Source organism: Platichthys flesus, chromosome 6 (genome assembly GCF_949316205.1).
Source record: "Platichthys flesus chromosome 6, fPlaFle2.1, whole genome shotgun sequence".
NCBI classification, from domain to species: domain Eukaryota; kingdom Metazoa; phylum Chordata; class Actinopteri; order Pleuronectiformes; family Pleuronectidae; genus Platichthys; species Platichthys flesus.
Window position 1 is genome coordinate 24,697,742 of NC_084950.1, and position 288,358 is coordinate 24,986,099.

Here is a 288,358-nt window from a genome sequence, read left to right on the forward strand (position 1 = left end):
TTGTCAGCATTAATCTACAGGGCCGTGTTGTTGCAGTAGTGTTGGCAGTAAGGGAGAGTTGGCTATCGAGTGTCACACCCAGGTTCCTAGCAGTTTGAGTGGGGGTTAACACAGAGTTGTCAAAGTCAATAGTCAGGTCGTGGGTGGGAGAGTCTTGCCCTGGAAGGAAAAGCAGTTCAGTCTTGTCAAGGTTTAATTTTCAGGCGGTGTGCAGACATCCACTGAGAGATGTCAGTCAGACAGGCAGGCAGAGATTTGTGTTGCTACCTGTGTTTCAGATCGGGGAAAAGACAGGATTAGCTGGGTGTCATCAGCATAGCTATGGTAGGAAAAGCCAGGTGAGTGAATGACAGAACCGAGAGTTGGTGTACAGAGAGAACAGGAGAGGACCCAGGATAGAACCTTGAGGTACCCCGGTAGTGAGAGGACAAGGTTCAGACACAGATCTTCTCCAAGTTACCCTATAAGTGCGTTCATTGAGGTAGGAAGAGAGCAGGGCGAGAGCAGAGCCTGAGACACCCAGGTGTCAAGGAGGTGCTAGTTTGGTACCACTGCTGCTACTCACCTTTAATCAAGGGAGTTTTCTCTAGTTCCCAAAAAGTTCAGACCCTCCCTCGTTTTTAAAGCTTGAACTGTTGGATCGTCAACAGTTTTCAGCGGTGTACAGTACAGCATTATTCAAATAATTGTTTATTCAGTAATCCAGGACAAGATTACTCATCAGACATTTCAAACAAGTGCCAACTCGTTTATATTTTCAGATTTGTTAATGAAAAAGGCAATGTGTGTGTGAACGTTTTCTCGGCTCTTTTAATGTCAGCTCAGAAAGAGATGAAAAAGCTTTTTTGACGAGCTCAATCAGGATTAATTTGTTTTTGGTTTAATTGATCTTGGCTAGCTATCTGAAATGTATTCTAATGATTACAATGTAATCTTGATTTACAGTGATGCTGGCTGGATATTAACTTGGCCATTTTCACAATAAATGCACTCTGTGTGTGTCATATGTTATTATTACACATGCATCCATGTAAAAGCAGGATTTTATAGGTTTGAATTGAAAATTCTTGAGTTGTGAAAGAACTAGAAACTATAGCTAAATAATAGTGGAGGGAAAACATTTCCCTCTGAGATGTCATGGAGTAATGTATAAAGTAACATGGAATTGCAACACTCAACTAATGTGTGAATGTACTAAGTTTTATTCCATCATTATTTTCCCTACACCAGTACAGATAAAAAACACTAACAAGAGTAAAATGCTCACGATGCAGCGACCAACGCCTTGAGAAAGACCTTAAGGTTGTGGGAAATTGTACAACGTGGTTATTAACCACTTTGCAAGCGTGAAAGGCCTTCCTCTTCAAATAGGGTGAGTTAAATGCAAAGTCAATTCTTTTCCATGTCACTATATGTGCACTTTTTGATGTGGTTATAATGCATATTGTATCTTGCTTGCCTGGGCTTAGCTTTACATGTCAGTTCACTGAATTGTATTCTTTTGTGGTTGTTTACGCATGGAAATCCAGGACCAGGGACAGCACCGATTGCATCAGTTTACCTGAATAGTTGAGATTATTTTTCAGAGCCTCTGGGCCTGGTAGTTGATGGTCTGTTGTATAGTGAGCATTTAGCCTAGTTTCTATGAGGCAAGTAAGGAAAGTACATACAGCGGGCTTTGTCATTGCTTGATACATATAACCTACTGATACTTGCATGTCTCCTGATGACGTTTGTTTATGAATGCTTCTTTATTCATTTTATTCATGCATAAATTTAGATTATGACTGTGTGTGTGTGTGTGTCTCTGTGTGTGTGTGTGTGAGCTTGTGTCAGTGTTGAAAGTGTTGGTTAGAGAAAATGCCTGCAACTGAAGGATACATTTTTTTTTTCTAAAGAAGTTTGTCAGAGGTCTTGTCTAACTTGGCTTCTAAAAAAATGGTCCTCTAATAATTGCACGATCCTCCCAGATTAGTGATGATTTTCTTTCCCCTTTCCAACCTTGCAAATTTCAATTGTCAGTTTTTGTTGGTTTGCTCCAGATAATTAACACTAAGTAACAGTTTTCTGACATAACTGGTTCCTTTATTTCCTTCTGCTGTCTGTTCCAAGTAACGCTAGTGCCTTACCTACCTTTTGCTCATATTATTGCATAATTCTCAGAAAAATATGCTGCCGTGAGCATGAGCCAAAACAAACAATTCTCTGCTGAAAGACAATTACCTGGAAACTGAAGGGTGTGAGGCAAGTGTCGGCATATTGATAAAATCAATATGATTTAGTTCAGGTCATGCAATATATGTTTTCCATCCACAAGAAAGGGCTGTCAAAATATCATATTAGCTCTTGTTTCAGTTAAAATGTCTTGATTATGTGGAGACAATTTCAGTTGAATAACTATGTCTCTTTACAATGGTTAATTCACTTGCAATATGTGCACATAGCAACCACTGGAGGTGCTGTGATTTTTTGGGATTTCAACATCTGTGGTCTTTGAGAGATGAATCCTAAGGACTTCGGTGATCATCTCAATTTCCCTCTCATGAAACCAGCAAAGGTAAACATTGTGGTGTTAAAGGTTCAGTGTGTAGAATTTAGTGACGTCTAGTGGCAAAGTTGCCTGTTGAAGCTGATTACCCCTCATCTCAACCTCCTCTTCCGAACATGAAAGAGAACCTGTGGTAGTCTCCAGTGTTCAAAAGGAGTTTAGTTTGTCCAGTTTGGATGACTGTACAACTATACCAGTAGTTGTAGTTGTAATTGAGTTATTTAGTGATGTAACAGTATGTGTACCCTAGTACAGATTTCATCAGTAGGAAAATTAAGTAATTTGCAGAATTTGTTCACCTTTACAATTGCACTGTTCAGAATCTCCTTGAGTCCATCATGCACAACATGCTGCAATGAATGTTCGAAGCATTGTAGTCGCCGTTTCAGACAGCTGCTCTGGATGGACTCAACATCATCCTGGTAATCCTCACTTTTTTCCTTCCATAAGCTGCTGTTTTCCAGGTCATGTTCATTGTCTTCCCTCTCAGTTGTCACCGAGGGGTAACAAACCATGAAGGCTCTCTACATATTCAAGTGATCTATATTAAAGTTGTCACATATCTCCTAAAGTTCCTTATGTATTCTTTCTCCAGTGTGAGACCCTGTGAATTGTTCACAAATTAAAAGGACTGATTGCAGTCTTTGGCCAATTGTCTCCATATCCATGATGTGGGCTGTTACTCCCAAAAACCCACATATGGTCCTGTCAGTCCAAATATCCACAGTCACGGACACAGTGTCAGTCTTTTCAAGGTTGGATATATCTTGGACTCCTTTCTCGACTAACTGGGCAGGACCACTGATGTGATGCTGGCATTGACTATCAAAGACAGTGGCAGGTTGCATGAAATGATAAAGTCCTGGGTCATGGATTCAGGTTTATCTGGTATAAACCTGGCTGTATTTCTACACACCTCTTGTAAAGACAGGTTAAGTTTTGCTCTGTCCCTCTGCTGCAGTGGCCGCTGTTTTGCTTTGTTGAATTCGTTGAACCTGTAAATGAAAAACATGGTAAATGTATTATGTTGCTATTTATAGGATTACTATTTGGGTAGTATAGCCAACACTATGTATGTGTAGCAAAATCCGGGGTATAGGATGATGAACCTTTATGAAAACCTGCTTTTATAAAACACAGCGCCTTGTCATAATCTGCGGGAAGAACTTCACCATCTGCAGGACTGTGTAGGACACACTGTGTGTGTATGTGTGTGTCTCCTTGTCCATGTCGCGCTTCACATGAACTGACGATCACATGTGTTTAGTTATTGATCGTTGATCATCACTTTAACCCTGATGTCCTGGCTGTGCGCATCACATCCAATCTCGTGTTGTGTGTGGCAGGTGAACTGCAGGCGCGCAAAATGTTTGTACTTTGAATTTTTTTTTAACTTGTGTTTAAATACAGGTCTCCTAATAATTAGAGCAAATCAAACAAACACAAAGTAAACTTCAAGTCCTGTAGCCTACGTGTCAGAATAACTTCTGATTGTGTTGGTATTCATTTCTGCAGGGTTATACTGCACGGAAGTGGAAACCCGTTTGTGAATACATGCATTGGGGATGTACTGACCAAAATAACCGACATGAGTAAAAAAAAGCTCAGAGGTTATTAATGTCTGTTCCGATACATTTTCTCCAGGGGAGGTGCAAGTGGCAAATATTTTCCACCGCCTATGATGTCAATAGATTTTGTGGCTGTAGCAGCTTACGCCAGTGTCTGAGTTTTGTGAAGAAAGTCTTGTGATGTATGCAGCGGAGTTAATTCGTTACCTCTTCGCTCCACCTCTTGCCTGAATAATGAGGAGGTATTTTTGCTGTTGTGAATGTGTCTGTGCAGAAAACCTCCTGCAGTGTTGTGCATGTGTAAAAGGCAAACTCACGTCAAAGTCAGTACCCAATTCTGTGGATTTCACCAGCAGGTCACATCTAAAAAAGGCTTTATGTAGCTTTCCACTTACATATAGCTTTCCAACGACACAGTGGAATGGTTGTTAAATTGGCCGCATCTTATTTTTCCCAGCTCTCGTGTTTAAATAATGTTCTTCCAGTGACTTGTCATGTTCTGCACACAATCTGTTAACATAGTCAAACATCTTTCATCAGCTCATCTGTTCTTGACTGTTTTTGCTCTATGTTGGGTTCGGTTTCCAAAAGCATTTCTAAGAAGAGAGTACTTGGAGGAAATCAAAACAAACGCTTGAATGCTGAGAAATTCCAAATATTTGATCAAATCTGATTCGGAATAAACGTCTTATCTGTTGTTAAATTTATTGAACAAGAATCAAATTACAATGTATCAGTGCTGTACATGGAGTACATCCCTTTGAAATGCAAGGTTTATGGAATTCTACTTTAATGACTAATTGCCTTAGGCATCATGGGATCAAAGAAATAACCGAGGCACCTCCTTCAAACTGCCACAATGCTTCTTAGTTGTATTTGTGATCTGAGTGAGAAAGGGGCCTTTGCCTTAAGGCCGAATTATAGTCGGGTTGTACGCACGCACGCATGCATGCAAGACACGCAACACGCCCCTTTCGTGCCCTCTGGCGGCTTGCGTGCGTCCGCCAATTTTTCTAACTATACGTCAAAGCGACGCGAGCCTCACGCAGCCCGCAAGGCTTGTGATTGGTCTGCTTACTACATCCCGTCCGGAGTCTAGTTTCCGGTTTCATGCCCCACAATATGCGGAAATCACGGAAGATTTAGAAGAACGAATATGGACCAAATAGATGAGCACTTGGCAGAAGAGATCCGAAAGTATGACCACTTGTATAACCCGTCACTGACTGGCCGATTTGTCCGCCAGCAATAGGATATGAGGTGGCGGAGTGGCGATCTAAATAAACCGCCGACGAAGAAGAAGACGTCTCTTCTTTGTAAGTTTTGTCTTCGACAAACAACGTTACTCCGCCTTTTTGCATTTCATTGCTCCTTACAGGTATTAGGGGGTTTGGAGTTCCACCTGATTAGTCCTCATCTTCACATGGCTTTTCCCTACAGGAACTGTTCTGTGAGAACATTGTGCAATGCTGAGTTCTTTAAATGGTGAAACGACCTTCAAAGGTAAGTCAGCCTTTTCGTTTCAGGAACAGACGTACTGTATGGGGAACCCATTTATTTTGTAGAGAGAAATTTGGACGGTGATCTGAGGACCAAAGACTGAGGCACTTTCCAACATGCAGGAACACACCTAAAATGTGTTTCCCGGTGATTGATTGACAGAACTGGTGAGAAGTTTTGACAATGAGCAGCAGACCATAAAGTAGGCAAGCACTTTTTCAGCAGCACTCCCTTATCAAACTGACAGGAAAAGTGCCAGACCTCCCAAAATGTGAACAATGTGTAAGAAAGGATCATGAGTTTTGGATAAAAGCGTCAACTAAATTAATTGTAATGTTTTTTGCCATCAAGCTTTCAGCATGACAGTTGAAATGTCCTACAGTGTATTGGCTTGATGGTCTATCCACAAACCAACAACTCTCTTAACAACCACTGGATGTATGGCTTTATAATTTTAACATTCATGCTCCTCGGAGGATGAACAATATCAAACCAGGAAAGGTGACTTTTAACATATCTTGACAACTTTTGGATGAATTGCCAAGGCATTTGATATCTATGGTGCTGAAGGGATGAATCCTAATGATGTTTGTGATCCCTTGACCTTTCCTCCATAATCATCATAAGTTAAAAGTTTCACTCTGTCTAATACTGTTGCTCATAACCAAAAATAATGGATCAGTCTTACATGTTAGTTTGCTTACATGTTAGTTTACCTTAAGTAAGAAGGTAAAATAGTAAACATCTTTCTTCGTAACATCATCATGTTTGAATTGTCTATTTGAGAATGATAGTGTGCAGACATTAGCATTTGAAAAGTACACAGACTTTATAGCCTGTCTGTCTACTCTTAACAGAAGAGATGGCCTGATTCATGGTTCACTTGATTATAAAGATATTCCAGGAATAACATTATACAAGTGAAAAATTCTAATCCAATTTCCAATACTTGCACCACACACAAACCATTAACATTGCATTGAAGCTTCAGCAGAAGTGTCTCAATACCAGGACAAGAATAAACCATGTGTAATCATGTGTAATTGTGTATGTATGTTGTGATTAGGCCTGGATATCAGTTTTACAGGTAATAAATATGTTACAGTAATGACGGCGGGGGCATTTCATCTTTATAGCACATTTTACTACATCAAGCCCAATGTCTGGTGAAACCAAATCAATGTTTTACCAGACAAGAAATTGGGCGAGGAGGTGGAGTTGCTGCTATTTTTAACTCCAGTCTATCAATTAATCCTAAACCTAAACTCAGCTACAAGTCATTTGAATGTCTGGTTCTTAGTCTTCCACGCCAATCCAGGAACCACCAACAGCCAATCATATTTGCCGTAGTTTACCGTGCTCCCAGGGCTTATACTGAATTTTTAAAGGAATTACCTGAGTTTTTATCAAACTTAGTCCTAAAGACCGATAAAATTATTATTGTTGGTGACTTTAATATTCATGTTGATAATAATAAAGATTGCCTTAGCGTAGCATTTATTTCAATACTAGACTCTATTGGTTTCAGTCAGTGTGTGCACAAACCTACTCATTGTGGTAACCACACACTTGACCTTGTATTATCGTACGGTGTCGCAATTGAAAATTTAACAGTACTTCCGCGCAATCCAGTTCTATCAGACCATAATTTAATAACCTTTGATTTTTCAATAAATGAATATATGCCACTAATAAAAAATTCATTTTCTAGATGTCTACCTGATAGTGCTGTAGCTAAATTTAAGGAAATAATCCCAATTACATTTAAACCCGTATTAGCAGTAGATATAAACAACAAATTCTTTAAAACCCTGAGCTCCATTGAGATCGACCACCTCGTCGATAGCTCTGCAGACTCATTACGATTAACATTAGACTCAATAGCGCCTCTAAAAAAGAAAAATGTCAAACATAGTAAATTAGCTCCGTGGTATAATTCCCAGACAAATGAGTTAAAACAATTATCAAGAAAACTAGAAAGGAAGTGGCGCTCCAGCAACAATGTTGAAAACCTCATAGACTGGAAGAATAGTGTTAAAGAATATAAAAAGGCTCTCCACAAAGTAAGAGCCACCTACTATTCAAAACTAATAGAAGAGAATAAAAATAACCCCAGGTTTCTCTTCTGCACTGTAGCCAGGCTGACAGAGAGTCACACCTCCACCGAACCCAGTATTCCTCCATCCCTAAATAGCAATATCTTTATGAGCTTTTTTAATGATAAAATTCAAACTATTAGAAATAAAATCAACCATCTCCTGCCCTCAATTGGCACTAATACCCTCCCAACAACAGAGATCTCAGAAACGGCTGAGAATCCTACCCATTACTTAGACAGCTTCTCTCTGATCACCCGTGATCAGTTTACCAAATTAATCTCAGGTTCTAAACCAACAACCTGTATCTTAGATCCCATTCCTACCAACTTACTTAAAGACATTCTGCCCCTAATTGATAGTTCGTTACTTAACATTATCAATCTGTCATTATCATCAGGTTATGTACCACAGTCTTTTAAAATAGCTGTCATCAAACCCCTACTCAAAAAACCCACCCTAGACCCAGAGGTTTTAGCCAATTACAGACCAATATCTAACCTCTCCTTCATTTCTAAAATCTTAGAAAAAGTGGTAGCCAATCAGCTGTGTGAGTTTCTCCAGGAAAATAATATATATGAAGACTTTCAATCGGGGTTTAGAGCCAATCACAGTACAGAGACAGCCTTGGCAAAAGTCACTAATGACCTTTTAATAGCCTCAGATCAGGGACTTGTGTCTGTCCTCGTTCTGTTAGATCTCAGTGCAGCATTCGACACAATTGACCATCAAATTTTATTACAAAGACTAAAACAGTTAATTAACATTAATGGAACCGCCCTTAACTGGTTTAAATCGTATTTTTCTGATCGCTCCCAATTTGTGCAAATTAATGATGAGTCATCTGTGCGCACCAAAGTTAATCATGGTGTTCCACAGGGCTCTGTGCTCGGCCCAATTTTATTCTCATTATATATGCTTCCACTAGGAAACATTATCAGGACACACTCGGTAAATTTCCACTGCTATGCGGATGACACCCAGTTATATTTGTCAATAAAACCTGAACAAAGTAATCAATTAACTAAACTTCGAACATGTCTCAAGGACATAAAAACCTGGATGACCCGCAATTTTCTCTTATTAAACTCAGACAAAACAGAGGTTATAATACTTGGCCCCAAACACCTTAGAGATGCATTATCTAATGATATAGCTGCGCTAGACGACATTGCCCTTGCTTCCAATGAAACAGTCAGGAACTTGGGAGTGATCTTCGATCCTGATTTATCCTTTAATAGTCACTTAAAACAAATTTCTAGGACCGCTTTTTTCCACTTGCGTAATATTTCAAAAATTAGACATGTCCTTTCACAAAAAGATGCAGAAAAACTAGTCCACGCCTTTGTTACATCGAGACTGGACTATTGTAATTCATTATTATCAGGCTCCAGCAGGAAGTCGTTAAAGACTCTACAGCTTGTCCAAAATGCTGCAGCACGTGTCCTGACGAGAACATAGAGAAGAGAGCACATTTCTCCAATATTAGCATCGCTACACTGGCTTCCAGTTAAATCTAGAATAGAATTTAAAATTCTCCTCCTCACCTTCAAGGCCCTTAATAATATAGCGCCTTTATACCTTAAAGAGCTGTTAATACCTTATAAACCCACTAGAGCACTCCGCTCCCAGAATTCAAGCCTACTTGTCGTCCCTAAATTCTCTAAAAGTAGAGTAGGAGCCAGAGCTTTTAGCCATCAAGCCCCTCGGCTGTGGAATAATCTACCACTTTCAGTTCGGGAGGCAGACACCATCTGTTCGTTTAAAAGTAGGCTCAAAACCTTCCTTTTTGATAAAGCTTATAGTTAGAGCTAATTAGTGCGCCAGAACGTTACTTGTTCTATTTTATGACACATGACACACGGAGCTTCTCTTTCCAGCTTCTCCTTCCTCTTCTCCATCCCTACCCCCCTTCCCCAGAATCCCTTTGCTTTATCACCCGCAGATCCAGGGCCTCTGTGGCCGCACCATGGATTACGGTTTGTGGATCGCGCACCGGGGGTCGCGGTGTTGGATCCAGTGTGGCGGATTCTGAGTCATGTGGGCTGATCGTGGTGCTGGTGGCGGACCCTGTGTCGCGTTGGCATTGGGCACGGGCGGTGGACCAGGACCGCAGTGGTGGCTTGTGATGGGTCCTCCTGGTGGGCGGCGGTGGACGGTGACTGAGGACTGAAGTGGCGTCTTGTCTGGATGGTGGATCGTGGTCTAGATGGTTGCTGAGCATGGACTGTGCTTCATCAATGCTGCTAGAGACTTTGATTATTGATGATGTTCTCCTGCACGTGGCATCTATTGCACTTCTGTCCGTCCTGGGAGAGGGATCCCTCACATGTGGCTCTCTCTGAGGTTTCTACATATTTTTACCCTGTTAAAAGGGTTTTTTGTAGTTTTTCCTTACTCTTGCTGAGGGTTAAGGACAGAGGATGTCACCTGTTAAAGCCCTATGAGATGAATTGTAATTTGTGAATATGGGCTATACAAATAAAATTTGATTGATTGATTGATGTCCCAAACATTGACCCAGTCACATATTATATGATAAATATGTTTTCAGTGTCCTTCAGGAAGTGACAAAGACAAATTATTGAAGCTTTTTTGTAAATGTTGTCCCTCAGCAGCTTAACCTCCTCAAGCACAGACATAGCCTTCAGGCCGCTGGCAATTTAAAACCTGCTCCAATCTCAACTTCAAAGGAGTTGGATCCTTTATGTCCAGGGCCCCAAGGTCTGCTCAATATCCATATGCAGTCTTTCTAGTAAAACTCACAAACAGGATTTACAAACATCTATCCGCTGAGAAATTAAGCTGAATTTAACACGGTTCAGATGTTATATCCTCCCATTTGTCACTGGAAGCTGAAACAAGATGAGTCATTCATCTCAGATTTTAGTTTTGTATAATTCTCAGAGTCAATCAATCAATCACATTTTATTTGTATAGCCCATATTCACAGATCACAATTTGTCTCACAGGGCTCTAACATAGTGTGACATCTTCTGTCCTTAACCCTCAACAAGAGAAAGTTAAAACTACTTAAAAACCTTTGAACAGGGTAAAAATACATAGATACTTCATTGAGAGCCACATGTGAGGGATCCCTCTCCCAGGACGGTCCACCACCATTATCTGACACGAAACGCGACAAAGGATCCACCATTTCCACTACGATCAGACAGCCCGACATAGAATCCACCACAATGGATCCACCACCGCGACCTCCGACACGCGATCCAAAAATGGCAACCCATGATGATGTGGCCACAGCTGGATCTGCGGGTGACCAGGCAAAGGGACTCTGGGGAAGGAGAACAAGGGTCAGAAACATTGTATTGATGTGAAATGAATTACTTTGATGTGATAAGGATGGAGAAGAGGAAAGAGAAGCTGGAAAAAGAAGCTACATGTGTCATGTATCATTAATTTTCTCTGCACCTTGGCGTCATCAGATGTTTTTGCCTTGTTATCAATGATACAATGATACAGGCCGAACTTGAGGGTACACTGAGGCTCAAGGTAAATCTGGCTACTGGTTTGTATGGCAGTACTATGAAAACCATGTGGCCCACTCAGTAGACCAGACATCAACACCTCTATGCCTTTTTGAACTAAACGTTTGCTATTTTAGAACATAGGACAAGTTATGTTCAGCCCTAACTTGTCCTCAGCCCTATGAGATGAATTGTAATTTGTGAATATGGGCTATACAAATAAAATTTGATTGATTGATGTTCTGCCGTACTAATTAATGCATAGCGCTAGTTGATGTTATCAACTTTCTAGACCTATAGCAGCATAATTAAGAGCAGGTCTAAGACTGGACCAGATCTAACTATAAGCTTTATCAAAAAGGAAGGTTTTATGCCTACTCTTAAACGTACAGCTGGTGACTGCCTCCCGAACTGAAAGCAAGAGATTATTCCACAGGAGAGGGGCTTGATAGCTGAAAGCTCTGGCTCCTACTCTACTTTAAGAGACTTTAGGGACGACAAGTAAGCCTGAATTCTGGGAGCGGAGTGCTCTAGTGGGCACGCCTATGCTGAGGCTGAAGCCATCTTGATCACCCCGCAGTGGCTGGCTGCAGTTTAAGCTATAATCTCTTTCTCTATGTTAGCAGATGGGACATGGGCCAAAATAAAAAGTAAAAGTAGTCAAAGTCATTTTAGTTTTCATTACAATAGTGTACAAGTGCTCATTTTTACAGTTTATTTTTATTTTTTTTACTGTTTGGATTTCATTGTTTTTTTGACACTGTAAAAACAGGGTAAGAGATCCTGGTTGACAGCTGAGACTTGCCTTTGACTAGCTCCACATGTGTGTTGTTAGCTCCGCCCCATGATCAATACTGCACAGGCTCTGGCTACAAATGACATCAAAGCACAAGATGGCAGCAGCCATATCCAGGGGGAGAAGATCAAGACGCATGGTACCAAAGAATGAGATGTTGATGTTTACATATGAATGTGACATTTCCACATACTTATATCAGTGATATACAGGAAATGTGCTTACAGCCTGTCTAAGCACAAGCATGAAAACAAACAGCAAAGACACATTTTCTTCAAAAGGTGCTTTCAGTGACATTATGGTGCAACTATTGCTCTTCTTTCCAATTACTAAGTACATGTTCAGGAATAAATGCATATATAGCCCACCCTTTTAAATGTTTATGAAATAATAAACTCTGTTATTTACAGATTTCCTATCTGCCAATGACATTATCCCTCCATGTTATTGGTATATCTGCCAGTTCTGCTTATGTACAAAAACAGACTTAGATTGGCACATTTAGGTTCAATACCTATTGAGAAGTTCATATTCAATTGTGGTCTGGACCATTAAATCCCCTGAAAGCATTGGAACTGCTTTTATTTAGTTGAGTGTTATTGTATTTTGCCAATGTTAGATTTTTTTATAAACAATTATTCTGCAGCCATGCCATTAGGCTTAAATTACTGTTTGAATGTTGCTTAATTTGACCTTTCAATGCATTTTCAAAGCAACCAGAGGTCTGTGTTGCAGAACACTGGCCTAGACAAGATCTATTTTTTATTGAGATGTACATCAGGAAGTCTAATACTCTTTACCTTCTGAAAGGTAAAGAATACTAAAAACTGTGTAGGTGTTTTTTTTTTGTCCTCTAACAGACACACAAGCAGTCCGACATAACAAGACCTTTTCATCTAACAAAACCTCTTTGATAGAGTCTCATCTCCGTGCTAGCATCCAACCTCCCACTGAGCACAGTGCTTGATTTCTGTCATGTGAAATTACCTTCATGGATATTGTATCAAAGCTTAACGCAGTTAGGTCATGTGTCCCTGGAACGTCATAATTATTAAATTAAATGTTCAGTTGATGGTTTACTAAACAACATACCTTTCTAATTAGAGAAATTAAATGATTGTCTGCAGCTGTCAGCCTTTAACTAAGATCCTGAATGAGGATGTAGAAAAAAAACTCAGACACAGGCACTGAATTAATGTATGAACAATGTCAACGTCAGTTTGCTTAAACTATATTTGAGGCGCCTCTCCTAGGCACCGTATGGATAACTATCATATTTTTATAAACTATATTCCTAGAAATTCTTAATAGATCAGGTAAATGAAGTCTACTTCATACTTGCACGTCACAACATTTCCAAAGAAAAATAACAATAATTGTACTATCATACACTATTATTATAAAAACATTTTCTAAATAAAGAAGCTGCCTGCTGTCTCAGAAAACATGTTGGATTAGAGAATGCTAAGACTCTATCAAACCAGTGAAATATAGAGCTGTAAACCACAAACAATGAGCTTAAAGCTATGCTATAGAAGAAAAACAATGAAAGCAGAGTAGACAATTTGTTGGCTGTAGAAAATGCTAAACTAATATGCTGTTAAACTTTGTATGCCAACCAAACCCAGTGGCTGCAGTCTGTGCCATAATCCATCTTCAGCATCTATTTCACTTTGTTTGCAAAACACAAGACTCTGCAAACTTCAGGAACACAACAGTTTAGTTTAAATCAAAAAACATATAACGGGGTAAAGAAAAACCATGAATTGCAATGCCCAAAAAGTTTCAATTATAAATCTTGTATATCTTCTCGTAAATCTTGTGGCTACAGTTGTGTAATCAAATAATTTATCGGGATTGTGTAACTATTTTTTGTATTAATTAAATGGTAGGCACATTATTTGTCATCTGATAACAAACCTTGATCCATCCCGAGTCATCACTCTTTGCTAGAAGATTGTAAATATGTTGTAAATCTGAAGTGTAAGTGTATAACTCGTCTTTACCCATGTCATCTGAGATAACTAAAATCTCAAAGTGGGGAATAATGAGTCATACTTGTTTTACGCTCAGCTTCGATGTGGAACCATTGTGACATCCTCCTGAAATCACTCTATTATATATCAGTGTCCAGTACACAGTGAGAGAAATGGTTGGCCAGTTTTGCAACTTCCCTTTCGAATGACCTCCTTGTGTTCTGTGAGAAAAGCTATATTTAGCTACATGGTTATTGGCCAAGTCTTATAAAAAGAAAATAAAAAAAACACAGAGTCCCAGAGCAACTGTGGGAATTTACCAAGAAGATGTTTGCACAGAGGTCTGAATTGTTCACTTGTGGTCTTTGCATATTGATGTCAATGACACATGACAAAAGCTGTTTTTTTTTTTTTTGTTAGTAGTTTGGCACATATTGATCCATTTGATTAAAAACCTCTATAGAGCAAAATAAAAAATATTTAACAGGAAATTGATCAACAACAATGTTAAAACAATAATTATTATGCCATTTATCTGTTCTTTGTCAGACAAAACAAAGATGTCACATTGAAATCGGGAAAGCCATGATGAGCCCATTTGACAATTTTCTGACAGCTATTATGAACTGAGAAAATATATTTTGTGATACTGAAAATAATAGTTTGTTGCAGCCTCAGCTAAAAAGGTATTTATAAGGGTGGTGTTCTAAAAAATAAATAAATGATAAAACATGAAGGAGTATGTAATTTGTACAAATGACTGTCAGATTTAGTGGAAGCAGATGGAAGAAGGATGCAGAGGTTTTAACAAAAAAAGAAACAAACAAACAAACAAAAGTCTTAACTAGACAAAAACCCAAAACATAAATACTAAAGGGATGGAAAACTGAAAATACACTAAAGGGTGAAAACTGGAGAGACAAGTACACAAGGAAGAAAACACAGGTTCCTACACTGGGGAAGCAGAGCAGCAGAAGCTGAGCGGCGAGGCACACGGGAGTTCAGGACGGGAAAGCAGACAGCACAGCAGGACACGACATCACCTTGGTTGACATATCTATATCTATATCTATTAGGCTAGAACAGATCTAAGGTTCGAACCGATCGAAGGTAGGTGACCTCCCAGCCACTCCTCTTCCTGGTCCCCAGTCGACTGTGATCCTGACATTCTCTGGTCCGTGGGCGGTGAGTCCGACACCAGCACATGCTCCTGGTCTGACAGCTGTTGTTTCAACGCCAGCCACACTGTTGTTCAGAGACACTGGTGGCAACATCGTTTGCCAAATGAACCATAAGAAGAAGACCTTCACTGGCAAGTGTAGTGAGATGTGTGCAACTAACTATAGCCGACATGTTTCTTCAATGACTTAATCTGTAAATCATCTTACCAATTATTACAGTGTCAGTGTACATCTACATTATATTGTTGACGTACCTTTCTGATGAGATACGTCTATATGCAGCCCTGAGTGTATAAGGCGTTATGACTTATGACGTTTGATGATCCATTGTTTTTCTTATCTTGTCTGCACTTGTATATGTCTGTATTCTTTGCACGACGGACCAGGGTGCCTCTAAAAACAATTATTATGTATTCTAAAGGGCCCTATGGCTGTGGAGGGAAAGCATTAAAGTGAACCCTGCGTCTGTGATCTCACCACTTGGTCAATTGGACGGTAAATTAATTGTAGTGAAGAATTCCTCAGTGGCCATTCTACCCTTCTCCTCCACTCCCTACTTCTCCTGGCCCATGTGCAACCCATACCAACCTCCATTTGGCCTTTCACTTTCCTCTGCAATGGCCATCCATCTCTCCCTAAGTGTATCATATGACTTCTTCTCCTCCCTAATTGAGTAGAGCTACACACTGACTTTCCATAGAAAACGAATGGGAATCAATGAACTCAATAAAACCCTTGGCTTTGGTGGAGGATTTCTAATCTGCCCTCGGTGAGTGCAGAAGATAGCTCCTGACTGGCTGTTACTTACAATATCTTTTATCCATGGATGTTTCTGAATCACACTGAAATAACCCAAAGAAAGACCATCCGCCGGGTTCACTTACGAAGCTCATAAACAGAGCCGGTTTTGCTCTGACCTTAGAGAATAGAGCAATATATAAACAACAGCAGCGTGTCCAGAGATGAACTGGATTAATTTCTAGAAAATGTGTGAAACTTAATCGGAGAGAAATCCATATTTGTAAAGAACTCTCAGTTTTTTAAACATACTTTAGCTATTCAACCAATTAGCCCCTTTTTTGAGATTATAATCCTACCATGAGGAGCACTGGGACATTTCCTATTAGCCTGAGTGTCATTTTGGTCTGTGCTGTGAAACATGGTCAATTAGACCACTAATTTATCTAGAGCAGTAAATCCACATGTCAGGTATGTGTTATGCATTTCTGTGGACCACACTGCCTACGGCCAGGACATGCTGCCTGCATTGCGTATGTGTGGCTTTCCACACACTCCCTCGCACAGAAGTGTTGTTTGATTAAACCCTCTGTGGTACTGAGTGGCAGATGCAGGCTTTACTTGGTTTGTATTGAATTTGATAATGGCCATCAATAATTATATTCATCCACTGGTGATCAATTGTCAGTAGAGCGTTGAGTTTAAAAAGGATGCAGTCACATGATTTTTGTTTACCATCAGTCAGGGACACAGAGAGAGAGAGAGCTGTACTTGTTGGGATGAACACCCATCAGAATCTGTGGATACACATTAGATGTGTAATGCAAAGCAGCAACATATTTTAGCAGAATTTGGCAGATACCTACTGGTAATAAACATTTAAATGAGAACACTCACATTTTTAAAACACCTTTAACCTAGCTCAACAGAACTCCTCCACTTCAAAGCCCCCTTAAATCCAACAGCTCCCTATATTACGGATCCATTATATACCTAGGAGCCGGGTCGCAGTCTTGAGATCCTCTGGTAAGGCATTGCTAGCATTTCCAAAAATCTAGGCTGAAAACCAAAAGAGACAGATCCTTTGCCCTGTAGGCCCCTACAATTATGTTTGGTGTCATCCAAGTGTCGGTCAGCCGTGACATTCCTTCTCAGTTGAAACAAGGTAATTTACACCAAGTTTAAGCCTAAATGTCCACTGATATCTTCTGACGAGGAGACTTCAGGTACAGTTGGAAATGCCAACATCCGCTTACCTAGCCACCTCTGGTTAACTCCTATAATAACTGTGTAAATTACCTTGTTTGTGGTTATAAAAACACATTTCAAAATGCAAACAGACAAATAGTTCTCCTCTGACTCACTCTCTTGAGAACTTGATGAGCCATAGCTTTCTGATGCAGGTTACACAACCGTTTGTTACATGCCACTCTTTGAAAACACAACGAAGCAGAACACATGATTTCCATGGATAGGTCTGTTTTCCAGTTTCCAAAAACGTTATTTTTAGAGGACCGTAGAGAGTCGTAGCGAATATTTGTCATAAAAGTAAGATTCTCTCAAATTCTCTGAATTAGGGGCTTTTACAGCTGGAGGACAGCAATCCAGGGAGGGGCAGGAGCACAGTGATCCCTCGTAACTGTGCAAATAGATTGTAAGGCAAATAAGCTTTACTGAGTGGCAGTTTGCAGGCTTTACTTGGTTTGTATTGAATTTGATAATGGCCATCAATAATTATATTCATCCACTGGTGAACAATTGTCAGTAGAGCACTGAGTTTAAAAAGGATGCAGTCACATGATTTTTGTTTACAATCAGTCAGGGACACAGAGAGAGAGAGAGCTGAACTTGGGATGAACACCCATCAGAATCTGTGGATACACATTAGATGTGTAATGCAAGGCAGCAACATATTTTAGGAGAATTTGGCAGATACCTACCGGTAATAAACATTTAAATGAGAGCACTCACATTTTTAAACACCTTTAACCTAGCTCCCCAGAACTTCTCCACTTCAAAGCCCCCCAAAATCCAACAGCTGAGGGACAGAAGTTTCCCGAATTGGTGTTGAGACGAACTGCACCCTCTCACATCCATCCGACCTGTCTCACAACAACACTGTACTGCTACACTGCCTTTAGACATAGGAAGAAGAGGCAGATCCTGACAAGATGCAAGTACTGGGACAAAAAACTGGAAAAATCCAACAAGGAAATAGATCCAGAACAACATGGATTTTTCGGGGCCTAGTAACAGGGAGTAAAACAAATCTGTGGCCAATATTTATAATAATGAAAGCTTAATATTTAAGTGCAAATATTATTAATAAGTATAAATAAAAAGGGAAAAATACGACAACATACATTTTACTTGAATTAAGAATGATTTTTTTTGCGTAAAATGTTCTATTCTACGCATATTCAGTTAAATAAGTGTTGTTAATATCAGCTCATTGGTCAGGAAATCAATCAATGAAACAAGGGATTAATCCAAATAATGTAATTTGCATAACAGACCCAACAAACAACACAGTCTTCTACTTTTATCTCAGTGAGGACACTCATAGGCATAATGCTTTTGCCAACCCTAACCTTAACCATCAGAACTAAATGCCTAACCCTAACCCTAAATCTGACCCTAAAACCAAGTTTTAACCCTTGAACAAGCCATTGAGACAGTGAGGAGCGGCCAAAATGTCCTCACTTTCAAAATATTCCCTCACTCTGTAAGGTCTATGATCAAAGAGTATAAAATTACTGCAAAAAAAACACCAAACCCAGGCCTCAAAGGGAGAGAAAACGAATACACTCACAAACCTAATACTGAATTGACTTGCGTTTAATTCTCTTGCCAGGGTTGTCTCACCCCTGTTAAATGAATTGATAACATTTACTCAAAAATTTCCCAGCTCTTGCATTTCCTATTTTTCTTTGCACCATTGAATACTTTAAGAAATTGTTCTTAAAAAATTCAAATAATTGTTGTACTGTTGTTACAGACAGCATGTGAGTGAGCTCCATGGTTAGCAACAGCACAGTTCTTTGAATAAACTTCAGGGATATGGGAAGTGTGTGAAATGCTTATTTTGTTTAACAGATTTTGGGAATAAATGATCTCTTTGTGTAGTACACAAATGAGACGTTTGTTAAACAAATTCACTATACAACATTCTGTATATATTTAGACCACTTAACAGCAATTATGCATGGTGCATAGTGTGGACTTTCCAAAAGGAAACAAAAGGATAACTATTCTTAAATGTAGACTGACGTAAAGGCTGACAGTGTAAAGGAATAAAAGGGGGATTTTGCAATGAAAGAAGATCGATTTATATTTTTGCAGAGGAGTGAAGGGAGAACACTGTCGTTTTTAAACATACAAAAGGGTTTCTTAACTGTAGCCAAGTTCAAACAGTCTGTAATCCTTGAAGGGCATGTATGGCTTTTTCTCATGTTCACAATGAGAATACTATGAGTCACATATTTGACTTTGTGTTTTATAACACCATGAGGCAAGCAACACAACAGTGTCCCGATTCACATTTTCTTAGTCCCATGCAGGTTCTAACAAAACTCAATGGGCTCTATTTTAACACTCTAAGCACAAGATCTACAGTACGTGGCCCTAGTGCATTTAGGGCGTGTCCAATTTTCAATTTTTTGCTTTAACGGCAGAAAAAACGGTTCCTGTCATACGCACATTGCTCAAATGAATAGTACTTACCCCTGTAATTAACGATGGGTGTCTTATGGGCATAACGTGCAATAAACCAACGTCATCATCCAATCCCTTTAAAGCCAGATTACAATGTCTCATTTGTTATAAGAATATTTAGGAGTTAATTGTGCTGTTAAAAATATAAATAAATATGCTAAACTTTCTTCCTGCTTTGTCAACATTGTAATAAAATTATACAGGGAATAAAATACTATACAGTTTCAAATGATCTCTTGTGTGAAAGCAGACTATAAAATCTATTTATCATGTGATATAAATAATTTCAAATAAGCTTGGAAGAAGAAAATTTGTATTTGACATGCAGTCATGTTTGAAGAATTTGAAATAAATGTTATGTTTGATTTTTTAATGTTTTGTATGTGTAGTTCATTTCTTTGATTAGAATTTAGGCTAAATATTTTTGAAAACAACTTTTGACAGTCCAGACCGCACCAATTTCATAAAAAAAAAGAAAAGTGAATACATTAATATGCAGTTATGTCGAAGGTAAAAACCAGACCCATAGTCATTTAAAAACGTTGATGCAGTAAAGCGTTTGATCGTAAGATGACATAATCAAATGTCCTTTGAACGGCTGACATGCAAATTTCTCTTCCTGCGCACTGGAATTATTTTGCGCTGGTGATTCTGAACAAAAACAGTGCAATCATTTTCACATTGACAATGACATGCCCCATATGCTTTTAAAGAAAATCAGATAACATACAGTGAAGGGCTGTGGTGAATAATTATCTTAGCATCTTGCAACAACAGGACATTTCTACATTGCTTACAGATGGAGATTAAGGTCTTGTCTACACTGCAGATATTTTCTTCTCTGTTTCGGAAACATCCTTTATATAAAAAAAATGTCTGTCCAGATGAGAACGAAAAAACAACTACAAACCCTTAAAGAAGCATTTGGTTAAAAGGCCCATATTTAACACCTTTCTGGGATTTAATTTGAACTATTGGTCCCATAAGATCATATATCATTGGTTTAAAGTCGAAAAAACTGCTGCAATGTGTATTTGCATGTCCTCTGCTCTCTGCCTCTCTCAGGTATAAATCAGTGGCCAGCATGGGCTGGCCCCTCCCTATATTACAGATCTGTTATATCTCTACAAGCCTGGTCGCAGTCTTGAGATCCTCTGGTAAGGCGTTGCTATATTCCAAAAATCTAGGCTGAAAACCAAAAGAGACAGATCCTTTGCCCTGTAGGCCCCTACAATTATGTTTGGTGTCATCCAAGTGTCGGTAAGCCATGACATTCATACTCAGTTGAAACAAGGTCATTTACACCAAGTTTTAAGCCTAAATTTCCACTGATATCTTCTAACAAGGAGCCTTCAGGGACCGTTGGAAATGTCAACATCCGCTAGCTTAGCCACTTCTGGTTAACTCCTATAATAACTGTGTAAATTACCTTGTTTGTGGTTATAAAAACACATTTCGAAATGCAAACAGAAAAATAGTTCTCCTTTGACTCACTCTCTTGAGAACTTGATGAGCCATAGCTTTCTGATGCAGGTTACACAACCGTTTGTTACCTGCCACTCCTGTTTCCCAAAACGTTATTTTTAGAGGACCGTAGAGAGTCACAGCGAATATTTGTCATAAAAGTAAGATTCTCACAAATTCTCTGAATTAGGGGCTATTACAGCTGGAGGACAGCAATCCAGGGAGGGGCAGGAGCACAGTGATCCCCCCGTAACTTTGCAAATAGATTCTAAGGCAAATAAAATTCCTAACGTAAAGCCAAGCAGAAGCATACATGAAGCCCAGCAGCACCATTTGAGTGATCGAGTGGGCCAGAGGGAAGCTTCGGCCTTCTGTGGCCACCTTTCATGATGATAAGGAACAGAGAGCTGAGTTGGTGGAAGATCCAGAGCAAGTACAGCCGTGGCCAAAAGTTTTGCGAATTTCACAAGTATTTGTTTTCACAAAGTGTGTTGCTTCAGTGTTTTTACATATTTTTGTCAGATGTTACTATAGTATACTGAAGTATAATTACAAGCATTTCATGTTGTGTCAAAGGATTTATTGAAAAAAACATTAAGTTGATGCAAAGAATCAATATTTGCAGTGTTGACCCTTCTTTTTCAAGACCTCTGCAATTCAACCTGGCATGCTGTCAATCAACTTCTTGGCCACATCCTGACATATGGCAGTTCATTCTTGCGTTATCAATGCTTGGAGTTTGTCAGAATTTGTTTGTCCACCCACCTCTTGAGGATTGACAAGTTCTGAATGGGATTAAGGTCTGGAGAATTTCCTAGCCATGGACCCAAAATTGCGATGTTTTGTTCCCTGAGCCACTTAGTTATCAATTTTGCCTTAAAGCAATGTGCTCCATCATGCTGGGAAAGGCATTATTCGTCACCAGACTGTTCTTGGATGGTTGGGAGAAGTTGCTCTCGGAGGATGTTTTGGTACCATTCTTTATTCATGGCTGTGTTCTTAGGCAAAATTCTTAGTGAGCCCACTCCCTTGAATGAGAAGCAATCCCACTCATGAATGGTCTCAGGATGCTTTACTCAGGATTCATCAGATTAAACAACTTTACCCCAGTCCACAGCAGTCCAATCCCTGTACCTTTGGCAGAATATAAGTCTGTCTCTGATGTTTTTCCTGGAGATAAGTGGCTTCTTTGCAGCCCTTCTTGACACCAGGCCTGCTGTCATTCTGAGCAACATCTGCACTGGTGGTGCCCAGATCCCGCAGCTGAATCAACTTAAGGAGAGGGTCCTGGCGCTTGTTGGAGTTATTGGATGCCCTGGAGTTCCTCACAACAATTGAACCTCTCACCTTGAAGTTCTTGATGATCCGATAAATGGTAGATTTAGGTGCAATTTTGCTAGCAGCAGTATTCTTGCCTGTGAAGCCCTTTTGTGCAAAACAGTGGTGACTGCACGTGTTTCCTTGCAGGTAACTATGGTTAACAGAGGAAGAACAATGATTTCAAGGACCACCCTCCTTTTAAAGCTCTCAGTCAGCATGACAGAGTGATCTCAAGCCTGTGTTAACAAGAGAATCACTGACATTATGTCAGCTGGTCCTTTTGTGGCAGGGCTTAAATGCAGTGGAAATGTTTTTTTGGGGATTACGTGAATTTTTGTGGCAAAGAGGGACTTTGCAATTAATTGCAATTCATCTAATCACTCTTCATAACATTCTGGAGTATATGCAAATTGCCATCATAAAAACCGAGGCAGCAGACTTTGTGAAAGTTAATATTTGTGCCATTCTCAAAACTTTTGGCCACGGCTGTACAGGGCAAGTGGTAAAACTGTATGGAACACACGTGTATTCAGGTTGCTCGCTTTCAACCAGGTCCCACTATATGTTAATCATGTATGCTTAAATAAAACAATATTTACAGGAGAGAAGCACCAACTGTGGTAGTTTTCACACTAAGCTAGCTACCAATTTAGAACAATTTGTATTTAGTAATAATTAAGGTAAAATGCATGCAAAAAATTATATAATGTGCAGTTAACACAACAACCAATCAGTATCAACGTTATTTTGATAACCTGGATAATGTCATGAGCCAAGAGGGATAGTTCACCAAAGAATGTCAATTTCACTCATTATTATTATTACTATCCTAATGGAAGGGTGGGTGAAGTGTTTGAGTCCAGAAAACACTTTTGGGGAATAAAGCATTGCTGCCCAATCCGATACAATTGAAGTATCTGGGGACTATTTCTGCAAACAAAAAAAAATAAAAAAAATGCCTCCATACTTCTTCTGTGGTGTCATCCAAGGCCACACCTTTCAAATTCAACTCGAAATGGTGTCATTTACACTGTGTTTTTAGACTAAATGTCCTCTGCTATCCTGCATGGCGCCACATTCATGTTGGTGAGAAGTGAGCACACGCCGCACAAGCTTGCACCACTATGTTCTCGCCCAAGGGGCATGTGACCACATCAGCGATACTCACGGAACGTGAACACATCTCCAGGCAGGATAAAAGTGGTTTTAAACAACAATTTCCATCATTGACAGTTGAGATTCACCCGGTCCTTGGTTTCATTTTTCCTTGATTACATTGGCTTTAATAATATTGAGCTATGATGGGACAAAGCTGATGGAGCTGGATGTAAGTGCAAATGGTTCACCCTAATCAACCCATTCACTCACCCACCCCTTTGAGGATCAGGGGTTTTCTGAAGCTTTCTAAGAAATTTAGGCTGCCAGCGCAGATACAATGGAGAATTTATGAATAAGAGTAAGAAACCCATGTCCCATGGGATAATCTGCAGACTGCACTGTGAACAGTTGTGATTGGAAGCAGGCTTTCTTCTAAATAGAAGGTTCAAGGGAAATACTTTCACAAAAATATTTAATTCGTAATTTTCTCTAAATAATCTTCTTTGCACATATTTTGAGAAAAAAAAAAGATTTGTTGACTTAATGGATATTTTTGTTCAATAGAGAAGTAAGATGAACATTTTTGTATAAGAAGCTAGAACTATTAGCAGTGGTATAGTGCAGGATGTAGGTAGGTAAGGGCTATGCCAACTTATCTTTCAATCAGCACAGCATACACCGACTTTTAAATCACCTTTGATGTCCATCATTCAGAATTAAGAAATTAATATAGTAATATCTGTAATATTTGCAAACTGTAATATTTATCCAATAATATTTGCAAACCGACCCAATAATAGTGTTTTATAATGGTGGCAAACTCCGGCCTACAATGTTCAGTGGCGGTTTACAAAAAAAACTACTGGCCCATAGAAGAGTTGACACAAAATGCATCATAATGGATTTGCGTCACCCAAAAATTTGTGGACCAGTATTGATGTAAATCTGTGTCAGAAATTAAAGTGACAATGTGAAAAATAAAAAAATGTGGGTGAACAAAATATGCCACATTAGTTGTAAATGTCACTGTTAATAACACAATGTGTGTACCTTGCTGAAGGGCTGTTTAAAAAAAGAAATTAAAACTGTAAAGCTTCTCCTGCCACCACTACACTGCTGACGATGAGTAAGCAGAGATATGATATTTTTCTGGAGCTACATTACATCCCCACATACAGGAGCTGCCTGTTTACTCTGAAAGGTCACGTGAACTGACCTCTGACTACCCGTGTGTTTGTTTTAGTATCAGACTGGAAGAGAGTCCCAACCTGTTCCTGGATCTGCTTTACAACATGTCTGAGCAACATCAGCTTTATATCTTATATATAACCGACAAAATCTAGAGGAAAATTGACAAACCCCAAGGCAGTTTCCTGGGGATCCCAATTTCTGAAACACCTCTCTAAATATTCACAAACCCTGTCATACCCTGTTGCAGGCTAATGTCTTTATTGATTAAATTATTATTGAATAAATTGCGCTGAAGTCACAGTCATGTTGAGGAGACAAGATCAAAGTTCCTGACCCTCAGCAGATTCTTTCTGTAGCCTTCTAAAGAAATTTCACTTAACCAAGCCACACAAGTTGCACACAACACCAATCGCTTGCAGAGCAAGTTCCCACATGCAACAGTTTACAATGGGGCGTAGCAGGGCTTTGCTACTGTATGCAAATAAATATCACTTCATCATGCATGACGGAGCTTAACGGACAAAGAAGAGGACCGCCACAATCAGATGCATTTATTACATTTACAGCTACCTTATGAGATGGACCTAATCAACAATAATTTAATCTCTTAGTCTTTTAGATTATTCCTCCCCCCCAACTTCTCCCTTCAAAACCCTAGTCCTTTTTTTTACTTTAAGATCGCTTCTTCCGCATCTTACACTTACACTTGCATTTATATGTATATATTTAATTCATCATGTAATAATTTTAACTGTAGTTGCAGTTATTTGAATATTTGAAAGGCATTGCAGTAAGAAATTCCCTAACTTATATCAAGTTATATATGTCCTGGCACACATATTTGACCAATTCTACAGTTTTGATGAAATGCATTTCAATGAATGAATCAACACACCACTGGATTTCAAAGGCTGCAAAACATCATTTAATCTGAAGAACGAAAGATGCTCAGTGAACTTCTACATTGCTTACATAGAACATAGGTGACTAGAGAGGATGTTGGAAGTTAAGCCAGGGTAAAGGAGTCTGACGGTCAGCAAGGTCAAAGGATAAAGACCAACCAGAGGAGTTTGCTCATTTTTCAGTGTTCCTCATGATATTAGTTAAGGCGCTGTGGCGAGACTAAACAGCAGGCATGAGAGGTGGAGAAAAGAGCCCTTGGAGATTATATGACATGGATATAAAACCACATTAACTCCATTAAGGGAAGAATATTTGCCCCTTCAATTAGCGCGACTCAAGTCTGTCTGCGTGTCTGTCTGCTGTGGCTCCTGAGGCCTTAATGATTTCTAAATTGCCACTGTTGCTTTGTCTCCGTGCTGGCTCCTGCAGCTCCTGGCATGTCTATACAATGAACCATCTGTGTTCTTGCCTGCTGTCCACTCATAAGGCGAGAGCCGAGACACAGCCTGCTGGGGGATCTGAAGAAATTTGGAATTTCATCAATTCAGCTTTTCACATACATCAGGACACCTCCAGTCACCGTGTGAGATTTGTGGTTTGGCCGGAACTTTAGCTTGTTCACAAGGTCTGGTTGTTACTGTACTCAGTGGGGTGTAGAATGAGTTTCAATAAGTAATGTAGGCCATCTTTTTTATGACAAGAACGATGACTGAGAGGAGGTTTGTGTATGGGATACTTTCATTGGAACACAAAAATATGAATAAGTGATTAAGGAATGACACACAATCAATCAATCATCAATCAAATTTTATTTGTATAGCCCATATTCACAAATTACAAGTCATCTCATAGGGCTTTAACAGGGTGTGACATCTTCTGTCCTTAACCCTCAGCAAGAGTAAGGAAAAACTACTAAAAACCCTTTTAACAGGGTAAAAATATGTAGAAACCTCAGAAAGAGCCACATGTGAGGAATCCCCCTCCCAGGACGGACAGAAGTGCAATAGATGCCACGTGCAGGAGAACATCATCAATAATCAAAGTCTCTAGCAGCATTTGATGAGGGTAGACATCCCGAAGGACAACCCCAACATGACATGCCAAGCAGTCCCGCTGCAAGCACAGTCCATGCTCGTCAACCATCTAGACCACGATCCACTATCCAGACCAGACGCCACTCCAGTCCTCAGTCACCGTCCACCGCCGCCCACCAGGACCCATCACAAGCCACCATCACGGTCCTGGTCCACCGCCTGTGCCCAATGCCAACGCGACACAGGGTCCGCCACCAGCACCATGATCAGCCCACATGATTCAGAATCCGCCACACTGGATCCAACACCGCGACCCCCGGTGCGCGATCCACAAACCTCAATCCATGGTGCGGCCACAGAGGCCCTGAATCTGCAGGTGATAAAGCAAAGGGATTCTGGGGAAGGGGGATAGGGATGGAGAAGAGGAAGGAGAAGCTGGAAAGAGAAGCTCCGTGTGTCATGTGTCATAAAATAGAACAAGTAACGTCCTGGCGCACCAATTAGCTCTAACTATAAGCTTTATCAAAAAGGAAGGTTTTGAGCCTACTTTTAAACGAACAGATGGTGACTGCCTCCCGAACTGAAAGTGGTAGATTATTCCACAGCCGAGGGGCTTGATGGCTAAAAGCTCTGGCTCCTACTCTACTTTTAGAGAATTTAGGGACGACAAGTAGGCTTGAATTCTGGGAGCGGAGTGCTCTAGCAGATTTATAAGGTACTAACAGCTCTTTAAGGTAAAAAGGCGCTATATTATTAAGGGCCTTGAAGGTGAGGAGGAGAATTTTAAATTCTATTCTAGATTTAACTGGAAGCCAGTGTAACGATGCTAATATTGGAGAAATGTGCTCTCTTCTTTTTGTTCTCGTCAGGACACGTGCTGCGGCATTTTGGACAAGCTGTAGAGTCTTTAACGACTTCCTGCTGGAGCCTGATAATAATGAATTACAATAGTCCAGTCTCGATGTAACAAAGACGTGGACTAGTTTTTCTGCATCTTTTTGTGAAAGGACATGTCTAATTTTTGAAATATTACGCAAGTGGAAAAAAGCGGTCCTAGAAATTTGTTTTAAGTGACTATTAAAGGATAAATCAGGATCGAAGATCACTACCAAGTTCCTGACTGTGTCATTGGAAGCAAGGGCAATGTCGTCTAGCGCAGCTATATCATTAGCTAATGCCTCTCTAAGGTGTTTGGGGCCAAGTATTATAACCTCTGTTTTGTCTGAGTTTAATAAGAGAAAATTGCGGGTCATCCAGGTTTTTATGTACACAAGTGTCCATTTAAAAACAAAAAGAAGTTAATCTGCATTACGTTTTTTTTACCAAACACCAAAGAGGAACGCTGTGGTCCAAGTAATATTGGGCAATGCAGAGGACTGTTAATGTTTGTAATGTGTGTTAGTGATGCTAAATGTATCTGCAAACTTGTAATCAGACCTAGCAGTGCTGACCAAACATGGAGAAATCATTGATATCTGTGTTTGTTATTGTGTCTTTGGTGCATGCTCATTTCACTTAGCAACATTGGGCACAATGCACAAAGGAAGCTCTGATATCATTATTTTCCAATTGCAGTTTTTGAAAATCTCACTTCTGCTTTAAACACTGTTTGCATGAGAACAAGATGCCCAAATGCAGAAGGAATAGTTTATTAAGCATAATATATCTGCATTAGCATAGACAGCGCCTTAACATTAGAATAAACTGGTGACATAGGGGAGGGATGGGATGTGTATATTCAAATGTCCTTGATTCTGTGATGTGAAATAAGGAGGAAATTAAAGGTACATGCCTGTTGTACCCCATCACCATTCAAAGGAAGAACATGTCTGAAAAATATGTTTACTATGTTGGAGGAACAGCAGTGTTCTACAGGTGCATCTCAATAAATTAGAATATCATGGAAAAGTTGATTTATTTTGATATTTCAAATCCGAAAAGTGAGACTCATAAATTATATAGATTCATTACACACAAAGTGAAATGTTTCAAGCATTTATTTATTTAAATTGTGATAATTATGGCTTACAGTTAATGAAAACCAAAAATTCAGTATCTCAGAAAATTTGAATAATACATAAGACCAATAAAACAAAGGATTTTTAATACAGAAATGTCAGTCTACTGAAAAGTATGTTCATATATATATGCACTCAATACCTGGTCGGCGCTCCTTTTGCATTAATTACTGCATCAATGCGGCGGGGCATGGAGGCGATTAGCCTGTGGCACTGCTGAGGTATTATGGAAGCCCAGGTTGCTTTGATAGCAGCCTTCAGCTCGCCTGCATCGTTGGGTCTGGTGTCTCTCATCTTCTTCTTAAACATACCCCATAGATTCTCTATGGGATTCAGGACAGGCGAGTTTGCTGGCCAATCAAGCACAGTGATACCATGGTCATTCATCCAGGTATTGGTACTTTTGGCAGTGTGGGCCGGTGCCAAGTCCTGCTGAAAAAGAAATCAGGATCTCCAGAAACCTTCTCAGCAAGGAAGCATGAAGTGCTCTAAAATTTCCTGGTAGATGGCTGCGTTGAATTTGGACTTGATAAAACACAGTGGAACAGCACCAGCCGATGACATGGCTCCCCAAATCATCACAGACTGAGGAAACTTCACACTGGACTTCAAACAACTTGGATTCTGTACCTCTCTACTCTTCCTCCAGACTCTGGGACCTTGATTTACAAATTTAATGCAACATTTACTTTCATCTGAAAAAAGGACTTTGGACCACTAAGCAACAGTCCTTTTTCTCCTTAGCCCAGGTAACGCTTCTGATGTTGTCTCTGGTTCAGGAGTGGCTTGACACGAGGAATGCGACATTTGTAGCCCATGTCCTGGATACATCTGTGCGTGGTGGCCCTTGATGCACTGACTCCAGCCTCAGTCCACTCCTTGTGATTCTCTCCCAAATTCTTGAATGGCGTTGCTTCACAATCCTCTAAAGGCTGCAGTTATCCCTGTTGCTTGTGCATCTTTTTCTACCACACTTTTTCCTTCCACTCAACTTTCTATGAATATGCTTCGATACAGCAATCTGTGAACAGCCAGCTTCTTTAGTAATGACCTTTTGTGGCTTACCCTTGTGGAAGGTGTGAATGACTGTCTTCTGGACAACTGTCAAGTCTACTGAACCCGCCTTAGAGACCATTTAAAGGCTCAGGAAACCTTTGCAGATGTTTTGAGTTAATTAGCAGATTAGAGTAAGACATCATGAGTCTACAATATTGAACTTTTTCACAATTTTCTAATTTTGTGAGACACTGAAATTTGGGTTTTCATTAGCTGTAAGCCATAATCATCCAAATTAAAAGAAATAAATGCTTGAAATACTTCACTCTGTGTGAAATTAATCTATATAATATATGAGTTTCACTTTTTGAATTTAATTATCAAAATAAACAAACTTTTCCATGATATTCTAATTGATTGAGATGCACCTGTACTAACCAACTTCCCTGTTAGATGACCTGACTCCCTTGGTTTCCTTGTAAATGTTCCCTGTGACGCAGTGCTTTTAAAATGAAGGCATACTTTCAGGGTTAATTTAGCTGGCCCCCTTTAAATGAAAAAATAACCCCTGGTGGTTTAAATGGGGGAGGGAAGCCATCAGGATGTGTCCTGCTAGGTTGCTATGAAGAGTGAATAGTATGGGGGCATCCCCACTCACCAGCTACACTTGCAAAGCTAAATGAATATAAAAGCACACGCTTAAGTTCCCTGTTGTTTCAAAAGACTTCCCCAATAAATGTAAACTTAAACTTTCAAAGGAGAGCATAGAGACTCACCACTGCTGCCATGGGGATGAGCTAGGTTAAGCATTGATGCTGAATTGCAGGTCAGTTAAAATGACAAGGAGGTCTTAAAAAAGATTTATCTTAAATCTTCAACTGAAAATATTGAGAAGTTTGCTGCAATTGTGAAGAGGACAGCACCTCTGACTCATAGAAAATATACTGATATCTACAAGTGTGCAATTTGGTACAGATCCACCAGAAAGCAGCTGCTTCTTTAATGAATCCTACTTGTGTGTGCAAACAGACTCCCTGTGCCTTGTAAAAAAATATGTGTATAATAGTTGCAAGTGATCCTGTGAGACAGGACCCAGAGTCAGTAATACAGGAAAAGTAGCTCAAGAGCTTTTTCTGCTCAGGTGTTGACGTACATGAGGACCATCCTCGTAATGTGACTGAGCAGGTAATAAATGTAGTGAGATCATGGTCATTACATTCAGTGTGATGAAAGATTTGAGAGAAAAACTGCTCACTCCTGTTTTTTGTCTAATTAAAAGAGAAGTTATTATTATCGTCCTTTAAAGGCTTGAGAAGTGGAATCTGCATGTTAAATAAAGCTTCTCTCAGGGAGCTTCTCTTTTTTTACTCAGCCAAGGAGCCCTAACAAGATACCACGGACCCTCCCATGTATGTCTTTGGAATAAAATTACATATTTTGTTATCAACAAATCCAGAGGAAAATTCACAAATAACATGGCAGTTTGCTGTGAACCCCAATTTTGGAAACACCCATTAGATATTCACATACCCTGTCCTACCCTGTTGCAGACTAATGTAAAAAAGTGACAAATAAAATAATTTATTTTCCTTCATTACCTGTTACAAGAAACTCATCTTTAATTCTATTTTTAACCAGTCTTTAGTGTATTTTGTTAATGAATGCTGAAGCTTAATACAGAATATAAATTAATCTACAAATTAACCCTTAGAAGCCCTGAAACTTTTCTGTTATTTAGCTGCAGAGCTGTTTCCTCACTCCTCATTCCATCGCTCAAATTGACTGTTATGTTCAGGCAAACCTAAACTTCACTGTTGCACAGGAGCTGTCTCTGTAAGCTCAGACTGTCCTGAAGGGTTTAGTATGAACCTATCACCTTAAATCAGTTGTATGCCGAATAAATTTTGCTGAAGTCACTGTAATGTTGAGGAGACTAGTTCAAAGTACCTGCCCCAAAGCAGAATTCTTCCTGTAACCTTCTAAAACAATTCCACAGAACCAATCGCTTGCAGAGCAAGTTCCCACATGCAACAGTTTATAATGGGGCGTAGCTGGGTTTTGCTACTGCATGCAAATAAATATCACTTCATCATGCATGACGGAGCCTAACGGACAAAGAAGAGGACCGCCACAATCAGATGCATTTATTAAACTTAAAGGTACCTTATAAGATGGACCTGACCAACAATCATTTAGTCCCTTAGTCTTCTTATTTCTCTGTTAAATGTCTTTTAAAATAATCTTAAATCTAATCTTTTTTCCATTTTTGACTTATATATATATATATATATATATATATGTTTTCCCATCCATCATACAGACTGTCTGATCCCGCCACTGTTTCATAATAACCAGAAACATTTAGTACAGTTCTCATAATAATATATTAGATGTCTGTTTTGTGCCCCTCTTTTGTCCCACTGTCACTCTTTGTCACTCAATTTTTCTCCCAGACATTGACAAAGGCTCATGACTCATCGTCAATCCGATGACTGATAGACCAGCATAGGGCGCCTCGCCTGGTTGCGAGAAGAAGTTTACTTGATGTAAACATCAGAAAACCTTTTGTAGAATTCATTGTCTCGATTGCTAGTTTCCAAACACCATGTTAATTTAATAGATTGTCATCCCATTTAGAGAAGAATAGAGGGTAAAGTACGGTATACACTGGTGCATGGACACCATGCACCAGTTAAATAGAATAATATTGTTCTTTGACGACGATATGACAAATAATATGGTAGGAAAATAAAGTTCAAATGTCTTCCTCAGCCATTGTGCTACCTAAGCTCACCATCTCATTGAAGCTGGAGCTTCTTCTGATTGGCCAATGGTATGAATGCATGCCCCTCCATCTGCTGCTGATGATGATTTATCACCTTAAGGTAAGGCTTTTGGAGACGGGGAGGCTGCTCTCTCAGTCTGCTGTTACAAAAATGTGGCTAATGAAGCCGGCAGCTGAACAAGCAATGGGATACAAGACTATCATTTATTTAAGCTAAACAGTGCTAAAGTCTTTTGGGATACATTAGTTGCTTATGTTAATGAAAATAAAATCTCACAGGATTCTTTACTATGTCTTTCTCTGTGCTAGTTGCCAACAAAAACCAAAATCCCCTGTTGGTGACTATTTTAGTTTCAAACTGAACGTGGCATGTTTCTGTTACACACCACAAGGTTTCAATAGAGAGCCGCAAAAAATGTATTCCCAATTTAAGGAAGTTGTGGATAATGTGTGAGTGCACACCATGCTGATACATGTGTATCCCATGGGTTTTCAGGTTTTTATGTGAGACAAGAACATGGTCTTTGTATCTGTATCAAATATGGAGCTGTAGATTCTGTAGCTTTTGCCCCATTTCTACGTCTCAGACATTTTCAATTGATCCTCCGTCCTCCCGATGCTCCATCAACTAAGAGACGCAGCAATCAAAGTGTAAAAAGAAGATACCAACATGACAACAGTCGTCAACAAAATGGTTGTTAGGCAGGTGAATACAAAATCTGATAATGGAAAACTATGAAAACAATGCAGAACCATGACTTTCCTCAAACCTTCTACAAGGGAGACTTGGAAACCTCCCCCCAGCTCGACTTAATCAGAACCAGAGTTCAGCTTGAGATGATGTAGCTCTGGTAAAATAGAGCTGGCCTTGTTGGCTCAGTTCTGTGTGGAAGATGAGGAGAGAAGAGGAAGTGTCCACTGTGAAGAAAGGAAATCCCTCTTTGGCTGAATTAGCCAGTGACGCACACAGAGATGGGCTGTTATCTCAGTGAAAAGGTTGTTGATGGTGACCTGCTGACTTGGGGAAAAGAGCACATGTTAGAGAAGGACCGCTCTACCCCCTCAGCCCCAGCCGGACTTTATGACCTATAACAGTCATTAACACTGTAGCAAATCTTTTGTTTTCATAACAGCTCTATCAGCTGATTATTCTGTATTTTGTTCGACCTCAGACAGGTCTTAGTGTGTGTCTCTAGATTGTTCTAGTTAATCAATGTAAAATAATGCAGAGGAAAAGGTGAACCAGTACATCATCATTCATTTCAATAGTTTAGTGTATTTAACACTTTAAAGCAGGACATGCTGTTATAATTGCTAAATGACAAAAAACTGTTTTTCTGTGTCTTTACTGTCAGGACTAAACACAACATTTGCATACATAACCTTTGGCCTTGAAAATTCAGGCGTGCCTTAGCTGAAACATTGTAGACATGGATTTGGGGTTTTGAGTTACTTTGGTTTTCTTTAACCAATTTTTGACAGATAATGTCAATAAGAGCATAGATAGCGAATACAATAATTAAATAAAAAAATAAAAGATTTAATAAATATATAACTTCAAGTCCCATCTTGTGTCGCACTATTCTTCATGGATTAACACACAGCTATTATGTTGCCAGTTTGCACTCTCCAGCCTCACAGCTTCTTCACAGATCATTATCTTTGCACTGCAGTGAGAAGTTTACCACCTGGGGTCAGACGGAGCCGAACACCTAGGTGGCGAACTGGGCTTTAAAGAAATTGTCGCGATTGTCCAGGGACTCAACCTTTTTGGTTGGCCAGCTTTTCTGACACTTGAATGATGAATGGTCTGCAGCGCCAAAATAAAATCATGTGCATTGCTTGCTGCACGCCTCATCAAAGAACTACAAATGTAGCAGGGTCAAAGGTAACCGACCAAGTAAATGAAGAGAGTTGAACTGTGGCCTTTAGCATACGAGCATAACAACTGTTTGATGGTTGCTGGGAAACTAGACACCTGGGACCACATTTAAAAAGGCCATGTATGCACTAGTGTTTAATCCTGGGAACAGGATTCCTGTAAATTGTAAAAAAGAGTAATTTTAGAATATTTATATCTATACCAAATGAGAAACCTCAATCATAAGTACAAATTGAAAAATGCATAGATCATTTAAAATGGCATGCAAAAGCCAACTCGTAAAATTTGTGAATACAGGCCTTTACACATGCATCAGGGGCATTAAGAATAAACAAAAACGCAAAACAGTTCCTTCCGAGCAGTGTATTGAAGTTACAACATTTTGTCAGGTTGATTTTCACCAGCTCATTCTTCAAAAGAAATGATGACATGATCTTGATCTTACTTGTAAAAAGTCGAGATAAAGAGAGGGACAGTTACTCTGCCTAATGCAGTAGCTGTTTACGCTCACTACAGCCAGAGTGACAGACATATGTCAGGTATGTCTGTGCAACCGTTTGAAGTCCTGCTGGGGAGGTCTGAGTTGCATTTGTGGAGCCAAACAAAGAGCAGCGTCTGACACTGTGTCTGAGGTATATTGTTGCACCGTGTGAAAGACAAAATATAAGAAGGGCAAGGAGAAATTGAGAAAGAAATGAAGCAGTCGACCCAACAAGCTTTTACGATTGTACGTTCCCACCAACCAACCACGTTTCGGGAAAGATGGTGTCTTGTGTTCTCTTATGTTCCTAAGTTAAACAGACCGATGACATAAGGCCTCTTTCAATAACTTTAAAGAAACACAGGTTTAGAGCAGAGCACATAACACTTGCACATAACACATTCCCACGCATACTATGTATTTATTTTTTCCTTGTGTCTTCAATTCCAAACATTTGCTGTGTAATTATTATGCCACAATGATCTTTACTATGTAATTGTTGGTGATTGAGGAAACATGAATTATTGCTATGGTCACCCTGTAATCACAGTGTGTTATGTTTTCTCTCTCTTCAAGCTATGGTACCTGTCCAAACCATTCTAATCATCTGCAGGATGTTGTTTAGGGACATCTGACGTTTACTGCAGGACCACAATGACACTGTTGTCCCCATGTACACATGAGAACAATCCAAAACTCAGTGTTTGATGTAGGCGGTGCTCTTTATTATAGTATGTTCTCCCCTGCTGCCTACAATCCTTTTTTAATAAATATATGATTTTTTTCCTCTTACAATGCAAATACAACTGAAACGATGGCTGAATAACAAAATATAATAATTCGAAGGCCATGCACAAAGTAAATGTATGGTCTTATTCCTGGATGGGAGCTAAAACCTTGAAGAAAGCTTCCCCAGAAGAGAGGGGGTTGTTATTATTGCCGGTGGTTATGGTTTTAGAATTGAATGTTCAGCAATTACACAAAGCTGTTCAGGATTCCAGATATAGTGCCGTTGGCTATGCTGTCTATTAAAGTAGCACTGATTTGTTTCAGGAGATCTGGTTGAGTTCAGGGGGCTTAAAAGTTCTCAAATGTGTGTCGCTGAACTTGACGCATATTGAAGTTTGTAACCAAAATGTTTCCAGAACCAACTGGAAGAGAATACAAAGAAACGTTAGTTCATACAGGTAAACAGAGCATTAGAGTAATCAGTTCTGTATGAGATTAAAGAAAAGAAGACTTTCTCCACGTCAGAAAGTTCCAAAAAAACAACCCCAAAAATCTCCCACTATTCCAACAATTTAAATTTGATAAGGACATTACTTAGTTAAATTGTTTGGCATGACAGATCACCAGTGCTGACTGTTGCAGGGCAGTGTTGCAAAATGCACCAGGTTCCTTCTCAAATAAGCTTTCTGTTAATTTAATTAATTTGTTAATTTGATCTAAAGTTCGCACATTAATTCATGTCAATGTATTGTATTATAAAACAAGTAATTTATAACCAAATCAATCATCTGTGCACACTGTGTATGTAGGCCTGGCTCCAGAAGCTGCATGTGCATGCAGGTAGCTGGTTTTAAGTACTGGCACAATTTGAATCCTATTCAAGTCCTGCACTGAAGCCTGTGATTTTATTTACCCGCACTTCTGTGGTGTGGCCCTGTCACATTTGGCATTTTCTGGTCAATTTATTTTTCCTCTCAGTATCCTGTTTTGAGGCAAAGCAGAAACATTGACTTGAAATGTCACCAGTAATTGTATCTCTGTTGACTAGCTCAGGGCTAAACAGGCATTAGAAGCATGTACTAAAAATCAACCAACCTTTGCTGGTAACATTTTAGACAGACATTCACAGGGTAAATAAATCGTAAACAGTCATTGTTTCTCAGAAAACTCTGAACACATAGATAGTTGAGAGATGCAATGGGGAGCAGCAGATTAATGCATTGCATCTGTCAAGAGTGCTGCATTCCACTGAAGATTGAAATCAACTAGAAGTCTTTTTCCCACAGTACGTTCAGGCTTTTGAGTGATGGACAGATGGACAGATGGACAGGCCCCTTTAGAAATTTGTGTCTCAACAGGCTTACATTCCAACAATCGTTGAGATAAAAGCAAAACATACAGTGCCAAAATACTGTGCATCAAGGCATGTCTTACTAACTGTGCACAGATTCTGCATATAGGAGAAACTGTTACATACATCAGCCAAATTTCTGCAAGGTCTTTAAAAGGGAATTCGAAAATAAACGAGACAGTTTAAAGTTAACTGACTGAAATTTGAGTCTATTCAAATGCGTGAAAAGTAAAGTTCTAATGTAAAATTAAAAGTAATTTTGATCCCATTTAAATCTGAAATAAAATACATTGCATACCCAGATTGTATCGAGATAAGAGTTGAACCTGATTACATTTACAAACATGTGTCCACATTGCTCAGTCTAGCTCACGTCACATCCTCCTCTCCTTTATGCAGATCCCCAAAAAGTAGAGTAAGATTGTAGCCATCTTTGAAATAACATTATTATTTAGAGACGCTACACTCTATTATCTACAGTCTATCTACATAAATGTGTCTTGAATAACATGAAAATTAGCGAGAGGGCTGCTTTGCGTATCTACTGGCAATCTCGATAGAAGGTCAAACATGAAAATAACACTATATGGTTGTGATTGTTTAATACGGAGTGGAATGTATGAGGTAAACCATGGTGTTATTGTAATGTGAACAAGGAATTCATATTAGTTGGTTTTGAAAGAAAAAATACTTCAAACTGGATATCTAGAATATAGAACCAGTCTTTACAACTTCAAACTCTTGGCGGTCCCCTCATCATTTCTTCATCAATGCTAATGGAGCTCTTCAGCCTAACCTCATTATAGTATGTTTCTCTATTTTTGCTCACCTGCTACCCTCCTCTTTGGGCTGATTCTGGGCTTTATCTCCTTCTTAGTACAGGTCACTGTCCCATTGCCGCCAAATTCTTTTTTAACTTGCCTTGAGTGATAATTGATAAAGGATTCTGTTAATATGATAGTTGATTCGGATCAGAGGGGAAACCATAATTGTAACCAGGAACACCAGGAGTAAGAATTTGATGGAACACCAATCGGATTTCCAGTTTCAAGCTATTTTTTCTTAGCTGAAAAATTGTGTACATGAACACAAACAGTAACCAAACAGATACTGTTAAAATGATCAACAGTGGAAAAGTAAGTAGCTGATCAGAAATTAAATGATCAGAAAAAAGCGTGTGACCTTAGATATGGGTTTCCCCAGTGTCTTGAAGCACTAAGTTAGAGTATTGTAAAAAAAAGAAGATGCCACTCTGAAGTAAGTCCATGTATTCATAGGAGGAGAAATTCCCCCCTAATAATAAATTACTGCTGTCCACGTGAGTAAGAGAAATTGTAAGTGGGCAGTTTTGGTTAGACTGTATAGGTAACACAGCCTTTCAAATTATACAATTCTCCAAACAATTCCATTGTGGTGTCAAACTTTTTGAGTCCATTGAGGATAGAACAGCGAGCAAACAACAAGACAGGACACTGTTGCTGCACTGATTAACTTGCAGAGTGGAGGTGAGTCATTTAACATTACTGAAAACACACACGAGACACTGCTGCTTCCGGCTAACCAATCTAAGGGCAGTATGATAATGAATTTTGGGGCTGCGTCTTTTGTTCGCCCGTACACGTTTACAGTCAGAAGATTTGAACGTTTAATTTCACCCAAAACACAAATTAACTTTACTTTTTAGTAAATGTTTTAGATCAAGACCAAAGATTAGCTAACAGTTATGACCAGCTTTATCTAGATAAATCAAAAAACCTGATAGCCGATGTATTCGGGTAAATGTTTCCGCCTCTATGCTCTTCACCAGGATTGTGTGATTAAACTAGAAATGCAAACCAGAAGGCTTCCAGCCTAAAATGTGTCCCTCACCTAAAGATTCTGCATGTGCATTTTTCAGAATTTGTTCAGAGGTTACTCACCAGTTTGGATCAAAATCCCAAGTAATTCTGACCTATTGGCTCTGCAATGTAGAAAAACGTTAGCCACACAGTCTATGGTGATGGAGAGGTAGACTGATCATTCTCATTCTCCTTTTCCTGGTTATCTGTAAATTGGCACTATCCATTTTTTGTTGATTTCTCAGAGAATAAGTCATGGATTGTAATGATGTGTGTGATTGGTGTAAATCCAAATCTGGATCTAGTGAATTTAAATGAAGTTTTATAAGGAGATTGCTGGGCCTTGATGGAGATATGCACTATACGGAGTGCACTTCCATTTACATCTTGTTTTTCAGTCTCTTTTTTTATGGCTGTAACCGAGGTTTACATGGCTGTAAACATGTTAGTGTAAATGACAAGTGCACAAACAAAGGATCTCTTATGCGCCGCCAAAGTGCTTCTACCCTGAATGACATGCGCCTGAATTCAAAATGAAAATCTCCATACACCGTTTCATTTTCTGACATTAGGGCCTCAGATAATAACTGAACAACAGGTATGTGTGACAGAAAGAGCCCTGCAGCAAAGTCCTTAAGCCAACAGCTCATCACACGTCATGAGCAGTACATTGTGACTTATAGTTTTGACAGTTGCACACTGTTCCAGTAATGCTGAAAAAACAGCCTCTAGCTTAGATAAGAGACACGTTCACACTTTTCCCATAATGTTCAAAGAAAATGTCGAAATGTTACAAGATCTGTATTTAGATAGTCTGCTCCATATTTGCCAATGTCGTTTTTTGACTTTGTCTCTCTCTGTGTGTTTGTACAATATAACTGAAGAGCGTATGGACAGACTCAGCAAACTTGATATGAATATTACTTGAGAGGATGTCTCCAAATTATTTGGACTTCAAGATCAGGTTCAGATTCAAGGTCAAAGGTCAAGGTTAACACATTTTTCAAGACATTTCATGAATAGTTCAAAAGAGCATTTTTCATGTAGCCCTGCATCCTGTAAGACCGTAGACACCACTGTGAAGTCTGAAAATGACATAAAGTGTCATTTTTAGTGTGAATCTCTTATTTTAAATGATGAAACAATAAAATAAGAGATTCAATCTACAGCTTTATTTGTATTCACCAATCATTTCCCATATTATGCTGTGATCATGTCATTATGAAATGGCATTATAAAAGTTAGCATGACCTGATTCAGGTGTGTCATGTGTTCGTCCCAACACATGAACTTCCCCTGTATATAGCAGACTAATCCATGGCAATAGACAGCAAACAGGAAAGCAGATACGCTGATGTTTATAGAATATACATCTGCAAGTGCAGTGATCTTGTTAATTTGTTTATGTGTGGTATAAATGTAAAGGAACTGAAAAGGGTCTAACTTGCCTTGATAGTTGCAGGTTTTAGCACCCATGTCTGGACGGTGGGTGTGAATGGCAGGTCATCTGTGATGCTTAAAACACAAAAGATGTATATCACACATAAAAAATGCCAGCAATAGTATGTGGTATTCTAGAAACAGCCCGTTTGTCATTGTAATTTTTTACTATTATATTGTTAATGATGAAAAGCACTTTATTTAAGCACTTACCCTAAAAAAATCCTTATTTACCTCTTAATTGCGATAGTTGCTTCTTTTTGACAAGGCGTCTGATGTCCGATGGTCGTGGTGATGAGGAAGGGGCTCACAACATGTATTAGTCAAAACAATTTTAATTGCAAAGGGGGTGGCACCCGTATCCAGTATATGAGACAAATGATAAAGTGAAGACATGTCGTCCATCTTTACAATGTCAATGGAAATAACTGGTCTGCTATTTTACTTCTTAAGTCGCAGAACAAATTGTTGTCATGAGGATTTTTTGGTTTGATTTCATTTTATCGACTTTTTCACAGAAACTACTTTCTAGAGACAAATTAGATCCTACTGTATCAAACCTGTTTTATCCAGTGATTAACTGTAGATACTGGTTCTTCGGACATTGCTGTTCATTTCTTAATTTGTCCCTGTTGCAAGCACCACAATATGTTCACCTTCACTATATCATCTCCATAGTTAGTTAACATGTGTAAGAAAATGTTTCTATTATTTTTTTATTTTTCATTTAGCTGGGCTGACTCATGTCAAGCTCCATAACCCAAAGCAGTACCACACTACTAGTGCCGGAAATCATTTTGATGTATGTCGTTGCATAAGATGCTGTGCGTATTTATAAACTACATTACATCCTAAATTGAATTGGTCAGAGAGACAAACGTTAGCATACTTTTGGTACATTGGATTTCAATTTGGAACTCAATTTGGGATGGGAAATTAGATTGGTGCTGGGCTCGACATCCTGCAGAAGGATGGCACGATATGACTGGTACAATATGATCCACATTACATGATATACAGTATATGCAGCTACCAACAGGAAGTCCACAACTGCATACATATTGCCAACAGACACAATAGGACAAAAGTGATGAGTTGTCATCTCACTTTATTTAATAACCTAGACCCCCACCACCAAGGGTTATTGCATGAAAACAACTAAACTGAAATTGTACAAAAAAAAGTAATTCACAAAGCAAAATGATGTGACAAAGAATATGTTGCAAACCAAATGCTTCCTAAAAGCTGTACCTACTTCTTTGGGCCAGACTTTCTGATTTATCAAGTACATGTAATAGAGTAATTGGGAAAAATGAGCAGTGACAAAATAATGCACCATGGATTCAAGGCATTCTGTCATCGGTGAACAAAATCAGCGACAGCATTTGCAGTACATATAAAAAGGAATAAATAACACTGGATGAAAAGAACACTGTAAATATATGTACATAGAATTTCAGGACTTAAACGGGTCAATACATAGCAAGGCTCCTAAGTGACAGTTATTAGTGTTCTTTCCTTAACATCACTTCGGAAAATTGCGCTGAGCATAACCATTGACCTGAAAACTAATAATTACACCTTGAAGCGAAAAACTGGAACATCATGAGAGCTGTGACAAAGTTCACAGCAGCGCACAAGGAAGAAACAGTCATACTCATTTTGCTTTGAAATGGGTTTGAGGAGCTAAACACAACGGACCTGCCTCACAGCTCATCGGGGCTCCCCTTTGCTATGCTCCACACATATGTGCAATAACACAAATTGTTCTTTCGATCGGAACACAGAGTTGTTGTGACAGAGGAGAGAAGCCAGCGCAAACAGGAACAGGAAGGATTTGTGAAGTTTTGAGTTTATTTCAAGTTTTAATTTGTTTACTTGGATAAAGCTTTTGGGAGTGACTACAAGAGAGACGCTGAGTATTTATTAACTCAAGCGTGGTAATATTGAAGAAACTGGATACAAAGGACAGTACAAAAACCTAAAAATTTGAAAAATCCAAATGATATTTTAGTACCAGATCGATAACACATCATTGCTACTGTGGAGCAGGATGAAGGAGGAGTTCTGTTTCCCACAAATGTGCTGTAAAAATTCCTCCTGTGATGTGGAAGGAAAATAAAGAACACATGATGAAGCCTGACGCTGAGGATGAGAGTACATAATTGTTGACGGTCACACTAAATAGGCGTTTCCCAGGTCAAGGACTTTTGAGTGGGGCAGTTTACTGAGAAAAAGAAAACATTCTCGGGGAAAAAAACACAATAAGGCTGCAGTGTCTAAAGGTTGCCAGCCGGACATGGAGATGCAATTAGGTAATGTGACAAAGGGATGAAATAATAGTCTTTAAATGGGATCACAATCCAGTTTTGAAGTGAAGGCAGCTGTGAGCGTACAGGCTGATGATGTAGTCGACAGGAAGTGGCAGGAAAGATCAATAAATATTTGCAGACATTGAAATGGATCGTGAGCCTCGAGGTTGATGTGGTAACAGGTTATTTTGCTCTCAGTGTGGTTTGGGTTATTTAGAGACACAGACTCTGCAGATATCATCCTGCCTTGAGGAAATCTGGGGAACACATCATTTCCTTTAATTGTTCATGATACAATCATTCTGTTTTTAAAGACAATAACACAAAGTGAGTCAAATCTTAGTGAACAAATAGAAAAGAAAAATCCAGTGATAAACAATGACTACACATTTGAAAAAAAAAGAGAAGAAAAATACGTATAACTGCTGGAGACCTATGATATGTGAGATCACATTCATATAAAGCGCAAACACACACACACACACACACTGCCATCTACGTATGACTTAAGCTTTAAATAGATTATCCCAAATTGGCTTTGTGCTTATTATTATTAGTTTCATGTGCAGATAACAATTTCCCTTCTTTACACAATCAGTGTTAAAAAAACAAGATCATGCTGAGCGGCCCTGCATGATTAAATCAAATAAAATGGCAATTGATTAAGAATGCGTAAAGAGCTCTATAAAAGTAGTCCAGCTATAAACAAAAATGTCAATCACCACTTAATATGCGCTCAATCTCCTCTAGTCTCTTCAAGGCAGCTGTTCTTTTTTTCTCTATATCTGTAATCTCTTTTGTGGACTTGATCTTAGTCCGCTTGTCAGACTGGCTATTGTCCAAAGACTCTGGTTTATCCACGCCCACACCGCCGAGGCTTTCTACAGAGGATTTCCGCACATTCTTCTCATCCCCAGCCCCATTTCCAACAGCATCAACACCCCTCCCTTCCTCCCCACCCTCAGCAACCTCCTCAATCACTTCCTTGACTTTGCTCAGCTCTTCCTCCTTGGCTGTCACAGTGGCTCCCTCTGCTGAAGTAAGCGGATGCCCTGCTGAGCTCATGGCAGCCATTTTACTGCGCACAATGCTCAAGTGTCGACGCACATACTCCTCGTTTGGTGCCAGGGCCAGTGTTTCCTCCAGGCAGCGCTCGGCCCGTGGCAGGTCACGCTCCTCGAAGTATACCACGCACAAATTGTGCTTGCCTTGAACATTGGTGGGGTCCATGTGTAAAATGCGCTCAAAGCAGGCTTTGGCTCCATTTGTGTCCTTCTTGTGGTTCATGAGGATGTCGCCCTTCAGAATCAGACCCTTGATGTGCTCCGGGTGGTGGCGCAGCAGTTCGTCCAACACAGGCAGTGCATTAATCTCGCGTTTGGACTGAGAGTAAAGCAACGCCAGGTTAAACAGAGCACTGCGGAAGCCGGCCTGCAAACCGATGGCTTTGCGCATCCACCTCTCGGCTGCTGCATTTTCATTGGCGTCCATTGCTAGCATACCAAGGTTGAAGTAGCCGTTGGCGTCTTCAGGCTCCTCCTCCACATAGGTGAGGAATCGACGGTTAGCCTCAGGCCAGAACTTTGGATCACCTGTCAGAGGATGCAGACACACAGAATAATTAGTCATTTGTCTTTATAATCCCCACTAGGGACTTCATGTATTATATGAAAACGTTTTCACATGGAGGAACTTGTCCCGACCTATAAATCTAGACATGTTTGCAACGAAAATGGAGGAAACGTGCGAGCAAAGACGTCCTGAGGGGGCAGTCATGATACAAATGCCTGGCAAAGTAATTCAGAAAAATAACAGTTTTGATAAAGCAGCTATCTTATGCTACAACGGCAACTCGGCACTATTCACTTTACTCAGCTTGTGCAGGCTTCTTGCCAGAAGGTCGTAAAAATGCCTTCACCTGTAAAACAGCTCTATCCCAAATCCACTAATGATATCCATCTACTTTGTCTACAGATAACTAATGTCTTGGTTATGGTTATTGTTAGGAATATATGTCATGGTACATTAAGATGAATTACGCAAACTCCATTTAACTTTTTGGACAGGCCTATTCCCTCTCGACCACTGATATTTATCTAAATGTCTACAGATAATTAACGTCAGGGTTTGGTTATATGTTACAGTTCAGGTCAAAGAAAGGCCAAAGCATGATCTCGAAGCACATGGTATAATGATGCCTCCCCTATTACATTGAAGAGGGAAAAACTGACAATACAAATCTGCTTCTTGTTCAGAACCTTATTCTGTTTAGCAGTACACCTCCATTATAGCTACAGGCAATTTGTGGGATTATAAAAAAGGTGAACACATAGATTAATTGGAAGAAGGGATGAGGTAGGGATGAGGATAAAATCATCATTCACCACAGCCCACTAGAATACCAGAAAAGATTATCTGAAGTGGGTGACAAAGAATCCAGCTGAATAATTATTTAAAAAGTGTCTGCAAAGCATTTGTACTGTTGTCCATTAGAGCTTCGCTGTAGGAAATGGGTGTAGTGCTGCAGCTGTTAAGTGACCCTTTGTTGAACATAATTTGTCATGTGATTTGTCATCTGAGAGATAGCTGAGTATTACAAATGGCCTACACAAAGCAGAGCTACTGGAGAATGCAATGAAAATGTAAAAAGAAATTGAATCATATTAACTGTATGGGTGATGTTCTACATGTTTTCTTCTTTCACACTGAAAATCTGAGACAATGCTGCGTTTCATTTGGCAACCACGCTCGAGTCATTTCAGGACTCGAGGAAAAAAGGAACACATTTAAAGAATGTGATACTTCCTGGTTTGAAAGATAAAATCTGATGGAGGAAGCAAGCTGCATTAGTGACAAACACAGAACATAATGAGGAATAATAAAATACTTATCAATCAGCTTGTGTCTCTTTTTACTGGCTTAAATAAATCAAGTGTTTGCTACTCTGAGGCAAACCTTTACACCTGAGATGACATCATATCAAGAATGACTGGTCTCAGAGTTGTCGCGAGGTGAGAGTGATGGAAAACAAGCATCTGAAAAACTTCTACCAAAATGACTCACCTCTTTGTTTATTTAGTTGTTTTAACAAATCATTTAAGTTTTCCCTGACAGAAACTTGGCTATTGCCTCAGTGCACGTAGGGTTCATCGGAGCACAAAGGGCAGTTCTTGAGAACCTGGCTACACCCTGAAGGTGAATATGATGTTATTTCCTTTTGTTAGCTGCAGTTCACATTACAAGACTTTAAAGGAGAGGAAAGAATACTTTCCATTAGGATTACTATTAGTACTCGAGCTGGAGACTGGATTTGAGTTACACTATTCACGCCGTCACTGCAGACCTCACTCACCTGACTCCTGCATAAGAAGTGCTGAGTTGAAGAGCGCCAGCTTGTGGCGTGGGTTGAGGTCCAGGGCGTGGTTAAAGTTTTTCAGGGCCTCTGAAGGGTCCTTCATTTCAATATTGACAATAGCCAGGTTGTACCAAAGATCAGCATTGGCACGATCAAGCTCCAAGGCTCGGAGGTAGGCGTCCCGGGCCTCTGTGAGCTTGTTCATCTTCAGTAGGAGCTCCCCTCTGAGACAAAGCCAAATTCAAGAAATAAAGTCATAGATTGACAATTATTTTACACTATGGGATGATGTACTGTAAAGCCTGTCCACTGAAAGACTAGTCTGATGCAATCAATGGATTAGGTTTTTTCCTCTGTCAACTGTGAAACCTTGAATTTACCAACAGTGGAGAGTTGAAGACTGAAAGAATTTGTATAAATATCAGTCATCACAGCAAAGGGCCTGAAAACTTACATCTATGTGATATTTCCGTTTGTCCTCATTTCATTTACAACTATGCAAATTTATAATTCTGTTTTTGCTTAATCATTATGGAGAAAGACTGCATCATAACAAAATATATAAAATGTGAAGAGGTCTAAATACTTAGTGAATGTAATTGTGTGTGCATGTATGTATAGACACAACAGAGGCTGTTATATCATGGGATGGGTACAAAGTTGGGAATCTTGCCTGCTAATGTATGCTTGTTTGAAGTCTGGTCTCATGCTGATCGCTTGTCGGTAGAGCTGGTCGGCCTCTTCTAGACGCGATTCGTTGGACCGAATCAGATTGGCCAGATTTATGTAAACGTTCAGATGGTTAGGAGCCACACGAGTCGCATACTTCTTACCAGGAATAACCTGATGACCAGAGTGAGAATTCATTAGTCTCACTGTAGTCTGAGAATTACAGAGGATTTTAAAGTAAATAAACAAAATGACAATGTTGATTGTGCTTTGTAACTTTAACCGCCATGACTATGACCACTGTTTATCTTAATGGAGCCGGATGTTAGTATCAGTTATCCTTCATAGCACTTGTATGAAAATTTTACAAAGATAAATAGACGAGAAATTAAGTGAGAGCTGCACCCAGAGGTGTATAATAAATTGCAGGGTGCTGTGGCATTTGTCAGTTGACCTGACAAGTTAGTGGCCAAGACAGATTTTGACAGACAAATTCCTACACCCACAAACAAAACAAGAAGTTAAGACAAGTTGGGACAGGCACAGCTCTCTGCATAAACCAACACATTTTGTGGATATATAACACTTTACCTTTAGCAAAAATGTACCTCTGCCAGGTGTTACACCCCTTTATATAACAAACCTGACTTCCACATCATAAATAACAAGTGCACAGAAGGAAGCATGAAAATGACCAAGAGTTGTCGCTTTGCCTGATTGAACATGATGACATACCTGTGGCATGAGGGATTTGGCAACCAAGTAGGCCTCTTCCGCCTCTTTGGACTTGTTCAAGTTCTTGTAGGTTCTTCCAACATTCATGTGAGCACCAATGTCATCTGCAAAAACGGTTTACATTGTTAATCAAATTGCGAAAGTGTGCCTGTCTCAGCTGATGACAGACCCCCTGACATATTAAGTATCAGGAAAAATATAGACGCAGGGAGGTTGCCTGTAACTGTGCATAATATAAAATACATATTTAAAATTCCCTCTAATCAAAATTAAGTTTTAAAAACTGGTTAACACATCCACATCATGTTTTGTACATGATACATGGCACAACATGGGCAATATAAGCCATCAACATCAGAGAGGAACTGCATTGCAACAAGCATCATTTTAGCCGCTATAAGCAGTGATAGGTCGGGGCCAGGCAATTTCAGAGCTATTGTATATAACCTGGGGTTTGAACTCGCAACCTCAGACACATGTGGAATGTCAAGACCTCAATGAGCTACCTGCCAGGTGAGATTGCCTCACTTATGATTTAGCTTCTCACTCGCATTAACTGCAGTCTAATTCTACTGTAAAAAAAAAACTTTATTAAAATACAATTTTTTTCATTTCTGTTCTTCATCTAGAATGTAAAGAGTGTGAAAACTATCAGAGTAACTTTAAAAGACATTATCCAAACATTCATCTCTCTGCTGAACTGAGCTGCCTCAGTTCAGCAGAGACTCATCTGGCCACAGACTCAACTGGCCTCGTGCCTCAAAGAGCTTGGGGGGCTCCTTTGCAGGAAACACATCATGTGAAATCTCATAATAATCTCTTCCCTAAAAAGAAAGTAGAAGGCTGTATACCTCCGCCAAGTCTAACAACATACCTCACAATTTTCATACCAATCAACTCAGTAGCTTTTGTGTAATCCTGCTAACTGACAGACAAGAGAATGCTGATGAAAACACTAACTCCTTGGCAGAGTTAAGGAGTTGAATGGGTTTGACTAGGTGTGTTACCCAAATGGTAAAACAGTGAGATGATTTATAAATACCTGATTTACGTTCCTTACCTGGCTGGACACGAGAGGCCTGGAGAAAAAACTGCAAGGCCTTTGCATAATTATTTTGGTTCTCTAAAGCATGGCCAACATTGTTCCACAACTTGGCATTGTTCTTGTTAACCTGAGGTGACAGACAGTTTAAGGAACATAATGAATTATTTGTACCGTTTGTTATAAAATAAAACTGACACATCGTTATTATATCGAAAAGTCTAGTCTTTTGTAAGACTGTATTTCATAAGGTAATTAGAGACATGTTCTAACTTTGGAGAGTGGCCAGGCTAAACCGGTAAGGTGGGCCACCTGATTCTGGCAATGCTGCCAAAATTCTTTCCATCTTACCTTAAGGGCAGAGGTGAACAGAGTATATTCTGACTCCCAGTCCCAGTTCCTGTTGAAGGTTTTCACTGCATGTGTAGTTAAAAGCACTCCAATCATCAACCAGGACATCTTCAAGTGACTGCAAAGGAAAATGTAAAGGAAAATTTCAAATGCATTATTTCAGAGCATGAGCAGTAAGGGTATACCGTGGACTTTTTTTATCAATGGCTTTACTTCGTTTGTATGCAGTAATGTCTGAACCTCATTTTAGAAAATAAAGGGCAACATTAACATTGTAGTAACAACTGCTTAGAGAAAAAACATGTTAACAACTGAGGAAAGTAAGTTTTAAGCGTTTGCACAACAGACACATTATAGTTGTTTGCTCGTTTTACCATCATAAGGAATTAAAGGGAATCATAATTTTGGACGAGTACTCACCCTTTATGCGAGACAATCTTGAACCCATGTGCAACAAGAACACAGAAGCCCATACTGGGCACATAAAGTACCCTCTCTGCCACAACGAAACCCACAGGGAAGAAGAGGTTGGATGCAGGAATAAAAGGAAGGACGATCAAAGACAGGGCCTAAGTGAAAGACAATAAAATAGTACTTCAGTCCATGTTATCCACTATTAAATAAACACAAAAGTTCAGAGATTTGTCTATGTACTTTATTTCTAATTGCTGTTTTACTACTATCAACTACTGCTATTTTATGTTATAAAAAAAACTCTTATCCAAAACAATTTCAGACAGATTGTGGACTTGCAATGATGCCAAGTAGGTTGATACAGTATGATCTTATGCAATATATTCCACAATGCTCTATTTCTGCATGCCACAATGAGCAGTCAACACTCATTTATTCCTCATGCTTTATCTCTGTTCGTTTGTGCTGGTAGTTATAACCCTAATGCGTGTCATTTTATTAACTTACTTTGCTTGATTTGAAAGTAAACTTTTTTTATAAAATATTGCCTATATCAGGGGTGGGCAAACTTTTCGACTCGAGGGCCACAATGGGTTCTAAAAATTGACAGAGGGGCCGGGCCAGGACCAGATGGATGGAGTGTTTCTTTGTGAATTAATATAAATGACATGGAAAAATCACTACATGAAAGGATTTGGCCTCTAACAAGTAGCAAAGCATTTATTTAGAAGGCAATTTAACAAAAACTCACATTCAGAGAAAGGCTTGCTAGCCTTTGCTAATTTGAATGCCACCAAAAAACTTGCCTTGGTAGTTGACTCTTGAATCGCAGTTTGTCTGATTGCTGAGACTGTAAATTAGCTGCCAACCTCTGAGCCGTAGCCGTTCTTATGTTGACTGATTGCTAGCGTAGTTAGCATGCTTCGTAGCAAAGTGACGGCTGATGTTGTACTCCTTGAAAACTGCGACAGTTTCTCTGCATATCAGGCATACAGCCTTCGATTGGATGAAAAAGTATTTTGCTGTCCACTCCGTGTTAAACCCTCAGTTCATGTGCCCTTTCGAGCCCTATACACAAATTTAATTTAGCTGATGCTTTTATCCAAAGCGACTCACAATAACTGCATTCAACCCCGAGGGTACAAACCCAGACCAACAATAATCTAGAAAGTACAACTTCTTCAAAAATAAAGCAAAACTACAAAGTGCCATAAGTAAGTGCCATTTAGGTACTACTCAATTGTTAGTTGGAACATTTTTTATAATTTTTTTTTTTTTATTATTATATTTGGACAAGTTCGGCGGGCCTGATTAAAAAGCCCAACCAGACATGGGTACTTTGCCCATGTCTGGTCAATATCCTACAGATTCTACAAAAGCAGCTCGGTCAGCATCTGGACTGTAACATACTAACCAATGTAGCAGTCTAACTTCCAACCTTTAACCATATGTAAATTGTATCGGAATGCCATGAAGTCTTCCACTCACCATGATGACAGTCTTGGCAGAGCTGTGTCTGTTGCGCAGGCTGTAATAGGCCAACAGGCCAAGAAAAGTGTAGAAGACCAGGGTGGCCAGGTTGCGAAGATCTACAAGTGACTCCACCAGAGGGATTGTGCCCATGGTCCAGTCGCAGCAAAGCTCTGAGGGATTCAGCAGAAGCCATGCATTGAGAGGAAGTAGGTAATTGAAAGTGAGTTGTCTAGTAGGAGTGGGGCTGACTGCCGCTGGGTTATCAAATCTGCAAGAAGAAACAGAAGAAAAAAAATCAATCCCACCATTAACGCTGGGTAGAGCAGGAATACTGGCACTATATATGTGTGGGAAAAGGGAAAGACTATAGAACACAATAATGATTTAAAAAATACCACTAAAATATTTTCTCCACCAAGGAGGTTATATTTTTGTTATGTTTGTCTGTCTGTCTGTCCGTTAGTTAAATTACACAAAAACGACTGTATGAATTTCCATGGCACTGGAATGGCTGTCTTATGGGTCAGGGTTAGAATCCATAATAGTTGGTATGGGTCCGAATAATTTGGTGGATCCAGGAATTTTGTTTCACTTTCTCTGCAGCGTTTCCCACAGAACTCATTCAATCTACTGCGGTAGTCAGGGTGCATTTGTATGCGCTCTGAAGCGCAACAGTTTCCAAACGACAGGTACAGAAACTAAAGGCCAATGTATGCTTCTCCGTTTTGACGGACACGGACAGATAGGACCGCCTTCTCCAACGTGGAACGCCATCTCCGTGCCTCTCCGCGGCTCCTCGGAGAGCTTTTCGCGCAGCTCTCATTTTTCTAACTACACGTCAAATGGCGGAGAGCCCACGGATAGCCCTTGGCTGTGATTGGTCCGCTAACGCCAGCATTTCGGAATGGAAACTTCCTGTTCCATTCCTTACATCGAAATAAACCAAAATCACAACTACGACTCTATGATTAATGTGACAAGTGTGTTAAGCCAGCGGCTTTGTCCGGCTGACGGTGGCTGGTTAGACCACTTACGGCATGTGTGTACGGTCACATACGGTTATAACAAACTTTCATAACGGGGCTAGCGGGCTAGCCACCCTGCTAACTGCGGTGGGAACAGCGCAAAAACCCGCTGATTTTAATCCCACGGCTGTCATGACACTGTTTCTCAAACACCGTCAGGTTAGAAGCAAACACTTGGTAGTAGTTAGTATCGGGTGTCCCTGCTGACTGTGTGTGGAAGCTGGGGGGAAGCCAGCTGCCTCCGTGTAGCTTCAAGCTGTTGCAGCTGTTGAATTAGCAACGCAGTTTGGAAACAAGACCGGGGAACCGCTGCGTTAAGACATGATAACACAAGCATTTTGACCCGCTGGGTGTCACTTTATTTCAGCAAAAACTGTCGCGTCATCAACATCCTTTTTCTGATAGTTGCCATCGTTCACTGTGTGTGAGGAGCCGGGAGGACGTAATTAACCAGCGTGGACTTCTTCTATATACCTCATGAGGTAGGCTTCTCTAAGCTCGACTTCAGTTGCGCCATCTACTGTTCTGGCGGTGAATTGTTTTCACAACAAAAAGGCTTGTAGAACTATAAATCAAAAAGGGTCCGTCCGATCCGTCTGTCCGTCAGTCCGCAACGGACTCGGAGAAGCATACTGAGGCCTTAAAGAGTGAATGATAAGTTCTTGCATGAGAGAGAGAACTGCAATGCATGCCACTTCCGGGTACTCGCTCAACTACAGCTGAGAGTGTCAGGATGATAGCGTGAGTGAGCAGATGGCAAGTAGAACTGCATACAGCTTATTCAATGCAGCAACAGCGCAAAACACCAATTCAGAGAATTCTTCCATTTATTAAAGGTTATTATGAGAGGTGTAAAGAATGTTTTGGTTCATTGTGTGGCAGGACAAATAAGAATATAGAGAGTCACCTAATTTTGGATGATTAAAAGGGAAAAACCTTGTAGGAAGTCTGCACCCCTCTATCTTATTTTAGAGATCTAGTATGGCAGATTTGAACGCCCTTGAAATACAATTTTTCCCCAACTTGAAAGGACAACTTATCTTTTATAATATATCAAGACACAGACAGTGCGCTACCCTTCTAGTTTTGGCAAAACCACCAAGGCTTGTCCATTGATAATGTCTGAGCTGTTACTCTTGCACACAGCATAGTGTGCTTAGCAGGATGGTGTATTTTCAAATGCTTGCACAAAATGTTAGTGTTAGAACATTTTGCTGGTTGCATCTGGTTTAAACCACATTAATCATATAATATAGGGTTTTGTATTCTGTTTAACAACAAGATTTTCATGTTGAAATAGTTTTCTTGAAAGTGGGGACAGTCTCACCACACCACTATTGAGTTGCGTGACATTCAGTATTTATAGCTGTTTTCGTTCAGTGCATCTGAATAATGCATCTTACTGTTTACATTTTTCACATTTAATCTGGTACAGGATACCCTCACATCGCCATTGTCATCAGTTTGCCCGCAAAACTCATCATAAGAATCATAATCCCAAGAACACCAGTTAGGAGATGAAATCTCATTGTTTTGCAAGATCAATGCATTTTTTTTTTGGTAAAGCAAAAGGTCAGTAAACTTAAATACATAAATTATCTATTGTTATGACAGTTTGCTTAGGGTATAGCTTCTCCTTCCTCTTCTCCATCCCTATCCCCCTTCCCCGGAATCCCTTTGCTTTATCACCCGCAGATCCAGGGCCTCTGTGGCCGCACCATGGATTGCGGTTTGTGGATCGCGCACCGGGGGTCGCAGTGTTGGATCCAGTGTGGCGGATTCTGAGTCATGTGGGCTGATCGTGGTGCTGGTGGCGGACCTGGCGCGTTGGCATTGGGCACGGGCGGTCGACCAGGACCGCGGTGGTGGCTTGTGATGGGTCCTCCTGGTGGGCGTCGGTGGACGGTGACTGAGGACTGGAGTGGCGTCTGGTCTGGATGGTGGATCGTGGTCTAGATGGTTGCTGAGCATGGACTGTGCTTGCAGCGGGACTGCTTGGCATGTCATGTTGGGGTTGTCCTTCGGGATGTCTACCCTCATCAATGCTGCTAGAGACTTTGATTATTGATGATGTTCTCCTGCACGTGGCATCATTTGCACTTCTGTCCGTCCTGGGAGAGGGATCCCCCACATGTGGCTCTCTCTGAGGTTTCTACATATTTTTACCCTGTTAAAAGGTTTTTTTGTAGTTTTTCCTTACTCTTGCTGAGGGTTAAGGACAGAGGATGTCACACCCTGTTAAAGCCCTATGAGATGAATAGTCATTTGTGAATATGGGCTATACAAATAAAATTTGATTGATTGATTGATTGATTAATACAAGCGCATCTAGGGTCAGCTAATACATTTGGATAATAATAAATAAATAAATAAATAAAAGCAACTTCAATGACACAGAAATACAAATATATATATATATATATATCCTACATGTTGAAGGCTCTGGCAACGGACATGTATAATCTAAAATGTGTATTAAGACTGTGTTTAGTCTATACAGCTGATAGGTGAGATCCACACATCCTTTTCTCATATATCTCTCTCTTTGGTGTTCAAGATAGTCACCTCCAGCCCCTATACGTATCCGGACTGCTCTAGCACAATTGGGATTCCCAAATTATTTTACAGGACCACCAGTTTGGAAATGAATCACAACTGGAAAGATGATTATCATATTATGTGGTCGTGTTATGGTTTCAGCAAAGAATTTCTCGGAGACAATCTGGAGACAGCTTTAGGATTACAGGGAGGGGATTAGTGAATTGCGGCTAATTGTCTGGAATGTTATCTTCTCAAGGAAAATTCACTAGTTTGTGTCTGTGTGGCATCCTGTGCAGACAACTTCATAGTGTTCATAGTTTACGTGCAATAAATATTTATTCCAATAAAACCGTTAACATTTGGCCACTGGCATAGCCTTCTAACTGGTCACATACTTCATATAAATACTGAGCATTTTCTGTATACCCTTTACAGCTCTGCCTCCATACAAACAGAGACTGTATGTCTTTATTTCATAATCATTTGTGATTGTTGCTGCTTATAAAGACCAACTGAATTGAGAGAAAGATCGACGGTGATTTTTTGCTATTAGCTTTTTTATCCTTTAAGTATCAGATTCGGCAGCTACAAAGTTAACTTCTGATACTCCAGAAGGCTTTTGTGGACTCAAACACTTCACCGAGCAACTCCATCGGGTATAGTGTTGAGAAGATAATGAGTGAAGTTAAATTTTTGGGTGAATTACCCCTTTAACAATACAGATGCCAAGTTTAAGGCCCATAAGAGGAACGGTCCACAAGCTAAATACGGACAGTCCTTAATGGTGTCTATTCAGGAAAAAATACACTAAATTGAAAAAAAAAACATGGTAGCTTCATTTACTGTTGTGTAAGGGGATTACAGGGAATATTTTGGCTTTTGAACTCCACACAGCTGCTTGTTGTAAGTTCTGGATATAAAGGCACTGAATGAAATCAGCTTCAATGCAAATGTACAATGTGTGTATTCATGCAGCACTACAAAATAAGTGTAGCTCTGTTAGTCACATCCATCGGCTGCAGCAATTCAAGAGCCATGGGGAGATGTTCTACTTTAATCAAATAAACAAACATTATGTCAACTATTACATAATCGCACATAAGTGTTTGAAGGGGAAATATTATGAAAATTCCACTAATGTAGTGCTTCTAAACGTTAATTTGGGTATCTGGCATGTCTAGCGTCCCAAAAACTCTGAGAAAAAAACAACTCCCGCGATTTGTTGTGGTTCCTCTATGTCAGAAACGATATGCTAGAGTGCGTCGAATGGGATTATGAAATGGAGGTGGAGATCTGGCGGAGGAGCAGAGCTGTCGACCGGGGTAAATTACGAGCCAGAGCTCCCTCCTCAGCTCGGGGCGGCGGGTGTTAGCTGGGAAGATAGCCGAGGGGGGGAAGCTAACCAGCCGGGGAGCAGGGTAGCTGTCCTCGGGCTGCTGGCTCCACGTCAGCGGCTGGCTTCTGGTGGACGTGTCGGTATTTGCCCCGGGGACGTGCAGGTGAGGGGCCTGTGTCTCTGCCGCTGTGGCCACTTAAGGCCTAATTATAGTCCTGCGACTGCAACCGCGGAAGGCCACGCAGCTGCATCGACGGATCCGTTTTGGTTTATGCTTCCTAAACGTGTTGCGCATGTTGCAACGCAATTCACCGCCAGAACACTAGGCGGAGTACCTTTTTTTTTCGAAAACAAAACACACAAAGAAGAGACGTCTTCTTCTTCGTCGAATGTTTATTTACATCGCCACTCCGGCTCCTCATAGCCTATTTCTGGCGGACAAATTGGCCAGTCAGTGACGGGTTATACAAGTGGTCATACTTTCGGATCTCTTCTGTCAAGTGCTCATCTATTTGGTCCATATTCGTTCTTCTAAATCTTCCGTGATTTCCGCGTATTGTGGGGCATGAAACCGGACACTAGACTCCTGACGGGATGAAGTCAGCCGACCAATCACAAGCCTTGCGGGCTGCGTGAGGCTCGCGTCGTTTTGTCGTATAGTTAGAAAAATTGGCGGACGCACGCAAGCCGCCAGAGGGCTCGAAAGGGGCGTGTGTGTCTTGCGTGCATGCGTGCGTCCGTGCAACACAAATATAATTTGGCCTTTAGATGCCTTACGGGTAGCAGCAGCGAGCTATCGCTAGCTTGCTGCTAGTTTGTGTTTAAAGTTGCAGCGCTTTCTGGAATGGTTGCTTGTACACGTGTTAACAGCAGAATTGCAGGGATATGTGGCATACCAACCGGGAAGCATCAGAGTCCAGTGTGGAGGAACAATGCTCTCGGAGGCTAGGGTTAGGGTTAGGGTTATGTCCCCTTTAATGTCTGTTTATAATCCTGCCAGCCATTTACATTCAGAACCATGACTTTGACTGTATTCCACTGCCTAGCATCTACTAATGTTTCACTTTGTCCAGAAAACTGCAACAGCTGAAGAGCTAGAGGATTTGATAATGAGGTCAAAAATTTTTCCAAAAAATATTCACTTCACAACGTGTAGTGAAAAGCTCACTTTCAGTGTATTTTTTAGATAAATGCCTGATATTGTTAGATACAGTCTTTAACAAACCAGGACGATTTACATATCAAAAGACAGAATATAATTACAGCAACAACTTGAAGCCTATGATGATAAAATGCTGCCCACCTGGTGAAGACAGGAAGCTGTGACTGGATGACTTGGACCCTGACGATGACGAGCAGCAGTGTGCTGATGACGAGGACAATGAGCTTCAGCAGAGTTTGCAGCAGAGCGTAGGGAAAACCATCTTTACCCTGCACAACTTGCCGCAGTGTGTCCAACAGCATGGGCAGGGTAAACTAAGAGTAGCATTTAGGATAAAAGCAAGAAGGAAAAGTCAATTCAACAGTTAAAATCGAATTTGCCATGCGACTAAGGTACAATTAATCCCCCAAATAATCTTAAATATGAATGTCTGTATTAGCATTAGCATTAAATGGTATTTCATGTGCCATGCATCCACACTCTGCATGTAAATATATTTGACCAATCAGATGGAGCCCTGCTGCCCTACATAATAAATTAAAGATATTCAGATTGTTGAGGGATTTTTGACCATCCTAACACATTACTGTATATGCCACTATATATTATGTATATAGTGTATATTATATCTGTACACCATTAAGAGAAGAGTGCCTGTCTAATTCCTAAAATACTTAGTTCTCTCTCTAAGCACTATCCACGTTCAGATTATAGATAAAGGACCAGCCAACAGTACATTCGGTCTCCTTGAGGCATCAAGTCTACATTAAATGCTGCTGCATGAGACATCAGCTGCTGCCTGAGAACTCCTTTCACCAGCTTCCAGAAAACCTCCGTAACACAGATAACTGAACTAATGGCTCCCTGGGTGTGCGTGCGCCCTCTCGCTAGGGCTGTGGAGTTGTCCGTGGTCCTAGCGTCTACAGCTAGGTGGATTTTTTTGCACTGTATGGGGTCGATGTTAGCAGCGAACCCAAAGCAGAAAGACTTTAACTTTAATGATTATTTATCACAAGTCAAATCACATTGCAACCTTTGCAAAGGTGTTTAGATTGTCCACTTTGGACAGTGTAAAAAACTGTCTAGGGTGAAGAAAACTACAATTTGTCAAAAATCTGATGATTACACAAGTGAAAACATCACCAGGATTATTTTATATTCAAAGCCAATTGATCCCCTTGACCTAAATCTTGCACACTGAATCTTTAACTAACTGTATGCTAATTATATGTGCTAGAACCATGTGGCGAGTGTGACCAACAGGAACAAGGAGTAACAGAGATTAAGGAGCCTTACCCCTTGTGCAACAAACACTTCATGGACACAGCAGATGCCAACGACAGTGATTCCCTGCTCTTTGCACAGTGTTGCTGCAGCGACTAAAACTACTGTCAAAGCGATGGGTGCCCAAACTGAAAAAAAGAGAACAATATTCATAAATAACAGACAATTCTTTAACAACAAGCATTTTCATTTGTATACAGCTTAAAGAGATTTCAGGTATATGAAGATCAGTGCTTACACACACTTGGCAGGTGATCTACTCAACAGTGCATATAAATACAAATAAACCAGAGAATTTCATGGTTAATCTTTTTGGTCTGTTTTAGCTTATTTTACATACGTTTATGTGTAAATGTTGGTTGTAAAATCCATTATATGTTTAAAGATATTAGAAAATAACAGTTTAGCCATATCATTGTGTGTAAAGGGAGACAGACTTCGAAATTACAACAATGCCAGGAAGATGTAAAAAAAAGTAAAGCGTCTGGAATAACTTCCAAATTCAATTGAGTTTGGCAAATCAAATCAGTGCCCGTTTTGTAACTGAAAAAGTGTATTAAACCAAGTCAGATTATTAAACAAAGTAAGATACATTTTCTGTCACAAATATTTGCTTGTAAGTTTCTGATACTTCAAAGTCAAAAAAAGGTATTCACGGGAAATCAAGTATAACTGCATAAGAATTTAAAACACTGAGCACAGTACATATTATTTCATTAATCTCTGTAAAGCACAGAATCCCTAACATAAACAAAATTAAAAATGAACACTGAATGGGCCTTCCTCTGAGCCGGATGTTTGATCCTATTCAAATCACTCCTGTTGCCACAAACATCCTCATTCACACAAACATTTGTCTGTAGTTTTTTGCCTTTTAAAGAATGAGGAAGACTCATGTCCTAGAGTCACATGTTGGAATGTCAGATTTGCTTTTCTGCCTTGAAATGTTTTCACTGAAGGGCACACAGAGAAAATAACTTACATGATCCATGTATATCTTGTAGATAGGACATAGATAAATGAGCAGTAATAGACTTACCAATGGAGTGGTCTGCACCTGTTGATTTAGTGTAGGCAAGGAATGCAGCCAGGAGGAAGATTGAAGAGAGAAGTTCAGCTCTGCCAACCACACCTGTGACCTGATGATATAAAGAGAAAGCAGTCAGTATGTCAGCCCTTAATTTACTTAACTTAACCTTTAGGAAAATGTCAATGACAAAATCTGTTCCTACAATAGGAACTTCCAGATACACCTTGAGTAAACCAATATATAGAATACAGCTGTGAATACAGGTTGATTGAGGTCAATCATCTAAGCGGATCACAAGCACATATACATCCATAAAGTAGGCTCTCTTGACAGCTTTGTCTGTCATTTGTATAAATGATGACTGCCCTCGTGTGGAAGAAATAACATAAGGTCCCAAAAATGATACTACAAAGCACTTTATAATAGAGAAGGCTATTATTACAAGTGTTTTTCACTTAAGACCAACCCAAGTATGAAACATGGGCTGGTACTTCCTAGAAAAAAGGTATTTATATCTAAAATTAACAAGGCACATGCATTGTAAGAAAATAAGTCACTGACTGCTGCAAAAACAGAAATGTCTGTTACCTATTCTTAAATGTTACTGAGCAACCAAAATGTTGCATTAGCCCCCTTGATAAAGTTGCCATCTTGATACAAGGACAGAAACTGAGAAATAATCACATCGTTGTAGTTCATTATAGTGACCGCTGTAAGACATTGGTATAGGTGACATGACGAGAGAAGTGGTGGTCACAAATACAATCAACATATGTGAAAAACATACAAGTAAAACATGTTGGGTTCATTGGGGTCAGAGGAAGTCAGCTGAGTATGCACTCCTTCATGTGTGGCCCAGGGCACATTTGTATTAACACAGCTATATGAATGAGGCCACATGACAACCTCTGAATGTGATCCTAGTGACAGGATCTAAATTCCATCCTCAATGCATCTTGGGTACATTCACATCTGTACTTGCTGTCCATATGTGATCAGATTGCTAGTTAATACCAGTTCTCACCAGTGCCATGAAGCTAAGGATGAAATCTGAGGATTGTTCAGTCCAACATCTGCCAACAGACAGCCTTAAAATTGATTCAACAGTCTAGCAAAACTAATTCAGCACAGTGATATGAAAGCTGAATGCAGTTAGCTCTATTTGGCGGAATTCCTAAGAGTAACAATCCCATTTTCTGTCCGACTGCAAAGACATTGGTTTGCTGCTTTTAGTTTGTGGTTCCCATGATGCGAATTTTAGAGCATTAAGACACCGTGTGGGAGTATAATAAATAATTGTATGTGAAGGTACTTGGAGATACTAAAAAAGACTGAAGTTTCCGTTCAAAAAGACAGACAACCATAAAAACACACAGAGGGAGCCATGGGGACACACAGAGACTCTTTGTACTAACTTATCATGAAGGAAACTTCAGTGCTTGGAGCATAACTCAAAAACAAATGATCCGTTCAGAGAAAGATTCCAGACAGCGATAACATAAAGGACACTTGCTGGACTAACTCTAAGGGCTCATTTGTGAGGCAAATTGTTTCCATTTAAGAAGTCTCGGGGATTCATAGACTACAGAACGCCATGAGGAAGATTGGTGCAGTGGTGCATGCTGTGTAACAGTAGCACTCCACCCCAAGAAGCAGAATGTTTTCTTTGTTTTTCTGCCCTGGTCAGATCCGGCCTGGTCATCTGTTCAGCTATGTTGAATAGGATGAATTACAAGTCCTAATTGGGGAAGAGGCCTTTTACAGAAGAAACTGAGATTAACATCAAATGATCAACAATAAGGAAAAGGATTTGGGTTTCTGTTCAAGTTCTAACAACTGCATGATCCTGATAACAATCCGTGATACAACAGCTGTAAAAAAGTCAATTCTGATTTGAATAAGAATCTTTATCTTAAGTCTTTTTTAAATAAATAATATTTAAGGAATTAAATGAAGCTCAAAGCAACTTTCATCGTCTGATAAGGAGGCCTAAAGGCTGAATTATAGTCCTGCGACTGCAACAGCGGAAGGCCACGCAGCTGCATCGACGGACTTGTTTCGGTTTATGCTTCTCTAACGCGTTGCGCGTGTTGCAAAGCAATTCCCCGCCAGAACACTAGACAGAGTAACGTTTTTTGTCGAAGACAAAACAGACAAAGAAGAGACTTTTTCTTCTTCGTCGAGTGTTTATTTACATCGCCACTCCGGCTACTCATATCCTATTGCTGGCGGACAAATTGGCCAGTCAGTGACGGGTTATACAAGTGGTCATACTTTCGGATCTCTTCTGCCAAGTGCTCATCTATTTGCTCATCTATTTGCTCATCTATTTGGTCCTCTAAATCTTCTGTGATTTCCGCGTATTATGGGGCATGAAACCGGAAACTCAACTCCTGACGGGATGTAGTAAGCAGACCAATCACAAGCCTTGCGGGCTGCGTGAAGCTCGCCTCGCTTTGTCGTAGAGTAAGAAAAATTGGCGGACGCACACAAGCCGCAAGAGGGCACGCGAGGGCTTTGTTGCGCGTCTTGCGTGCATGCGTACAACCCGACTATAAATCGCTCTTAATAACCACTGATGTACAAAGAGATCTTGATGAATGCTTTAACTGTGATTCCCTTACTCTCTATAAGTGAATTCATAGCAAGCACACCAACAAATTCCACAGTGCGCAAGGGTAGGCTTTTATCAGGTTTGCTCAAAGCACCCAAACAGGCAACAAAGGGCAGAATCTACAAATATTCATGTGGACAGTTGATTTACCTCTATATCTTTTTTTGACTATCATATAAAAACAATAGAAATTTGTTGTTGATTAGGTAGGACATATTTCATGTTGATACTGAATATAAAGCATACATCCAGCTTCATTTGGACAAAAATACAGCCACCTGTCCATCTGCAATGTTGTACAAGTGATATCTTCATCCACTGTTCAGTGAATGCATGTTTTCTCTTTTCCACTATACATTTCAGGCTTCATATCTATGTTTGTTTAGCATCTTAACAGGAGCACCCCTGTTTCCTAACCTGATGCATTGGCTCTTCAATTCTGTACAATATATTTAAGATTTGTTGCATTTCAGTGGATGGTGAGTGATAATATTCAGTTATACAGTCGTAGATGGATGTTTTAAAACTGATTCAACGTGTTAACTGAAACACACCAGAAACGTTGTGTTTTGTATACATTATGTCGATATTAAGCTCAAGTGGACGTGGAAAGTCAAAGAGGAGAATGGCTCACAAGTCATCGATAGTGTGGACAATGGATCTGCGAAGCAAATGTTTGCTGCCTGCAGTGCAGATATTAAGTCCAAGCCAGAGCATTCCTCCAATAATCCTAATCTTTCCAGTTTGGTGGGACATTACTGATGAAAGGATTTCAGTTTAGACAGGGGCCTCACTTGAAGCTGAAGATAAATGAGCTTGAATTCCCTGGAAATAAAAAAGGTTTTTGACAAGAAAACCACACTTGTTAGTGTAACGGAAAAGTCCAACAAACATCACAAGCTTGATTCTCCTTTCTCACTCCATTTCAAATTGATCTTTCACAGATTACTTTAATGGAATACATCACATTGGAGACCAGGGGCGGACTGGGTGAATAATTCAGGCCGGGAATTTGACTCTTTTCCATGCCACGCTTTTCACGCAAAGCGCCAGATCTCTAATTTTGTAGGCTAACCCTATTTGCTAATGTAACGGTTAACACACTAGTAAACAAGTAGGTGGCACAGAATGTCTTACAGTTACGTCATTATTGTAAAAAAGCCATAGAATCTCCCTTTCTGCCACAACCAAAACAGTCAGTTATGATATTTCCAAGGACTTTTACTTAATCAGTTTGTCCTGATATGGTCAGAGTGAGACTCTGAGCTGCTGAACTGTCATAAGGACATGAAATTAATGACAACATTTTGTTGCTTGAAGTTTTTCCTTCAATATAAAGTTTCAGTCTCATTTTAAATGAGAAATCATTGGTTCTTTCAGTTTTCTCTGAAATAGTTTCATACGCAGTCACACTTCTTTTTACCATAACTTTTATTATTTAGCATTACTTCAGTCTAATATATTATATTAATATATTAATATGTTACCTCATTAATTCACTCATGAATTCACAAACTGAACAAATGTGACATCCCATTTACAGGAAGGTCGCTTTGATCTGCTGGGGGCTATATTTAGCCTGCTGCACAGTCACAGTGTGAGTGTCACCTGACTGACCTGGTCCCTTCCTAGCAAACATATTTCTTATTTCGCAGTATTTAGCTGCATCTGAGGCAAGAGCTTTTATCTTCTTAATTCTCTCCCTCTCTTCTGCACCTTTCTATTTCTTCTGCTCGCAACTTGTTATAATACTTAGAAGCGGGTGAACAGCTGTTACAACTATCTAAGATAGCGGAGCTTTGATATAATTTGGCTACTGTGTGCATTAACGAGATACGTCACTACCTCAGTTGGCAGATAAGTGGATTCGAAAGGTCCATCACCTCATTCCTGCTTGCTTTATTACTGCTGGTTAAGTTACCAGTTCAAGGCAATAAAGACTATCAGGCCACCGGAAAATGTCCCTGTGCTCCCGATGTGCAGTCTGCCACGGTTGATCACGAATGAGACCATTCCAGTGGACGTTTTATCAGAAAATAATCTTCTAATTTAAAAGCTAAGTCAGTGATTTAACACAGCAGCAGTCACTGTGATTTCTGTTAACCATTTTTGTCTTGACAATGTTTCTAATGCAAAGTAGTTTTTTTGCCATAACATACATTATATTTTCAAAGTACACTTACAGCTTCGGTATGAATGGGATGCACAGCAAACAGCAGAGCCGCCACCAAGCTGAAAGTCCTGTCCAGGAACAATCGGGTCACTCGCAGGAAAAGCACACACACCACAGCGTGTAAAACCACATTGAGCAGATGGTATGAAGCTGCACTCAGCTCACTGACGAGGTAGTTTAGCCGGAAGGTGAATACGGTGAGGGGTCGGTAGGACTTATGGCTCCTCTCCTGTAGTGGGACACATATTTATGCTAACATATGCAAACAATTTGACAAACAATAGAGATAATAAAAGCTAACAAATGTTTGGATACGCTTTTCAGTGATTCTTCAAATTAACCACAAGGTCATGTTCATTTAAGGAGGTTGTAACTGACAAATGTACTTTGAAACATTTGTCTATTGTTGAGGATTGTTTTTTGTTTACCAATCCTCATCAAATTCCAGAGAAACATCACTTGTGCTTTTACCGAAACTGTGTTTTTTAACTGTTAAATAAAAGTAGGCCTTAACTATTAAAGGACAGTGGTGTGTGCTGAACCATCATTTACCTCAGCCATGGGCGTACCCCAGAAATCATTGAGGAAAAGGTTGCGGATAGGAGTTGACGGTCGAAGGTCCTTGTTGTCGAGGATTGCAGAGACATCATCAAACGCAAAGCCGCACGCCAGACTGTTCCAGTAACATCCCACCACCAGTCCAGTCAAAAGTAGCATCTCCTTCCATGACACGGCAGCCATGGCTGACCAAAGCCGTCATTGATCACTGTCCAGGAAAAAGACGTAAAGACATCTGATGAATCAGAACTATCTGACATCAAGATGTGTTAAACAGGCACCTTTTCATGATTATGAATTTGGACTGATACTTTGAAAACAGTTCAATTCTATTAACAATGCATTTCTTCAAATGATTTGTGCAGCATTATTATTCAGTTTCCCAAATCCCCCATTGCTTCTCTGAACTAGCTTCCCAAAATCCATGTTATTATGATTTAAAATATCTGATGTCACAGTTAACCCCTCTCTCCGACAAAATGTATAATTCGCTATCCTGATACAAGCTTTGGCTTGTGGATGAATCAATTTTGAAAATGTTGATCTATACGATTGCAGGCAAACAAGGCAAAACGTCACAAATGTCGGGATACAAGCTGAAAAGTCAAATAGTGCAGCAAGCGGTCCAGTACAGTGGCAGCAAAAGCAATGGATGGTTTCTCTAGATGACAACCACAAACCATTGCTAATGAATATTAAAGGATTTAAGTAGTTTTCTAACTGCAGGCGTTGGTTGAACGAATAACATACACAGTCCTACTAGTCGATTACTGAATCATGACATGACGAGGAGACTCCTGCAGCATGTTCTGTTTCCTCCAGTGACTTCTGCAACACACCGCTAGCTAACAGTAAAGCTAATTTAGCAGCTAACGCTAACTAGCTTGATCTGAGCCGAGTGAAGAAGATGGGTGTAATATTTCAAGTCTTTCTCGAATCCCCAACCCCACCCCCACACTCACCGTGTCTTAAGCAGAGCAGACAGGGGTGATTTCACAAGCACTTGGAATGGTTTCTCACACACACATGAAAAAACACAATTCATCTAGCGGAGTTCAACTTTGTGCATGCTAACTCAGACGCTGCATCGGTACCACTTCCGGGGCAGAGGTGACCGCGCATGGTAAATGTTAGGGTCAAAAGTCTGGGTGCTGTTTTGAAATCCAAGCGAATGTAAGACCAAGACCAAGTTTAACGGCTTATAGCTTTTGATGTCACATTACCAGGTCGTTGCGGCGAGCGTTCCCTATGAGAGTGCACGCTTTGATTTTTACGAGGTTTCTTTTCCTTAGCGACCGCTTCTTTTGCCGACTGTTGTCAGCTGTAACCTAGCAGCAGCCAAAGCGTCACTGGAAGGAGACACAGCGAGCTCGTAGGGGCACTTCCGGTGGCAACAGAACCTGCCATCGATCTGTAAAGGCAGTTGCCGCGATTTTGTTTGAGGGCAATCACCGCTGTTTGCGACTTAATCCAAGATGTTTATCAGTGTGTTACTGTTCTGAGCTCCAAGATGAATTGATCTGTGTTTCTCCACGTGTATTGTGAAACAGGCTCCTTTTGTTTGACTGGTGTCTTTATCATATTCGTACCGAAATAAATAATTAAAGTATTAGGTCAGTAGCTGTTTGTTGTTAAGATTAAGATGCATTTATTAGTCCCAAACACATGCACAGACATGCAAAGGCACACTCATGCAGGTAGGGAAATGTAATCTCTGCTTTTGACCCATCTGGTGCAGGACACACAGAGCAGTGAGCGACCAGGTACGGCGCTCGGGGAGCAGATGTTGGGGGAGTAAGGTGCCTTGCTCAGGAGCACTAGACAGGGTAGGGAGACTCTTGGATTTTTGGACAGATCAATCCAGGTTCGTCTTTTGTTGTCTCTCCGTGGAGTCGAACCAGAGACGAACCAGAGACCTTCTCTGCCCATAGTCCCAAGTGTCTGCCACTAGACCACCGCCTCTCCCAAAAGCTGTGTACAGCTTTGTTTGTCCTTTGTCTAGTCCATGCACTGATGCTTTTAAGCCATAGAAGCTCATAACTCCTAACAAGTATGTGAACGTTGAAGGAGTAACACTAAGTATATTTTAAATGTTCATATGGATGCTATGTTATTTAAATGAGAGTCCTTGGAGAAAGGCTATGCGATCCTGTCATAAGGAAAACATTTGGGCCAAAGTCAACTTCTGATTGTAAATAAAACTGTAAATGGATTATGCAATTGCGTAAAGAAACATTTTGTGAGTCTCTCTTTGCTGTCTTGTAACACACAAACTCTGAATACATGTATTCAGTCCAGAGATAATAAATATAAACGTATATAGATCCTGGTCTGACCGTTACTAAAAGCTTTGTGGTATTTCACTCTACTTTGGTACAGTTGTAGTCAATACATGTATCCATGAGCAGTGGCATCTCTGTGCATCATTGCATTGAGTAATTCATCATCTTATTTAGAACTGAAGGGAGGTTTAAATATTCACATTTCCCCCTGGTTTATAACAGTTTACTCCGGCACACTATCAGTCACACTGTAACTGATACGTGGAATACAGTGTTTGAGTTCCTATCTATCCATAGACACCCAGATCATGCATATGGATCTGATAAATGTGGACCTTGTCTTGATTAATTTGGAGTCCAACCCACTGAGAGCTAATACACTTTCATAAAGCAGTATATATCAACTTGAATCAATCACAAACAGCTTTAGTTGCTCTCAGGCAGTGTGGCATCAGAGGCAACTGCTTTTACGGATCGGTGGCAGCTTCTGTTGACACCGGAAGTGCCTCTACGAGCTACCGCTACCACGGTCTTTCCCTCTCTGCGTGGAAGTGTCGGGATGGATGTTTACAGTAGTTTTTTTTTAATTATTTTTCCATTCGTAGCGTAAAGCCTCCGTGTGTTATGTTAACCTTACCATATAGAGCTAGCATACAATACAATAGGCGCTCGGTTGTGACGTTTACATGTTATTTAGGTTATTTACGGAAACGAGCGGAGTTGCTTTATCGCTGAGTTTATCGTGACATGTTCTGGAACAATGAGTTTAACGTTGAACATCGTCCCACATTTATGTGGAGCCTCAGCTCCCAGACATAGACGGTATATGTACCCTTACTAGCTAACCAGCTAACAGCAACATCTTGTAGTTAGCACCGAGCTGTCCGCTCAGTTGTTGGTTAAATCTCTACAAATACGCTAGTGCCAAGATGTCAGCTGCTCTTGAGTGGGACAAAGTGACGGGAATTGACCCCGCGACCCTCCTTGACTGTGATAAAGACCAGGTGGACGAGGTCTTCGACATGTTCATTATGGTAACAGTCCACACTCCACACAAGTTGTAAATTCACATCAGTCTTCTGCTCGGATTAACCCCCAACTACACATGCTGTGACTTGTTGCTCAAATAAAGACCACGTTCCGGCCAACCCTATATCACTGTTCAGGGTTCAGATTATATCTCATTCCTCCTTGCAAGATTGATCTATCAGATAGTTTTGCCTCGACCTGTCCCCTCCATCTGTGGTCACCGTTGACCTGGATGTGTCACACAGCAGCCTTACATCTGCATAAAGCCATCCTTGAAGTTAATGCAGATGAAAAATGTGAGTGCTGTCTGTCATCTAAACTTCAGTGAGTCCATGAAACACTGTCACATTTTTGGTCTAAGCGCTCTACATTTGACTATCCAGACATGATCCAGTGCACTGATAATGAATGAATGGAATGGTTGCTTAATTGAAATGCTTACAAGTTTGCTACCTCTCCCCTAAATCTTAGATGCTGATTCTCTGGTTTCTTTTTTTCTATATTTCCCGTTATATTTTTCCTTAATAATTTTTTTTCGCCTGGGCACGTAATGTGCATCACACAATAATAACAAAAAATCAAACAAATGTTTTCCTTCACAGACACAAGACTGGCAGCTGAAGAATAAAACTCCTGAGAACATTCTTCATCTCCTTCAAACGTTTCAGGCCATACTCAAGGTGTTTAATCTTGTTATTGCTATATACTGATCTACACCATGTATATCAACAACCATCCTTGCATCTGTATGTATCTCAAGAAGCAATAATATAAGTTTGACCCAGTGACTTTCTCTCCCTCCTGTAGATGAAGAATGGGGAACTTGCCGTTTCTGTCAAATTCCTCGAAGACGCCGGGGTAGACCATGCTAGAACTGGTCAGTGCACACTGACCAAATGTTACATATGTTTAATTTAGCTAAGAAATATTACATGTACTTCATTGACTGTGACTTCTGTACTATAGTAAATGAACTCAATGCCAAGGTGTTCAGGCTGGAAAAAGAGCGCAAGGTAACACACCACACATGTATGTCTGCCTGCCGGTTTTGTTTCACTGTAAAATGTATGTTTGCATATAGCATGATACCCAATCAACGTTATTCAATGAGCCTCTGAGGATCAATGCCACCCCAATTATACGTTTGAAAAGAGAACACATTAATTTGTAATCGCACGTCATGATGCTTTACTTCCGGCAACAGTGCCAAATCTTTTAGCCAGTCATATTGTGTAACCCTGGCCTCAATGGGATTGGTTGTGGCGACTGTAAGACAGCACATAAGAAGATTATAACTAATTCCTTGTGTGCTCACAGCCAGTACTTCTAGTTTCTTCTGGGTAATTAAGGTTTGTATATCATTAGAATTTGTCGTTCCATGATTTGCTTTGCAACGAAAAAAGTTAATTATTGTTAAATATATTGCAGATGATAGTGTTTGCATGTGGTATCATTGCAAACAGATGGAGGTGAGACTTAGAGGTTTCTTTGGGGGTGTTGTTTGGGTGTTTATAATGTCGTGTCGTCCGTCCATGTGGCTCAGCAATCCGGCACCGGGCCAGACACCCGCTTTCTGAGAGATGAGATTCGGCAGCTCGAGACCCAGCTGGCACAAAAGGAGAACGAATTGATCCAGTTGAATAAGGAAATGGTCAAAGAGAAGAAAACCAGCGAGGAGGTATGGGCATGTTACCCATTAGTCCCTTGTTTAGTGTTAGACCATGAATTTGTTGTTGAGCCCTTGGGTGACCTACAACTGTGAATTAGATTGTTGTTGTTGTTGCTTTTTCGGTGTTTGCAGAAAGAGATAGTGCCATTGGGTTACAATCAACTGAATATAATTATATTACTTATATATATATTTTTAGAATATAATTTGATAAGATATTGAATTTGATAAAATTAGAGGCTCATATATTTATTTTTGTAGTTATTTGACTAATAAGTGCAATAATATTACTCTAGTAAGACATTGTTCATTATTGTCAGTTTCCAATGATGTACGGTTAGTACTCCCAGTTCAAATGGGTGCAACAGTTGTTAAATATGCATCTCGTGTGGTGACATTTTTGCTGTGTTGATGTATTTTACCCTTTTTATTTGTTCCAGTTGCTCGTGCGAGCAGAGGAGGCTGAGGATGAGGCCAGGAAGCTGAAAAGAGAGGTATGTTAGCTGGCACTGCATCATACACATCTTAAAGCTTTCTGAAACAATGTCTCCATTCATCATCTCTGCCTCATTCAATACATAGTGTAACCTATCGATTCTTCACCTAACATTTTTTGTTCATGTTAATGCCTTCTCAAATCTATCATTTTTTCTCATCTCTTTCTTTTCCATTTGGGGTAGATTAAAAGGCTTAAGAAGAAGGTAAGACATATAGGTGGTGTCGTTACATAGTACTTGGTTTCAGTTATTCACAAGCCACAGAATTTTATGGCCCTCTGGAAAAGGTCAGGGAGAGTTTAAGGTAACCAGGGGAGACTGTCAGACAGGTTGAAACATGTGTCGCATGCGATAAGATTAGATTAAAAGCATAGAGGTAAGTATGAACAGAAGACGTTTCATTTATATGCAGTAGATGCTTTATAAAATTCTATACCAGTGTGCATTTATTAAGATTAACATGAAAATGGTTGTGTGTAGTTTCCTCATGCCCCAGTTATAGTGACAGTAGATTTGGTAGTTGGAGAGTCCATTTGAAATGTATAGAACAATTAGAATTGAAGGTTTGTCAAAAAATACAAATACTGTACAAGTTAGACATGTCACTGTTCTCATCCAATGGCCACTGGCCTGATTTAGCTATCAGCAAATTTTCTATCTGCAGGTACACACTAAATCTAAAACCAGATGTTTTGAATGTTGGATATTAATTGAAGTGTGTAGCATCAAATAGATTGAATATAATGAGCGCTAAGTCTGGCTAATGTTTCCTTGATTAATAGTCTAATAGCTTTTCTGACAAGATGACAGAGGCCAAGACGGCATATTTAAAAAATTGCTTCTTTTGTCAAATGAATGGTCCAAACACTACATTACATTACATTTCATTTAGCTGACGCTTTTATCCAAAGTGACTTACAATTTCTTCAAAAAAGCAAAACTACAAAGTGCTATAAGTAGGTGCCATTTAAGTGCTACTAAATTGTTAGATTTCCAATTGTATTCAAGGTATAGTCGGAAGATATGTAAGCTTCCGGCTGTCCAGATTTCCATGCGGAGCTCATTCAACCATTTAGGAGCCAGGACAGCAAACAGTCGTGATTAGCTCGCAGTGATGAAGCAACAAGCCGTGAACGGGCTGGGGTGTAACGTTTGAAAATGTCCTGGATGTAGACTGGACCTGATCTGTTTGCAGCACGCTATGCAAGTAATAATGTTTTTAAATGGATGCGAGCAGCCACTGGTAATTCAGAATTTAGCATTTTCTTGCATACATTTTAAATTCACCATTATCTAAATCATAGTATGTCTAGATTACTGTACGACCACAGGGGCATTGGATCCAGTTTCGTGTCTGAGAGTAATCGTGTCCTTACTTTACCACCACCCAGAACGAGCAGCTCCACCAGGATGTGGACTTCTATCGTGGAGAGCTGGAGCAGAAAGAGTCTGTCCCTTCCAGAGATGAGAGCGCTGAGACTCAGAGAAAGCTCACCTCTGCCAATCGCCAGCTTTACCAGTGCTTAGAAGACCTTCAGGTACTTGGATATACATTTTTCTACTATAACAACTGGTGGATGATTCAGGTCTTGTAATATTGCTATGCTTGAGTCTTTGTAGAATCCGAAAACATGCAAGATAGGTCTATTTTATTTTAATAATAAATCAATGAATAATAATACATTTTAATAATATTTTCCCCATATATTTGGCTTTCATCTGTTTTCAAGACATACTCTTTGTGCTGATTTGCAGTTTGCAAAGTTATGCATCTACAAATTGAGTTTTCCCGGATGTTATTATTTGTGTCCAATAGCGGGTAGAGGATGAAAACTTGTACCTCAAGACACAGAATGAGCAAATGCAGAAAAGTCTGGAAGAGTCGGTGAGGGAGATGGAGACAATGACAGACGAGTACAACAAGATGAAGATTGTTGTGCAGCAGACCGACTCCATTGTGGACCAGCTCAGGAAAGAGAGGGATCATGCAAAGCTTCAGGTAAACACCCTTTCAAATAAATTACTTTTTTTGTTCTGTAAAAGGTGACCAACCTAAATCTCTCTCTGTGTGTGTGTGTGTGTGTGTGTGTGTGTGTGTGTGTGTGTGTGTGTGTGTGTGTGTGTGTGTGTGTGTGTGTGTGTGTGTGTGTGTGTGTGTGTGTGTGTGTGTGTGTGTGTGTGTGTGTGTGTGTGTGTGTGTGTGTGTGTGTGTGTGTGTGTGTGTGTGTGTTTCCTATGCAGGTCAGGGAGTTAACAGATAAGATCCATGCCATGACTGAGGAGGATGACCCAATTATGGCTGCAGTTAATGCCAAAGTGGAAGAGTGGAAGGTGGGTGTCATTAAGAAATGTCTACAACTCCCAATAAGGCACATCTTCTATGTTTTTGTAATTCAATTCACTTTTACTTATGTAGCACCAGATCACAACCTACATTATCGCAAAGCATTGTAGAGCCCTTACAATATTATAGAAAAAACAATCTCTTTAAGCCAGGTGTACGTAAAACATACATGTTATAGCAGAGGAGCTGAGTATATTAAAAGGCAGGATAGCAGGAAATCATGAAAGAAACCCAGAGATCTTTTAATCCACATTTTTTGCTTTTCAACCAGGACATCAGGGTCTTAATGCAGTTCCTGTGTAACAAACCTCACTGGGATGGGATTTTCTGAAGCTTAAGGAACTATCTGGGTGATGGTTTTTCCCTAGTGAGTGAAGTCCCCTAAGGCCAATACATTGTGTATACAGATTCAGAGTGAGAAAACACTGGTTGCAATTGTGTCAATGCAGTCACGGTGTAAACCAGAAAGATACTACTTTGGATACTAAGAAAAGGGAGAGCACACTTTGTTCTTTTCCATCTCTGTGTGTATCTTTTGCATTATCCGTTCAAACCCCACGTCACACATATCCCTTTTTGCTAATGTGAACAGAGTGCTAGTGCTGGGCTGGTACTAATGCTGGTTCAACCTGCAAACCTTTTAAGAACCACTTTGCTTTTCCATGGACTAGAGCAACTGTAGAGCCACAACATTGCGTCACCATATACATGACTGTTGACGTCTATAAATTAACCCACGAACTGGCACTCATGATATTTTCTATTGAGTTATATATATCAATTCATTAATTGAACGCTTACCTGCCCATTCTCTTCTATCTCTCGCATGTGCGCGTGTGTGCTGACACAGAGAGCTGTGAAGTCACATTCCTAACCCAAAGTTGTGCTGGGTCTTATTGGTCAACATAATTCTCAACCTCAGCCTCTGACATAGGTGGTTCTTACTTCTAGACCAGCAACGATTTGGTGCCACTCTGGAACCAGTTTTTCTGGCTCTGAACTGGCCCTCGAACTGCCTCTGTGAAAAATGCCCCTGATCTCCAAAGGCCTGGACCACGTCTCTGAGTTTTTTTTCTTTCAAACAAGGCCACAATTGAAAAAAATTATCTTATAAGATCAGTTTGCCATAGCATCAGAGTACAAATCTTCAATTTAGTTCTAGGGGCATATTATTGCTGCAATTATGACTCATTGAAGTGTGCACTTAATTATTAAAGAAAATAAACCGATGCTGCTACTGCTGTTAATACAGTGAGTGAGAGTGAGTGCAATAGAAAGAATGGAGCCTGAAATAAAAAAAAGATCTGATTCAAAGGTGGAGGCAAAAAAATTATTGCTTAACACTTTCAGAATGTGGTGGAACTTGTTGTATCGCCTGTTCATATTTAATCATCCAAAACGGAAGGATTATTAAATTCAGAGAGAGCTGTGATGTCCTCAATCTATGCAATTTAACAGAATTTTATTTATATGCTTGTGTTTGTGCTGGGATGATTCGGGTTCCGTCGGTCGATCTAAAACTGGACTCAGTTCAGCACAAAGATCCAAGATCTATAGATCCTATATCAGCATATCAGTCATTGAACCCTGGTTTCCTCCTCCTACTTCCATGTGCATTCATCCATCGCGCAGTGTCACCGCAGTATTTATATATTTAGAGAAACCGGACCGATTACCTCACACATCAGTTAATCCTAACCTCCACTCTGGGGTATGATTTTTTAAATAGAAGTTTTTAAGTGATATATTTAGCGCATATTTTATATTTCCAACATTTGCATGAGAAGTGGCGTATACATGTTTCAGGCCCTTTTTGTGCATACTTAACGGTTATAAATGAGACCCTTGAACCATCACAATTGAGTTTGACTCTTTTGTTGACCTTCGATTCTGTTGACCTCTTCCTCAGAGGGTGCTGTCTGGGAAGGATGAAGAAATTCTCGCGTACCAGCAGATGATCCGTGATCTCAGGGAAAAGCTGCGTTCAGCCCAACTGGACTTGGACAAAAGCAACATTATAGCCCTGCAGCAGGTCTGATTTGTTTGTATCTTTTGCTCTCTCTCCTTCTACTTCTCTCCCTTTTCTTTCTCCCTACATAAGTGCATACATACAAATAGATTTATATATACACGTAAGTTTTTTTATTTGATATATTATTATTTTCTATAAAGATAGATTTATAAATATTTTATAAAGATATATATATGTATATATTTTTTTTTTAGATAAATAGATCGATAGTTAATGATGTAGAAGTCTGTATAGAGTGTATAAATATATACTACAGTGTATATTGATTGAACATATCCTTATAATTTTGAAGGGCTTGAAACAGCTGTAGTTGGACATTGACATAAAACATACCAACCATGTCAATAGGTTAAAAAAAAAAGTTACTTGACATATTTCTTGGGGTCATCTTAGGAAGTGGTTTTAAAGACACAGTTGATCATAAAAATAAAAGCTGCATGACATGAGAGTGCAGGGGAATACTGACTCTGTGGTAATTGTAATGTTATGTTCTTCCAGCTCTCTGTCTTTTTTTCCTACTCTCTTTGATTTCTCTTTGTGCCTTGTTATATTTTATGAACCTGTCTTTCCTTCTGCTGCCCTGGGCCAGGTCATATATGAACTCTGTGCTGTAAGTTTAATTTGTCATGCGCCTCTTATCTCCAGCCTCCCCCCTTTTTCCATTTCCTAAAAGTCCTTAATGATGAAAGTGCCAATAATTCAGTGTGACACGGCCATGCTCAGTCTCGCACATGAAGTCTCATGATTTTAAATTGTTGCCCTAAAGGCTGTTCAAGAGCGAGATAACCAAATAAAGATGCTGAGTGAGCAGGTGGAGCAGTACACAGGGGACATGGTGAAGCATACCCTGCTCATTGAAGACCTGAAGACGTCCACAAAGAGAGACAGAGGTGGGTAGATACCTGCTTAATATTCAAGCCCGAAAAACATTCTAAACCAAAAACAACTGTAATGAAGTCAGCCAATGTTCTCTCTAAAATGATAATAACACTCATTATTTTACTACTGACTGTCCTTTATCAATTTTGGACTACAAACAAATTTGTAGAGATAATTGAAAGTCTAAGAATTAAACTCCTTATGACTTAATTTTCTGTCCCCTGGTTCTATTAATGTAAATAAGAACAACTCCAGTAATTTGTTATGCTGTCACACAGAGAAAAAATGTAAATAGATAAACAAATAGTTTGTATTTACAGTATATAGCATACTCTAGTATTCATGACCATTCAAAGCACTTTACAGTGCAGCTTTATTTTACCCATTCGTTCAGACATTTTTACAGTGCACTTATGTACAGCACTCATAATTCATAGCACAAAGGGGCAAGTCCGGGCTCATTGTCTTGCCCACGCAGAATGGGGGGAGACTAGGATCGAACCACTGACATCCTGGTTAGTGAACGAGCCACTTCACATCCTGAGTTGCCCAGTTGAATTAGCCAAGAACACTGCCAAATATTCTCTGTTCTCAGCTTCTCAAATGGAATGCTCTTCTCTGTTAAAGACTGTCGTTGAGTCATTATCTTTGGTTTTATACAAAACTTGGGAATTCTCATGAACATTTGATTAAATATTTTCTAATAATATTTGTGTATATATATATATTAATAAAAAAAATAGTTATATTTTTCATTTTAATGTTTAATGTAAATTGTTGATACTTTATGATTTATAATATTGCCCAACTAAGCATTTTGCCTGACCTCCATTAAGAATTTTAGCATATTTCAGATTGTGCTTTTGGTTTTACGGTCCCACAACTTCACTGTCTGGTTCAGTGTCACTGTTAATCTGCATCGTTTCCACTTGCAGCAGGCAGCTTTGAACAGCACTAAACTTGCCTGAGTCTGTAACATTGCTTATTCTTGTAATTAGGTAATTCAGATTAATTAGGTAATTTGAAAATATTCTGCCATCACCAGGTGGTCAATGATGTCTGCAGTTAAAGGACTCTTTCTTTTTTCTTGTTCCAGGCTTACCCTCAACCACACAGCAGAGGAAGATTGAGGAGCTGAAGTCTAAGCTAGAAGCAGCAGACGCCAGAGCAGTGGAAGCAGAGCTGGCCGTAAAGCTGGCAGAGGATCATGCTGAGGAAAAAGACAAAGCACTCATTGAGGCCTCAAACCGATTGAGCCAGTATGAGTCTGTAAGTCTATTGATACCCGATTCTTCCCCTTAGCTTACATCAAAGATTGTTTTAGTCCAAATCAAATTACTTAAATTCCCAGAAGCAAAGTTTATATTTTTTCCCCCTTGTCCATTCTCACTTTTAACATTGAAATCACTATGTGACCATGGTGTGATCAACATGCTTTTTGGGTCTACAAGCTAAGTGTTTGTCTTTCACCATGTCCAATGACATTACCAAAAAGCGTATGAGTCGGTAAACAAGGAAATAAAGAAAGTAAGGCCAAGCATGCTTTTTGAAGGACAAGTAACCACAGCTCCATATCTGTATTACAGGGTACTTATGGCCTGGAATCTGCCATTGCGGAGATCAAAGAGTGTAAGAATCAAATTAGAGTGAGAGATTGTGATGCAGAAGCCATGACCAAAGAGATCAACCAGCTTGAAATGAGAATCAATGACCTCATTGATGAAAATGAGGATCTCAGAGAGAGACTTGGTGAGATTTTTGTTTCTTTTTATTTCTGTTCCCATCTTTCTATCTATTTATACAACACTGATTGACCTAGATTAGTGAAGTACATAGTTCTTTAGTTTACTTTTGTCTTTTTCATAACTCCAAAGGTCTGGGACCAATGCAGGAAGTGGATCTGACAGAATTCAGGAGAGCCAAAGATCTCAGGCGACGACAGTACAAAGCAGAAAACCAAGTCCTCACCAAAGAGGTAAGTTGGAACTACAGTAGTTAGAAAACCACAGTATTTAGTATTTTCTTAGGTCCTCTCATATAACTACTTGATCTTTTTTACCTCTAGATTGAACGGCTTGAAGAGGAAAGACTGGAACTCAAGAAACAAGTTAGACGCATGGTGAAGGATGGAGGTGATGCCCAGAGCATGGAACATGCCTTAATTTTACCCTAAAATACAAAAAAAGTTCAAGATTTCTATTATCTATTGTTTTATTTGATTTTACTTTGTGAGATCACCTAATCACTTTTGTTAACATGCGAAATAGAGCATTTTTTAACTTTTTTCTTGATTTCTCAGAGAATAATTCCTACATCTAGATGAAAAATTCTATTTGATGCAGATCTAAATCAAATTCTAGATCTAGTGAATTTATATGTGGCTTCATATGAAGAACCTTGGGTCATATGGTATTTTTGCAGCATACTTTGCTGAGGGCTTCTAGTTTAGAAGGGTAAACCGGACATAATATTAGTCCATCTTAATATTTTCCTGCTTCTTATATGTTAGTCACAATCCCTTGTTTCTGAAGGGATCGCATCATCAAAGTCACTTCTGGAGGAAGACATCAGACCCAGCAGAAGTGCATTGCAAAGCAGCTCCCACACAAATGAAGAGATCAGACGCAAGGTAAGCTCCTGACTCCAAGCACACACATGTGCATAGTCATGGAATTGTTAAATGTTTATTTCCAGGCCTGGAAAAGTGCTTGAAAATGTGTATGAACCCTGTACTATGATAAGTGCCTAGAAGTGTCCCAAGTATTGCACTTCCGTAACCACAAGTGTGGGACATTTCTAGGCATTTTGCTTAATGTAAAGTGCCTACAGGTGTCCCACGTATTGTACTTCTCTAACACCAAGAGTGGGACATTTTAGGGCATTTTGCCTCAATGATAAGTGCCTAGAAGTGTCCGGCTCATTCTGATTGGTCGGGACATTTCTAGGCATTTTGCTTTAATAATAGGTGCCTACAAGTGTCCCACTCTTGGTTTTAGAGAATTATAATACGTGGGAGACTTGTAGTTGACTTTACATTAAAACAAAATTGTATTGTACTTCCCTTCCCCCCTACTTCCCTAACACCAATAGTGGGACATTTTTAGGCATTTTGCCTCAATGGTAAGTGCCTAGAAGTGTCCGGCTCATTCTATTTGTTCTGGGCATTTCTAGGTATATTTGCTATAATGTTAAGTGCCTACAAGTGTCCCATATATTGTACATCCCTAACCCAAAGTGTGGGACAATTCTAGGCTATAATGTTAAGTTCCTACATTGTCCCAAGTATTGCAGATCCCTTACCACAAGAGTAGGATTTTTCTAGGCATTGTGCTCCAATGATAAGTGCCTAGAAGTGTCCCAAGAATTGTACATCCCTAACCAATTTGGGGACATTTGTTATATTCATATTTTAATGTCGTTCATTTACGCTATGTTTTAAATAATTCATATACTTTTAAATGGAAATACGCTCAAAATATAAGCAGGCATACTCTCTCATACTAATTGAAAAGTTTGGTGGGGAAGCAGGCGGGATAATGCACTATGCCAGGGAAGTGTAGATTTAACCATGTTTTGCTACAAATGGAAAAGTACATGTCATGGACTACAACAGACAAAGACCTCAATCAAACACTTGTCTCATTCATTTGTGTAATTTAAGGTATACTGCATTCTTTGAAATTCTCATGGTTAGCGTAATTACTAAATTCAGTTTTTATTTTTTTACAGTTTTTACAAATTTTTACTGCATCTCTATGTCTGTGTCTGAGTTTACAGATGTGTTTGATGACACTGCTTGTGTTTTTGATTGCATGTGTGTGTTAACGTGAGAGAGAGGAGAAGAAAGCAAGCTGAGTTATGAAAGCGCAGCTGGGAAGAAAGATCTTAGTATTAAAGTACTGATCATTATGTGGTGATCAGTGTTAATGCTGGGCGTCATTTCAAGCAAATCAATGTTTAAGCAGAACCGAATCATTGTGTCAGTGCACAATGTGATGTCATCATTATCTTAAAAAACACTTTTACCTTTCCCTCAAGTTCTGGGACTATCGTACAGAAGCTACGCAATGTGGTTATAGTTATTAACCGCTTATAGTGATCAATATGACATTGATTTTTGCAGAACGTATTGTAAATGACATAATGTATACTATTGAGGCCCACATTCAACTCACTGATATTTGAAGGACATAGAGTGTCCTGTGTTGCATACATTTAAGGGTTTGAAAAACAGGGAGCTTCTCAGACATTTATTAAAAGATATAGGATATAGCATCTCAGTTTTTTAATAAACAAACTGACATGTCATTTGAGAATCAATTAATCAGATACTAAATCAGCTACTTTAGAGTTTACTATTACTTAAACAAGTTTTTACTCCCAAAATACACTTGTGAACAGACCTTTAAATGTTTGAGCATCACAATTTAAAAATTTGTAATGCTTCCACTTTTGTTTGCAGAATGAGTACCTAGAAAATGAACTGAGCAAAAAGGAACAAGAGCTGGGTGTCAATAAGTCCCAGTTTCAAGTCAAATGTAAGTACAGGCATGCCATGCATCTGAAGTTGAAAAGGTTATTTTGAAAGTTCAGTCAGGTCAATGACTGTGTGTGTGTAATAACATTACCCTTGAGTATGTTTCGAGGGTATATTTTTTCTAAGTAAAAATGTGTCGGTAGATTAAATACCCTAGTGGCTACAGTGTGGCTGATATTGTTCATTCATGTACACACTTATAGTGGAAGAACTGTCAAAAGTGAAACGAGATCTTGAGGGTGTGCTAAAAGACGTCCTCCAAGCCATGAGGATTAATCAAGAGGCAGCTACATCTGATGGTGCCATCGATATTGCCAATCTGGAAAGGGTAGCTAATGTAAGTATGTCCCCTGCACTTCATCTAATGCTAAATATCACACTTATCCATTTTAGATATTTTCCTTGTACATTTCGAGCAGAGTCGACCACAGATTCTATTTGCCTGTTACCTGCTATTATCTCTCATTCAAAACTGGACTTGGCCCAACCTGTCTAGTCCGGCGACTACTCATTATGGTAATCAAACACAGCAGCCTAGTCCTTAAACACTCTTACAGACTGTTTTAATGTAAAGTTAGCATGGTGTCTGGTCTCACCTTATCTGCCATTATGTATGAAGCTCGGTCCCATTAAGATGTGCAGAGTACTTGGACCCACTGTTGATGTCATGCTACGTGACACAAAGGTTTGAGGAAACTCTGAATTACATCACTGCTCAATGCAGATTATTTGGTGGTTTTGTTGGCTTGATCAAAGCGTGACCTTTAGGTTTTCAGCCAAGTGTAGTGATATGAGAGTCCGCACCCCCTAGTCTGAGGCAATGGTTTTCTGCTGGAAAATTATGGATTGTGCCCCGAGCGAGAAGGAATCTCTATCAATCAATCAATCAAATTTTATTTGTATAGCCCATATTCACAAATTACAATTCATCTCATAGGGCTTTAACAGGGTGTGACATCCTCTGTCCTTAACCCTCAGCAAGAGTAAGGAAAAACTACAAAAAAACCTTTTAACAGGGTAAAAATATGTAGAAACCTCAGAGAGCCACATGTGAGGGATCCCTCTCCCAGGACGGACAGAAGTGCAATAGATGCCACGTGCAGGACAACTTCATCAATAATCAAAGTCTCTAGCAGCATTGATGAGGGTAGACATCCCGAAGGACAACCCCAACATGACATGCCAAGCAGTCCCGCTGCAAGCACAGTCCATGCTCAGCAACCATCTAGACCACGATCCACCATCCAGACCAGACGCCACTCCAGTCCTCAGTCACCATCCACCGACGCCCACCAGGAGGACCCATCACAAGCCACCACCGCGGTCCTGGTCCACTGCCCGTGCCCAATGCCAACGCGACACAGGGTCCGCCACCAGCACCACGATCAGCCCACATGACTCAGAATCCGCCACACTGGATCCAACACCGCGACCCCCGGTGCGCGATCCACAAACCGTAATCCATGGTGCGGCCACATAGGCCCTGGATCTGCGGGTGATAAAGCAATTGGATTCCGGGGAAGGGGGCTAGGGATGGAGAAGAGGAAGGAGAAGCTGGAAAGAGAAGCTCTGTGTGTCATGTGTCATAAAATAGAACAAGTAACGTTCTGGCGCACTAATTAGCTCTAACTATAAGCTTTATCAAAAAGGAAGGTTTTGAGCCTACTTTTAAACGAACATATGGTGACTGCCTCCCGAACTGAAAGTGGTAGATTATTCCACAGCCGAGGGGCTTGATGGCTAAAAGCTCTGGCTCCTACTCTACTTTTAGAGAATTTAGGGACGACAAGTAGGCTTGAATTCTGGGAGCGGAGTGCTCTAGTGGGTTTATAAGGTATTAACAGCTCTTTAAGGTATAAAGGCGCTATATTATTAAGGGCCTTGAAGGTGAGGAGGAGAACTTTAAATTCTATTCTAGATTTAACTGGAAGCCAGTGTAGCGATGCTAATATTGGAGAAATGTGCTCTCTTCTCGTTGTTCTCGTCAGGACACGTGCTGCGGCATTTTGGACAAGCTGTAGAGTCTTTAACGACTTCCTGCTGGAGCCTGATAATAATGAATTACAATAGTCCAGTCTCGATGTAACAAAGGCATGGACTAGTTTTTCTGCATCTTTTTGTGAAAGGACATGTCTAATTTTTGAAATATTACGCAAGTGGAAAAAAGCGGTCCTAGAAATTTGTTTTAAGTGACTATTAAAGGATAAATCAGGATCGAAGATCACTCCCAAGTTCCTGACTGTTTCATTCGAAGCAAGGGCAATGTCGTCTACTGCAGCTATATCATTAGATAATGCATCTCTAAGGCGTTTGGGGCCAAGTATTAAACCTCTGTTTTGTCTGAGTTTAATAAGAGAAAATTGCGGGTCATCCAGGTTTTTATGTCCTTGAGACATGTTCGAAGTTTAGTTAATTGATTACTTTGTTCAGGTTTTATTGACAAATATAACTGGGTGTCATCCGCATAGCAGTGGAAATTTACCGAGTGTGTCCTGATAATGTTTCCTAGTGGAAGCATATATAATGAGAATAAAATTTGGCCGAGCACAGAGCCCTGTGGAACACCATGATTAACTTTGGTGCGCACAGATGACTCATCATTAATTTGCACAAATTGGGAGTGATCAGAAAAATACGATTTAAACCAGTTAAGGGCGGTTCCATTAATGTTAATTAACTGTTTTAGTCTTTGTAATAAAATTTGATGGTCAATTGTGTTGAATGCTGCACTGAGATCTAACTGATCTGAGGCTATTAAAAGGTCATTAGTGACTTTTGCCAAGGCTGTCTCTGTACTGTGATTGGCTCTAAACCCCGATTGAAAGTCTTCATACATATTATTTTCCTGGAGAAACTCACACAGCTGATTGGCTACCACTTTTTCTAAGATTTTAGAAATGAAGGGGAGGTTAGATATTGGTCTGTAATTGGCTAAAACCTCTGGGTCTAGGGTGGGTTTTTTTGAGTAGGGGTTTGATGACAGCTATTTTAAAAGACTGTGGTACATAACCTGATGATAATGACAGATTGATAATGTTAAGTAACAAACTATCAATTAGGGGCAGAATTTCTTTAAGTAATTTGGTAGGAATGGGATCTAAGATACAGGTTGTTGGTTTAGAACCGGAGATTAATTTGGTAAACTGATCACGGGTGATCAGAGAGAAGCTGTCTAAGTAATAGGTAGGATTCTCAGCCGTTTCTGAGATCTCTGTTGTTGGGAGGGTATTAGTGCCAATTGAGGGCAGGAGATGGTTGATTTTATTTCTAATAGTTTGAATTTTATCATTAAAAAAGGTCATAAAGATATTGCTATTTAGGGATCGAGGAATACTGGGTTCGGTGGAGGTGTGACTCTCTGTCAGCCTGGCTACAGTGCTGAAGAAAAACCTGGGGTTGTTTTTATTCTCTTCTATTAGTTTTTAGTAGGCGGCTCTTGCTTTGTGGAGAGCCTTTTTATATTCTTGAACACTATTCTTCCAGTCTATGAGGTTTTCAACATTGTTGCCGGAGCGCCACTTCCTTTCTAGTTTTCTTGATAATTGTTTTAACTCATTTGTCTGGGAATTATACCACGGAGCTAATTTACTATGTTTGACATTTTTCTTTTTTAGAGGCGCTATTGAGTCTAATGTTAATCGTAATGAGTCTGCAGAGCTATCGACGAGGTGGTCGATCTCAATGGAGCTCAGGGTTTTAAAGAATTTGTTGTTTATATCTACTGCTAATACGGGTTTAAATGTAATTGGGATTATTTCCTTAAATTTAGCTACAGCACTATCAGGTAGACATCTAGAAAATGAATTTTTTATTAGTGGCATATATTCAGTTATTGAAAAATCAAAGGTTATTAAATTATGGTCTGATAGAACTGGATTGCGCGGAAGTACTGTTAAATTTTCAATTGCGACACCATACGATAATACAAGGTCAAGTGTGTGGTTACCACAATGAGTAGGTTTGTGCACACACTGACTGAAACCAATAGAGTCTAGTATTGAAATAAATGCTACGCTAAGGCAATCTTTATTATTATCAACATGAATATTAAAGTCACCAACAATAATAATTTTATCGGTCTTTAGGACTAAGTTTGATAAAAACTCAGGGAATTCCTTTAAAAATTCAGTATAAGCCCTGGGAGCACTGTAAACTACGGCAAATATGATTGGCTGTTGGTGGTTCCTGGATTGGCGTGGAAGACTAAGAACCAGACATTCAAATGACTTGTAGCTGAGTTTAGGTTTAGGATTAATTGATAGACTGGAGTTAAAAATAGCAGCAACTCCACCTCCTCGCCCAATTTCTCTAGGAACCTGTGAATTGATATGACTGGGGTGAGTAGATTCATTTAGACTGACATAATCATCAGGATGCAGCCACGTCTCAGTGAGGGACAATAAATCTATGTTGTAATCAGAGACTATTTCATTAACTAAAAGAGCCTTTTTTTTCCAGTGATCTAATGTTTAAAAGACCACATTTAAAAGTCTGGGTTTCCTGTATTGTTTCAGAGGTTGTTTTAATTTGTATTAAATTTTTTTGTGGAGTTCTCGCTCTGTTATTGTTTAATTTCAATAAATTAATCGGACTGTGAACAGACACAATCTCTATGGGGTTTTGTGACTGATCCAGAGGGAGCGCAGAGAAGTGTTTAGCACTGCAGCTCTGCTTCCTGGTCCCAACTATGGGTTGTTATGTTATTGACTTAGTAATATTCCTAGATAAGAGAGCTGCTCCATCCCAAGTGGGATGAACGCCGTCTCTCCTAACAAGACCAGGTTTTCTCAAAAAAGTTAGCCAATTATCTATAAAGCCCACGCCGTTTACAGGACACCACCTCGACAGCCAGCGGTTAAAAGACAACATGCGGCTAAACATGTCGTCACCTGTTGTATTAGGGAGCGGGCCAGAGAAAACTACTGTGTCCGACATCGTTTTAGCAAAAGCTCTAGGTCTTGTCAACGAGTCAGGGGAGGGTGAAATAGGAGATAGACAGGCAGCTGAGTGCACCATCAGCAGACATTGTACTGGCCCAATAGTGGCAATAGGTAGCTTAGCCAGAAAGCAAAAGCTTTCAATTTAGCAGGAAACCTATGTTTCAACTCTCACTTATGGTCATGCGCTTTTGAAACTGACCAAAATAATAAGATCCTTAACACAAGCAGTGGAAATTAGTTTCCTCCATAAAGGTGTCAGGGCAACTTGGAGCACAGCCGAATAGAAACCAGGTACCCCACTTGAGAACTCACTGGAGGGATAATAAATAGGCCTCAGGATTCCATACGAGGAACTGAAAAAGTTTGTTGGGGAAAGGGACATCTGGAATACTGCTTAGTCTGCTGCCATGACCTGGCCCTTGTGAGAGGAAGAAAATAGATGGATGGATGAATGGACAGACGCATCGATTCTCAGCTTGGGAATGAAACTGTGGGATAAACAATAAGTAATAATTGATAAATAACATCTAATCAAACTTGATCAAATACATAGGCGGATAAATTAAAATGCCCTTTTACTGTTTTCTGCTTTATTTATTTTTATTGACATGTTCATCTCAAATAAGTCTGAAATTAGTGCTCTGAATTAATTTAAACATATTTGTATACATCTCACACATCATTTTCCTAAGATAAATGTCATATATCTGTGGTACCCAACCCAGTGCATGACTATTATCTGATTTTAACTTTGACTTTTAAAGGTTCAGTGTGTAGAATTTAGTGACATCTAGTGATAAAGTGTCATGCTGCAGCTGAATACCCCTCACCTCACCCTCCCCTTCAAAACATTAAAGAGATCCTGTGGTAACCCTATTTTGTCATAAAAACTCAAAAGGTGTTTAGTTTGTCCAGTTTTGACTACTGTAAAAAATGGTGTCTTCAGTAGAGAGAACCTGCTCCCGATGTATTTAAGTATTAAAATATAAATGGCCCATTCTAGGGTAAAGAAAACAACAATTGGTACAATTTAGATGATTACACACTAGTAAAAAACATCACATGTTGATATTTATTTTTATTTAATAACAATGTATGAGCGCCGCAGTGTTGGAGTTTACCCCGGTAGACGAGAGGGTCGCCTCCCTGCGCCTAAGGGTTGTAGGGGGGAAAACTCTGACTGTTGTTTGTGCGTATGCACCAAACAGCAGCTCAGAGTACTCGGCCTTCTTGGAGACCCTGAATGGAGTCCTGTATGGGGCTCCAGTAGGGGACTCCGTAGTTCTGCTGGGTGACTTCAACGCCCACGTGGGCAACGATGGAGACACCTGGAGAGGCGTGGTGGGGAGGAACGGCCTCCCTGATCTAAACCCGAGTGGTCGTTTGTTATTGGACTTCTGTGCTAGTCATGGATTATCCATAACAAACACCATGTTCGAACATAAGGGTGCTCATAAGGGTACCTGGTACCAGAGTACCCTAGGCCGAAGATCAATGATCGATTTTGTGATCGTGTCATCTGATCTGAGGCCACACTCGGGTAAAGAGAGGGGCGGAACTGTCAACCGACCACCATCTGGTTGTGAGTTGGATCAGGGAATGGGGGAAATTTCTGGATAGACCTGGTAAGCCCAAACGAGTAGTGCGGGTGAACTGGGAACGTCTGGAGGAGGCCCCCGTCCTAGGTATCTTCAACTCACACCTCCGGCGGAGTTTTTCTGGCATTCCTGTGGAGGTTGGGGGCATTGAGCCGGAGTGGGCGGTTTTCAAAGCCTCCATTGCTGAAGCTGCGGTGGCTAGCTGTGGCCTCAGGGTCTTAGGCTCCTCAAGGGGCGGTAACCCTCGGACACCGTGGTGGACACCGGTGGTCAGGGAAGCCGTCCGATTGAAGAAGGAGGCCTTCCGGGATATGATATCCTGGAGGACTCCGGACTCAATTGCAGGGTACCGACAGGCCCGAAGGGCTGCAGCTGCTGCCGTGTCGGAGGCTAAGCAGCGGGTGTGGGAGAAGTTCAGAGAGGCCATGGAGAAGGACTTTCGGTCGGCACCAAAGTGTTTCTGGAAGACTATCCGGCACCTCAGGAGGGGGAAACGGGGAACCATCCAAGCTGTGTACAGTAAGTATGGGACTCTGTTGACCTCAACTGAGGAGGTCGTCAGACGTTGCAAGGAACACTTTGAGGAACTCCTGAATCCGAATAACACGCCCTCTATGTTGGAGGTAGAGCTCGAGGTTGATGGTGTTTCGTCGTCAATTTCCCTGGTGGAGGTCACTGAGGTAGTCAAACATCTCCGCAGTGGCAAAGCCCCAGGGATTGATGAGATCCAGCCAGAAATGCTAAAGGCTCTGGGTGTTCAGGGGCTGTCATGGTTGACACGCCTATTCAACATCGCGTGGGAGTCGGGTACAGTGCCAAAGGAGTGGCAAACCGGGGTGGTGGTTCCCCTGTTCAAAAAGGGGGACCAGATAGTGTGTACCAATTACCGGGGTATCACACTTCTCAGCCTCCCTGGTAAAGTCTACTCCAAGGTGCTGGAAAGGAGGGTTCGGCCAATCGTCGAACCTCAGATTGAAGAGGAACAATGCGGTTTTCGCCCCGGACGTGGAACTACGGACCAGCTCTTCACTCTCGCAAGGATCCTGGAGGGGGCCTGGGAGTATGCCCATCCGGTCCACTTGTGTTTTGTGGATCTGGAGAAGGCGTATGACCGGGTCCCCCGGGAGAAACTGTGGGAGGTGCTGCGGGAGTATGGGGTAAGGGGGTCTCTCCTCAGGGCCATCCAATCTCTGTTTTCCCAAAGCGAGAGCTGTGTTCGGGTCCTCGGCAGCCAGTCAGTTTCGTTCTCAGTGGGTGCTGGTCTCCGCCAGGGCTGAGCCTTGTCACCAATCCTGTTTGTGATATACATGGACAGGATATCGAGGCGTAGTCGTGGTGGGGAGGGGTTGCAGTTCGGTGGTCTGAGGATCTCGTCACTGCTTTTTGCAGATGATGTGGTCCTCATTGGATCATCGGCTTGTGACCTTCAGCACTCACTGGATCGCTTGGCGGTCGAGTGTGAAGCGGCTGGGATGAGGATCAGCACCGCTAAATCTGAGGCCATGACTCTTAGCAGGAAACCGATGGATTGCTTACTCCGGGTAGGAAATGAGTCCTTAGCCCAAGTGAAGGAGTTCAAGTACCTCGGGGTCTTGTTCGCGAGTGAGGGTACTATGGAGCGTGAGATTGGCCGGAGAATCGGAGCAGCGGGGGCGGTATTGCCTTCGCTTTACCGCACCGTTGTAACGAAAAGAGAGCTGAGCCGCAAGGCAAAGCTCTCGATCTACCGGTCGATCTTCATTCCTATCCTCACCTATGGTCATGAGGGCTGGGTGATGACCGAAAGGATGAGATCGCGGGTACAAGCGGCCGAGATGAGTTTTCTCAGAAGGGTGGCTGGCGTGTCCCTTAGGGATAGGTTGAGAAGCTCAGTAATCCGTGAGGAACTCGGATTAGAGCCGCTGCTCCTTTACTTAGAAAGGAGTCAGCTGCGGTGGTTCGGGCATCTGGTAAGGATGCCCACTGGGCGCCTCCCTTGGGAGGTTTTCCAGGCACGTCCAGTGGGGAGGAGACCTCGGGGAAGGCCCAGGACTAGGTGGAGAGATTATATCTCAACACTGGCCTGGGAACGCCTCGGGATCCCCCCGTCAGAGCTGGTCAATGTGGCCCGGGAAAGGGAAGTCTGGGGCCCCCTGCTTGAGCTGCTCCCCCCGCGACCCGACCCCGGATAAGCGGATGACGATGAGATGAGATGATGAACAATGTATATATCCAATTATTTAATTCAGTTGTTCAGCATCAGTAAATGTGTTTTCAGTACGTGTTTATATTTTCAACCATGACGCTAAACTTCCACAGGTTCTCTCCATCCAGCTTAAAGTTTCGGCAGTTCAGACCTTTCTTAAGCAAAAACGATCTTGCAAGTTTTAACAAATTTCTCATGAATAACTCTGGTATTTTATTTGCATTTGTGTTGCATTTTGTCTTGCATTACTTTTGACATTTTTACATAATGGCATATCATTTAAATGCATCTTTGTGCGATACATTTTTTACCTGAAGGATGTTATTGTAATGAGCTTTAAAAAAGAGATACACAATCCTCACCCCCCTTAAAAAATTCAGAACGTGCCAGTTGTATGACATATATCTAGCCTCTTTCTCCAATAAGCCATTAGTCTGTCTTATTAAAGCAGAATGGAAATATTATTATGGATTTCCAAATCCACAGTTTCATTCAGCTCTTGGATGTTGAGCCACAGTTCGGGGCTAATGAAAATGTTCCCACATTGCCGACTTGAATGTGTCAAGAATTCTGCAATCTCAAGGTTATCAGTATCACCCAACTTGAGCTAGTTAAACTAGTTGACTTCTATCTTAGGCATGATTGAACTAGTACAGTCACATTACACATGTAAAGGCAACATTAGAAAACAATAAAATCTGTGTTATGTGTATCCATCTATTGTCCTCCACTTATGTGGTCCTAGTATGGTATCCCAGACGTCCCTCTCCCAAGCCCTTCTTTCCAGGCACAGAGAAGGCATCCGGACTTGATGCCTGAACCACTTCAAATTTCCCCTTTCAAGGTGAAAGAGCAGCGGTTCTACTCAGAGCTACTCTGGATGTATAACCTCCTCACCCTATTTCTAAGGCTGAGCCCAGACACCTGACAGACTAAACTCATTACCGCCACTTCTTGATCTTGTTCTTTCAGTCGTTCGCAGTGGCAGTGGGTTTGAGTATCACGCTTAAGTACAGTGCTTTTACAGTTAGATCTGCTGCCTTGAAAACAATGGGCATACTCCCCTCCCAGGTATTTCAGTTTCTTGGTGAGGCAGAGGGCTGGTCACATAGCAACTAAACAACAAATTTCATCAGATCTGTGTATTACAAGAGGAAGTAGCGAGAAATACCCACAATCACAAATAGTGATATTAATGTGATATTTGCTGTCGGTGGTGCGATTTTGAGCAAAATCTGTTTATTTTATGTACAAGTCTAAACAGTAAGCGAATATGATAGTGGAGGAGCTGTGATGCGGACCCTTGTCCTTTCTATTTCACAAACAGGGATATTTTATCATCAAATATTTACATTTGTTTCAATTGAGATTCAACTGTCATCTTCTTCCACAGGCAATAGATGTCAACATGAGTGGGCAGTCTGAGTCAACCCTGCACCTCAAGCCCCAACTTCATCAGCTCTTAGGAAGAAACGAAGAACTGAGACAGGAACTGAAATTGGCCCGGGAGGAGGCCACAAGCAGCTTTGGTCAGCTCGCCAGAGCAAAAGAAAAGGTACATCCAGACCAGGGCCACACACAGACATTTTAGGGGAGGGGGGCAGGTGCTCAATCAGGGAAAAAAGGGCACCCTGATCATAATTATTTATTTAAATAGAGTCAGCACATCTTTTAACTACACATTTATTAATTCAAGTACCCATATAGACGGAATTTGTTTAATATTCAACAGAGAACTACAAAATTATTAGTTCACACAAAAAATATGCTTTCTCTATTTCTACATGTTTATTAAGTTTCTTTATAGTAGCCCATGTAAAATATGCACAGGGTGCTGGCTATATATTGCCCCTCTGATGCTTTTCATTTCTTAACAGCATAAACTAAATTAAGGATTTTTCCAACCCTATTGTTAGCTGACACCAAACATAGCCTTGCTTCTGCTCTGCAGGGTGCTTGATTCACATGCGTGAATTGTGGCGGCTCAAGTTTCTCTTGCCATACACATAAATATCATTTGACAGGTTTTTCAAAGTCAAGCCGCCATTGAAGGCTGGTTATTTAAAGCCAACTCCAAATGCTTTCAACTGTGTGTCGCAACTCTCTTTTTGAAATCCAAAGCATGAATATTTCACATGAGAGTAGTTAACCACGCACAATTTTCTAATTTACATAATGAAGATTGATAGACACGGTGTACAGTCTCTGAGAGCAATTAGCATAGCTGGAATATTTCTTTAGAGAGCCAGTGTTCTCTGTGTTTTACATTTTTTGCTCCTGTTTCCTATAATAGAAGAAATGGGGTAAACAATCTTTTCATCTTGCATTCAGTTTCAATGAAACACAAATTAGTATTTTTTTATCCTGAACATGAATCAGCTAAATGTTAGTTGGATCTCTCCTCTTAGAATCTGAAAGCCTTGCCATGTATCAAAGGCTGTCCTTTAGGCAGCTATCAAGCTCATCTTGAAGTTCTAATTCTGTTATACTACTTTGCGTTTTTTGTGTCTTTTTTCTTGCTCCTCGCTTGCTCTTGAATACTGTTGTACATTTTATTCTCATTTCTCTGTTTATAAGTGTGCTTGGCTTTGGTGATTTATGTCTCACAAAAATGTATTTGAATGGCACTTGCATTTTTATAAAAACCACCTGATGCCTACAGTACTGTTTGTCTTTGTTTGAAGGACAAACAGTATTGTAGGCATCAGGTGGTTGACAATGACTCTTGCTTAGCAGTTTGGAGTAATGCTGTATTATTGTTCAAACCTTTTATTATGTAACTGCCGTTATATACAGATTACATAAACAGAAATGGGTATTGAGGTTAAAAAAGTATCTGTGCTTCTCAGGTTAGACAACTTGAAGGTGAATTGGAGCTGCTTAGGAAGTCAAAATGCAGTGGACTAGCTCTCCGACCCCTGACCCTCCCTGAGAGCCTGGAGCCCAGTAGCACTGAGGTCATCAGTTCCTTAAATGAGTATGTTGTTCGACTTCTTCAGGTCAGTGTTGCCATCTTCTGAAGACTTGCACGAAAATACCTAAAATATAAATCAACTACATCACTTGACTCTCAATTAAATAATAATATTTCAATGAATCAGGAGCTCAAAAACAGGGAGGACAAAAGCAAGACACTTGAAACAACATTGGAAGAATACAAAGAGAAGTTTGCTGTTATCAGCCACCAACAAGGACTCCTCTATAAAGAATACCTGAGGTGGGTAACAATAAAGTTTCTCACAAGTTAATATGAGGTTTGTGACCTGAAGTGCAAAATTTAAGATAGTCTTTTATATGGGGGCAGGCGGCTGTGCTGCCAGTCCCTTTTATCAATGTTTTTATTGTGTGTTTTTATCGCTCAGTGAAAAGGCTGAGTGGCAGAAGGAGAAACAGACATTTGAAGATGTGAAGGACAAACTAGAGGAACAGAAGCAGGTGGACGCTGTTAAAATCCAAGAGTTCAACGTAAGTCAGACCAAAAAAATGTTAATGGAAATTAAAGGCTGCAAGGTGCACTGCATTTATGTGTCTCACATAAAGTGCTTTACAGTCTGAAATATTCACACAAAGACACACACACTCTCACACACACACACACACACACACACACATACACATCAAAACACTTAAAAACCTGCAATAAGGAACTGAATGTATTACAGATAAATCTCTCCCAATCTCTTATGTCCATGTTGTTTTGTGTCCGTCTGATGCTTTCTTCTTACTGGCTGAACATGAAAAAAGTATAGTGGGAACAAACCAGTGACCTGTCTTCCAGTTAAAAATATGACGAGACCCCTGAGAATTTAGGATGGCACAGAATACCTTACGAGAAGAATGATTTGAGTTTTGACCTTTGGTGTCTACACATGGTTTTTTAAAGCCTTTGTAAAAGCAGTGAAAGATAACCTGCTGTGCTTCACTTTGCTTATTTTACCTCATGTTGACTCCCCCATTGAAATTTCACAGTGGATCAAACCGTTTCATTGGTGCATGTATCTATTTCAACCATCAGGAGCTGTTAGACATGCTTGAAAAGGATCCAGTGGAAGTCCGGAGACAATTGAGTGAAGCGTTGCGAAAGTTGACTGTGCTGAAGGTGAATGAAAAGAAACTGACACGGCGCTACACCACCCTACTGGAGCAGGAACAGCACTTGCGCAAGGAGAACAACAAGCTACAGGACGACAGCATCCGTATGCAAGCTTCGGTCACTCAGAGGATAGGCTACCTGCAGAGATACAAGGTACAGAGAATCAAGCAAAAACTATTTTATAACCAAACAAATTACCTAATACAGAAACCAACTCTCACATAATCTATCCAGAGTTGAAGAGCAATTTTCTCTTCTTTTTTTAAATGAAGCAGTTTTATTTAACGATAATGTGTTTAGTGAAAGTATGTGTTGTTTGGTCTTCAATAGCTTCCTCTAATAACAGATAACTACTTAAATAAAAAAAATGTGCAGGTTCAAAAGAAAAGGCTGCATTTAGCATAGTTGACTGAGCCTTATATTATTTTCATAATGGAAATTAAAATGTAAAGGACTTCTGCTATACAGAAATTATAATATGTATCAACCTGGGGCCATTTTAACTATTTTAGAGATTTTAGGTTTTAGAGATTTAGAAAATTTAGACTCTAATTTAGGGTGATCACAAGTCAAGTTAGGCCGAGAACATTTCATTTAGAGCCCGATCAATAATTACTTTACAGATAACATCAGCTGATACGAACCAGACATATTGGTTTTGGAATTTTATTTTTCTTAATACGAAAACTTTTACATTTTACGTATAATACATAATACATACCTGTTACAGTCCAAATGCTGCAGAAAATGTTGTGGTAAATATATATATTTTTGAAAAGGAATGTAAAAGTAACACTCCTTTTAAACATCACAAGCAAAGGTTGTGTTGGCATCGGTCATTATTACTAACATATACTGCTCTTTGTTTTGTGCACAGGAAATGGCTTCATATCAGATAGCAGCACTGCAAAAGGCCTTGGATGATAGTGTGCCCTCATCAAACCTGGAGAAGGCTAACAAACAGTACACAGAACTCACAGTCAAGTACAGAGACATGCTGCAGAGGGACAGCTGCCTCATACAGAGAACCAACAATCTCGAACATTTGGAGGTATTAAAACATGGCAGTCATTACATCTTTAATATACCTACATTTGTAGTTGAATAATAGTAAGGATATTTCTGTTTTGTTCCTGCCTCAGAGTGAAAATGAGTCTCTCCGGGAACAAATTTCTGCCATGAATAAAGAGCTGGAGATCACTAAGGAGAAAATAAATACGTTGGAGCAGGCATGGGAGAACATCAGTTCAACTGGTAAAAGGGGGATAGTGCTCATTATATCAAGTTCAGCCATTTTTATTTAATTGAATGTCTTTATATCGTGTTTTTTTAAATGTCGTTTAGTGAAAGTCAAACAGCGTTAGAGCGCTGACACACATGCGCTGTGTGTAATGTGTGAGCGAAGAGGTGAATATAACATTTTCTTGCTGTGTCTGCAGCATGGCTACCCGTGCAGTTTAACCTTGACACACTATGCTTGCTTTGCATACACATATCTTTCACCATTTCCTTCCTGTGGGATTCAGAGGGAAAATGCGTAGTCTTTTACAATATGAGGTTATGGCCATTATTCTTATCAACATATAGTATATTCAGTAAAATGACGTCATAAACAAATATGTCCTTCAGAACTCCTACAAATATAATCTGGTCAGCATCGGCTGCATCAGCAGCGTTTAATTTTGGACTAAGAATAGGTCTTAATTGCTTTGATGGAACAAAAGAATTGTTTAGCTCAACTCCCAGCCATGATATCTCTAATGATGTTTTCTACTTAATATCAGGAGGTGAAAATGGAATGGATAAGGCAAGCAAGGCATTGGCCAACAATGAAATGGCATCTACTGCCAGACGAATCACCACTCTTGAGATGAAGGAGCTGAACGAGAGGCAGAGAGCGGAGCATGCCAACAGAATGTTTGAACATGTGAGGAATTCCCTCAGACAAATGGAAGAGCGCAACTTAGAGCTGGAGGCCAAGTTTGCAGAGGTAAGGGTATTCAAGAAAGAAGACTGATGACTTTCTCTCACGCAAGTGAGTCAATGTGATTGTTTTTTCAATAAATAGAGCTTGATGATAAAGGCCACAAATTTCCCGCATACACCAGATACGCAGTCTTATGATAAAGATATTTGTTTTGGTTTCTACAAATGAAGAGTATGTTTATGCGATAGTGTGATGGGAACAAGTATTTAATTGTTTCATCATTTTGGTTCATACATAAATTCCAAAAACAACAACGCTATTCTGCAACAAGAGTGTCTGTGCCAAATTCGTAGTCATTAAGAGCAGTTTTTCCAAGAATTTGTAATTCCAAGAATTTTATCAAGCAGTAATAATATTCTTTTTCCTCAGTTGACCCGTATGAACGTAGACGCCCAGAGGATCGAGCGGGAGCTGAGAGATGAGCTGGCAGACAGCATCAGTAAAGCTGTGAGCGATGCTGATAGAGCAAGGATCACAGAGCTGGAGAAGGCTGAGGCTGAGCTCCACATCAAGGTTTCTAAGTAAGTTTAACAATCTGCAGGCCTGAGATAAATCATTAATGTTCTCATTAATGACCTTAATGTTGTGTTGATCAGAAAATAATTTTCTACAACCTGGTAGATAAGTGATCATCATGTTATCACTATGAAGTCAGAAAATGCCATTTAGTGGAGCAATGTATTGACTTTAGCAATCAATAAGATTAGAGACACTGTATAATATGGTATATTTACATCATGATGACATCATCATGAAATGGAATCACTACATCTGCCAAGGAGGTTATGGGTAGAATCCAATATTTGACTTTCTTTAACATTGCGAGATGGAAAGTTCTCTGAGAAATTCTCTGAGAATTATGAGGGAATCTTGGTGGAATCCAAAGATGAGCATATTGTGTTTGTATGTGTTGGTAGATATTTTGTGGCACCAATTAAATCAATGGATATGAAACACTGTAGGGTTCATTATGTATCCAGAGGACGTCAGCTGAGTAGATGGTTCTTCAGTGTGGTGCAGGACACATTGTGCCTCTATCTTATATGATTACAACAAGCCTGCTTGATATACAATATTTCTCCTCAGATATGCGACCACTACTGACAATTATCCATCAATTCATTGATCTTCAGTTATGCTACAAAGTGTTTATTCTAATCTATGCTGCTAATAGCCTTATCTTTCTGATGTTCTCCTTTAAACATGGCATGTATTGCACTTCTCTCCGTCCTGGAAGAGGGATCCCTCACACGTGGCTCTCTGAGATTTCTACATTCTATTACCCTGTTAAAAGGATTTTTTAGTTGTTTGTCCTAACTCTTGTTGAGGGTCAAGATGGGCAGAGGATGTCACACCTTGTTTAAGCCCTATGTGACAAATTGTGATTATGGGTTTTAAAAATAAATGTGGTTTGATTTATATGTCACCTACTTCTTATTTAATTTAATTTTATGGTTGGAAGCTGTGACACTTGCCTTTGCACTCTTGTAAGTGTTGTGTACCAGTTAATATGCCAGGAAAGACATTAGGTCTAATTTTACATTTCGTTAAGTATGTAATGTGTTTTTTTCCTCTTTTTTTGCACAGGCTTCAAGAGGTGTCTGATGTGGCTGTGATGCAGGCGTCTGCTCTACAAGCGAGACAACAGTCCAATCAGATGGAGGTAGAAGTTCTGAGGAGACAAATAATGGACTTCCAGGTAATTGTTTAAAATATATATATATTCAAACAAAGTGTTTACTCTTGCCGGTCTAGTCAGCAGTATTACGATTCTGTAAAATCTCTAATCTACTTTAAATTAATTTGACTTTAGTTTAGTTTCCCATTAAAGTTGACATGTTTTTACATCCTGTTTATTCTCACACGGTGAATCAGCTGTCACAACTTTAGGTACTTAAGAATGTGTGAGAATTCATATCATTATATTATAGTATAATCATTATTGGAGAGCTGAATTTGTATACTTAAGTAATCCAAACACACACAAACCTGTTTGTGTAGCAAACTGTAAATACTGTTCATTAGTATTTGTGAGTTGTGTGAAAACCCTCGTCTTCAGTGTTGTCTCTGTCCCTCAGTCACATTCAGATGAGAAAGCCCTCATTGCGAAGCTCCACCAGCACATTGTGGCTCTGCAGCTGAGTGAGTCAGCCGCCTTTGCCAAACTGGAGGCTTCCACCTCTCACATTCACAAGTTGGAGGCCTACAAGCTGCGTGCTGAACAGCGGCTGGATGCCAGCGAGCACACTCTGTTCCTTGCCCGCCAGGAGGGCAGAAATCGCTCCAAGCACCTGCGGCAAACCATCCAATCACTACGGAGGCAGTTTGCGGGAGCGCTGCCGCTCCCCCAGCAGGAAAAGTTCTCTGTGACCATGATGAACCTCCAAGAGGACAGAGCGAAAGCCCAGGAGGAAAAGAGGAAGGCAGAGAAGGAGAGGAGAAGAGCAGAGGGCAGGGTTGAGGAGCTGGAACTGAGGAGTCGAGGGCTGGAGGAGCTCATCTCAACACTGAAGGATGTGAAAGGAGCCCAGAAGGTCAGTTCAGAAAATGTTGTATTCGTAAACACAAAGCGTTCGTCCTCTAACCAGAAGGTCTGCGGTTTGATCTATGTCTTCCTAATCTGCATGCCGAAGGGTCCTTGGGCAAGATACTGAACCCCAAATTGACCCTCATAGAAAAAACAGTGCTGCCTATAGATTCAATGTACTGTATAAATGTGTGTGTGAATGGGAGAATGCAGAAAAAAAATTACTGTAAAGAGTTTTGAGTGGTGATGAAGACTAGAAAAGTGCTATATAAATAGAGACCATTTACAAATATTAAAACTAAAAAATGATGTTATAGCATAATAATACAAGTACTTGAAATTGGAAGAATAACATTTGGGACTTCTTACCCACAACTATGGCGACGCCTGCGAGCTAGTTCTGGCAGGCAACTCGAGCTGCGCTGCGCCAATCACGTGACATACATCACGTGACATACATCATGTGACATACCTCAATCTCCACAACCATCTATAATACACACCCACCTTATCAGGTGGTCTATTTAACCAGAGAGACATTTCCCATCAACCCCTCTTGCTCGCACTGCTGCTGCAGTATTGCTACCTGTTGCTTCAGTCCCTCCACCACCCCAGCATCCACCTGTAGGCCCAGCATCCACCTATAGGCTCCAACGGGGGGTTACAAGTATTTGCTCATCACCCCCATCATTCCTGTGTAATCATATGGGGGAGTGATTAAGTTGGAGCCTAGACGCCAAACACTAAATCTGTTGTTATAAATATATTACATGATCAAACGTGAGTTGTCTGACAGAACTTCATTCAAACAGATAACTGAATGGCACAAGAAGATGGAAGAGGCTCGTCTGCAGGAGCTGCGCAAAGGTAGAGAACTGATGGTCCAGAAGGAGGAGATCAGGTATCTGAAGAACCTTGTGGAGCAGCAGGAGCGAAACATCCGGACTCTGGAAGAGGATAATGTGCAGCAAAACACTGTGAGAGGAAAAACAAACGTGACGATTTTTACACACGCTTACACATTTTATAATCAGTTATAATCAAGGTTTTTTAGTTGGATGAATGTGGCATGACTCAAATACAATAATTGGGTAAAAGTGTCGCGATTGAAACCACACTTGTTAAGGAGCTTTTCAGTACTATGTGTATCAGCAGTAATGTAACATACAAGGCTAAAGTAGAAAACTCTTTTTCATCTCAAGCTTCAAGAAGAACACCAGCTCATGTGGGATCAGCGAGAGGTGGAGCTGCAGCGCCAAGTGGATCAGTATGAGAAACACCAAGATGAGATTGTGAGCAGTGTGAAAAAGGTAAGCTCCTGTTTAAAGTGGTTGACAAAGAAATCAATAAAAGATAATGGCAATGCGATAAATTAGTTTTCCAGCTCTCTCTCAGTTTTCAAGTTCAGTCATAAAACTTGGATTTAGTGTAGTGATAAATGTATTATATTTACAAATAATGTAATGACATTTGTTTGGGTTGTTTGCAGTTTGATGAAGGAAGCGGCTCCCTACCAGACCCCAGTCTACCTCTTGCTCATCAGTTAGACTTTGCTCTGGGTAAAATCAGAGAGCATGTCCGCACCATCTTGGACACACAGGCCACCTGCAAAAGTTTGGATGAGGTATAGTACTCCATCCCTCCTCATAAGAATTCCTTCCATGTCGAGCCCATCATATATTGTTTGAATAATCCTTCACATGCAGAAGTTGAAAGAGAAAGCAGAGGCTCTGTGGAAGGCAGAACAGAACATTGTGTCCAGGGATAAAGTCATCAATGAGTTGCGTCTTCGGCTCCCAGCTGCTGCCAACAGAGAACGCCTCCTGGCTGACCTCGCCAAGCACGAGGAGGGCCAGTCGGATTGTCAGCCTGCCCTCAAGCTGGCTCAGCAGGCCATCAAAGACCTCCAGGGTCGACTTGAAAAGAAGGAGGACGTATTAAAGAAATACCAGAACCAGTTGGCTCAAGCCAGAGAGGTACAGTGATGCAAGTAGAAGTGCTGGGCGTGCAGTGATTCCTAATGCAACAAATCCCCTTTATTAATCCTTAAGTGACTCCTGTGTAGTGTTTAGAAGTGGCCACAGTGTGTTGCAGTGGTTAGTACTGTCACTTCACAGCATGAAGATACTCCGGCTTCCTCTTACAGTCCAAAGACATACAGCTTAGGTTAATTGGGGATCCTTATTTCTCGTAGGTGAGAATGTGAGAGTGAATTTATGTCAGCCCTGCCATACACAGGCCCACCTCTTTAAGCCTTGTAAAATTATTTAAATGAAACCATGTGAAATGTTTAGGGGGAGAAATTCCCAGAACTCAGTGACCTCAAAGATGTCTACACCAGTTTTTTTTATAAGGGGAACAACAAGCTTAATCTTTATAGTCATAGAATTTGGTCAAAAGTACTTTAGTAGTAGATAGGTATTAGAAGAGGAGTAGATGTTAAACTTAACAAAATGTATATTCTCAACTAGAAAATACAAGTTAAGTTAAATGAAAGAAAATATTATTAGATAAAAACTAAGGTAAAGATTTAACAATAATCCAAATGAAAAGCCAGATGAAAAAAAATATTTCTAACCATTACCAGCGGTAACATTCTCCGCAGAGCAAGGGCTAAAAAACATAAGGCCGCCTCAGCGGTACTTTTATGGGACACATAAGGAACATTTAAAAGACAACTCAGGAGGATCTGAGTCATTTGGCAAGGACATAAAATGAAATAAAATCTCTGATGTATGGAGGAGCAAGGCCATTCAAAGTTTTATTGACTAGTAAAAGAACTTAAAAATGTTCTCTAAATAGTACAGGTAGCCGCTGCAGTGTCTTAATCTGCAGGGTAATGTGATCCGTTCTCTCTGTTATAGTTAAGACTCCAGCTGCTGCACTTTGAATTACAGACAGTTTTCTTATAGACTTCTCAGGTACTCCAGTTACAATCTCCTAGATGACGAATAAAGGATGAATGAGCAGTTTTCTATAGCGATGGATATTTATTTGTGGAGGAGCAACTTTATTTAATGTGGATCTTAACTTTCCCAATTATATCATCAACTATGTACTTGATTAAGCCAGTGGTTTCTGGAGGAAAGGTTTTCATCCAATTTGGAAACAGCTTCATTGTTTATGTTCTGCTTCACGACAGAAGTCTTTGGACAGTACTTTTTGCCCTTAAAAAAAAGACGAAGAGATGATCAGAAACAGAGCTCTAGTACACGTAATAACCAAGTGCAGTTTCCACAAACATGTGGTGGTGATCCCAGGAAATCCACAGTTCTTTGGTCAATAGTAATTAAACCCCCCATTAACTGTTACTGCCATTGACATTAAAAGCAAATGAAACTAGAGGAGAAAATAGTGTCTACATCACACACTTTTATTTTGTTCGCTGGAATTAAAAAAGCTAAATTTAAGAGAAGAGAAATTAAAGAAGACTCACAATGGGACCGAAGTAGTCAAAGTAAACCAGGCTTCAGTTGATATGAATTAATTTACATAAAACATTAAGCTTATGGTCAGGAGTGCAAGCGTAAAATGGCTCTGGTTTGGGGCTCACTAACACCAACATTGTATTCCTTATTCACAAGGTTGCATTCGTTTCTGTCATAATGTGGAAAGGATGCCTGTGCTCTGTAATTATTGTCTGAATGAGATGATGAGAGTGTTAGACAGATGAGGCCGGTAGGGGGAGCCAGCAGCAGGTATAAGTGGGGTAGTACCCATTTTAATGACCATTTGACTGAGTAGGTGTTGTGTGGAAACTGTCAGTCTGTCACTTAAATAAATAGAGAAGAAAAACTTTAAATTGACTATGCCACGGTAGAGTCGTGTTTACCCACAGCAAGACGTTTCCTGGTTTGATTCCCCGTTTGATTCCCAGTTCGGGAGGGGTCTTTCTGCGTTATTCCCCCGTTTGCGTGTCTCTGCATGTTGGCCTTGTGATATGCTGGTAACCTGTCGGCGATGCACCCCGCCTCTTTCCCAATATTAGCTGGGAATGGCTCCAGTTCCCATTGCAACCCTCAAATAAGATAAGCAGTGTAGATAATGGATGGAAAGACTTCAAAATGTATATTTCACTCCAACTACACCTTGTTGATCCCAGGATCAAGAGGAGATGATAAAGAGACATCAGGAGGAGCTCAGGATTCTACATCAGAAGCTTGACTTGCACTCTGACACGTCATTGGACCGCTTCAAACAGACAGCAATGGTAAGCATTTCTATCTCTTCTTGTTTTAATTATTTATTTATTTATTTTCAGGGTCAACTCTACGCAGTCTACACAGGATTGAGTCTGAACTACCAATTTTTGGCCACTCTCAGAGACCAATACACAGTCCCTGTAGTTACACACAGAAAGTGGAATAAAATAAAATAAGATTAACTGGCACACAGAGAGCGAATACCTCTGCCCCAGCCAAACAGTCTCCTTGTTAAACCACATTTAAAAGTCCTTTAAACATGCTGGATATTTTTCATCAACATCCATGAATTTTTTTCTTACACCAAGTTTCCTGGTAATCATTCCAGTTGTTCATGTGTAATCCTGCTAACTAACATGAAGACAGATGAGCAGCGGTAATGCCGATGAAAACCCAATTTCCTTGGCAGACAAAACAATGGGAAGATGGGGCTGAAAGAGTTCAGCTATCACAATTTTGATACAGAACAACAATGGTACATGTAGTTAATGATATTGCTTTCATATATATATATCCAGAGACGCCTTATTTGAATAACAACAGGTCATTTATTGTATTTCTAAGGATACTGTCTGTATAATGTCATTTTTTTCATAGAAAACTATGTAATTCAGAAGATGTTCCAGAGTCTTAGAGCACTGTTGTAAGTGTTTTGTTTAATGCTCCCGTAAACCTTTTCCAGGAGCTAATGAAGAAGCCCACGATCAAAGTGCCGACCTCCAAGCATCTGGAGCGCCTGGCTGAGCTGGAGCAGACCGTGGCTGAGCTGGACCTCTCGCTGTCGTCTGCTAATGAAAAGCTGAAGCTGACCACCGATGAGCTGCAGCGACAGAGGACCGCCATGGAAGCACAGGCTAAGAGACACGCTGATGACATATCAAAGTAATTATCCCTGAAGTTTTTTCTTATTTTGAGTCAGTGGTTAAGTCTGAAGGTCAAATTATATTAGAATCAGAATCCTTTATATTACCTTTATCTTCATTGTTTTAATAACTACAGTAATTTAAAAATCGATACACACAAAAGTTCACTCTAAACAGTTGTTTATTCGAAGAACTTAAATATAGTATTAAATAGTAAATAGGGCTTTTACTGTGGAAAAAATCATTGCTTTTAAATCAGTAAATAGAACAGGTTTAGTAATACAGGATGCCATATTTTTGCTTTTGTTACGGATATTTATTCCACATATATTCCACTCAGGGTATTGACCAGCCTTAAGCACAGCTTAGAACAAGTTCGTCATGTCAGGCAATGTTGAATAAGAGGGTTTATACAATGATGGGATACTCAAGATCACCTGATGTTAAGGGTTCAGAAGTTTCATATGAAGCAGCAAAAGCAAAGCAGGTTAAAGAGAGCCTCTAGGAGCAATGGCCTAAAATGTGACATGCTAAAAAGGCATACACTAAAAGTAACATTGTGTATAATTATGCAGGGAAATAATCTGTTCTGTCTGACGGCAACTGAACAGTGTTTTATATTGATCTGATACACAAGCAGATACAACGCTCCTGATACAATGTCAAGAGTTTTCGAAAACCATATACTTTGCCTCGGTTTCAATTTTTCTAGTAACATTAAACATACAATCTATGTACGTGTGCATTTGTAGCCTTGTATTGGCTTGTATTATTCCCCCCCTGTTTGCTGCAACCTAATCTTTAGAGTTAGTATATACATTTTAAGTGGGTTTTATTTACTCATGGCTACAACCTCTGCAGGAAAGTAAAAGTTATGTAATTATGCCATAAATCTCTGATAAAGACAAACTAACAGAGGGGTTTTGTTGCAGGAAAGATGAGCATCATATTTCCCAGGTGAAGAGTCTGACTGCTGAGACTGAGGATCAGGGAATCCAATTGGCCCTGAAGGAGAAGGAGATGAACTACCTCCGCACTGAGCTGGAGGCCCAGAGGGAGGCCAACATCCGCTCCCCCAGTAACACCATGAAAAACCTGGTTGAACGACTCAAAGCTCAGCTCGCTCAGAAAGAGAAACAGCTAAAGGTTGTTCATTTATCATAATACTTTAATGTACTTTTCTGTTTCATGAAGGTAAATTGTTTGCTCCTGTTGCTTTAAAAAGTAACCAGATATCTTTAGGAATGAGGAAATGCTTTCTTTCGTTGGCGTCTTTCCCCCAAAGTGCTTATGTTTCAACCCTTTCCAAAGATGTGCATTACAGGTGGACACATTGCACAAAGTACTTCATACAACAACAAATAAGTGCTTTTGTCTGTGTTTGGTCAGTTTCATGGAGTGGCTGCCTGGTCTAGATGCTTTCTTGCTGTTCACCCAGTATTTACTTGTTGGGAAACTTGAAAGAAGCTTATGAATGTAACTTTTTGGGCTTTTCAGCTTCATAACAAGTAACAACTAAGTAGATCTGGAGATCAGGTTTAATGATACACACAGTACAACATTTTTTACCACTGAACTTATCACATTTAACATTAAGGGCATCGCTTTGTTCCCTGTTTTCTCTCAGGCTCTCAGTAAAGCTCTGTTGGAGCTGCGGGCAGAGATGACGTCTGCTGCTGAGCAGCAAGTCATAGCTAATGCTGCACAAAAAGAAGAGAGCCTCAATGTACAGATGCTGATTGACAAGCACACCAAAGACCTGAAGGTGAGGTTTTCATGTGTGTTACATTTCATAGACGACATGTATGGAAAGTTTGCTGGTGGTTTACACAGGTCTCATTTGATTTACTGTCACAATGTTCCCTGTTACGTTGGTGAACACATTACACAGGCCAGACTTGTTGCACAGACATAATTATTGACATAATGAAAAGTTGTTTGCTTTAATCATCTTATAGGGAAGTTGGGGTTAAGTCAGACATGTAAGGATTTAAAACTTTATCATGATTTATTTTGTCTCAATTGAAAAAACACGCACTGATTAGTCGAGACACAAATATAGCAGATAGCATAACCACCAAATAACATAAAAATCGGGTTATATTCTTTATTTTGGTTATTTTTACCAAATTCTATAAAAAAACTAAAATCTGCAGTGTGTTTGTGGGTCTCTGAGTATTTGCCTTCTTCCTTTTGACACATAATCAAGCCCATTTCCTCTTTTTGATGAGTACATAATCCTTTGAAAACGAATAGAAAATACAAAATTTTTTACAAATATAACACAGGCTTTGGATAGATACACAGATAATACTTGATGTTGTTGATTTGGTTGATATTTAAGGTTTGGGATTTTTCATTGCCTTGGTTGTAAAGAAAGAAAAAGATTAGCACATTTTTTTGTATTAGATTATAAGACAAGATGTTAAATATCCCTTAGGGACATAACTTCAGTTGTGCACCTTAGCGCCATTAAGTGTTTTGTCCTTGTAATCAACAATACAGGCCAAACTTGAGGCTACACTGAGGCTAAAGGTAGATCTGTCTGGCTACTGGCTTGAATGACAGTACTATGAAAGCCAGGTGGCCCGCTCAGTAGATCAGACATCATTCCCTCTATGCCTTTTTAAACTAAATACTTTCCCATTTTAGAACATAGGGCAAGATGGAGAATATCCTTTGTATGTTCTTGAGCTCTAATTAATGCCCCTGTTGGATGTTATCGTAGATGTTGGGGACAGTTCAGTTGTGTACTGAAAATATCTTAAATCCCTCTTCTCCAAAGCTGCGGGTGCAAGAACTCAATGAGGACCTTCAAGCTGCAAAGGACACTGTCAAGGCAATGAAAGGTCGGGAGAAGACCCTGAAAGACGAAGTGGACCAATTGAACCAGGACCTCCAGAGGAGTCATAAAACTCAGAGACGTCTGCAGGCTGAGAGGGAAGAGAAGGAGCAGGAAATTCTGGAGCTCAGGCAACAAACCAAGAGGCTCAGCAGCGCTCTGCAGGTTAGTGTTTGTAAGATGCAACTCATTTTGACTGGTGCGTATTGTTGTCGCTGTTGGTAATAATACAGTGGTATGCTCAACACCACCCTTGTGATCACCAGACACATGACGTCAGCATAGCATCAAGTTGTCAAGTGATCGGGGTCCTCTGACTCAGGCATTGACATTCAGACCGTGAGATATGATCAAATATAAAAAAAGACAAGCAAAGCCTGCTAGACTATTGCACAGCATTCTTTTTTAAATTGAGGAATGCATCAAGAGTTGACTCATTTGTCTAAGATCTTTAATTCTTCTTGTTTAAGGTTTTGTTGTGGATCAGTGTCACCTAGCATGTACAGTACAGGACTCCTTAGTTTCTCAGGACTTGAGCTTAATCTCCCTCTTATATCTTTAATATAATGTCATGTGGGCCGACCCGGTCTGAGAACAGTGAGGTGCATGAATGAAAATTCTCTTCTCTGTATTTATGATTAGAATCAACCAGAACCAGATGGGAAGGGGACGACAATCGAGAATCTGCAGAAGAAGATCAGGAGGCTGGAGTCTGACTTGGACAAAAGGGCAGAAATGAAACATGTTAAAGATGATCATGGAAAGGTTTGAACATTAATTTAGTCAACATTTAATATTGTTTTAAGGTCTTTATCATTGGACAGCCTCTGATATTGCATGGTTTATATTAGTGCAATTTATACTGCCTTCCACTATTAGCGTTGGCTGACTTTTTTCTTAAGCCCTAAATCATTTTCAGTCCCCACTTTCAGTGGTATGTCACACCAACTAAACCTCAACCAGCGGTGAATGTGTCTGGTCACACTGGCTGCGTGACCAGCACATTCGGATGGGAACATGGAATCAGCAATGCGAGTAGTGTGGCTCAGTCTTGTGTTGTTGTTGTTGTGAAGGCGTCTGGGCAGAGAAGCTTTGTCAATGATATATATTATTCTCTGACATTCATGTTTGAAAACTGACTTCTCACCATTGCTGATCCACGTTATTTGTATTTTCTGTTACTAAGAAACCAACTGCCAAGTAGACAATCTGCTTCCTGTCCATAACTGGTCAAATGTTTTATGTTTTCAGGGGCACGTTCAATCGCAAAAAGTTTTTGCTCCAATTTGCTGCCGTTTCTGGGCTAAAATATTTAAATGTCACTCCCTCTACACCGTCAGATATAGGTTAGTTATCTGTAGTTAAGGTTTTAAATTAAAAGTATTTGTTTGACCGATTATTATATTATTTTATTATGCTCTATGACATGAGATCATTACTATTGACGCAGTTGTGTAAACAGCTGGTGGAGCGAGAGCCAAATACATTTTAAACAGTTTATTTACGAGGAAGTTAGAGCTTGTTTCTCTTTCTAATTTGTGGTGAGATACTGGATCATTAAAGCATTTGAGAACTTTAGAGGGAAAAATCTTTTAATAACACAGGCGTTAGAAAACAAAATATTGCTTTTACAGAAGCAAAAGATTTTCTAAACCACTGGATTAGTATTTAACATTGCATTTTAAGGGCTTATTAAATTATCTTTTGTTTGGAATCTTTTAATGGAAAAAAATAATAAATAATAATTCAACAATTCTCTCTGAAATGTATCAGAGTAGAAGTATGAAGTCGCAAGAAGTGGAAATACTAAAGTACAAGTACTTAAATTGTGTGAAATAAACAATACAAATTTGAGATTTTAAGTATTTCTTACATTATGTAGTATAAACTAAAGTTATATATAGTCATATATCTCATGCCATGCATGGATGTTTAAAATAAGCTTGTTTATTTTATCAATTAGTTTATTAATACAATAAACACAATAAATAAACTAGGGGCAAAATATTGAAATCTTAATCTTTGGATAAACTCAGCGCCCCCCTCTTCCTTTTGGAATTTGCATGGTTTTAAATATTCTTTAAGGTTTCTTCCACTGCCAAATAAATCTGGAAAGGATTTTCTTCAATTCAGAAAACTGTTTTAAGTGAATTTCTAGAGGAGGTGATTAAAATAAGAGATATCAAGGATGAATGTTCATTTTTACACCATCAACTCTCTGAGGCTGAAGGAAGAAATGGTATTCCATTTCTTTATGAGAATACCATAATTTATCTCTTCCTATGATGGAATATCCCTCTGAGGCACCTTGAGGTGTATAATTAAATGTCCACACCTCAGTTTTTTTCCCATTAAAATTATATCCTAAATATCTCATACCTTTGAGTCACACAAACCGCAGGGGGTAAAGAAAAGCTACGCTGGAATGTATGCATTCTTATGCAAGTTAGGTTTTCCTAGTCAGTTTCCAATAGTTAAAATCTGTAAGACAATTTATTACTTACTACATGTGATTTCTGATAAAGAAAAATTCAGATAATGTTCCCATCCTGGGTTGTCATCAGCTGCCATGTCTAATTTCAGCTTGTTTTCTATCACGTTCGTGGCTGTCATACTTCTAGTAGCCCCATTCAACATCACAAAACAAAAGACACTAGTAAAGGCAATTCACAAAACCGAGCTTGCAAATTAAGCTGTCACTCCTTTAGTCGTTGGACCGAAAACAAACTTCCAACTGTTCTGAATTGTATTTATAGTAGCATTGTCATTCTATATGTGCATACTTGTCTTGCAGTCTAAAGAAGAGATTTTGCGGTGGGAGGAGGGTAAGAAATGGCAGGCCAAGATGGACAAAGTGAAGAATTCACTGAAGGAGAAGGAACGTGAGAACGAGTCCATGTCCAAACAGTTTAGCACTCTGAAAGACCTCTACGCCAGGTCAGTGTGAATATCATACCAGAGCTCTTCATCTTTTTGTTTATGTAACAGAATTACTTCAACTGGAGGGGGTAGAGAAACCTAGCAGGCAAAGAAAAAAAAACATAGAATGACATTATAATTGTCCAAATTTAAAGAAGTCTTTGAATTCCATGTTTTAACATTCCCAAACCCTAAGATTCATGTTCCTTTTATCCTAGACAAACAAATGTGGTAAGCTTCACATTTGAGAAGCTAGAAACTGAAAATGTTTAGTAATTGATTAGTTTAGGACCAAGGTATTAAGAAAAAAATATATAAGATATGAGAATATCAGTCTAACTATATGAAAGTTACTGCCACTGTCAAGATTGAAATGTCAATCAATGTTCTTCCCTGTCTTCATTCTGTTCTACCGTGTGTGTGCAGACTGGAGCAAGAGAAGGGTGCACTGCAGAAAAAGCTCAAGGCTCGAGGTGTGACTGCTGACCAGGTAGTGGGTGTGAGAGCCACTGAAATGGAGAAGGAACTAGAGGAGCTGAAGAAGAAGAACTTAGACCTGGAGACGCACATCCTCACCATAAAGTATCTATCAGTCTTTACAAATTCTCTTCATTGCCCTGATTTTAATTTGTTGCTCTGGAGCTATAAGAGCGGAAATGAATGACTAAAAATGTTTTATCTTATATCTTAAATTTCATGGAATTCTCCAAAGTTATTATTTGAAATCATATTATGTTATTATTGTTGGATACAATGTTATGGATAGAGAGATTGGTAAATTACCTTACATGTATGAATTAGGTCAATGGTAAGGTCAATATTGAATTCTTTCTTCATTTATGTAGTACCCTGAAGACGTAGGGCTTTACAGTACAGTAAATAGGGCAATAAAATAAAAAAATAAATAAGGAAATGATAATAAGAGACATGGTAGAATAGAGAGACCAGTGAAGCATAGTTTTCAGAGGATTGTTATTCATGATACTTCACAGTTATGTTAATCAGGAAGTTCCTTTTGACATTTTGCATTTGCAGAGGGGGATATGCCATCTCCTGATCACTGTCTTTCCAGCAGCTCCAAGGATGTTCCATAGAAGTACAAAATACTCTGAATACCACTTCCCTGAATTCAATTGCTCTCAACACTGGAACAGTTATAAGGCCAGTGACAAGCGACCTGCGTGGTCTTGGGGAGTATAGATTAAAACCATGTCTGAGAAGTAAATGGGCTAGTCCATTAAGGAATTTGAAAACTTAAAAAGGATTTTATAACACATTCCAAAACGGACATGCAACCGATAAAATGTGTGTTCTGCTTTTGGTCTTCCTTAGTCCATCTGTTTGAGATTCATGGCTTACTTAAAGCTTTCTTAGACTCACCAGAAAAGACAGCATTATAGTAGTCAAGTCTGCTAGTGATAAAAGGATGACCTCAGTATCTGCTTGGGAGATAAATGGTTGCACTTAAGCAATGTATCTAAGATGATCGAAAGCACTTTTAGTTATATTACTGACATCAGATTCAAAATAAAAATCATAGCCTAGAACGACATCAAGATTTTTCTGGTAGGAGCTTTAGGGGGAGCTAGGAGAGTATAAAAAAAGATTTTAAATAAGTGATATGATTTATGCATTTAACCAGTTTATCATAGGGCTGATGTAATCGCTTGATAATGAAATGTTCAGTTGTGGATCAACAACTGAGCTATGAAAATTAATCAATAAAGTTTTTGTTGCTGAGGCTCATTATTGGTCCCTATAATCCACCTTTATATTTTGTTTGAACGTGCAGACAACAACAGGCTTTACCTCGTGATGATGCCATGGAGAGTCTGATGCTGAAGAACCACTATCTAGAGGACAGAATCCACATTTTAGAGGGTCAGATGTCCAAAGAGCCTTTGTCAAGACCCTCTGTAAGTGCTCTTCAACATAACAAGAAAACAGATGTGTGCTTGAAAACCAAATGTGGTGAAACAATAAAGCTGCTTTCAGACATAAACTGAAATCAGGATAATCTCTTGGCATTCTCTAGATGTGCCACAAATGACCAAGTGAGAGGCTAAAGACATTCTCCGGAGTTTCTCCTGCCAGCTACTAAAAACTCTGGACGCTTGTTCGAATGAGCTCATGTGAGAGTACAGCAGAAGATCCTCTGGGGTATTAACCGCAAGCATGTGGACGTGTTGATGACATTTCTAGCATGCAATCAATGCAAAACCTCAGATATATATAGTATAATAATAAGACTAATATCTCAAGATGAAAAAGAGGTAGGAGACGCAGAACAAAGATGTCAGGAGATTTTTTAGGGATAAGGGCTGATGCCAGTGTCTGTGCTATAAACAAAAACAGATGATCTCTGAAGCGAAAGTAATGTGTCACATCCTATCTTTGCCTGCTGAGCCAACCTTCACCTGAACGCTGTGGACACTTTTTCTGTTGTTTTTAATGCGTCTGACTAGAGAATCTCCTCCATATGTGAATGGCAACTCCTGAAAACCCTAAACCCCAATGTCTGCAAATTATCTGGAGTTCATGTCTGAAAATGGCCTATTATTATTTCTTACAAAAATATTTACACGCAATTTAGTTGGTATCAAATAGTTATTTAGCAAAGATGCTAAACATTCATTAACATCATTTGACATTCTAAAGATTGGAATTTGCTATTTCTCTGTTTGGCATTATACAGTCCATTTTCACTTTTCAACGTTCACTATATTCAATCATTGTAGATGAAATGTGAAAAACTGATCTAATTACTAATTACAAATATGTAAAAAAGTTTCATTGTTTTGCTCTGTACAGCGTTTTGTAACTTTGTTTTGAAAAGTGTCATATAATTAAAGTTATTATTATTTTAATAATTTATTAAGACGGAGATGACATTACCTCACCTTGGTGTCTCATGAAGAGTAACTTTAATTTATCTAAAATAAAATAATAATTCAACCAATGTAAGAAAAGAAAAGATCAAACAAAGACAGAGGAAAACCACAGCTGTGATCTGGTCTGCTGAGGAGAGGAGATCTCCCTGAGGCTGAATTACGGTTCTTTACAGGGCAGAGCATGCTGGGCCCAGGTATAGCTCATAGCTGATAACCCTCCATTAAACACCTGTAAAACACAACCACATGGACACAGAGACTCCTGTTACTAAGGTGGACGAGGGTTTTCACAGGATTAAAAGACGTTTTCCTTTCATTGTATTCCAATATTCATTATTCTTTATCATCTATCTTCATGTATCTCCATTGACACTGGATTCAATGTAATTCATTGCCTTTGAAGGTAAAAAGCTCCTCCTCCCAGGCTTTGAGAGGGATTGGTTCTGTCACTTTTGATGTTGTGGATGGGTCGTTCGAAAGGAATGTTACACCCCATCTAGCTGAATCCTCCAGCTGCTCCGTCAGCACTGAAGCTGTCAAAGAGCCCGCTCACCATCAGAGGGCGCCAAAGCAGAGTCACACAGAGAGAGAAACTCAAACCAGCTTTGTTGGTGAAGAGGATGTTTGCCTTGACCATGAGCAACCGAGCCCCGATGTAAAAGAAAACTCAGCAGCTGACAAAACGCATGATGAAGTAGATGATGGGACACAAACAGAAGCAGATCATGTAGAAAGCAGAAACATCCCATGTGGTTCTGATCTTGATATGCTTGAAGAAAAAGAAGAAAGCACCTTGCTCTCTCAACCAGAGATCGCAAAAGAAACTGGGGCCAAGTCTGATGATCTGTTAGAAAGACCTAGATCAGTTGTGTCATCCTCTAAGCCAAGGGCAGCAGCAACAGGCCATGAAACAAGTGAAACTATGACTAAAGAGAGTCCTGCTGAACAAGAGGGTCGAGACACTGATGATGATGATGATAATGATGATGATGTGAGAATCAGGGCAGAGAAGACACAAGAGGATAATAAGCAGATTGAGCTGAAAGATGAAGCAGTTGAGACTACAAAGGAGGCAACAGAGGAAGATAATCCAGAACAGTCATGCTCAGCAGAACCAGATGTGGAATCCAGCACCACACAGAGCAAACACCTGGGGTTCATTAGAAGAAGAAGGGATGAGTGCATCCGAAAACGAGAAAGCAGATGTCTTAGATATCAAAAGGTACTCCTGGCTTCTATAGTCACCCAAGCTTAAGTGATGTGGTAGCATGGCAGTATATGTGGCCGAGTAGAAGTCAAGGCACTAACAGTAGAAGTGGCTTGTTTGTGTTTGGCTCCCCTGCATTGTCTTTGATGGATGTGGTCGTATGTTTCAGTTTCATGACCTCTAGAACACAGGCATGGATTAAACAAAGATGCTGGTTTCCTCCACTCCCCTAGTGCTTTTGTTTTTGAGGATGCAATCTCTTCCACCGTAGAAGTTGTAATCACCATACCATGGAAATCCTTTTCTCTGGCTTAGGTTGTATGTTTGCTTCCCTCCAGACTTCAGGTAGAGGCACTGGCACACCCTCACAGAGAGATCAAGACCTTCAAAAAGAAAACCTCAAGCTTGCCTCTGAGAACCTGGAGCTGCGGTTTCAGCTGGAGCAGAGCGACAAAGACTTACCGAGACTCAAGGTACGCAGAACAGAGACTAAGAGCAGGCTGTTCAGTGAAATGTTCTAACCAGCTGCTAGCTTCATATTTACCAGACAGATATCACTAAGAGCTGGCATCTTTTTCTCATGATTGAAGATGTTTGTCTTAATGAAATGTTGTGTTTTCTCACCCAATGTGTTGAATTTCACTTTAGTGAATGGAGAATTTATTCGTTGCATCATAAATTTATCTTCGACTGCATTTATTTCAGTTCTGTCAGTGTTTTCAACCCCATGGTTCAACCCCAACATAAACTGAAGGGAAAAATGTGTTTTAAATGTGTTTTATTTTACTTTATACACCTTTTTTTCTGTTTTCTCACAGAACCAAGTTGCAGACCTGAAGGAGATGTGCAGCGCTTTGAAGAAGGAAAAGGCAGAGGTGAAGAAAAACCTGTCTCATATAAGTGGAGTAAGTTAAAGTCACATAATTACCAACTGTAACAACTGTATTTGTGTGTGTGTGTGTGTGTGTGTGCGTGTGTGTGAAAAATGTTGCTACCTCCAAATAAAACCTTTTTCAGCATGACAAACATGCAAAGTTGTCATAAATCTTAGTTGTGTAAAGAAAGAAAGGAAGACTAGGTTTAGAAATCATTTGTATTAACTACGACTGAGTACTCATAGGTGTGGACTTCATTTAGGTATGTTTGATTCCATTACATGATGGATTCTTTTTATTCATAATTTTCCAAGAAATTACAGAAAATAATAAGATAGAAACCTTAAGATGTCTATAAATGAGGTATAAAAAGCTCCACTGAGGTTCTCCATTAAATTGTATTTCACCAATGTCCTGTTTATGATGATCATTGTTTGTCTCATGTTCCTCACCAGTCTGGCCAAAGTGGTAAAACAGTACCTGAACTTGAGAAAACCATTGGGTTGATGAAGAAGATGGTGGAGAGGGTGCAGCGGGAGAATGAGACGTTGAAGAGGTCCGGTGCACTAGCTAGTCAAGACAAGGTCTCTGCTTTGGAGCAGGAAAACCAAAACCTAAAGGTTGGTCACCACTTTATGTTTTGTGTCGTACATAAGTGTACCAACTTCTTTTTCTTTTACTACAACTGAGTCAATATTGCACACCCCCGATATAAACACACTTATACCTTCGCTAATGTAGTTATTATTTGTTACTGATTATTGGTTGACTATTTGCACAGCCTCTTACTTTTACTCATGACCTGTGCGTGTGGTATAAGCTGCTGGATGCCTACTGTTCTTTCGGGATCAGTAAACTATCCATCTTTTATTTTCTTTTAGGCTGAATATGAGAAGCTCAAGAGCCAAAGTGAAGCTGAGCTGAGATCAAAACTTGAATCTAGGACCAAAGGACTGGAGAAAATAGTGATTGAAAACGAACGTCTACGCAAGGAAATCAAGAGGGTGAATACATGTTACTTCTACAATATGCTACACCTTCAAAAGTACTTTCAGAAGGAAAGTTGAATTATATTTTCCTTTTTAAAAGTGGGTGTTTTTATTTAGTGGTATAATGTCCCAATTTAGTTTGTGTAACTATGTGTAAATGTGAGCAAACAGTGTTCCTCCTTGTCAACGGCTAATGGGAATATTTGTCCCAGTCAGAGAGAAACTTAATATGACTGAGTTTGAATATGTTATTAATTCTGGTAATATGTGTGGAACATGGATTTCTCATTTGTAGTAAAACCCTCTGAAAACACACGTCATTGTCTCACCTGATTGTGCATGATTGGTATTGTTAACAGGAAATGGAGGCCGCAGAGAGGCTGAGAGTCACCAAAACGCGTCTGGAGGCAAACAACGAGAAGCTGGAGGCGGAGCTGGAGGAAACCAAACAGCGGCTTCGTGCAGCTCTGTCCAAACCTGTCTCAGAGGGAACTGACACAAAGACCTTGAAGGCTTCTGTGGTAACAAGGTCAGCAAACAGCTCCCTACACCGTCCATCTGAGTCTTATTCAAAAGCTTTCACAGCTTTAATGAAGAGTAAACAGTAGAGAGCAGAGTGTGAGACAGCGGTTGTTTTTCTTCCTCTCTGCAGAATGTTTGAGAACAAGATGAAGGAACTGGAGAAAGAGCTCTCCCAGAAGACCTCCAGGCTGTCTGAAGTCAAACAGCAGCTGAAGGAGGCGAGCGAGCGCGAGGAAAGAGCACAGACCAGCATCCGACAGCTTGAAGATCAGGTACATGAGACTGCATACTATGTTAAAGCAGTGTTTGTCATTAACTCTCCAGACTTGGGGGACCCTCTATATTCTAATTGGTCCTGTCACAGCCTCATAATTAATCAAACATTTTTACACTTCTAATGGTAACACATGTGATCTCTAACTTAGTGTATTGCTTTGTTGCTGCATTGTATAGCTTAGTGCAGCGCTATTTTCAGCCTGATCGCTATCGTGCATAAAGTTGTTACCGTCCATGCAGACAATCTGACCTCATTTCAGCTGGAGTCGGGTGCATAAGTACAAAATGAGAATATAACCAGCTTGGTGGAAGTCCTAATCTTTTTGATTAGTCTTTACAGTAAGAGACGTTTTTAAGAGGTCCAACAATTAAGTATTGCACAAGACAAATTTAAGAATAAGCAGATGTCATGATATTTAGTCCCGTGAAAGTCAAAGTCCAAAGTCTCCGTGGCTCGACCCATCTCATAAACGTGCGGCATGATAGACACTTGTCGCTGTTAACTGGTTGGTTAACTATATACTTATTTACAAACCTTGTCAATATCGATTCAGTTAAGGATATTTTCATTGTACAATACCAATTTTGCTGGGATATGCGGAAACCTCTTAACTCAGTGCATTATTAAAAATATTCAAATAGGCTTGTCACGTAGCAAAGATTGTTGGACGATATATTATCCCAGAAAATATTGTCATAAATGACTTGGACATCATTTTAAACCATTGTATACCACTACTACTGATAATGTAATAGCATAATCACACAAATACACCCTTTTAATGAACCAAATTCTTCAGTATATTTAGTCTGACATTTAAATTAGAATTGAAAAAATATTAAAATATCCTGTTACAGAGTTCTCATCTCCTCTCTCATCTTCAATCAATATCTTTCAGTGTGGTAGAGCTGAGCAATCAGACCCAGTGTGTCATATAAAGGGGTTTAAATTGTTATTTGTTTGTCATTTCTCAGGTTAACATGTTTAAAAGCGGCCCCACTGCTGCAAAGACAGATACTGGACTCACCAAGGAGTTCAGGGCAATGAGGTATGCAAAGTTATGTGCACTGTTGAGTATTGGTAATAATGTAGTTATTTTAGGGATGGGCCATATAGTTAATATCATTTTGATCATAATCACATTTGTCCCCATAGTGTTTACATATGCAGAGTGATATATAACCAGATTGGTGTTGAATGAGTGTTGGTTACATTGTGGCAGAACTTCAAGCAGACAGATACTTCAATACTGTGAAGCCTCTTTCACACTGGGCACAAAACCCAACAACACCCACTAACATCTGGCGTTTTGATTTGGTTTGTCTTTAGTGGGAAAGAGGACTCTTATCACCAAGTGACTGCAGTAATCACGGGTGTAAATCAGCTGCAGCTCGGGTTGGCAGTGATGTAAACATAGCACCCGAGTGGCCATGCACCTTTCCTGCCCTTTTCCGGGACAATGTTATGATGCGTGTGTCGCAGAGACAGTGAGGGCTTGTCACCTCCATCTGTAACTCCTCCCTCTATTTGCCGTCTCACCCACAATCACCATCTGTCTGGGTTCTAGCAGCGCTGAAGCCTTATTCAGTTTGGCTTTTTAAGTCAGTCACTGGTGGAAAAGACTGACCACCAAATTAATGCAAACATAATGTATAGTATATAGCGACAGCAGTATTTTCCTATTCTGACGAAGTATATTTGTTTGGTTTAGGTAACTTGTGGAAGTTTGATTTGTATGTTTATTTGGTCGTCAGGTTGGTCAACACTGAGCTGCAGCAGGAGAACAGAGATCTGAAGCACAGTCTCAGTGAGTACAGTCAGCGATATGGTGAGACTTCATCTAAACCAGGTGAGACTTCCAAACACACAGCTGCTTCTGTAAAGCAGTGAAATGAAACAGTGTGACATGTGTTTGGTGTTTCTAGTTACACTGCTACAATCATACTTGTTTTTGCTCCGCACCAGCTACAGCCGTTAGATGGTGGCATTACGTTTTTATGTTTTCCCATTCTTGTGAACAAAATATATCTCTTGCCTTGATATTTTCAAATTTGATACAAACTTCTGTTGAACTGATTCGATTTTGCTGGTCAAGGTCACTGTGGCCTCACAAAACACATCTGTTATATTAAACATGTCATCATAAACTGCTGGTTTTCTGTAAATGTTGGCTTCATTTGGAGCGTTCAAGTAATCTGGTCTAAGTTTAATCATTAGCTAATCAAACATCTGAATCTATGTGATGTGAGCAGTCCAGATGAACATGAGTCACCACCGCTGCCTCTTTACTTGTGTTCGTAGAGCTCGGGATGCTCAGAAGTCGTCTGCAGGCAGCAGAGATGGAGAAAAAAAAACTTCAAGATGAGGTCAACAAGTTGCAGAAAGAACTGGAGAACTTTGACCCGACGTTTTTTGAGGAGATTGAGGACTTGAAATATAACTACAATGTGGAGGTGAAGAAGAACATTGTGCTGGAGGAGCAGCTGAGGAAAGTGTGTGACCGGTTTGGTGTAAAAGTTGAAATGCCCAGTGTTTCCATCAGTTGACACTAGGTTACTGAGCCATTCAGTGGACTTAACACTGTTAGAATTCATCTTTGAATTTATCTTTAACTTTAGCGCTTATATTATTTTCAGTTTAGATCTGAGCTGAACCTTAAAGGGATATTTCACCCCAAAAATAAAAATTAAATCATTATCTACTCACCACAATGCCATGAAGTATATGGGTGAAGTGATTGATGCCACATAACACTTTGGGAGTCTTGGGGGGGTAAACAGACTCAAACACTTCGGTCTCCCCTCCATCGGCATAGTGGTGAGTGGATTGTGAGGGAATTTTCATCTTTCTTTAATATGGTCCTGAGTGAAATGTGTTTGAATGATTGAGTAGGAACCAAATCATTAAGTTTGACCTTTAATATGACACAGCTCCCCCACCCTCTTCCATTAGGCAGCCTTCTATGTTATTGTACTAGTTCTCTGGCTGGTGTAGTAGCATATTTATTAGATTTGTATACTGTACAGTTCTGACATATTGAACTTCAATGTAAATGTCCTTTGTGAATAAAGCAGTTTTGATACTTATCAGATTGTTTAAATGCTCAGATGATCTTCACTTAGCATTGAAATTGAACCTTGACAAATAATTGATTGTATATAGATGGAACATTTAAGCTTCTAGCTAAAAATGATCAGTTTGTCAGTCTTTTTTTTATAATTTCTTTTATATATACTGGAAGCATATTCACACAAAAATGCTTATGCAGGATTAAAAAGTTCCAAGCCAGTTGAAAGTCAATTCGAGCTGTGCTCTGAGATGATTGAAAAAAAGTATATGTATTTGCAGCACTGAGCAGAAATGATCAAACGTAGTGATCCATGAAGAGATACTGTTCCTGTTTGGCGCTACAGGTTTGATCTAACTCCATGTTCGTGTCAGTGAGCCTGGCCTCTATGGAAACGTAGATTAACACTGTCAGCTAATTTTGGTTGAGGCCCGGGTCACACACATGCAAATGTGAATGGAATATCGCAGGTCAAAGTTCACCCATTTTGAACTCGATGCGCAGGAATGTTGCTGTTGCCTCGACACAGGCAGCTTATCTTATATCTCCCCCCCCCCACACTCGCTCAAACCGAGTGAACGGAAGGCGAAGGTTCACCTGTGAAGTATTTACATATGTGTGGCTGGGCCCTGACACAAAATAAGCCTTGTTCAGCCATGGTGTACCTCACGGTTCTCACGTGAAAATAACCTAAAATAGTTCATGTTAAATTACTGATCGCTACCTACAGGTCAAACTATCAGGCAGCGATCGGCAAGCTGATAAATCCTAACAGGATCACAGCAGCTTTAGGAGAGGGAACATTTCATCATCTCAGCCTGAGGGTTCATGGGTCAAAGTGGACGTCCTGAAGTCGGCTGAAGCTGCATCCATTCAGGGCAGAGAAAGAGGCAAACAAGTCTCTCCTGTTGTCCTCCACTGTCCCGTCCATGTGAACTCCCACCGGCCTGTTCCCAAAGCACGACTCCCCGTCTGGCCACCTCAGTCCCAGGTGATGACGATGAACCTACCAACAACCAAAGAAAAGCTCAACACCTGCATGCCTACATTTAACGATACAGTCTGCCTTCAGTTGACAACTTTTGTACAATTATTATATCTTTTCACACTCATCTTTCAGCAAACTAATAATCCTCTACATCCTTGACAGCTAGTAGATCCAGTTAACTACAGTTAATGTGTTGATTCATGTGTGGGAAGTCTAAAAATAAACTGCATTAAAAATTCCACATCTGCATCATCACATAAGTAAGTCCACTTTCATTTTCCTCCAAACTATTCACACTCAATGTGAAATTCCTGAGCCTCATTCCACCTTAAGGAGAGTGCCGTCGCTGCAGTGCCACACGATGCCCTCAACTCGGCTCTCCGGACACTCGTGGAACCAGGTGAGCAGCTGCTGGAAGTCCACCGGTGGAGGCGTTCTGAATTTAACACTCCCGTGTGACACCAGGAAGTGGACGGGCTGCTTTTTACTCCCCAGTCCTGTCAGGATAGAAAAACCCAACTTCAGTTTCACACATACAAATATCCTCACACCTTAGATAAACATTCAACTTTATATCATTTAGTAGACACTCATATCCAACTACTTTTAATGTTTTTTTCCTAAAATATATTTTTTGAAAAGTATCAATGTCATTGAAATTGTTCCAGTTATGACGGGTAAAACTCAGACTCTAGTTTTATCAAATACACAATGTCCAGTTTGTGAACCTATTTCACATCTGTCTGTGATGTCACAGACCTGTTATTTACATCCCTGGACAAATGCTCAGCTCTAAGTTGGTTTGTTCACAAATTCTGAACGTGTCTCCTGTGACCACGACTCAATATGCAATAGTCACAAACATCATTTGTGGTTGCAGAGACAAAACAGTGAATGGTCTGGAATTAAACAGCTCTTTTCTAGTCTTGATGACCATTCAAAGCACTTCAGTGTCTGCTATTCACCCATTCACAGAATTTTCTCTGTCACACATCACTCTCTGTCAACCTTGTGGAGATATGTGATGTTTGATGCCTGGTCAAAACCCAAAGCTATTGAGACAACAGATATTATTTGGCATTTACAGTAATCAACAGCGCTGGATGTGCGTCACGGCCGAGCGGCAGAGTTGGTAGTAATTTGAAGGTCAACAGGCAAAGTCATGGCAACAGCCTGCTCTCCATCATCGAGGACTTCTTGCCCTGACCTACGCCAGTGAACATAACACATGAATCACAAAGTAAAGGTCTCTCTACGCTGGTTCGTAACTGGTAGAGTTTATAGTCAAAGGGAGGGAGATGAAAAAGGCATCCTGAAGAACGTCTCTGAGTGCAGGAGGAGTCAATCATCAAACAAAAATTAGGGCTGAAAGATATTAGGAAAACATGTGATATGCGATAACGTTTTAAAGTTGCGATGACCATATGATTTGTGGGTTAAATAAACACAAACCGTCCATGGCCAGTGACACAGAGACCACGGACAGCTGCACCAAGTATTGGGCGGGCACCAGGGAACCATGCACAGCTCCACTAAGTCCACTTACAGTGTTCATGTGGGATTTTTCACACATGTTTTGACCGTGAATTTTTCTTTCACATTGTTTGCAGCTCTGTCAGTAATAAACATCCTTTCTAGTTTCTCAGTCATTCGCGCTGTGCGTCAAACCAAACCAAGCGCGCCACCATCTCCTCTGGCTCTTCATTAATTTACTAAGTTATAAAGTCTGTTGTTTTTACTCAGACTGAGTGTACACATATATCTGATCACATATGTGTGAGTGGGTGGGGTATAAGAGAGAGAGGAAAGGAGTGAGCGAGCGGCTGACGAATGCGCTGCTCTGAATAAAGACTTTACTCGTTAATAATCGATCATTATGTGATGAATGTTATGGAAGTTTTCTGGAAGCTGGTGAAAGGAGAACTCCGGCAGGAGCTGATGTCTTCTGCAGAAGGATATAATGTAGATTTAACGCATCAAGGAGACCAGAAAGTGAAACAACATACAATTGCTACATGAGCAACATGAGGAATTGTCACCCCCAATTCTGAAGATTACTCCCACAGCATTCCAGTATGTCTTCCTCTACTTGCATTCCCCATTCTAACAGCAAACCCATGGCTAGAATTGCTGTCACTCTATGTTAAATGTAGGTGTTTGCATAGTTTAGCCTAAAGTATGCATAACTAAATCACATTGTTCCCTTACGTCTTGCCACTGGTGAAATTTAGTGAGTTGAAGTTGGTGCCTCTCTGTCTGGCACATCTGAATTAGATATGACAGTCCCTAAGCATAGACACTACAATGTACTGTTGGTTGGTACTTTATCTATAATCTGAATTTTGGTACTGCTTAGAAGGATGAGGGAGTTAGACTGTGGGATTAGACAGGTAATCTTCTCTTAATGGTGTACAGATCTAATATACACTATATACATAATATATAGGGGCATACAGAGTAAAGTGATAGGATGGTAAAAAAAATGCCTCAATGATCAGTGATGATAATGTGGCGACAAACAAATCAACGTTTAAACTGTATTATTTTATATAATCAACTGCTCATAGTGATGAATTTTACTCAAGCAAACGTGATGTCGTAGAATTTAGTCTTGAGCTAGATTTGACGGGGGGCCGCCCCGCTCTGTCAAATCTGTTTTTAAATTCTCTTCTTTCTCTCTATTCTCTTCTTATTCTCTGCTTCCAACAATTAATCATTGACAGAAAAACCCATCGATCTGAATTTCTTTAATTTAACATCTAGGGCAGCAGGACAAATATTATTGACATGCAAAGTGTGAATGTGTGGCAGATTAAACACTATTCATCGCAGTTGTTGCCGTCGTTTGCGATATGTCTATTGCGCACGTTGTTAATGTGAGGACGACAGATTTTCAATATATCGTGCAGCACTAGTAAAAATAATGATAATGTTTCTCTGACCCAACTGTGGCTTATTTGTCACAATTAAAACAGAGCTATACGATTTAAAAAGGTGAAAAATGTGTTTTTCATTTCATGAGGAGCTGAATAGAGACGTCGCTTTGCATTAAAACTGTGACTGGACTTATTAAAGCAAGCATAAAACATTTGACATCAAACAGCTCAGGCTGTTTTGAAAGAACAAGCTGTCTACACAATGACGTAGATTCCTGTGGAAGGATATATCACATTACCATAAGGGTTCCCATTCACGTTGGTTCCAATGAGTTCCAGGGTTTGTTCCATGAGGTCAGCCAGCAGGACTTCTACAATTTCTAACATATCTTCGTCGTTAGCCTTGGGCCTGAGAACAAGAGCCACCCCGACTTCATAATCCAGCACAGACGAGTGCCAACAGTACTGCTTGTTGTCCTTCTCCACTGGTACCCAGCCTGAAAATTCACAAGAGCAAAATCGGTGTTGCCTTTACACCATGATGATGATCATTTCCATGTGAGAAATTGTAACAGGCTGGTTTTAATACAGCTGCTCAGTAAAATTGTGTCTTAGCAAGAGGAATAAGGACAGGACAATATTATTCCTACATTTTAAGACCTGGTCTCTAAGTCAGCAGGAATGACCAGTAGAGATAGAGTTTTTTTCCTTTTCTAGGATACTAGTGCAGTGCCTGATGTAAACCTGTCCGGGTTTAAATCAAACATGCTTGGCCTGTTCTTTCAGACACTGAAGTTGAGCTGCGGCACGCAAAGACCTGCTGCAGAGCCATGAAGCCCCGCTGCTGCGCACTGAGCTGCTCACCCGTTTATTCAAAGTTCGGTGAAGCTCAAATCAGTTCGTAGAACCCTGAACTGAAGAATCAGTTGCAGTTGTGAAAGTGTTTTTCTCATGATCAACATCGTCACTTACATTGATGAGTCCCAGCCGGCACTGCTATAGAATGCTGGTCACCTATTTAGTCAAAGTTTATTCATATTTAACACATAATGTGCCCAGATCCCACCACAATCAACATTGTAGTTCATTGAGCCCTTAACAATACGCAAAACAAGTGTGAAGCTGATAAGATGAACGGTTCTCGAGAAATGTGAGCCACATACAAGCAAACATTCACTTTCTGGAACCACATATAGTGCCCTGAGCTCCAGGGAGCTGTCACAGTGTCATACTTTTACTTTATATTAGTTTTAAAGCTTTGATTCCTTGCACTACTGCTAGGTTTTTGACAACAATCCTTATAGGTAACAATAGAATTTGTCAATAACCTGGAATGTGTCCGAGGTCATCAGGCACTGGATAGCCGTTGTGATGTTTGACCCGGTGAGCTGGGATCCACGTCTCTGGCACCATCCTAAAATCCTCCTCTACGTTCCACGTGAAACCTGAAAAAGAGACAGAACCAGTCTAAACCCCCCTGCAAAAAATGGTGGCGTGTAATGTAAAAAAGAAGACATATCGTCCAGAAACCTTTGGCGGTGTGAGAGTGCTGGTTCTTCTTGAATCTCTTCTCTGCTTGTTTGTTGGGTTTCCTGTCCAGTCGAGCCCAGAGGTAAGGCTGCCCTACAGAAACAAAAGACATTTACTTCATGACATCAGAAGTCACCTTTATCGATCAGGTTTGAAGAACAATGACAGCTCTTTGTTTTACTGTTAAAATCAACGAGTATCCATCTTAAAACAGAATCAAAACATGACAGACTTGTCATCGAAAACAGTAACACTCACCTTTGTAGAGTGTAACATAGCAGCAGGTACCGTCCAGTTTTTCTGTGGCAAGTGCACAATCAATGTCAGCCTCCAGAGCAACGGGGTTCACTTGTTCAGTAGCAACTACCCGAAATTGCTGCAGACAAAAAGAAAGACAGTGTTTAACCATTATACGTTGGACAGACAACTGCAAGACAAAGTTTCAGCTTCTAGGAAACACCTTTACTCACTTACAAGACCAAGAGAGCAGTTAGAAATTAAATGAATCATCCACAAGCTTCACAGAGCCAGGAAGATTATTGATATCAGTCCCATCCTATTAACATGTTATGAAACCAAAACAAATTCCATTCATTATTGGTTCGTCATTATGCACTTTTTGCCAAAACATTGATCATATTACATTTTCTTTCTAATGACTGACCCCATTTACTACAGACAGGTTTCTGAATGATGTCTTCATGGAAACGTGTGCACACACAGGGGGGCAGAAATCGGACAAAAATGGACTCAGAGCTAATGAGGAGATCAATAAGTTATTAAGCCTAAAGCTGTGTGAATCCGGAAATTGTGTGAGTGGGAAAATTTTATTATTCCGAGAAGGAAAATTCACCGTAAGACCAGAGAGCAGAATTAGTCGTTTGCCCAAACGACCTGTTTAGAGTTCTGGCTGCTGTTTAGTCTGTGGATGGTTTTACTGCAGGAGCAAACTGCATTTTTTAAAGTCAGACGTCTCCATTGTTATACTGTGTGTTAAAGAATGACTGAAGAATATTCTGTTTGAGATTAGGACTGTTTGGTATGAACCAGAGTCTTCTGTGCTCCATCGTTTATTTAGTCACAAATCAGTTAAGACAAAGCTTTGTGTTCCTCCACATGGCACAGATGCAAGTAGGTAAATACACTCCTGATCAAAATCTTAAGACCAGTTAAAAAATTGCATTAATTTGCATTTTGCACTGTTGAATCTAAGGAAGGTTCTAAGTAGAGTTTCAAAATGCAAAAAGAAGAAATGGGAACAAGAGACCAAAAGTTGTGAGCCGGCAATTTATTAAAAACAACAATTTAACTGAAGTAGGCTGTTCATCAGCTGATCAAAAGTTTAATTGGAGAGGGACAAGAAGCTCATAGCAAAGAGGGACGAAATAATGTGGTCCAGATTTGACAAGTATAACAGTTTTGATCTGAACTGATGTGGTCTAGGTGTTAAAACAATAAAGACCCGAGATATCTCTTTGTTTTCATAAATAGAAGTTAGCTTTCACAAATCTGACACTGTTTTAGAGGAATATTTTGCCTTCCAGGGATAATCTTGTCCAGATATGACATGCTTAAGTGTTGTGGATTTTCATCTGGACCTGGTCTGATGGGTTCTCATTACGAAAATGCTGTTAACTGTTTAGCATTTACACAGATATGCAACAACGGTTTTACAAATCTGAAATAGTTTTAAAGACGCTGTTGCCTCTTTCGGGTAATCTAGTCCAGATTTGACCACTCTACGTCAAGGGTTATTTGATCTAGACCTGATGCAATGTGGTCTAGATGTGAAAAGGCTGTAATGAATTGCATGTTCACAAACAAACAAATTGCTTCACAATTCTAAAACTGTTTAAAATCCTCTTAAAGAAATAATTCACCCATCAACTTAAATTCACACATTATCTACTCACCACTTTGCGTCTAAAACATAAAAAAAAAACAGTTCAGACAGTTTTTCTGTTGTTTTGTGTCGTCTGAAGCTTTGGTCACTAATTTCTTCATTTGTATTGGATTCTGCTGCAACAGTTTACCCCTAAAACCCCTTGAGTGATTAGTAAATGGTTTTGTATTTATAAAGAGCTTTTCTAGTCTTGATGACCACTCAAAGCGCTTTACAGGACAGCTTTACATTCACCCATTCACACACACATTCATACATTGCATCTATTCGCAGCACTTTGATGTTCTATGGGGGGCCATTCGTTGTTCAGCATCTTGCCCAAGGACACTTCGGCATGCAGATGGGTCAGATCGAACCGCCGATCTTCAGGTTGGAGGACGACCACTCTACCCCTCAGCCACAGCCACCCTTTTGTGGATTCAAACCCTTCACCCACCCCTCAATTGCCATATTGGTGAGTAGATGAGTGAATTTTAATTTCTGGGTGAACTATTCCTTTAAGTCTTTCTGGGATAATTTTGTCTAGATTTGACTAGTCAAAGTATAGTGGTTTATTGTTTTAGATATTTTGGGGGGCATATTTGCCTTTATTTGTAGGACCCAGTAAAGTCATTTCAGACATTTGCCTTTCACACTGGCACAACACAGCATTTGTTTATATCTATTTGGTCCACGTCCTCCCACTTACCAGAGATGAAGACAAGAAAACCCGAAAAATTGAATTTTAAATGTTAGTGCTCAAGCGAACAGCTCAGGGTGAACGTAAAAAAACAAACATCAATGTTTTTAATCAACCACATCTAGTAGAGTAGCATGAGCAATTGTCGACCCAAAGTCTGAGGATGTCTCCCACAGCCTGCCAGTACATCTTCCTCACCCTCTGCCTCTCTGTCTGGGGGCCTCTAAATTAGATAATAAAGTCCCTGAGCGTAGACAATGTACTGCTAGTTGGCCCTTTGTCTGTAACCTGACTTGGAGAGAAAGGAGCACATGTGAGTGAGACAGGCTCTATTCTCATAATGGTGCTGTACAGATGTTATATGTGAGGATGGTCAAATAATCCTTCACAAGCGGGACAAGCAGGTAACGCGGTAAGAAGACGAGACCATAGGTACGTTCGACCGGATAAAGCACTTACTTCACGTGATGCTTGATGGTCCTACCACAATGCATGCTGGTTAGAATTTGAGTCCAACTTCAACCAGAGCTGCAAAAATGCCACGTGACCTAAAACACAGCGGGAGCGAAGCAGCTGCAGACAGACTGTGCAGATGTTCCAGCTGCAGCACCTTAGGGACTCTGCTCCGATCAGCTAAAAGCTTCACTGACGCACATGACATTCTTATTCTAAGAATTCAGATGTGTTTTCTGCTTCGTGTATCCATAAATGTAAGTTTTTAAAAGTAAAACATACATATATAGGTTTGTGTGAAGCTATATAGCCACTGGCATTGTATCTATTGGTTTCTGTTATGGTATTTTATGTGTGCCTTATTTAACGTTTCTAATGAGATGATAATACGGAAGAAAAACGTTATCTCTGTTTATTTCTCTCCTAAGAGGATGTAATGATTTCATATCCTGTGTATTAACCCATGGCCACTTTACACTATAGTTTAATTACATGTTCAGCTGAAAGAAAGTTCTCATTCAACTTAGGATTTCCCAAACATCCGTTTCATCAGCAACGAGATCTGTCGTTGTTCTTGTCTCACTGACGTGTCCGACTTGACGTCTGTGTTTTCTTCCTCCAGCCGTCGGCGGATCAGGTCGGTGGATCAACACCGAAACACTCAAGTTCATCTCTACACACATCACCTTATCTCGGTTCAGCCTCAGTGTCGGGGTCATCTGAAGGATGCGGCCCCTGAGCAGCTGACTTCCTGTTCTCATGGCGGAGTGAGGGGAGCGACAGTAGCTGCTCTCAGACTTATTGAGTGTTTAGTGACCAGCTGCAGACGGGTTAGTGTCAGTGCTGGTAAATAAATGGCGGCCAGCAGAACTCACCTGACTCTCACGTTTTCTGGAAGGTTCTTCCTTCACCTCCGTCACAAACACACACGGTATCTTCTGCTGCACGGAGCCCAGGCGCCGCATCTTTCGTTATCGATGAGAAAACATCAGCTCCTAACGACGCTTCAGCATCATGGACCACATCTGGTCACGTGTTCTGTTTCTTCTTCTCGTTTTAATGTCGCTTTGTCAAAAGTGAACGACTCGTTCACGCCACCGTGCGGTGGGATAATTTTCACAACTCAAGTTAAGTCTGATTCGAATATTTTATATATACTGTAAATATAAATATATATATATATATTATTGTATGATTAATAGATGATCTGTTAAATATGTGTATAGTTTCAAAACATATTGAGAATGAACCCTACATAAGCATGAACATGTTTTACTGTTTAGACTAAACAGTAAAAAGTTTCAACAATCAATTAATAATAATGAAACAATCATAAATTACTCCTCCATATTTAAATTCACTAGATCCAGATTTTATTTGGATCTTGCACACACACTTGAACATTAATCTCCTGATCATAACAGATTTTATCAATCAACATCCATTAATAACTCTCTGAGAGCATAAAGAAAATGTTGAAAGATGTACTCTTTGTCCAAAATCCTTGGGTCCATACCAAAATGTAATGGGTTCTTCCCTGACCCATACATACCACATCCTCCCACCATATTTAGGATAATCTGTCCAATAGCTGTTTGCGTAATCCTGTTTATAAACCACCCAAGAAAACAATGGAAAGAGGTGAAAACAAAACCTGCTTTGGTTGAGGTATTACAGAAATAGATGACTTTTTTCCCTCCATTAAAACCCCAGACTCTACAAAATAATGTTCACTGTAAATGTGCAGATACCATACATCACTGATAATATCCTTTCTGCAAGTGTGTGCACTAGACACTTCAAGTTTCCACAATACATATGGATCATAAGGGACAAATGAAATAAAAGCCTACATAACTTGTATAAGTAGGTGTTTGATTCTACACACACTGCCAGAGCAGCTTCACTGCAACTGGAATCTCTCCAAAAAACTCTGAACTCCATTGGTGAGATGAAACACATTTCCTCAATTACTGTCCTGATGATGGTGGTGCAGGGCACTATCTAACACATCGGGTGGAAAGTTCTCCATGGGTTTGGATGTGGTGACAGTGAAGGCCATAGCATATGGGTCATATCATTTTTATATCATCAAAACATTCAATAAGCCCCTGTGTCCAACGGATGGAGGCACTGCAATCCTGTTTCTCCAAATATTTATTCTTGGTTATGTCCGTATCTGTCATAACTTGTAATTTCATCTGCTATATACCAATATATAATTCCATATGCACGCCTCTTTCTGGGGTAATTAAACTATTAAAACATATAAGTACTTCTTTAATGTCTTTTATTACTGCTAATTGTGTTCTTGCCGTAATTGCATCTATGCAGTTTCACCTGCAAACCAAACCTGCACATTTTTTAGGAATGTGATGGCTGACCTGTGGCCACTCTTGATTTCTAATGGAAAAAAATGCACCGTTTGATAAAAAAAAAAACTAAGTCGATCTGAGTTACTGCATCTCACCAATCTAAGTAAAAGTAAGTTTAGACGAAAAAGCTCTTATAAGATGTACAATATTTACAATCACATTGAAAAGTCAAAAAAACCATCAAACCCTTTAGGAAATAAACCATCTTCGAGTCTGTATAAAACTTTTTTTAAACATTTGGGTATTATTGCCCATGCATTTGATTTTTGATGTCTGGATTCACACACAGCGTGATATCACTGGAGTACTTCCTGTCTGGTTCTTCATATCCATCATCATCCTCTGCTCCATGTTGACTCCGCAGGTCCAATTCACTGTCTGTATGCTTCCACATCTCTGTCTCTATGTCATCTTTCTGCTGCCCTGGACAACAAGATGGGTTCCTTTGAAATAGATAATCATATTAGAAATATGACTGAATGTGAGCACTGAAAGTTCATCAAATTCAGTAGGAACCTTAATGAGGCTGTAACATCTACGTCCTTCAACAAAGTTTGTGATAAAAGCTTGGTTTTACGTGTGCAAAGAAAACAGACCTAATGAGAATTAAAGATAGAGGTGACTTCAAACACTTTCTCTCCAGGTTGGATCCACATTTATTCTTCTATAACCCAAACTAAAGAAGCGTATTGTCTGCTACATCATTGACTCACAGTTTGTAGTACCACGTAGCACCTGCTGCTGCCAGAAGTAAGAGAATGACGGCAAGTATGATGAGGGCTGTTGACACAACTGGAAAATAAACAGAAACTCTGTATTATTTGTATCATGTAGTGAAATTCACAGATTCAAGTCCAAGCGGAAGAAATAAGCGGTGTTAACATGCAGGAGACATATCCTTGATCTCATTTGGGACACGATGTGTGTTTATTCATACCCCAGAATCTGCTGTTTACACACTACAGTAAATGCATTTACATGTCCATTAGCATTATGGTTTTGAGCCTGTGTGTCACATGGGTGTTTAGTCACCTGCCTTGATAAAAGGTTTGCTAAGAGCTGCTGCCTGTTGTTAAGACTGTGAATTTGTGACATTCAATATACTGTACTTTAAACCTGATCGCATTTCTAACGTCTACATATTAAGGCGTATTTCCCTCGGACTCATTCCACATCACCTAGAGTTTCGCGCAGATTTCCCAAGTTCAGACTGAATTTGTTTTGGGGACAGTAAGTGCAGCCGAGGGAGCAGAACACATAACATTCTCTACTCAAGGCTAGTTTATGAAACAACATCGAACTATCAGGAGAGGGAGAGTTGTCTAGCAACCGGCAGCGTAGAGTAGGAGCGTGATGGAGATGGCTTCTTGTCACTTCCTGGATTAGTTGACAAGAGGCGGGGGACTACAGCTGTGGACCAATAAGGGAGAACCAAATTGATTTGCGGTGACACCCCTCAAATCATTTATAACCAATCACATTAATTCAACTGTTATAATTATATCATACCCCTTCTGTTCAGGGCCATTATTAACTAACTATTGCTAACTTATTTAGCCTAGGCTGTGATAATTGTCCATAGCTATGTTGTTCAACTTTCATTGCATCTAAATAAATACTTGAATTGGACCAGTCCGGCTCATCTCTTATTTAGGATAAACTAACACGCCTGACAATTTGGATTATTCTTAGTGTTTCAATGGAACTTGAATGACACTTGCTATTAATTTTCTTTGGTAACAGTACCCAGGTTTGTGATTATTCTCCTAGCTTCTTACTCGTGCTTCTTTCACAAAACCTGGATGAAGTATCCAGAGAATACTCCAGGTGGGATATCCAGGTTCCTGAAACGTTTACATGCTCAAAACAAAACCAGAATGCTGATGCTCATGTACAGGGGCGTCGTTAGCCCTGGGCGTCCGGGGCTTTAGCCCCGGATGTTTTATGAATAGCCCCGGATCAATTTCGCATCAATTTGTTTTTTTTGTTTTTTTTTTTTTTTTAATTATAGCCCCGCGATAACATTCGCTGATTATAAAGCAAACGTTTTTCCAAAGCAGTCATGTATGTTTTAGAAAATTTAGATGAATTGCTCCAGTTTCTCCCCTGGCTAGGGTTAGGGTTAGAAGTTCTATTTTAAAAGTACATGCATGCTGTTTTACTGATGTTGAGTGTCAGGCAGGACTTTGAGAGCCAATCAGTTAATTGATTCATTGTTTTTCATAGGCATATACGAGATAACACAAATATGTAGACTGCATTTAATTTTCTATTCCAATGTACCTTTTGTCTCTTGGATGTTTATTAAAGACAAACTGTTCGATAAAGCTGCCAATATATATTTTTTTTTAAACACGGTTTATCACAATAAGGGGAGAATAGTTGGCACAGCCTGTACCCTGTATATGTACACACCCACACCCAATGGTCTGCATCCAATAAGCAGGCATTTGAGGACTGACATTTTTATTTTAACTATTCTACTGCACCAGATTGATGGATTTAACTAACTGACGTGCAAAATTTTTACCCCCCTTAGTCAATGTTCGCCCCTGGGCTAAGCCCCCGATGTCTCATGATCCTAACAACGCCCCTGCTCATGTAAACACCTTCATGAAATAATTCTATTCCGCTCTATTATATTCAGTGAGTTTGATGATGTGGGGCATGAGTGGTCAGTTAATAAGCATTCTTTAAACAATACAGCGTGGTACAGCCTGTTACCATAGTACTTTGCAGCTGACCACCGTGGTTCCACTACCTACCATTACAGTCTATAGAACCAATGACTGCTGAAACCTTTAAGACCATTTGTATTTCTTAACATATCTGTATAATAATCAAATGGTAATTCATCATATATAATAATTAGGCTTTCTTCTCCCCAGGAATAAGATCGAGTTTAGAATAGCAATGTATATCTGTTGAAAGGCACCAAAAGATGAAAATCTAAAGATGAAAGTAGACATGGCCGTACCTCCGAGAGAAGTTTTTGCAGAACTGGCAGACTGAGCAACAGTGTGGACTGTTGGTTTTGAGCTGATGAGGTGAGAGAGAGATGTGGGAATATGGGTGGAGAAAGAATCGAGAGAAGTGGAGGTGGAGGACATCCTAGTAGAAGGGATTGTCTTGACCAGGAGAGCAGAAGCAGATGTCTGCTCAGGGGATTTTGTTGTTTTGGGCTTTCTTGAAGATGGAGCCCTGGTTGTTGATTTAACTGTAGGTGTGGTAGGTGTTGGGGTTTGAGTCAGTGAAGTCAGCATGGTTGGAGATGTGGAGGTTCTGGGGACGGCTTTTGTCGTACTCTGAGTTTCCTCTGAATCTGCTAGTGGTGGGATAAAAGGTTTATGTTAAAACTTTAATGTTTTTGTAGATTCCTATAGATTATAATTTGTAGAAAAGAAGCAAATAGTAAGAGCCATAGAGTCATACTGTCATGACTGTAGAATGATCATGTAACAGGCAGTGCCACCTATTTCGCAACGCAAATGTGATGATCAGTCTTTAAATGCAGCCTCCGAAAGGATGCGACCCTGAATATAGACACAGCTACAGAGTTTTCTATTTTGCTCACATAACACAGTAGATGGAAGCTTTCGTCAAAGTTTAATAAATAAATGAATCTTCCATAAAACCTTTGATAATGTAGGTTAAAATAAACCGTACCTGAGGCATTGAAGCAGAAAACACCAAACGCTTTATCTGGACTTGCCGACCACAGCACCAACCCAGTTTTGCCCCGTCCACAGTTATTGTCAGATATAATCCGTGGGATGGCTCCAATCTGTTCTGCAATCCAGCCATATCTGTTAAAACAGTGAATAAAGGGTTGATAACACAATGAATAGACTTGTAAGGTGACTAAATGCATTTTTAAGGTGGAGCGCCACGTCTATAGACAAGGTCTTACAGGTGTCTACAACCGCATATATGGAATAGTTGAGCAAAGATTTTTGTGGCTTCAGGTTGAGCTGTAAAAATGTGATGGATTGCCTCAGGTGATGTCACTTGCAGCTTTGGTTGAGTCTGAAAACTGCAAAATGATGATGGAACTGATGAAAGCTGACAGGCATGCTAGGGTCATTCTTGTTAACTGCAGCCAAACTGCTTTTGTCGATAGCTACCGCAGTCCACCAGGTTGCAACAATTAACAGGACTCTATCACAACGATAACAACATATAGATGGAACAACACTACAACAACAGTAAACATGGAGGAGATTATAATAAACTCCAATTCAAAATCTGCTGTTGGCTGTGATTTTGTGTTTTGAAATGGGATCTTTGAGTTTGTTATGAATATTGTTATGATTTAAATCTGTTTTGTTGATTTAGTTTTGATTTGTTTAATTTAGCAGGCTATGCATTGTCTTGGCCCTGCGTTGTGCTGTTGACCTGACTCTACCCCACTTCTCTCCCAGTCTTAGCTGGGATTGGCTCCAGCCTATTGCTCCAGCTAATCCCCAATAAACTTCAAAAGTAAGCAGTATAGATAACTGACATTGTTGGTTCAATACCACATATGGCTTAATGGTTTCCAGCCACCCAGTCTTTTTAGGCTTATAATGCACCTTTTTTGCAAGGACAGGTCAAATTTGATGATGGCATAAATATTTCCGCTTAAGACATCATCCATCTCCAGAAAACCATCTTTCCTTCACCCTATCAGATTTCACTGCAACTAAAGGTACAAGCACTAGTTGCAAAGCACGTTCAAAACACCCAAAATGCTGGACAGGAAACAGATTTGACAAATTATTGCAGAGACTGAACGACTAATATAAAATACTGCAGGACTCAACCAGTCAGGCATCTTCAGCAATACAAAGCAATGTCCAAGCAGGGACAGTTTGGGGGGTAAAACGGATAAAAAGGATAAGTGGTACAAATGATGGATTATCGGATGTTTGTATTTTTTCAGCTGGTGTTGTTGACTAATATGACATAATGCAGTTGCTTCAATATGGTTTTGAATAACTGAACAATAGTTAAGTGATGGAATATTTGACCACAATAAAAACGTCAACAATGCACAAGTGCCAGTCTCTTAGCAGGTGTTCACAGCTGCATCAGCGCAGTAGTCACCATGTGTTTTCAGCCTACTTGCACATTTCCAGTCCCCGCTGCAACGCTCGCTCCATTTGGTTTTTGGTCGCTATGGTTACGTTCAGTAACAAGCAGGCAGCTCTGGCAGAAGTGAAGTTCAAAGTGTACGTTCCTCCTTCGATGAGCAGGAAGACCCCGGCAACTCTGGGACTGTGAGTAGCTGCTGAAATGATGTGAAGATGCACAAACCCAAAAAGCAAGCAGCACCATTAACATGTCATACATAGTTTGTCCTATACAGTTATGTTCTGGTCCAAAGAACAAACTTAATTCTGGAATAAATTCTGGATAACATCACATGTTATACAAAGTTATTAGCTTTCTCTGCTCTTAAAAGCAGCCTAATGTAATTTGTATTAAATGTCAGTGTTAACTCACTGTGAAATCACTATATACTGTCATATAAACAGAGCAGTATGGGTAATAAATAATAAATAGGAACAAAGTATAAGTAAACATCTGCAAAAGCTTAATTCCTGCTACAGTTGGTTGACATTTTTTTTATATATGTTTTTTATTTGTCTGTAACATTAGAACTCACATTGATGAAATGGATGAAACACAGCAAAGAATGAAAAACAACAAAGAGCAAAGAAGTTTAGAACCAAAAATTCATCCAACAACACAGTCCTAGTATACCCATTTAAAGGTGACACATGCAAGCATTCATTGTGATGTGAACCCCAGCATTATAAATAAATACACAAATAAATAAATAGATACACAAGTAAATAAATATGCTAATGTTTAGTCAAAACCAAAAAAAGCTTACCTCTCATCACATTGGACTCAGAGAAAAGAAAAGAGGCTGCAAAACACACCAGTAATAACTGAGTCAAAATCCAAAGTCTTGCCATGTTTTGTGTTAAAAAACAAGTATAACTGCAAGGAGCGAAGGTGAAGAACCAAATAATGCGAAGGCAGGCAAAAAGCCCTTGAACAAATGTGATGTGGGTGAGAAGAGGAAACAGGAAGCGGAGGTCAAATCTGCTTGACGCCCTGTATCGAGATAACACCTACATCAACATCGGGGAGACCTTGACAGTATATCATGCTGTGTTTGATCCAAGCCATGTTGTTCTGATTATCCAATCCTAGATATTCAGTATGATACTTATAACTCATTAAATAACAACTGAGTTCAGACAGTCGTTGTTATAAGTGTCAAGAGAGATGCTCAGAGCGTTTCATGAGTCTTTTTAAAACCGGTGTTTTTTTCTGTGGTTTTTCTGTTTCGCCAGCATCCATCATGCAGAGGTATGTTTGCTCTGAAAGGCCTGTCAGCAAGCCGACTTCCTCCACACTGTCCCTGTGCTTCTGTCTTTTCTTCTTAGTGTCTCTTTTTTAAATAACCACTTTCCCCCTTCTTCTCTATAATCACTTCTTACTCTTGTATTACGCTGCAGTGATTTAATATATTTCTTTCATATAATGTTTCTGCAGCCCCATGTTGTAAAAAGAAAAAAAAGGTTCAGACCTCTTCACTTTGTTTCAAACTGTACCAATGCAGCGTGTCATCAAAGAACCCAACAGAAACAACATGGCAGTGACGTAGCATCTTTGATCTGTTTGCATGTTCAGCATTAGTGACACATTCGGGAACCAGACTTCGAACTTTGACACTGTGTGGGGCACATCCACTTATAATCCCTTGTGTTGATATTGCTTCCACTCGTTCATTATTATAGGCCCCACAAAACCCAGTGCGGTACGGTTGACATAATTATAATGTTGTCCCTGACTCAGCTTTCACATTCGATAAAGGGGACAAAATACATTAGCAAAGGCATTGGAGTTTCGAACAATAAGGAAATACTTCCATGTTGTATGTGCTCTGCATGATCAAATACTGTAGATATTCATCTTATTTAACAAAAAAGACAATTGATGTCCCAGAATGTAATGTTATTTGTATACGGTCGAACTGAGCCATCAACTGCTTTCTATGTAAAGATACAGTGGTGTGATACTGCATGTGTGTGCTTGTGCATGCATGAGGTCACTCCACTGTTTATTAAGTAATTATGTAACGTCAGAGCAGAAAACATCATGAACACAGCGGCCCAGCATGGGGCTTTTATGTATGTAGATTGTATTTTTATATCTGAAATGAAAAACCTCTCTTTTGAAAAACAAAAGAGAGGCAGAGAATGTGGACACGTGGCCCAGACCAAATGTTGTCCGGTGTGATCGGGTCTATATCTGCTCTGAGTGCGTTCAGACCTGTACTGACATTGGATCACAAAACCACATGTCAGGTGTGCGCAGGGCATATGTCTTCAGACAGGCCTCCTTTGCCCCGGCTGTCCCACACACTCTTCTGCAACAGAACTGTTGCGTGAAGCAGAGGGCTTCTTGCCTTCAGAGTTTTTGAGCGGATGAGAACGTGACTGCCCGTGCCAGCGGTTCAAACGGCTCAGGACCACCACTCTCCTCAGACATGGTTATTTCAGACACATCTGAAGCGTGAAGGTGCGTTTGATATAAGAAAGTGTTGTGGTGATTTGATGCTGGTTCTAGTCTGACCTCTAGTGGCAGTGAATAATGTATATATAACCTTTAAACTAAGATGAACAAAACTAGTATTGTCGGCTCTTTAGATACACCAGATGTGTGGAGGAAAGACATGAGAGAGGGCATTACATCAAAGTGTAAAAACAGCTGACCGTGGCAAAGTCAGGCAAAGTGAAACCACATATATTATGTCTTCTGCTCTCAGTCTCATTCACCAGGCAGGATGAGGAAACTGGGATATGAAACAGGCAAAGTGGGCAACAGTTTTAAAGTCCAGCTTAGGAATCTTATTCATTTCTAATTCAGTTAAGTAAACATTCACATAAATGACACAAAAACTAAAATAATTTTCTTGCAGAAGGTTGGATGAGAAGATTGAAACCACACTCTCATATCTATCAGTTGAAGTCACAGCCAGCCATCAATTAGCTTAGCTTAGCACAAAGACAGGAACAGGAGAAGCTGCCCCAGGAAACCAAATTCTAACAAAACTCATTTGTTTTATTGATGTAGACAATTCTCAGAGCTTTAACAAAAGGGCTCTAAAACGTCTTATTACATGGACTTTGAAGTTTTCATCAGATGAAATAAGCACTGAAATAAGATCAAACCTCAATATTCTTAGCTCACTGAAGTGCTTAACATTTCACATTATTTTCATTCTAGGTATTCAACAAGCCTCTTTTTCATTCAAATGTCTGCACGCCTTTCTGATCTCTGCAGCCCAGCATTAGGAAGACCTATATTATGAGAAAATAGAGGTCTCTTCCCTGTCACTCTGAAGGATTTATTTTCACTTAATCATCACTTGCTGACAGCGAGGATGTTTTGATATACAGTGGTGCAGAAGGTCAGGGAGTTCACTAAATCCCTCTTTCCTGACTCAGTAAATGTCATGTGAACAATGGGGCTTCCTGCATGCTTCCGGCTCCAGCGTGGATAACTGGGGTCAGGCTGTTAAAGAGAGAGAGAGCATGGAGGAGAGGCTAAATGGTCAGAGTTCGCTGGTCAAGAGGAGTACAAGTCTCGTCTCACCCAACGGGAGGGAAAAGTATAATAGAGGAATGAAAGTGCAGCGATTTCCCTCCACATCATTGCAGAATGCTGGCTTTGGGGACAAAAGCAGATTGTAATTGAAACAGTTTTTTCAAGACTTTTCTCTATCCAAATGTTTGCCCTGTTTCTCCTTATTGTAACAATGTTTTAAAGAAATACACATGCACTGAACAAAGAATACTGTTGTTATTGTTCACGTCATGGCATCTTAACTGTTATCAACCTCTTGAGAGATACTTTAACAGAATGCCTCGCTCCAGGTTTAAAATCTGTGCACCAGCTTAACTGGTATGTGAGAAGATCATTTGGATTCTTTCAAGGAGACATATAATGCTTTGAGTTTTTCTCTCCTCTTTTGTGTTATATAGGTTTTAGTGTATGTAGAATCTCTGCAAAATGAAAAAGGCCAGAGTTTGTGATAAAGGGAGCTCCTGACTGATTACTCTGACCGATACTTCCAGGATATCAGAATCAGAATCAGAATCAGAATCAGAAAGGATTTATTGCCAAGTAGTTTTACACCTACCTGGAATTTTCTTTGTTAAAAAAGGTGCATAAATTGAACATAAAACATAAAAACACAATAAGTACTACAAAAACACAATAAGCACAGCATAAGAACAAGAAAGAAATAAGTATACATAAAACAAAAAAACTAAATACAAGATATAAATGCAAAACAGGAGAGAATGAGGATGTGCAATCAGCAATATACTGTAGTGTGAGTTAATGTAACACAGAATTGAGGCGTGGGGGCAGGATAAGAGTCAAAGACAGGTGGGGGTCCTGGGCCTTATTGATAAGGCCAGTTGCAGCCGGGAAGAAGCTAGTCTTGTGGCGGGAGGTTTTGGTCCTGATGGCCCCTCAGCCTCCTGCTGGAGGGACGTGACATCAATGTGCTTTACCTTTGCATAAGGCTTGTCCAGTTATAGTGTACCACATAATAACCTTTCCTACAAATGCTGGAACGAATCACAACAGAGTGGTCCAGCTGGCCAATCAGAGCAGTCTGGGATTATGCAGGAGGAGGGGCTTAAAGAGACGGGAACTAAAAAAAGTTTTAGACAAAGGCTGAAAAGAGGAGCTGCAGCAGTGGACAGAGAATGGTGTGCTTACTGAACATTAGAGCAAATAAAAATAAGGAACTTTAATATCAGTATTATATGTGCCATTTGAAGTCCAACCCAGCATTTGCATTATACAATCTGCTGCTTCTCTTTACATTATCAGTCAATTCTTACATACAACAACCATTACAAATTGATTTGTATTATCCCATGTGAAATAAAGATGTGGTTAGGCTAAAGCACAAGATACTTAGCTATGAAATGTAATGATCAGTTGTTCTCTGTCATGTCTTTTGAACTGTAAAAATAAATATCTATTCAAGTAGTTCCTCACTCATTGCCTGTGTCAGGTATCTGGCTCTGAAAGAAGTGCTTGTGATTGTTTGGTGTGCTGTCGCAATACTCGCAAAAAATATTGGTACATGAGTTGCTGATTTATGAACCAATTAACATTTTTACAATCAGCTCTTAACGGAAGCTTTTAATGTGAACTCGACATATGTTGCACGCTTGTAACTTGCAATGTGTCTGTCCATCAGTGCCCAACAAAATGTTTAGCCAAAACAGACATTTTCATGATTTACGTGTACACAGGATTTATATGCGTTTCCCACCTGATCCGTTTCCTATGCTCCTTGTTACAATGCAAATGCTCTAAATACAAAACATCTCGTTCACAGCATCCATGTTTTTTCCACATTCTGACTTGCACATTAACACACCAAAGTCGGAACAACGACCTCCACAGGATTATTTGATTATTTGCATAGGTGCAACAAAAGACATCATACAGTAATTTCCTATTGAGTCTCAGTAACAACTGACCTGACCCCGCACCTCTTTGTCCTCACTGCTCTGTCTACCTGAGGAGTCCATCAAAGCTTTGTCCCTGCCTCTTAACATATACTTTTTTTGCAGGGTTGAATGTTTCACTATAGTTCAACTATTGGAAGATTTCATGTGAAACTCCTCCTTGAAAGTCATCAAAGACTAAAAGGTCTCATACCAACACACAGAGACTGCTTGCCTCTATCCTACACAGTTTCGTCCTATCACATTACCTAATGAATAATGAATAATGCTCAGTTGGTGATTGGATCACCCCATGAACTCGACATGAAACTGAGAACGTCATTCAAGTTGTTGTCCTATGTTCTGAGCACAAACCAGCCCCATCTTCCCTCGGCAGCATCGCAGTGGCGGTGAAGTGCACGACCTCGAACCGGCTTTAAAATGTCGCTCAGAGCCAAATCTCACACGGACCTGCAGACAGCTGGGACGTCCTCGCTGGACGGCAGTTTGTTTAAGTCCTTCTCCATGAGCAGTAGCAATTTCAACAGAGGCAGTCGTTTCGGGAATGGGGTAACTGAAGAGATCAAGGATCTCCCCAGGCCAACCAGGAGGCCTGTACGGGCGGTCAGGCCCGTCAGCGCCATCAACTCCAATGGCTCCTTCCTCCAAATCAACCACCTGCAGGGAGAGCTGGTCAGAAAGAGGAAGGTGAGGGGGAAAGAGGGATGAGTGTGGAAGTGTGTTGGATCAGGGAGATCATGCTAATTTAGTTTGCTTTATTAAGAGTGTGGAGGACAAAAAGCTATGTAGTCTCATAGTCCATTTTAAACTCTGATCTACAAATCGAAAAATCTATCCATTAAAAAAAGTGTATGATTTTATGATAGTACTGTGTTTGTATTTGGCTGAAAGCTGGACTGATGTTAGTGTGTGTGGTGGAAGGATGCTAAACTAAGGGGGGAAAAAATGGTTTAAAGTAACACTCAAACACATTCTCACCACAAAATCAATCTAGAATCTATCGTGGGGCTTTCTGCCAAATATATGTGGGGTTTTCTTCATCACCAACTGGAGTATGTCCAAGAAGTGAGGAAGAAAGTGGAAATGTGAACGTTCCATGAAAATTCAATTCATCCAATCGATAAATAAATATCCCTTGTGGTTTGATTGTTTCTCTCCAACCTTCATTACCTAGACATGTTTTCAATGTCTGCATTGAACTCTGGCCTTCAGAATTAAATGTAACTTAAAATGGTCACAGCGATAGTTGACGGAGTGGAAGTTGAGGAGCAACTATTCACTGTGATAAGTGTAAAGCAAAATTACCTATTGGAGTGAGGAACTTCGTCAGTTTGCTCCAAGTCAAAACTTTTTTATGTGACAGATCAGATGTATTTCAAAGCACTGTACATCCAGAGAAGTTAACCATTATTCCTGATGAATGGTCATTGTTTGTCACTTTTGTTCTAATTATGTGTGATCCATCATTTCCGGAGTCCTTTTTTTTCCTACATATCATATACCTGCAATGATTCAAACTTTCCTCAGGAATGTGAGGATCTGAGGAAAGAAAACAAGTACTTATCAAATGAGATCCACATGGAGCGGATCATGATGCGCACAGAGAACGAGCTGACCATGAGAAACCTCAGGAACCTGAACCAGGAGCTGCAGGCCCAAGTCAAAGAGGTAAACCCGAGCACCGAACAAAGTCCCAGGCAGCGCATCACTCAAAAGATAAGAAAATAAGGCCTGCCTCTTCAAAGCACTAGTAAAAAGAAAGTATAAACATCAGTGTCAACATAAAGTAAATTCTCTGTCCTCACATCAGCTGTAATATAATTACCTGTTTACTGTAAGTCATAAATATTATTGACAGCCTGAAATAAAGGTCACATTTTACCCTTCAAAAGCAGATTTACAGTCTGTGAGGTGCCAAGAATTGTAGTTTCATTTCTAGCTGAGCTAGAATAAGCCTGCATTTGACATAAAAATATGTTTTGTGTGTAAAGTCAGAAGGTTAAGAGGTATAGATGTATAGATTCAATCTGATATGAGGGTGTTTTCCCATGAATGTGTAAAGGAGTTCCATCCAGTAGCATCAACCCTATATCCATTCCTGTCATGTAGTTGTGTCTTATTCTTCCGCTGAGTGCTTGGTGTTGTGTAACATCTAGAAACAAATGCCAGCTTCTACTGTTTCCTGACCAAGTCACTACATACACCCACCTCTCTACCTCGCTCTGACCCCCATCAGCTGAAGCAGAAGCTGTATCAGAATCAGCAGAGGGCGACATTGTGCTCCCGTGCTGCAGATGAAGCGGAGGAATCCAGGGGGGAGGCAGAGAAGAGCAGGGCCCTGGCCGAGGCCCGGGCACTCGGGTGTCAGCGGGACAAAGAGGACGCCGAGGCCGACAGGAACTGCCTGAGCGAGGAGCTGCGGCGGCTTAAAAAAGATGTACGCACACAAACATGACACAAACATCATCACCTGACCTGCACACTCGCCCAAAAAACGACTTGTTAGCAAAAGACCAGAGTTAACTATATAAAAAGCAGACAGCAGTTGGTGTAGACATAACACACAATAAAGTGTTTTTAACCAGAAAAGCATGTCGGGTTAAGCACCTGTTAGGCAACTATAAGAAAAGCACATGTGTATGGGTATAGTATTAGTATATAACTAGATTTACTATACGCTATAATTACTAAAAACTGCTCCTTGGAATATTGCTAAATTGGAATGGAGGCCGTTGAGATCAATTATTAAATTATATTTCTATAACACTGTGAATATTAGAGGCTTCTTTTATATTATATTATTTTAGGCTCTGTATATCAGAAAGTATTGTCTTTATTATGTTTGCCATATTTACAATGAAGCTCTTACAGTCAACATCTTTCATAAAATGAAACTGCTTTTTTACTAGTCAAGTGTATGGTTTTATATAAGTTTGATAAATGTATTTAACTGCTGTTTTACAGAGAGAACAATTTGGCTATCTCAGAGGTGTGTTAAGCACAATCTTCAGACCAAAGTTCACAACTTTTCAAAGTAAAATATCTGCATTTCAGCTGGGTATAAAGCATCGCTGCAACAAAACAAACGTTGTGCTTTTACAATTTGCTAAAGAGGAAATGATGCTTTGAATGCTGGATGTATGAAGGCAAACAGCACCATCAACTCTCTTGAATGTTTGCATCAGTCCGATATGGTGAAATACAAGTAATCCAAATTATGTAAATGAGCCGGCGGGAAGATAGTATTGTCTATAGGCTACCTGTTGCTGACCACTGCTGTAGTTTTTTTGAGGACATAGAAGAAGACTTGTTCAACTCGGTCCACAGACTTAAGGCACACTGCTCCTACCCGTTGTCTGCTGGTTGCCTGTTTCTCCAAATTCTATTAATATTGAAGGAACAGCATGCCCAAATTGCACCAAACTCAGCACTGCCTGTGCCGATAAGATGAAAGGGTTTAGAGATATGCATTCAATTTATAGACAGAAACAAAGAAGTTAATAAAATAAAATTAATACAAGTTAAATTATTCGTAAAACTACAGTGTCCAGTCCACACTGGGGACTTAAACAAAATTATACCTTTATCCAATTATTCTTGAGACCTGTATTTTCTGTCTTCAGTTGTCTTGAATTGGCTGGATGCAGAGAAACACACTTAAGTTGATCAAAGCGTTGCACAATTTGCAAAGCAAGTTCAATGTAAAACACAGACAGGGACATAAAGGTACCTACAAGGTTTTAATTATGAAAGCACTCCATAATCTAGGGTCCACAGAAAAAGGCTTGATCCCTACCATTTTTCATAATGAGGTCTTTTGACTCTACAGTTAAGGTCAGGAGACCTCAGATGATTTAAGATCATTTAAAATGCCTGAGACGTACAAGGTTTCCAGGCTACCAGTTGCTATGATAACAAACAGTAATGTTTTGATTTAGAGAGCGAGACCAGTAGAGTGCTGATGTTTTTATGGTGCTACTTAGAAACACATGAAATTCTCGAAGTGCAATGAACAGCAGATGAGGTAAAGGACATTTCAGTGCAGTTTTCTTACAAAGACAGTACCCTCTACTTATTACAGCATTTTTCCTGAGAGCATACAAAGGAAATAACAATATCGGTGGACTGAATCTATTGATTAATTTGGCATCTGGTCTTTTTTTGTAGCACACCGATCTACAGCTTTTACTGGCACAAAAAGAAAATAACTATTTTGAAACCAAGTTGAAGTTGGACCGGCTGTGTGGGGAGAAACAGGCGCTGCTGCAGGAGAACAAGAGCCTGGAGGGAGAGAGAGACGACTTCAGACACAAGCTGAGACAGCTCACACAAGAAAATGTACAGCTTAAAGAGAGGTCAGTGCATTTCAATGGCATCTGGCAATGAAACCAAAGTAAAGTATGGAACACAACAGAAGAGTAGAGAAATCCCCTCCCTTCTGACCGAGATATTATAGATCTACCTCATTTTATTTCTAGTTTCTCATTTGGAGCCATACATAAACTGCCTCACCGTCACAGGGAGTCCTTTACCTCTTCCGGTCACAGATGTTCAGATAACAAGGGAAAGAAATAATGGTTAACCCACTAGACACTGTAGAGGGTAAACATTTATTGGCCAAAGAAAAGTAAAGAGGACCAAGAATAGACATTTCAAAAGGGCAGAGTCAGACGTGTATACAGAGTAGTCCGTAAAAATAATACAATTGAAATAAACATTAAGAAATGTAATATTCGCTACAATGCAGCAGCAACATTCATTATTCAGCAGTCTTCAAAATCCTTTAAAATGCTATATACTCAACACACTGATTTTGTCCATCTGCTGACGGACCTTGCTAAACATTCTGTGCTCAAGATTACTGCTTGAATGATTAAAGGCATCCTTGAGGTCAGTCACTGGGCAATTGTCACAGGTATGGCATGTCAAATTACAGCTCTTTGAGCATAGTCAGAGCCCAACAGGTTGTGTGAAGCTGGGAGGGCTGAACGGAAAGGAGAAGATGAAAGAGAGAAGAGATGGAAGGAGCAGTCGGAGATAAAAACGGTAGAAACAAGACAAAACACGAATAAAAGTCAGAGAAGGGAAGGACAGTTTGCTCCAATCAATTATAGCCGTATAAATCAAATCCCCACTCCACCCACCACACTTAATCTTAACATGTGCAAAGGTGGTCCCTGTAAATTGCCAGTGAAGCTGGGTTATTCTTCTTAGGGGAGCGGTGGGGTAAAATTCCCGAAAACAGATGTGCTCGGTAAGAAACAGGTTTAAGCCAACACACCACATGAATGTGGTAACACAGGTACACCACAGGGTCTGATTAGTTGTTCATAATGTTGTATCTGCATTCAAATTGAAGGAATGATTTCCAGTTTGCAAGTTTGCATTGAAGTTTTTTGCAAAACAGGGAGAATTAGCATGTCCATCAGAGGAGCACACCCTCATCAATATCAGTCCCTAAGTATGTCAGATTGTCAAGGTCCATGAATAATTCCCTCAGAAAGATTGTCCGAAACAAAAACATCCCTGCAATCGCCCCTTAGTTGTGATCTGCATCAAAATGTATTGGTGATACATTGTGATCTGCATCAAAATGTATTGGGTTCTTCTTTGTTCCATTCTCCCACCAAGTTTCTTGGAGAGCTGTTCAGTAGTCGGTGTTTAATCCCGCTGACAAAAAATTAAACAAACTGCCTGGCCAAAAACATAACTAACTATAATTGTACTCTGTAGAGTGCATAATTCAACCAAGGCGCCCAACAGCCCCCTTATGAATCCACATTGAAATTGACTAGTATCCAGAGTTTTACTTTGGACCGTCACCAAATTCCACACATTCATAAATATCAGTACCCAGTCAGATTTGATTTATCCCGAGATCCATGAATTATTCTCGGAGCATTCAACCAATTTCTTGAAAAACAGGATTGGTAAGAAAAAAAGGATGAACATATTCCTTGATCCTCCCCCTAATCCAGATCTTCAGCTGTTTTTTTTTTGTTTTTTTTTATAAAGTTGCTGTCAAAGAAACGGACTGGGTGAAAACATGACATCCTCGCCAGAGTACTTTGAACTCATTGGGGCCAACCCGTCCTCCATCAAGGACTAATACTTGTCCAGAGTCAGGAGACAGGCAGACTCACAAGCACTTCTTCCCACAGGCCATCAGTCTGTTGAACACCTAACCACTCAGTGCAGGAACAACCGCAGGACAATATACCTCTACATTAGTCATCCAGCACAAGCCATTTATTATCCTTTACTGCTACTCTGAACATTAATATTCAGTTTCAAACAAATTTGCACAATGCACCGAATGATTCACTCACCTCATTTATATTAGTAACCTGATTTGTTGTTGCATCTTTGCACTCTGCACCACTGCACTGTTGTCCTCTGGTCACAATTAGTAGTATTAGTAAAAGTATTAGTTAATAGTAGATAAATGTTTTATTTTTGTCCACCTTTGCACATCTTGAAGGTTGCACTACTGTCTTGCGCCGTCTAACTCTAATTGCACACAGTAGTTACTGTATGTTTATTTTGCTAGTTTCTTGTATTCAGTTGTTAATTGTCTGTCTATCTGTGTGGGGACACTGAACACAATTTCATCGGAGTGAAATTTCTACTCTGTTGTACACATACATGCCAAATGAAGCTGACTGGGAAACATAACTCAAAAAAAATGAATATAGTAACAACACCAAATGGAATATGAAATATTTCTCTGCTGCCTGGTTGCAAATATGGAATACTCTACGACGCCATTTTTAGTGCTCTGTTTACAGTGAGAGGAACATGCGGTGCAGAGCCACTGCCTCGGAGGAGGAGAGCAAAAAGGCCAACCAGGCTCAGCGGGAGGCCACGGCTGAGCGGCGTCTGGCCGAGAAGGAGAGGCAGGATAGAACGGCCGAGTGCCTCAGCTGGAGGGAGAGGCACCAGGGGTTGGCAGAGCAGTTCAGAGCTCAAGAGGATCTAAAGGCTCTGAGGCAGAACAAAGCAGTGAGAAAACATTAGCACATAACACAAGTTACGTCATCTGTTTGCTACAGTGCTTTATAAGTCGTTAAAAGAACTGCATGAATGCACATTTTTATTGTAAACCCACAGAAAGCACATCTGGGTCTGGTGTTGAATAGAATTTTAAGGTAAATGTTGAATATGTGTTTTCCTCTGCAGTGTCAAGCCAGCATCAAGAGCTATTTCCTCTGCATGACAGAGAGCGACCAGAGGGTTAGAATACTGAAAAGTCAAGATGGCACCCCGAGAAATTTCACAGTGAGTCTACATCTTCCTTTTCTTAAGTAAATCTAACAATATACGATAAAACACAGTAAATTTCCCATCTGGGATTGGTGCCAGCAGGAACAGGCATTGAATTTGACTGTATAATTGTGAAACCAGTTAGTCTAATGTAATATGGTTTTGTTCAGGAGGGAGACCCTGTGTACATCTCTACACCGGTGTCCAGTCCAGAGGAGGCAGAGCGGAGTTCATCCAGGTAAACAAAGGGTCAAAGCAGCAGTTGCTGTGGGTCCTGTGAGCACCGCACACACCGGGTGTAGTAGCTTTGTGCTCATGTGACACATTTGATTATTGTACTAAACTTTTGTAAATAGACTGGGAAGCTACCACAGGAAAGAAAACCATAATCCCCCCCCCCCCCCAAAAAAGGCCTGACAGTGAATCAAAGGTCATATTAAAGACAAATACATGTTCTTTCCTTCCTTCCTTTATTTTTTAAGAACCATGTTGAGAGTCTCCGCCCCCAACACGGGAAGGGGTCTGGGTCCGAGCCACTTCGATGAGCTGCCCGCCTTCGGAGGAGAGCGACCGGACTCCGCATCGACTCGCAGGAGCAGGAAGGTGGTGGAGTACTTCTGGATCCCTACTGACCAGGAGTGATCAGGAATTACACCACATCTGCCACTTCCCAAGCGCTCTTAAGCAAGGCAGAAGTTCAGATGGTTGAGTGGAGATGCTCAGACTGTTCAAATATTTAAGGAGAAATTGTAGAAATAAAAGTCAAAAGTACTGTTGGTGCTCATGTCCTGGACTTTATTGGCATTAAAGCAATAGAGCTGCACAATAAATTTGTTATATCTTACAATATGATCCAAATCCATTACCTTATACATTAAATGGCTTGTGAACAGGATTTGTAATGTGTAGCTATTGGGGTAGGTGATGGGGAGATTTCAGATTTCAACCAATGTAACAGTTTTTACTTAACTTTGCCAATTTTAGTAAAACAAAAAATTCACTTTTGGTTGATTTTTTCCATATTCAACATAATAAGCACTGTGACTTAAGTTTGAAAACCAAAACAGGAACACTAAACAGCCAAATTCTTGAACAACAAGAACAACTCATTCTTAAATATCAACAGTTGTAAACCATGTGAAGCTTCAGTGAATTTAGTGTGCAATCTAAATTCTAGGACTAAATCAAATACTTCATATTCTGCTTGGCCTCTAGGTTCTTAGAAGTTCTCATTATTCCAGCACCAAAAACAAACAGAACCCCATCTAACTAAGAGGTAGAAACACAGGCAGCTCTGAATGCATTTACGCACACAAATTATTACAGTTTATTTTTCTAACTTATTGTTACATTTGGAGGATAAGTATTGCAACCACTCTTGAAATTAAAGACGATGAAGAGGGACAGATATCAAAAAGAGGGGAACTGTAGAACTTCTGATGAGGGAGAAACATAGGAAAGGAAGATGCTCATCAGTGATTATAAAAGACACTTCTACATTAAAGAAAGGCTGAGTAAGAAAGGGTTAACCAAACATGTAACTAATTTATTATGAAATGTTTTGCCAGCTTATGCTTCACTACCACTTCAGAGGGCCCATACAATTTACTGTTGAGGATCCTGCTGTCTGTGCAGTGAATTAAATCACTGTGTGTGTGATGAAAGGGAATCCAGGCTGGGCCTTGACTCAAGGTCACTGAGCAGATTGCTAACGAAACCTTTATTTACCTTATCTTCTAATTGTATCTAACATTAGTGAAGATTACCACTAATCTGACATATTTAAAGGGGCATCCTTCACATTCTTAAATAAAAAGGTTTCCTATTGGGGAAGTTTCAAATCGGAAAGGAAAATGAGTGCAAATGAAAAACACCTAATAGTGAAAAATAGCTTTCACCCCTAATAAAGTCAAAGCAAAAAAGACAAAAAAGGAAACATGACTCAGCCATTCCAGATTCCATGTAGCTGATCAGGACACAGTTCCAAAATCAAACAACTATCAGGCAAAAGCTCAAATGATGCGTCCCAGCCTTTTGTCGCGGTGCAGGTGGTAACACACGAGGCCCTACAGATACAAGCTTCGTTAACGTTTGCAAGACAGAAGCAGCTGACTGCCACGGGGTAGTGGTTCAATTAAGCATGCAGTTTGATAAAGGAAAAGGGGAGTGAAGTAATAAGGTAAAGGTCGATCTTCAACACCATGAGGCTTCTGCTTGGGTTTCTCAATCTGCTTCGTCCTCAGACTCCTCTTCCTCAGCCGTCTCCAGCCAGGTGAGCCACTGGTTGACCTGGAGAGGGATGAACAAGGTAATTGCAACTTCTGGTCATTCTTTTACCCAACAAAATCCCTCTGGCTCTTTCATTGACCCGTTTCCTCTGATATTTATTCAAACTAATGCAGACATTAAATAAATAAAATAATGCAACCCACTGGGCTTACATCACTGTACCTGGAATAAAGCTTTTCCTTTTCCAGGGAATTCTTGGGTAATATCTTCTTTCCATGCAAGGAAGGCTTCTTCTTCAATGATCTCCATGTCGTAGAAGTTCACAAAGTAGCGCAGCAGCATACCTTTAAGCACAGGGAAAAGAGATGTTTCAAATAAAAACTTCTACGTCAACCTTGGTTTCTTGAGTCAGAACAGGCTAGTTGTGTCTTTGATGAGCACAAGTATTCAGTGTATCCATATCATTGCTTTAATCAGTGCTGCTCTGAATCAACTCAAACAGACACCGGCTGATTCTATTCAATAAAAACTAAAAACAACACCCACATTGGAACATAATCATGAAGAGGAGTTACAAAGCAGAGACCTTCTGCTGAAACAACGTTGACACTGCTCTCTGGTGGACAAACTACACAACTGCAACACTGATTCCAAACACTTTCATTGACTAGTTTGTTACTAACTAGTCACTGCATGCAGCATAACCAATATACTTTGAATAGGCTTATATCTGCCTGCCTGATTTATGGATCGGACTGTAGCAGACCATTGGGGTAGTGTACCTTTAGGGAGACCGCTGGCGTTGCAGTGCACCTGCAGGGCATAGAGGGCGCTGATCTGAAGCTCGGTGTGGTCGTGCAGGAACTTCTGCATGACAGGCTTGAAAGCCAGCAGCAGCTGTTTCTCCTGCTCCAGCTGCTCCTTGGGAAGGGCTGCTAGCTGCTCGTCACTCTCCACCATGCACAGCTCCTGGGAGATGTACTGGAGGAAACTGGTAACACATTGACTTGTTAGTCATACTACAGTCCTTTTCATACAGACTCATAATCTTGAATTTAGTTAGGTCCCCTTTTAAAATAAATAAATAATAAATATTTGAGGTACCAATACTGGAGGTTTTGTGCACTGAGTCTCAGCCTTCGGGGGTATAATTACCTGGTCATGAGGATGTTGACAAAACCTTTATCGATGTGGAGCTTGGGAGAGATGTTATCTTTAATCCACTTGTAGATGGACTGTGGAGAGGGGTCTGCCTTTATCTGCTTCAGCAGCTCCTTTTCCAGCTTCAGCAGTGGGAACAGGAAGCTCAGGCCCTTCCCCTCCAGGATCTCCAGCATGCGGTCCTTGTTCTGATCGATTTCTGCCAAGTAGTCAGTTATAAAAAAGGAGTTATGGGAATGTTTGTTTCTGATGTGACCCCTAAGCGTACTCTAAAGTAGAACTGATGAGATATCAGTCAAAGGGATAATGGGAGGTAATCTGATGAAGGCAAAGACCATTTTCGACAGGAAAGAGGAGGGGTACGTGAGCAGTAGGAAAATACCTGGGAGCATCTTCTGCATGTTGACCTTGCTCTGCTGGAAGAGATCGGTGAGCCACTCCCTGTCCTTCAGCCTGGCTGTCTGTTGCAGGCAGAGCAGGAAGAGGGGGAAGTGGGTGCCATTCTCCAGGGGGTGAGCTAGCTCTGCCACGCTCACCAGCTCGGCGATGATAGCCCGGGCTGCAAACTGGGCCAGGTAGGATTTCACCAGGGGCATGTCCAACTCGATCTTAGGGCACTGGTCCAGGATATTGAGGAAAGCCTTCAGGAGAAATACAGGAAAAATACCATAGCATGAATTATGTTGTAGCTGCCCTCCGGGCTCATCTGTGTAAAACATGTAATTAATGATTGACAACATGGGCAATCCATCATAATTTAGAAAATGTCAAGTTACAAATTGGTTTCGTTTCATCCATTTTTCTGAAAATACCAGTAATATTTTCTGCTGGCTATTTATTCAGTTTATATTTAGGAGAGACTCATCAGTTCAATTTGTTCACATGAATAGTTAGCTTCTGTGCTGTAACCGCATTACCACTGACTGGCATTTATTTTTGATTACATGCGCACCTGCATGAAGTTCTCTCCAGTGATGAGGCCCTCAGTGCGGAGCATGTGGATCAGAGTGCTGGCGTGCTCCTTGTCCTCATCGGGACAGTCGAGGGAGCACACGATGAACTTACTGAGCATCTCCGGCAGGAAATGCTTTGGAGCCCTCATCTCTCGGACACCACTCACAGCCTCAGCCAGGTTCTTACTGTTCAAATACTCAGTCATGACTGCCTCCTAAAGAGAAGATTCAATGTGAGGAAATTAAAACTCTGTTTTTCTCAGGAATAGCCCAGCCTGATAGATTTATTTGTTTATGTCCCAAATGGCTCTGGCACTATGCCTCATTTATCAAAACCTATAACACGCTGCTTACCTTGATGGCTTGTAATAAAAAGTAACTAAAAGTTTTACCAAGCACCAAAAAGGAAAGCCTCAAAGGAAACAGTGGACTTAGCCATGTTTATCCACTATTTCTATGATTGCATTTCTGGTATCACAATTACCTTTGCTTCAATAGAAATATGTTGTGTCATAAACATACAGAGTCATCAAATGTGGTTGTACACCAAATAGTTGTTCTTACCGTCATTTTGAGCAATTCCTCCTTGGCAGGAAGTGGTTTCTTGTTAGTTTTCTGAGGTTTCTCTTGGATGGGCGGAGGGTTGGTCTTCAGGCCAAGCTGCGGAGGCTGAGGTCAAAGTGTTTGTGATTAAACCATAAGCTGTGTTCATAACAGAGAATTTCCACACAGTTGGGTCTAGACTTCCTCTGGAGTTTGCCTTTCACATATGAGCAACTCAGTATAAGATTCCCCACTCGTGAGGTGTGGCCCAGCACCAAAAGCTCTATGAAATCTTTGTCAATGTCTTTTACATGTTATCGTCCTGCGATATATTTGAGTTCATTTATATATTTTTTTTAGGTTTGCGTCTATCGCTTGTAAAAACATTGTGAATCTCTGACTCGTGAATCCTCCAAAGAAACTCCTGTGATGTGTTCACATAAGCTCATTGGGACATTATCCAGAGTTTTTGCCGGGGAACATTATTATTTATATATCTATTTATAACCCTAACCCTAACCCTAACCCTATTCATTAATGTTTTAAATGTAATCTATCCTACCTATACTTTTGTTAAGTTAACTAATGCAGTGGTCAATTGTGAGAAGTGATTATCTCTTACCTGACCCAGAGGGGGAGTTTGAGTGCGGGGGGGCTGAGTGCTGGGTGGCATCATGGTGGGGATCTGCGGCTGGAGCTTGGGTACCTGATTCTTGTTGAGGAGGAACGACTGAGCAGGCCTGAGGCTGATCTGTGGGACCATGAGGCATAATGGACACAGAAATATGCAGGTTATAAATTTTGTAAAGATCAAGAATAATTGTATAGAATGCGCTGGTGCTCATGCCCTTTTATCTCATAATCCCAATCAGCAGACCAGTCACCAGATTAAAGAGAGGAGGATGGAGAGCAAAGATAAAGGATCCGGTGATAAAGAAAAATATAGAAGACCAGTAGCTGGTTTTTATTCCTCAGAATAATGTATTTTTATAATCAGTGGGCATGCAGGCTACATACATGCAGGCTACATACTTTATACATTGTTCAGTGTTGTACATGTCTCATTACCTCATCAGCATTGAGCTGTCCTTTCTTGCCGAATCGTGGAGGCATGTCCTTGGACTGGACCTGCTGCTGGGCCATGAGGTTCTGGTTCTGGTTGAGAAAATGTTGGTTCTGAACCTGTCAAAAGTCATGAATGATTATTTTTAGAAAGCTGACCTCAGGATTTGCAGAGAAATATCTTACAGTGTTTGCAGGATAATATTACATCCCCAGATTACCTGGTTGGACTTGACAAAAGACTTCGGCCCCGTGTCGAACTGTGACTGTGGTGGAGGGGGGAATTGGCTGCCGTGGCCGTTGAACAGCGGGTTGGTGCGATGGCGTCCCATCGTGGGTGAATACCTATCCTGAATAACCCCAGGGCCTGTTCCAATCCCACTGCCTGAGAACCCAAGTACAAAGATCACGTTAGTACAGATTTTTCACTGGAGCGAGTCCAAGCAGGAGAGACGTACAAGCAGAGATGAAAATAACAGTGATGAGGATTCACCACCTCAGATGTTCCTGTTGACCAATGATCATTCAGTAGGTTATCAAATTATTTTGATTTCATGTCTATATCTGCTTCAGAGGCTGAGAAGTTTTGTAAATGTTAGCAATTCTTTCAGCTCTAAAGAAAACCTGTAGGTTTTAGCTGGTTGGTTTCCAGAAATGCTTTATTTGGCATTAATGGGTTCAATTAATTAAACATTATAAAGAGTCATAATACCATCAAGTACAACAAATGAGTTAAGTATTAACACTGACAAGATGAAAGTGAAGATCCCACAGAACAGTATGTACCTGGCATCTGTCCAAACATGTCGGCCAATCCCCCAAGATTCTCCCTGTCCAGTTTCATTCTATTGGGCAAGAAGGGGCTTTCCAGGAAGAAGTCCATCCTCATCCCCTGAGACATGGATGCTGGGATGAAAACACCCAGATCCTAGTAGAGCACACAGAAAACAGACAGTGTCTTTAAACTGTCTGACATGATTAAAAGTAAAACCTAGTACTCAATTTGAATTTCTATCATTAACTCAAGTGTGCAAGACTAAGGTACATGGTGGTTATGAAACCAGAAAACCTAATTACATCCTGCTGCGCACATTTTATTTTCAGGTCATTGTGCTGATGAGTCATTCCTCACAACAACATGCTTGGTTGCTGTGCAGACATTTTATGAGCAAGGCATGTTAACAACAATGTTATAGCATGAGGTATCCTCAGCTTTTCTTGTAAGAGATAAACTATTAATCATACCAAAATGTGTGTGATCTACACAATGAGCCTCCTTTTTGACCGAAACTCACTTTCACTGCTTCTTGACGGATCTGGTTAATCGTCTTTGGTCCGTTGTCAATGAAAGCCTTGCGGGGGACCCAGTTGTTTACTCGCAGTTCCACTGTATCTTGCAACAGGAAGCGGATCCTAGCGGGCAACTCCTTGTTGTTCATTAAAGAGTGCATACGGCCAAAGTACTGATCCATTAAAGACTGGAGAAAGAAATGAGAGAGGTGGGTAGGAGTGAGAAACAGTAGGGTTCCTACAGGTTCTAACAAGTTAAATTTAGAACTTTTTAAGACCTTTTAAGACCACTTTGAATAGAATTTAATACCTATTTCATGGCCAGACTGGCAAAAAGGTATGAAGGAAAATTACTATGAAAGAAGACATAAGTCCCAGAATTACCTGCAAAGTAAATGTATTCCCGGTCAACATAACAATGACTGAACATAACAGTACACAGAACTGTGTGTGTGTGTGTGTGTCTGTAGACCTGGTTGAGAAGGAATACAGGCGACAGCTAGCTGGCCCTGCACTGAGGCAAAGACTGTATTTCTGAACTTACAGCAATTGGAAATCCTAACAGGTCCAAAATAGTAACAAATCAGAAATAACTGAGCCTTCTATTCATAAGGATGTTTTTGTTTGTCAAACAGTTACCAAGTATGAGTTCAATAAACAATTATTTCAGCATAGAGAAAAAAGGATGTTCCCAAAAACACATAGAGCAGAGCTGGAAATCAGAACCAGCTAAAAGAATAAGTTCCTCATTTACAGTCCTTAAATCAATCCTCACCAACACACTGGGTGTTCTCCGATACGTTCTCACCGGGGGCTGCAAAGTTGGTTCCATTCTGATTTATTTCCATACGAATTGTTGGGGGGGGGACTGATTACTGTACTGCTTACTTTGCAGCGCGGACATTTCCTCAAGCACATTTACTGGAGAGCAAGTTATCGCGAAGTCGTTTCCTAATGCAATTCATTTTTAAGACCTAGCTAAATCAAATTTTAGACTTTTTAAGACTTTTTATGGCCTAAACTTCCAATTATGAAATTTAAGACTTTTTAAGACCCCTCTGGAATCCTGAGTAGTAGCGATGGGAATTGCACATCTTTTAGGCAGCCATGAAGGGATGGTTACCTTTGCTTTATCATGGTCGAGTCTCGGCCCCACTGTTCTCATTATCTGACAGAGGCACTCCAGATCCTCCCCCATATCCTTGAGCTGGACTCTCTTCTTCTTTTCCAGAAGCTTCAGAACAGATTAAGGAGAGAAGGCAAAAAGGGGGGTCACACAAGGTACTCTAATTTCATGATGCAGGCAGCATTACTTTAAATTCTAACCTGTACTGCCTTGTGAAGTTTTCAAGTGAAAACATGGATTACAAAAGGGACGTACTGTTTTGATGCACCTATGAAGGATAGATTCGTGGATGAGGTTGAGTTTGCCAAGTTCCCCGATGAATTTAATGTTGCCAAGCATCTTGATCTTGGCAATGGCACGCTGCTCTTCCTCCTCAGAAGTAAGAGGATTGTCATGTTTGTCATAGACTGGAATAAGAGGGGAGGAAAGGCAGTGAGTGAACAGGCTACGATAAGATGAGCTTGTGATTGTGTGACAAAGTGCACAAAGATGGAGACTTACTTTCAACATTTCTGGTGCGGTTTTCAAATTCATCTTGAAGCTTGGAAATCAGCAGTCTTCTGAAGGTCTACAACAGCAGCATCACTACCATTAATTAACCATACAGCGAGTAACATTCAAGGGTAGGATTCAAAGAACACATTGAAACCATTTGTATTTTACATTTTTTAGTTACACATGGGTTTAAAAAACAATGTATCATAAGGAAAATCCTTATTGCATTTTATCAAATGCTAGAACATGACAGGGACTCGTGTTATGGAGGTAAAATAAATGTACTAGAGCTTTAAAGGGTGTTTACCGTAGAAAGATACAGTCACACTTACTGTGCTCTGCTTTTGGGATGTTTGGATCTCGGATGAAGGGCCATCAAAGTTTGGTGCGTCCTCTGCCAAGCGCAGACATAGCTGAGCATAGAGCGAGCTATACTTTGGCTCTTCTAGGGCTTTGTCTACAATCTGAACCAAAGAGGAAGAGAGGGAGGGGACCAGAGACAGACCACTCAAGGTCATTTAAACAAGCAGTGTATGGGTATGAGTCACTGAGCGTAGCCTGCCAAGCATGGATGAATTCACATCCATTTAGCAAAGGACAAAAGCGTAATATTGACCTTGTGAAGCACAACCAAGTTGTTTTCAATTTGCTAAATAAATAAGATTGACATTGACAAAAAATATACGCTTACCAGCAAGATAATTCCTTTAAGGACGAGTTTTGAATCTACGCCCACATTCAGGAGCTCAAGGCATAGCTTGTCAAACTTCTCAGGCGTGAGTTTGTTGAGTATGCTAGTGAAATAAAAATCAAGAGGGAAATGAGAAGCTGCAAAGTAGAAAGTAAGTTTGACTGTGTAAGATCAAGACACATTTAAGTGGTCATTCAACAGATTATATCTGCATTTAGAGGGTGCCAGTGTAACTCTGGTCTTTTACAGAGAGTTGCATTATGTATATGATGAGCTAGTGACATTATATTATACCAGTGGTCACCAAACAATACTAATCTGTTGATGCAATAGGTTTTGTAAATACCGTGAGAATTGGATTCTGCACATAACTGAAATGGTTTGAATAGCAACAATCTTTGCGCCACAAGAGAGCAAGCAAAAAGTGCTTTTTGTCCTTCGGGATAGATTAATCTAATTTGTCTTATTAGATGAGTCTTCAAAAATGCATATAGCTGTGAACCTTACCCCCTCACTTTCCTGAAGATTGCATCATGTCGCCCTTTTTCGTTGCTGGAGTTGGCATCTCGTCTAGTGCTTCGTGAAGGAACCCATCTCTGAACGCTTTGCCCTGGGGTTTTCCCCAGGAACTCGCTGCAGGAGCACAAGATAGCAATCTGAATGAAGAGCCTCAGACAAACTGATGACATCTGGCTGATGCTCAAGCATATAACCTTGCACCTCCAATGCTGATTTTAATGTCCGTACTGCTTAGTCTGTAGAGAAGAACCCCCCCTCCACACTTTTACTAAAATAAAATCCAGGTGCTAGGTATAGATAATTATCCTTATTTTTTTTATGTTATTCTAAATGTTTCACTTAATTGTGATTAACATATTTATTTTGCCAGTACAAGCCTTTAAATTCTATCTTACAGCTGTTTGTTGTGAAATGATCTGACTGCCCAGGTAGTCAAACATACAGTATGTGAACTATCTGAGATTCAAATCAGAGTTTCCTGGAATTCAGCTCCTCTTACTCAAAGTTGTGCAGAGTATTTCTGCAGTGTAGGAAGCTGCTAACAATAGTTACTGGTGCCATGGTGTCATTAATTAAATCAATAATCCATTACATTAAAAATAAAACCACTAACCTGTTGCCGACAGTCTTGGGATAGTGCTTAGGTGCACCCCTACTACCTCCTCCCCCCGAAGAAGCACTGCAGAGGCAAACACAAGTTTGGAACACATCAGGTACATGCATCACTTCAAAACATTTTTGCTCCTTTATATCGCTCTCATGGGAAACAGGATTATCTGTATAGATCTTTCATTCAAATTGCCTTCATTTAAACTGGAAAGACACTGAGGACCAAGTGCCCTTAAATATATAGGAGATGAATTAACTTCTTGGTAACCCCCACACTTCTAGAAGAATACAGTACAACACAGTAAGCCATTAAGATAGATGTCTACAATACATGTTGTATATTTAAATGCGTGTGTCCTTCTTATTATTATACTTTAGTTTAAAAAAATACCCGTCCAGGAGCATTTTAGCTCTGCATCACAAAACCCATGACCTTTCACGTTCACTGAGGCCTTTGTGTGCTGGTGTTAACAAGAAGATTGTTTGTAATTTTTTTTCTTTTACATGGCAAGACTTAGCAGAGGTAAGGCATACCTCCTTCCTTGCATTCTTCTAAGGTGGTTTACGCTGGGTTACTGCCCACATTATCAATCCATTTAGCATTAATTTGGTTTTCAACAAACTCAATTTTTGCAAGCTCCATCTGCTAATGAGGAGGGTTGCATTCCTTCTGGTGAGATTTAATTTTCCTTCTCAGCTACCTTGAGTTCAAACGAAGTATCTGTTTAACTACTTCTTTTTTTATTTTTGCGTGACTCTGCAAAAGCGTGTCTATGTTACTTTCATCCGTTTTATATTAATCAATAACATGGGACCACTGTTGTGCATGAGCACGTTCATATTTTAAGTGAGCGCTGTACTGAACGAATCACTTTACAAATGATGAATGTGAGCGCTGTTACTCCCACGAGAGGAAATGCTGCTCACATTTAAGACACTGTTTACGAAATATCTTCAATATATAGGCCATCACGTGGCTTACCTGAAGCGAGAGAAAATGCATTCCCAGACTCCTCAGACTGGGAGTAAGGTGGTGTACACTCACAGAGCGACACACACACAGTGAGATAACAGAGCAGAGCATTTGAAGCATTTTATATTAATACTTTGTCCTGTTTGTGAAACACCCTCCCTATAACCCTGTACACTGAACTGGGTGTGTGCAGTCATCGCCTCAACACAATCCACTGAAACCAGCCTCCTCCCAAGACATATAATATCTATCCAATCCCCCCTTTATTGTTGCAAAAAGCAGTCTGAAAGCCATTTTTAGCCTCCCCATATCCTACTTTGTTGTAAAGGCTGGAAGTTCCTTCCCAAAGTGCAAGCAGACAGCTAACAGAGAAGTTACCATGGAATGTTTCCTGCACAAGCGCTGGTGTGTTACCTGAAACGAGAAGCACCCCCTTCTGCAATCACACTCTCCACTTTGGCGGCTTGAAAATGAAGAATATTCAAAAGAATAAGAATAATAGGAAGGGATGGGGAAAACGGTGCTGAGGAGAGAAAGGGGGAAATGCATTAGTGACTGCATGTGGGAAGCGAGGCATTAACCAGAGCTGACACGGGCAGCAACTATAACAACATTACCAGGCATTTAAAAGAGTACTATACGTTGTGAGGCTATTTCTAAATACAATGTCAGTTAGCCAGCTTAGCTTGATTCTGATGTTCAGTAGCAAGGTCTTTGTTACAGGCCGAGCATCTGGACAAACGCAAAAATCATCATAGCAAAAACTTGACTGTAGAAAATAGAAACATGATCTGGCTCATGTACAAGCTTAGTACCGACGTCCTTCCTCAACAACATCAAAGGGTTACACGTAGCAATGTCAGCTCGACTCTTCTGGGCCCCAACAAAGCAGATGTGCAGCAAACGGACTAACGCCGACCGCTAAATGTTGACAATTAACCCGTTATGCCGTTAAGTTCCCAGTTAGCTACGTCACGTCGATGTGTTTGACACACACCGGTGCCGTTACTACTGTTGTCTCTGCAGGATTTGACATGCAATGTGTTTTAATCTCAGGACGGGTGTGTGGTGTTGCACTGGGAAAACGCTGCGGACTGGATCTGAGAGGCTATTTATTTGTCTGTTGTTCTGATCGATGGTGGACGAGCCTGCAAACCCCGACATGATCGGTGCATCTTAATGCAAAGCAACGGGGCAAGGCAGCGTGTGTAGCCGCTAACGTCCCCACTCTGTGCTTGTAGCGCCATCCATCATGGCTGGAGTCTGACGTTCAGGGTTTACTGTTTAGAAGTGATGGATCACTTCTAAACAGTGATCACTTCGTTTTTTCTGCAAAAACTTGTTAGGCTGGGCTAGGCGACGACGCCATTTTCTTCTTGAAAGTAAATCAGCTGAGCCATTCGTAAACTAGGCTGTCTGCCGATGTCGTACCAAAAAGTATCATCTGCCAGCAACTGATGGCCGTTAGCGGGAGCGCGCACGCAGTCTGTTAAAGTTGTGTCTCCCCGTTTGTTTTCAGCTGCTATTATCTGACTGAGAACCGTTAACAAGTGCAAATACACCATGGTAAACATGATAGGTTTATCGTAACCGAATGATCCCAGTTGAGGTCATGACAGTATGGGGATCAAGAATTGTCTTTGATTTACTTGCCGTCTTATGTCCGTGTTCAAGCTACATTTGGAAACTACACTGTAACTAAGAGTATTTATTGATGAGTTACATATCAAATTCTTTTTTGCCATCATCCTAATGACTGCATTATTTTCACCTGTTCTGGGCCCCAAGAAAACGGGTCAAAATCAAACAATTCCTCTCGACAAAGTGAATGCAGCTCCTTCTTCTTTGGTTTATTTTTTTATAGAAGTTATTCTGCTTCAAAATGCCCTGACTTCGTCCACGACCTTTCTTTCTTCTTTGGTGGTAAATGTCAGGCAAGAAGGATCAGTGCTTTCGTAGCTGCTGGGGAAACTTTGTATCTTTACCTTATTCCGCTTGGACTGCGCGCGCTCCCGCGGACAGCTATCAGTCTCTGACAGAGGGTCTTTTTTTAGACACGACAACCCGGCTCAGAAGCTCATATGCTACAGTTAGCTAATGCAAGATTCTGCTGTTTTGACGTTAGCATCTTCGCTTGCTAGCTAGCCGAAGCCATTTTGGATGAACCGGTGCGGTTCTGCAAGGGAGAAAATCGGCCTTACCTTTACCAAAGCAACTTCAGTTTTGTATTTTAGTGTGACTTCCAAAGAAGAAATGAGACAGTTGAAGAGGGAACGCGAGTTTTGTGATGGGACGTGAGGAAGCTGGACGCTGAGAGTTGAGAGTTGAGCGCACGGACACACACATCAACACACTCCTCTCGGCCGGGCTTGTCTGCGGTCGTGAGCTAAGAGAGAGCTTCTGCCTCATCTGGGACGAGAAGTCAACCATTTGCATTGGTCACGTACTTTGTTGCCACGTCGATTCCGGCCAATCGCAAGGGAGAACTGTCTTCAAGGCGGTTCCGGTGGCACATTTCATCCAATGAGAGACTTTGTGGAACAAAACAGGCCGCCTCCTTTAGTTGATTGACATGCTATTTAATCTCTGCAGTGCAGGAGAAAGCGTTGCTCATCAACTCAGATTAATGGAGCCACAGGATCTAAATTAATCCTTAGTAAATACAAAGTCCGACCAGAAAAAAGGAAATACACATGCTTAGTATAGAAGTGTGATCAGTAATGAATTAAGGATGTATTGAAAAACATATGTGAAAATTCATTGTTTCACGCAAAAGCAAATTTCCTGAAAAAGGAGAATTGTGGGTCTTTCATTGACCTTGCGCTTGAAGCTTATTTGCATTATATTATTTGATTGTTTAACTTCTAAATTAATGGGGCACTGTGAAATGACACAAAATCATTTCGATGTGGAGGCACAGTCTACTCTTAAGATTAAGATTAAGATATGTTTATTTATACCAAACACATGCACAGACATGCACTACACACTCATGCAATGGTAGGTAAATTTAACCTCTGCATTTAACCCATCTGTGTGAAGGACACACAGAGCAGTGAGCGACCATGTACAGCGCTCGGGGAGCAGATGTTGGGGGAGTAAGGTGCCTTGCTCAGGGGCACTAGACAGGGTAGGGAGACTCTTGCATATTTGGACAGATCAATCCAGGTTCATCTTTTGTTGTCTCTCCGTGGAGTTGAACCAGAGACGAACCAGAGACCTTCTCTGCCCATAGTCCAAGTTTCTACCACTAGACCACCGCCTCTCCCCCCGCGCATCGGGACTGTTGCATAGGCTGATGCAGGTCACGTGAAAAAGGATCCAAAGACTTGTATCCGGCAGATGAACGAATCACTGATCCAAAGACTCAGCCTCAGACTTCACGTCTCCTCCGTCTGCTCCTTGAAGTTAGAACTATCTAGCTAGTTTTCACAGAAAGTTAATTTTGTTTTAATTGTTCAATGTCTTACTTTGAAGTGAGTACGATTAAAAAGCAGCCTAGTGTTTTTTCGTGTTTGTATTGTGGTTCATATTCAGACCATCCACCTCAAGATGCAGTGTGTTGAGAATTCTCAATCGCTTTGAACAGTTTTAGTTTGGTTATGAATGTTTTCTGACAGGCCCAATCAGTCTGGCCACTCTGCTCTGTCCCCTCTCTTCAACCAGGCATGTCCATCTGCAGCTCCAACTTTAGTTTTTGCCTCACTATTCTGAGTTAAAACTCTGGAGTTCGTTGAATGTTAAAAATCCAGGAGCTTTCAGAAATACACAGTCAATGTCGTAGATATCCTATTTTTTAATGCTCCTGATCCTGATCTATATCTGCAGGATTTTATCCGTTATACTGCTTGCATATGACTGATTTGAAATACGCAGGTTTGCAGTTGAACCTAATAAAGTACTCTGAGAGTGTATATTTATGTTTGGTTAAAAAGTATCAATCAATCAATCAAATTTTATTTGTATAGCCCATATTCACAAATTACAATTCATCTCATAGGGCTTTAACAGGGTGTGACATCCTCTGTCCTTAACCCTCAGCAAGAGTAAGGAAAAACTACAAAAAAACCTTTTAACAGGGTAAAAATATGTAGAAACCTCAGAGAGAGCCACATGTGAGGGATCCCTCTCCCAGGACGGACAGAAGTGCAATAGATGCCACGTGCAGGACAACATCATCAATAATCAAAGTCTCTAGCAGCATTGATGAAGGTAGACATCCCGAAGGACAACCCCTACATGACATGCCAAGCAGTCCCGCTGCAAGTACAGTCCATGCTCAGCAACCATCTAGACCACGATCCACCATCCAGACCAGACGCCACTCCAGTCCTCAGTCACCGTCCATCGCCGCCCACCAGGAGGACCCATCACAAGCCACCACCGCGGTCCTGGTCCACCGCCCGTGCCCAATGCCAACGCGACACAGGGTCCGCCACCAGCACCACAATCAGCCCACATGACTCAGAATCCCCCACACTGGATCCAACACGCGACCCCCGGTGCGCGATCCACAAACCGTAATCCATGGTGCGGCCACAGAGGCCCTGGATCTGCGGGTGATAAAGCAAAGGGATTCCGGGGAAGGGGGTATGTGAGTATCTAAACAAGGCAATAATTTGATTTAGAATTAGACTTTTAACCCATCCATTTATTAACTATACAGCTTACCCTTAAGGGCCACAGGGTTGGCTGGAGCCAATCCGAGCTGACATTGGGAGAGAAGCAGGGTACGACCAGGTCACCAGCGAATAAAACATCTTAATTACGTTGGATGTATTATAGAATCATAATTTTATAATTAAATAAATAGAAACAAATTTAAATGAGGTAACATTAAAAAAATCCAACAATCCCATGCTCCAGTTCTCTGGGGAACCTTTTCTTGCTAAATAACCCTTTATTTTTGCTGTTTATGGTGCTTTGGAGAACTGAATTCAAAAGAAAAGTTCTTCAAAACACACTGTACAGAACTGTTGGTGCTTTGAAGAACATCTTCATGTTAAATCATCTTTTTTTGTTGACAGCTCCTTAGACTAGGGAATTCAAAGGGATTCCTTAAGTCAGCCTAAGAGAAATTATTATGATTGTAATTTAAAACACTTCGTTTTATTTTATGATTTTTTCTCAATGAATGAATTAATGAATGAAATGAAAAAAGCATGTGTGTGTGTGTGTGTGTTGAACTAAGGGAAAACGTAAATAATTCTGTTAGGTGGCAGAAATGCAACTCCATGGATGCCAGGTAATATAAAATCTCAAAGAAGAAGAGGGTCATGTCGCCAAGACTAATTTTTCCGCCATCTGGTTTGGTGCTGGAAAAGTACAGTCATGGTAAATTTAGTCAAACAATGTGATTTTTGAGTCTTAGTTAAACATGATTGCATTTCACGCACTTTTACCAATGTTTTCTGTCAAACATCGAAGGAGATGGTGATAGACTTTCGTAGGAAGTTGCCCCAGAACATCCAGGATGTGAACATTGAGATACTGGGGGACTACAGATACTTGGGTGTTCACCTCAACAACAAATTGAACTGGTCAACAAATTCAGACGTCCTGTACAAGAGGGGCCAGCATCATACATACATTAATTTAATTTAACTCTGTTGCCTTTTCATATTTGTCTTCAATACTCTATTCTACCAAATTCTGAATAACCTGCTGCTATAACGGCTGAAATGCACCGGTGTGTGGATCAATAAAGTTTGATTTGATCTTATCTTATTATTTATATATATATATATATATATATATATATATATATATGTATTTATGGATCCTTGGACACACTACATCCACTTCCAGTCGACATTAGGCTTAAAACAAAGTGTAAATGAACTTGTTTCGAGAGGAAGATGTATGTCTGGGCTTGTGGACACCTGGGTGTCACCACACGAGCAGTATGGAAGCTTTTTTTTTTTTTTTCTGTTGTTTTATTACTAAAGTGTAAGTCGCCATTGACTTCAATTGTATCAGACTATGCCAATACAATTTTTGCTTCTGAGACTCCAGAAGCTTTTTGTGGACTCAAACACTTCACCCACCCCTCCATCAGCATAATGGTTAGTAGATGATGAGGGTATTTCCATTTTTCGGCGAACTATCCATTTTTTTTAACAACCCATCGCATTGCATTTTCAGACAATGCAGTGTGTCAGACTTTTTATTATTATTGTATTTTACAGGATCCAGTATATTTGGCACCAACATGTGTTCTGAGTGACTGCATGAACAAATTCCCTCAAGCAGAGCAGGCCCATCACTGTGAAGATGGATGGCGTTTACGATGCTTTTCGGAGGCGATTCGGATCGCCAACACAATAGGAAAAATTTTGTTCTCGAGGTAAGGTCTCTATTTTCATTGTGAGGTTGAACTACTAATTCAAATGTTGCTCTTAAAAATAAAAAATTGGACTGAATTGCTTTTTCAATTTCATTTGTTAAAATAATTTTGATCTAAAACTTATGTGCTGTTGTATTTATGAGGGAAAACTTAAAGGGTTTTCCCAAGGAGCAAGAATTGGGTTTAAGCAGGATAACAAGTTTTTTAAAAAGTTGTAGGTTTTCAACAAACTCTTTATGAAATGTTCCTGATTATCTACAGTTTGAAGTCTACACACCCCTGTAAAATACAAGGTTTTTGTAATGTAAACAAATGAGACAAAGATAAATCCTGTCTGAACTTTTTTTTCTGAACAATTCAATTGAAAAAACTAATGATGAAGGCTTCCCTAAGACAAGCTTAGAGAAGCCTACATCATGGCGTATGTAGAAGAAGTCCACGATTGTTTATTTACCTCCTCCCGGCTTTCCTCACACATAGTGAACGATGGCAACTAACAGACAAAGGCTGTTGATGGAACTGGAACTGCTTGACATGGAAGAGTATGGAGGACCATACATGACATAAGTAAAAATAAATAAATAAATAAATGTATAAATAAATACAGAAATAAATAAATAAATGAATAAATAAAAATGGAAATAAATAAATAAATACAGAAATAAATAAATAAATATGTTAATACCAAAAGAAATGTCAAAAGAAATGTCTTAAATATATTTTAACATTTATTTTTTCCCTGATACATTTCCTTTGCATTTGCAGTGTCCTTATGCTAATGAGAAAGGCGGGCCTAGCCGCAGTCTCATGCAGGATTGGTCACAGGAGTGTAATGATCCAGCCCTACTACTTCTGCCTTTCAATGCTGGTGTCCAGTAGCTGTTTGGGACGTTGAGCCAGTTCACACTTAAAATGAACTAGTTCAAGTTCAGAGGGTTAGTTAAGGTTATTTTTTATTGGGATGATTTAGCTGTCAGTAGTCCTGACTGTGAGCGTCACGTCTCGTGTTGTACTGAGCACAAGGAGCGAGCCGAGAGGAGGAGGAAACAGAAACTCCAGCTCGGTACAAACCACCTGCCGCCTCTGCTCTGAACATGAAGCCGCTGATCTCTGAGCAGATGTGACCAGAGAAGCTCTGTGTTTTCACTGTTTCCACTGTTCCAGAGTCACTAACTGCCTGCTTCACGGTGAAGAGCTCAATCTCAGTCACTGCCCGTGTCTCTGAGCGAGTGTGTGGCGGAGCGCAGGGGCTGTGTGTGTGTAGCTCAGTTGACCAATCCTGCTCGAGACTGAGGTTAGGCCCGCCTTTCTCATTAGCATAAGGACACTGAAATGTGGAAATAAATAAATGTGGAAATAAATAAAAGTTGCAATAAAAGTGGAAATAAATAAATAAATGTGGAAATAAGTTTAAGACATTGATTTATTTAATTCTGCATTTATTTCCATATTTATTTATTTATTTCCACATTTATTCCAACTTTTATTTTTCGATTTCAGTGTCCTTATGCTAATGAGAAAGGCGGGCCTAACCTCAGTCTCCAGCAGGATTGGTCAACTGAGCTACACACTGAGCTTTCTGTATTTATTTATACATTTATTTATTTATTTATTTTTACTTATGTCATGTATGGTCCTCCATAGAAGAGGACTCAAGCCTGACACATGCTTCTGCGTTTTCACGGGCCCGTAAGCGCAAGAGCCCTTCCGGGTCCCTTACGTGCTTATGTATCCCTCCTTACGTGCTGACGGGTGTCGACCCCCTTTTCTAAAATTTACGGCAAAGCTCCGCAAGCTCACTCAGCCCGCAAGGCTGTGATTGGTCTGCTCTACATCCCTTCTGGAGCTGCATTTCCGGTTTCATGCCCCATAATACCGGCAGAAATCACGGAAGATTTAGAAGAACGAATATGGACCAAATAGAAGAGCACTTGGCAGAAGATATCCGATAGTATGATCACTTGTATAACTGACACTGACTGGCGGATTTGTCCGCCAGAAAAAGGCTACGAGGAGCCACAGTGGCTATGTAAATAAACAATCGACGAAGAAGAAAGAAGGCGTCTCTCAGGTCGTCTCGACAAAAAGCATTACTCCGCCTAGTGTTCTGGCGCGGAATTGCTTTGTAAGACGCGCAACGGTTGGGGAAGCATGAATGAAAACTAGTCTTGCGCCACAGCGGCGTGAAAAGACGCAGACGCAGTCGCAGAAGCATGTTTCAGGCTTCAGAGAATTGTAGTTGACTCTGAACACACGTAGAAAAGACAGTTTTAGCTGAAATAAAGTGACACCCAGCAAATTGCTTATGTTATCGTTTCTTATCGAGTGGTTCCCCGGTCTTGTTTTCGAACTGCGTTGTTAATTCAGTGTCATGATAGCCTTTGGAATTAAAGTCGGGACAGCGGGTTTTTGCGCTGTTACCACCGATGTTAGCATGGTGGCTAGCCCGCTAGCGCTGTTATGTAGGGTGACCAGACGTCCTCTTTTTCCCGGACATGTCCTCTTTTCGAGACCTAAAAAATGCGTCCAGCAGGGATTCCAAAAGCGTCCGTTATTTTCCCTCGTCGCCAAAAAAATATTAATAATTTTTTTTTTTTTGCCTCGTTGCATATTTGTGTTTCTGGGTCTTTCACATAGCCTACTAGTTATTTCGGCCTTCCAAGTTCTGGAAATGGTACCACCCTTACGTTCCACCTTCTTGCGCGAGCTAACTGTAGAGAGAGTCTGTCATTGGGCGACCAATCTCAGGGTTGCCAGAGCCACGATAATTATCCTCCAAATACGACTATTTTGAGCCTACTTTGCCATTTCCAATCTGGCAACATTGAGCACTTTGCTGTTCCACTCCGTGCGCTGTTTACAACGCAGCAAGCGGCATGCTATACAATACACCCCCCCCCCCGTGCCGAAGTGTCTTTTTTACAAACTCAAATCTGGTCACCCTATGTTATGACAGGGCGTTATAACCGTTTGTGACCGTACACACATTCCGTTAGTGATAACCAGCCACCGTCAGCCGGACAACTCCGCTGGCTTAACACATTTGTCAAATTAATCGTACAATCATAGTTGTATAGTTGTGTTTGGGTATTGTGATATAGGGAATAAAACAGGAAGTTTGAGGTCTGGAAATGTGGGATTCCGGAAATGATGTTCAGAAATACTGTCTTTAGCGGACCAATCTCAGCCAAGGGCTATCCCTAGGCTCTCCGCCATGCCAACATGTAGTTAGAAAAATCAGAGCTGCACGAAGAGCTCTCCAAGGTGCTTGGAGAGGGCGTTCCACGGCGGAGAGGCGTTGCCATGTGTCTGTGTCAGTCGAAACGGAGAAGCATACATAGGCCTTTAGACCTGCTCTTAGTTATGCTGCTATAGGTCTAGAAGGTTGATAACATCAAGTGGCGGTATGCATTAATTAGTGCAGCAGAACCTAACTTGTCCTATGTTCTAAAATAGGAAGCATTTAGTTCAAAAAGGCATAGAGGTATTGATGTCTGATCTACTGAGTGGGCCACATGGTTTTCATAGTACTGCAATACAAACCAGTAGCCAGGCAGAATTGTGAATTGTGAATATGGGCTATACAAATAAAATTGTATTTATTGACTTATGTATGTGTATGTGTATGTGTATGTGAATGTATGTATGTATGTATGTATGTATGTATGTATGTATGTATGTATATATGTACGTACGGACGGTTTTATTGATATGCAGTTTTTTAGGGGAACTTGAGATCATGACTCAAAACCTCTGAGGTCTTCCTTCCCCCAGCTGTTGTATCGCAGCTGCTGAGCAAACTCTACTGTCCAATGTCAATCACAGTCAACTCCTGAACAGTTAAAACCTACGTCACTTTCACTTCATCTACAACTGTCAGGTTTGGAGCAGCATCAGCCCAGGCTGAGGACAAACTGCCACTCATCACTCTGGGTGTGCTGAGGACGTGGGGCGTGGGGTCATCACCTCCTCGTCTCAATGCAGCAAGGGAAATTATTGCGGACCTCCATCACCCTGGACAACCCAAAACTCCCTGTGGCACTTTCAATTAATCAACCCTCCACCCCCCCCCCCCCTTTAAAAAATGCTGCTAAGAAAACACCAACAGGACAAGAAGTGAGAAATAAAGTTGTTTTCTGGAAAAATTTAAACACAGTATTCAATATTTAACCCTGAAACATCACATTGGAGAGCTCTAACCTCCCAAAGAATGTTTGCAGGTGCTCTCTCCAAACCAACAGTACAGCAGCCAATTATCAGTGACTTGTCTCCCCCTGTCTCAAGGTGAGATTAGCTGAGCTGTTGTCATGTTTGTTTGAAAGAACCCTTGAGGGATTACCTTTGACAGTGCAAATAAACAGGCCTACTAGATAGGTTGACCAAGTGAAAGAAAAAACTAGATGAATAGCACTACTAAACGTCACCACAATTCACATCTTACCCCCAACCTTATCCAACACCTCAGAAATGATGTTCTGCTCCAGTAGGATCGATCATTGGTCACCATAAGGTCAACTAGTCCTGACAAGGTCAGAGTTTAAATGCCGGAAAAGGTCCAGACACAAACACACTAAGTGAATGATGGATTGCTTCTGTGGAATTGAATCTAATCCCTGAATTCCGGAATAATCTGTATTTACCAGTGTCAGTTTAACACTCTGGAGAAAATTAAAATGAGGAAAACACCATAAATATTAAAAGAGTAGTTAAGCATCTCAGCATTTCCTAATGTGGCGTATTCTTGAGTCTCTCTGTAGGAGCACAGCACAGTGCACTGGGACAGCTCTCCACATTCTGAAGTGTCCACGACAGCCCTAAAAAATTAAATTTAAGCAGATAAATAAAAAAATAAACAAAATGGTAAAAAGACTAGAAAGAGATGACAGAATCATGGATTATGAGAGAATAGGAGTAGTATGGTACCTCCATGTGACTCCATCATGCCAAAGCACACAGTCGTATACAGGACCAGGATCACTGTACTTCTTTTCTAAAGATGCCAGCAGCTCTGACTGACTCTGCAGCTCTTCTTTCTGCAACTTCTCCATCTGGAGGGAGAAAGCAGGGTTGAGGCATACATGTGGGAGAGACAAATCAGAAAAGGAAACATTACATTGCTATGACTAGCATGCAAAGGTTATGAGTAATCAAGAACTCCACTTCGCAGGTCTAACCTGTGAGGGCGTCGGGTGAGAAAGGTCAAACTCTTCTGTCTTTCGGGAGGCCTCAGCAAGTGCCGCTCTGTGTGGTGGGTCCCATATCTTCTCCTTTCGCTCTTTCTAGTAACCAAAAGTTAAAGTGCCTTAACAACATTGACAAAGGCCGAAATTTATTCTAATTGTTTTACAAATTTGACAATGTACAGTCCTGTGTACTAGTTTAATAGCTATAAATTATAATGCACGACTATAGAGTCAAAAAAACAAAGCCATGGCAGAGCTGGTACAGAAATAAAGTCCCCATCTATCTACCTCTATTCTTTCTTTAAGAGCCTTGGGGAAGAATTCGTAGCCATTTTTAACTCCAATGCGATAGTTCCCTGAAGGATTGACCCAGGCAGTAGGAATCTGGAAGACAGAAAAAGACTCGGTGTGAGACAGATATGAAGAAAATATATCAAGTTTGGGTCAAATTATCTCATTTGGTTTAAAGAGATGATTACACATTACTACAAAATGACTTAACATACAGGACAGTAGCTGTAACAGCACATCTTATGGGACAGCTTTTACCAAAAGACGTTTACTGACCTTAAGTGTTCGGCCAGAAAGGCCTGCGATTGTCCCGTCTTTAGGTTCGGCCACTGTGGCCATGTTCACGTCACCGCTGCCTGTTGTATCGATGATATCGATGATCTTTGGCTTCCCCTCTGTCGTGACCTAAGGGAACAATAATCATTTAGACGGTGTAGAGTACACATATACAGACACTGACACAGCTTTACAGACAATAATTCCATTTGATTTGTATAGCGCCAAATCATAATATACATTATCTATGGGCCCTTTACATAGAAGGTCAAAAATCTGAGGGTATAGAAAACCTATTCAGCCTCTGACACAGCTCGGCATAAATAAAACAACAAAAATCAAAAGCTGTCACTTGAATCTGATCTTGAAGCTAAGCTGCACACAAACCCTATCGATGTGAGGATATTTGTTTACACACTGGAGGGGAGCTGATTCAGTCTCTGTCCTCCTTAAACCGGGATTACAGAAAGACAACATATGTCTGGAAATAAATGTCTGACCTTAATCTATTAACAACGAGCCAACTAACCTCCCGACCATAACGTTATGGGAACCAGCAGGTTCCTGCCAACAAAGTTAGCACTGTGAAGCTAACTACCAGGACTCCAGTGTGACTTGGCACTTAAGGTGCAGCTCTGAACGCCTCATTAACCGACAACTGACTGACCCGTAGTTATTTAATTAAACTCATATTAACCAGGCCACAACAACTAGATCGGATTGAACCACCTGACAGGGCAACTTGGGTTTACTGAGAAACCTAAAGAAGAATAATGCAGATTTTAGCTGCTATGCTAACGTGCTAGGTAACCAGCTACTGTTGGTTAACTATAAACCATTCTGGCCTTTTAATGTAATTTGGCAACACGACGAAATACATGTTATGGATTATTGTAGTTTGGTTGAGTTGTCATGAAAGCTATGAAGCTTAATGCCACAGTTTGCGTGTGCGTTCCTCGAGGCTAACAAGCTACATAACTGTGTGTAAATTATGTGAATGAGTGGGGCCTTTAGCTTGACTAGCTAGAAGCTAACTGACTAACGTGAGACAGCCGGTCGGGTTTACCTGCATGCCGGGGGCCCCGGGGTCCACGCCGGTGTCGAGGATGGCGACGAGCACCCCTCGGCCATCGTGCTCGGGGAACCTGGTGAGGTACGACGCGGCGCCGGTTTCTTTCTTGGGGAGCAGCCCGTGGAAGGGGAACGGTTCTTCGGTGGAGTGAGCAGCCATGATCGGAGGAGCGACGGTGAACACAAAGCGGCGAGACGGGGAACAGAGAGAGAGAGACGAGGAGCGGGGTGAACAGGTTAAAGGGGCAGATCGAGAGGTTCCTCACCCAGCTGATCTGTTTCCATCCAAATAAAAACACTTCACTGTGTTTGATCCAAACTCATGTGATGCAGTCAGAAGAGCCTGGAAGCATTTTACACACAAACTCTCTGATCCAGGACCTGTGTTTACCAAACTACTGAAGGTGAAAGGTCATTGTTGATATTTACTTTTCACAAACTTAAGAATAAATATAACATTTATCTTTTCATTTATTTTATTATATATTATTGTATTATAGAGATCAATGTCTCACTATGAAAGATGAACACACAAGAACGCAAAATTCCGACATTTCCCTTAATGCAAATCTATTGTCTCTATTAGACCATCTATCCACCATGACATCACTGTATCATCATGGATTATCAAATTTTACAAAGCTCCCTCAGGACCAGACACGACGTTATAAAACTGTGTTCATTGGATGAGAACTGTTAGGATTTCAAATTTGAGCTAGTCTGTGTCTGACTGAACTCTTAACAAATAAAGATAGGAGGTTGGGGCATGAACAGTTTCGCCAGAGATAATGGCCTTCACACGCAACGACAGAACATAGACTGAATGAAAAAGAGGAAATTTCAAGCGGAACTGCTGAATCAGTGAGAAAAAGTGGTCGTCCCTTAACCAGAAGGTTGGCGGTTGGATCCCAGTCTTCCCAATCTGCATGCCGAAGTGTCCTTGGGCAAGATACTGAGCATTGTATTGACCCTCATTGAAAAAACTGCTGCCCATAGATGGGAAATGGAGTGAATGTGTGTGTGAATAGGTGAATGGCAATAAAACTAGAGGGAGCAAAGAGGGAGTACAAAAGACAGATAAATAGGCGTTGGGGTGAGAGAGGAACATCAACTTCTACATGTCGGACTGGTTGTTATAATGAAAATCATAATCTTCAGCTGTACTTTGGCGTCATCAGCCTTTCAATCGCAATAACGTTAAAAGCAAAACCTGAGTATATAAGCACTAAGAAGAAAAGGAATAAAATAGAAGAAAAGGAATGAAATAGAAGAAAAGGAATAAGATACGTAGCGCTGTCAAACTTAACGCGTTAACTCGGGATGATTAATTTGTGGAATTAACGTCTTCATTTTTTTAAGGCATTACCGTCAGGAGGCCTCAGCCGAAAAAGGACACAAGAGATGGTTATTGAATTGGGCCATCACACCCGTTTACTTTCTTTCACACTTCCAAAACCTCTCTATGAACAGAACCCTTTCAAAACAAGAGTCCCAACCAACACCCTGCTTATAACAGGAACTACACATCAACCTTCTATAATAAAAGCCACTAGATAAAATATCTTACACTTATAAGCGAAATATTTTAGTTATGGACAAAAATGAAAAATATCTTTTATCTTTCTGAAGCATATCCCCCGAAAGATGGTCGAGACTTTCAACTGATGTTTTTCAGGTTTATTTGAAACTTCCCTAAACAACACCGTAAGAGCTTGTGCCTCTTCTGAGGGACGCTAAAACATAAACTTTTCCTTTGTGAGGTTAAAGATTCATAACATTAAGTCCGCGTCTATACGGCAACTTTACTTTCAAAATAAAAGCATGTAAAAAAAACCTCTGTTTAAGTGAGATAATTATCTCAGAAAATCTTTTAAAAAAAGTAAAGAGTATATATTGAGAAACAATGAAAAGTTGAACAATCATAGCCATGGACAATTATCACAGCCTAGGCTAAATCAGTTAGCAATAGGTAGTCAATAATGGCCCCGAACAGAAGGCTGATATAGTTATAACAGTAGAAAGTAATGTGATAAAATCTTGTAGGTGTGTCACCGCAAATCTATTTGGTTCTCCCTTATTGGTCCACAGCTGTAGTCACATGTCTCTTGTCCCGGAATTCAGGGAGCATATTCTAATCTCCAGGTGGGTTTACACCTACCTCGAAGTTTCTTTGGTAAAAAAGGTTCATACATTGAACATAAAACATAAAAACACAATAAGTACTTCAAAACACAATAAGTACTTCACATGAGAAAGAAATAACTATATATAAAACAAAACAAAATATATGCAAGATATAAAAAGTAAAATGCAAAACAGGAGAGAAAGTGGATGTGCAATATGCCATGGGCGGTGAGTCCACAAACAGGATCCTGGCGTAGGTTCCTGAGGAGTCCAGGTGCTGGAGGATCAGGTGAAGGATAAGGTTCCTGCTCCCTCAGCTGAACCAAACGAACCATAACAAAATCCCTCGGCTCTCTTAACAAGAAAGGTGTGAGACCAAACAGCGTTTTTGAAGAACATACATTTCTAGCTTATTCCAAATATTAAACACAAAGATCAAAAGGTTATTATTAATGATTTGTATAAAGGCCTTATATCTGGCCCAAGCAGCTCCTGCTTTCCCCCCTCCTTTTTTTACATAGAGTTTCAGTCAGACACAGACTCCAGCTAAATATAAATTCCTAACAGAACGAACTGGAAGAAGGCGACAGCTTTAACAACACAGTTGACCTTGCTGTACACACTTTATTTCACAATGACACACAACAGAAACACAGCACTTTTCTGTCGTTTTGGGGCCGACCCCAGCCCTAACCCCAACCTCTTCACCAGTGCTGCTGCCTCTCAATAGAAACACACAGTCCGCTCTATCTCTCACTGTGTCTCGGTCTCTCTCAAGTTGTCTTCCTGTGTCTTCCTGTGTCTGCGACTAACAGGAAGTCAATAACACAGCAAGAGGGAGGGAGCTAGTGTTAGATAATGTTACTACTTACAATTATTTAGGCAATAGCATTTCAATAATATTAAGGATAGGGGAGTCTGGAACACCCACGGGAATTTGCCCACCGTGAACAATGAAACAGACCGGGGGAGAGCGGGGGGTTGTGGGTGGAGCTTTTGGTCTCTCGTCTGTAGTCAACCAATCAGGCTGCCGGGACGAAGGGCTCATCTGAATATTTCTCCCATCAGCGCTGTGAGCTTGTGAACAACGTGGAGTTTAATAAATAAATATGGTTGATAAATCGGCTTCCAAAGAGAGTTTGTTAGGCTCCAGGTGTGTGTCTGCCTCTGTCTGAGCTCCATGTGAAGTCCCAAAATTTCAGCACCATGACTAAGGAATGGTCTTTATTCAAAGGGGTTTATAATCAGGTCCCAACCGTTCTATGTTTGTGAGACTTCGGTCTCACATATACTAAAATTGGAACGATACAGAGAAGATTAGCATGGCCCCTGCGCAAGGATGACACGCAAATTCGTGAAGCGTTCCTCATTTTTGTTCTATTTTGTTCTCTTTTTGTTCTCATTTTGTTCTCATTTTGCTCAAAATGGAAAAGAGTGAAACTGCAGGTGTCGGGCTCCCTCTTGTGGTGGATCAACAGCATCATAACGCCGAACTGGCCCGAAGCAGACGCTAGGTGGCGCCATGACACAAGGGAAAACCCTGGTGCTGCCTTGAGGTGCTGTCGACCATGACACTAGTTAGAGGACGACCTGAGAATGTATTTCATATCCAAGCTAAATTGGTTTTGTAGACTGACATATCCACACCTGAATCGATATTGAATCAAATCGGATACCAAATCAAAACTTTGTTAATCAGAGTTGAATCAATTTTGGAAATCAGTGGAATAGTTGGGCAGTATATGTAGGAAAGACGCTGTTCCCCGTTTTCGTTCTGCACTCAGAGCATTTGTACAAGATTCAAGATTCAAGAGTTTTATTATCAAATGCACAGAGATAACAATTAAGCAGTTGCTGGCAATGAAATACTTGGGTCACAGACTCTCTGCTAACAATGCTCAATAATAAAAAAAAAATTTAAACAATTTTTTTGAATAAAACAGTTTGTAGGCGAACTGAAGAGGGTCCAGAGAGTCAGGGAGGGAGGAGGTGATGAATGGTTGGACCCGCCACTCAAAGAACTTCATGATAATGGAAGTGAGTGCTACTGGGCGATAGTCATTCAGGCAGAGGATGACACTAATCATACGTGACTATTAGTATTCTTATTAGTAACATTCTTCTTATTAAAGCTTGTTTTTGTCAAACATATGTTATTGTTTATTGAAGTGAGGTGTTAAATAGGACCACGTGTTGCCTTAATAGATATTGAACTGCAAGAGGGAGGACCCAGTCTGGTTTAGATATAAAGTTTTTAGATATAAAGGGCCCATCATTTTGTACAATTGAGATTATTACACACTATTGACAACATCAGTAGGATTATTTGATAACCAATTGCTGCCAATACTTTCCTTTCACCTATATATCTTACACACTCACTGGAGCCTTGAGAGGCAAATGATGACAAATCATAACACATGTGCAACATATTAAATGAGCAGTCTGAGAAGAGAGTAAAGTGCAAAAAAAGGCTTTTTATTAAAAATCACCAGAACCAAATACACACAAAGAGATCAGTCGTTGTCCTCCTCATCTCTCTGCTCCTCCTCCTGAAAAAAGAGTAAAGAGACTGTCATTCCAGTTCATGAAATGTACAAGATATGAACAAAACACACACAAAGGGTTGGCAACGTCTTGTTGATCTGATGTAGAGAGCTGTCTGTTTGCGTAGCTTGTGTGGATGTGTGTGTGTGTGTCTAAGAGAGTCAGACACACATTTCCAATTTAATGAGTTTTGTTTATATTTCCTTAGTAACTGAGGGTTAGAGGGTCATCTCTGTGAACTGATAGCATATTCTGTCAAGACCTGTCATTTCTGTTCTGAATAAAGTGTTTTTGAAAAGGAAAAAATACCATCTCTAGTTATACAATATCATGATTCATTAATGTACAGACATTCACATTTCCTTGATATTTGATACTCGCAAGGAGGGTACTGTGACAGTCTTGCCTTCTACTCCATCTGTCATTTCTGTTCTCAATAACCAAACAGAAATGTCTTTTCCTGTCATTTCTTATCTGAAGTTTTTTTTTTTTTTTAAATCCCTCCTGTACTTATACACACTGTTATACACTAGCAGATAGATTGATGTACACATTTTAGCATTTCATTGATAATTTGTTACTCCCAAGCTTTGACTGTGCCATTTGTCCCCTGTATTAACTGTCCTACCTGCTGGCCCTGGGTCTGCCTGGAGGGGGTCTGTGAAGCCTGGGCAGCTTCAGCCTGCAAAAAAACAAGATGAACAACATGGTTGATGACAATGATGAGGGAAGCCTCTCAGTCACTGTGCATATCAGGTAACTGACCTGTTGTCTCTCCCTCTGTTTGGCCTCATGGGCCCTTTTCCCTGCCAGCCAGTCATCTACCGAGGATCCCTCGGCACGGGAGCAGAAGTGCTCTGCTCTGTAGCGACTGTGACCATATTCTTTGGTTTTCGGCTGGCCACAGTGCTTGCAGATGAAATGTTCACACCTCTTCCTGGTCTTGACAGGAAGGCCCAACTCCTTGGCCCGACGCTGCTCTTCCTCACGAACCTTCCTCCGCCAGGCGGTGGTTCGGGGCACAGCAGGGGCAGAGGTGGAGGTGGCGGGAGGGGCGGCAGAGGTGGAGGTGGCAGGGGGGGCAGCAGAGGGGGAGGCACGAGGGGTGGTCGGTGTGGAGGAGGAGGCTGCAGTGGTTGTGATGATTTTGTACAGCTCAGGTGCCAGGGCTACATTGTGTGTGACAACCTGACCAGAGGCGTCCTCCGGGGGAGAGAGTGTGAGAGGACGCAAAGGTTCCTGCAGCAGAGACCTGGCTGGAGAACGCAGCTCTGCTCCTGTCTGCTGAGTACTCGGCCCCGGCACCGCTGCACGCACCATGGCTGTCCTCATCGCCTTGCTCCGCTCGTTGTGCCTGACGGAAAGGAATTCAATGACATTGATTATTAGCTTCTTCTGCCCAGTATGAACATTCTTCAATCACACGCACTAGCGCAAAAGGCGCTCACCACTGCAGAAGGGTCCGGTTGTTGACCTCTGGGAGTTGCATAGGGGAAGCTGCCAAGAGGTCCCGCCTGTTGTACAAGTTGTCTCTGATGACAGAATAGTCCCTCTCAACAGCCCCCCAGCGGTTCACTGGGACCCCAGGGATGGTACAGCTCTCAGGGTGTATGCGGCACAGCTCCAAAAAGATGGCCTCGAGCATCCTGTTGGCATATGGAAACTGTGCCACTCCCTGCCCGAGATACGAACTATACACAGAGAGAGAGAGAGAGGAGGAGAAAGAGGTGTCCTGCGTTACAGACCGGAGTCACGTAGAGCACAATCAAACAATGAATTTGCTGTGGAGAAAATGAAATATAAAAATAGAACAATATGTAAAATGACTATAAGCTGAGTTTGAATGCTACACGCTACACTTGCCTTGTCACGCTGTCCCCTCCAGGCATGCAGGCAGTTTTGGACCAGTGGCCCTGGGGGAAGGAGGTGGGCGCCTTGTCCCTGTGTGACAGCTTCTGCCAAAGAGCCACTATCTCCCTCACCTGCCGCTCTGTAACAAATGCGTGGTGACGGAGCTCTACGAGGGCATGGGCTAGATGGACGGCATGCTGGTATCCACTGTGTCCATCTGGACCCCGTACCTCCTGCAATAGATACTACAGAGGTCAAGTATTCAATACGCACAACCCCTTCAAGTCCATCATCAGACTTGACATCACTTACTTCCTCCTCCACTGCGGGTGGAAAATTAGGCTGTGTGGCAACAACAGGCTGCAATGGGTGCAGCTCCTCTTCAAAGCCCTCATGCTCCTCCTCTTCCCAGTTCTCTTCCAGCTCATCCGTCCCATCAAGAGCATCATCATCATCTGGGCCCAAGTCCGGCTGCAGAGCTGCAGCACCAGTCTGGGAGTTGAGGTACTCCAACCCGATGAGCTCCCCTACATAAAGGAAAAACAGAAGAAGAAAAAGGAAATGCGGTTACACCTGTCATATATATGTTATATATATGTTATATATGTGTTATATAATACAGCTGTTTGTATAATACAGCTGTTTGCATTATACCTGTGTACTCCCCAGGCTGGGTGTAATTCTCTACCAGCGTCCTCCCCAAGAACTGTTGGGTGAGCTGGGAGAGGCCTCTCTGCAGCTGGGCGCTATAGCAACGCAGTGTCGAACGTCGGGCATTGCCCTCCACGGCAACTCTGGCACAGTCTTCATTCCATCTCACAATGCCCTCCAGCAGGTACACCTGGAAGTGGAGGGCGTTGGCAGACGTACCTGTGATGGGACAGACAGAGGATGGAGAACATTAGCTCAGCACGCACACACACACAAACGAACTGGCTCATTCTGAGACACTCACCTGGAACGAACGTGTAAAGGTGGTGGTGGAACCACTCAAGGGAGCTGGTGCCTCTGGCACAGCAGTAGACGGGGAGCTTAACACCCCCCCTGGTCTCCTCCCCTGTCTTCGCATACAGTTCCACTCCCGGCGGGTCCTGAATGCAGCGGAGATGGTGACGCTGTGTCCTCCAAACCTTCTCCATCTCTGCACGGTCGAAGAGTGGGACACCCATGGTGTCGTTCATCTCAGAGAAGGAGTCTAGCACCTCCTGAACCAGCAGCTCCGTCTCTGCTGCACCCCTTGTGTGGCGGCGGCAGTGGCGGGTCAGCTCCCTGGACGTGGGCTCCACGTTGGCGTCCCCCTCCTCCTCGGACTGTTTGGCCTCTTTCAGGCGGGCCACATCACAGCCATCCCACTCAAGCATGGCAAAGGAAAGCCGGGACATGAATGGGCCATACTGCTGGTGATTACCGGCGGTGATGGCCCTCGCTAAGCGTTGCATTAGATGCCACACGTCCAGCCTGACCAACAGCTGCTCCCACTCGCCGAACAGGGCCGCTGCCTGAGAAAACCAGCACAAGAAGACATTCGTTTCCGTTTGAGTCGAGGGATAATAAAGTGGCCTGTGGACATGTTCTTGTTGTTGTTTTTTTTACAGCCAGGGAGACTGGAAAAAACACAATCTCAAGTTGTCATACTGATATAGGGAGAGCGGGGTAATGTGAGACATCGAGTAATGTGAGACACCTGCTTTATCTAGGCAACGGAACACATTTGTGGTCATGTGCCCATTATGTTTTCAAGCCCCTCCCATTCCCCCCTTGCCATATAGGTTAAGTTGGTGCTGGTGCTGTGGTAAGTATATTTTTTCACAAAAATTTGTTTTTTGCATGTAAAAGTAAATTTTCTTGCTTTGAACTTAATCAACTGTTGTGTCAAAACAAATTGATTCAGGTAGAAAAACTTATATCGTACATGTTGATGAACTTCCAACATATAAAACCATGTGATTGATGCTAGCTGAAGATTAGCCTTAATTGCTAAGAGATGGGTTTTTTTCTAAAATGTTGGCTGTGGGGTAAAGTGGGACAAATGCTGTGGGGTAAAGTGAGACATGTAGCACAATTTAAGTTTAGTCTTAAAAATATTTGAGTGTAATATTATATTATATATGTTTTATTTTTAATGTCACAAACATTGTAGAAAAGCCATCATGCCAAGAAACTACACCTGAACTGGCATTTGAATAAGCAGAGAAAAACAATATCCCTGTCCCTGACAATTGGACAGAAAAACAATGTGCAGGTAAACTAGGGTGTGCAGGAGATCACATGAATCATAATAATCATAAATGTGCTTAATTGACCAATCCCCATGATTCTGTTACAAGTCCGATATTAGTTTTGGAAAGTGTGGTTGTCAATCTAGCTGTGAGGATTTTAACTATTACAACATGTGTTGTTATGGTAGTTTTACATTGGAAAAAGTAAGTGGATTCATATTTTCATATTGTCACTGCCTCTTGTCCTGAAGACATTATGATCATTTCCATTGCTAGAAAACATCCTGAATTAATGGGAAATGTGGTAATTTTACTGATATATAATAGTAGGTCGCCTAGAGGGGAACAAATGTAACAAATGTCTCACATTACCCCGCTCTCCCTACTAACGAGGATATTTAAAGTCAAATATACTCACGCTGAGTGTCAACCTCTACTGCATCGGCAAGGAGAACGTCAGACCCTTCCGAAGATGGGGCCGTGGGTGCTGCGCCTGCATTTGTGCGCCGGAGGACAAATAAATGTGCGTATTAACATATGGAAACACTACTTGTGACCTCTGGTATACAGACAGACAGATCTTACTCAATGCAGGCTGTGAAGCTGGCTCCTGATGCTGCCTACGAAAGGCTTGTCGGAAATCCATTCTGTGAAGACATTTAGCAGACAAGAAGCAATATTATTATTGTTTGACACAACCTGCTCAGGATAAAAACCGACATGTCAGCTGTGTGATAGAAGAATCCATCAATTGATATTGATACCCAGGAACATTTTAGCAGCACACAAAACAGTCAAACAGAAGAGCATATGAATAATACCAATCCAGAATAAGTACACTGCAGAGAGATGAAACCACTACCAGAACTACTTATGGAGATGTGTCAGTTCTCTTGTGTCATACTCTGTGTTTCACTGTTTTTAAACAATGTCACCGACCTCCTGCTTTACGTGAACAAGCTCTGATCTCACTGAGTGTGTCTGGGAGCATGCACGCACACTTTCTCTCGTCCTGGTATTTCACATGATGGCCTTGTAAATGACAGATAAACATTAGTTTTTTATTAGAATGAAGGCATGATAAAGGCACAACCTCTTAAGATGTGTTCACTTATCAAAGCATGTACGGAGATGGAAATAAAGAGGTTGTGAACCATCAGTTAAAAGAGTCTCAATCTCTGTGACTTTACATGAGGCCAGTGTTTTTTCGCTGGCACACTGTAATCGCATCATTTCACCGTGAAAGGCGAATTTTTTAACGCGTAAAAAAATTGGAGACGGCCGCAACATCACCGTAATGAACACGCACTATTTCACGGTCAACATGGCTTTTTTCCGGCGGAAAAAAACTTAAAGACAGCGCTGACATGAACGGCACACTTTGCCGGAATGCACACACATTATTTCACCATCAAACATGACAGAAACCAGTAAAAGAAACACGTAGACATCTTTCGTTTGCGGTCGGGAAAAGTTGAGGCCGTCTCAAGAAATAATAATAAACCTTCACATTCAACTTGAGTTACTCACATCTCTTTCTCGTGTGGTTATTCAGATTCGACCGTCAGGATGGAAGATCAACTGCTGAATAAATTGTACCTGTGAGGCTGCGATATAGATGGTATAGCAGTGGTCGACAAACCGTCGATCGCCATCTATCGGCCGATCCCAGTAACTCTCTGGACTCACTGGGTGCGGAGCGGCTGGTTTATCGCGTGCATTTCCTTCAATCCAAGTCGGATTCTATAGTAACCTAAATGTCAGGACACTGCGGTATAAGACGTGCATATCCCGGTCTCACGATAAAAGTAAAGCCCCTTAGGACAAATGAATGGATTTAGAAAGTGAAAGGCTGGAGTTCTTTTACTTTGAAACGGATTTGGGAAGTGATGGAAAATACGTTCATTGGTTACAGACATAAACATTGTGTTTCACAGCAGAATAAACAAGGAATATCATATCTGACCTGAGTTCTAATAACAACGAAAAGATTCTTTTGTTTAAAAGAGGTCTTTATTGTGAAATATTTGCAGGTGCGGGAAATATTCGGCTTCATTCTGTATGGTACTGGTATTTATTTGAATACAGGGGACTACATACAATTTTATACAAGGCAAGAGTCATATTTGTGTCCATATTCAAGGCAAAGCCTAAGTAAAAAACATTGGGTTGCAGTATCAGCTCAATAACACACGGAGAGTGCACGAAGCAGGAGAGACTTTAACGTAGGACAGAAGCAAAGTGAAGCGGTCTGAATAGCAGCAGACACAAAGTGAAGAGGACGACAGTGGTGGGCGGATCGATCCAAATATCGATCATACATTGGTTTTGATATTGATCAAGAACACTGTAATGAGATCGCCACCTTTTGATATTGACCCCCTGGGACATTTAGGCAGATATCAAAAACAGGAGCAGCACAAAGAAAACTCAAACACAAGAGAAAATCTAAATTATTTCATTGTTTGTTGCAGTGATGTTCTAAATAGTTATGGTTTCTACTAGTCATTTTATTATACTAGATAGAAAGCTAGCAAGCACAGCTAGCCACATCATTTAGCATTTTACAGTTTACCAACACTCACTCAGTATAAAGTTAAGGTATGGGGTCTCATTTATAAAACAGTGCATGGAATTCATACTAAAAGTGTACATGCGCTCTCCTGAAGGCAATCTTCACTTTATAAATCACAGTCCACCTGGAAACGGCCATGTAAGCCATGAACTGACCAAGACAAAAGGAAGCAGAGACTCACACACACAGGTGAAACACATGCAGGGGGGGTGTTCAGAGAGCCCTTTTAGAAATCCAAACAGCCAGTGTTTCTATGAAGTGCCTGGGAACTTCCTCTCGCCAATCAGATTGAAGTTGAGAGTAGTTGGCAGCTGTTGAGTCCTTGGTATTGGATCAAAGTATTGGTGGAGGTGTCAGCTATAAAACGTTGGCTGTTGCTGGTGACCTACTTCTAATCCCCAGATCAAACCTTGTCCCTAGTTCTGCGTTTGCATACTTAAATGGTGCTTAAATGAACTATGTGTGGGGCGTATGCCTGTGAGGCTTGGATGTGAGTGCATGTGACTGCCCTCTGCCATGGCATGCGTTACGTGTTTTCGCTGAGATATTAGGCAATAAGGTTGCTGTGATCACTAGTTTTTTTGGTGATGCGTTGACAACACTTGACTACGTATACGTACATAACTTATCTTTGTAGGATTGAGAGGCCGTTAGCATATGATGCAGGTTTGGTCAATCACTACACAATAATGTTTCGCACAGGGAATAAAACATATTTCATTGTGAGTTGAAAATGTTGTCATTGTCAATATTATTGGTGAAGAAGGTCATCTAAATGCTACCAACTAGTGACATTAGAAAATCATGACAGACGTTATCATCACCAACTTTGTCATTATTTAATCAAGTAGGATCGTAGTTGTAATCATTTGTTGTTTGTGGAATATCAAAATCAAAAAGTCAAATGCATGGATAAAGTCAATTTCTAACAAGAGGTACTTCATATATTGGACTGTTTTTGAATGAAGCAGGTAATATATTAACAGTATAATTGGTTTAAATAGTGATCAATTGTCATAGTGAGAAAGTTCCAATGCCTAGTGTGTTTAGTCATATTTAATATGTTTGTGGTTTCCTCCTAAGAAATCCAGATAGACAAAATATGAATTTGAGATAAGGTTTCCACTCAATAAAATAAAAACTGTAAACACATGTGCTAATAGACAGCAGTCTGGACTCTTAAGTGAAGAACATTGTACTAATAACATTGCATCATGTCATCACTAGTGTGTAATCATCTCAATTGTACAAAATAATGGGCCCTTTATATCTAAATACTTTATATTTACACCAGGCAAAAGTAAAGGGAGCTGGCAGGGGCAGGGGTCCCGAACCTTGAAGAACCTTTACCAGTTTACGGCCTTTGGGCTTTAGAGGCTTCCCCGCCGTGAAGGTGCACCTGAATGAGTGAAGAGCCATAAAACATTGCATTAAGGCAAATGCAAAGGTGACACTGGGCATGACAGGAAGGCTCTCACAAAGTCTATTTTCATGTTTGTCAATGTACTTGAGTAAACTGCAGTAGTACAGGAGGATTTCAAGAGTATGTATAATATGTTCGAGTACAATGTAAAAAGAGCTATAATATGATGGAATATAAAAGGGTATGTGCAGATATAGCATAGGTGAATATCACAATAAGATGCAGATATATGGAATAATCAGAATTGACATATTTGTACTATTGACTGGACAAAGATGCTTCATAACTGACTCTGTCCAGTTTGTATTCCAGCATTTGCATGGCCTTCTGAGTCCGCTGTACCGCCAAACCACATGTGTCACTGGTACTGACCTCCCTTTTTCTCAGCTCAGACAGCTTCATCTCCATGTCTGAGATCTGCTCACAATACAGACACACAACTTCATGATCAAATTAGTCTAAACACTAATTTAAACTAGACATTACTGACATACTAAGTGAAAATTACTTTATAACCTCTCTTTTGAAGCCTTTATGACATTGCTGTCCTGCTGTTGGAGGGACAAGCTCTTACAGACCTGCTCCTTCCGCAGCTGGTCCATCTCCAGCCTTCACCCACAGCACAAAAACAGTAGCTTAATACAAATACACACTGTGAACTAGGGCTGCAACCAACAATTTTTTCAATATTGATAAAAACCTTTCCAGAGGTTCTTCTTGTACAATGCGTATTTTATATGTATTACAGACATCTGCAATTTAATTCTGACGGTGTTGTATTTATGACAAGTCAGAATTAAATTTTGCATATCGGATAAGTGGAATGAAAGATTATAGCATATACTATAATATAATTCTACTGAATTGTAGATATCGATAATGAAATAACACACACTATTACAAAATTACTTTGAATCTTACTATGTCATGAGATATGTTATAACAGACCTGATTAATCGATGACTATATTAGCTACCAACTATTTGTATAATGGATAAATCAATAATTTGTTGCAGCCCTATTATGGTCACTGTTGTGGGTAAAGTGTTGGTTTTTGTTACTGCTGTTTGCGGATCTGCTCCTGGGCCATAAGGCTGTGGGCCTTCCGATCTCCTTCCATGATCCTGAACAGGCCTCTGCAGTTTGGCCAGTAATTTTGTAGGTAGGTTACACAAAGGATAATTATATACAAACACAAACAAGTACAAAAACAAAAGAATAGATAGATAAATGAATACATAAAATTCGATAAGTATAAATACGTGTAAATATGTAAATAAATGTGTATATAAACGATACATGAAATAATAGTTTGACAACGTTACACATTAGCATTTGAAATACTATCAAGTCAACTGATCAAATTTTATTTGCATTTATTTGCATTGCTCAAATGTGAATTATCTCTGTGGGGTTTGAAAATCTTTTTAAAGGACAAAAATATTCAGTTTATTCATAATAGTGTATATCACAAATTATATAAACCTCTTTGTGGCCCACACTGTCCCAACGAAGACTGTCTCCTGTTCCCAAGTGACAAGTCACAGCTATCAAAGGAAAACGAAACGGTCCTTTGTTAGAAGAACGGGGCATTCAGAGGTGACAACAGGGGAAGCTGAGGATTATACCGAGACACCTGAAATTCAAATGAGGAGGTGAATGACCCCCCCCCCCTCCCCACACACACACGTACACACTTCCTAGAACTTCCAAGCTGACTTCCAAGTTTACAAAGTACTTGTTTTGTTAATAATAATACTGACTGAGTCATGTTACAAAACATACATGGTCAGTACCTGACAATTTCAGAGGATTACAGCCAATTTGCGCCCTTGTTAATGTGACTTCATGAACATGTATTGTTAAGTTATTGGCCAGTGTCCATGTGTTCACATGGCAGGAATGGAGAACCGCCAGCCAATCCATATTAACAACACACATACACACATGCCACCAACATTTTCTGAAATGCTATTATTTCCCTGCAAACAGCGAATGTGTGCAATTACAGAACTGCATCTTGAATATGTAAGTGGGCTTCCTTCCATCTCCCCTGTTAAATAGGCATACTTCATACTCACATACAAATAGTCCTGATACCGGCACTATCCCCCCCACTCCCACATAAGGATGCATATATCAAACAGCTTGTGAGCATGGATGGCAAAACATATTGATATACAATGCTATGTGACTCTTTGAAATACCAACCAACAATTCATCTCATAAGAGGTTTCATTGAACATGTTCAAGCAAAGGTTGTACATCACTATGACATATTCTGAATATAATTGAAACATTACTGTTCCTACTTAAAAATAAATCAGTGTAAAACCCTTTGCTGATATGCATAGTTATGTTTACAGTAATTACCTGATTCTTTATACTGCATTCTTAATAATATGGCTCAAGGAATGACATTACATGCTATCAGTCATTCAGCCAACCTAAATTGACCTCATCCTATTGTTCTTACACCCATATATCTCTGTGTCTTTTTCCCTGTAGTATGCATGTATAGATCCGGAAATAACTCGCCAGAAGTTATACGCCATGACAAATGAGGCTCACAACAAAGGCACACAAGTTATGGTGAAGCTTGTCAGGCTGAAGAAGGCTGCTCACCAACAAGCTGCTTCTCTTCAGCAGCAGCTGAATACTGCACAGAGCAGGTCAAAGGATGCCATGCACGAGAAGTAGAGGTGCTGCCATCCTGTGCAGCATTTTGTAGTGATGGTAAGTTTATTGATTTGTTTGAATCCAAATAGGATAACATTGTATTCTGTATTATCTCTACGTACTGTATTTGCTATGTGTGCTTTGTTTACAATGCTTTATAACAGGTTCCAACCTATTTCCAAACCAATACAAGAAGTATCCAGTATACACATTTCCAGCTCAATATTAATGTTTTCACAAAACCTTTTTGACAACTTGCCACAATGACAGTATTATTATAGGACACGAACACGATTAATGGATGCTTACTTTTGAACAGACAATCACTCATCTACATAGCATATTAAATATATTAAATATAAATCCACACTGAATAATGCAACTTCTCATTCCATCAGATATGATGGAAACCTCAACACAAACAGAGGAACGGCTGAGGAGACAACCAGCAAACCAGAAGCATTATTCTGTAGTTAAATGACTGCTTTCAAAAAACTGTAGATGTGTATCTAAACCTGCAGAGACAGAGAAAGACTAATGTATAGTGTTTAAATTATTTTTTCTTTGTAATGTAAATAAATCTGTACAGCTTCATTGGTTTCATGTGATATTTGGTTTTCTAGTCAGTACAATGATTTGTTATTTTGTTTGGGGTTACATTTCATTTGAGCAATGTAATATCCTTGTTACAAGGATGTAAGACAGGTTACATGTATAATATACATTTATTCCTGATGTAGAATTTTGTTCAACAGTGCACAACACTAAACTTCACCTCTCTACATTATGCAATGTTACTAGTACAATGTTTTTCACTTAAGAGTCCAGAAAGCTGTCTGGACATGTAAACATGTGTTTACATTTTATATTAATGAGTTTAAACCTTATCTCAAATTCCCATTTAGTCTGTGTTGATTTCTTAGGAGGAAACCACAGACATATTAAATATGACTAAACACACTAGGTATTGGAACTTTCTCACTGTGACAATTGATCACTATTTAAACCAATGTTACTATTAATGTATGAACTGCTTCATTCCAAAACATTCCAATATATGGAGAACCTCTTGTTAGAAATTGACTACATCCATGCATTTGACTTAATCTCAGTACTGTGGTTATTACACTTTGATATTCCACAAACAACATATGATTATAACTACAATCCTACTTGATTTAATAATGACGAAGTTGGTGGTAATAACGTCTGTCATATTTTCTAATATCACTAGGTGGTAGCATTAAGATGACATTCTTTACCAATAATAGTGATAGCGACAAAATTTTCAAGTCACATTGAAATGTGTATTATTCACTGTGCAAAACATTATTGTGTAGTGATCGACCAAACCTGAATCATATCACGTCCCACGCATAGAAAATGTAAGCACCATTTAAGTATGCAAGCGCAGAAATAGGGACAAGGTCTGATCTGGGAATTAGAAGAGGGTCACCGGCAACAGCCAACGTTTCATAGCTGACACCTCCACCAATACTTTGATCCAATACCAACGACTCAACAGCCACCAACTACTTTCAACTTTAATCTTATCGGCGAGAGGAAGTTCCCAGGCACTTCAGAGAGACGCTGGCTGTTTGAGTTTGTGAAAGGGCTCTCTTACCACGCCCCCTGCAGTTCACACCAAGAGGTGTCGGTTTGCAGCGAGGGCTTAGTTCTGAAAGGGACCCCTACAATTCAAACCACGCCCAGCCCAAGTGCTCTGCATGTGATACCAACAGATCTGATTGCGTGACTTGTGTGGCTGTATGTGTGTGTATCTGACGCAATTACAAAGACATTCATTTTCATTCCAATGGTTTTACATCCCCTGAGTCACCAAATATGAAATATTCACTTACAATCTTTCTGCTCCGCCTCTGTCACACAGCAATAACTAGATAATATAAATATATGCGCCTCGCATCAGCTCTCTGCTTGTCAACATATCAAATGAAACCCTACAACTCAGATGATACAAGGAAGGCCCCTCATGTGTTTCACCTGTGTATATCTGTCTCTGCTTCCTTTAGTCTATTGTCTTCAGGTGTGCAAACGTACCCTTTTAGTATGAATTCCATGCACTGTTTTATAAATTAGGCCCCATACCGTAACTTTATACTGAGTGAGTGTTGGCAATCTGTCAAATGCATAATGATAATAAATAATATGGCTAGCTGTGCTTGCTAGTTATTTATCTAGTAAAATAAAATGAATAACAGCAACCATAACTATTTGGAACTCATTAATTAAAGAGGAAAGTTTCAGAAACGACATTAATAACAGAACAGTTACAACACATTGTTTCATTGTCACGTCACAATTTCTTCTTAATAGACAAAGTGCACTCCACAACAAACATTATAAAACATTTAAAACAAAGAAAATGTCAAGTAGAATGTGAAGGAAAGACATAAAAAAAAATGTATTCCCTCCTGTTTTGGCTTTGAAAAAATAATTGAATAAAAATACCATTATTAAAAATACAATAAATAAAGTGTAAATAACTGACCACCCCCAAAGCCTTGAGTTCAAATAAATATTCCCAGAAGCCCCCCTGTGGGCCCGGGCCCCCTGTGCAGAATATAGGATTTGGTTCGAGGTTTTTGCTCAGGAACAGTATCATATTCACTTTTTTCAGTTTTAATACACATTGCATATGACATTCGTCTGCTCCGTCTCTGTGCTGCTTAGGTGCAGTGCTGCTGGCCGGGGGGAGGAGGCGCCAAGTGTACCTGCCCCTCTTGCTTTGTTTGCCTGGATGGCGGCGCTGAGTCACCGGACGGTATGGGGGGGCGTCTGAAATGAACGTTTCAAAGTAAAAGAGCTCCAGCGTTTTACTTTCTAAATCTATTCTTTCGTCCTAAACTGCTTTGACTGTTATCGTAAAAGACCGGAATTTGCAAGTCTTCATTCCGCGGAGTCCTGTCATTTAGTTAGTATAGAATCCGACTTCAGTGAGTCCAAAGAGTTACTGTGATTGACCGATAGATGGCGATCGACGGTTTGTCGACTACAGCCTGAAACATGCTTCTGCGTTTTCACGGGCCCGTAAGCGCAAGAGCCCTTCCGGGTCCCTTACGTGCTTATGTATCCCTCCTTACGTGCTGACGGGTGTCGACCCCCTTTTCTAAAATTTACAGCAAAGCTCCGCAAGCTCACTCAGCCCGCAAGGCTGTGATTGGTCTGCTCTACATCCCTTCTGGAGCTGCATTTCCGGTTTCATGCCCCATAATACCGGCAGAAATCACGGAAGATTTAGAAGAACGAATATGGACCAAATAGAAGAGCACTTGGCAGAGGATATCCGATAGTATGATCACTTGTATAACCTGTCACTGACTGGCGGATTTGTCCGCCGGAAAAAGGCTACGAGGAGCCGCAGTGGCTATGTAAATAAACAATCGACGAAGAAGAAAGAAGGCGTCTCTAAGGTCGTCTTCGACAAATAGCATTACTCCGCCTAGTGTTCTGGCGCGGAATTGCTTTGTAAGACGCGCAACGGTTGGGGAAGCGTGAATGAAAACGAGTCTTGCGCCACAGCAGCGTGAAAAGACGCAGACGCAGTCGCAGAAGCATGTTTCAGGCTTAAGCCTGAAACATGCTTCTGCGTTTTCACGGGCCCGTAAAGCCTGAAACATGCTTCTGCGACTGCGTCTGCGTCTTTTCACGCCGCTGTGGCGCAAGACTCGTTTTCATTCATGCTTCCCCAACCGTTGCGCGTCTTACAAAGCAATTCCGCGCCAGAACACTAGGCGGAGTAATGCTTTTTGTCGAGACGACCTTAGAGACGCCTTCTTTCTTCTTCGTCGATTGTTTATTTACATAGCCACTGCGGCTCCTCGTAGCCTTTTTCTGGCGGACAAATCCGCCAGTCAGTGACAGGTTATACAAGTGATCATACTATCGGATATCTTCTGCCAAGTGCTCTTCTATATGGTCCATATTCGATCTTCTAAATCTTCCGTGATTTCTGCCGGTTTTATGGGGCATGAAACCGGAAATGCAGCTCCAGAAGGGATGTAGAGCAGACCAATCACAGCCTTGCGGGCTGAGGGAGCTTGCGGAGCTTTGCCGTAAATTTTAGAAAAGGGGGTCGACACCCGTCAGCACGTAAGGAGGGATACATAAGCACGTAAGGGACCCGGAAGGGCTCTTGCGCTTACGGGCCCGTGAAAACGCAGAAGCATGTTTCAGGCTTAAGCGCAAGAGCCCTTCCGGGTCCCTTACGTGCTTATGTATCCCTCCTTACGTGCTGACGGGTGTCGACCCCCTTTTCTAAAATTTACGGCAAAGCTCCGCAAGCTCACTCAGCCCGCAAGGCTGTGATTGGTCTGCGCTACATCCCTTCTGGAGCTGCATTTCCGGTTTCATGCCCCATAATACCGGCAGAAATCACGGAAGATTTAGAAGAACGAATATGGACCAAATAGAAGAGCACTTGGCAGAAGATATCCGATAGTATGATCACTTGTATAACCTGTCACTGACTGGCGGATTTGTCCGCCAGAAAAAGGCTACGAGGAGCCGCAGTGGCTATGTAAATAAACAATCGACGAAGAAGAAAGAAGGCGTCTCTAAGGTCGTCTCGACAAAAAGCATTACTCCGCCTAGTGTTCTGGCGCGGAATTGCTTTGTAAGACGCGCAACGGTTGGGGAAGCATGAATGAAAACGAGTCTTGCGCCACAGCGGCGTGAAAAGACGCAGACGCAGTCGCAGAAGCATGTTTCAGGCTTTACGGCTGCATATATATCGCAGCCTCACAGGTACAATTCATTCAGCAGTTGATCTTTATTGCTATCGGTCGACTCGGACAAACCTCACGAGAAAGAGATGTGAGTAACTCAAGTTGAATGTGCAGGTTTAATGTTATTTCTTGAGGCGGCCTCAACTTTTCACAACCGCAAAACCACGGAAAGATTTCTACGTGTTTCTTTTACGTCAAGTAGGTAGTGGTGACAGCATTGTACTAGTAGTTCAGGTGGCGGTCACGCGCTCCGAGGGTTCCGTTGTGCTCCGCTTCAGATCCTAGACTCCTTCGAAGCCCAGCCCCTCCCTATCCAAATTTTTTAGCCAATCGAAAGATCGCCGAATTCTCGCAACGTTCGATTGGCCAGTTGCTTTTGGATCAACTGCTCTCTGATTGGCTTGCTGCCCACCTTAATTGTGCAAAGCGGGAGTCTTGTTCATTCTGCCGGTGAACTTCGCAAGTCACACATCAACCGGGGGATAAACTACAGTACTACCAAGCGAGATGTGAGTAGAGTAGCTCAGGAGCAATGTGCATGTTTAATATTCTTTTTTCTGCTGTTTGCTTGTTTTCTTTCGAGTGTCACGGTTAAACAATGTATGTACAGTGAGGTCATTGTAGTGTCAGCGCCTTATTCCGGCGTAAGTTTTTTCACGGTCAATAATGTCCGTACAGACCGCTAGCTTCGTTGCGGGAGATCCATGTACTTGTCCGCCGGTTAAAGGGAGTTTTTCACGGTCAATAATGTCCATACAGACCGCTAGCTCCGTTGCAGTCTGTATGTACCTTCCGCCGGGTAAAGGGGTGCTTTTCCCGGGGAAGAATGTGCCCACAGACCGCTGACCATTGGCCGTTTACTGTACTTTTGCGCCGGGAAAAGGTTGCGTTTCAATGATTTCCGTACACTACGCTGACATCAACCCGGCCTCATGTAAAATCCTGCTAACTGTACAGGAATAAGTAGTGTATATGTGTTGAATCCAGAAATTGTAATCATATTCTTTTGTGTGTCACTGTTTTGTGTGCTGCTACTGTATTTTGTGCCTGTCTAAAAGTTCCTGGGGTTAAATATCAATAGATGGATCTGTCTGTTAATCACAACACAATAATCTGACACGTCTAACGTTGCTGGTTGTTCGTTTAATGTCTTTGCAGAATGGATTTCCGTCCAGTTTTCAGGTTCCTTCCGTCATCCAGCACACTGATCCTCAAGGCCTCAGCTGCTTCGCTTGCGGTGGCCCAACGCAACCGTAGGTCCACCACAGCATTCGTCCTGAAGGGACCAGAGGCGGTGAGGGAGGAGGCCAAGGCCCGCATCCTCCAGGCTGAAGGAGACCCTGAGTGCTGGCAGCTGGTGCTCAGTGAGAGCCAGCTCCAGTTTGGCAAGTACCGGGATCAAACCTTTAAGTGGCTCCTCAGCCACGATGTGGGCTACGCCTGTGAGATCCTGGTGTATCACATGCAGGAGAGAGAAGCCGGGGACAGCTCCCAGTCGCCGCTCGCCGTCAACAAGGACGCCCTCGCCTCCTACGCCCGGCTGCTCCCACAGATGATGCCGCTGATCCAGTGGCGTCAGATGTGCGAGGGCTTTGTGTCGGTGAGGGGCATGGACCGGACGCTGGTGGGGTTCGGTGCGCACGCCGGCATGTCGCTCCAAGCCCTGTACGAGTCCACCAGCACAGAGTGTCAAACGTTCGTATTTCGGCCACAGGTGCAGTTGAGAATGCAAGCTGACGCGTGTTGACACGATACTTTGATATTTTTCCCGTCTGCAGCTACGTGCGGTGGCTTAAGGCCCAGCCGTGCAACATGGGGTCGCTGTTGCACACCGTACAGGTGTACATACTGGGCCGGGAGAAAGAAGGGTCAGCAGCAGGGCTGTCGGCCGCTGCCCCTCCTCCAGCTGCTCCCCCGGCTCAGCAGAACGTTTCGCGGCCTGCATCGAGTAAGGCCTGCCTGCCTGCCTACCTGTCCTAGCTAATGAGTAGTGTGTTCAAATGTTAATAAGCATATTCATTTGTCCTCCTCTGCACAAACGAGGTGCGGCATCTGCAGCCCAAATAATAGAGCTGTCTGACGACGACGACCTCTTCACTGCTGCCGTGGAGGATGACACTCTGCGTGAGTGTATGTGACTTTAAACATCGTTGTTACTATATATATATATCTATATAGATGGATCTATGTATTATCACTGTGACAACTTGAGATTGTGTATTTTACAGTTTCCCGGGCTGGACCCTCCGTGGCTGGATCCACCCGGCCTGGACCCAACTGGGCTGGACCTGTGGGCGATGCTCCTTGGATCGAGGCCGTATATCGGAACGAGCCTCGCGGCCCTGCCGCTGCGGAGGAGCAGCGGCAGGAGGAGGAGGAAGTAAGCCTCGTCGAGTTGGCCGATGCAGGGAGGGACCGTTTGCCGCGCCTATTAAATGCTTGACATCTGTGGTTGCTTCCTCTGTCTGTTGCAGGTTGTACTCGGTCCAGACGGACACGGCGGGTACCAGCACGTCGCCCATCTGGCCCAGGCGTTGGTGGCGCTGCGTGAACGCCCGTATGTTACGCAGAGAGAGGTGAGGGAGATAGGTGCTCTCTGGCAGAAGCTGTCAGACAGGGACAAGGCCCCTATCTCCTTCCCCCCACGGCACCAGAAGCAGCAGCGCAGGGCAGCTGCACAGTTCCCGGATGCCAGCAGGCTGCTGCAGGCCATCTTCCTAGAGCTGTGCGGCATTCACCATGAGGGCCGTACCGTGGCCGGGGTCCGGTTGAACCGCTGGGGGGTCATCATGACGGACTACCTTCGGATCAGGGAGAACTTTTTCAACACTTGGGGGCTGTCAAAAGCTGCCCCGGTCCAACTCCTGGAGGTCAACCAGCAGACCCTTATGCAGTGGTGAGAGAGCGCCTTTGCGTGCGATGTGTAGAATGTGCCTACGGGAAGGAAGATGCTCATAATCAATATCATTGAATTCACTTCCATTAGGCACCACAAAAGGAGCAAGCAGAGGATGGTGGAAATAGTGCGCCAGGGGTTGCAGGCCTCTGCGTCCCACGCCATCGCCTCCACCTCTGCAGCCCACGCCATCGCCTCCACCTCTGCATGCCACGCCATCGCCTCCAGCTCTGCAGCCCACGCCATCGCCTCCACCTCTGCATGCCACGCCATCGCCTCCAGCTCTGCAGCCCACACCATCGCCTCCAGCTCTGCATCCCACACCATCGCCACCTCTGCAGCCCACAGCATCGCCTCCACCTCTGCAGCCCACACCATCGCCTCCACCTCTGCAGCCCACGCCATCGCCTCCACCTCTGCAGCCCACAGCATCGCCTCCACCTCTGCAGCCCACAGCATCGCCTCCACCTCTGCATCCCACGCCATCGTCTCCAGCTCAGCATCCCACACCATCGCCACCTCTGCAGCCCACAGCATCGCCTCCACCTCTGCTTCTCACGCCATCGTCTCCAGCTCAGCAGCCCACAGCATCGCCTCCATGTCTGCATCCGACGCAATCGCCTTCACCTCCTCTGCTGTGCCCAAAACGACTGCCTGGCAGAGGAAGGTCCGGGAGGAACAGGAGCGGCGGCGAGCTGCGATGGGCCTTCCCACGAAGAGCAGGAAAAAAACAAAACATTTTATCTGTAAGCGCTGTGGCCAGCCAAAGACCCGGGAATACGGCCTCAGTCGCTACAGATCCCAGCATTTCTGCTCCCGTGCGGAGGGTCGCTCAGTAGAGGACTGGCTGGAGGAGAAAAGGGCAGAGGAGGTGGCACAGAGACAACAGGTCAGTGACCTGATACCATGCACTGTGCCCGACACGCTTCCCACATCATTGTCATTCGTTAAACGTGTCGATCGTTTTGTTGTCTGCAGGCCGCCGAAGCTGCCCGGGCCTCTCAGACCCCCTCCGGCCAGCAGGGAGCGCAGTAAAATGCGCGCCATTTGTGAGTATGAAATATCAATGCAATGATAGAGAGTGTACATAGAGTGCACATTAAATAGCGATTCTACAGGGGGGAGTTCTTCTGCTCAGCTAACAAAGGGCCCGGCGGGAAGTCTCCGCAGGAGTGGCTGAAGTCACGGGGCGACGTGCCCATCCTGTGCACCACCCTGTGGAGGATGAAGAAGGTGTTGGAGCGGCCGAAGGAGGAGGAGGGACAGACGAAGCCCAGAACGCAACACTAAGTGCGGGCCTGCAAGCACTACGGGCAGCCTCCCTTCAAGGACTACGGCCACAGCCAGCTGAACCTGACCCGAGGCAGGGTGTTATACTGCGCTATGTAGGACGGCGTGAGCGTGGATCTCTGGCAGGATTGTCATCGGACCAGGGAGAAGGAGGTGTGTATTTGCCTTTTTCCTCTCTGTGTTTTCTTCATGTCCTGTGACTGACTGTCAATTGTTACACAGGAGACAAAGAAGGAGCAGAGGGAGGGAAGGCTGCGAGGAGAGGGAGAAGGAGAAAGAGCAGCGGGAGGGAGGGAGTTCAAAGAGGTACGTTAAAGTGTTGTCCTTTTTACTTTTCGTGCCTGTGTGTTTTCTTCTTGTTTCTCACACCCGAATGACTCTCGTCTCTTTCCTTGTTATTCAGGAGGACACAGAATGACAAGCAAGCTGCCCAGTGTGTGTGTGTGTTTGTTTTTATTTCTCAAATAAAAGTACTTATTTCTTTACAACTTGTCAGACTGCTCATTTCACATCTTGCCCATGTGATGTTGCATTTGTCATCATATCGATTCAGTGAGTGTGTTAAATGTAGGTGAAAGGGATGGAGCTTTAGTTATTGAAACTACTATAAATACTCTAAATAAATAAATAAATATATATATACATACATACAACATAATGTTTACAGCTTCATATTAACGCCCATCAGAGGTGAACACAAGGGCTGCATATATCTCCTTCCTGTGTTTCTTTGTGAAAGGGATGGAGCTTTTTTTATTTAAACTGCTATAATTAAATATATATATATATATATACATACAATATAATGTCTAAACCTTCATATTAACGCCCATCACAGAGGTGAACATAAGGGCTGAATATATCTCCTTCCTGTATTTCCTTGTTTATGCTGTTTCTATCCTCGCCACGAGAGGGATGCAGAGGGATGAGGGAGGGGGCGGCTCATCCTACCGTGTTTACATCCGGCCCGTCGGTCCGCGTGGCTCATTTACTTGCCAGGCTCCGACCACAGTGACGCGGGACTGCCTAATCTGATGTGGCGTTCCTACCCCCGCACCCTAAAGAAAAGGCTTCAGGTAACCTTTCTCATAACCTATTTTTCAACCGGCAAAAAACCCTCTCTCGCTGCAGGGACCAAAGTCAAGGACTGCGTAACATGACTTCTTCTGGGGACCGAGCTAATGTACTCTGTATCGTTCCAACTTGAGTATATGTGAGACCAAAGTTTATAATCTGGTTATGACCGGAATATAATTCCCTCTAAATCAGATACATTCCTAAGTCATAGCTCAGATGCCTCTATCAGAGCTCAGTTAGAGGCAGACCCACACCTGGAGCCTCACACTCTCTTTAGAAGCCGCTTTTTCAACCATCTTTATTTATTAAACTCCACAAGCTCACAGAGCTGATGGGAGAAATATTCAGATGAGCCCTTCGCCCCGGCAGTCTGATTGGTTGACTACAGGCGAGACCAAAAGATCCACCAAAATTGCAATGTTTAAATAACATATTTATATAGTGGACTGAGTGAAAAAGTCCAGAGTGACTGTTTGTATACTTTGAGGGCACCTAGTGACCCCCTTCAGGTAATTATGTATAGTTAAAGCCCAGAAAATGTGCCCTTTAAGAAAACCCATGTAAATGGAAAAGTTATGAACATGATTTGTGAAGTTCCTTCACATGTGGAGGAAAAGCTGAACTCTACAGAATGTAAACAAAAGCAGAGATTCTCTATGGTTTTGGTTTGGAAAGAGGGTTCACTCTGCACACAATTTGAGACACTAGATGATTTGAACTGATTTGTTTGGTTGTTGATTTCTGGACTTTATCGTTGCTGACTATATTTATATATTTCTATCAGTGGGCATTCTGAAGGACATCTTGATCCTATCAACAAAAGCACAGGGTGTAATGGTCCATTCATTTCCTGCACTTATTTTAAGTTCATTGTATGTATTTTATGTTAATTCATTGTTGTAAAGCACCATGAGCTGCATTTCATTCTATTCTTGCTCCCATCCTGTAAATCTTGTAGTTGGACTCGCTGCATGATGAGGACTCTAGATGGTGCTATGATACATATAGTCTTGTGATTGCTGCAGTCAGGCTGTGCTCTTTGATCGGAGGTAATTCTCAGTAAAGTTTAACAGTGCTCCTGTTTTATTTCAACAATTATTTCAGATTTTAAACATAGAATAGAATAGATCTTCAGTTTGCTTCATTCTTTCTTTATCTAAACCTCACATCATATCTGGCTATATATATAAAATCTGACATATAATTAATTAATTAATTAAACACAGGATGATGTGATGGGAGGGTGATGTTTAAATGTTTGAATAGTTAGTTTAACTGAAATGTTGATTATAGGACTGTGTCCGTACCTGCATGTGGTGTTCATGTGTGAGTCTGTCACCACAATTACAGCCTGCTGCATGTTTTATTGTGTACAGATGCAATGTAGTGTGAAAACCGCAAAATTAATGACTAAAATGTGATTAACATAAATACTCTGCTTATATGAGTTGGATGAATTAATTGTTACTAAGCATTATTTCTACACAGACTAATTTGAATGCACTGAAGATTCGTTTCATGCTCTATTCATAGCTATTGTATTTGTCTGTCCCATAATACCAGGATTAACTCTGCACATGTCAACCGCCTATATAGGCTCCACTCAGTGTTCATGCCTCTGTCCACCATATGCATTCACACGCGTACTCTTTATGTTACAGAATGTGCTCATACGAGGGGGAAAAAATAGCACAATTTGCAGAAGGGCGGGTTAGAGTACAGTTATTCAAAGTGCGCCGACGCCCTCAAACCCTGCCCTGGTGGCTGTGGCTTTGTGTGTAATAAAACAATAGCGAGCATCCTTTACACTAATCCAGTTAGAATCAGCATCTGCTTTCTTTTCCTCTTTCTGTCTGTGGCTGTGCATCGTTACCCAATCAAACACACACAATGCAATCTTTTGTGTGTCTTTGTTCAGATTTTGTGTTTGTTTTGCTGTCAATAAATGAGACCTGCAAAATACAAGAGGTTTCTCTGTTTTCTGTTTTGGGTTAGGGTTAGACACATAGACAGTCATAGACCACTTTTAGGCACATTGCCTTAACCATGACCATAATAGCCACTAACCCCAACCCATAAACTAACGTGAACCTAACCTTAACCTTAACTACTGACCCACAAATTGGCTTTTGCCAAAGTTTTTGTCCCTAATAGGGTAAGCTGTCCACTGGATGTTTGTCTGCAATGTGTCCCCAAAGGAAGCTTATGACACAATACACACACCATATACACATATACAAAAGCTTGAGGTTTAGTGTTCACCACAGGGCGTAGTCCCTTTAGCAAAATCTTTAACACTTTATATGTGATGTTGTGCATACAGTTGAAAAAAAAAAGCAAAACTGCATTTTCCTGCAGATATCAGTGGTGTGTCATGATACGAGCATCCCTTGACTGTTGCATAGTAGTTCTATATTATGGTGATCTTAAATTCAAAGCAAACAGAAGAGCTCTGGTTTTACCTCTTGTATTAAATCATCGTGAAATCTAGTTCCAGCTAAAAGGCCACTCCCGTCTTTCTACAAGCTGCAAAAACATTCTGCTGACAGGATGTGGCCGACATGAAGAACCGACATCATCACCGGAGCCCCCACATGCTAGCATCAGGTTTTTCATCGCAACGAACCTGGAGAGGTTATTCATGCAGCCTGGTTAATGCCAGGGTTCTTATCTAGGAAAATACTTTAGAGATAGTCAAATGCACACAAACTCCGTCACTGATATGCATACACAGGCACAATATGCTCAGTGGAAAAAGTTCTCTGAGTCAAAGTCAAATATAAGTTACATCTATTCATTAAAATATACTTATATACTTAGTACCAGAGGTTGAATTGGTCACTTGGCAGAATGGCCTATTTTACATAACTCTATATAATATATTTGGACTTATGATTGTCGGGTAGTTTATCTATGATAAGGCTTAATCATGCTCGTGTTTTTCTTTAGTCTTTACTGAGGTTTGTGAAATATTGGATCATTTGGCTTCTGTAGAAATGATTCTTATGTGGAACTGCTTACAACTCATGGACATCTGAAACCTGCGTACATAGGCCTCCACTGGACACTGCTTTTTGTAAGTGGTCAAAAGTCCAAAAAGTTTATGGAAAACTGGACTGAACTCAAGAATAAGTATCTCAAAACTGTTGCATGGTAAAGTACTGCACTTCAGTACAGTACCACAGATGACCAGAATAAACAAACCGAAGCTGCCAAATTAGAATATGTAGTTCTTAAATGCACTGTACTAGCATCAATAGCAGTATGAAATAGATACACTCAACTTTCCAAAATGTATTAAAGTCTGTAGTTGAGTAAACTTTACTCTTCACTTCTGCCCTCAGTTAAAAAAGTGTGACAGAGCAACAGGAGTGATGAGACGTAATGTCACCTAATTAGATTTAGAGCTGTTCTAAAGGAGTCGCAGCTAATCCCAACACCTTGGACAGCAGCAGACGCACTGCAGCTCTTCCCTGGTAGAGACAGTTGTCCCGGCTGCTCCTTAAGTCCCACTTCTCGGCTGGGTTGGGCCTGGCCAGCCGGGTCTGTGCAGTGTTCCAGACCAGAGTTGGGTTATTTTGAGAAATGTGGTCATGGTGATCTCAGAGGTGTGGCCCAAAAGGCTCAAGCGTGGGCAGATGATGACCCTGCACCTTTCACCTGAGTGGATCTCAAAGCCTGTCCAGACATCCCTCGCACTGTGCACCTCGTCCATTCATCTACCTGGTAAATTTGGCCCAGGATCAGCGTCCGCAGGAAAAAGGGGAGCACATATACTTTCTTGGCTATTTCTGTCTTGTTAGGTGACTGCCTTGAAGTACATTTCTGTGGATCTCTGAGAGAAACAAACTTGGAATCTAGCCACAGATTGACACATGACCAATCAAATCATCTTACTGACAAACTTAGTATTAACAGAATTTGTAAATTAGTAACACATTCTCTGCATTTCACAGTCTGTAAACCTCAGATGGTAGGAATAGCCATCGTTAATCATTCACTCCTATGATATATATAACAGTATCAAGCTGTTTTGTTGGTTTTGCACTTGCGGTCTACAGTATCTAAGACAGGAAACAATCAGGGGCGATCCAGTGGAGTGGGGCCCCACACTGCAGCATGTGGGGCCACTGTAGGGGGATAACGCTCACAGACACTCATGATGTTTTGTAGGTTCTCAGAGAAGTTGGGGGTACAAATAAATCCCGAAGCACAGGAGAATGGTGCCAGCCAATGCTTGTATTCATAAATATATTTGAGCCATTCAACATTATAGTCCAGAACTAGTCAATTCAGAATTTAGCCAACCAATTCATGAGGAGATTAAACAGGGGCAGGAACTTTGTAGACGGTATGAGGGGTGAATAATGCCTTGGAACTCCAGCAGCATAGCATCCACTGTATGAGGGGTGATTAATGCCAGGCATGGACCAGAAGACAAGCTGTGTGATTTTTGGCACTGTACATTTCCCATGATTCATGAGGTTAAAACGTCAGGGGAATTTATTTTTAAATGTGAGTGCTCAACCGAACAGTTCACGGTACACAGATATAAAAAGAACAACATTTTTAATAAACTGAAGAATTTAACCGTCCATAGCTTTGTTGCCAGGCGACAGCTGTAACGGTTGTTACAACAAGCTTGTGATGCAAAAGTAAGAAAGACCATCTCATTTCCCTACGGCCATGTACACGCCGTTCGAGGACGCAGCCGATGCCAGCCTCTGTGTTCAGTGCAGGATTGGGCCGCTGAATTGATAACTAGCTTGTGTAGGGACCAAGTCTTACACTTTAGCCGCTACTGGCAGCCGATGAGGGAGATTATTATGACTGGTACTCCTTATAAACGTCTGAGTCTTTTTCTACGTAATCCTTTACTTTAAGTATGGTATCTTTTTATTTGTTCACCACAATGTCAGTCACTTTCAATACTGTTTGTAAAACAAAGTAAACAATAACCCCAAATTAACTTTTCTGAGCAACGTTAACAAATGTTAGCTTCTCTGCTCGTTCCTCATCAGCAATACCTATATGAGGATCTGCTTGGAGGAGTGTTACACCATCTAAAAGTTAAGTGTGTACCATCGATATTTGTAGACACTAGGGGCACTAAGCACCAGACCAGGTAGGATTTAGAGTAAACGGAGCAGGTGTGTTAATGTCAGGGAAGGCAGCAGTGCATGAAGAGAAGCCACAGGAGGTACACATGTATGTTTGCCTTCTTGCCTGGACAATGTACTTTGAAATTGCCAGGATACAATCCAACTAAACTGGTGCATTGGTGGCCTCATGTTTTACGTTTATTTTGAAGATTTTTTTTTTTTTTTACAGAAAGACACTTCACCCTCCCCTTCCAAACATGAAAGAGACCTCTGGTAGCCTTCAGATGTTTAGTTTGTCCTGTTCGGACTACTGTATAGAAAACATGTCGGCCTCTGTAGAGAAGACCCGCTCCAGATGTAAATATAAGTATTTAAATATAAAAACCCCATTTCTAGGATAATGAAAACAACAATTTGTACAATTTAGTTGCAAACACTAATTTATATTCAATTTCTCCCAATAGATCCCTTTCACCTAAATCGTGTGCACACTGGAACTTTAATCCCAAAACGAATTTGCCTCATCCAGTTTGTACTCGGTTGGGAGAGTGGGTGGGACTCTGTCTACAGTTCACATTCCTCAATGACGCCACTTTCTCCCTTGGTTGTGTGCCGCTGATCGCCCTCCATACTTCTGTGTGGGCGGTGTTGTGTGGAGCCACGCCCCCGCTGCTGCCGCTGCCGCTGATACTTTTTTCACTGCTGAAATTGGACTCACTTAAAATTTCTCAGTAAAAATTTAAAATTTGCATCCCTAGTGTGCACAGTGGACAAAGTTTAAGAACAGTTGCATGGTAAAAAAACATAATGCCCCTCCCCTCAAATGAATATGGTTGGGTAAGGACAATCCCTCAACACAGAAACTGTGGGATTTAACAAAGCCTTGAAGCAAAACATAACAAGTAACGTTAAACTTGAATAGGGACCCTTTCAAATGAAAGGAGATTTGTTTTGTCAATGTCAAAACTTTTGCTGTTTTGCCATTGACCTAACAAACTTCCCTTCATTTTGAAAGGGTCCCTCTTCTTCAAGTTTCTCTAGGATAAGGTCTTGGATACTTTTTCACTGGTAAAATTTCTCAGTAAAAAATTTCAAATTTGCATCCCTAGTGTGCACAGTGGACAAAGTTTAAGAACCGTTGCATCGTAAAAAACATAATGCCCCTCCCCTCAAATGAATATGGTTGAGTAAGGACAATCTCTCAACACAGAAACTGTAAGATTTAACAAAGCTTTGAAGCAAAACATAAAAAGAAGTTAAAAAACATTAAACTTGAAGAGGGACCCTTTCAAATGAAAGGAGAAACTGTTGATGTTTTGCCATTGACCTAACAAACTTCCCTTCATTTTTTATCTAGTAGCTTGTTCTTGAGGCTGTTCACTTTTGGGGACAGCTTTGAACAATCCAATTCCAGGAAGAGTTTCTGGAAGGCTTCGAAACTGTACCTGAGCTCCTTAGGATAGGCAAGATTCACTGCATATGTCAGTCCAACGAGCATGGAGCAAGCCCTTGGAAAATTTGTCAGTCCAATCAGAACTGTTACGCTTTCCACCACAATTCCAACATTTTCGACACCCTCTGACGTTTTAATCTTGAAGATCTTCATCTTTTGGTCAGCAAGATCCTGCGACACACTGTCTTCATCAGCATCCTGAAAGAGCAAAAATATTGTTTCTCAGACTATACAGCCAAATGTGAATGTCCTAATTGAACATCTCCCCAAGTGCATCAAACCCTTTGGACAATAAAATCTATTGAAATGGGCTGTCAAAGCCTATTTAACCATTTATAAAAATCTGAGATCATGTTATTGCAAAAGTATATTGCCATCCCAGATAACTTTAAAAGGATTAAACCAGCTGACCAACAAATTATACAAATTCAATGACACCAGAGATGATGATCTGAACTGTAGATATTTGTAAATTCAATTTCTAAAATGAAATCAATGGATACGCATGTTTTGATATTTATCTTATTTTACATTGACTTACAAAGGTTGGTCACATGTCAACCAATCTTTATAAAGCACTGTTAGCTCATTATTGATTCTTGAAGTCGACCACAGCAACTGAATCAACCCTGCTCCTTCTGTATCTCTATAAAGGTCTCTCTCAACTGCTTTGTGAATAGTTCTTAGGAAGAAACTCCTAGCTAGGAACGTTTAGGGCTACATTATAAAGACAATAAGTTACTGATAACTTTTGAATTCTGCCAGCTGGTGAAACAGATGGATGGGGAGGATTTAGTACTTTAAAATTCCCTAATGGAAAACAAATGTACAATGCACAATGATTACCTGCATGACTTCACAAACCTTAGTAGCTTGCAAAGAATTACTGGGAGTTACTTGTGATTGTATTTTGACCTTCCCAAGACATACAAAGGGGGAGAGATGAAATAAATAGTGATCACCATCTTTATATTTGATGTGTTCTTCAACTTACATCATACTCTTTTAAGATTTGATCTGTTGATTCCCCGAGGTAAACAATCAAACAACGAATGACAACATCTCTGGATACGTTGATGCTAGGATTGCTTGGAGCCTGAAATGACAAAAATAAACACTATTCAAGTTCATGGTTTAAGAATCATAGTCAACATTTTAGAGCTTGCTTTTTTTATGGATTAAACAAACATGACATAAAATGTTATTCAGTGAGCTTTAGATATGTTGGCAGGCAAATTGTGTCACCTTTGGACAGAGCCAGACTGTTTCCCCCCCTTTTCTGGTTTAAGCTGGTGTTGTGAACCAGATAAGATACAGGAGGGACATACAGTCTAGATGTAAACACACATATGTAGCACCTTATTTGTGAATGATCACAGCAGACCGTCTTTTCCTGACCCCCACATGAATCTAAATGGACTACAAAGAATTAGAAACAACTTTTAGATCAATGCAGCTCAATAGAGCACCACACACCTCTGACCTAATTAATCAACATATAATTGAATGTACATTTTTCCAACAATGTCAACAACAACTGATTATAAACTTGAAAAATTCAGTATCTAATAAAGTTGCCGTTGATTGTATACTTCAAAAGGTATGCAGTTATTTAATATTCTTATTGTAGAGAATCCCAGACAAACATTTCCTCCTGTAGATTTAAGTAATAAGCAAATGAAACCAGCAGTTTAATCTCAAAATGCCTAAAATAGAATATCAGCAAATATTATACTAATTGAAGGATACCTTGAGTAGAATAGCCTGCAACCTCAACCCCATGGTTCCTCCCTTGGACTGGAAGAGGTTCAGAAGCTTGGGAGTATATTCATCCAGCTTGGACATGAACTTTGATTCCAGGTGCACCCTTGTGATTCTTTGAAACTCGTCCTCAATCTAGAAGACAAATTATGAAACCAGCTTTAAAGCCTAAAATATTACAAGTGTACATATTATTCTTCAACATTTTTAAAAGCAAGAAGCCACCTAACACAAAACATACATTTTGTATGTAAGAGCTAAATATGCAAAACCAACAGACCTTGGGGCTAGCTTGCTTTCCTCAGCACGGCGCTGAAACTTGGCATGCATCTGGGGGAGTAACGTGTATTCAACGGGACAGGCTCCCTCTCTCTCGCACGCCCACTCACACAGCAGAAACCTCCGGTGAAGGGAGCTACGTGGCTAATGAAATGTGTGCGTTAGCTTAGCTTCCCGGCCAACTATTTCTCAAACTCCGCAGAAACTAAATAAAATTCACCAAGCCCGCCTGTACTGTTTCATTAACCACCCACACTGACGTCGGGTATTGTTGAACCCTTAGTTCGCCGACTTAGATGCGAAAATAGTCCTTGGTTTTTCACACTGGCCTGCTCTACCGAGGCGAGCTAATGCTACTTAGCATCAGCTAGCTTCTCACTCATTCATTTAAATGCCAATATATAATGACAAGAATACCACTGGGATCAAATATAACTAGCAGAAAACACAAGGCAAGCCAGCAAGAGTATTTACACATTAAGCAGCAGCAGGTAACAGCAGCTAACTTATCATGTTACACTATTTTAATTTTAAACTTAAATTATGAGTCTGAAGTATATAAGTTAGCATGCTGGCTAAACCTCCATATAGAGTGATACATCACTTACCTCAGATGCAGATGAAAGAGGCTGAGCTGAGTTGAAGCCAAGTGGTCAAAATGCCAGCAGCCAATCAGAGTTCTCCTGTCGAAGGTGTCGAATCAGATCCATCAGACCAGGTGCTCCAACACACACTGAATCATGTGCTCACCTCTCTCTCTCTCTCTCTCTCTCATGCTCCTCTGATGTTTTTAATCACTCAAACTTAGAACTGATCTCAAACAAAGAAAGTAAACATCAGTCCTGTTCTTTTCCTAATAAATTGTGATAAGTGATGGTGTATATTGTACAAGTATGAAGTAAGCGCAGGTGAGAGGGGGAGTGAGGAGGGAACACACTCCGACAGAGACTCTGACGCAGACAGAAGTGGCATCGATGCAGAGTCGTCCACGAAATTCACACAATGACAATTACGCCTGCATAGGTCACGTGTCCCCAGCCTCATGACTCTTGAAATGTGTACATAACTTTTCATAAGAAATCTTACGAACCGTTTCATTAGACCATGTTGCACCTCTACATGTTTGATAACTCAATACCGCAAAACAATTTTTAACTGCTGCAGCAGATCTAAAGTTATCAAAGAAACAACTTTTCGTCACACTGTCTGACTGTGGCGGGGCGTCACATCAGCTCGCCATGACACACGAAAACGCTTTAACTTCCGTGTTCATGGGTCCATCTCCCTCAAACTACATGTGTGTATCATCAGCCCCCCTCCCTTGAAGATATTCAGATGGTTTTAAAGAATGGGCGTGGCAAAATGGCTCAACAGCGCAACCAACGGAGCTTCCCCTCATTTATGGAGAAACACCTCATTTAGAATTCACTGATCCTCACGAAATTGAAGACAGTTGTGTATCATCACCAGATGCACAAAAAACGCGCTCGGAGCAATTTGAAAAAACGCAACAGGAACCCCGCCATTTTCTATTTGGACCATATTCCATGTTTTTTATTTTCAAGTACTTCTTGGAGAGCTTTCATCAGATCAACTGAAAATTTAGACGAGTGTCATCACAACAAGATGGAGATCTAAAGTTATTGAAAGATCAATTTTTCGCCACACCGTGTGACCGTGGCGAGGCGTCAAAATGTGACTAAACGCCATCAAAACACAAGCTTCTGTATCTTGGACATATTTGGTCCAATCGAGTTCAAACTACACATGTAAGACAAGAAGCGCGACCTGATGACATCAACAAAGACACCATGACTTAAAATCATAGCGCCACCTGCTGGCTACAGGAAGTGAAGCGTTTATATCGCAGCAGTGCGCAAATGCATGCAACGCTGAGACGAGCGCTTGGTCATCGAACGTTCTCTCTTCCCCGACCGCAAAAGACTTGAAATTGCCTGTGCTCGGGCCCGTTAGTGCTACAACGTAGCCCTAGTTAGGGCCCGAGCACCGAAATCGGTGGGAGGCCCTATTGAAATTGAAATGATTATTAGGGCCCGAGCACCGAAATCGGTGGGAGGCCCTATTGAAATTGAAATGATTATTATTATTATTATTAGGGCCCGAGCACCGAAATCGGTGGGAGGCCCTATTGAAATTGAAATGATTATTAGGGCCCGAGCACCGAAATCGGTGGGAGGCCCTATTGAAATTGAAATGATTATTATTATTATTAGGGCCCGAGCACCGAAATCGGTGAGAGGACCTATTGAAATTGAAAAGATTATTATTAGGGCCCGAGCACCGAAATCGGTGGGAGGCCCTATTGAAATTGAAATGATTATTATTATTATTAGGGCCCGAGCACCGAAATCGGTGGGAGGCCCTATTGAAATTGAAATGATTATTATTATTATTAGGGCCCGAGCACCGAAATCGGTGAGAGGACCTATTGAAATTGAAAAGATTATTATTAGGGCCCGAGCACCGAAATCGGTGGGAGGCCCTATTGAAATTGAAATGATTATTATTATTATTATTATTATTATTTTTCTTAGCTTAAATGAATTGGCTTTTTGAGGGCTTTAATGTGCTCAAAAAGTTGTAGGAGTTTGCAGTAAATTCGAAGGCGGCGTAAAATTACGTATTCTGGAGTATTTTGAAAAGGGCGTGGCAAAATGGCTCAAGAGCGCCACCTACGGAAAAGCCCCTCATTTAGCATTCACCGATCCTCAAAAAAAACAAAGATTATTGTGTATCATGACTAGATGCACAAAAAAGTCCATCAGTGCATTATGAATAACGCAACAGGAAGCCCGCCAGTTTGACTTTAGTGGCCATTTTGGTCATATTCCATATTTTTTCTTTGATGTACTTGTCGTACAGCTTTCATCAGATCAACTTCAAATTTAGACGATCGTCATCACAACAAATTGGAGATCTAAAGTTATTGAAGGATTACGTTTTAGCAAAACCGTCTGACCGTGGTGTGGCGTTAAAGTTTGATGAAACGCCATCAAAACACAAGCTTCCATATTTCAGACATATTTTGTCCAATTGAGTCCAAACTAGACACATTCGACAAGAGTCGCCACCAGAAGACATGGGTGCAGAAATTGTGACTTACAATCACAGCGCCCCCTGGTGGTAACGCGAAATGTCTTATTTTGGTACGTGTTATGTTTTTATGTACTACTCAGACAGCTTTCATCAGATCAACTTAAAAATTAGATGAGACTCTACAAAACAAGATGAAGATCTAAAGTTATCAGAATTTAAACTTTTCATCATACCGTGTGACCGTGGTGAGGTCTCAAAGTTCGACTAAACGCCAATATAAGCGAGCTTCTGTAACTTAGACATATTTTGTCCAATCGACTCCAAACTACACATATAAGACAAGAGTCGCGACCGGAAGACATCTACCTAGAAATCATGACTTAAAAGGAAAGCGCCCCCTGGTGGCATCAGGAAATGTCTTGTTTTGGTCATCTTACTCTTTGATGTATTTCCCTCCAGCCACTTTACTAAACCATGTCAAACTGTGTCAAATTGGTCTCAAGATATTGATAATGTAGGCATAACATTATTGTGACTTTTCATCATGCAGATTGTTAATGGCGTGGCATCAAAGTTCATCAGGTCATCATGACCTATGAAACCCATTTTAACAGAGTTACCCTGAACGCAGCATGAGACCGCTTTCGGTTTGTTACGTCTCACACTTGGATGTATTTCTCCTCATTCACTTTGCTAAACCATGTCAAACTGTGTCACATGGGTCTCAATATATTGATAATGTAGGCATAACATTGCTGTGAGTTTTCATCATGCGGATTATTCATAGCTTTGCAGCAGACTTCTTCAACTCGCCATGACAAACGAAGCTGCATTTAACACAGCTGCAAGTGAACGCCTCATGAGACTCTGAAAGAAGTAACGTCGTCACAAGCTGCGGAGCTGTGTATCACGAAGAACCGGAGAACGGTTGGCGAGTCTGGATGAGAGGACGGCGGCGGAGTCACTGTGGACGTTGTTCGCTCAGCAGGTTAGAGTGTGGGACTCAAAGGTTTTTGTCCCCTCTCCCGTTGTGTCTTTTCCTGTGTGAACTCTGCCGCTCTCAACAGCAGCACTGGCTATGAGCTAGCTCCTGCTAGCTCCAACGAAGCATCTCTCAACTGCTACGTAAGTTAAACGGACACTTCTGACTGACTGTGATGATAAGCAAAAGAGACACTGTGGATGTGTGATGTGTTGTACTGCATTTGTTTGATCTGTTTACTAATACTAGCTCTAATAAATACTGTATAAATTATATTTTGCTCCTGAATTGAACTGTGTTAAAGGGGTTCACATGGAAAATATATGTTCAATTATGTAAAGGGTGATTTTTGTTACTATTATACTAATGGAGATTTAGCACTTGCTACACATTGTAAGAGCAGCTGTTCAAAGGAGCACTACGTCTTTTAAGGCTCTTTATTCAGAGTCACGGTGTTGATGTCCTGTCACGTGTTACAGTGAAAAATAACCGTGTCTCCCACCTTCAGTATTTAAATCGTTAATCTCAGACTGACTTCACTGAATTCTTTTGTTAAATATGAGTAAGTCATAGCCTTGTACCTTTACTAGAACAGACAGTGTCATACAGAGTTGTGGGCTTATATGCACTACCTATTTCCTAATCTGAAATGATTATGCTCTGATTAACTTTGAACTAATATTTTATTTTTACCATTTAAAAGTCTGTTAATTACTTAACCTGGCCCATGTATGACTTTACATATCTGTGTATTGGTTTCATGTTCCTCTAGAAGGTCCAACTTGACACACAACTTGAATCCAACCAGACTGAACACTGACTCCAGGTACAGACCTGATTTCATTACTTAAAAACAATCAAAGTATTGCACATAATACATAATGTATTAAATTATAATGCAATACTTTTAATGTGAAATAGCTCCATTAAAAACATTCATTGTCATGGTAGTGCACGTTTTAATCCAAAAGCATATTCAAATACACAGTTGAATATCCACAGAAAATAAGATTACACACTTTGTTCATATGTAACTCTTCCTCTACAATAATGACGATCACTTTCATGTTTCCTATCATTTTATTAGGGACAGACGAGCCTGAAGGACACAGCTGTGATGACCATGTTCTGTCTCTTATGGCAAAGCAGAAATATAAAACACTGGGTTCTTATTTAAAGTGTTTCAAATCAGATCTCCACCATGTTGCTGCTGAGGACATCAGGTGCTGCAGTTCTTCATCTATGAAGAGAAAAAACGCACTGTTAAAGAATGTTTTGTGTTGTGTATAAAGCACAACAGATTTCAGATAGAACTGTTGTACTGTGGTCTTGGTTTATATCCTCATGGTGAAATGTACATATTTTAAGTCCCTTCTGATAAAAGTGCTGAAAGAAATACAACATTGTACAAATACATAAAATGTCTTTCTACCTCATCAGTACTATTCAAGGTGATAATCTCCCACAGACCTATTGATAACAGTCCAAATCAAGTCTTTCCACTTCTCTCAGTGTGAAAACATAATTCTATAATTAATTTGAGAACTGTTTACAACACTGATGTGTGGAGATTAAAATCATACCTAAACTGTCTAATTCACTGTAAAACTCCATGACATTCGCAGGCCATCTGTAGTTAAGGGAGCAACGCATGGAGTGATGTGTAGATTACTAGTTTGATGATGCATGAGGAGAGGCGGTGGTCGAGTGGCAGAAACTTGGACTATGGGCAGAGAAGGTCTCTGGTTCGTCTTTGGTTCGACTCCATGGAGAGACAACAAAAGTCGAACCTGGATTGATCTGTCCAAAAATCCAAGAGTCTCCCTACCCTCTCTAGTGCCCATGAGCAAGGCACCTCACTCCCCCAACATCTGCTCCCCCGAGCGCCGTACATGGTCGCTCACTGCTCTGTGTGTCCTGCACCAGATGGGTAAAAAGCAGCGATGAAATTTCCCTACCTGCATGAGTGTGCCTTTGCATGTCTGTGCATGTGTTTGGGATGAATAAATGGATTTTAATCTTAATCTTTTAATCTTAATCAGTTGTCTTCCAGTTGACCAGCATGAAGCTGCAGATCTCCACCATGTTGCTGCTGGGGACATCAGGAGCTGCATTAATGAGGAGCAGAAGCGTACTGTTATGAATGTTTTGTGTTGTTTATGAAGCACTACTTATTTCAGCTAGAACCGATGTACTAGGGTCTGGGTTTGTATCCTAATGGTTAAATGCACATACTTTAAATCGCTTTTGATAAAACGTGACAAAGAAATACAACATTGTACACATAGATAAAATGTCTTTCTACCTCATCTGTAATATTCAAGGTGATGATCTCCCACAGAGCTGTTGATAACAGTCCACATCAAGTCTCTCCACTTCCCTCAGTGTGAAAACATAATTATATAATTAATTGGAGAAGTGTTTACAACACTGATGTGTGGACATTATAATGTTATCACTACTGTCTAATTCACTCTACAACTCCATGACAGACTAAATAAACAATGTGAAAATAGTAATGGCGGATATACCATCCTGTATCAGAATATTGGTGAAACAGTTACTATCACATGAAACGTACACGTGTAGCGTATTGATAGTAACTCATTAAAAAAAATAATGTCACAACCAAAACAAGACTGTCGAGTTATCTTGCTTCAATCTGTTCATTAGACGTGATAAATAAACGGTAACTTTTATAACAATTACATATTACAAAAAACTTGAGGCATGTAAGCATATGATGATAGATAAAGCAATAGGTTATGTTGGATAGTTTCAAGGTTACTCACCTCTAGTTCAGCACCAGCGGCTGGCCAGAAGAAGTGGAGCGATCTTCCTTGCCGCACAGGGCAAACGCAGGCAATGTGGAGACGAGCGCTTGGTCATCGAACGTTCTCTCTTCCCCGACCGCAACAGACTTGAAATTGCCTGTGCTCGGGCCCGTTAGTGCTACAACGTAGCCCTAGTTATTATTATTTTTCTTCGCTCAGTGAATTGGCTTTTTGAGGGCTTTAACGTGCTCAAAAAGTTTCTAAAGTGTACAGTAAATTACAAATGTGCGCAAGTTTACGTATTCTGGAGTATTTTGAAAAGGGCGTGGCAAAATGGCTCAAGAGCGCCACCTACGGAAAAGCCCCTCATTTAGCATTCACCGATCCTCAAAAAAAACAAAGATTATTGTGTATCATGACTAGATGCACAAAAAAGTCCATCAGTGCATTATGAATAACGCAACAGGAAGCCCGCCAGTTTGACTTTAGTGGCCATTTTGGTCATATTCCATATTTTTTCTTTGATGTACTTGTCGTACAGCTTTCATCAGATCAACTTCAAATTTAGACGATCGTCATCACAACAAATTGGAGATCTAAAGTTATTGAAGGATTACGTTTTAGCAAAACCGTCTGACCGTGGTGTGGCGTTAAAGTTTGATGAAACGCCATCAAAACACAAGCTTCCATATTTCAGACATATTTTGTCCAATTGAGTCCAAACTAGACACATTCGACAAGAGTCGCCACCAGAAGACATGGGTGCAGAAATTGTGACTTACAATCACAGCGCCCCCTGGTGGTAACGCGAAATGTCTTATTTTGGTACGTGTTATGTTTTTATGTACTACTCAGACAGCTTTCATCAGATCAACTTAAAAATTAGATGAGACTCTACAAAACAAGATGAAGATCTAAAGTTATCAGAATTTAAACTTTTCATCATACCGTGTGACCGTGGTGAGGTCTCAAAGTTCGACTAAACGCCAATATAAGCGAGCTTCTGTAACTTAGACATATTTTGTCCAATCGACTCCAAACTACACATATAAGACAAGAGTCGCGACCGGAAGACATCTACCTAGAAATCATGACTTAAAAGGAAAGCGCCCCCTGGTGGCATCAGGAAATGTCTTGTTTTGGTCATCTTACTCTTTGATGTATTTCCCTCCAGCCACTTTACTAAACCATGTCAAACTGTGTCAAATTGGTCTCAAGATATTGATAATGTAGGCATAACATTATTGTGACTTTTCATCATGCAGATTGTTAATGGCGTGGCATCAAAGTTCATCAGCTCATCATGACCTATGAAACCCATTTTAACAGAGTTACCCTGAACGCAGCATGAGACCGCTTTCGGTTTGTTACGTCTCACACTTGGATGTATTTCTCCTCATTCACTTTGCTAAACCATGTCAAACTGTGTCACATGGGTCTCAATATATTGATAATGTAGGCATAACATTGCTGTGAGTTTTCATCATGCGGATTATTCATAGCTTTGCAGCAGACTTCTTCAACTCGCCATGACAAACGAAGCTGCATTTAACACAGCTGCAAGTGAACGCCTCATGAGTTACGTCGTCACAAGCTGCGGAGCTGTGTATCACGAAGAACCGGAGAACGGTTGGCGAGTCTGGATGAGAGGACGGCGGCGGAGTCACTGTGGACGTTGTTCGCTCAGCAGGTTAGAGTGTGGGACTCAAAGCTTTTTTCCCCCGTCCGTCGTGTCTTTTCCTGTGTGAACTCTGCCGCTCTCAACAGCAGCACTGGCTATGAGCTAGCTCCTGCTACCTCCAACGAAGCATCTCTCAACTGCTACGTAAGTTAAACGGACACTTCTGACTGACTGTGATGATAAGCAAAAGAGACACTGTGGATGTGTGATGTGTTGTACTGCATTTGTTTGATCTGTTTACTAATACTAGCTCTAATAAATACTGTATAAATTATATTTTGCTCCTGAATTGAACTGTGTTAAAGGGGTTCACATGGAAAATATATGTTCAATTATGTAAAGGGTGATTTTTGTTACTATTATACTAATGGAGATTTAGCACTTGCTACACATTGTAAGAGCAGCTGTTCAAAGGAGCACTACGTCTTTTAAGGCTCTTTATTCAGAGTCACGGTGTTGATGTCCTGTCACGTGTTACAGTGAAAAATAACCGTGTCTCCCACCTTCAGTATTTAAATCGTTAATCTCAGACAGACTTCACTGAATTCTTTTGTTAAAAATGAGTAAGTCATAGCCTTGTAACTTTACTAGAACAGACAGTGTCATACAGAGTTGTGGGTTTATATGCACTACCTATTTCCTAATCTGAAATGATTATGCTCTGATTAACTTTGAACTAATATTTTATTTTTACCATTTAAAAGTCTGTTAATTACTTAACCTGGCCCATGTATGACTTTACATATCTGTGTATTGGTTTCATGTTCCTCTAGAAGGTCCAACTTGACACACAACTTGAATCCAACCAGACTGAACACTGACTCCAGGTACAGACCTGATTTCATTACTTAAAAACAATCAAAGTATTGCACATAATACATAATGTATTAAATTATAATGCAATACTTTTAATGTGAAATAGCTCCATTAAAAACATTCATTGTCATGGTAGTGCACGTTTTAATCCAAAAGCATATTCAAATACACAGTTGAATATCCACAGAAAATAAGATTACACACTTTGTTCATATGTAACTCTTCCTCTACAATAATGACGATCACTTTCATGTTTCCTATCATTTTATTAGGGACAGACGAGCCTGAAGGACACAGCTGTGATGACCATGTTCTGTCTCTTATGGCAAAGCAGAAATATAAAACACTGGGTTCTTATCTAAAGTGTATCAAATCAGATCTCCACCATGTTGCTGCTGAGGACATCAGGTGCTGCAGTTCTTCATCTATGAAGAGAAAAAACGCACTGTTAAAGAATGTTTTGTGTTGTGTATAAAGCACAACAGATTTCAGATAGAACTGTTGTACTGTGGTCTTGGTTTATATCCTCATGGTGAAATGTACATATTTTAAGTCCCTTCTGATAAAAGTGCTGAAAGAAATACAACATTGTACAAATACATAAAATGTCTTTCTACCTCATCAGTACTATTCAAGGTGATAATCTCCCACAGACCTATTGATAACAGTCCAAATCAAGTCTTTCCACTTCTCTCAGTGTGAAAACATAATTCTATAATTAATTTGAGAACTGTTTACAACACTGATGTGTGGAGATTAAAATCATACCTAAACTGTCTAATTCACTGTAAAACTCCATGACATTCGCAGGCCATCTGTAGTTAAGGGAGCAACGCATGGAGTGATGTGTAGATTACTAGTTTGATGATGCATGAGGAGAGGCGGTGGTCGAGTGGCAGAAACTTGGACTATGGGCAGAGAAGGTCTCTGGTTCGTCTTTGGTTCGACTCCATGGAGAGACAACAAAAGTCGCACCTGGATTGATCTGTCCAAAAATCCAAGAGTCTCCCTACCCTCTCTAGTGCCCATGAGCAAGGCACCTCACTCCCCCAACATCTGCTCCCCCGAGTGCCGTACATGGTCGCTCACTGCTCTGTGTGTCCTGCACCAGATGGGTAAAAAGCAGCGATTAAATGTCCCTACCTGCATGAGTGTGCCTTTGCATGTGTGTGCATGTGTTTTGGATGAATACATGGATTTTAATCTTAATCTTTTAATCTTAATCAGTTGTCTTCCAGTTGACCAGCATGAAGCTGCAGATCTCCACCATGTTGCTGCTGGGGACATCAGGAGCTGCATTAATGAGGAGCAGAAGCGTACTGTTATGAATGTTTTGTGTTGTTTATGAAGCACTACTTATTTCAGCTAGAACCGATGTACTAGGGTCTGGGTTTGTATCCTAATGGTTAAATGCACATACTTTAAATCGCTTTTGATAAAACGTGACAAAGAAATACAACATTGTACACATAGATAAAATGTCTTTCTACCTCATCTGTAATATTCAAGGTGATGATCTCCCACAGAGCTGTTGATAACAGTCCACATCAAGTCTCTCCACTTCCCTCAGTGTGAAAACATAATTATATAATTAATTGGAGAAGTGTTTACAACACTGATGTGTGGACATTATAATGTTATCACTACTGTCTAATTCACTCTACAACTCCATGACAGACTAAATAAACGATGTGAAAATAGTAATGGCGGATATACCATCCTGTATCAGAATATTGGTGAAACAGTTACTATCACATGAAACGTACACGTGTAGCGTATTGATAGTAACTCATTAAAAAAAATAATGTCACAACCAAAACAAGACTGTCGAGTTATCTTGCTTCAATCTGTTCATTAGACGTGATAAATAAACGGTAACTTTTATAACAATTACATATTACAAAAAACTTGAGGCATGTAAGCATATGATGATAGATAAAGCAATATGTTATGTTGGATAGTTTCAAGGTTACTTACCTCTAGTTCAGCACCAGCGGCTGGCCAGAAGAAGTGGAGCGATCTTCCTTGCCGCACAGGGCAAACGCAGGCAATGTGGAGACGAGCGCTTGGTCATCGAACGTTCTCTCTTCCCCGACCGCAACAGACTTGAAATTGCCTGTGCTCGGGCCCGTTAGTGCTACAACGTAGCCCTAGTTATTATTATTTTTCTTAGCTTAAATGAATTGGCTTTTTGAGGGCTTTAATGTGCTCAAAAAGTTGTAGGAGTTTGCAGTAAATTCGAAGGCGGCGTAAAATTACGTATTCTGGAGTATTTTGAAAAGGGCGTGGCAAAATGGCTCAAGAGCGCCACCTACGGAAAAGCCCCTCATTTAGCATTCACCGATCCTCAAAAAAAACAAAGATTATTGTGTATCATGACTAGATGCACAAAAAAGTCCATCAGTGCATTATGAATAACGCAACAGGAAGCCCGCCAGTTTGACTTTAGTGGCCATTTTGGTCATATTCCATATTTTTTCTTTGATGTACTTGTCGTACAGCTTTCATCAGATCAACTTCAAATTTAGACGATCGTCATCACAACAAATTGGAGATCTAAAGTTATTGAAGGATTACGTTTTAGCAAAACCGTCTGACCGTGGTGTGGCGTTAAAGTTTGATGAAACGCCATCAAAACACAAGCTTCCATATTTCAGACATATTTTGTCCAATTGAGTCCAAACTAGACACATTCGACAAGAGTCGCCACCAGAAGACATGGGTGCAGAAATTGTGACTTACAATCACAGCGCCCCCTGGTGGTAACGCGAAATGTCTTGTTTTGGTACGTGTTATGTTTTTATGTACTACTCAGACAGCTTTCATCAGATCAACTTAAAAATTAGATGAGACTCTACAAAACAAGATGAAGATCTAAAGTTATCAGAATTTAAACTTTTCATCATACCGTGTGACCGTGGTGAGGTCTTAAAGTTCGACTAAACGCCAATATAAGCGAGCTTCTGTAACTTAGACATATTTTGTCCAATCGACTCCAAACTACACATATAAGACAAGAGTCGCGACCGGAAGACATCTACCTAGAAATCATGACTTAAAAGGAAAGCGCCCCCTGGTGGCATCAGGAAATGTCTTGTTTTGGTCATCTTACTCTTTGATGTATTTCCCTCCAGCCACTTTACTAAACCATGTCAAACTGTGTCAAATTGGTCTCAAGATATTGATAATGTAGGCATAACATTATTGTGACTTTTCATCATGCAGATTGTTAATGGCGTGGCATCAAAGTTCATCAGCTCACCATGACCAATGAATCCCATTTTAACAGAGTTACCCTGAACGCAGCATGAGACCGCTTTCGGTTTGTTACGTCTCACAATTGGATGAATTTCTCCTCATTCACTTTGCTAAACCATGTCAAACTGTGTCACATGGGTCTCAATATATTGATAATGTAGGCATAACATTGCTGTGAGTTTTCATCATGCGGATTATTCATAGCTTTGCAGCAGACTTCTTCAACTCGCCATGACAAACGAAGCTGCATTTAACACAGCTGCAAGTGAACGCCTCATGAGACTCTGAAAGAAGTTACGTCGTCACAAGCTGCGGAGCTGTGTATCACGAAGAACCGGAGAACGGTTGGCGAGTCTGGATGAGAGGACGGCGGCGGAGTCACTGTGGACGTTGTTCGCTCAGCAGGTTAGAGTGTGGGACTCAAAGGTTTTTGTCCCCTCTCCCGTTGTGTCTTTTCCTGTGTGAACTCTGCCGCTCTCAACAGCAGCACTGGCTATGAGCTAGCTCCTGCTAGCTCCGACGAAGCATCTCTCAACTGCTACGTAAGTTAAACGGACACTTCTGACTGACTGTGATGATAAGCAAAAGAGACACTGTGGATGTGTGATGTGTTGTACTGCATTTGTTTGATCTGTTTACTAATACTAGCTCTAATAAATACTGTATAAATTATATTTTGCTCCTGAATTGAACTGTGTTAAAGGGGTTCACATGGAAAATATATGTTCAATTATGTAAAGGGTGATTAGTATTATACTAATGGAGATTTAGCACTTGCTACACATTGTAAGAGCAGCTGTTCAAAGGAGCACTACGTCTTTTAAGGCTCTTTATTCAGAGTCACGGTGTTGATGTCCTGTCACGTGTTACAGTGAAAAATAACCGTGTCTCCCACCTTCAGTATTTAAATCGTTAATCTCAGACTGACTTCACTGAATTCTTTTGTTAAATATGAGTAAGTCATAGCCTTGTACCTTTACTAGAACAGACAGTGTCATACAGAGTTGTGGGCTTATATGCACTACCTATTTCCTAATCTGAAATGATTATGCTCTGATTAACTTTGAACTAATATTTTATTTTTACCATTTAAAAGTCTGTTAATTACTTAACCTGGCCCATGTATGACTTTACATATCTGTGTATTGGTTTCATGTTCCTCTAGAAGGTCCAACTTGACACACAACTTGAATCCAACCAGACTGAACACTGACTCCAGGTACAGACCTGATTTCATTACTTAAAAACAATCAAAGTATTGCACATAATACATAATGTATTAAATTATAATGCAATACTTTTAATGTGAAATAGCTCCATTAAAAACATTCATTGTCATGGTAGTGCACGTTTTAATCCAAAAGCATATTCAAATACACAGTTGAATATCCACAGAAAATAAGATTACACACTTTGTTCATATGTAACTCTTCCTCTACAATAATGACGATCACTTTCATGTTTCCTATCATTTTATTAGGGACAGACGAGCCTGAAGGACACAGCTGTGATGACCATGTTCTGTCTCTTATGGCAAAGCAGAAATATAAAACACTGGGTTCTTATCTAAAGTGTTTCAAATCAGATCTCCACCATGTTGCTGCTGAGGACATCAGGTGCTGCAGTTCTTCATCTATGAAGAGAAAAAACGCACTGTTAAAGAATGTTTTGTGTTGTGTATAAAGCACAACAGATTTCAGATAGAACTGTTGTACTGTGGTCTTGGTTTATATCCTCATGGTGAAATGTACATATTTTAAGTCCCTTCTGATAAAAGTGCTGAAAGAAATACAACATTGTACAAATACATAAAATGTCTTTCTACCTCATCAGTACTATTCAAGGTGATAATATCCCACAGACCTATTGATAACAGTCCAAATCAAGTCTTTCCACTTCTCTCAGTGTGAAAACATAATTCTATAATTAATTTGAGAACTGTTTACAACACTGATGTGTGGAGATTAAAATCATACCTAAACTGTCTAATTCACTGTAAAACTCCATGACATTCGCAGGCCATCTGTAGTTAAGGGAGCAACGCATGGAGTGATGTGTAGATTACTAGTTTGATGATGCATGAGGAGAGGCGGTGGTCGAGTGGCAGAAACTTGGACTATGGGCAGAGAAGGTCTCTGGTTCGTCTTTGGTTCGACTCCATGGAGAGACAACAAAAGTCGAACCTGGATTGATCTGTCCAAAAATCCAAGAGTCTCCCTACCCTCTCTAGTGCCCATGAGCAAGGCACCTCACTCCCCCAACATCTGCTCCCCCGAGCGCCGTACATGGTCGCTCACTGCTCTGTGTGTCCTGCACCAGATGGGTAAAAAGCAGCGATTAAATTTCCCTACCTGCATGAGTGTGCCTTTGCATGTCTGTGCATGTGTTTGGGATGAATAAATGGATTTTAATCTTAATCTTTTAATCTTAATCAGTTGTCTTCCAGTTGACCAGCATGAAGCTGCAGATCTCCACCATGTTGCTGCTGGGGACATCAGGAGCTGCATTAATGAGGAGCAGAAGCGTACTGTTATGAATGTTTTGTGTTGTTTATGAAGCACTACTTATTTCAGCTAGAACCGATGTACTAGGGTCTGGGTTTGTATCCTAATGGTTAAATGCACATACTTTAAATCGCTTTTGATAAAACGTGACAAAGAAATACAACATTGTACACAGAGATAAAATGTCTTTCTACCTCATCTGTAATATTCAAGGTGATGATCTCCCACAGAGCTGTTGATAACAGTCCACATCAAGTCTCTCCACTTCCCTCAGTGTGAAAACATAATTATATAATTAATTGGAGAAGTGTTTACAACACTGATGTGTGGACATTATAATGTTATCACTACTGTCTAATTCACTCTACAACTCCATGACAGACTAAATAAACAATGTGAAAATAGTAATGGCGGATATACCATCCTGTATCAGAATATTGGTGAAACAGTTACTATCACATGAAACGTACACGTGTAGCGTATTGATAGTAACTCATTAAAAAAAATAATGTCACAACCAAAACAAGACTGTCGAGTTATCTTGCTTCAATCTGTTCATTAGACGTGATAAATAAACGGTAACTTTTATAACAATTACATATTACAAAAAACTTGAGGCATGTAAGCATATGATGATAGATAAAGCAATAGGTTATGTTGGATAGTTTCAAGGTTACTTACCTCTAGTTCAGCACCAGCGGCTGGCCAGAAGAAGTGGAGCGATCTTCCTTGCCGCACAGGGCAAACGCAGGCAATGTGGAGACGAGCGCTTGGTCATCGAACGTTCTCTCTTCCCCGACCGCAACAGACTTGAAATTGCCTGTGCTCGGGCCCGTTAGTGCTACAACGTAGCCCTAGTTATTATTATTTTTCTTAGCTTAAATGAATTGGCTTTTTGAGGGCTTTAATGTGCTCAAAAAGTTGTAGGAGTTTGCAGTAAATTCGAAGGCGGCGTAAAATTACGTATTCTGGAGTATTTTGAAAAGGGCGTGGCAAAATGGCTCAAGAGCGCCACCTACGGAAAAGCCCCTCATTTAGCATTCACCGATCCTCAAAAAAAACAAAGATTATTGTGTATCATGACTAGATGCACAAAAAAGTCCATCAGTGCATTATGAATAACGCAACAGGAAGCCCGCCAGTTTGACTTTAGTGGCCATTTTGGTCATATTCCATATTTTTTCTTTGATGTACTTGTCGTACAGCTTTCATCAGATCAACTTCAAATTTAGACGATCGTCATCACAACAAATTGGAGATCTAAAGTTATTGAAGGATTACGTTTTAGCAAAACCGTCTGACCGTGGTGTGGCGTTAAAGTTTGATGAAACGCCATCAAAACACAAGCTTCCATATTTCATACATATTTTGTCCAATTGAGTCCAAACTAGACACATTCGACAAGAGTCGCCACCAGAAGACATGGGTGCAGAAATTGTGACTTACAATCACAGCGCCCCCTGGTGGTAACGCGAAATGTCTTGTTTTGGTACGTGTTATGTTTTTATGTACTACTCAGACAGCTTTCATCAGATCAACTTAAAAATTAGATGAGACTCTACAAAACAAGATGAAGATCTAAAGTTATCAGAATTTAAACTTTTCATCATACCGTGTGACCGTGGTGAGGTCTTAAAGTTCGACTAAACGCCAATATAAGCGAGCTTCTGTAACTTAGACATATTTTGTCCAATCGACTCCAAACTACACATATAAGACAAGAGTCGCGACCGGAAGACATCTACCTAGAAATCATGACTTAAAAGGAAAGCGCCCCCTGGTGGCATCAGGAAATGTCTTGTTTTGGTCATCTTACTCTTTGATGTATTTCCCTCCAGCCACTTTACTAAACCATGTCAAACTGTGTCAAATTGGTCTCAAGATATTGATAATGTAGGCATAACATTATTGTGACTTTTCATCATGCAGATTGTTAATGGCGTGGCATCAAAGTTCATCAGCTCACCATGACCAATGAATCCCATTTTAACAGAGTTACCCTGAACGCAGCATGAGACCGCTTTCGGTTTGTTACGTCTCACACTTGGATGAATTTCTCCTCATTCACTTTGCTAAACCATGTCAAACTGTGTCACATGGGTCTCAATATATTGATAATGTAGGCATAACATTGCTGTGAGTTTTCATCATGCGGATTATTCATAGCTTTGCAGCAGACTTCTTCAACTCGCCATGACAAACGAAGCTGCATTTAACACAGCTGCAAGTGAACGCCTCATGAGACTCTGAAAGAAGTTACGTCGTCACAAGCTGCGGAGCTGTGTATCACGAAGAACCGGAGAACGGTTGGCGAGTCTGGATGAGAGGACGGCGGCGGAGTCACTGTGGACGTTGTTCGCTCAGCAGGTTAGAGTGTGGGACTCAAAGGTTTTTGTCCCCTCTCCCGTTGTGTCTTTTCCTGTGTGAACTCTGCCGCTCTCAACAGCAGCACTGGCTATGAGCTAGCTCCTGCTAGCTCCAACGAAGCATCTCTCAACTGCTACGTAAGTTAAACGGACACTTCTGACTGACTGTGATGATAAGCAAAAGAGACACTGTGGATGTGTGATGTGTTGTACTGCATTTGTTTGATCTGTTTACTAATACTAGCTCTAATAAATACTGTATAAATTATATTTTGCTCCTGAATTGAACTGTGTTAAAGGGGTTCACATGGAAAATATATGTTCAATTATGTAAAGGGTGATTTTTGTTACTATTATACTAATGGAGATTTAGCACTTGCTACACATTGTAAGAGCAGCTGTTCAAAGGAGCACTACGTCTTTTAAGGCTCTTTATTCAGAGTCACGGTGTTGATGTCCTGTCACGTGTTACAGTGAAAAATAACCGTGTCTCCCACCTTCAGTATTTAAATCGTTAATCTCAGACTGACTTCACTGAATTCTTTTGTTAAATATGAGTAAGTCATAGCCTTGTACCTTTACTAGAACAGACAGTGTCATACAGAGTTGTGGGCTTATATGCACTACCTATTTCCTAATCTGAAATGATTATGCTCTGATTAACTTTGAACTAATATTTTATTTTTACCATTTAAAAGTCTGTTAATTACTTAACCTGGCCCATGTATGACTTTACATATCTGTGTATTGGTTTCATGTTCCTCTAGAAGGTCCAACTTGACACACAACTTGAATCCAACCAGACTGAACACTGACTCCAGGTACAGACCTGATTTCATTACTTAAAAACAATCAAAGTATTGCACATAATACATAATGTATTAAATTATAATGCAATACTTTTAATGTGAAATAGCTCCATTAAAAACATTCATTGTCATGGTAGTGCACGTTTTAATCCAAAAGCATATTCAAATACACAGTTGAATATCCACAGAAAATAAGATTACACACTTTGTTCATATGTAACTCTTCCTCTACAATAATGACGGATCACTTTCATGTTTCCTATCATTTTATTAGGGACAGACGAGCCTGAAGGACACAGCTGTGATGACCATGTTCTGTCTCTTATGGCAAAGCAGAAATATAAAACACTGGGTTCTTATCTAAAGTGTATCAAATCAGATCTCCACCATGTTGCTGCTGAGGACATCAGGTGCTGCAGTTCTTCATCTATGAAGAGAAAAAACGCACTGTTAAAGAATGTTTTGTGTTGTGTATAAAGCACAACAGATTTTAGATAGAACTGTTGTACTGTGGTCTTGGTTTATATCCTCATGGTGAAATGTACATATTTTAAGTCCCTTCTGATAAAAGTGCTGAAAGAAATACAACATTGTACAAATACATAAAATGTCTTTCTACCTCATCAGTACTATTCAAGGTGATAATCTCCCACAGACCTATTGATAACAGTCCAAATCAAGTTTTTCCACTTCTCTCAGTGTGAAAACATAATTCTATAATTAATTTGAGAACTGTTTACAACACTGATGTGTGGAGATTAAAATCATACCTAAACTGTCTAATTCACTGTAAAACTCCATGACATTCGCAGGCCATCTGTAGTTAAGGGAGCAACGCATGGAGTGATGTGTAGATTACTAGTTTGATGATGCATGAGGAGAGGCGGTGGTCGAGTGGCAGAAACTTGGACTATGGGCAGAGAAGGTCTCTGGTTCGTCTTTGGTTCGACTCCATGGAGAGACAACAAAAGTCGAACCTGGATTGATCTGTCCAAAAATCCAAGAGTCTCCCTACCCTCTCTAGTGCCCATGAGCAAGGCACCTCACTCCCCCAACATCTGCTCCCCCGAGCGCCGTACATGGTCGCTCACTGCTCTGTGTGTCCTGCACCAGATGGGTAAAAAGCAGCGATTAAATTTCCCTACCTGCATGAGTGTGCCTTTGCATGTCTGTGCATGTGTTTGGGATGAATAAATGGATTTTAATCTTAATCTTTTAATCTTAATCAGTTGTCTTCCAGTTGACCAGCATGAAGCTGCAGATCTCCACCATGTTGCTGCTGGGGACATCAGGAGCTGCATTAATGAGGAGCAGAAGCGTACTGTTATGAATGTTTTGTGTTGTTTATGAAGCACTACTTATTTCAGCTAGAACCGATGTACTAGGGTCTGGGTTTGTATCCTAATGGTTAAATGCACATACTTTAAATCGCTTTTGATAAAACGTGACAAAGAAATACAACATTGTACACATAGATAAAATGTCTTTCTACCTCATCTGTAATATTCAAGGTGATGATCTCCCACAGAGCTGTTGATAACAGTCCACATCAAGTCTCTCCACTTCCCTCAGTGTGAAAACATAATTATATAATTAATTGGAGAAGTGTTTACAACACTGATGTGTGGACATTATAATGTTATCACTACTGTCTAATTCACTCTACAACTCCATGACAGACTAAATAAACAATGTGAAAATAGTAATGGCGGATATACCATCCTGTATCAGAATATTGGTGAAACAGTTACTATCACATGAAACGTACACGTGTAGCGTATTGATAGTAACTCATTAAAAAAAATAATGTCACAACCAAAACAAGACTGGAGTTATCTTGCTTCAATCTGTTCATTAGACGTGATAAATAAACGGTAACTTTTATAACAATTACATATTACAAAAAACTTGAGGCATGTAAGCATATGATGATAGATAAAGCAATAGGTTATGTTGGATAGTTTCAAGGTTACTTACCTCTAGTTCAGCACCAGCGGCTGGCCAGAAGAAGTGGAGCGATCTTCCTTGCCGCACAGGGCAAACGCAGGCAATGTGGAGACGAGCGCTTGGTCATCGAACGTTCTCTCTTCCCCGACCGCAACAGACTTGAAATTGCCTGTGCTCGGGCCCGTTAGTGCTACAACGTAGCCCTAGTTAGGGCCCGAGCACCGAATGGTGAGAGGCCCTATTGAATCTGTAAGGATTTTTATTATTAGGGCCCGAGCACCGAATGGTGAGAGGCCCTATTGAATCTGTAAGGATTTTTATTATTATTATTATTATTATTATTATTATTATTATTATTTCCCTTTGGGGGGCTTTTTCAGGGTCTAGACATGCTCAAAAAGTTATGAAACTTTGCAGGAAATTCAAGGTCTGCGGATATTTTAGTATTCTGGAGTAATTGGAATTGGGCGTGGCAAAATGGCTCTACAGCGCCCCCTGGAACCAGCCCCTAGGTTTCCACATAACGGATTTCCATCAAAATCTGGATATAGGTGTATCGTGACCAGTCATGAAAAAAAGTCTCATGGAGCATTATGAAAAACGCAACAGGAAGTCCGCCATTTTGCTTTTAGTGGCCATTTTGGCAATATCCCACATTTTTACTTTTACGTACTTGTCCCAGGGCTTTCATCAGATCAACTTCAAATTCAGATGAGTGTCATCACAACAAGATGGAGATAAAAAATGATTGAGGGATTTTTTTTTTATCACACCGTGTGACCGTGGCATGGCGTTAAAAATTGGTTACACGCCATCAAAACACGGGCATCTGTATCTCGGACATACATGTTCCAATCAAGTCCAAACTAGACATGTAAGACAATAGTCCCCGCCTGATGACATCTATGCGTAAATGATGACTTAAAACCGCAGCGCCCCCTGGTGGCAACAGGAAATGTCTTGTTTTTTGCTTGTCTTACACTTGGATGAATTTCTCCTCATCCACTGACCTCAACCATGTCAAACTGTATCAAATGGGTCCCAAGACATTGACAATGAAGACATAAGATTACCGTGACTTTTCGTCAAACGCCATATGAATGGCGTGGCATTAAAGTTCATCAACTCGCCGTGAAACACGAAATTGCTGTAACTTCAGTGTTCATGATTCTATCTCTCTCAAACTACATGTGTGTAACAACAGCCCCCCCCTGAAGATATTCATATGGTTTTAAGAAATGGGCGTGGCAAAAAAACTGACCAGCGCCCCCTATAGGGCAACCCCGGCACTACGATGGCCGACATTTATACAAATCTATCGGGACATGTGTCGTTTCATAACAAACAAAAAAATATCTTGGATAGGTATGCTTGACCAAACAGGGAGGCCGCCATTTTGGATTAAGTGGCCATTTTTTTCCATATTCCACATTTTTACTTGATGCACTTGTCCCAGGGCTTTCATCAGATTAACTTCAAATTAAGATCAGTGCCATCACAACAAGATGGAGATAAAAAGTGATTAAGAGATTGACCTTTCGTCACACCGTGTGACCGTGGCGTGGCGTCTTGAGTTTGATTAAACGCCATCAAAACACGAGGTTCTGTATCTCGGACATACATTGTCCAATCGAGTCCAAACTAGACATGTAAGACAAGGGTGCCATCCTGATGACATCTACACAGAAATTATGACTTGAAATCACAGCGCCCCCTGGTGGCAACATGAAGTGACATGTTTTATACTTTGATGAACTGCTCCTGGCTGATTTACAATATACAGCTCAAATCAGCTCAGTCAAGTCATTAGATCATGGTCAGAATTGTGACGTTTCCTCAAACCGTGTAAACGTTGATGTGCGGCGAAGGATTTTCCTTCGCCAAAGGACACGATGTTATCATAACTCCACTGTGCATTGTCCTATCACTACAAAACTTCTGTCACATGGTCAGAGTCCAAGCCTGAACAGCTCTATGTGTCAATATTTCCTCAGTGTCATAGCGCCACCTACTGATTCGCCAGGAAACAGGAAGTACTTTGTTAATCCACTCTGCATTATCCAACCGGCTCCAAACTACTGACCTATGATCACAATACTGATCTGAACAGCTCCACATATAAATATTAGTTCAGGGTCATAGCGCCACCTACTGATCAGTGTGAAAATTAAGTTGTGTTAACATTGTCCAATTGACACAAAATTGCTCACGCTACATCAGAGCGCCTACATGAACAGATATATATGTCTGTGCGTAATAATAGTGATGGCGCCACCTACTGGCAAACCTACTGCCGCAGAGCGCAAAACGCCTGCAACGTGGAGAAGTGCATGCTCGATCGATGATGTGCGCTTGGTCATCGATCGCTCTCTCCACCGACCGCAACAGGCTTCAACGTGCGGGTGCTCGGGCCCGCAAGTGCTACAACGTAGCCCTAGTTAGGGCCCGAGCACCGAATGGTGAGAGGCCCTATTGAATCTGTAAGGATTTTTATTATTATTATTATTATTATTATTATTTCCCTTTGGGGGGCTTTTTCAGGGTCTAGACATGCTCAAAAAGTTATGAAACTTTGCAGGAAATTCAAGGTCTGCGGATATTTTAGTATTCTGGAGTAATTGGAATTGGGCGTGGCAAAATGGCTCTACAGCGCCCCCTGGAACCAGCCCCTAGGTTTCCACATAACGGATTTTCATCAAAATCTGGATATAGGTGTATCGTGACCAGTCATGAAAAAAAGTCTCATGGAGCATTATGAAAAACGCAACAGGAAGTCCGCCATTTTGCTTTTAGTGGCCATTTTGGCAATATCCCACATTTTTACTTTTACGTACTTGTCCCAGGGCTTTCATCAGATCAACTTCAAATTCAGATGAGTGTCATCACAACAAGATGGAGATAAAAAATGATTGAGGGATTTTTTTTTTATCACACCGTGTGACCGTGGCATGGCGTTAAAAATTGGTTACACGCCATCAAAACACGGGCATCTGTATCTCGGACATACATGTTCCAATCAAGTCCAAACTAGACATGTAAGACAATAGTCCCCGCCTGATGACATCTATGCATAAATGATGACTTAAAACCGCAGCGCCCCCTGGTGGCAACAGGAAATGTCTTGTTTTTTGCTTGTCTTACACTTGGATGAATTTCTCCTCATCCACTGACCTCAACCATGTCAAACTGTATCAAATGGGTCCCAAGACATTGACAATGACGACATAAGATTACCGTGACTTTTCGTCAAACGCCATATGAATGGCGTGGCATTAAAGTTCATCAACTCGCCGTGAAACACGAAATTGCTGTAACTTCAGTGTTCATGATTCTATCTCTCTCAAACTACATGTGTGTAACAACAGCCCCCCCCTGAAGATATTCATATGGTTTTAAGAAATGGGCGTGGCAAAAAAACTGACCAGCGCCCCCTATAGGGCAACCCCGGCACTACGATGGCCGACATTTATACAAATCTATCGGGACATGTGTCGTTTCATAACAAACAAAAAAATATCTTGGATAGGTATGCTTAACCAAACAGGGAGGCCGCCATTTTGGATTAAGTGGCCATTTTTTTTCCATATTCCACATTTTTACTTGATGCACTTGTCCCAGGGCTTTCATCAGATTAACTTCAAATTAAGATCAGTGCCATCACAACAAGATGGAGATAAAAAGTGATTAAGAGATTGACCTTTCGTCACACCGTGTGACCGTGGCGTGGCGTCTTGAGTTTGATTAAACGCCATCAAAACACGAGGTTCTGTATCTCGGACATACATTGTCCAATCGAGTCCAAACTAGACATGTAAGACAAGGGTGCCATCCTGATGACATCTACACAGAAATTATGACTTGAAATTACAGCGCCCCCTGGTGGCTACAGGAAGTGACATGTTTTATACTTTGATGAACTGCTCCTGGCTGATTTACAATATACAGCTCAAATCAGATCAGTCAAGTCATTAGATCATGGTCAGAATTGTGACGTTTCCTCAAACCGTGTAAACATTGATGTGCGGCGAAGGATTTTCCTTCGCCAAAGGACAAGATGTTATCATAACTCCACTGTGCATTGTCCTATCACTACAAAACTTCTGTCACATGGTCAGAGTCCAAGCCTGAACAGCTCTATGTGTCAATATTTCCTCAGTGTCATAGCGCCACCTACTGATTCGCCAGGAAACAGGAAGTACTTTGTTAATCCACTCTGCATTATCCAACCGGCTCCAAACTACTGACCTATGATCACAATACTGATCTGAACAGCTCCACATATAAATATTAGTTCAGGGTCATAGCGCCACCTACTGATCAGTGTGAAAATTAAGTTGTGTTAACATTGTCCAATTGACACAAAATTGCTCACGCTACATCAGAGCGCCTACATGAACAGATATATATGTCTGTGCGTAATAATAGTGATGGCGCCACCTACTGGCAAACCTACTGCCGCAGAGCGCAAAACGCATGCAACGTGGAGAAGTGCATGCTCGATCGATGATGTGCGCTTGGTCATCGATCGCTCTCTCCACCGACCGCAACAGGCTTCAACGTGCGGGTGCTCGGGCCCGCAAGTGCTACAACGTAGCCCTAGTTATTATTATTTCCCTTTGGGGGGCTTTTTCAGGGTCTAGACATGCTCAAAAAGTTATGAAACTTTGCAGGAAATTCAAGGTCTGCGGATATTTTAGTATTCTGGAGTAATTGGAATTGGGCGTGGCAAAATGGCTCTACAGCGCCCCCTGGAACCAGCCCCTAGGTTTCCACATAACGGATTTTCATCAAAATCTGGATATAGGTGTATCGTGACCAGTCATGAAAAAAAGTCTCATGGAGCATAATGAAAAACGCAACAGGAAGTCCGCCATTTTGCTTTTAGTGGCCATTTTGGCAATATCCCACATTTTTACTTTTACGTACTTGTCCCAGGGCTTTCATCAGATCAACTTCAAATTCAGATGAGTGTCATCACAACAAGATGGAGATAAAAAATGATTGAGGGATTTTTTTTTTATCACACCGTGTGACCGTGGCATGGCGTTAAAAATTGGTTACACGCCATCAAAACACGGGCATCTGTATCTCGGACATACATGTTCCAATCAAGTCCAAACTAGACATGTAAGACAATAGTCCCCGCCTGATGATATCTATGCATAAATGATGACTTAAAACCGCAGCGCCCCCTGGTGGCAACAGGAAATGTCTTGTTTTTTGCTTGTCTTACACTTGGATGAATTTCTCCTCATCCACTGACCTCAACCATGTCAAACTGTATCAAATGGGTCCCAAGACATTGACAATGAAGACATAAGATTACCGTGACTTTTCGTCAAACGCCATATGAATGGCGTGGCATTAAAGTTCATCAACTCGCCGTGAAACACGAAATTGCTGTAACTTCAGTGTTCATGATTCTATCTCTCTCAAACTACATGTGTGTAACAACAGCCCCCCCCTGAAGATATTCATATGGCTTTAAGAAATGGGCGTGGCAAAAAAACTGACCAGCGCCCCCTATAGGGCAACCCCGGCACTACGATGGCCGACATTTATGCAAATCTATCGGGACATGTGTCGTTTCATAACAAACACAAAAATATCTTGGATAGGTATGCTTGACCAAACAGGGAGGCCGCCATTTTGGATTAAGTGGCCATTTTTTTTCCATATTCCACATTTTTACTTGATGCACTTGTCCCAGGGCTTTCATCAGATTAACTTCAAATTAAGATCAGTGCCATCACAACAAGATGGAGATAAAAAGTGATTAAGAGATTGACCTTTCGTCACACCGTGTGACCGTGGCGTGGCGTCTTTAGTTTGATTAAACGCCATCAAAACACGAGGTTCTGTATCTCGGACATACATTGTCCAATCGAGTCCAAACTAGACATGTAAGACAAGGGTGCCATCCTGATGACATCTACACAGAAATTATGACTTGAAATTACAGCGCGCCCTGGTGGCTACAGGAAGTGACATGTTTTATACTTTGATGAACTGCTCCTGGCTGATTTACAATATACAGCTCAAATCAGATCAGTCAAGTCATTAGATCATGGTCAGAATTGTGACGTTTCCTCAAACCGTGTAAACATTGATGTGCGGCGAAGGATTTTCCTTCGCCAAAGGACACGATGTTATCATAACTCCACTGTGCATTGTCCTATCACTACAAAACTTCTGTCACATGGTCAGAGTCCAAGCCTGAACAGCTCTATGTGTCAATATTTCCTCAGTGTCATAGCGCCACCTACTGATTCGCCAGGAAACAGGAAGTACTTTGTTAATCCACTCTGCATTATCCAACCGGCTCCAAACTACTGACCTATGATCACAATCCTGAATAGAACAGCTCCATATATGAATATTAGTTCAGGGTCATAGCGCCACCTACTGATCAGTGTGAAAATTAAGTTGTGTTAACATTGTCCAATTGACACAAAATTGCTCACGCTACATCAGAGCGCCTACATGAACAGATATATATGTCTGTGCGTAATAATAGTGATGGCGCCACCTACTGGCAAACCTACTGCCGCAGAGCGCAAAACGCATGCAACTTGGAGAAGTGCACGCTCGATCGATGATGTGCGCTTGGTCATCGATCGCTCTCTCCACCGACCGCAACAGGCTTCAACGTGCGGGTGCTCGGGCCCGCAAGTGCTACAACGTAGCCCTAGTTAGGGCCCGAGCACCGAAATCGGTGGGAGGCCCTATTGAAATTGAAATGATTATTATTATTATTATTATTATTTTTCTTAGCTTAAATGAATTGGCTTTTTGAGGGCTTTAATGTGCTCAAAAAGTTGTAGGAGTTTGCAGTAAATTCGAAGGCGGCGTAAAATTACGTATTCTGGAGTATTTTGAAAAGGGCGTGGCAAAATGGCTCAAGAGCGCCACCTACGGAAAAGCCCCTCATTTAGCATTCACCGATCCTCAAAAAAAACAAAGATTATTGTGTATCATGACTAGATGCACAAAAAAGTCCATCAGTGCATTATGAATAACGCAACAGGAAGCCCGCCAGTTTGACTTTAGTGGCCATTTTGGTCATATTCCATATTTTTTCTTTGATGTACTTGTCGTACAGCTTTCATCAGATCAACTTCAAATTTAGACGATCGTCATCACAACAAATTGGAGATCTAAAGTTATTGAAGGATTACGTTTTAGCAAAACCGTCTGACCGTGGTGTGGCGTTAAAGTTTGATGAAACGCCATCAAAACACAAGCTTCCATATTTCAGACATATTTTGTCCAATTGAGTCCAAACTAGACACATTCGACAAGAGTCGCCACCAGAAGACATGGGTGCAGAAATTGTGACTTACAATCACAGCGCCCCCTGGTGGTAACGCGAAATGTCTTGTTTTGGTACGTGTTATGTTTTTATGTACTACTCAGACAGCTTTCATCAGATCAACTTAAAAATTAGATGAGACTCTACAAAACAAGATGAAGATCTAAAGTTATCAGAATTTAAACTTTTCATCATACCGTGTGACCGTGGTGAGGTCTTAAAGTTCGACTAAACGCCAATATAAGCGAGCTTCTGTAACTTAGACATATTTTGTCCAATCGACTCCAAACTACACATATAAGACAAGAGTCGCGACCGGAAGACATCTACCTAGAAATCATGACTTAAAAGGAAAGCGCCCCCTGGTGGCATCAGGAAATGTCTTGTTTTGGTCATCTTACTCTTTGATGTATTTCCCTCCAGCCACTTTACTAAACCATGTCAAACTGTGTCAAATTGGTCTCAAGATATTGATAATGTAGGCATAACATTATTGTGACTTTTCATCATGCAGATTGTTAATGGCGTGGCATCAAAGTTCATCAGCTCACCATGACCAATGAATCCCATTTTAACAGAGTTACCCTGAACGCAGCATGAGACCGCTTTCGGTTTGTTACGTCTCACACTTGGATGAATTTCTCCTCATTCACTTTGCTAAACCATGTCAAACTGTGTCACATGGGTCTCAATATATTGATAATGTAGGCATAACATTGCTGTGAGTTTTCATCATGCGGATTATTCATAGCTTTGCAGCAGACTTCTTCAACTCGCCATGACAAACGAAGCTGCATTTAACACAGCTGCAAGTGAACGCCTCATGAGACTCTGAAAGAAGTTACGTCGTCACAAGCTGCGGAGCTGTGTATCACGAAGAACCGGAGAACGGTTGGCGAGTCTGGATGAGAGGACGGCGGCGGAGTCACTGTGGACGTTGTTCGCTCAGCAGGTTAGAGTGTGGGACTCAAAGGTTTTTGTCCCCTCTCCCGTTGTGTCTTTTCCTGTGTGAACTCTGCCGCTCTCAACAGCAGCACTGGCTATGAGCTAGCTCCTGCTAGCTCCGACGAAGCATCTCTCAACTGCTACGTAAGTTAAACGGACACTTCTGACTGACTGTGATGATAAGCAAAAGAGACACTGTGGATGTGTGATGTGTTGTACTGCATTTGTTTGATCTGTTTACTAATACTAGCTCTAATAAATACTGTATAAATTATATTTTGCTCCTGAATTGAACTGTGTTAAAGGGGTTCACATGGAAAATATATGTTCAATTATGTAAAGGGTGATTTTTGTTACTATTATACTAATGGAGATTTAGCACTTGCTACACATTGTAAGAGCAGCTGTTCAAAGGAGCACTACGTCTTTTAAGGCTCTTTATTCAGAGTCACGGTGTTGATGTCCTATCACGTGTTACAGTGAACAATAACCGTGTCTCCCACCTTCAGTATTTAAATCGTTAATCTCAGACTGACTTCACTGAATTCTTTTGTTAAATATGAGTAAGTCATAGCCTTGTACCTTTACTAGAACAGACAGTGTCATACAGAGTTGTGGGCTTATATGCACTACCTATTTCCTAATCTGAAATGATTATGCTCTGATTAACTTTGAACTAATATTTTATTTTTACCATTTAAAAGTCTGTTAATTACTTAACCTGGCCCATGTATGACTTTACATATCTGTGTATTGGTTTCATGTTCCTCTAGAAGGTCCAACTTGACACACAACTTGAATCCAACCAGACTGAACACTGACTCCAGGTACAGACCTGATTTCATTACTTAAAAACAATCAAAGTATTGCACATAATACATAATGTATTAAATTATAATGCAATACTTTTAATGTGAAATAGCTCCATTAAAAACATTCATTGTCATGGTAGTGCACGTTTTAATCCAAAAGCATATTCAAATACACAGTTGAATATCCACAGAAAATAAGATTACACACTTTGTTCATATGTAACTCTTCCTCTACAATAATGACGATCACTTTCATGTTTCCTATCATTTTATTAGGGACAGACGAGCCTGAAGGACACAGCTGTGATGACCATGTTCTGTCTCTTATGGCAAAGCAGAAATATAAAACACTGGGTTCTTATCTAAAGTGTTTCAAATCAGATCTCCACCATGTTGCTGCTGAGGACATCAGGTGCTGCAGTTCTTCATCTATGAAGAGAAAAAACGCACTGTTAAAGAATGTTTTGTGTTGTGTATAAAGCACAACAGATTTCAGATAGAACTGTTGTACTGTGGTCTTGGTTTATATCCTCATGGTGAAATGTACATATTTTAAGTCCCTTCTGATAAAAGTGCTGAAAGAAATACAACATTGTACAAATACATAAAATGTCTTTCTACCTCATCAGTACTATTCAAGGTGATAATCTCCCACAGACCTATTGATAACAGTCCAAATCAAGTCTTTCCACTTCTCTCAGTGTGAAAACATAATTCTATAAATAATTTGAGAACTGTTTACAACACTGATGTGTGGAGATTAAAATCATACCTAAACTGTCTAATTCACTGTAAAACTCCATGACATTCGCAGGCCATCTGTAGTTAAGGGAGCAACTATGGGCAGAGAAGGTCTCTGGTTCGTCTTTGGTTCGACTCCATGGAGAGACAACAAAAGTCGAACCTGGATTGATCTGTCCAAAAATCCAAGAGTCTCCCTACCCTCTCTAGTGCCCATGAGCAAGGCACCTCACTCCCCCAACATCTGCTCCCCCGAGCGCCGTACATGGTCGCTCACTGCTCTGTGTGTCCTGCACCAGATGGGTAAAAAGCAGCGATTAAATTTCCCTACCTGCATGAGTGTGCCTTTGCATGTCTGTGCATGTGTTTGGGATGAATAAATGGATTTTAATCTTAATCTTTTAATCTTAATCAGTTGTCTTCCAGTTGACCAGCATGAAGCTGCAGATCTCCACCATGTTGCTGCTGGGGACATCAAGAGCTGCATTAATGAGGAGCAGAAGCGTACTGTTATGAATGTTTTGTGTTGTTTATGAAGCACTACTTATTTCAGCTAGAACCGATGTACTAGGGTCTGGGTTTGTATCCTAATGGTTAAATGCACATACTTTAAATCGCTTTTGATAAAACGTGACAAAGAAATACAACATTGTACACATAGATAAAATGTCTTTCTACCTCATCTGTAATATTCAAGGTGATGATCTCCCACAGAGCTGTTGATAACAGTCCACATCAAGTCTCTCCACTTCCCTCAGTGTGAAAACATAATTATATAATTAATTGGAGAAGTGTTTACAACACTGATGTGTGGACATTATAATGTTATCACTACTGTCTAATTCACTCTACAACTCCATGACAGACTAAATAAACAATGTGAAAATAGTAATGGCGGATATACCATCCTGTATCAGAATATTGGTGAAACAGTTACTATCACATGAAACGTACACGTGTAGCGTATTGATAGTAACTCATTAAAAAAAATAATGTCACAACCAAAACAAGACTGTCGAGTTATCTTGCTTCAATCTGTTCATTAGACGTGATAAATAAACGGTAACTTTTATAACAATTACATATTACAAAAAACTTGAGGCATGTAAGCATATGATGATAGATAAAGCAATAGGTTATGTTGGATAGTTTCAAGGTTACTTACCTCTAGTTCAGCACCAGCGGCTGGCCAGAAGAAGTGGAGCGATCTTCCTTGCCGCACAGGGCAAACGCAGGCAATGTGGAGACGAGCGCTTGGTCATCGAACGTTCTCTCTTCCCCGACCGCAACAGACTTGAAATTGCCTGTGCTCGGGCCCGTTAGTGCTACAACGTAGCCCTAGTTATTATTATTATTATTATTTTTCTTAGCTTAAATGAATTGGCTTTTTGAGGGCTTTAATGTGCTCAAAAAGTTGTAGGAGTTTGCAGTAAATTCGAAGGCGGCGTAAAATTACGTATTCTGGAGTATTTTGAAAAGGGCGTGGCAAAATGGCTCAAGAGCGCCACCTACGGAAAAGCCCCTCATTTAGCATTCACCGATCCTCAAAAAAAACAAAGATTATTGTGTATCATGACTAGATGCACAAAAAAGTCCATCAGTGCATTATGAATAACGCAACAGGAAGCCCGCCAGTTTGACTTTAGTGGCCATTTTGGTCATATTCCATATTTTTTCTTTGATGTACTTGTCGTACAGCTTTCATCAGATCAACTTCAAATTTAGACGATCGTCATCACAACAAATTGGAGATCTAAAGTTATTGAAGGATTACGTTTTAGCAAAACCGTCTGACCGTGGTGTGGCGTTAAAGTTTGATGAAACGCCATCAAAACACAAGCTTCCATATTTCAGACATATTTTGTCCAATTGAGTCCAAACTAGACACATTCGACCAGAGTCGCCACCAGAAGACATGGGTGCAGAAATTGTGACTTACAATCACAGCGCCCCCTGGTGGTAACACGAAATGTCTTGTTTTGGTACGTGTTATGTTTTTATGTACTACTCAGACAGCTTTCATCAGATCAACTTAAAAATTAGATGAGACTCTACAAAACAAGATGAAGATCTAAAGTTATCAGAATTTAAACTTTTCATCATACCGTGTGACCGTGGTGAGGTCTCAAAGTTCGACTAAACGCCAATATAAGCGAGCTTCTGTAACTTAGACATATTTTGTCCAATCGACTCCAAACTACACATATAAGACAAGAGTCGCGACCGGAAGACATCTACCTAGAAATCATGACTTAAAAGGAAAGCGCCCCCTGGTGGCATCAGGAAATGTCTTGTTTTGGTCATCTTACTCTTTGATGTATTTCCCTCCAGCCACTTTACTAAACCATGTCAAACTGTGTCAAATTGGTCTCAAGATATTGATAATGTAGGCATAACATTATTGTGACTTTTCATCATGCAGATTGTTAATGGCGTGGCATCAAAGTTCATCAGCTCACCATGACCAATGAAAGCCATTTTAACAGAGTTACCCTGAACGCAGCATGAGACCGCTTTCGGTTTGTTACGTCTCACACTTGGATGTATTTCTCCTCATTCACTTTGCTAAACCATGTCAAACTGTGTCACATGGGTCTCAATATATTGATAATGTAGGCATAACATTGCTGTGAGTTTTCATCATGCGGATTATTCATAGCTTTGCAGCAGACTTCTTCAACTCGCCATGACAAACGAAGCTGCATTTAACACAGCTGCAAGTGAACGCCTCATGAGACTCTGAAAGAAGTTACGTCGTCACAAGCTGCGGAGCTGTGTATCACGAAGAACCGGAGAACGGTTGGCGAGTCTGGATGAGAGGACGGCGGCGGAGTCACTGTGGACGTTGTTAGCTCAGCAGGTTAGAGTGTGGGACGCACTCAAAGCTTTTTTCCCCCGTCCGTCGTGTCTTTTCCTGTGTGAACTCTGCCGCTCTCAACAGCAGCACTGGCTATGAGCTAGCTCCTGCTAGCGCCAACGAAGCATCTCTCAACTGCTACGTAAGTTAAACGGACACTTCTGACTGACTGTGATGATAAGCAAAAGAGACACTGTGGATGTGTGATGTGTTGTACTGCATTTGTTTGATCTGTTTACTAATACTAGCTCTAATAAATACTGTATAAATTATATTTTGCTCCTGAATTGAACTGTGTTAAAGGGGTTCACATGGAAAATATATGTTCAATTATGTAAAGGGTGATTTTTGTTACTATTATACTAATGGAGATTTAGCACTTGCTACACATTGTAAGAGCAGCTGTTCAAAGGAGCACTACGTCTTTTAAGGCTCTTTATTCAGAGTCACGGTGTTGATGTCCTGTCACGTGTTACAGTGAAAAATAACCGTGTCTCCCACCTTCAGTATTTAAATCGTTAATCTCAGACAGACTTCACTGAATTCTTTTGTTAAATATGAGTAAGTCATAGCCTTGTAACTTTACTAGAACAGACAGTGTCATACAGAGTTGTGGGCTTATATGCACTACCTATTTCCTAATCTGAAATGATTATGCTCTGATTAACTTTGAACTAATATTTTATTTTTACCATTTAAAAGTCTGTTAATTACTTAACCTGGCCCATGTATGACTTTACATATCTGTGTATTGGTTTCATGTTCCTCTAGAAGGTCCAACTTGACACACAACTTGAATCCAACCAGACTGAACACTGACTCCAGGTACAGACCTGATTTCATTACTTAAAAACAATCAAAGTATTGCACATAATACATAATGTATTAAATTATAATGCAATACTTTTAATGTGAAATAGCTCCATTAAAAACATTCATTGTCATGGTAGTGCACGTTTTAATCCAAAAGCATATTCAAATACACAGTTGAATATCCACAGAAAATAAGATTACACACTTTGTTCATATGTAACTCTTCCTCTACAATAATGACGATCACTTTCATGTTTCCTATCATTTTATTAGGGACAGACGAGCCTGAAGGACACAGCTGTGATGACCATGTTCTGTCTCTTATGGCAAAGCAGAAATATAAAACACTGGGTTCTTATCTAAAGTGTATCAAATCAGATCTCCACCATGTTGCTGCTGAGGACATCAGGTGCTGCAGTTCTTTATCTATGAAGAGAAAAAACGCACTGTTAAAGAATGTTTTGTGTTGTGTATAAAGCACAACAGATTTCAGATAGAACTGTTGTACTGTGGTCTTGGTTTATATCCTCATGGTGAAATGTACATATTTTAAGTCCCTTCTGATAAAAGTGCTGAAAGAAATACAACATTGTACAAATACATAAAATGTCTTTCTACCTCATCAGTACTATTCAAGGTGATAATCTCCCACAGACCTATTGATAACAGTCCAAATCAAGTCTTTCCACTTCTCTCAGTGTGAAAACATAATTCTATAATTAATTTGAGAACTGTTTACAACACTGATGTGTGGAGATTAAAATCATACCTAAACTGTCTAATTCACTGTAAAACTCCATGACATTCGCAGGCCATCTGTAGTTAAGGGAGCAACGCATGGAGTGATGTGTAGATTACTAGTTTGATGATGCATGAGGAGAGGCGGTGGTCGAGTGGCAGAAACTTGGACTATGGGCAGAGAAGGTCTCTGGTTCGTCTTTGGTTCGACTCCATGGAGAGACAACAAAAGTCGAACCTGGATTGATCTGTCCAAAAATCCAAGAGTCTCCCTACCCTCTCTAGTGCCCATGAGCAAGGCACCTCACTCCCCCAACATCTGCTCCCCCGAGCGCCGTACATGGTCGCTCACTGCTCTGTGTGTCCTGCACCAGATGGGTAAAAAGCAGCGATTAAATTTCCCTACCTGCATGAGTGTGCCTTTGCATGTCTGTGCATGTGTTTGGGATGAATAAATGGATTTTAATCTTAATCTTTTAATCTTAATCAGTTGTCTTCCAGTTGATCAGCATGAAGCTGCAGATCTCCACCATGTTGCTGCTGGGGACATCAGGAGCTGCATTAATGAGGAGCAGAAGCGTACTGTTATGAATGTTTTGTGTTGTTTATGAAGCACAACTTATTTCAGCTAGAACCGATGTACTAGGGTCTGGGTTTGTATCCTAATGGTTAAATGCACATACTTTAAATCGCTTTTGATAAAACGTGACAAAGAAATACAACATTGTACACATAGATAAAATGTCTTTCTACCTCATCTGTAATATTCAAGGTGATGATCTCCCACAGAGCTGTTGATAACAGTCCACATCAAGTCTCTCCACTTCCCTCAGTGTGAAAACATAATTATATAATTAATTGGAGAAGTGTTTACAACACTGATGTGTGGACATTATAATGTTATCACTACTGTCTAATTCACTCTACAACTCCATGACAGACTAAATAAACGATGTGAAAATAGTAATGGTGGATATACCATCCTGTATCAGAATATTGGTGAAACAGTTACTATCACATGAAACGTACACGTGTAGCGTATTGATAGTAACTCATTAAAAAAAATAATGTCACAACCAAAACAAGACTGTCGAGTTATCTTGCTTCAATCTGTTCATTAGACGTGATAAATAAACGGTAACTTTTATAACAATTACATATTACAAAAAACTTGAGGCATGTAAGCATATGATGATAGATAAAGCAATAGGTTATGTTGGATAGTTTCAAGGTTACTTACCTCTAGTTCAGCACCAGCGGCTGGCCAGAAGAAGTGGAGCGATCTTCCTTGCCGCACAGGGCAAACGCAGGCAATGTGGAGACGAGCGCTTGGTCATCGAACGTTCTCTCTTCCCCGACCGCAACAGACTTGAAATTGCCTGTGCTCGGGCCCGTTAGTGCTACAACGTAGCCCTAGTTATTATTATTTTTCTTCGCTCAGTGAATTGGCTTTTTGAGGGCTTTAACGTGCTCAAAAAGTTTCTAAAGTGTACAGTAAATTACAAATGTGCGCAAGTTTACGTTTTCTGAAGTATTTTGAAAAGGGCGTGGCAAAATGGCTCAAGAGCGCCACCTACGGAAAAGCCCCTCATTTAGCATTCACCGATCCTCAAAAAAAACAAAGATTATTGTGTATCATGACTAGATGCACAAAAAAGTCCATCAGTGCATTATGAATAACGCAACAGGAAGCCCGCCAGTTTGACTTTAGTGTCCATTTTGGTCATATTCCATATTTTTTCTTTGATGTACTTGTCGTACAGCTTTCATCAGATCAACTTCAAATTTAGACGATCGTCATCACAACAAATTGGAGATCTAAAGTTATTGAAGGATTACGTTTTAGCAAAACCGTCTGACCGTGGTGTGGCGTTAAAGTTTGATGAAACGCCATCAAAACACACGCTTCCATATTTCAGACATATTTTATCCAATTGAGTCCAAACTAGACACATACGACAAGAGTCGCCGCCAGAAGACATCGGTGCAGAAATTGTGACTTACAATCACAGCGCCCCCTGGTGGCAACAGGAAATGTCTTGTTTTTGGTACGTGTTATGTTTTTATGTACTACTCAGACAGCTTTCATCAGATCAACTTAAAAATTAGATGAGACTCTACAAAACAAGATGAAGATCTAAAGTTATCAATATTTAAACTTTTCATCATACCGTGTGACCGTGGTGAGGTCTCAAAGTTCGACTAAACGCCAATATAAGCGAGCTTCTGTAACTTAGACATATTTTGTCCAATCGACTCCAAACTACACATATAAGACAAGAGTCGCGACCGGAAGACATCTACCTAGAAATCATGACTTAAAAGGAAAGCGCCCCCTGGTGGCATCAGGAAATGTCTTGTTTTTGTACATCGTGCGCTTTGATTTATTTGTCGGAGAGCTTTCATCACATCAATTTAAAATTTAGACGGGTGGCATCACAACAAGATGGAGATCTAAAGTTATCAAAGAAACAACTTTTCGACACACCCTCTGACTGTGGCGGGGCGTCAAATCAGCTCACCATGACACACGAAAACGCTTAAAGGGGACATATTCGCTTTAAAGGGGACATATTATTTCCATTTCAACACAGTTGATATGGTTCCTTGGGGTCTTAATGAAATGTCAGTAAAATATTTTGGTAAAAATACCCCAAGGATAATTTAAAAAAGCACCTTTTTACTCTGTCTAAAACAGACCTCCTCAGATCAACCTGTTTTGAGGGCTTTAATGTGCTCAAAAAGTTGTAGGAGTTTGCAGCAAATTCGAAGGTGGCTTAAATTTACGTATTCTGGAGTATTTTGAAAAGGGCGTGGCAAAATGTCTCAAGAGCGCCACCTACGGAAAAGCCCCTCATTTAGCATTCACCGATCCTCAAAAAAAACATAGACTATTGTGTATCATGACTAGATGCACAAAAAAGTCCATCAGTGCATTATGAATAACGCAACAGGAAGCCCGCCAGTTTGACTTTAGTGGACATTTTGGTCATCGTCCATATTTTTTCTTCGATGTACTTGTCGTACAGCTTTCATCAGATCAACTTCAAATTTAGATGATCGTCATCACAACAAATTGGAGAGCTAAAGTTATTGAAGGATTACGTTTTAGCAAAACCGTCTGACCGTGGTGTGGCGTTAAAGTTTGATGAAACGCCATTTAAACACAAGGTTCCATATTTCAGACATAGTTTGTCCAATTGAGTCCAAACTAGACACATACGACAAGAGTCGCGACCAGAAGACATCACTGCAGAAATTGTGACTTAGAATCACAGCGCCCCCTGGTGGCAACAGGAAATGTCTTGTTTTTAAGACGTGTTATGTTTTTATGTACTACTCGGAGAGCTTTCATCAGATCAACTTAAAAATTAGATGACACTCTACAAAACAAGATGAAGATCTAAAGTTATCAATATTTAAACTTTTCATCATACAGTGTGACCGTGGTGAGGTCTCAAAGTTCGACTAAACGCCAATATAAGCGAGCTTCTGTAACTTAGACATATTTTGTCCAATCGACTCCAAACTACACATATAAGACAAGAGTCGAGACCGGAAGACATCTACCTAGAAATCATGACTTAAAAGGAAAGCGCCCCCTGGTGGCATCAGGAAATGTCTTGTTTTTGTACATCGTGCGCTTTGATTTATTTGTCGGAGAGCTTTCATCACATCAATTTAAAATTTAGACGGATGGCATCACAACAAGATGGAGATCTAAAGTTATCAAAGAAACAACTTTTCGACACACCGTCTGACTGTGGCGGGGCGTCAAATCAGCTCACCATGACACACGAAAACGCTTAAAGGAGACAAATTCGCTTTAAAGGGGACATATTATTTCCATTTCACCACAGTTGATATGGTTCCTTGGGGTCTTAATGAAATGTCTGTAAAATATTTTGGTAAAAATACCCCAAGGATAATTTAAAACAGCACCTTTTTACTCTGTCTAAAACAGACCTCCTCAGATCAACCTGTTTTGAAGGCCCCGCCCCCCTCTCACCCCGCCCCCATCTTACCCCACCCCCTTTCACCCTTCTCACCCCTCCCCCCTCTCATGGAGGTGTAGGACATGTGCTTGAATGTGTTCTCACTACAGAATGCATTCAACATCTATAGGGCAGATTATGGGCCTCGTGAAAATTTACGTATTCTGGGGTATTTGGAAATGGGTGTGGCAAAATGGCTCAACAGCGCCACCAACGGTGCTTTCCCTCATTTACGGAGAAACACCTCATTTAGCATTCACTGATCCGCACGAAATTGAAGACAGTTGTGTATCATCACCAGATGCACAAAAAACGCGCCGGAGCAATATGAAAAACGCAACAGGAAGCACGCCATTTTCGATTTCGTGGCCATTTTGGTCATATTCCATAATCTTTTACTTTGATATACTTCTCGTACAGCTTTCATCACATCAACTGAAAATTTAGACGAGTGTCATTACAACAAGATGGAGATCTAAAGTTATCAAAGAAACAACTTTTCGTCACACTGTCTGACTGTGGCAGGGCGTAACATCAGCTCGCCATGACACACGAAAACGCTTTAACTTCCGTGTTCATGGGTCCATCTCCCTCAAACTACATGTGTGTATCATCAGCCCCCCTCCCTTGAAGTTATTCAGATGGTTTTAAAGAATGGGCGTGGCAAAATGGCTCAACAGCGCCACCAACGGAGCTTCCCCTCATTTGTGGAGAAACACCTCATTTAGAATTCACTGATCCTCACGAAATTGAAGACAGTTGTGTATCATCACCAGATGCACAAAAAACGCGCTCGGAGCAATTGGAAAAACGCAACAGGAACCCCGCCATTTTCGATTTGGACCATATTCCATGTTTTTTATTTTCAAGTACTTCTTGGAGAGCTTTCATCAGATATACTGAAATTTTAGACGAGTGTCATCACAACAAGATGACATCAACAAAGACACCATGACTTAAAATCATAGCGCCACCTGCTGGCTACAGGAAGTGAAGCGTTTATCTTGCAGCAGTGCGCAAATGCATGCTGAGACGAGCGCTTGGTCATCGAACGTTCTCTCTTCCCCGACCGCAACAGACTTGAAATTGCCTGTGCTCGGGCCCGTTAGTGCTACAACGTAGCCCTAGTTATTATTATTTTTCTTAGCTTAAATGAATTGGCTTTTTGAGGGCTTTAATGTGCTCAAAAAGTTGTAGGAGTTTGCAGTAAATTCGAAGGCGGCGTAAAATTACGTATTCTGGAGTATTTTGAAAAGGGCGTGGCAAAATGGCTCAAGAGCGCCACCTACGGAAAAGCCCCTCATTTAGCATTCACCGATCCTCAAAAAAAACAAAGATTATTGTGTATCATGACTAGATGCACAAAAAAGTCCATCAGTGCATTATGAATAACGCAACAGGAAGCCCGCCAGTTTGACTTTAGTGGCCATTTTGGTCATATTCCATATTTTTTCTTTGATGTACTTGTCGTACAGCTTTCATCAGATCAACTTCAAATTTAGACGATCGTCATCACAACAAATTGGAGATCTAAAGTTATTGAAGGATTACGTTTTAGCAAAACCGTCTGACCGTGGTGTGGCGTTAAAGTTTGATGAAACGCCATCAAAACACAAGCTTCCATATTTCAGACATATTTTGTCCAATTGAGTCCAAACTAGACACATTCGACAAGAGTCGCCACCAGAAGACATGGGTGCAGAAATTGTGACTTACAATCACAGCGCCCCCTGGTGGTAACGCGAAATGTCTTATTTTGGTACGTGTTATGTTTTTATGTACTACTCAGACAGCTTTCATCAGATCAACTTAAAAATTAGATGAGACTCTACAAAACAAGATGAAGATCTAAAGTTATCAGAATTTAAACTTTTCATCATACCGTGTGACCGTGGTGAGGTCTCAAAGTTCGACTAAACGCCAATATAAGCGAGCTTCTGTAACTTAGACATATTTTGTCCAATCGACTCCAAACTACACATATAAGACAAGAGTCGCGACTGGAAGACATCTACCTAGAAATCATGACTTAAAAGGAAAGCGCCCCCTGGTGGCATCAGGAAATGTCTTGTTTTGGTCATCTTACTCTTTGATGTATTTCCCTCCAGCCACTTTACTAAACCATGTCAAACTGTGTCAAATTGGTCTCAAGATATTGATAATGTAGGCATAACATTATTGTGACTTTTCATCATGCAGATTGTTAATGGCGTGGCATCAAAGTTCATCAGCTCATCATGACCTATGAAACCCATTTTAACAGAGTTACCCTGAACGCAGCATGAGACCGCTTTCGGTTTGTTACGTCTCACACTTGGATGTATTTCTCCTCATTCACTTTGCTAAACCATGTCAAACTGTGTCACATGGGTCTCAATATATTGATAATGTAGGCATAACATTGCTGTGAGTTTTCATCATGCGGATTATTCATAGCTTTGCAGCAGACTTCTTCAACTCGCCATGACAAACGAAGCTGCATTTAACACAGCTGCAAGTGAACGCCTCATGAGTTACGTCGTCACAAGCTGCGGAGCTGTGTATCACGAAGAACCGGAGAACGGTTGGCGAGTCTGGATGAGAGGACGGCGGCGGAGTCACTGTGGACGTTGTTCGCTCAGCAGGTTAGAGTGTGGGACTCAAAGCTTTTTTCCCCCGTCCGTCGTGTCTTTTCCTGTGTGAACTCTGCCGCTCTCAACAGCAGCACTGGCTATGAGCTAGCTCCTGCTACCTCCAACGAAGCATCTCTCAACTGCTACGTAAGTTAAACGGACACTTCTGACTGACTGTGATGATAAGCAAAAGAGACACTGTGGATGTGTGATGTGTTGTACTGCATTTGTTTGATCTGTTTACTAATACTAGCTCTAATAAATACTGTATAAATTATATTTTGCTCCTGAATTGAACTGTGTTAAAGGGGTTCACATGGAAAATATATGTTCAATTATGTAAAGGGTGATTTTTGTTACTATTATACTAATGGAGATTTAGCACTTGCTACACATTGTAAGAGCAGCTGTTCAAAGGAGCACTACGTCTTTTAAGGCTCTTTATTCAGAGTCACGGTGTTGATGTCCTGTCACGTGTTACAGTGAAAAATAACCGTGTCTCCCACCTTCAGTATTTAAATCGTTAATCTCAGACAGACTTCACTGAATTCTTTTGTTAAATATGAGTAAGTCGGTCCAACTTGACACACAACTTGAATCCAACCAGACTGAACACTGACTCCAGGTACAGACCTGATTTCATTACTTAAAAACAATCAAAGTATTGCACATAATACATAATGTATTAAATTATAATGCAATACTTTTAATGTGAAATAGCTCCATTAAAAACATTCATTGTCATGGTAGTGCACGTTTTAATCCAAAAGCATATTCAAATACACAGTTGAATATCCACAGAAAATAAGATTACACACTTTGTTCATATGTAACTCTTCCTCTACAATAATGACGATCACTTTCATGTTTCCTATCATTTTATTAGGGACAGACGAGCCTGAAGGACACAGCTGTGATGACCATGTTCTGTCTCTTATGGCAAAGCAGAAATATAAAACACTGGGTTCTTATCTAAAGTGTATCAAATCAGATCTCCACCATGTTGCTGCTGAGGACATCAGGTGCTGCAGTTCTTCATCTATGAAGAGAAAAAACGCACTGTTAAAGAATGTTTTGTGTTGTGTATAAAGCACAACAGATTTCAGATAGAACTGTTGTACTGTGGTCTTGGTTTATATCCTCATGGTGAAATGTACATATTTTAAGTCCCTTCTGATAAAAGTGCTGAAAGAAATACAACATTGTACAAATACATAAAATGTCTTTCTACCTCATCAGTACTATTCAAGGTGATAATCTCCCACAGACCTATTGATAACAGTCCAAATCAAGTCTTTCCACTTCTCTCAGTGTGAAAACATAATTCTATAATTAATTTGAGAACTGTTTACAACACTGATGTGTGGAGATTAAAATCATACCTAAACTGTCTAATTCACTGTAAAACTCCATGACATTCGCAGGCCATCTGTAGTTAAGGGAGCAACGCATGGAGTGATGTGTAGATTACTAGTTTGATGATGCATGAGGAGAGGCGGTGGTCGAGTGGCAGAAACTTGGACTATGGGCAGAGAAGGTCTCTGGTTCGTCTTTGGTTCGACTCCATGGAGAGACAACAAAAGTCGCACCTGGATTGATCTGTCCAAAAATCCAAGAGTCTCCCTACCCTCTCTAGTGCCCATGAGCAAGGCACCTCACTCCCCCAACATCTGCTCCCCCGAGTGCCGTACATGGTCGCTCACTGCTCTGTGTGTCCTGCACCAGATGGGTAAAAAGCAGCGATTAAATGTCCCTACCTGCATGAGTGTGCCTTTGCATGTCTGTGCATGTGTTTTGGATGAATACATGGATTTTAATCTTAATCTTTTAATCTTAATCAGTTGTCTTCCAGTTGACCAGCATGAAGCTGCAGATCTCCACCATGTTGCTGCTGGGGACATCAGGAGCTGCATTAATGAGGAGCAGAAGCGTACTGTTATGAATGTTTTGTGTTGTTTATGAAGCACTACTTATTTCAGCTAGAACCGATGTACTAGGGTCTGGGTTTGTATCCTAATGGTTAAATGCACATACTTTAAATCGCTTTTGATAAAACGTGACAAAGAAATACAACATTGTACACATAGATAAAATGTCTTTCTACCTCATCTGTAATATTCAAGGTGATGATCTCCCACAGAGCTGTTGATAACAGTCCACATCAAGTCTCTCCACTTCCCTCAGTGTGAAAACATAATTATATAATTAATTGGAGAAGTGTTTACAACACTGATGTGTGGACATTATAATGTTATCACTACTGTCTAATTCACTCTACAACTCCATGACAGACTAAATAAACGATGTGAAAATAGTAATGGCGGATATACCATCCTGTATCAGAATATTGGTGAAACAGTTACTATCACATGAAACGTACACGTGTAGCGTATTGATAGTAACTCATTAAAAAAAATAATGTCACAACCAAAACAAGACTGTCGAGTTATCTTGCTTCAATCTGTTCATTAGACGTGATAAATAAACGGTAACTTTTATAACAATTACATATTACAAAAAACTTGAGGCATGTAAGCATATGATGATAGATAAAGCAATATGTTATGTTGGATAGTTTCAAGGTTACTTACCTCTAGTTCAGCACCAGCGGCTGGCCAGAAGAAGTGGAGCGATCTTCCTTGCCGCACAGGGCAAACGCAGGCAATGTGGAGACGAGCGCTTGGTCATCGAACGTTCTCTCTTCCCCGACCGCAACAGACTTGAAATTGCCTGTGCTCGGGCCCGTTAGTGCTACAACGTAGCCCTAGTTATTATTATTATTAGGGCCCGAGCACCGAAATCGGTGAGAGGACCTATTGAAATTGAAAAGATTATTATTATTATTATTTTTCTTCGCTCAGTGAATTGGCTTTTTGAGGGCTTTAACGTGCTCAAAAAGTTTCTAAAGTGTACAGTAAATTACAAATGTGCGCAAGTTTACGTTTTCTGAAGTATTTTGAAAAGGGCGTGGCAAAATGGCTCAAGAGCGCCACCTACGGAAAAGCCCCTCATTTAGCATTCACCGATCCTCAAAAAAAACATAGACTATTGTGTCTCATGACAAGATGCACAAAAAAGTCCATCAGTGCATTATGAATAACGCAGCAGGAAGCCCGCCAGTTTGACTTTAGTGGCCATTTCGGTCATATTCCATATTTTTTCTTTGATGTACTTGTCGTACAGCTTTCATCAGATCAACTTCAAATTTAGACGATCGTCATCACAACAAATTGGAGATCTAAAGTTATTGAAGGATTACGTTTTAGCAAAACCGTCTGACCGTGGTGTGGCGTTAAAGTTTGATGAAACGCCATCAAAACACAAGCTTCCATATTTCAGACATATTTTGTCCAATTGAGTCCAAACTAGACACATACGACAAGAATCGCGACCAGAAGACATCGGTGCAGAAATTGTGACTTACAATCACAGCGCCCCCTGGGGGCAACAGGAAATGTCTTGTTTTTAAGACGTGTTATGTTTTTATGTACTACTCGGAGAGCTTTCATCAGATCAACTTAAAAATTAGATGAGACTCTACAAAACAAGATGAAGATCTAAAGTTATCAATATTTAAACTTTTCATCACACCGTGTGACCGTGGTGAGGTCTCAAAGTTCGACTAAACGCCAATATAAGCAAGCTTCTGTAACTTAGACATATTTTGTCCAATCGACTCCAAACTACACATATAAGACAAGAGTCGCGACCGGAAGACATCTACCTAGAAATCATGACTTAAAAGGAAAGCGCCCCCTGGTGGCATCAGGAAATGTCTTGTTTTTGTACATCGTGCGCTTTGATTTATTTGTCGGAGAGCTTTCATCACATCAATTTAAAATTTAGACGGGTGGCATCACAACAAGATGGAGATCTAAAGTTATCAAAGAAACAACTTTTCGACACACCGTCTGACTGTGGCGGGGCGTCAAATCAGCTCACCATGACACACGAAACCGCTTAAAGGGGACATATTCGCTTTAAAGGGGACATATTATTTCCATTTCAACACAGTTGATATGGTTCCTTGGGGTCTTAATGAAATGTCTGTAAAATATTTTGGTAAAAATACCCCAAGGATAATTTAAAACAGCACCTTTTTACTCTGTCTAAAACAGACCTCCTCAGATCAACCCGCCCCCATCTTACCCCACCCCCTTTCACCCCTCTCATCCCTCCCCCTTCTCACCCCTCCCCCCTCTCATGGAGGTGTAGGACATGTGCTTGAATGTGTTCTCACTACAGAATGCATTCAACATCTATAGGGCAGATTATGGGCCTCGTGAAAATTTACGTAATCTGGGGTATTTGGAAATGGGTGTGGCAAAATGGCTCAACAGCGCCACCAACGGTGCTTTCCCTCATTTACGGAGAAACACCTCATTTAGCATTCACTGATCCGCACGAAATTGAAGACAGTTGTGTATCATCACCAGATGCACAAAAAACGCGCTCGGAGCAATATGAAAAACGCAACAGGAAGCACGCCATTTTCGATTACGTGGCCATTTTGGTCATATTCCATAATCTTTTACTTTGATATACTTCTCGTACAGCTTTCATCACATCAACTGAAAATTTAGACGAGCGTCATCACAACAAGATGGAGATCTAAAACTATCAAAGAAACAACTTTTCGTCACACTGTCTGACTGTGGCGGGGCGTCACATCAGCTCGCCATGACACACGAAAACGCTTTAACTTCCGTGTTCATGGGTCCATCTCCCTCAAACTACATGTGTGTATCATCAGCCCCCCTCCCTTGAAGATATTCAGATGGTTTTAAAGAATGGGCGTGGCAAAATGGCTCAACAGCGCCACCAACGGAGCTTCCCCTCATTTATGGAGAAACACCTCATTTAGAATTCACTGATCCTCACGAAATTGAAGACAGTTGTGTATCATCACCAGATGCACAAAAAACGCGCTCGGAGCAATTGGAAAAACGCAACAGGAACCCCGCCATTTTCTATTTGGACCATATTCCATGTTTTTTATTTTCAAGTACTTCTTGGAGAGCTTTCATCAGATCAACTGAAAATTTAGAAGAGTGTCATCACAACAAGATGGAGATCTAAAGTTATTGAAAGATCAATTTTCCGCCACACCGTGTGACCGTGGCGAGGCGTCAAAATGTGACTAAACGCCATCAAAACACAAGCTTCTGTATCTTGGACATATTTGGTCCAATCGAGTTCAAACTACACATGTAAGACAAGAAGCGCGACCTGATGACATCAACAAAGACACCATGACTTAAAATCATAGCGCCACCTGCTGGCTACAGGAAGTGAAGCGTTTATATCGCAGCAGTGCGCAAATGCATGCAACGCTGAGACGAGCGCTTGGTCATCGAACGTTCTCTCTTCCCCGACCGCAACAGACTTGAAATTGCCTGTGCTCGGGCCCGTTAGTGCTACAACGTAGCCCTAGTTATTATTATTTTTCTTAGCTTAAATGAATTGGCTTTTTGAGGGCTTTAATGTGCTCAAAAAGTTGTAGGAGTTTGCAGTAAATTCGAAGGCGGCGTAAAATTACGTATTCTGGAGTATTTTGAAAAGGGCGTGGCAAAATGGCTCAAGAGCGCCACCTACGGAAAAGCCCCTCATTTAGCATTCACCGATCCTCAAAAAAAACAAAGATTATTGTGTATCATGACTAGATGCACAAAAAAGTCCATCAGTGCATTATGAATAACGCAACAGGAAGCCCGCCAGTTTGACTTTAGTGGCCATTTTGGTCATATTCCATATTTTTTCTTTGATGTACTTGTCGTACAGCTTTCATCAGATCAACTTCAAATTTAGACGATCGTCATCACAACAAATTGGAGATCTAAAGTTATTGAAGGATTACGTTTTAGCAAAACCGTCTGACCGTGGTGTGGCGTTAAAGTTTGATGAAACGCCATCAAAACACAAGCTTCCATATTTCAGACATATTTTGTCCAATTGAGTCCAAACTAGACACATTCGACAAGAGTCGCCACCAGAAGACATGGGTGCAGAAATTGTGACTTACAATCACAGCGCCCCCTGGTGGTAACGCGAAATGTCTTATTTTGGTACGTGTTATGTTTTTATGTACTACTCAGACAGCTTTCATCAGATCAACTTAAAAATTAGATGAGACTCTACAAAACAAGATGAAGATCTAAAGTTATCAGAATTTAAACTTTTCATCATACCGTGTGACCGTGGTGAGGTCTCAAAGTTCGACTAAACGCCAATATAAGCGAGCTTCTGTAACTTAGACATATTTTATCCAATCGACTCCAAACTACACATATAAGACAAGAGTCGCGACCGGAAGACATCTACCTAGAAATCATGACTTAAAAGGAAAGCGCCCCCTGGTGGCATCAGGAAATGTCTTGTTTTGGTCATCTTACTCTTTGATGTATTTCCCTCCAGCCACTTTACTAAACCATGTCAAACTGTGTCAAATTGGTCTCAAGATATTGATAATGTAGGCATAACATTATTGTGACTTTTCATCATGCAGATTGTTAATGGCGTGGCATCAAAGTTCATCAGCTCACCATGACCAATGAAACACATTTTAACAGAGTTACCCTGAACGCAGCATGAGACCGCTTTCGGTTTGTTACGTCTCACACTTGGATGTATTTCTCCTCATTCACTTTGCTAAACCATGTCAAACTGTGTCACATGGGTCTCAATATATTGATAATGTAGGCATAACATTGCTGTGAGTTTTCATCATGCGGATTATTCATAGCTTTGCAGCAGACTTCTTCAACTCGCCATGACAAACGAAGCTGCATTTAACACAGCTGCAAGTGAACGCCTCATGAGTTACGTCGTCACAAGCTGCGGAGCTGTGTATCACGAAGAACCGGAGAACGGTTGGCGAGTCTGGATGAGAGGACGGCGGCGGAGTCACTGTGGACGTTGTTCGCTCAGCAGGTTAGAGTGTGGGACGCTCGCAAAGCTTTTTTCCCCCGTCCGTCGTGTCTTTTCCTGTGTGAACTCTGCCGCTCTCAACAGCAGCACTGGCTATGAGCTAGCTCCTGCTAGCTCCAACGAAGCATCTCTCAACTGCTACGTAAGTTAAACGGACACTTCTGACTGACTGTGATGATAAGCAAAAGAGACACTGTGGATGTGTGATGTGTTGTACTGCATTTGTTTGATCTGTTTACTAATACTAGCTCTAATAAATACTGTATAAATTATATTTTGCTCCTGAATTGAACTGTGTTAAAGGGGTTCACATGGAAAATATATGTTCAATTATGTAAAGGGTGATTTTTGTTACTATTATACTAATGGAGATTTAGCACTTGCTACACATTGTAAGAGCAGCTGTTCAAAGGAGCACTACGTCTTTTAAGGCTCTTTATTCAGAGTCACGGTGTTGATGTCCTGTCACGTGTTACAGTGAAAAATAACCGTGTCTCCCACCTTCAGTATTTAAATCGTTAATCTCAGACAGACTTCACTGAATTCTTTTGTTAAATATGAGTAAGTCATAGCCTTGTAACTTTACTAGAACAGACAGTGTCATACAGAGTTGTGGGCTTATATGCACTACCTATTTCCTAATCTGAAATGATTATGCTCTGATTAACTTTGAACTAATATTTTATTTTTACCATTTAAAAGTCTGTTAATTACTTAACCTGGCCCATGTATGACTTTACATATCTGTGTATTGGTTTCATGTTCCTCTAGAAGGTCCAACTTGACACACAACTTGAATCCAACCAGACTGAACACTGACTCCAGGTACAGACCTGATTTCATTACTTAAAAACAATCAAAGTATTGCACATAATACATAATGTATTAAATTATAATGCAATACTTTTAATGTGAAATAGCTCCATTAAAAACATTCATTGTCATGGTAGTGCACGTTTTAATCCAAAAGCATATTCAAATACACAGTTGAATATCCACAGAAAATAAGATTACACACTTTGTTCATATGTAACTCTTCCTCTACAATAATGACGATCACTTTCATGTTTCCTATCATTTTATTAGGGACAGACGAGCCTGAAGGACACAGCTGTGATGACCATGTTCTGTCTCTTATGGCAAAGCAGAAATATAAAACACTGGGTTCTTATCTAAAGTGTATCAAATCAGATCTCCACCATGTTGCTGCTGAGGACATCAGGTGCTGCAGTTCTTCATCTATGAAGAGAAAAAACGCACTGTTAAAGAATGTTTTGTGTTGTGTATAAAGCACAACAGATTTCAGATAGAACTGTTGTACTGTGGTCTTGGTTTATATCCTCATGGTGAAATGTACATATTTTAAGTCCCTTCTGATAAAAGTGCTGAAAGAAATACAACATTGTACAAATACATAAAATGTCTTTCTACCTCATCAGTACTATTCAAGGTGATAATCTCCCACAGACCTATTGATAACAGTCCAAATCAAGTCTTTCCACTTCTCTCAGTGTGAAAACATAATTCTATAATTAATTTGAGAACTGTTTACAACACTGATGTGTGGAGATTAAAATCATACCTAAACTGTCTAATTCACAGTAAAACTCCATGACATTCGCAGGCCATCTGTAGTTAAGGGAGCAACGCATGGAGTGATGTGTAGATTACTAGTTTGATGATGCATGAGGAGAGGCGGTGGTCGAGTGGCAGAAACTTGGACTATGGGCAGAGAAGGTCTCTGGTTCGTCTTTGGTTCGACTCCATGGAGAGACAACAAAAGTCGAACCTGGATTGATCTGTCCAAAAATCCAAGAGTCTCCCTACCCTCTCTAGTGCCCATGAGCAAGGCACCTCACTCCCCCAACATCTGCTCCCCCGAGCGCCGTACATGGTCGCTCACTGCTCTGTGTGTCCTGCACCAGATGGGTAAAAAGCAGCGATTAAATTTCCCTACCTGCATGAGTGTGCCTTTGCATGTCTGTGCATGTGTTTGGGATGAATAAATGGATTTTAATGTTAATCTTTTAATCTTAATCAGTTGTCTTCCAGTTGACCAGCATGAAGCTGCAGATCTCCACCATGTTGCTGCTGGGGACATCAGGAGCTGCATTAATGAGGAGCAGAAGCGTACTGTTATGAATGTTTTGTGTTGTTTATGAAGCACTACTTATTTCAGCTAGAACCGATGTACTAGGGTCTGGGTTTGTATCCTAATGGTTAAATGCACATACTTTAAATCGCTTTTGATAAAACGTGACAAAGAAATACAACATTGTACACATAGATAAAATGTCTTTCTACCTCATCTGTAATATTCAAGGTGATGATCTCCCACAGAGCTGTTGATAACAGTCCACATCAAGTCTCTCCACTTCCCTCAGTGTGAAAACATAATTATATAATTAATTGGAGAAGTGTTTACAACACTGATGTGTGGACATTATAATGTTATCACTACTGTCTAATTCACTCTACAACTCCATGACAGACTAAATAAACGATGTGAAAATAGTAATGGCGGATATACCATCCTGTATCAGAATATTGGTGAAACAGTTACTATCACATGAAACGTACACGTGTAGCGTATTGATAGTAACTCATTAAAAAAAATAATGTCACAACCAAAACAAGACTGTCGAGTTATCTTGCTTCAATCTGTTCATTAGACGTGATAAATAAACGGTAACTTTTATAACAATTACATATTACAAAAAACTTGAGGCATGTAAGCATATGATGATAGATAAAGCAATAAGTTATGTTGGATAGTTTCAAGGTTACTTACCTCTAGTTCAGCACCAGCGGCTGGCCAGAAGAAGTGGAGCGATCTTCCTTGCCGCACAGGGCAAACGCAGGCAATGTGGAGACGTTCGCTTGGTCATCGAACGTTCTCTCTTCCCCGACCGCAACAGACTTGAAATTGCCTGTGCTCGGGCCCGTTAGTGCTACAACGTAGCCCTAGTTAGGGCCCGAGCACCGAAATCGGTGGGAGGCCCTATTGAAATTGAAATGATTATTAGGGCCCGAGCACCGAAATCGGTGGGAGGCCCTATTGAAATTGAAATGATTATTAGGGCCCGAGCACCGAATGGTGAGAGGCCCTATTGAATCTGTAAGGATTTTTATTATTATTATTATTATTATTATTATTATTATTATTATTAGGGCCCGAGCACCGAATGGTGAGAGGCCCTATTGAATCTGTAAGGATTTTTATTATTATTAGGGCCCGAGCACCGAATGGTGAGAGGCCCTATTGAATCTGTAAGGATTTTTATTAGGGCCCGAGCACCGAATGGTGAGAGGCCCTATTGAATCTGTAAGGATTTTTATTATTATTATTATTATTATTAGGGCCCGAGCACCGAATGGTGAGAGGCCCTATTGAATCTGTAAGGATTTTTATTATTAGGGCCCGAGCACCGAAATCGGTGGGAGGCCCTATTGAAATTGAAATGATTATTATTAGGGCCCGAGCACCGAAATCGGTGGGAGGCCCTATTGAAATTGAAATGATTATTATTAGGGCCCGAGCACCGAAATCGGTGGGAGGCCCTATTGAAATTGAAATGATTATTATTATTATTATTATTATTTTTCTTAGCTTAAATGAATTGGCTTTTTGAGGGCTTTAATGTGCTCAAAAAGTTGTAGGAGTTTGCAGTAAATTCGAAGGCGGCGTAAAATTACGTATTCTGGAGTATTTTGAAAAGGGCGTGGCAAAATGGCTCAAGAGCGCCACCTACGGAAAAGCCCCTCATTTAGCATTCACCGATCCTCAAAAAAAACAAAGATTATTGTGTATCATGACTAGATGCACAAAAAAGTCCATCAGTGCATTATGAATAACGCAACAGGAAGCCCGCCAGTTTGACTTTAGTGGCCATTTTGGTCATATTCCATATTTTTTCTTTGATGTACTTGTCGTACAGCTTTCATCAGATCAACTTCAAATTTAGACGATCGTCATCACAACAAATTGGAGATCTAAAGTTATTGAAGGATTACGTTTTAGCAAAACCGTCTGACCGTGGTGTGGCGTTAAAGTTTGATGAAACGCCATCAAAACACAAGCTTCCATATTTCATACATATTTTGTCCAATTGAGTCCAAACTAGACACATTCGACAAGAGTCGCCACCAGAAGACATGGGTGCAGAAATTGTGACTTACAATCACAGCGCCCCCTGGTGGTAACGCGAAATGTCTTGTTTTGGTACGTGTTATGTTTTTATGTACTACTCAGACAGCTTTCATCAGATCAACTTAAAAATTAGATGAGACTCTACAAAACAAGATGAAGATCTAAAGTTATCAGAATTTAAACTTTTCATCATACCGTGTGACCGTGGTGAGGTCTTAAAGTTCGACTAAACGCCAATATAAGCGAGCTTCTGTAACTTAGACATATTTTGTCCAATCGACTCCAAACTACACATATAAGACAAGAGTCGCGACCGGAAGACATCTACCTAGAAATCATGACTTAAAAGGAAAGCGCCCCCTGGTGGCATCAGGAAATGTCTTGTTTTGGTCATCTTACTCTTTGATGTATTTCCCTCCAGCCACTTTACTAAACCATGTCAAACTGTGTCAAATTGGTCTCAAGATATTGATAATGTAGGCATAACATTATTGTGACTTTTCATCATGCAGATTGTTAATGGCGTGGCATCAAAGTTCATCAGCTCACCATGACCAATGAATCCCATTTTAACAGAGTTACCCTGAACGCAGCATGAGACCGCTTTCGGTTTGTTACGTCTCACACTTGGATGAATTTCTCCTCATTCACTTTGCTAAACCATGTCAAACTGTGTCACATGGGTCTCAATATATTGATAATGTAGGCATAACATTGCTGTGAGTTTTCATCATGCGGATTATTCATAGCTTTGCAGCAGACTTCTTCAACTCGCCATGACAAACGAAGCTGCATTTAACACAGCTGCAAGTGAACGCCTCATGAGACTCTGAAAGAAGTTACGTCGTCACAAGCTGCGGAGCTGTGTATCACGAAGAACCGGAGAACGGTTGGCGAGTCTGGATGAGAGGACGGCGGCGGAGTCACTGTGGACGTTGTTCGCTCAGCAGGTTAGAGTGTGGGACTCAAAGGTTTTTGTCCCCTCTCCCGTTGTGTCTTTTCCTGTGTGAACTCTGCCGCTCTCAACAGCAGCACTGGCTATGAGCTAGCTCCTGCTAGCTCCAACGAAGCATCTCTCAACTGCTACGTAAGTTAAACGGACACTTCTGACTGACTGTGATGATAAGCAAAAGAGACACTGTGGATGTGTGATGTGTTGTACTGCATTTGTTTGATCTGTTTACTAATACTAGCTCTAATAAATACTGTATAAATTATATTTTGCTCCTGAATTGAACTGTGTTAAAGGGGTTCACATGGAAAATATATGTTCAATTATGTAAAGGGTGATTTTTGTTACTATTATACTAATGGAGATTTAGCACTTGCTACACATTGTAAGAGCAGCTGTTCAAAGGAGCACTACGTCTTTTAAGGCTCTTTATTCAGAGTCACGGTGTTGATGTCCTGTCACGTGTTACAGTGAAAAATAACCGTGTCTCCCACCTTCAGTATTTAAATCGTTAATCTCAGACTGACTTCACTGAATTCTTTTGTTAAATATGAGTAAGTCATAGCCTTGTACCTTTACTAGAACAGACAGTGTCATACAGAGTTGTGGGCTTATATGCACTACCTATTTCCTAATCTGAAATGATTATGCTCTGATTAACTTTGAACTAATATTTTATTTTTACCATTTAAAAGTCTGTTAATTACTTAACCTGGCCCATGTATGACTTTACATATCTGTGTATTGGTTTCATGTTCCTCTAGAAGGTCCAACTTGACACACAACTTGAATCCAACCAGACTGAACACTGACTCCAGGTACAGACCTGATTTCATTACTTAAAAACAATCAAAGTATTGCACATAATACATAATGTATTAAATTATAATGCAATACTTTTAATGTGAAATAGCTCCATTAAAAACATTCATTGTCATGGTAGTGCACGTTTTAATCCAAAAGCATATTCAAATACACAGTTGAATATCCACAGAAAATAAGATTACACACTTTGTTCATATGTAACTCTTCCTCTACAATAATGACGGATCACTTTCATGTTTCCTATCATTTTATTAGGGACAGACGAGCCTGAAGGACACAACTGTGATGACCATGTTCTGTCTCTTATGGCAAAGCAGAAATATAAAACACTGGGTTCTTATCTAAAGTGTATCAAATCAGATCTCCACCATGTTGCTGCTGAGGACATCAGGTGCTGCAGTTCTTCATCTATGAAGAGAAAAAACGCACTGTTAAAGAATGTTTTGTGTTGTGTATAAAGCACAACAGATTTTAGATAGAACTGTTGTACTGTGGTCTTGGTTTATATCCTCATGGTGAAATGTACATATTTTAAGTCCCTTCTGATAAAAGTGCTGAAAGAAATACAACATTGTACAAATACATAAAATGTCTTTCTACCTCATCAGTACTATTCAAGGTGATAATCTCCCACAGACCTATTGATAACAGTCCAAATCAAGTTTTTCCACTTCTCTCAGTGTGAAAACATAATTCTATAATTAATTTGAGAACTGTTTACAACACTGATGTGTGGAGATTAAAATCATACCTAAACTGTCTAATTCACTGTAAAACTCCATGACATTCGCAGGCCATCTGTAGTTAAGGGAGCAACGCATGGAGTGATGTGTAGATTACTAGTTTGATGATGCATGAGGAGAGGCGGTGGTCGAGTGGCAGAAACTTGGACTATGGGCAGAGAAGGTCTCTGGTTCGTCTTTGGTTCGACTCCATGGAGAGACAACAAAAGTCGAACCTGGATTGATCTGTCCAAAAATCCAAGAGTCTCCCTACCCTCTCTAGTGCCCATGAGCAAGGCACCTCACTCCCCCAACATCTGCTCCCCCGAGCGCCGTACATGGTCGCTCACTGCTCTGTGTGTCCTGCACCAGATGGGTAAAAAGCAGCGATTAAATTTCCCTACCTGCATGAGTGTGCCTTTGCATGTCTGTGCATGTGTTTGGGATGAATAAATGGATTTTAATCTTAATCTTTTAATCTTAATCAGTTGTCTTCCAGTTGACCAGCATGAAGCTGCAGATCTCCACCATGTTGCTGCTGGGGACATCAGGAGCTGCATTAATGAGGAGCAGAAGCGTACTGTTATGAATGTTTTGTGTTGTTTATGAAGCACTACTTATTTCAGCTAGAACCGATGTACTAGGGTCTGGGTTTGTATCCTAATGGTTAAATGCACATACTTTAAATCGCTTTTGATAAAACGTGACAAAGAAATACAACATTGTACACATAGATAAAATGTCTTTCTACCTCATCTGTAATATTCAAGGTGATGATCTCCCACAGAGCTGTTGATAACAGTCCACATCAAGTCTCTCCACTTCCCTCAGTGTGAAAACATAATTATATAATTAATTGGAGAAGTGTTTACAACACTGATGTGTGGACATTATAATGTTATCACTACTGTCTAATTCACTCTACAACTCCATGACAGACTAAATAAACAATGTGAAAATAGTAATGGCGGATATACCATCCTGTATCAGAATATTGGTGAAACAGTTACTATCACATGAAACGTACACGTGTAGCGTATTGATAGTAACTCATTAAAAAAAATAATGTCACAACCAAAACAAGACTGTGGAGTTATCTTGCTTCAATCTGTTCATTAGACGTGATAAATAAAAGGTAACTTTTATAACAATTACATATTACAAAAAACTTGAGGCATGTAAGCATATGATGATAGATAAAGCAATAGGTTATGTTGGATAGTTTCAAGGTTACTTACCTCTAGTTCAGCACCAGCGGCTGGCCAGAAGAAGTGGAGCGATCTTCCTTGCCGCACAGGGCAAACGCAGGCAATGTGGAGACGAGCGCTTGGTCATCGAACGTTCTCTCTTCCCCGACCGCAACAGACTTGAAATTGCCTGTGCTCGGGCCCGTTAGTGCTACAACGTAGCCCTAGTTATTATTATTATTATTATTTTTCTTAGCTTAAATGAATTGGCTTTTTGAGGGCTTTAATGTGCTCAAAAAGTTGTAGGAGTTTGCAGTAAATTCGAAGGCGGCGTAAAATTACGTATTCTGGAGTATTTTGAAAAGGGCGTGGCAAAATGGCTAAAGAGCGCCACCTACGGAAAAGCCCCTCATTTAGCATTCACCGATCCTCAAAAAAAACAAAGATTATTGTGTATCATGACTAGATGCACAAAAAAGTCCATCAGTGCATTATGAATAACGCAACAGGAAGCCCGCCAGTTTGACTTTAGTGGCCATTTTGGTCATATTCCATATTTTTTCTTTGATGTACTTGTCGTACAGCTTTCATCAGATCAACTTCAAATTTAGACGATCGTCATCACAACAAATTGGAGATCTAAAGTTATTGAAGGATTACGTTTTAGCAAAACCGTCTGACCGTGGTGTGGCGTTAAAGTTTGATTAAACGCCATCAAAACACGGGCTTCTATATCTCAGACTTATTTTGTCCTATCGAGTCCAAACTACACACATAAGACAAGAGTAGAGATATGAAGACATCTATACAGAAATCGTGACTTAAAGTGACAGCGCCCCCTGGTGACAGCAGGAAAAGTCTTGTTTTTGTCACGTTTTATGTTTTTATATACTAGTCGTACAGCTTTTATCAAATCAACTTAATATTTAGACGACTGTCATCACAACAAAATGAAGATCTAAAGTTATTGAAAGATCGACTTTTCGTCAAACCGTGTGATTGTGGCGTGGCGCTAAAGTTTGATGAGACTTCGGTGAAACGCACTAAAACACGAGCTTCTGTATCTTGGACATATTTTGTCTAATCAAGTCCAAACTAGACACATAAGACAATAGTTGCGATATGAAGACATCTATACAGAAATCGTGACTTAAAATGACAGCGCCCCCTGGTGGCAGCAGGAAATGTATAGCTGACACTCTGATGTATTCCTGCTCATCCAATATGCAAAACCATGTCAAACTTGTTTAATGGGTCTCAAGACATTGATAATGTAGCCATAAGATTATTGTGACTTTTTATCATGCGGTTTATTAATGGCATGGCTTGAAAGTTCATCAGCTCGTCGGAGAGAGTCCCATTGAATCCCATGTTAAAATGCCCAATTTTAGAGTAGAATTAAACCTGTTTACAGCATTATTCAAACTTTGGTTTTAGTCTCAATCGCTATGTTCTTCCTTCATTAAAACTCTGAGGGGGTGAACTTTTTCGTAACTACCTCTATATCGCTATAATAAGCGATATAGTGGTTTGAAATTTACGTGACGTCACAGTGAGCTGCGCCCTCCCTTCTCCTTACTTTTTCCTGTGTCATTGAACACAACTCGAGACTTTCGAAACCTCCCACTCAGTATCGGATGAATAACACAGTTTGATGTTTTGCTTGTTCTGCTGACGGACACGTTAAAGACGTCTGCGCTCCCGTTTCTGTGGTAAGTCAAGCTCAGTATTTTATTTAGATGTGTAGAAGTGATTCGCAGGGTGTTTTAGTACCATGCATTCGAGCTAACGTCCGTTAGCATGGAGGCTAAATACGAACTCCGATCTGGGGCATTAACTCCTGTTTAATGCGAACGGCACTATTACCGACACACACCGATATGAACCGACATGAGTAGGTCCGCCCAGCAGTGGCATGCGTTAGTTTATGAGGTTAAATCTGAGACAGGAGACTGTGTGTGTCCGGTGAATTAGCTCCATCAGGATATCTATTGCTATAAAATGGTTTCACTCGCCAAGGCATTTGACTTGACAATGTTACACAGTTAGTTATTCTACTGAAACAGACTTACAGTGATCAATTGAAACGTGCGTATTTAAAGTCACATCTGTATTTTAAGAGCAGATGTTTAAAGGGGAATTCAACTTCCAAAGCTCTTTATTCAGAGTATTGTTATGATGTCTTACAGAGAAAGCTAAACGTTCTGCTGCCTGCACTGTTTACATTGTAATCTCAGGCAGATTTCACTGAATTGTTCTGTTAAATATAAATAAATTATAGCCTTGTATCTTTATTAGAACAGACAGTGTAATAGAGAATTTGATGCTGATGTACACTAACTATTTCCTAAGCTGAAATGATTATGATCTGTTTAACTTTGAAGTAATACACTTCCTTTTTTACCATTTAAAGTGTGTTAAGGACTTAACCTGGCACATGTATGACTTTACACATTTGTATATTTATGTTGAAATTTTCTCTAGCATGTCCAGCATGAGACAACTGGAATTCAACCACATTGAACACCGACTTCAGGTACAGACCTCTTTTCATTAATTACAAACAACCATGGCAAAGTACTGCACATAATACATTGTGTATTAAATAATATATGCAATACTTTGAATGTGAAATAACTCCATACTGTACATTCATTGTCATGGTAGTGCACGTTTTAATCCAAAAGCATATTCAAATACACAGTTGAATATCCACAGAAAATAAGATTACACACTTTGTTCATATGTAACTCTTCCTCTACAATAATGACGATCACTTTCATGTTTCCTATCATTTTATTAGGGACAGACGAGCCTGAAGGACACAGCTGTGATGACCATGTTCTGTCTCTTATGGCAAAGCAGAAATATAAAACACTGGGTTCTTATCTAAAGTGTATCAAATCAGATCTCCACCATGTTGCTGCTGAGGACATCAGGTGCTGCAGTTCTTCATCTATGAAGAGAAAAAACGCACTGTTAAAGAATGTTTTGTGTTGTGTATAAAGCACAACAGATTTCAGATAGAACTGTTGTACTGTGGTCTTGGTTTATATCCTCATGGTGAAATGTACATATTTTAAGTCCCTTCTGATAAAAGTGCTGAAAGAAATACAACATTGTACAAATACATAAAATGTCTTTCTACCTCATCAGTACTATTCAAGGTGATAATCTCCCACAGACCTATTGATAACAGTCCAAATCAAGTCTTTCCACTTCTCTCAGTGTGAAAACAAAATTCTATAATTAATTTGAGAACTGTTTACAACACTGATGTGTGGAGATTAAAATCATACCTAAACTGTCTAATTCACTGTAAAACTCCATGACATTCGCAGGCCATCTGTAGTTAAGGGAGCAACGCATGGAGTGATGTGTAGATTACTAGTTTGATGATGCATGAGGAGAGGCGGTGGTCGAGTGGCAGAAACTTGGACTATGGGCAGAGAAGGTCTCTGGTTCGTCTTTGGTTCGACTCCATGGAGAGACAACAAAAGTCGAACCTGGATTGATCTGTCCAAAAATCCAAGAGTCTCCCTACCCTCTCTAGTGCCCATGAGCAAGGCACCTCACTCCCCCAACATCTGCTCCCCCGAGCGCCGTACATGGTCGCTCACTGCTCTGTGTGTCCTGCACCAGATGGGTAAAAAGCAGCGATTAAATTTCCCTACCTGCATGAGTGTGCCTTTGCATGTCTGTGCATGTGTTTGGGATGAATAAATGGATTTTAATCTTAATCTTTTAATCTTAATCAGTTGTCTTCCAGTTGACCAGCATGAAGCTGCAGATCTCCACCATGTTGCTGCTGGGGACATCAGGAGCTGCATTAATGAGGAGCAGAAGCGTACTGTTATGAATGTTTTGTGTTGTTTATGAAGCACTACTTATTTCAGCTAGAACCGATGTACTAGGGTCTGGGTTTGTATCCTAATGGTTAAATGCACATACTTTAAATCGCTTTTGATAAAACGTGACAAAGAAATACAACATTGTACACATAGATAAAATGTCTTTCTACCTCATCTGTAATATTCAAGGTGATGATCTCCCACAGAGCTGTTGATAACAGTCCACATCAAGTCTCTCCACTTCCCTCAGTGTGAAAACATAATTATATAATTAATTGGAGAAGTGTTTACAACACTGATGTGTGGACATTATAATGTTATCACTACTGTCTAATTCACTCTACAACTCCATGACAGACTAAATAAACGATGTGAAAATAGTAATGGCGGATATACCATCCTGTATCAGAATATTGGTGAAACAGTTACTATCACATGAAACGTACACGTGTAGCGTATTGATAGTAACTCATTAAAAAAAATAATGTCACAACCAAAACAAGACTGTCGAGTTATCTTGCTTCAATCTGTTCATTAGACGTGATAAATAAACGGTAACTTTTATAACAATTACATATTACAAAAAACTTGAGGCATGTAAGCATATGATGATAGATAAAGCAATAGGTTATGTTGGATAGTTTCAAGGTTACTTACCTCTAGTTCAGCACCAGCGGCTGGCCAGAAGAAGTGGAGCGATCTTCCTTGCCGCACAGGGCAAACGCAGGCAATGTGGAGACGAGCGCTTGGTCATCGAACGTTCTCTCTTCCCCGACCGCAACAGACTTGAAATTGCCTGTGCTCGGGCCCGTTAGTGCTACAACGTAGCCCTAGTTATTATTAGGGCCCGAGCACCGAATGGTGAGAGGCCCTATTGAATCTGTAAGGATTTTTATTATTATTATTATTATTATTATTATTATTTCCCTTTGGGGGGCTTTTTCAGGGTCTAGACATGCTCAAAAAGTTATGAAACTTTGCAGGAAATTCAAGGTCTGCGGATATTTTAGTATTCTGGAGTAATTGGAATTGGGCGTGGCAAAATGGCTCTACAGCGCCCCCTGGAACCAGCCCCTAGGTTTCCACATAACGGATTTTCATCAAAATCTGGATATAGGTGTATCGTGACCAGTCATGAAAAAAAGTCTCATGGAGCATTATGAAAAACGCAACAGGAAGTCCGCCATTTTGCTTTTAGTGGCCATTTTGGCAATATCCCACATTTTTACTTTTACGTACTTGTCCCAGGGCTTTCATCAGATCAACTTCAAATTCAGATGAGTGTCATCACAACAAGATGGAGATAAAAAATGATTGAGGGATTTTTTTTTTATCACACCGTGTGACCGTGGCATGGCGTTAAAAATTGGTTACACGCCATCAAAACACGGGCATCTGTATCTCGGACATACATGTTCCAATCAAGTCCAAACTAGACATGTAAGACAGTAGTCCCCGCCTGATGACATCTATGCATAAATGATGACTTAAAACCGCAGCGCCCCCTGGTGGCAACAGGAAATGTCTTGTTTTTTGCTTGTCTTACACTTGGATGAATTTCTCCTCATCCACTGACCTCAACCATGTCAAACTGTATCAAATGGGTCCCAAGACATTGACAATGAAGACATAAGATTACCGTGACTTTTCGTCAAACGCCATATGAATGGCGTGGCATTAAAGTTCATCAACTCGCCGTGAAACACGAAATTGCTGTAACTTCAGTGTTCATGATTCTATCTCTCTCAAACTACATGTGTGTAACAACAGCCCCCCCCTGAAGATATTCATATGGTTTTAAGAAATGGGCGTGGCAAAAAAACTGACCAGCGCCCCCTATAGGGCAACCCCGGCACTACGATGGCCGACATTTATACAAATCTATCGGGACATGTGTCGTTTCATAACAAACAAAAAAATATCTTTGATAGGTATGCTTGACCAAACAGGGAGGCCGCCATTTTGGATTAAGTGGCCATTTTTTTCCCATATTCCACATTTTTACTTGATGCACTTGTCCCAGGGCTTTCATCAGATTAACTTCAAATTAAGATCAGTGCCATCACAACAAGATGGAGATAAAAAGTGATTAAGAGATTGACCTTTCGTCACACCGTGTGACCGTGGCGTGGCGTCTTGAGTTTGATTAAACGCCATCAAAACACGAGGTTCTGTATCTTGGAAATACATTGTCCAATCGAGTCCAAACTAGACATGTAAGACAAGGGTGCCATCCTGATGACATCTACACAGAAATTATGACTTGAAATTACAGCGCCCCCTGGTGGCTACAGGAAGTGACATGTTTTATACTTTGATGAACTGCTCCTGGCTGATTTACAATATACAGCTCAAATCAGATCAGTCAAGTCATTAGATCATGGTCAGAATTGTGACGTTTCCTCAAACCGTGTAAACATTGATGTGCGGCGAAGGATTTTCCTTCGCCAAAGGACACGATGTTATCATAACTCCACTGTGCATTGTCCTATCACTACAAAACTTCTGTCACATGGTCAGAGTCCAAGCCTGAACAGCTCTATGTGTCAATATTTCCTCAGTGTCATAGCGCCACCTACTGATTCGCCAGGAAACAGGAAGTACTTTGTTAATCCACTCTGCATTATCCAACCGGCTCCAAACTACTGACCTATGATCACAATCCTGAATAGAACAGCTCCATATATGAATATTAGTTCAGGATCATAGCGCCACCTATTGATCAGTGTGAAAATTAAGTTGCGGAAACATTGTCCAATTGACACAAAATTTCTCACGCTACATCAGAGCGCCTACTTGAACAGATATATATGTCTGTGCGTAATAATAGTGATGGCGCCACCTACTGGCAAACCTACTGCCGCAGAGCGCAAAACGCATGCAACGTGGAGAAGTGCATGCTCGATCGATGATGTGCGCTTGGTCATCGATCGCTCTCTCCAGCGACCGCAACAGGCTTCAACGTGCGGGTGCTCGGGCCCGCAAGTGCTACAACGTAGCCCTAGTTAGGGCCCGAGCACCGAAATCGGTGGGAGGCCCTATTGAAATTGAAATGATTATTATTATTATTATTATTATTTTTCTTAGCTTAAATGAATTGGCTTTTTGAGGGCTTTAATGTGCTCAAAAAGTTGTAGGAGTTTGCAGTAAATTCGAAGGCGGCGTAAAATTACGTATTCTGGAGTATTTTGAAAAGGGCGTTGCAAAATGGCTCAAGAGCGCCACCTACGGAAAAGCCCCTCATTTAGCATTCACCGATCCTCAAAAAAAACAAAGATTATTGTGTATCATGACTAGATGCACAAAAAAGTCCATCAGTGCATTATGAATAACGCAACAGGAAGCCCGCCAGTTTGACTTTAGTGGCCATTTTGGTCATATTCCATATTTTTTCTTTGATGTACTTGTCGTACAGCTTTCATCAGATCAACTTCAAATTTAGACGATCGTCATCACAACAAATTGGAGATCTAAAGTTATTGAAGGATTACGTTTTAGCAAAACCGTCTGACCGTGGTGTGGCGTTAAAGTTTGATGAAACGCCATCAAAACACAAGCTTCCATATTTCATACATATTTTGTCCAATTGAGTCCAAACTAGACACATTCGACAAGAGTCGCCACCAGAAGACATGGGTGCAGAAATTGTGACTTACAATCACAGCGCCCCCTGGTGGTAACGCGAAATGTCTTGTTTTGGTACGTGTTATGTTTTTATGTACTACTCAGACAGCTTTCATCAGATCAACTTAAAAATTAGATGAGACTCTACAAAACAAGATGAAGATCTAAAGTTATCAGAATTTAAACTTTTCATCATACCGTGTGACCGTGGTGAGGTCTTAAAGTTCGACTAAACGCCAATATAAGCGAGCTTCTGTAACTTAGACATATTTTGTCCAATCGACTCCAAACTACACATATAAGACAAGAGTCGCGACCGGAAGACATCTACCTAGAAATCATGACTTAAAAGGAAAGCGCCCCCTGGTGGCATCAGGAAATGTCTTGTTTTGGTCATCTTACTCTTTGATGTATTTCCCTCCAGCCACTTTACTAAACCATGTCAAACTGTGTCAAATTGGTCTCAAGATATTGATAATGTAGGCATAACATTATTGTGACTTTTCATCATGCAGATTGTTAATGGCGTGGCATCAAAGTTCATCAGCTCACCATGACCAATGAATCCCATTTTAACAGAGTTACCCTGAACGCAGCATGAGACCGCTTTCGGTTTGTTACGTCTCACACTTGGATGAATTTCTCCTCATTCACTTTGCTAAACCATGTCAAACTGTGTCACATGGGTCTCAATATATTGATAATGTAGGCATAACATTGCTGTGAGTTTTCATCATGCGGATTATTCATAGCTTTGCAGCAGACTTCTTCAACTCGCCATGACAAACGAAGCTGCATTTAACACAGCTGCAAGTGAACGCCTCATGAGACTCTGAAAGAAGTTACGTCGTCACAAGCTGCGGAGCTGTGTATCACGAAGAACCGGAGAACGGTTGGCGAGTCTGGATGAGAGGACGGCGGCGGAGTCACTGTGGACGTTGTTCGCTCAGCAGGTTAGAGTGTGGGACTCAAAGGTTTTTGTCCCCTCTCCCGTTGTGTCTTTTCCTGTGTGAACTCTGCCGCTCTCAACAGCAGCACTGGCTATGAGCTAGCTCCTGCTAGCTCCAACGAAGCATCTCTCAACTGCTACGTAAGTTAAACGGACACTTCTGACTGACTGTGATGATAAGCAAAAGAGACACTGTGGATGTGTGATGTGTTGTACTGCATTTGTTTGATCTGTTTACTAATACTAGCTCTAATAAATACTGTATAAATTATATTTTGCTCCTGAATTGAACTGTGTTAAAGGGGTTCACATGGAAAATATATGTTCAATTATGTAAAGGGTGATTTTTGTTACTATTATACTAATGGAGATTTAGCACTTGCTACACATTGTAAGAGCAGCTGTTCAAAGGAGCACTACGTCTTTTAAGGCTCTTTATTCAGAGTCACGGTGTTGATGTCCTGTCACGTGTTACAGTGAAAAATAACCGTGTCTCCCACCTTCAGTATTTAAATCGTTAATCTCAGACTGACTTCACTGAATTCTTTTGTTAAATATGAGTAAGTCATAGCCTTGTACCTTTACTAGAACAGACAGTGTCATACAGAGTTGTGGGCTTATATGCACTACCTATTTCCTAATCTGAAATGATTATGCTCTGATTAACTTTGAACTAATATTTTATTTTTACCATTTAAAAGTCTGTTAATTACTTAACCTGGCCCATGTATGACTTTACATATCTGTGTATTGGTTTCATGTTCCTCTAGAAGGTCCAACTTGACACACAACTTGAATCCAACCAGACTGAACACTGACTCCAGGTACAGACCTGATTTCATTACTTAAAAACAATCAAAGTATTGCACATAATACATAATGTATTAAATTATAATGCAATACTTTTAATGTGAAATAGCTCCATTAAAAACATTCATTGTCATGGTAGTGCACGTTTTAATCCAAAAGCATATTCAAATACACAGTTGAATATCCACAGAAAATAAGATTACACACTTTGTTCATATGTAACTCTTCCTCTACAATAATGACGGATCACTTTCATGTTTCCTATCATTTTATTAGGGACAGACGAGCCTGAAGGACACAGCTGTGATGACCATGTTCTGTCTCTTATGGCAAAGCAGAAATATAAAACACTGGGTTCTTATCTAAAGTGTATCAAATCAGATCTCCACCATGTTGCTGCTGAGGACATCAGGTGCTGCAGTTCTTCATCTATGAAGAGAAAAAACGCACTGTTAAAGAATGTTTTGTGTTGTGTATAAAGCACAACAGATTTTAGATAGAACTGTTGTACTGTGGTCTTGGTTTATATCCTCATGGTGAAATGTACATATTTTAAGTCCCTTCTGATAAAAGTGCTGAAAGAAATACAACATTGTACAAATACATAAAATGTCTTTCTACCTCATCAGTACTATTCAAGGTGATAATCTCCCACAGACCTATTGATAACAGTCCAAATCAAGTTTTTCCACTTCTCTCAGTGTGAAAACATAATTCTATAATTAATTTGAGAACTGTTTACAACACTGATGTGTGGAGATTAAAATCATACCTAAACTGTCTAATTCACTGTAAAACTCCATGACATTCGCAGGCCATCTGTAGTTAAGGGAGCAACGCATGGAGTGATGTGTAGATTACTAGTTTGATGATGCATGAGGAGAGGCGGTGGTCGAGTGGCAGAAACTTGGACTATGGGCAGAGAAGGTCTCTGGTTCGTCTTTGGTTCGACTCCATGGAGAGACAACAAAAGTCGAACCTGGATTGATCTGTCCAAAAATCCAAGAGTCTCCCTACCCTCTCTAGTGCCCATGAGCAAGGCACCTCACTCCCCCAACATCTGCTCCCCCGAGCGCCGTACATGGTCGCTCACTGCTCTGTGTGTCCTGCACCAGATGGGTAAAAAGCAGCGATTAAATTTCCCTACCTGCATGAGTGTGCCTTTGCATGTCTGTGCATGTGTTTGGGATGAATAAATGGATTTTAATCTTAATCTTTTAATCTTAATCAGTTGTCTTCCAGTTGACCAGCATGAAGCTGCAGATCTCCACCATGTTGCTGCTGGGGACATCAGGAGCTGCATTAATGAGGAGCAGAAGCGTACTGTTATGAATGTTTTGTGTTGTTTATGAAGCACTACTTATTTCAGCTAGAACCGATGTACTAGGGTCTGGGTTTGTATCCTAATGGTTAAATGCACATACTTTAAATCGCTTTTGATAAAACGTGACAAAGAAATACAACATTGTACACATAGATAAAATGTCTTTCTACCTCATCTGTAATATTCAAGGTGATGATCTCCCACAGAGCTGTTGATAACAGTCCACATCAAGTCTCTCCACTTCCCTCAGTGTGAAAACATAATTATATAATTAATTGGAGAAGTGTTTACAACACTGATGTGTGGACATTATAATGTTATCACTACTGTCTAATTCACTCTACAACTCCATGACAGACTAAATAAACAATGTGAAAATAGTAATGGCGGATATACCATCCTGTATCAGAATATTGGTGAAACAGTTACTATCACATGAAACGTACACGTGTAGCGTATTGATAGTAACTCATTAAAAAAAATAATGTCACAACCAAAACAAGACTGTGGAGTTATCTTGCTTCAATCTGTTCATTAGACGTGATAAATAAACGGTAACTTTTATAACAATTACATATTACAAAAAACTTGAGGCATGTAAGCATATGATGATAGATAAAGCAATAGGTTATGTTGGATAGTTTCAAGGTTACTTACCTCTAGTTCAGCACCAGCGGCTGGCCAGAAGAAGTGGAGCGATCTTCCTTGCCGCACAGGGCAAACGCAGGCAATGTGGAGACGAGCGCTTGGTCATCGAACGTTCTCTCTTCCCCGACCGCAACAGACTTGAAATTGCCTGTGCTCGGGCCCGTTAGTGCTACAACGTAGCCCTAGTTATTATTATTATTTTTCTTAGCTTAAATGAATTGGCTTTTTGAGGGCTTTAATGTGCTCAAAAAGTTGTAGGAGTTTGCAGCAAATTCGAAGGCGGCGTAAAATTACGTATTCTGGAGTATTTTGAAAAGGGCGTGGCAAAATGGCTCAAGAGCGCCACCTACGGAAAAGCCCCTCATTTAGCATTCACCGATCCTCAAAAAAAACAAAGATTATTGTGTATCATGACTAGATGCACAAAAAAGTCCATCAGTGCATTATGAATAACGCAACAGGAAGCCCGCCAGTTTGACTTTAGTGGCCATTTTGGTCATATTCCATATTTTTTCTTTGATGTACTTGTCGTACAGCTTTCATCAGATCAACTTCAAATTTAGACGATCGTCATCACAACAAATTGGAGATCTAAAGTTATTGAAGGATTACGTTTTAGCAAAACCGTCTGACCGTGGTGTGGCGTTAAAGTTTGATGAAACGCCATCAAAACACAAGCTTCCATATTTCAGACATATTTTGTCCAATTGAGTCCAAACTAGACACATTCGACAAGAGTCGCCACCAGAAGACATGGGTGCAGAAATTGTGACTTACAATCACAGCGCCCCCTGGTGGTAACGCGAAATGTCTTATTTTGGTACGTGTTATGTTTTTATGTACTACTCAGACAGCTTTCATCAGATCAACTTAAAAATTAGATGAGACTCTAAAAAAAAAGATGAAGATCTAAAGTTATCAGAATTTAAACTTTTCATCATACCGTGTGACCGTGGTGAGGTCTCAAAGTTCGACTAAACGCCAATATAAGCGAGCTTCTGTAACTTAGACATATTTTGTCCAATCGACTCCAAACTACACATATAAGACAAGAGTCGCGACCGGAAGACATCTACCTAGAAATCATGACTTAAAAGGAAAGCGCCCCCTGGTGGCATCAGGAAATGTCTTGTTTTGGTCATCTTACTCTTTGATGTATTTCCCTCCAGCCACTTTACTAAACCATGTCAAACTGTGTCAAATTGGTCTCAAGATATTGATAATGTAGGCATAACATTATTGTGACTTTTCATCATGCAGATTGTTAATGGCGTGGCATCAAAGTTCATCAGCTCATCATGACCTATGAAACCCATTTTAACAGAGTTACCCTGAACGCAGCATGAGACCGCTTTCGGTTTGTTACGTCTCACACTTGGATGTATTTCTCCTCATTCACTTTGCTAAACCATGTCAAACTGTGTCACATGGGTCTCAATATATTGATAATGTAGGCATAACATTGCTGTGAGTTTTCATCATGCGGATTATTCATAGCTTTGCAGCAGACTTCTTCAACTCGCCATGACAAACGAAGCTGCATTTAACACAGCTGCAAGTGAACGCCTCATGAGACTCTGAAAAGTTACGTCGTCACAAGCTGCGGAGCTGTGTATCACGAAGAACCGGAGAACGGTTGGCGAGTCTGGATGAGAGGACGGCGGCGGAGTCACTGTGGACGTTGTTAGCTCAGCAGGTTAGAGTGTGGGACGCACTCAAAGCTTTTTTCCCCCGTCCGTCGTGTCTTTTCCTGTGTGAACTCTGCCGCTCTCAACAGCAGCACTGGCTATGAGCTAGCTCCTGCTAGCTCCAACGAAGCATCTCTCAACTGCTACGTAAGTTAAACGGACACTTCTGACTGACTGTGATGATAAGCAAAAGAGACACTGTGGATGTGTGATGTGTTGTACTGCCTTTGTTTGATCTGTTTACTAATACTAGCTCTAATAAATACTGTATAAATTATATTTTGCTCCTGAATTGAACTGTGTTAAAGGGGTTCACATGGAAAATATATGTTCAATTATGTAAAGGGTGATTTTTGTTACTATTATACTAATGGAGATTTAGCACTTGCTACACATTGTAAGAGCAGCTGTTCAAAGGAGCACTACGTCTTTTAAGGCTCATTATTCAGAGTCACGGTGTTGATGTCCTGTCACGTGTTACAGTGAAAAATAACCGTGTCTCCCACCTTCAGTATTTAAATCGTTAATCTCAGACAGACTTCACTGAATTCTTTTGTTAAATATGAGTAAGTCATAGCCTTGTAACTTTACTAGAACAGACAGTGTCATACAGAGTTGTGGGTTTATATGCACTACCTATTTCCTAATCTGAAATGATTATGCTCTGATTAACTTTGAACTAATATTTTATTTTTACCATTTAAAAGTCTGTTAATTACTTAACCTGGCCCATGTATGACTTTACATATCTGTGTATTGGTTTCATGTTCCTCTAGAAGGTCCAACTTGACACACAACTTGAATCCAACCAGACTGAACACTGACTCCAGGTACAGACCTGATTTCATTACTTAAAAACAATCAAAGTATTGCACATAATACATAATGTATTAAATTATAATGCAATACTTTTAATGTGAAATAGCTCCATTAAAAACATTCATTGTCATGGTAGTGCACGTTTTAATCCAAAAGCATATTCAAATACACAGTTGAATATCCACAGAAAATAAGATTACACACTTTGTTCATATGTAACTCTTCCTCTACAATAATGACGATCACTTTCATGTTTCCTATCATTTTATTAGGGACAGACGAGCCTGAAGGACACAGCTGTGATGACCATGTTCTGTCTCTTATGGCAAAGCAGAAATATAAAACACTGGGTTCTTATCTAAAGTGTATCAAATCAGATCTCCACCATGTTGCTGCTGAGGACATCAGGTGCTGCAGTTCTTCATCTATGAAGAGAAAAAACGCACTGTTAAAGAATGTTTTGTGTTGTGTATAAAGCACAACAGATTTCAGATAGAACTGTTGTACTGTGGTCTTGGTTTATATCCTCATGGTGAAATGTACATATTTTAAGTCCCTTCTGATAAAAGTGCTGAAAGAAATACAACATTGTACAAATACATAAAATGTCTTTCTACCTCATCAGTACTATTCAAGGTGATAATCTCCCACAGACCTATTGATAACAGTCCAAATCAAGTCTTTCCACTTCTCTCAGTGTGAAAACATAATTCTATAATTAATTTGAGAACTGTTTACAACACTGATGTGTGGAGATTAAAATCATACCTAAACTGTCTAATTCACTGTAAAACTCCATGACATTCGCAGGCCATCTGTAGTTAAGGGAGCAACGCATGGAGTGATGTGTAGATTACTAGTTTGATGATGCATGAGGAGAGGCGGTGGTCGAGTGGCAGAAACTTGGACTATGGGCAGAGAAGGTCTCTGGTTCGTCTTTGGTTCGACTCCATGGAGAGACAACAAAAGTCGAACCTGGATTGATCTGTCCAAAAATCCAAGAGTCTCCCTACCCTCTCTAGTGCCCATGAGCAAGGCACCTCACTCCCCCAACATCTGCTCCCCCGAGCGCCGTACATGGTCGCTCACTGCTCTGTGTGTCCTGCACCAGATGGGTAAAAAGCAGCGATTAAATTTCCCTACCTGCATGAGTGTGCCTTTGCATGTCTGTGCATGTGTTTGGGATGAATAAATGGATTTTAATCTTAATCTTTTAATCTTAATCAGTTGTCTTCCAGTTGACCAGCATGAAGCTGCAGATCTCCACCATGTTGCTGCTGGGGACATCAGGAGCTGCATTAATGAGGAGCAGAAGCGTACTGTTATGAATGTTTTGTGTTGTTTATGAAGCACTACTTATTTCAGCTAGAACCGATGTACTAGGGTCTGGGTTTGTATCCTAATGGTTAAATGCACATACTTTAAATCGCTTTTGATAAAACGTGACAAAGAAATACAACATTGTACACATAGATAAAATGTCTTTCTACCTCATCTGTAATATTCAAGGTGATGATCTCCCACAGAGCTGTTGATAACAGTCCACATCAAGTCTCTCCACTTCCCTCAGTGTGAAAACATAATTATATAATTAATTGGAGAAGTGTTTACAACACTGATGTGTGGACATTATAATGTTATCACTACTGTCTAATTCACTCTACAACTCCATGACAGACTAAATAAACGATGTGAAAATAGTAATGGCGGATATACCATCCTGTATCAGAATATTGGTGAAACAGTTACTATCACATGAAACGTACACGTGTAGCGTATTGATAGTAACTCATTAAAAAAAATATGTCACAACCAAAACAAGACTGTCGAGTTATCTTGCTTCAATCTGTTCATTAGACGTGATAAATAAACGGTAACTTTTATAACAATTACATATTACAAAAATCTTGAGGCATGTAAGCATATGATGATAGATAAAGCAATAGGTTATGTTGGATAGTTTCAAGGTTACTTACCTCTAGTTCAGCACCAGCGGCTGGCCAGAAGAAGTGGAGCGATCTTCCTTGCCGCACAGGGCAAACGCAGGCAATGTGGAGACGAGCGCTTGGTCATCGAACGTTCTCTCTTCCCCGACCGCAACAGACTTGAAATTGCCTGTGCTCGGGCCCGTTAGTGCTACAACGTAGCCCTAGTTATTATTATTATTAGGGCCCGAGCACCGAAATCGGTGGGAGGCCCTATTGAAATTGAAATGATTATTATTATTATTATTATTATTTTTCTTAGCTTAAATGAATTGGCTTTTTGAGGGCTTTAATGTGCTCAAAAAGTTGTAGGAGTTTGCAGTAAATTCGAAGGCGGCGTAAAATTACGTATTCTGGAGTATTTTGAAAAGGGGGTGGCAAAATGGCTCAAGAGCGCCACCTACGGAAAAGCCCCTCATTTAGCATTCACCGATCCTCAAAAAAAACAAAGATTATTGTGTATCATGACTAGATGCACAAAAAAGTCCATCAGTGCATTATGAATAACGCAACAGGAAGCCCGCCAGTTTGACTTTAGTGGCCATTTTGGTCATATTCCATATTTTTTCTTTGATGTACTTGTCGTACAGCTTTCATCAGATCAACTTCAAATTTAGACGATCGTCATCACAACAAATTGGAGATCTAAAGTTATTGAAGGATTACGTTTTAGCAAAACCGTCTGACCGTGGTGTGGCGTTAAAGTTTGATGAAACGCCATCAAAACACAAGCTTCCATATTTCAGACATATTTTGTCCAATTGAGTCCAAACTAGACACATTCGACAAGAGTCGCCACCAGAAGACATGGGTGCAGAAATTGTGACTTACAATCACAGCGCCCCCTGGTGGTAACGCGAAATGTCTTGTTTTGGTACGTGTTATGTTTTTATGTACTACTCAGACAGCTTTCATCAGATCAACTTAAAAATTAGATGAGACTCTACAAAACAAGATGAAGATCTAAAGTTATCAGAATTTAAACTTTTCATCATACCGTGTGACCGTGGTGAGGTCTCAAAGTTCGACTAAACGCCAATATAAGCGAGCTTCTGTAACTTAGACATATTTTGTCCAATCGACTCCAAACTACACATATAAGACAAGAGTCGCGACCGGAAGACATCTACCTAGAAATCATGACTTAAAAGGAAAGCGCCCCCTGGTGGCATCAGGAAATGTCTTGTTTTGGTCATCTTACTCTTTGATGTATTTCCCTCCAGCCACTTTACTAAACCATGTCAAACTGTGTCAAATTGGTCTCAAGATATTGATAATGTAGGCATAACATTATTGTGACTTTTCATCATGCAGATTGTTAATGGCGTGGCATCAAAGTTCATCAGCTCACCATGACCAATGAAACCCATTTTAACAGAGTTACCCTGAACGCAGCATGAGACCGCTTTCGGTTTGTTACGTCTCACACTTGGATGTATTTCTCCTCATTCACTTTGCTAAACCATGTCAAACTGTGTCACATGGGTCTCAATATATTGATAATGTAGGCATAACATTGCTGTGAGTTTTCATCATGCGGATTATTCATAGCTTTGCAGCAGACTTCTTCAACTCGCCATGACAAACGAAGCTGCATTTAACACAGCTGCAAGTGAACGCCTCATGAGACTCTGAACAAAGTTACGTCGTCACAAGCTGCGGAGCTGTGTATCACGAAGAACCGGAGAACGGTTGGCGAGTCTGGATGAGAGGACGGCGGCGGAGTCACTGTGGACGTTGTTAGCTCTGCAGGTTAGAGTGTGGGACGCACTCAAAGCTTTTTTCCCCCGTCCGTCGTGTCTTTTCCTGTGTGAACTCTGCCGCTCTCAACAGCAGCACTGGCTATGAGCTAGCTCCTGCTAGCTCCAACGAAGCATCTCTCAACTGCTACGTAAGTTAAACGGACACTTCTGACTGACTGTGATGATAAGCAAAAGAGACACTGTGGATGTGTGATGTGTTGTACTGCATTTGTTTGATCTGTTTACTAATACTAGCTCTAATAAATACTGTATAAATTATATTTTGCTCCTGAATTGAACTGTGTTAAAGGGGTTCACATGGAAAATATATGTTCAATTATGTAAAGGGTGATTTTTGTTACTATTATACTAATGGAGATTTAGCACTTGCTACACATTGTAAGAGCAGCTGTTCAAAGGAGCACTACGTCTTTTAAGGCTCTTTATTCAGAGTCACGGTGTTGATGTCCTGTCACGTGTTACAGTGAAAAATAACCGTGTCTCCCACCTTCAGTATTTAAATCGTTAATCTCAGACAGACTTCACTGAATTCTTTTGTTAAATATGAGTAAGTCATAGCCTTGTAACTTTACTAGAACAGACAGTGTCATACAGAGTTGTGGGCTTATATGCACTACCTATTTCCTAATCTGAAATGATTATGCTCTGATTAACTTTGAACTAATATTTTATTTTTACCATTTAAAAGTCTGTTAATTACTTAACCTGGCCCATGTATGACTTTACATATCTGTGTATTGGTTTCATGTTCCTCTAGAAGGTCCAACTTGACACACAACTTGAATCCAACCAGACTGAACACTGACTCCAGGTACAGACCTGATTTCATTACTTAAAAACAATCAAAGTATTGCACATAATACATAATGTATTAAATTATAATGCAATACTTTTAATGTGAAATAGCTCCATTAAAAACATTCATTGTCATGGTAGTGCACGTTTTAATCCAAAAGCATATTCAAATACACAGTTGAATATCCACAGAAAAGAAGATTACACACTTTGTTCATATGTAACTCTTCCTCTACAATAATGACGATCACTTTCATGTTTCCTATCATTTTATTAGGGACAGACGAGCCTGAAGGACACAGCTGTGATGACCATGTTCTGTCTCTTATGGCAAAGCAGAAATATAAAACACTGGGTTCTTATCTAAAGTGTATCAAATCAGATCTCCACCATGTTGCTGCTGAGGACATCAGGTGCTGCAGTTCTTCATCTATGAAGAGAAAAAACGCACTGTTAAAGAATGTTTTGTGTTGTGTATAAAGCACAACAGATTTCAGATAGAACTGTTCTACTGTGGTCTTGGTTTATATCCTCATGGTGAAATGTACATATTTTAAGTCCCTTCTGATAAAAGTGCTGAAAGAAATACAACATTGTACAAATACATAAAATGTCTTTCTACCTCATCAGTACTATTCAAGGTGATAATCTCCCACAGACCTATTGATAACAGTCCAAATCAAGTCTTTCCACTTCTCTCAGTGTGAAAACATAATTCTATAATTAATTTGAGAACTGTTTACAACACTGATGTGTGGAGATTAAAATCATACCTAAACTGTCTAATTCACTGTAAAACTCCATGACATTCGCAGGCCATCTGTAGTTAAGGGAGCAACGCATGGAGTGATGTGTAGATTACTAGTTTGATGATGCATGAGGAGAGGCGGTGGTCGAGTGGCAGAAACTTGGACTATGGGCAGAGAAGGTCTCTGGTTCGTCTTTGGTTCGACTCCATGGAGAGACAACAAAAGTCGAACCTGGATTGATCTGTCCAAAAATCCAAGAGTCTCCCTACCCTCTCTAGTGCCCATGAGCAAGGCACCTCACTCCCCCAACATCTGCTCCCCCGAGCGCCGTACATGGTCGCTCACTGCTCTGTGTGTCCTGCACCAGATGGGTAAAAAGCAGCGATTCAATTTCCCTACCTGCATGAGTGTGCCTTTGCATGTCTGTGCATGTGTTTGGGATGAATAAATGGATTTTAATCTTAATCTTTTAATCTTAATCAGTTGTCTTCCAGTTGACCAGCATGAAGCTGCAGATCTCCACCATGTTGCTGCTGGGGACATCAGGAGCTGCATTAATGAGGAGCAGAAGCGTACTGTTATGAATGTTTTGTGTTGTTTATGAAGCACTACTTATTTCAGCTAGAACCGATGTACTAGGGTCTGGGTTTGTATCCTAATGGTTAAATGCACATACTTTAAATCGCTTTTGATAAAACGTGACAAAGAAATACAACATTGTACACATAGATAAAATGTCTTTCTACCTCATCTGTAATATTCAAGGTGATGATCTCCCACAGAGCTGTTGATAACAGTCCACATCAAGTCTCTCCACTTCCCTCAGTGTGAAAACATAATTATATAATTAATTGGAGAAGTGTTTACAACACTGATGTGTGGACATTATAATGTTATCACTACTGTCTAATTCACTCTACAACTCCATGACAGACTAAATAAACGATGTGAAAATAGTAATGGCGGATATACCATCCTGTATCAGAATATTGGTGAAACAGTTACTATCACATGAAACGTACACGTGTAGCGTATTGATAGTAACTCATTAAAAAAAATAATGTCACAACCAAAACAAGACTGTCGAGTTATCTTGCTTCAATCTGTTCATTAGACGTGATAAATAAACGGTAACTTTTATAACAATTACATATTACAAAAAACTTGAGGAATGTAAGCATATGATGATAGATAAAGCAATAGGTTATGTTGGATAGTTTCAAGGTTACTTACCTCTAGTTCAGCACCAGCGGCTGGCCAGAAGAAGTGGAGCGATCTTCCTTGCCGCACAGGGCAAACGCAGGCAATGTGGAGACGAGCGCTTGGTCATCGAACGTTCTCTCTTCCCCGACCGCAACAGACTTGAAATTGCCTGTGCTCGGGCCCGTTAGTGCTACAACGTAGCCCTAGTTAGGGCCCGAGCACCGAAATCGGTGGGAGGCCCTATTGAAATTGAAATGATTATTATTATTATTATTATTATTATTTTTCTTAGCTTAAATGAATTGGCTTTTTGAGGGCTTTAATGTGCTCAAAAAGTTGTAGGAGTTTGCAGTAAATTCGAAGGCGGCGTAAAATTACGTATTCTGGAGTATTTTGAAAAGGGCGTGGCAAAATGGCTAAAGAGCGCCACCTACGGAAAAGCCCCTCATTTAGCATTCACCGATCCTCAAAAAAAACAAAGATTATTGTGTATCATGACTAGATGCACAAAAAAGTCCATCAGTGCATTATGAATAACGCAACAGGAAGCCCGCCAGTTTGACTTTAGTGGCCATTTTGGTCATATTCCATATTTTTTCTTTGATGTACTTGTCGTACAGCTTTCATCAGATCAACTTCAAATTTAGACGATCGTCATCACAACAAATTGGAGATCTAAAGTTATTGAAGGATTACGTTTTAGCAAAACCGTCTGACCGTGGTGTGGCGTTAAAGTTTGATTAAACGCCATCAAAACACGGGCTTCTATATCTCAGACTTATTTTGTCCTATCGAGTCCAAACTACACACATAAGACAAGAGTAGAGATATGAAGACATCTATACAGAAATCGTGACTTAAAGTGACAGCGCCCCCTGGTGACAGCAGGAAAAGTCTTGTTTTTGTCACGTTTTATGTTTTTATATACTAGTCGTACAGCTTTTATCAAATCAACTTAATATTTAGACGACTGTCATCACAACAAAATGAAGATCTAAAGTTATTGAAAGATCGACTTTTCGTCAAACCGTGTGATTGTGGCGTGGCGCTAAAGTTTGATGAGACTTCGGTGAAACGCACTAAAACACGAGCTTCTGTATCTTGGACATATTTTGTCTAATCAAGTCCAAACTAGACACATAAGACAATAGTTGCGATATGAAGACATCTATACAGAAATCGTGACTTAAAATGACAGCGCCCCCTGGTGGCAGCAGGAAATGTATAGCTGACACTCTGATGTATTCCTGCTCATCCAATATGCAAAACCATGTCAAACTTTGTTTAATGGGTCTCAAGACATTGATAATGTAGCCATAAGATTATTGTGACTTTTTATCATGCGGTTTATTAATGGCATGGCTTGAAAGTTCATCAGCTCGTCGGAGAGAGTCCCATTGAATCCCATGTTAAAATGCCCAATTTTAGAGTAGAATTAAACCTGTTTACAGCATTATTCAAACTTTGGTTTTAGTCTCAATCGCTATGTTCTTCCTTCATTAAAACTCTGAGGGGGTGAACTTTTTCGTAACTACCTCTATATCGCTATAATAAGCGATATAGTGGTTTGAAATTTACGTGACGTCACAGTGAGCTGCGCCCTCCCTTCTCCTTACTTTTTCCTGTGTCATTGAACACAACTCGAGACTTTCGAAACCTCCCACTCAGTATCGGATGAATAACACAGTTTGATGTTTTGCTTGTTCTGCTGACGGACACGTTAAAGACGTCTGCGCTCCCGTTTCTGTGGTAAGTCAAGCTCAGTATTTTATTTAGATGTGTAGAAGTGATTCGCAGGGTGTTTTAGTACCATGCATTCGAGCTAACGTCCGTTAGCATGGAGGCTAAATACGAACTCCGATCTGGGGCATTAACTCCTGTTTAATGCGAACGGCACTATTACCGACACACACCGATATGAACCGACATGAGTAGGTCCGCCCAGCAGTGGCATGCGTTAGTTTATGAGGTTAAATCTGAGACAGGAGACTGTGTGTGTCCGGTGAATTAGCTCCATCAGGATATCTATTGCTATAAAATGGTTTCACTCGCCAAGGCATTTGACTTGACAATGTTACACAGTTAGTTATTCTACTGAAACAGACTTACAGTGATCAATTGAAACGTGCGTATTTAAAGTCACATCTGTATTTTAAGAGCAGATGTTTAAAGGGGAATTCAACTTCCAAAGCTCTTTATTCAGAGTATTGTCATGATGTCTTACAGAGAAAGCTAAACGTTCTGCTGCCTGCACTGTTTACATTGTAATCTCAGGCAGATTTCACTGAATTGTTCTGTTAAATATAAATAAATTATAGCCTTGTATCTTTATTAGAACAGACAGTGTAATAGAGAATTTGATGCTGATGTACACTAACTATTTCCTAAGCTGAAATGATTATGATCTGTTTAACTTTGAAGTAATACACTTCCTTTTTTACCATTTAAAGTGTGTTAAGGACTTAACCTGGCACATGTATGACTTTACACATTTGTATATTTATGTTGAAATTTTCTCTAGCATGTCCAGCATGAGACAACTGGAATTCAACCACATTGAACACCGACTTCAGGTACAGACCTCTTTTCATTAATTACAAACAACCATGGCAAAGTACTGCACATAATACATTGTGTATTAAATAATATATGCAATACTTTGAATGTGAAATAACTCCATACTGTACATTCATTGTCATGGTAGTGCACGTTTTAATCCAAAAGCATATTCAAATACACAGTTGAATATCCACAGAAAATAAGATTACACACTTTGTTCATATGTAACTCTTCCTCTACAATAATGACGATCACTTTCATGTTTCCTATCATTTTATTAGGGACAGACGAGCCTGAAGGACACAGCTGTGATGACCATGTTCTGTCTCTTATGGCAAAGCAGAAATATAAAACACTGGGTTCTTATCTAAAGTGTATCAAATCAGATCTCCACCATGTTGCTGCTGAGGACATCAGGTGCTGCAGTTCTTCATCTATGAAGAGAAAAAACGCACTGTTAAAGAATGTTTTGTGTTGTGTATAAAGCACAACAGATTTCTGATAGAACTGTTGTACTGTGGTCTTGGTTTATATCCTCATGGTGAAATGTACATATTTTAAGTCCCTTCTGATAAAAGTGCTGAAAGAAATACAACATTGTACAAATACATAAAATGTCTTTCTACCTCATCAGTACTATTCAAGGTGATAATCTCCCACAGACCTATTGATAACAGTCCAAATCAAGTCTTTCCACTTCTCTCAGTGTGAAAACATAATTCTATAATTAATTTGAGAACTGTTTACAACACTGATGTGTGGAGATTAAAATCATACCTAAACTGTCTAATTCACTGTAAAACTCCATGACATTCGCAGGCCATCTGTAGTTAAGGGAGCAACGCATGGAATGATGTGTAGATTACTAGTTTGATGATGCATGAGGAGAGGCGGTGGTCGAGTGGCAGAAACTTGGACTATGGGCAGAGAAGGTCTCTGGTTCGTCTTTGGTTCGACTCCATGGAGAGACAACAAAAGTCGAACCTGGATTGATCTGTCCAAAAATCCAAGAGTCTCCCTACCCTCTCTAGTGCCCATGAGCAAGGCACCTCACTCCCCCAACATCTGCTCCCCCGAGCGCCGTACATGGTCGCTCACTGCTCTGTGTGTCCTGCACCAGATGGGTAAAAAGCAGCGATTAAATTTCCCTACCTGCATGAGTGTGCCTTTGCATGTCTGTGCATGTGTTTGGGATGAATAAATGGATTTTAATCTTAATCTTTTAATCTTAATCAGTTGTCTTCCAGTTGACCAGCATGAAGCTGCAGATCTCCACCATGTTGCTGCTGGGGACATCAGGAGCTGCATTAATGAGGAGCAGAAGCGTACTGTTATGAATGTTTTGTGTTGTTTATGAAGCACTACTTATTTCAGCTAGAACCGATGTACTAGGGTCTGGGTTTGTATCCTAATGGTTAAATGCACATACTTTAAATCGCTTTTGATAAAACGTGACAAAGAAATACAACATTGTACACATAGATAAAATGTCTTTCTACCTCATCTGTAATATTCAAGGTGATGATCTCCCACAGAGCTGTTGATAACAGTCCACATCAAGTCTCTCCACTTCCCTCAGTGTGAAAACATAATTATATAATTAATTGGAGAAGTGTTTACAACACTGATGTGTGGACATTATAATGTTATCACTACTGTCTAATTCACTCTACAACTCCATGACAGACTAAATAAACAATGTGAAAATAGTAATGGCGGATATACCATCCTGTATCAGAATATTGGTGAAACAGTTACTATCACATGAAACGTAAACGTGTAGCGTATTGATAGTAACTCATTAAAAAAAATAATGTCAAAACCAAAACAAGACTGTCGAGTTATCTTGCTTCAATCTGTTCATTAGACGTGATAAATAAACGGTAACTTTTATAACAATTACATATTACAAAAAACTTGAGGCATGTAAGCATATGATGATAGATAAAGCAATAGGTTATGTTGGATAGTTTCAAGGTTACTTACCTCTAGTTCAGCACCAGCGGCTGGCCAGAAGAAGTGGAGCGATCTTCCTTGCCGCACAGGGCAAACGCAGGCAATGTGGAGACGAGCGCTTGGTCATCGAACGTTCTCTCTTCCCCGACCGCAACAGACTTGAAATTGCCTGTGCTCGGGCCCGTTAGTGCTACAACGTAGCCCTAGTTATTAGGGCCCGAGCACCGAAATCGGTGGGAGGCCCTATTGAAATTGAAATGATTATTATTATTATTATTATTATTATTTTTCTTAGCTTAAATGAATTGGCTTTTTGAGGGCTTTAATGTGCTCAAAAAGTTGTAGGAGTTTGCAGTAAATTCGAAGGCGGCGTAAAATTACGTATTCTGGAGTATTTTGAAAAGGGCGTGGCAAAATGGCTCAAGAGCGCCACCTACGGAAAAGCCCCTCATTTAGCATTCACCGATCCTCAAAAAAAACAAAGATTATTGTGTATCATGACTAGATGCACAAAAAAGTCCATCAGTGCATTATGAATAACGCAACAGGAAGCCCGCCAGTTTGACTTTAGTGGCCATTTTGGTCATATTCCATATTTTTTCTTTGATGTACTTGTCGTACAGCTTTCATCAGATCAACTTCAAATTTAGACGATCGTCATCACAACAAATTGGAGATCTAAAGTTATTGAAGGATTACGTTTTAGCAAAACCGTCTGACCGTGGTGTGGCGTTAAAGTTTGATGAAACGCCATCAAAACACAAGCTTCCATATTTCAGACATATTTTGTCCAATTGAGTCCAAACTAGACACATTCGACAAGAGTCGCCACCAGAAGACATGGGTGCAGAAATTGTGACTTACAATCACAGCGCCCCCTGGTGGTAACGCGAAATGTCTTATTTTGGTACGTGTTATGTTTTTATGTACTACTCAGACAGCTTTCATCAGATCAACTTAAAAATTAGATGAGACTCTACAAAACAAGATGAAGATCTAAAGTTATCAGAATTTAAACTTTTCATCATACCGTGTGACCGTGGTGAGGTCTCAAAGTTCGACTAAACGCCAATATAAGCGAGCTTCTGTAACTTAGACATATTTTGTCCAATCGACTCCAAACTACACATATAAGACAAGAGTCGCGACCGGAAGACATCTACCTAGAAATCATGACTTAAAAGGAAAGCGCCCCCTGGTGGCATCAGGAAATGTCTTGTTTTGGTCATCTTACTCTTTGATGTATTTCCCTCCAGCCACTTTACTAAACCATGTCAAACTGTGTCAAATTGGTCTCAAGATATTGATAATGTAGGCATAACATTATTGTGACTTTTCATCATGCAGATTGTTAATGGCGTGGCATCAAAGTTCATCAGCTCATCATGACCTATGAAACCCATTTTAACAGAGTTACCCTGAACGCAGCATGAGACCGCTTTCGGTTTGTTACGTCTCACACTTGGATGTATTTCTCCTCATTCACTTTGCTAAACCATGTCAAACTGTGTCACATGGGTCTCAATATATTGATAATGTAGGCATAACATTGCTGTGAGTTTTCATCATGCGGATTATTCATAGCTTTGCAGCAGACTTCTTCAACTCGCCATGACAAACGAAGCTGCATTTAACACAGCTGCAAGTGAACGCCTCATGAGTTACGTCGTCACAAGCTGCGGAGCTGTGTATCACGAAGAACCGGAGAACGGTTGGCGAGTCTGGATGAGAGGACGGCGGCGGAGTCACTGTGGACGTTGTTCGCTCAGCAGGTTAGAGTGTGGGACTCAAAGCTTTTTTCCCCCGTCCGTCGTGTCTTTTCCTGTGTGAACTCTGCCGCTCTCAACAGCAGCACTGGCTATGAGCTAGCTCCTGCTACCTCCAACGAAGCATCTCTCAACTGCTACGTAAGTTAAACGGACACTTCTGACTGACTGTGATGATAAGCAAAAGAGACACTGTGGATGTGTGATGTGTTGTACTGCATTTGTTTGATCTGTTTACTAATACTAGCTCTAATAAATACTGTATAAATTATATTTTGCTCCTGAATTGAACTGTGTTAAAGGGGTTCACATGGAAAATATATGTTCAATTATGTAAAGGGTGATTTTTGTTACTATTATACTAATGGAGATTTAGCACTTGCTACACATTGTAAGAGCAGCTGTTCAAAGGAGCACTACGTCTTTTAAGGCTCTTTATTCAGAGTCACGGTGTTGATGTCCTGTCACGTGTTACAGTGAAAAATAACCGTGTCTCCCACCTTCAGTATTTAAATCGTTAATCTCAGACAGACTTCACTGAATTCTTTTGTTAAATATGAGTAAGTCATAGCCTTGTAACTTTACTAGAACAGACAGTGTCATACAGAGTTGTGGGTTTATATGCACTACCTATTTCCTAATCTGAAATGATTATGCTCTGATTAACTTTGAACTAATATTTTATTTTTACCATTTAAAAGTCTGTTAATTACTTAACCTGGCCCATGTATGACTTTACATATCTGTGTATTGGTTTCATGTTCCTCTAGAAGGTCCAACTTGACACACAACTTGAATCCAACCAGACTGAACACTGACTCCAGGTACAGACCTGATTTCATTACTTAAAAACAATCAAAGTATTGCACATAATACATAATGTATTAAATTATAATGCAATACTTTTAATGTGAAATAGCTCCATTAAAAACATTCATTGTCATGGTAGTGCACGTTTTAATCCAAAAGCATATTCAAATACACAGTTGAATATCCACAGAAAATAAGATTACACACTTTGTTCATATGTAACTCTTCCTCTACAATAATGACGATCACTTTCATGTTTCCTATCATTTTATTAGGGACAGACGAGCCTGAAGGACACAGCTGTGATGACCATGTTCTGTCTCTTATGGCAAAGCAGAAATATAAAACAC

The 288,358-nt window shown here is 40.6% G+C and overlaps 9 protein-coding genes and 2 non-coding genes across 13 annotated transcripts; 3 read left to right on the forward strand and 8 right to left on the reverse strand.

The window, feature by feature from the left end:
- Nucleotides 1-41,226: 41,226 nt before the first annotated feature.
- On the reverse strand, nucleotides 41,227-65,330 carry tmtc3 (transmembrane O-mannosyltransferase targeting cadherins 3). Its single transcript, XM_062389884.1, has 14 exons — nucleotides 65,172-65,330; nucleotides 64,204-64,417; nucleotides 63,662-63,880; nucleotides 58,874-58,973; nucleotides 57,847-57,962; nucleotides 56,692-56,864; nucleotides 50,502-50,754; nucleotides 49,020-49,168; nucleotides 48,600-48,717; nucleotides 48,267-48,378; nucleotides 47,207-47,310; nucleotides 46,476-46,645; nucleotides 45,800-46,026; nucleotides 41,227-44,039 (listed from the first exon to the last, which is right to left on the reverse strand). Exons 2-14 carry the CDS (start codon nucleotides 64,390-64,392, stop codon nucleotides 43,162-43,164), a joined length of 2,808 nt encoding a protein of 935 aa, XP_062245868.1. The 5' UTR covers nucleotides 64,393-64,417; nucleotides 65,172-65,330; the 3' UTR covers nucleotides 41,227-43,161.
- A 1,683-nt stretch (nucleotides 65,331-67,013) lies between these two features.
- cep290 (centrosomal protein 290) lies at nucleotides 67,014-117,481 on the forward strand. 2 transcript variants are annotated; one of them, XM_062389425.1, is made up of 52 exons: nucleotides 67,014-67,525; nucleotides 68,123-68,200; nucleotides 68,328-68,397; nucleotides 68,487-68,533; nucleotides 69,064-69,198; nucleotides 69,630-69,683; nucleotides 71,078-71,224; nucleotides 71,503-71,685; nucleotides 71,928-72,017; nucleotides 73,940-74,062; nucleotides 74,829-74,952; nucleotides 76,038-76,210; nucleotides 76,528-76,690; nucleotides 76,816-76,916; nucleotides 77,007-77,073; nucleotides 77,473-77,570; nucleotides 79,404-79,479; nucleotides 79,682-79,815; nucleotides 89,595-89,756; nucleotides 91,051-91,200; nucleotides 91,303-91,418; nucleotides 91,564-91,666; nucleotides 92,217-92,447; nucleotides 93,172-93,345; nucleotides 93,437-93,548; nucleotides 94,079-94,284; nucleotides 94,651-94,802; nucleotides 95,869-95,980; nucleotides 96,360-96,815; nucleotides 97,621-97,785; nucleotides 98,011-98,118; nucleotides 98,298-98,432; nucleotides 98,515-98,784; nucleotides 100,911-101,018; nucleotides 101,693-101,892; nucleotides 102,806-103,019; nucleotides 103,501-103,638; nucleotides 104,659-104,880; nucleotides 105,358-105,480; nucleotides 107,510-107,652; nucleotides 108,061-108,216; nucleotides 109,427-109,550; nucleotides 110,929-111,747; nucleotides 112,071-112,205; nucleotides 112,551-112,637; nucleotides 113,063-113,227; nucleotides 113,489-113,611; nucleotides 113,956-114,125; nucleotides 114,249-114,390; nucleotides 115,370-115,443; nucleotides 116,150-116,244; nucleotides 116,697-117,481. In XM_062389425.1, exons 1-52 carry the CDS (start codon nucleotides 67,421-67,423, stop codon nucleotides 116,939-116,941), a joined length of 8,103 nt encoding a protein of 2,700 aa, XP_062245409.1. In that variant the 5' UTR covers nucleotides 67,014-67,420; the 3' UTR covers nucleotides 116,942-117,481. The 2 variants fall into 2 exon arrangements, with proteins under 2 accessions (XP_062245409.1, XP_062245410.1); XM_062389426.1 differs by lacking the exon at nucleotides 110,929-111,747 and having other exon boundaries at nucleotides 67,015-67,525.
- Nucleotides 117,299-126,928, reverse strand: rlig1 (RNA 5'-phosphate and 3'-OH ligase 1). Its single transcript, XM_062389427.1, has 7 exons — nucleotides 126,767-126,928; nucleotides 123,115-123,232; nucleotides 122,857-122,949; nucleotides 122,655-122,771; nucleotides 121,626-121,823; nucleotides 118,778-118,947; nucleotides 117,299-118,468 (listed from the first exon to the last, which is right to left on the reverse strand). The coding sequence occupies exons 1-7, from the start codon at nucleotides 126,854-126,856 to the stop codon at nucleotides 118,289-118,291; spliced, it is 966 nt and encodes a 321-aa protein (XP_062245411.1). The 5' UTR covers nucleotides 126,857-126,928; the 3' UTR covers nucleotides 117,299-118,288.
- Nucleotides 126,929-127,247: 319 nt separating this feature from the next.
- lyve1b (lymphatic vessel endothelial hyaluronic receptor 1b) lies at nucleotides 127,248-134,263 on the reverse strand. Of its 2 annotated transcripts, none has more exons than XM_062389026.1 (6): nucleotides 134,145-134,263; nucleotides 133,370-133,535; nucleotides 131,933-132,072; nucleotides 131,244-131,588; nucleotides 128,980-129,058; nucleotides 127,248-128,709 (listed from the first exon to the last, which is right to left on the reverse strand). In XM_062389026.1, exons 1-6 carry the CDS (start codon nucleotides 134,227-134,229, stop codon nucleotides 128,511-128,513), a joined length of 1,014 nt encoding a protein of 337 aa, XP_062245010.1. In that variant the 5' UTR covers nucleotides 134,230-134,263; the 3' UTR covers nucleotides 127,248-128,510. The 2 variants fall into 2 exon arrangements, with proteins under 2 accessions (XP_062245010.1, XP_062245009.1); XM_062389025.1 differs by having other exon boundaries at nucleotides 131,244-131,591.
- A 4,310-nt stretch (nucleotides 134,264-138,573) lies between these two features.
- LOC133955420 (coiled-coil domain-containing protein 88B) lies at nucleotides 138,574-146,893 on the forward strand. The gene is made up of 8 exons (XM_062390257.1): nucleotides 138,574-139,509; nucleotides 140,350-140,490; nucleotides 141,059-141,259; nucleotides 142,990-143,177; nucleotides 145,611-145,824; nucleotides 146,002-146,100; nucleotides 146,256-146,323; nucleotides 146,568-146,893. Exons 1-8 carry the CDS (start codon nucleotides 139,243-139,245, stop codon nucleotides 146,725-146,727), a joined length of 1,338 nt encoding a protein of 445 aa, XP_062246241.1. The 5' UTR covers nucleotides 138,574-139,242; the 3' UTR covers nucleotides 146,728-146,893.
- Nucleotides 146,858-158,284, reverse strand: eif4g2b (eukaryotic translation initiation factor 4, gamma 2b; the record flags this gene model as incomplete). Its single annotated transcript, XM_062390256.1, has 20 exons — nucleotides 146,858-148,374; nucleotides 148,537-148,658; nucleotides 149,097-149,305; nucleotides 149,470-149,674; nucleotides 149,858-150,116; nucleotides 150,428-150,643; nucleotides 150,993-151,097; nucleotides 151,594-151,722; nucleotides 152,040-152,153; nucleotides 152,255-152,418; nucleotides 152,820-152,961; nucleotides 153,329-153,511; nucleotides 154,447-154,557; nucleotides 154,705-154,856; nucleotides 154,951-155,017; nucleotides 155,277-155,408; nucleotides 155,636-155,738; nucleotides 156,143-156,268; nucleotides 156,768-156,833; nucleotides 158,151-158,284. Coding segments are annotated over 20 exons (2,805 nt in total), but the record flags the coding sequence as incomplete, so codon positions are not given.
- On the reverse strand, nucleotides 151,815-151,975 carry LOC133956023 (small nucleolar RNA SNORD97). The gene has a single exon (XR_009921061.1). It is a non-coding gene; the product is annotated as a small nucleolar RNA SNORD97 (small nucleolar RNA).
- Nucleotides 158,285-163,886: 5,602 nt separating the features above from the next.
- Nucleotides 163,887-171,274, reverse strand: LOC133955422 (tripeptidyl-peptidase 2-like). The gene is made up of 6 exons (XM_062390258.1): nucleotides 170,899-171,274; nucleotides 169,833-169,961; nucleotides 169,554-169,649; nucleotides 169,257-169,361; nucleotides 169,006-169,130; nucleotides 163,887-168,896 (listed from the first exon to the last, which is right to left on the reverse strand). The coding sequence occupies exons 1-6, from the start codon at nucleotides 171,061-171,063 to the stop codon at nucleotides 168,728-168,730; spliced, it is 789 nt and encodes a 262-aa protein (XP_062246242.1). The 5' UTR covers nucleotides 171,064-171,274; the 3' UTR covers nucleotides 163,887-168,727.
- A 3,021-nt stretch (nucleotides 171,275-174,295) lies between these two features.
- LOC133956009 (U6 spliceosomal RNA) lies at nucleotides 174,296-174,401 on the forward strand. The gene has a single exon (XR_009921047.1). It is a non-coding gene; the product is annotated as a U6 spliceosomal RNA (small nuclear RNA).
- Nucleotides 174,402-175,504: 1,103 nt separating this feature from the next.
- LOC133955826 (MAP7 domain-containing protein 1-like) lies at nucleotides 175,505-177,284 on the reverse strand. Its single transcript, XM_062390861.1, has 4 exons — nucleotides 177,023-177,284; nucleotides 176,340-176,928; nucleotides 176,203-176,256; nucleotides 175,505-175,579 (listed from the first exon to the last, which is right to left on the reverse strand). Exons 1-4 carry the CDS (start codon nucleotides 177,217-177,219, stop codon nucleotides 175,544-175,546), a joined length of 876 nt encoding a protein of 291 aa, XP_062246845.1. The 5' UTR covers nucleotides 177,220-177,284; the 3' UTR covers nucleotides 175,505-175,543.
- A 127-nt stretch (nucleotides 177,285-177,411) lies between these two features.
- Nucleotides 177,412-180,293, reverse strand: LOC133955102 (uncharacterized). The gene is made up of 6 exons (XM_062389766.1): nucleotides 180,230-180,293; nucleotides 180,063-180,137; nucleotides 178,381-178,924; nucleotides 178,080-178,295; nucleotides 177,738-177,952; nucleotides 177,412-177,658 (listed from the first exon to the last, which is right to left on the reverse strand). Exons 3-6 carry the CDS (start codon nucleotides 178,862-178,864, stop codon nucleotides 177,428-177,430), a joined length of 1,146 nt encoding a protein of 381 aa, XP_062245750.1. The 5' UTR covers nucleotides 178,865-178,924; nucleotides 180,063-180,137; nucleotides 180,230-180,293; the 3' UTR covers nucleotides 177,412-177,427.
- Nucleotides 180,294-288,358: the final 108,065 nt, after the last annotated feature.

Excerpts from the sequence above, each read along its gene's own strand:
- rlig1 (XM_062389427.1), bottom strand. The coding sequence starts at position 126,856 with ATGCGGCGCCTGGGCTCCGTGCAGCAGAAGATACCGTGTGTGTTTGTG. Across the intron at positions 121,824-122,654 it reads TGACCTCGGACACATTCCAG|GCTGGGTACCAGTGGAGAAG; the intron begins GTTATTGACAAA and ends GTGAATTTTCAG. Across the intron at positions 118,469-118,777 it reads GCGACGGCACTCTCCTTAAG|GTTCATCGTCATCACCTGGG; the intron begins GTGGAATGAGGC and ends GGTTGTTGGTAG.
- LOC133955826 (XM_062390861.1), bottom strand. The coding sequence starts at position 177,219 with ATGCTCGAGGCCATCTTTTTGGAGCTGTGCCGCATACACCCTGAGAGC. Across the intron at positions 176,929-177,022 it reads AACCGGACCCTTCTGCAGTG|GCACAACGAGCGGAGCAAGG; the intron begins GTGAGCGCCTTT and ends CCTTTCCGTCAG. Across the intron at positions 176,257-176,339 it reads AACAGAGGGAGAGACAACAG|GCTGAAGCTGCCCAGGCTTC; the intron begins GTCAGTTACCTG and ends GTTTTTTTGCAG.
- LOC133955102 (XM_062389766.1), bottom strand. The coding sequence starts at position 178,864 with ATGCAACGCTTAGCGAGGGCCATCACCGCCGGTAATCACCAGCAGTAT. Across the intron at positions 178,296-178,380 it reads CCTTTACACGTTCGTTCCAG|GTACGTCTGCCAACGCCCTC; the intron begins GTGAGTGTCTCA and ends GTCCCATCACAG. Across the intron at positions 177,953-178,079 it reads CCAGCCTGGGGAGTACACAG|GGGAGCTCATCGGGTTGGAG; the intron begins GTATAATGCAAA and ends TCCTTTATGTAG.
- LOC133955422 (XM_062390258.1), bottom strand. The coding sequence starts at position 171,063 with ATGGCTGCTCACTCCACCGAAGAACCGTTCCCCTTCCACGGGCTGCTC. Across the intron at positions 169,650-169,832 it reads TTTCTGGCCGAACACTTAAG|ATTCCTACTGCCTGGGTCAA; the intron begins GTCAGTAAACGT and ends TCTGTCTTCCAG. Across the intron at positions 169,131-169,256 it reads CTCACCCGACGCCCTCACAG|ATGGAGAAGTTGCAGAAAGA; the intron begins GTTAGACCTGCG and ends TTCTCCCTCCAG.
- LOC133955420 (XM_062390257.1), top strand. The coding sequence starts at position 139,243 with ATGTCGCTCAGAGCCAAATCTCACACGGACCTGCAGACAGCTGGGACG. Across the intron at positions 139,510-140,349 it reads AGCTGGTCAGAAAGAGGAAG|GAATGTGAGGATCTGAGGAA; the intron begins GTGAGGGGGAAA and ends AACTTTCCTCAG. Across the intron at positions 143,178-145,610 it reads AATGTACAGCTTAAAGAGAG|TGAGAGGAACATGCGGTGCA; the intron begins GTCAGTGCATTT and ends CTCTGTTTACAG.
- tmtc3 (XM_062389884.1), bottom strand. The coding sequence starts at position 64,392 with ATGGCTGCCGTGTCATGGAAGGAGATGCTACTTTTGACTGGACTGGTG. Across the intron at positions 48,718-49,019 it reads AAGATTGTCTCGCATAAAGG|TCACTTGAAGATGTCCTGGT; the intron begins GTGAGTACTCGT and ends TTTCCTTTGCAG. Across the intron at positions 46,646-47,206 it reads CCAAATCCCTCATGCCACAG|GTTATTCCTGGTAAGAAGTA; the intron begins GTATGTCATCAT and ends TCTGGTCATCAG.
- cep290 (XM_062389425.1), top strand. The coding sequence starts at position 67,421 with ATGTCAGCTGCTCTTGAGTGGGACAAAGTGACGGGAATTGACCCCGCG. Across the intron at positions 104,881-105,357 it reads GGCTCAGCAGCGCTCTGCAG|AATCAACCAGAACCAGATGG; the intron begins GTTAGTGTTTGT and ends ATTTATGATTAG. Across the intron at positions 112,638-113,062 it reads ACCTGTCTCATATAAGTGGA|TCTGGCCAAAGTGGTAAAAC; the intron begins GTAAGTTAAAGT and ends GTTCCTCACCAG.
- lyve1b (XM_062389025.1), bottom strand. The coding sequence starts at position 134,229 with ATGGCAAGACTTTGGATTTTGACTCAGTTATTACTGGTGTGTTTTGCA. Across the intron at positions 133,536-134,144 it reads TGAGTCCAATGTGATGAGAG|CAGCTACTCACAGTCCCAGA; the intron begins GTAAGCTTTTTT and ends ACATCATTTCAG. Across the intron at positions 131,592-131,932 it reads TTTCTGCTTCAATGCCTCAG|CAGATTCAGAGGAAACTCAG; the intron begins GTACGGTTTATT and ends TCCCACCACTAG.